Source organism: Eulemur rufifrons, chromosome 9, assembly GCF_041146395.1.
Source record: "Eulemur rufifrons isolate Redbay chromosome 9, OSU_ERuf_1, whole genome shotgun sequence".
NCBI classification, from domain to species: domain Eukaryota; kingdom Metazoa; phylum Chordata; class Mammalia; order Primates; family Lemuridae; genus Eulemur; species Eulemur rufifrons.
The window spans coordinates 35,876,212-36,124,225 of NC_090991.1; the positions used below are offsets into that span (position 1 = coordinate 35,876,212).

Sequence of the window (248,014 nt, forward strand, 5' to 3'; positions counted from 1 at the left end):
CCAGAGTTGACCCAGAGCACGTTACTAAAAGCGAGGAGCTTTTTAAAAACAGGGAGTCTGTCTGCCTTTCCTAATTTCTCCTTGCAAACATCACCCCTCTTCATGGCAATCCTCTCCCCACATCTCGAGTCTACCTTCTTCCCTCCCTCCTCCATTCTTGGGGTATAAGACAGACACCCCGAGCACAGGATGGAAGACTCTCTCCCACCCCTCCCTCCTCCCTTCAACACAGCTGGAGGGGGGAGGGGAGGTCAGCAGGGTTCACAAAGGCCAGATGTTAAGGAAAAAGAGAGCGGTGCCCACCCCACGCCCACCCACCCCACCCCCACCCTCACCCCCAGGGAAAGAAAAATGAAAGGAGACAGCTTTTAAACCAAACAAAACTTTTGTGGTCCAAAATGGTTTTTCTCAAGAATCTGCTCTATGCAAACAATAACAACTTTTTACAAGGCATTTTCACAGAAAAGGAGACAAGTCCTTCCCCAGTGTCGTATGTGGGAATTGTTCCTCCCTCGCCCCGTTTTAGGGGAAAAAGGGGGCGCTATTCACTAGTGCGGGCAGAAGGTCACTGAGTCCCTTGATTGTGGGGCAGATGCAGCCCCCCTCTAGCTTCCCTTCATATCTCAACTTGGAATGTCCCTAAAACCTGACCTCCCCTGACCTCACCTGGGTGGAGGAGAAAGCGATTCCACTCCTCTCTGACTCAAGGGGATCCTCCTAGCCTGAGGGCTGAGGGTGTGATCCCGGCCTATCTCTACTCTCCCCTAGAAAACAGAACCTCTGACCCCAGACCTAATCTCCAGGCCCTGCCCCCTTCCGATCCGTCAGATTCCTGACAACTCCTGCAATGCCTCAGGCTGGGGCCGAAGCTGAAGGTACCTCAACCCAGGTCTCATCCAAATCCCAACTTTGCCCCTTCAAACCCCAGGGGACCTTGCAGTTGGGTCAAGAGCCCTTTCGTTTACCCCCTCTGCAAAAAGCGGCTTGTTTTATCTCTACCCTTTAAAAGGGCTGAGTTTGGGTGTCCAAAGAATGGACTCACGCCTGCCCTCTACTTCCACCCCCTCCCATCCATAAATCGGTGGAGAGGACCTCGAAAGGCGACTTGTTTGGTCTGATTTTATTGATTTCTTCCACCTTCCATTACTTTCCCTGGGACAGTCTCTTGCCCCTTCCCCGGGCAAAGTCTGCACTTTCCCAGAAGAGAAGGTCCCTCAGCCCTTAAGAGAGAGGAGTAAACTGGAGGAGGGAGCTGACTAATCAAGGCGTGGGGGGGGGGGTCTCTTTTACCCACCAGACCTTATAAACTGAAAACAAACAGGGAACATTGAAGGAGGAACCTCCAAAACTGGACAAAAAGGAAAGGTTAGTGGCTGAGACTGAAGATCTCACCAATTAGAGGGTCACTTGAGCTGGGGGTGCCTAGAAAGAGAACAGGATGAGGGTGATCTTCCCCTGGCCCAAACTGCTCCCTCCTCCATTAAGGCTCAGGTGGTGCTAGGAGTGCTAGGGAAGGCCTGAGGGAATCTAAGGGTTAAAGGCCTGACGGTGGGGGTGGGGGATGCCCCCAGGGAGCTGCCAATCACCTCCCCACCCCCACCACAGCCCCCACACCCCCAGGCTCCCACAGACACAGAAACAACCAGTTTGTCCATCACGGAGGTCTCTACTCTCCCGCTCCCCCTCTTTTTTTGGTCTTTCAGCGGTGGCCTCCTTTACTGCCACTGGGGTGAAGGCCCTGCCCCTAGAGATCCAAGAAGGAAGGGGGCAGGGATAGGAATCTGTGTCATTCAGCTTTTTTCTGTTAAGCCTCCTGACTCCAGCTCTTGGTTTCTCTGCAAAGGATGAGGGGAGGGAATGTCACCCCAACCACTTAGGTGCTTGACGATCACTGTCATTTGAAGTCCCTCTGTCCACAGCCCATAAAACATAAAGGAAGGGGACAGGCAAACGTGAGGAACGGGGCTCTCTCCTCGAGCCGGTAGTTTGGCCACGGCCCCAATTTTTCCCCCTTGGCAGAACAGGTCCCACGCTCAGAGTTCCTCCACGTTGATCCCCCAGAATTTGAGGCCAGGGGGCTCAGGGACAGCAGGACCCCCCATCTGCCACCTCCACAGGGGATGGGCAGGCGGGGGCTTAGAGTTTCCCTGGAGGCGAAGCGAGGATGCCGGCCCTAAGTCTCCATCCTCCCCAACCACCAGGGCCGGGGGGCAAGGGAAGCAGTCGAGGAGGCTGAAGGTGCTCGTGGTGGGGAGCGTGGGCGCAGGACGGCGGGGCTGCACGCTGCGCGGAGGGGGCGCCGGCCGCCGACGCTTCTTGGCGGCTCCCCGGGCGGGCCCTTTAGCTGGCGGCCTCTCAGGCCCCCGACGCAAACTAGGAGTGTCCAGGGCGAAGCCCTTTGCATAACACCAAAGTTTAGACCGGCGGATCAGACGATCGAAATGTTCCTGGCGGAGATCTCCCGGCGCGGCCGGAGCTGTGCTGGCCGTCGAGGGACTAGTGGCTGGTGCCTCGGGGGCGGCTGGCGGGGGGTTTCCATCGACTGCGGGTGTCTGGCCCGGCAGGGACGGCTCCGGCGCCGCCCCGGGACCCGCGGGCTCGATAGAGAGGCCCACAGGTGGCGACGGAGGCCGGGAACTGGGCTCCTGAGGCGGGCTGGCGGCTGGGCCAGGCTGGGACTCGAGACCCGGGGCTGGCCTAGGCGGGGACGAGGCGAAGCTGGTCGTAGATACCCGAGGGCGCCAGGACGCCGGGCAGCGGCCCGGAGGTGCACAGGAGCGAGCGCCGAAGTGCGGGAAACTGCCTCCGCCCTCTTCCTCCTCTCCGGCGCGCGGGTACACTGCGACGTTGTCGGCATCCTCGGTGGCCGGGGAGTTCGAATCGCTGGACGGCCCGGCCTGTCCCCCGAGGTGCTTCAGGCCATCCGGGGCCCTGCCGCCAGTGCACAGGGGGGCGCGAGGGCCCAGCAGCACGGGGGCCCGCGCCGCCAGCTCCCCAGGCCCCAGGTCCAGAGAGGACGCCCGGGGTTTGGCAAGGGCATAGAAGGCAAGGGCACGCAGGCACAGCGGAGAGAACTCCTGGGTCCCCCGACGCGGCTTCCGGGGTGTGGGGGAGCAGGGCGACCCTCGTGGGGACGCCGGCACTGCCAGGCGGGGAGCGGGGCACAGAGTCTCCATAGAGCAGCCCGAGGGTATGCCCACTGAGGGGGCCCCGGTCCCAACGGCGGGATGCCCTGGCTGCCCGAAAAGCCCACGGGCGAGGGGAACATCGCCCCCCCTCGACGGGGAGGTCTCTGCTCACGGGCGCCCCCGGCCCACAACCCGGGGCCGCAGAGCTCTGGCTCCCTCTTCGATCTCGTCACGCGGCCCTCCCGGCGGCCGGACTCCTGGGTCCCTGCGTGTCCCGGCGCGGTCGGCCGCCCTTCCTGCCGCCGCGTTCCCTGCGCAGCCCCGGCGGGAGCCCCTCTCCAGTCGCCCGAAACGCAAAGCCGGGGGAAACAAAGCGGCCAGCAGCCGCGGGAGGCGGGAAGGACCCCGGGCCCGGCACCCGGTGCCCGGGCCCAGGCGGCGGGGAGGGCGCCTTCCGCCCGCTCGGCTTCTTTCTTCCCCGCTGGCTCCCGGAGACCGCGTTATAGAGAACTGCCCCCTAGCTGCCCCAATACCAGCGCCGGGGCCGCGAGCCCGCCGCTGATTGGGCAGCACTGCCCGTGACGTTAGCCCGGACCCCACCCCTCCGGCGGCACCGCCCCCGTCCCCATTCCGCACACAGACACACACACGTGGACCCGGCGCGGCGGCGGCTGGGAGGGAGCGAGGGGGGGGGAGTATGCGCGGGTGGGATCGCGAGGGGCCGAAAGCGCCGCTGCACGTGGCCCGGTGGCGTCCTGGGATTTAGTCTGCACAGAGCTCCTCATTTTTCCCTGAGCAGTCACAGTTTTTGCATCTGTAAAATGGGACTGTTCATATCTGCCCCCTTGGGGCTAAAAAAGCTACTTGAATCGATATAGATGAATCTCAAAAACAATGTTGAGGGCAAAGATAAAATGAAGCGATGGTTGTTTACAAGCTTTGTGAAGCAGGGACTCTTGTGGGCCGAGAATGTTCCTTGCTTGTCTGTTCCCTGCCCCTAGAAGAGTGGCTGGCACACAGCGGACACACAGAATGTTTGTAGAATAAGTAGTTAGGAATTCAGTAAGGGTGTGCAAGAAGAACAAAGGAAAATCAGTTTGGAGGGGGGAAGTATTATTACACCCAGGGAAGACGATAAATCGGTTTTCACAGTACCTATTTCCATTTCTCCGATGCAGTATCTAAATATCATACCCCCCTCTTAACTAAATTCCTAGGGGCTGGCTCTGCAGCCGCCACCACCCCCGCACCTCAATCCCAGGACGCTGCTTTCTGAGGCTTGAGCTACCAAAATGGGTTGAAGAGGCCAGAGGAGAGGACACACAGATCCTCACTCTCATCTTCTCCAAGGAAAGCAAAGAAAAAGTGAATTCCCAATAAAAATCCTAATAATGCAGCACACACACACCTCCAGCACGTTCTTTCACCTCTCCTTTCTTTAGTTTCTGGGTCTCTGACTGTTACATGAAAGTCCATGAATGTCTTTTTTCTTTACTGTCCGTCTCTCCCGTTATTCTGGAAATGAACCGACGAGGACTTTGTCTTGATCACTACTGCATCCCCTCTGCCTAGAACAGTGCCCAAGACGTAATAGGTGCTCAGTTAATATTTGTGAGTGAGTGAGTGAATGAATGAATCCTCGGGATATTTCTCTCATGATAAAAATCAGGCTTTGGGACATGGCTGCTTCCCATCTGCAGAAATACAGAGATTGGTACAATGTCTGGGAGTAGAGTTGTGGAAGGTTGCTAGGAGGGCCACAGAGAGAAATATCTCATTTTTTGGGCCAGGGCAAGAGAGGGTTTCTGTAAGGGGACAAATGATGCAGCTTGCATGCTGACTCTCTGCACAGTGACAACAGAGGCATTGTTTTCCTATATGTCATCAAATAATATCTAGGAGGAAAGGGATAATGAGGGTCTGCCTCCCCCACCTGCAGAGACCAGACGCAGAGTCCTGAGGTGGGGCTCGGGTCTGAGGAGGAGAAGGTGTGCTGTTCTATTGCTCCAAACACTCACTACCTGCAGAAGAGATCTTCAGAGCAGTTGTCACGAGGGGGGATCCTGGGTCCTGCCAGGATCTAGACTCCCAAGCTCATAATTGCCTCAAGAGCCCTGGCTCCACCCTATACACACACGCCTGTGAGGAAAGTTCTGGAAGGATGATGATCTTCACAACTGTCTCTTCTGGGGACAGTGCTGAGGACTCTGATCCTGAGCCAGCATTGCCATATTTCTTTTGCTTGTGGGCTGGAAGGTATCTGCTTCAATCCAGCCTCTTCGTAGCCATGATGCCTGGGGAAGGGGCTTGGGCCCCATCTGCACGGACCTGGACTGGGAAACTCCTTTTATCCCCTAGAGTCACATTCCTGTTTGCATTCCCGTGCCTAGCACAGTGTTGATACAGGAGAGAAAGGCCACGAAAATTTCGGTATGAATAAATGAGTGGATATTACAAAACAGTGAGCATCAAATGGCCTCTTCTTTCTCTGACTCCAAAAGCTGCCATCCCCCTTGTGAGTTTGGGAGATTTATTGAAGAGTCATTACTACTGAGAGTCCTTCCCTCTGCCTCAGCTTCCCCTTCTTCCCCTTGCTCTAATTAGGCCCCCTAGAATATAGCCAGAGGGGTGGCAGCGCTTTACAAACAGTAGGGGTTAGTGTGAGTCTCTGTCCAGCTGAAAGGACCTGGGGTCATCCCACCACCTTTTCAGAGGACTTGGACTAGGAATGCCAGATGTGCAACCCTGGGCAGGTCACCTAGACCCTCTGAGTCTCAATGTCCCTATCAGTGAAAAGGAGGTAACGGTGGCTTCCTCACAACATTGTCAGGAAGGCTGAAACTTGATGTGAGCGGTCACCCTTGCTCATGTGGGCGGCCCAGCTGATGCAATTCCCATTGCCTACAGCAGAGGACACTCGACCCCGTCCTCAGTTTAAGAGATGAGGGAGGCAACATCCTTCTCCGGAACCTCTCCTCCTCCCCACAGGAGGAAAAGAGAGACAAGGCTGGATGATGGGTCCATCTGACACCTCTGGAACACGGGATAGAAAGGGCCCCTCCGGACCTGGAAGCCAGCCCTTCCCCTTCCTTGGCCCATCCAGGTCTCACCCATGGCAGTAAGGACTACGTTCAAGGATTCTGGAGCAGGGAAACTGCCCAAGTGCCCTTTCCCATAGCAAGGACCACAGGGAACTACACCCCGTATGTGCAGCCCCATAATAATTTCTGTAGCACTTACTGCATGCCAATATCTGTTCTAACTCTATGTTAGATCCTATGACACAGATACTATATTTTTAAATGTACATACCACACATAACCCATTTAAGTATCCAATTCAGTGATGTTTAGTAAATTTACAAAGTTACACAACCATCATCATAATCCAAATTTAGAACACTTCTTACGAGATCCCCCATCCCCAACCCTGGGTGACTAACCTACTTTCTGTCTCTACAGATCTCCCTTTTCTGGACATTTCATATAAATGGAGTCAGACAGTAGGTAGTCCTTTGCATCTCACTTCTTTCTCAAAAGCATGTTTTTGAGGTTTATCCATGTTGTAGCATGTATTAGCAGTCTGTTCCCTCTTATTGCTGAGTAGTAGCTCATTGTATGGATATACCACATTTTGTTTATCCAATCACATTTAGGTTGTTTTCGCTTTTTGGTTATTATGAATAATACTGTTATGAACCTTGGTGTACAGGTTTTGTGCAGACATATTTTTTTGTTTTTGTTTTTAAGAGATGCGGTTGTGCAGGCTGGACTTGAACTCCTGAGCTCAAGCGATCCTCCTGCCTCAGCCTCCTGAGTAGCTGGGACTATAGCAACACACCACTGCGCCCGGCTGACATATGTTTTTATGTTATATTCTTAAGTAGACAGTTAAGAGTGGAATTGCTGGGTCATATGGTACATTTATGTTTAACTTTTTTAAAAACTGCCAAGCTGTTTTCCAAACTGGCTATACCATTTTACATTGCTATTAATAGCCATGTTATAAATTAGGACAACTGAGGGAGAGAAGTTATGTGACTTGCACAAGTCACACTGCTAGCAAGTGGCATAGCCAGGACTCAAACCCAGGCAGCCGGCTCCTAAGCTCACACTGGGCTCGTAACCACGAGTCTGCACCTCGGTGACAATGAATCTAAGAGGGAAACCATTTCTCCACCCTATCACACCCTGGCCTGGCCTCCACCATTTTAGCCCTTCTTGCTTCCAGAACTCCTTAAGTCAGCAGGGCTACATCACCCCCTAGCATAAACCCATACGTTGATCTACCTCCTCTGGAAATGTGCACCCAAGGTTAATAGCTTAAATTCTGGACTCAGATGGGTCAGTTTACATTCCAGACTCATCATTTTACCAGCTACGTGACTTTGGGGCAACTTACTTAACCTTTGGAAGCTTTAGTTTCCCCATCTATAAAATAGGAATAGCATCTTCCTTCTTGCAATTAAAAAAGTGTTTTATTATGGAAAATTTCAAACCGAGACAAAAGTAAACAGAGGAGTGCAATTAACCTCCATGTACCCAATACTCAGCTTCAACATCTATCAACTCATGGTCAGTCTTCTTTCATTCTTGTCCCATCCACTTCCTCCTCTACTCACATTTTTTAAAAATCAACTTTATTGGCTGGGCGCGGTGGTTCACGCCTGTAATCCTAGCATTCTGGGAGGCCAAGGTGGGCGGATCGTTTGAGCTCAGGAGTTCAAGACCAGCCTGAGCAAGAGCGAGACCCCGTCTCTACTAAAAATAGAAAGAAATTATATAGACAGCTAAAAATATATATAGAAAAATTAGCCGGGCATGGTGGCGCATGCCTGTAGTCCCAGCTACTCGGGAGGCTGAGGCAGAAGGATTGCTTGAGCCCGGGACTTTGAGGTTGCTGTGAGCTAGGCTGACGCCATGGCACTCCAGCCCAAACAACAGAGTGAAACTCTGTCTCAAAAAAAAAAAAAAATCAACTTTATTAAGGTATGATTTACATACAATAAAATGCACATTCTAAGTGTACAGTTCAAATATTTCTTTTTTTTTTTTTTTTTTTTTTTGAGACAGAGTCTCACTCTGTTGCCCGGGCTAGAGTGAGTGCCGTGGCTTCAGCCTAGCTCACAGCAACCTCAAACTCCTGGGCTCAAGCGATCCTCCTGCCTCAGCCTCCCGAGTAGCTGGGACTACAGGCATGCACCACCATGCCCGGCTAATTTTTTGTATATATATATTTTAGTTGTCCATATAATTTCTTTCTATTTTTAGTAGAGACAGGGTCTCACTCTTGCTCAGGCTGGTCTCGAACTCCTGACCTCGAGCGATCCACCCGCCTCGGCCTCCCAGAGTGTTAGGATTACAGGCGTGAGCCACCGCGCCCGGCCTCAAATATTTCTGACAAAGGAATATACTGATGTTACCACCACAGTTAAGATATAGAACATCCTATAATTTCATACCTAAATATGAAATTTCAATATGCATTTCTACAAGATAAGGACTCTTTAAGAAAAAACATAACCCCAACATTATTATCAAACCTAAAAAGAACCAACAGTCAACCTTTAACCCTGTCAAATAGCTAGTTAGTTTTCAAATTTCTGGCCAGATATGGTGCTCATGCCTGTAATCCTAGCACTCTGGGAGGCCGAGACAGGAGGATCCCTTGAGCTCAGGAGTTCAAGACCAACCTGAGCAAGAGTGAGACCCCATCTCTATTAAAAACAGAAAAATTAGCTGGGTGTTGTGGTGCATGCCTGTGGTCCCAGCTACTCCAGAGGCTGAAGCAGGAGCATCACTTGAGCCCAGGAGTTGGAGGTTGCAGTGAGCTACAGTGATGCCACTGCACTCTACCCAGGGCTCAAAAAAAAAGAAAAAAAATTCTAATTATCTTATATTTTTTTCTTTACAATTTGTTTATTTGAATTAAGATCCACAAAATATATAAAACATACTTAAAAATTATTTATTGTTTATCTGTCATTCAAATGTGACTAGACATCCTGCTTCATCTGGTGACCCTATCTATGTTCCAGGTGCTATTCTAGAATTGGAGGTCCAGCAGTGAGCAAGGCAGACAACCCCCACCTCTGGGAGTTTACCTCCTAGTAAACTTGGGGAGCCAGGTAATATACAAGCAGACGATATTCCTTCTGGGGATATGGTGAGGGTTAAACGAGAAAACCCATATGTTTAGTGCCTGGTCCATAGAGGCCCTTGATCCATGTATTAGTAAGTGCTCTTGGCAGTAGCTTAGGCCACCTCCCATTTTCCCTGCTTTTTTCCTTGTCCCCTGCTCCATATTCCCCCAGGAATTATTCTAGGCTTGCCCTCCTCCTGCTGTACGTCCTCCATATGTCCATGGTTGGTTGGTTCATTCATCTCTTTGCCCCACAGTGACTGAGCACCCACCACGTAGCAAGCCCCAGGCCCTGGGAATTCAGAGATGACGGAGACACAGTCTGGTGGGGGAGATGGACGTTACAGGCTAATTCGAGAAGTAGCAATTATGGGATGACCATGGTCCTTGGAATCTTAGAGGAGTGGTCACCCTAGAGGAAGAGGAAGGAAGTCTTTTCAAAGATGGTAATCTTCCCGCCGGGCTCTGTGGCTCACGCTTGTAATCCTAGCACTCTGGGAGGCCAAGGCAGGTGGATCGTTTGAGCTCAGGAGTTCGAGACCAGCCTGAGCAAGAGTGAGACCCCGTCTCTACTAAAAATAGAAAGAAATTAGCCAAACAACTAAAATATATACAAAAAAATTAGCTGGGCATGGTGGCGCATGCCTGTAGTCCCAGCTACTCCGGAGGCTGAGGCAAGAGGACTGTCTGAGCCCAGGAGTTTGAGGTTGCTGTGAGCTAGGCTGACGCCACTGCACTCTAGCCTGGGCAACAGAGTGAGACTCTGTTTCAAAAACAAACAAAACAAACAAACAACAACAACAAAAAAATGGTAATCTTCCACCTGGTCTAAAGGATGAACAGGTGTACACAGAGGAGGCCCAAGAGAAGAATTTCACCTGCAGAAACAGTATAGCGAGGAACTGAGCAAGCAAGTGCCTGTCCCGTGTGCTGCCAAGGACCAGCCATCAACACCTTGCGCTCCTGCTAAGTAGAGCGGTGCCCTGGCTTCGGTCCTCCCCACCCACCCTCCCAGAGTCATCTCATCTCTCTTGCATAGCCAAACACTCTCCCCCACTGTGTGTCTCTCCCACTGAAAAGCCAAATCTTCCCTGACCCCAGAGGCTGCAGGCCCCCCCCCCCCCGCCCCGCTCCCCTTCGCAGCCAGACTCCCGCAAGAGCTGTCTACGAACACATCGTCTTCCTTTTCTCACTTCCCACTTACTTCTCAACCCACTTCCATCTGCTTCCACCCCCACTGGCCACCAAAATAGCTCCTCCTGAGGTCCCAGTGGCCTCTATCTCATCGAAACTGGCAGGCTCTGTGACCCCTGGGAGCAGCCCGCGTGGTTGGCCACTTCCTCCTAGAAACCCTCCAGTCCTCTGTCTCCTGGGCACTGTGCTCTCCCGCCGTCCTCTTGCTACTGGCTGTTCCCTCCTGGTCTCGGGCACAGGCTCATTCTCCCTTCAGCCCACAACGCCGGGGTTCCTCAAGGCTCGGTCCAGAACTCTTCTCTGTCCAGACACTCTTTGGTGTCCGCATTGCAACAGCCATCGGTCCTCAGGGCTCGGCCTCAGCCCCACTTCCAGGGAAACCTATCCCCATGTATGGCTCCTCTCTCCATCGGCTTCCACGGCCAGACACCAGGCCTCGTCCTGACACCTCCAAGTCAACACCTCAGCACCCCTCCTCATCGTTACACCTGCGTCATCTTTCCCAAAAGCCACAAGTTTGATCGTGTCACACCCCTACTCCAAACCTTTTAATGGTTTCCTATTGCTTTCAGGAGAAAGCCTAAAATCCTTAACTTGGCTCACAGGTAGGGTTACCTGAATCCAACAACCCTACACACAGGTCCTCCTTGGGAGGGGGACAAGTTCCCTCACCTTCCACCTCTCTTGCAATGTCCTCTCTCCCTTCAGCCACCCAGGTCTTCTTTAGGCCTAAAGCAACAAGCTCCCTCCTCTCCCTCCCTGGCCACTTGCTCTTCCTTCCGACTGTAAACCTTTCCCTCACCTCCCTGCTCCTGGCCAGTGTCTACTCCTAGTCACAGCGCCACTGAGTCATCCCTTCCTCTGAGAAAACCTCTCCCAACCCTTCCAGATGGTGCCCAAGTCAGTTTCCACTGCTATCCTCCCTTCCAGAACTGTGTATATTTCCTTCAAAGCATTTCCGTCCGCTCATCACTATTCATTAGTGTATCTGTTTATTAGTATGTCTGATTATTCACCTCTCCCCCACCACACTGTGTTTCATGGGGACAGGGACCACATCGAATTTTGCCTTGGCTCAGTGACTCCCATACAGTTGGCACTCAAACACATTTTTTAAAACCTTTTTAATATGCACGTTCTTAAACCTAAAAAATAGAGTAAAATGAACCCCATATACTCATCACCTAGATTTATTTATTTATTTATTTATTTTTTTTGAGACAGAGTGTCGCTTTGTTGCCCAGGCTAGAGTGAGTGCCGTGGCGTCAGCCTAGCTCACAGCAACCTCAAACGCCTGGGCTTAAGCAATCCTACTGCCTCAGCCTCCCGAGTAGCTGGGACTACAGGCATGCGCCACCATGCCCGGCTAATTTTTTTTTCTATATATATTTTAGTTGGCCAGATAATTTCTTTCTATTTTTAGTAGAGACGAGGTCTCGCTCATTGCTCAGGCTGGTCTCGAACTCCTGACCTTGAGCGATCCACCCGCCTCGGCCTCCCAGAGTGCTAGGATTACAGGCGTGAGCCACCGCGCCCGGCCATCACCTAGATTTAATAATTAACATTTTAGTGTGTTTATCATTTTTGCTAAAATATTGTAAAGTGATTTGGAGTTTCCATGGCAGCTCACCCCTAAACACTTCAGGAAGTTTTCTTGCTACAACATTATGCTCACATCTCACAAAATTAACAATAATTCCTTAATATCAACTAATACGCAGCCCACATTCAAATTTATCTACTTGTTCCTCCAAAATGCTTTTTTTTTTTTTGCGTTTGATTTTTTTCCAACCAAGATCTAAAGAAGTTCTGCACACTGTGTTTGGCTATATCTCTAAAGTCTCATTTAAATCTAGAATAAACTGGGCTCGGTGGCTCACGCCTGTAACAGTGATTCAGGAGGCTGAGGTGGGAAGGGGATTGCTTAAGATTAAGAGTTCGACACCAGCCTGGGCAACACAGCGAGAGCTCATCTCTAAAAAAAATTTTTTAAATAAAAAGTAGCCAGGCACAATGGCATGTGCCAACAGTCCCAGCTACTCAGAGGATCATTTGAGCCTAGGAGTTGGAGGCTGCAGTGAGCTATGATCAAGCCGCTGCACTCCAGCCTGGGTGACAGAGCGAGACTCCATCACTAAAAAAATAAAATTTAATAAATAAATAAACCTAAAATAACTTATTTCCCCCATGCCATTGACTTGTTGAATTGCTAAAGTATTTTAAGTAAATTATAGACATCATGTCCCACCTTCTAGTTTTCTCTGATTGCTTCCTAGTGGTGTTGTTTATCCTGTATTTTCTGTAAACTGGAAATTAGATCACAGGCTTGATTAGATTCAGGTTGACGATACAGACAAGAACACTACATGGGTGATGCTTCCTACTACATACCGTGCTACATCAGGGTGTCCTCAATGCCTGAGTTCTGCTGTTTCGGTCCCCTTGGTGACAGATGATCCCTCTATCAAGAAATTGCATTTTCTCCTTTAGGGCCAGCAAGTAATCTGCGGGGTGATTGTGTTTTTAATAAATGAATGAAGTAGGTCAATATGGCTAAACAGTAAGGGAGGGCAGTGGGCAGGAGCCAGAACTCAAAGGGCCAAATGCTTTGATAAGAAATTTGGACTTTATCCTGTAGGATGGGGAATTGCAGACCACTTTCAAGCAAGGGAAGTCATGTGATCAGACTTGACTGGTGGGAGGGATGAGAAGCATAGGGGTCGGGGGAGTAGGGAAGCAGTATTTCCTGATGCTCAGTCTGAACCCAACTCTATGCTAGGTATTTGGCGTACTTGATCTAAACCCTTCACTGTGTTTAGAAGAAAAATCCTATTTCACAGATGAGGAAAATGGAGGCTCTGCCTTGTTCGGTTGCTCACCCAAGGTTGCAGCAAGAGATGGCAAAGAACTAAAGAAAGGCAGTGACCATAGGAGCGGACAGGTATTTGGGGGAGAATCAGCGGCATCTGTAACCACCCGGGCTATGGGGAAGAGGGAACCGGGAGGCCTGGCTGAAGCTCAGGCTTCCTCCACATCTCGGGTGGGGCAGAAGGAGACAGAGCAAGTTGGAGGGGAAGATAATGAGCTCAGTCTCCCAGCTGCCCAGATGTCTCCAAGCCGCTCTCTTGAGAAATGGTGTTTATAACATGACAATGTCATAATTTGGCTTCGGCATGACTCGATAATTAGCTTAAGTTATCCCTCATTGGCATTTCATTCAAAGCAAGGACATTCTTCCATTCATTCTGATGAGGCCTGGTTTCTGTGAGTGTTTCAGGGTAAGTGTGAACCGCGAGTTGGGCTGTCTTTCTATTTTGGCTGAAATGAGCCAGAGACTGAAGTCAGGGGGTAAGAGTCTGTCTCCGGGGCCTGGGTGGGTGTGCTCCCCCTCAGACAGGAAGCTGGCTGAGGGTGGGGTGCAGGGACCTACACATGCAATGTACAGCAGGAACGTGGGCCAGAGATTGGCTTCCAGGAGCCACAGTGATGAGGAAGATGAGAGAGAGATCAGTTGGGAGGCAGCTACGGAGGGCTGTGTTCAGGGGAAAGGGAACACTTTCGGACTTAAGAGGCGTTGACAAGGTAGGTTCTGTGGGACTTAGTGGCTGATTCAGAGGAGTGAGGAAGACAGAGCTGAGAAGGACCCCAGGGTTTTCGTCTCAGGAGGCAATATTAACTGACGTGGGACCTACAGGACGAAGGGCAGGTCTGGGGGTGGAGAGATGCAGGGCTCAGTGTGGGACTCAGGGAGGAGAGGAGACCTAGGAAGTTCTGAGACTAGAAAAGTGAGGGCCAGGTCACAGGCACACAGGTCAAGGTTGAACCAATGAGCCCTTCCAGGGAACGCCATGTGGATCCACAAGAGGACCCCTAAGGGATGCCCAGAGGAAAAAGACCCTCACAGGCTGGGCGTGGTGGCTCACGCCTATAATCCTAGCACTCTGGGAGGCTGAGGCGGGTGGATTGTTTGAGCTCAGGAATTCGAGACCAGCCTGAGCAAGAGCGAGACCCTGTCTCTACTAAAAATAGAAAGAAATTATATGGACAGCTAAAAATATATATATATAGAAAAATTAGCTGGGCATGGTGGCGCATGCCTGTAGTCCCAGCTACTCGGGAGGCTGAGGCAGAAGGATGGCTTGAGCCCAGGAGTTTGAGGTTGCTGTGAGCTAGGCTGATGCCACGGCACTCTAGCCTGGGTAACAGAGTGAGACTCTGTTGCAAAAAAAAAAAAAAAGACCCTCACAATTACAGCTGAGAAATTCGAGAGAGTGAGACTCGGAGGGCAAGGGGAAGGGGATGGTTGTGGGGACCAAATGCCATGGACAGGTTCTGTATGACAAGAATCGAGGAGCCATTAACCTTAGTGATTGTGGGACTTAGAAGATGGTGGGCTGGATGTGGTAGCTCATGCCTGTAATCCCAGGACTTTGGGAGGCTGAGGCAGGAGGATGGCTTGAGGCCAGGAGTTTGAGGTTGCAATGAGCTATGATGACGCCACGCACTCTAGCCTGGGTGACAGAGTGAGACCATGTCTCAAAAAAAAAAAAAAAAAAAAGAGATGACTCTGGCTTCTTAGCAAAAACCAAGAAATGAGAGAAATCACTTGGAGTCAGAGCCCCGTGGGCCAAGAAGCAGAAAGTACAACTGTCTCTCAGCAGGAATAGGGCACAGGAAATGGTATCTACTGGGCACCACCAGCAAAGCCACCGAGAGTGACCCCCACTAGTCTCTGTTCTGGTCACTTCTCGCCAGAGCAGAACTTGAAGGCATCAGATTGGCACAACTTACTTGACATGTCCACATCTTGGCTGCGCAGGGCATGAAGACAGACGCTCAGCATTCCACCCTTCAGTTTTTTTCTGTAAATATTTATTGAGAACCCAGTATGTGCCAGGCACAGTTCTAGGCCCTGGAACACAGCAACCAAAATCACAAAGATCCCCATCGTCATGGCACTCACATCAGAGGGGAAAGAACGACAACAAACAACAGACATAAATGTGTGAATGATGTAAAAGGCTAAGGACAAAGTATAAGGAAGATGAACAGTACAGGGGTGTGGCGGGGTGGGGGTGCGGGGAGGCAGGGGAGGTGGGAACAGTGTTTGGCTTTAAATAGGGTGATCCGGGAAAGCCCAACCGACAAGGCAAGAGCATGCCGGGAACAGCAAGGAAGCCAGAGGCTGTGGGGGCAGAGGGAGGGGTGGAATGGAGGAGACAGGGCCAGAGGGACATAGGGATTGGGGCAGCAGGTCATACAGGACCTTGTAGGCCCCTGTAAGGACTTGGGCTTCCCTCCAAATGCGATGTGAACCTTTGCAGGACTCTGTGCCCAGGGGTGACCTGATCATCTAGCAGTTTAATAGGATCACTGTGGCCACTGTGCAGGGGATAGATGGCAGGGGCCAGGGTAGGGGCAGGGAGGCTGGTCAGGAGGTGACCCCAATACTCCAGGGGAGGGAAGGCGGGTGGCGATGGTGGGGAGGCATCAGATTCTGCACATATTTTGAAGGTAGAGCTGACAGGATGTGCTGACAGAGTGGATGTGGGAGAGGAATCAGGAATGATTCCAAGATTTTTGGCCTGAACAACTGGAAAGATGGAGAGGGCTGCGGATGGAGCAGTGGCTGAGGGGTGAGAGGGGAGGCGAGGGGAGACACAGGAAGGGGAACACTGGACAACCACAGCTCCAGGAAGTGTCCACCGCAGTGTTACTGGTGACGTGTGGCAGAACAGGTTGAGCGGTGGGGGTTGAGGAGGAGCAGGAGAGTGACTGGAGCTGTGTGTGGAGGCAGCGCTCGGTCTCCCAACTTACAGAGTGGGATGAGAGACAGGGAGCTCTGGGAGGGGGCGCCCAGGGGCTGGTGGCCTGGGCCCATTGGGAGGCTGAGGGGGAGGCAGGAGAGGCTGAGAGTGCTGGTCAAGATAAAGAAGTCGCACCAGGGGGAGGAGAGATGGATCCTGGCCGAGACTGGAAGGCAGGGGGTCAAGCTCACAGCACTTAGAGCCTAGACCAGCATCAGGGAACACGGGGAGGGACTCCAGAGACATCAGAGACGTCAGAGGTGGCCAGGCAGCGACTGGAGGGTGGGGGAGTCAGGTGCAACTCCAGGATTTTGAATCTCAACTGCTGCCAGCATCCTGAAGGCGTCTGTGCACCTCTGGGTCCAGGCCTCCTCATCTCCACACCACTCCAGCCTCAGGCCCCACCCCGCCCCTGCTGTGACCAAGGCCTGCTGCACCCTGGAGTCCTCAGCTCTCTGAGCACAGCCTCACACCTGATCCCAGATGCACACAGCTACTTTCTCTGCTTCTGCGGCAGGGCACAATCAGGGGACACTGTTCGCTTGCTGTCCCCCACGCCTGTCTGGCCCCTCTAACCCACAGACCCCTGAGGTTCCCTCCACTGGAGCGCCATCTCAGCAGTGGCTTTGCTTCCTGTTTCAAAGAGAAAATACAATGCTGAGCACGAGAAGCCGAACACAAAAGAGTACATGTTAGGCACTTCTAGGAAGTTCTGGGACCAGCAAAACAAATCTCTCATGATCTACAGTGATGGAAATCAGACGTGTTGCCTGGGGCTAAGGGATTGACTGCAGTGGGATATGGAGGAACTTTCCAGAGAGATGAAAATGTTCTATATCTCTACTGGGGTGGTGGTTACATGGCTGTTACACTGGTCAAAAGTCATCCCCTGTACACTGAAAATGTGTGCATTTTATTATATGTAAATTATACCATAATAACATTGATTTTAAAAATAGAAAACTAAAAATTTTTTAAAGAGGGAAAATATATGCTATCAAGCAGAAAAGTCCTACACACATACCGGTCCCCATCCTTCACTTCCTCCCCTTCCGTCTGGGGAAGCAGAGTGTTCCTGTGGTCCATACAAGCCCTCATACCCGAGACTGTTCCCACTAAAAATGCACACCTCCCTTTAAAAAAATTTTTTTTTTTATTGTTTAGAGATGGGGTCTCACTCTTGCTCAGGCTGGTCTCGAACTCCTGTGCTCAAGCAATCCTCCCGCCTCTGCGTCCCAGAGGGCTAGGATTACAGGCATGAGCCACCTCACCCATCTGGCCACCTCCCTTCTGACCTTGCGTCCCTCTCACCTGCTGTCTTGTCTCCCTCTGGCTCACAGCCCTGCCCCTAGGATTGTCTATACCCCTCTCCACCATGCTGGGTCAGTAACCCCTCTCTGGGACACCTGCCCTCCGGGGCCACTCCCTCCCTGTTGCTTCTCTCCTCCCAGGTTCCCAGGACCCCACTTTCTCTGGGGTTCCTCCTCTATCTCTGGGTACTCCGCATGCTCCTTGCTCAGCTCCTCTCCCTCTGCCCCCTCTTAAGTGCCAGTGTTCCCTGGGCCTCTGGCCTTGGCCTTCTGCTCTCTCCGCTGCACCTGCACAGCCTCCTGGCATGAGCTCACCCGAGCCAGGGCTTCAGCTACCATCTATCGCTGACAATGCTCAAAGACACCTCCAAATATTTTTTTTCACAGTACCAAGGATGTGGCAGAAGTAGACACAGAATGATACATACACTTCAAGAGTGTTTTATAATTTTTTTTTTTTTTTTGAGACAGGGTCTCACTCTGTCGCCCTGGCTAGAATGCAGTGGCGTCATCATAGCTCACAGCAACCTCAAACTCCTGGGCTCAAGTGATCCCCCTGCCTCAGCCTCCAAAAGCACTAGGATTACAGGCGTGAGCCACCGCACTCGGCCTGCATTTTACAATTTTTAATAAGATCCACATATTCAGCCCTCTTCTGCCACAGTCCGTTAGACCTCAAACTCAGCAAGCCCCAACCTGAACTCATCAACTCTCTGCCACGCCTCCTTCTTCAGGATTCCAGTTGTTTAAGACAGAAACCTGGGAGTCACCCTCCCACTCCATGACCACCAACTGTCAATTATCCCTTCTCCTGATTTCACCCCCTATGAATCCCCTCTCTCCATCCCCACGGACACTCCCAAAGTCCAGATCCTCCTCCTCACTCGCAGAGACGTGCATTCTTTCATCCAACAGGTACTAACTGAGTGCCTGGTAGGTGCCAGACACAGATCCAGGCACTACAACACGACACGTAAAAATCACTGTCCCGTGGAACTTCCATTCTAGCACTTGCAATAATTTCAAAAGTCACTCTGCCTTCTTCACCCTAACCACTCTGATTGCCAACTCTGTTGCATCCACAGTGAACTTCAAAACACATGCATCTGCTCAGCATCTTCGGTGGGACCGTGTCCTCCTGGGGTCAAGTCTGGGCCATGTGTGAGGTACCCTGATCCCTTCCCTACCTTGTGCTCTCATCTTCCCTTCCTGCCCCACCAGATACTTGTACCCCTGAATACGGCAGGGCCCTCGTGCTGGCGTGTACACGTGCTGGCCTCAGGCTCCGATTCTCTCCCTCCTCTGGCTACTCAGTTGAGACCCTGCCTCCTTCAAGGAGTCTTGCCTGACTTCCCCAGACAGATGCTGGCGCTCCCTCTGCATGTGGTCCTTCCCCCAATATGACACATATCACACTGCCTGCCCGCCAGCCTCTCCTCTCTACCCCAAGCACCTGCAGGGCCGGAACCTGCTTTTATCCCTTCTACAGCACCAGCACCTGGCCCATTATCTGGCACATAGTAGGTGTCAACAAATGGGGACTGATTAAATAAATGACAGTGAATTAACAGTATTGACACAGATAGGGAGAGGCTTGGGAAGGAGGGGGTGATGAGTTCTGAATTAGCCCCAGAACAGACCCTTATTGATAATTTGGACCAACCCATGAACACATGGTTAAAAGCAGGGCACAGGCGAGGTGTGGTGGCCCATGTCTGTAATTATAGCACTTTGGGAAGCTGCGGTGGGAGGACTGTTTGAGGCCAGGTGTTTGAGACCAGCCTGAGCAACACAGAAAGACCTCGTCTATACAAAAATTAGAAAAATTAAGGGTTGGTCGTGGTGGCTCATGTCAGTAATCTTAGCACTCTGGGAGGCCGAGGCAGGAGGATTGCTTGAGGTCACGAGTTCGAGACTAGCCTAAGCAAGAGCGGGACCCCGGCTCTACTAAAAATAGAAAAAATTAGGTGGGTGTGGTGGCATATGCCTGTAGTCCCAGCTACTTGGGAGGCTGAGGCAGGATTGCTTGAGCCCAGGACTTTGAGGTTGCTGTGAGCTAGACTGACGCCACAGCACTCTAGCCCAGGCAACAGAGCAAGACTCTGCTCCAAACAAAAAAAAGAAAAAAGAAAAAGAAAAATTAGGCCAGGTGTGGTGGCTCATGCCTGTAATCCTAGCACTCTGGGAGACCAAGGCGGGAAGATGGCTTGAGGCCAGGAATTCAAGACCAGCCTGGGCAACAGGGAGACCTCATCTCTACAAATACATTTTTTTAAAAAAATTAGCTGGGCATGGTGGCATGCACGTATAGGCCTAGCTACTTGGAAGGCTGAGGCAGGAGGATCCCTTGAGCCCAAGAGTTTGAGGTTGCAGTGAGCTATGATGACATCACTATACTCTGGCCTAGGTGACAGAGCGAGATCCTTCTCAAAAAATAAATAGGCTGGGCACGGTGGCTCACGCCTGTAATCCTAGTACTCTGGGAGGGCGAGGCAGGTGGATCACTCAAGGTCAGGAGTTCGAGACCAGCCTGAGCAAGAGCAAGACCCCCCCCCCATCTCTACTAAACAATAGAAAGAAATTATATGGACAACTAAAAATATTTATAGAAAAAATTATCCGGGCATGGTGGCACATGCCTGTAGTCCCAGCTACTTGGGAGGCTGAGGCAGGAGGATCACTTAAGCTCAGGAGTTTGAGGTTGCTGTGAGCTAGGCTGATGCCACGGCACTCACTCTAGCCCGGGTAACAGAGCGAGACTCTGTCTCTAAATAAATAAATAAATAAATAAAAGCAGGGTGCAAATCTTGCCTCTGCACCCACTAGCTCTGTGCTTTTTGGGACTTTCTGAGATTGTTTCCTTCCCTGTAAAATGGGAACAAGAATAGAACCTATCTCAGTGTTGTTGCAGGGAACATGTTACTTAGCACAATACCTGGCACATAATAATCTCTCAACAGAAGGGAGCTGTTGCTGTTGTCATTACTATTGTCACCATTATCATCATCACCATATGTGCCCATCCTCGCCTTCTGATCCTCCCATCCCCCTAGTGCTGTTCTCCACTATTTCTTCCCTTCTCACCTCCCAATTCATGCTTGGCCCACTGTGGTCAGCGTTCGCCCTCACCAATGTCTGGAACTTTCCAGGCTGAGGTCACCAGGGACCTCCTCCTTGCAGAGCCCTTCCCTCCCTCACATGCTTCATGGCATGTGATCCTGGCACCGCTTCCTCCTTCTTAAATGTCCCTCTCTCTTGACTTCCACGACATGAACTCTCCTACTGCTCAGGACAACCTGCTCACACTGTCACCCTCTCTGCTGATCTACACCAAACAGCCGACTGCCTACTGAGCATCACCACCTCTCGTGCCATAGATGCCCAAAGTCAGCATGTCCAAAGCAGCTCGTTCCCAGCTCCATCACCTCACCCCACTCCTGGGTTCTACTGTCCAGTGCACAAATGATCCCCATCCATCACATCCCCTAGGCTGCACCCCTGGGAGTCCTCCCCTTAGTCCTGCTTTGCCAAGCAGTCCCAGTCCCTTTTTCAACACCTCACCTTATTAACATCCTTCTCTCCTCTCTTCTCCTCTGCTGCTGCCAGAGTCAAGCTCTCATCTCTCACCTGGACCCTTACAAGTCTCCTAACCCTGTGCTATCCAAGGGTGCCCTTTGGACCAGCCACACAGCATCACCTGGGAGCTTCTTAAAAATGCTGGATCTCAGACTCCATCCCAGACCTAGAATCTGCATTTGAACAAGAACCTCAGGAGATTCACATGCACTTTAAAGGCTGAGAATTGCTGTCCTAACCAATCTCCGAACCTCTAGCCTCCCTCTAACCCTAACCAATCCCTGACTTGGCAACCAATGTGCAAATATGCCCATGCACCTTTTAGTTAAAAGCCCTCGGGCTTCCTACTGCCCTCAGCATTAAGTCCAAACTCCTTAGGGAGCTATCCAAGTTTCCTTAATCTGTTTTTGCCTTACTGACATCCCTCTAACCCTTTTTCCTGCTCTCCCACCACACATACCACCATATGGTTGCCACAATGCACAACTTCAACACACACTTCACTGATTCCTGCCTCTGTGCCTTTGGACGTGCTGTTCTCCCTGCCTAAAATTGTCTTCTGTCCCATACCTGCCCACAAACCCTCTCTTGCCCACTGGGTCCCAGCTCAGGCCTCCCCTGACCCCATAAACAGTCACTGCCTCCCTGCAGTGGCGGCACACTGTTCGTAGCACCATCACAGCCCTTTTCACCTTGAATTGAAGTTACTTCTCTCTACATCTGTCACCCCCACCAGCCCCGGTGCTATCTCTGTATCTCCCATGGCTGGCCCGTGATGATTCAATGAGTGTCTGCTGAAAGACTGAATAATAAAACTTTTTCAGTTTCTGTCCTGATGGTAACTATAGCAGGAGGGAGAAAGATCAGACTTTAAGAGGAACTGGTAAAGAGGAACGTAGCAGGGCAAATGTGCGAGTCATCTGTCATCCCTCAGCCTGGAAACTTCCCAGGGGCAGAGTCATCAATCTACAGAATGTTAACCCCAGGGGGACTTTCATGATATCGTCACCCAACCAAACACCAGAGAGGGCAACTGCTTTGCCCAAGGTCACACTGCTGGTTATGGGCAGGACTGAGACTAGACTCCGAGGAGCTCCAGAAAAAGCTTGGGCAGATGGCTACCTCACCCTATGAACGTCTTCCCTTTCTGCCCATCCTAACTCCCTCAGGATGTCCCTAATGTCTGACATGGTCAAAGGAACTACTTGGGCTCACTCACAGCTCTTGTTGGGACCTTGGCTGGCTGGAGTTGCCAAAATCCTGTGGATTGGAGGAGGAGATCTAATTGTCACCATTTTAGAGATTGGCACACCAAGGCTGCCAAAGTCAGAGGCAGGATTTGACATTAAGTAGTGTTCTCATAGAAGGGTCTAAAAAGTCAAAAATCCCACATGTGGGGCCAGGCGTGGTGGCCCACGCCTGTACCTAACTACTCGGGAGGCCGAGGCAGGAAGGGGCTGAGGCAAGAGGATCGCGTGAGCCCAGGAGGTGAGGTTGCAGTGAGCAATGATAACGCCACTGCACTCTACCTGAGGTGACAGAGCGGGACTCATGTCGGGGGGGAAAAAAAAAATCCCACATGTTGCAGTCACTATTTACAATAATGATGACTGCTGACTTGCTAATGCCTGGGGAATCCCCTCACTCCCACCAGTTCCTCCTTAAATGGCGCCTCCATCCATCCATCGCACAGGGTATCTGAATACCCACCCTCGCAAGCCAGCTAGGCCTACCAGATAGACCATCGCCCCCCGAGTCATAACCTTTAACGGGGAAATCACCCTTCGCTATGCCCGGCACTTGACAGCGTCACTGCTCCCATCAACCCTGAGGTTGGTACTATAGTGGGAGATGGGGAAACTGAGGGTCCCAGATAAGACACGAGAGACCCATGGTCAAAGCCAGTAAGTGGCAGGGCTGGGACTCGAACCCAGGTCTGTCTGACTCTAGCGCCCCCGCCTCCACCCCGCTTTCTACTCCGCCACGCCAGGCCTTCCCACCCGGCACGTAGACCACCTGAAGCCTTTCACTGTCTGGGTTACTTGGGGAAAGTAACCACCTCTCCCAACGTGCCCGAGGTCAGAAGCTTTGCTTTGGGGGCCGACGGGGAGAAAACAGTATGCAAAGGAGAAGCAAAGGAAACGCAAACCCGCTGGCGCCGACACAGCCTTTTCTCTGAGCCCGAGGCTGTCTAATAGCCAAGAGGAGAGGTCGACTCCCGACCCCTGGCACCTGCGAAACCAAGCGCCGGGCTGGCTAGGAGAAGCGAAACCTCGGCACCTTCCAGCCTCCCCCGCTCGGTTCCGGGAACCGGCGAGCCAGGCTTCGCGGAAACTTGCCCGGCGGCAACCGCCTCAGGCCCCGGGACCGCCCCGACCGCAGCCCGCAGCCCGGGGCCGGGAGGTGCGGGGCACGGCGCGGTCGGGCCCGAGCAGCAGCGCGACGCGCGCTTCCGCCCCGCTCGGCTCCGGCGGCGGCCGCGGCGGCCCCACAATCCCCTTCTGGCTCCGGGGACGGGCAGGGCGGGGCGGGGCGGGGCGAGCGGGCGGAAATAATTTTCTGTTTGGTCGTCTCTGCCCCCGTCCGTTCGCCGCCGGACGCGCGAGACCGGCGAAGATGCCGGGGGCGGGAAGCGGGAGCGGGAACGCGCTGCCCTGGCACGCTTAGGGCGGCGGAGAGGGAGCGACCAGGGATTGAGCGCCTACTGTGTGCTTTAGCGCTTTACAAAAGGATTTTCGTTTGGTCTTCACTACAGCCCTTGTTAGAGGGTATTAACGCCCCATTTACGGAGGGACAAGCTGAGCCTCGGAGGAGCGAAGTCGTTCGCCGAGAGTCTCACAGCCAGGATCTGTGTGACACCCCAAATCAGTGTTCAGTTACGCCAAGGAGAGTACGATGAACTTGAAACCACTTGTTGGCCGAGTACCGCTCTTGCTCGTTTTTTGTGGATCGGCTCATAGTGGGAGCTCAGGAAAATAAATGTTGGAAGCTTGAGAATTAGCCTGACAGCTCAGCCTTGGGTACCCGCCGCCAATTCAGCCCAGCCCGCGGGGCACCAGGTTTCCCCGGACCTCGGAAGAGAACATTTTGCGGATGCGCCCTCAGAGGAGACACAATCATCCCAGCTCCACACGGGCACACGACGAACACGCAGTGGCGGAGCCGTAGCGGAAGACAGCCTGCGTTCAAATCCCGGCTCTGCTGCTTTCAGGCTATGTGACTTTGGGCAAGTCATTTCTTCCGTCGAAACCTCAATTGCTCCATCCACAAAATGGGGGATATTAGCCCCACTCCGGAGAGTTGTGGGGAGGATTAAACGAAACAATGTTCCTAAAACAGTAAACGCACAAATGTTGTCACCCGTCCATCCCACGAGTTTCGGGGGCGCACCGGGCGCGGGGTGACCCGAGACAAAGGCTTCCCGGCCCCTGCCTCCAGGTCGTCCACTCCTGGGAGTAGGGACCAACGGGCCTTCGAGTGACCCCTGTCCGGCGAAACCCGAAACTACGGCCACCTTGGCGGCAGTCGGTCCGCAAAGCAAATACTCAAATATTCTGAAACTCGCGCATGGATAGGGGTAACATTTTTGAGTTTAATCTTCTTGCAGTTTTATTCTTGCTAGTAAAGGTAATTCGTTAGAAACTCCTAAGTGAGGTTTCTCCTCTGTGTCTGGTTTAACTTTTCGTATGAGTGAAATTCAGAAATCTGACCTAGAAACCAAGGCGTGGCAGTCATTGCCGGAATCCTGGCCCTTGGCAATAATCTGGCTCTCGGTCCCTCGCCCTCGCCTGCGGCACGGAGGCTGCAGATACACAGGCTTCTCCTGCTCTGCCCGCTTAGACGGGGCCTCTTCGTCTCAGCAGTCCTCCGGGATTCCCCGTCTCCAGGCTGGAGCTAGGGGAAGAGGGGGGCTGCAGCCCAAAACTCAGCTTCCCCGATCTCCCCAAACTCCCGCCTCACCAGGATTAAGGGAGTAAATCCCTGACGCCACAGACCAGGTCAAGGACAAGTTCTCCCCCGCCTTATTCTCCCCTCCTGGGCGGGGATTCACCCCCCCTTCCGGATGAAAGGTACTAAAGAGACGAGGTGGAGGGGGGGTGGCGGCGGGCCCCGGCCCTTGATGTTCCGGTTGAACAGGTGCTGGTGAAAAGGAGGCGGACCCGGCGGAAGAGTCTGCCAGGGGGGCAGTGTGCTGAAGGGGGGGGCGGCGGCCTCCTCTACCCCCAGTCCCCCTGCCGGTCTTCCCCTCTCCTCTCTGTCTGCCCCTCCCCCGCAGGAAGCGTTCTCGGCGCCAGGTCTTTGAAGTGTAGCTGAAGCCCCCAGGGCTGCCTTCTCCCCTCCGCCACCCCACCTCCCGCTGGGGGGGAATGACCTTTGGTCCCCGCAGCGTCGACTCCCCCCTTTAGGAAATGGTATGGGTCCGATCTCGCCCCCCCTTGCCCACATCGGTCTTGGGGAAGAAGCCTTCGGGCTGACGTCCCTCATTTCTCCCCTAGACTTTAATCCTTTGGAGTGCTGCGTGTGAGTTATGTTGTGTGTTTGTGGTTTTGCGTAGAGGTCAAGTGTAACTGTGTTGTTCGTGAGCACCTTCGTAATTTCGGGTGTCTAACTTGCGTGGTCTCTGAGCGCGCCTGTGGGACTGGAACTGGGGTTTGTGTCTCTGCGAGGGTCAGGTGGTGTGGCTGTATGAAGCTAGGAGTAAGCCTGTGCGTCTGCCTCGGTGTGCCTCTAAGGGGTCCAAGTCCCCGTGCGTGCGTGTCTGTGAACTCGACGGGAAGCTCCCCGAGGGCAGGAATATCTGTTTTGTTTACTATATCCCATCGGCTGGCACATAGTAAACGTTCAGTAAATATCTGTCCAATGAATAGATGTCTGCGTGTGAGAGTGTCTGTTCTCCAAAGTGGCGTCCGAGGAAAGAGCCCATAAGCGGCCATCTAAAAAGACCCCCACACGCGGAGGGGCGAACGGGCCATGTCGCTCCTGTTCCTTCTAGCGCCCCTTTCCCTGATCTCCACTCCTAAGTTTCCTTGGGGTTGAAGAACACACCTAGAGACGAAGACTTGGGCGGAGGGGGCTGGAGAGCCGGACTGCGGGCCCGAGACGGAAGGGCAGGCAGAGAGAGGGCTTGGAAGCGACAACCGAGAGCCATAAAACGAAAAAGAAAGAAGGAAAAGGAGCACGGAGCAAACAAGCGAAAAGCTCCCTACCAAGCCAGGCTTTGTTCCCTGAACCTAAGACTTTACCCGGCGGCGGGCGGCGGGCGGGCCGGGAGCGAGCGAGCGGAGGCGCGCGGCCATGGCTGCCGCGGCCGGGCAGGGGGGCCGAGGGGGCGGCGCGTGAGCGGGCGGCGCGGGGCGGCGCGGGGCGGGCGGGCGCCCGCGATGTGCGACTCGGCGCCTCCCCCGCCGGGCCCGGGCTGCGCGGCGGCGGGGCGGCCCTAGTAGCTAGGCGAGCGGCGCGGAGGGGGCGAGCCCGGCGTGCGAGTCTCATTGTTGGGGGGGGGGCCCGCCGGGGCATGAGGGCGAGAGCACGGCGGGGGGGGCGGCCAGACAGAGCGAGCAAGGAGGAGGAGGAGGAGGACGCGGAGGAGGAGGAAGGAGGAGGCAAAGAAAAGAAGCGGCGGCGGCGGAGGAAGAGGAGGAGGGGGCGAGGAGGCGCGCGGCCCCCCCGCTCCCTCCCTCCCCCCTGACCCCCGACCCCCGCCGGCCGGCCCCCAGCCCCAGCCCCGGAGGGAGCTCATGGGAGTATGAAGGAGATGGTAGGAGGCTGCTGCGTATGTTCGGACGAGAGGGGCTGGGCCGAGAACCCGCTGGTCTACTGCGATGGGCACGCGTGCAGCGTGGCCGTCCACCAAGGTACGGGGGTGGCCCGCGGGGGGCGGCGGGACCCTGGGGGCGGTGCGCGCGGGACGCCCCGGCCGCGCCCTCCGGAGACCTCCCGGGGCTCGAGCGCCCCTCCCCCACCCCACCTGAAGGGAAGGGAGGCGTGGGGGGTTCCCCCCGCCAGGTCCTGGAGGACCAGGTCAGGCATTGTTTTCTTGCCTATTGTTCCAGTCCTGCGCCCCCCACCCCAAGTTGAGGGAGTTTGGGGAGAGTCTAGGGAGCAATGAGTGAACTCCCCACGCCCCACACCGCCGGTGTCGGGGCTGCTGGGGGAATGTTTACCTGCGAGGTGTCCCCTCCCGCCCGGTTATTTTGGTCCCAGCTCCCGGAGGAAGAGGTCAAGGGGGGGTCATCCCCCCCTCGCTTCCGGATACTGGGAGGAGCGGAATTGGGAAGGGAGGAGAAGGGTCCCAGGGGAGAAGGAACTCCTAAAATCCTCCCGGGAAGAGCTGAGGATAGGAGAGAGGTTGTGCAGGGGGCCCGAATCGAGAAGAGGGAGGTTTGGAGTTTCCCCCAGCAGCACATGGTTCGGGAGTTAACTCCTTGAGGAATCTTGCCGAGGGCGCAGGCTGGCATCTCCCGCCTGTCTGGCACAGGCAGCTGGGCCCCCCCCCCTTCCTGGGACAACCCTTAATGCGTGGCTGTGGGATCTTCCCGCCACTCTCCTCTTGGTTACTAGCACTGCACCTGCCCTCAGCCTTGACTTGCGACCTGTACCTGTGATAGAGGCAGAAGACAGGTCCCTGGACCCCCTACTTCCCCGCCTTGTCCCTTACTGGCCCTTTAAGAAATCCCCCCCCATAACAACAAAACGTGTTTGAGTGTCGTGACTGTTGTCCCCTCTGTTTTTCTCTGTTCCCGATGTTGAGGGCTGGTCCCAGGCAGGAGCTGGGAAACAAGTCCAGAAAGGGCGTGGGGGGAGGATCTTCTAGAAGTTTAAGGTCAAGGACTTGGACTTCCCGCTCCTGTTTGTAGTGCTGGGTGGTGTGGTTAAAGGCCGGTGTTGTGCTGTTGGTCATTCCTGAAGTCCTGCTAGTTAGCGAGTGACCCCCCCAGTCAGGGGAGCAGCCCCCCCTGCTGGAACTGGCTCTGGTCCTTTGGAGGCACTCCCTTCCCCTGTTACTCTGGGAAAGTGCCACTGGCTGACAGCTTTGCTCACTGGCTCTCCTCCCCCACCCCAGCTTGCTATGGCATCGTTCAGGTGCCAACGGGACCCTGGTTCTGCCGGAAGTGTGAATCTCAGGAGCGAGCAGCCAGGGTGGTGAGTTCGAGGCTGCCTCTCACTGCTCCCCTCATCCCCGCCCCCAGCATCTCCTGGTTGAGCTAGGGGACGCTGAGGCTAGGGTGGGACTTAGCTTTGTCACACGGACTTCCTGTTTTCTGCACATCGACTGCCAACCCCTCTCTCCCTTAGCCCTTCCCTCACTCTGCCCCACCTCAGGCATAGTGACTTTGGTTTTTACTTGTTTGAACTTTTTCTTATGGAAAGTTTCCAACATGTGTGAAAGTAGAAGGAATACTATATAATGAACCTCACATCCCCATCCACGTCTTCAATAATTACCAACTCTTGGCCAATCCTGTTTTTGCTGTACTCCCACCCATTTGCCCTAGATCTTAGCATTTCATCCTGGGGCCCTTTTAATGTGTTCAGGGAGGGCCCAGCTCAACAGATCCCCCAACCCCTGTGCCCCCTTGCGTTGGCAGAGGTGTGAGCTGTGCCCACACAAAGACGGGGCATTGAAGAGGACTGATAATGGAGGTGAGGCCCCCCGAGCAGGGTCTGGGAAGGCAGGAGTGGACTGGGGAGGAGGTGGAGGCTGGGTTTCCTTTCCCCAGCTGCTCTGGAATCACATGGGAAGGCTGTGGAGAAGGGGACAGTCCGCAGCATGGGGTTGTGAGGGGTGGGGTCTCCGGGCTTGCCATCCGCAGCTAAGGCCGGCCCCACACTGCCCCAGGCTGGGCCCACGTGGTGTGTGCCCTCTACATCCCCGAGGTGCAGTTTGCCAACGTGCTCACCATGGAGCCCATCGTGCTGCAGTACGTGCCTCATGATCGCTTCAACAAGGTCAGCGGCCCCTGCCGTCCCCTACCAGTCCCCTCCCTGGCCAACCATCCTTGGGTCCCTCTAGCACTTTCTTCATCCAGTGTAATTTGATTCTGTCCAACCAATACTTTCAGGGAACTAAGGAGGTGGGCAGGTACCTACCACTCACTGAGCCACCCTTCTATTGACAGACACACATTCACGCTCTGGAGCTCAGGTGGAATAGTCTCTCGCAGTTGTGCTGCCAGAGGGTAGACCTTCCAAAGTAATTCACTTGTCCATTCACTGGACACATTTTATTGAGTGCCTACTATGTGCCAGACCTGGTACAAGGTAACAGGCACACAGTGTCCCATTTTGATCAAGACAGATGTGCTACCTGCCCAGTGGAACTCACATTCTTGTGGGAAGACTACAAATATCATTAAACAGGCAAATGAATTAAATGCAATTTGTGATAAGTGCTGTGAAGAACATAAGGCACTGAAATAAAGAATACCTGGTGGGGGCTTACTTTAGATCTAGTGCTCAGCTGAGGCCTGGGGCAGGGAAACGTGCCAGCCTTGAGCAGGGTGAGGGCCTGGGTTCCAGAAGAAAGCGTGGGAAACACCCAGAGGTGGGAATAAGCTCCCCAGTGAGCAAGAAAGGCAGTCCCTGGCCTTGCAGAGCTCACCATCCAAGGCCTGTGCTGTCTAACATAGTAGCCACTGGCCATACGCAGCTGTGGAAATTCATTAACATTAAATACAGCCTGGAATCCAGTTCCTCAGTCACGGTAGCCACATTTCAAGTGCTCGTAGCCCGTATGACTAGTGACTGCTGTGTTAGTGCAGATTGTAGAACTTTTCCCTCACTGCAGAAAGTTCTGTTGGAAGCATTTATGTGGGATTGTGGGGAGAGGATTGAGCTGAGGGGGAGGCCAAAGGATCCATTAGGTAGAAGGACAGGGGCTCCCTGGAGGAGGGGACGATTGCACTGTGTCCTGCAGACATGTTACATCTGCGAGGAGCAGGGCCGGGAGAGCAAGGCGGCCTCGGGAGCCTGCATGACCTGTAACCGCCATGGATGTCGACAGGCTTTCCATGTCACCTGGTGAGAGCCCTGCCCCAGCCCCCTTGCCCTCTGCCCCCCCAAGGTTTGTCGTGGCTGGGTGCCAGGTGGGCTCATCTAGCTACTGTCTCTTTGGTGCTGGCGGGCAGTGCTTCCCTTGGATGGTCTTGGCTTTGCCTCAGCAGGGGTCCCGGAGGGTAGGAGGAAGGTGGCCGGTCTGGTCTGTGGCCATGGCCGTCTCAGGCTGACCTCTCCCGGTTAGTGCGCAAATGGCAGGCCTGCTGTGTGAGGAGGAGGTGCTGGAGGTGGACAACGTCAAGTACTGCGGCTACTGCAAGTACCACTTCAGCAAGATGGTGAGTCCCGGCTGGCGGTGCATGAGCGGCCGGTCAGTCACGGTTTGGAGGGCGTGGGCTCTGGGCCAGGCCTGTGCCTGCTGCTGGGAGGACAGAGAGGGAAAGAACCCAGTCCCTGCCCTTGAAGCTCTCCATTCAATGGGGACTAAATTAATTCCGGGGTATGAACAGGATCTGAACTAAGCAGCCCATCCCAGAAGACAGAGCTCAGGCCTTGCCTGTCAGAATCTGGGAAGCTGTAAGGAAGAGGCGGCATTAAGCTGAGTAGGGGTGGAAATAAGCCAAGTATTTGTGTGGGAGTCAACATTTACTCTGCCTCAGCCTCTGTACTCAGTTCTTCACTTGTGCTATTTTGCGTGATCCTCCTACCAACTCTAAAAACTAGGTAGACTGTATTTTCCCCATTTTACAGATGAGCAAATGAAGACTTACTGAGGCTGTGTAACTTAGAGCTGGTGGGTGGGATTCAGAACAGGTAGCCTGATTGGAAAGCTCCGTAGGAGCCTGCCAAGCAAACAGAGAGAAAGGAGTCCCTGGCAGAGGGGCTGGCGTGATGAAAAGGGCACACATGTGCGGCAGGAGGACAGGGTGTTTGGTGAGGAAGAGGCAGGAGGTGAGGTGAGGAAGCTTAGGCAGTGCATGAGCTGGGCTCGCTTCTGCCCCAGGCTTCAGGGGCCTAAGGAGAGGCTGGGATGGGTACTCGCTATGTTCGTGGAGAGACTTGCGTGTTCCAAAACTGCGTAGTGTCCTGGAGAGGTAGGCTGCGGCTTGGACCTCCCCTCGCCAGGCCACAGGCTCGTAGGGCTTGTAAGCAGGAGAGTAACATGATCAGATTTGTTTTTTAGGAAGATTACCCTGGCAGCCGCTGAAGCTGGATTGAAGGGCCGAGGCTGGCGGCCGGGAGACAGCTGCGAGAAGGGGGGTTGGAGGGATGAGGCTGGATGCTAGAACTGTTTCTAGGTAGACTTGCCTAAATGTGGGGGTGAGAAGCAGGAATTGAGGGTACCATAGAGGATCCAGGCTCTACACACTGGGTGGATGGAGCTTGAACACCAGGGGTGCCATGAATGGAGGGTGCAGCTGGCTTCTGTGGGGTGAACGCATGTCCTGGTTTATGCCTGTTGCCCTGGCATAATTACTAATCGCTCCCCGCTTTCGTTTGCAAAAGTGTCTTGGTTTGGATCATAAATTACACTATCACCTTGGTTTTAAAGTTTGATGACAACTTAGGACAATATAGGGAGCGTGGTCTGGTTTGCAGGAGGTGCCAAGTAGAGACATTCAGATTTGGTGGATGTCAGGCTTCCAGGCAGGGCAGTAGTGGCAGCCCCATGCTTATAAGGCTGGCGCTGGGGGCCCCGGGTGTCCATGAGGAGAGGGTGGGCCACCGTGGGACGGGAGCCAGGAAAGAGAGCACTCGGGAGGGCAGGAGCAGTGCCCAGCGCTGGGGAGCCATGGAGCCAGACAAGGCCTGAAATTAGCCCTTGGATTTGGCAGTTGGAAGGTAGTTGGTGACCTTAGAGGGAGCAGCTGCAAGCCTGGGGTGGGTGAAGCCTCGGACTGGGCATGGGGAGTGTGTTAGTCGTGAAGGGATTGGAGGGGGCAGTGTGGGAGTTGTTTGGGTTTTGTTTTTGTCCATGTTCACTTCAGGTAACTGCTTCAGGTTAAGGGCAGCGTATCCTTTGGGACAGGAGCAGCCAGTGGGGTGGAGGGGAAAGGCCAGGAACAAGGGAGAAGGGGGTCTTGGCTGGAGCAAAGTGTGTGGAGGGGGTGCTGAGGTGTGGAATGCAGGGGAGCACGGGCCCCCCACCAGCGTCCACTGCTCATCCGCCGGTCCAGGGAAAGAGGCGGGAGTGGCCGTAGCACGCTGTGGAAAGAGCAAGAGCCCCGTGCCTTGCTGGGGGCCAAGACATGCCCCTGCCCCTTCTGGGCCTCAGTTGTTGAACCTGTACATTGGATAAGCCATCTGGGGAAGCTCTAGGATCTTCAGGCTAGAGAATGTCCTTCTGCTGAGCAGAACATCGTGGAGGACATGAGTGACAGACAGGGCAGATGGGGCTGGCCCCCAGGATCATTTGACCTTCAGGAAACTTTCCCTAAGCTGATGAGAGGAGAGTCTGGCAACTCCTCTCAATTCTCTTCCCCAGAAGACATCCCGGCACACCAGTGGGGGAGGAGGAGGAGGCAGCAGCAGTGGCAGCGGCACAGGGGGAGGTGGCAGTGGCTTCATCTCTGGCAGGAGAAGCCGGTCAGCCTCACCATCCACCCAGCAGGAGAAGCACCCCACCCACCACGAGAGGGGCCAGAAGAAGGTAGAGCCCTTTCGTCCACCTCTCCTGCCCACACTCCCACACGTAGACGTCTCCTGAGAAGCCACCACGAGGTGCCCCCAAGGCCTTGGTGCCTGCCCTCTTCCTTCCTCTGGGGCCACTGAGGGCAGGAGGGGGCTGAGGAAGTGGAAGAGTGGGGGTCCTGAAGGGGAGCTGGGGCCCTGGCTTCCCTTTGGCTCTCTGTGTCTGTGGTTCCTCCAAGTTCTCCCCATGACATGACAGTGTCCCCACAGCCCCAGACATACGGCCCTGCACAGCACACACCTCTCCACAGTCCAGTGTGTACATGCACATGCCTGTGTACCCTCCTGCCACACTTGACATGTGCCCTGCCCCTGTCCCTCTGCTCAGCTCTGTGTCCCAGGTGGACACCCTCACAGGTGTGTGCTCACGTGTGTGGTGCTCAGTTTCACTGGCGTGATAATGGGACAGGCTATTTTTAGCAGGCAGTGAGGGTGGAGGAGGGGCTGTTGGCTCTCCAAGGAACTTGCTGGAGCCACTCCTTCCAGCTAGTCCCCTGTCCCTGCCCAGGGGACGTGACACCCACAGAGCCCTGTCTCTGAAAGGGGGCCCCACATCCACACTTCATGTTTGTCCTCCCAGTACAATATCTGGTCACCTCTCCCTCCCTAGAGTCGAAAGGACAAAGAACGCCTTAAACAGAAGCACAAGAAGCGGCCTGAGTCACCCCCCAGCATCCTCACCCCACCTGTGGTCCCCGCTGCTGACAAGGTACTGCTGCCACATTCAGGAGGGCTGTGTGCTGGTCTGCTGGCCTGGGGATGGCAGTGGGAGGAGGAGAGGTACGAGGGGTCAGGGGTGCCAGGGACCTGGGTGCCCTCCCCAAAGCTCCAGGCTAGTGGCACGCCCTCTTCAGCCTGGAGAGGACCCTCGCTCCTTAGCTCCACCGCTCACTGACCCACCGTGAGGGTGGGAGTGGGGTGGGGATACTGGTGGCCCAATGTTCACATCCGCCTCTGTCCAGACAGAGGGCCTCAGCACTGGGCTCTTGTCTGCAGAGAGTGGGGGTACAGCGCTCAGGCCTCTTCTCTAAGCTCCTGGGGCTGAGGAACACCCCCACCCCCACCCCCACCTCAAAGCCTGTCACTTAACCAAAATCCCACTCCATGCAGGTTGGAGAGGCTAAAGTGTTAACCAAGGGGGCATGGAGGGCAGGCCCCTGGATAACACCCCAAAAGCCCTACTCACCCCACCCTTCCTAGCAAGGGCAAGGTACATCAGGTCTGTCTCTTGAAAGGGGCAGCATCTGGATTAGCCATGGGCGGGCCCTGCCCTAGGCCAGGGAGTCTCTAATCCAAGCCAGAGCAGCCCTCCTTGCCCCTCCCTGCCCCTCCCTGTGGAAGGAGAATCCCAGGGGGCCTGAAGAAACTGCTTCCTCCTGTCACCATTCTTGCCCCTTCACCTCCACCCTGCCTCAGATGGTTGGCAGAGCTCTGGGCATCTCAGCAGGGAGGCTCAGGTATCGGGTTTCCAGGGCGATGTTACTGTGGCAACTGCCCCAGTAACCCTCTCCCTGCCCTGCTTCCCAGGGTTCACCTGGAAAGCTTGTCATTCATGCTCTGGGACCTACCTGGGGCCTGCAGGCAGATGGCAAGAAAGGGCCAGAGATCTTAGAGGTCCCCTAGTAACTGGGTGTCCCTTGCACATGGCAGAGAACTCTGCCCATCCCCCTCCCTGCCCCAGCATTTCAGCTACCCTTCCCCCCAGCCCCTCTCTTCCCCTGCTCTCAGAACCACATCTGGCTCCCTTCAGAACTCCAGCTGTTGAAAAGAACAAAGAGGAAGACAGAGACCAGGGCTCCGCCCGGGAGGGCAGTGCAAGGGTGGCTCTCATTTCCCCCATCCATCCTCCCTCCGGCGTTTGTTCCTTCAGCTCAGCACAATTTACTGAATACCTGGTCTCGACCAGGAGGAAAAGTGCTGTCCCTGGCAGTAACCTGAAGCACGAACTCACTCACCACGTGCCAGGCTCTCTTCTAGAACTGGGGGGTGGAAGGGGTATGTGGGGATTAGATCATTTAGTGCCCTAAATAATCCAGTGAAGTGGGTATTTGGTTAACCCATTTAGTAAATGAAGAAGCCGAGGCACAGACAGGTTAAGTAATTTGCCTGAAAGCACACAGCCAGTAAGCGGTAGAGTGGAGATATGAACACAGGGAGTCTGGCTTGAAGGCCTGTGCTCACCGCCACACGGTGGCTCTGCGGAACGTTAATAGCAGCTGCTGCCCTCAGACTTATTGTTATTACTGACCGCATACCACGTATCTGGCGTCCTGCTCCTTATAACTCTCCAGTTAGGCGTAATTCGCCCCGTAAGGACAGTGGAACTCTGAGGTCGAGAGCTACACTACACGACATGATACACTGTAAAGGGCAGAGCCCGGAGGCCCATGCTCCTTTGACCACCACCCTGCCACCCTCAAAGGTTACTGAGGCCTCAGACATAGGACAGTACATTCCAGTGCAGAGTGGCAACTGTTGACGGGCGGATGTGTCAATGCAGTGTCCTGGAAATAAGAGGACAGAGTGGCTTGTTCCACCCCATGTATCTAGGGAGGCTTTGTGGAAGAGGGACTTCCCAGCTGGATTTTAAAGGACGAGAAGTTTCCCAGGAAGAGTAAGGATGGGCTCTTCTGGCAGAGGCTCAGTGAGTGGGTGCTCAGGTGGTCTAGGAAGAGCACAGGGGTCAGAGGATGGGGCGAGAGCCAGGTGGCTGCAGCTTGGGTGCATGGGGAGGGTGTGCGGGCAACCGGAGTACCAAGGCTGGGACGGAGCAGCCCATTCCCCTGTGGCTGCCCTCCGCTGCCCACACCCCTTCCCAGCACGGGTCCAGCCCTCTGAGGCCCCTTGAGTGTTTGTGTGGATGAATGAATGGCCGGATGAGTAGGTCATACAAATTCTGGGACAGTTTCCATCTCCCCCTCACCCTCCATCTCCCCTGCCTGAGGCAAAGGACAGACACCTTCTTGGGCTGAGTGTGCCCCTCTGCCTGACACCCACAAGCCTCACAGCTGCCTCCCCATCTCCCAGTCTAGGAGTCCCCACTGTCTCCCTCCCTGGAAGTCCTTCGTGAAGCCAGCTCTAGGCTCTCCCAGCTCACCCAGGGCCTGTGCCCTCCTGCTCCACTCCCAAGTCAGGGTGAGCCCACGCCCAGGCGGCTGGCACTGAGCCTTCCTCTCTCCTCTCTTCCCTCAGGTCTCCTCCTCGGCTTCCTCTTCCTCCCACCACGAGGCCGGCACGCAGGAGACCTCGGAGAGCAGCAGGGACTCAAAGGGGAAAAAGTCTTCCAGCCATAGCCTGAGTCATAAGGGGAGGAAACTGAGCAGTGGGAAAGGTGTGAGCAGTTTTACCTCCGCCTCTTCCTCCTCTTCCTCCTCTTCCTCCTCCTCTGGGGGGCCCTTCCAGCCTACAGGTGAGTGTGGGCATCCCGGAGGAGGCTGGGAGCAGGGACAGCCTTTTGTCCTGAGCTTTTCTGGCAAGGGCCTTTGCTTGTTGGCTTGCATCTCATTTGCTTTTAAGTGAGTTCAGGATACAGACGGGATTCCCCACCAAGTGACTCCTCTCCAAACCCTCCCCTCCATCCTTCACTTCTTGAGCAGGAACTCTCCTCCCCTCCCTCTCAGGGACCAACCAATCCCATAACAATACTTATTGTCCCTTATGCTTGTGCTGCAAGTTGCCTTTTTTTTTTTCAGGTTATTATGGGGGTACAAAAGTTCAGGTTATATATATTGCCCATGCCCCCCCATCGCCCCCAAGTTGCCATTTTTAAAGCACCCACATTACTGTTGTTTCCTATAAGCTTTGCAGTCCTGCAGTGAGGTCAGTAGGGTGGGAGTCACCCTCTTCCCATTTTATGGCAAGTGGGAAAGCTGGAGGGGTGAGGAACACTCATCCCAGGACACAGACAGTGGCAGAGCTGGGATGGGAAACCAGAGCACTCTCCCCGCAGTGCATGCGGGAGTGGCAGGGAATGAGGAGATCTGGGGTCCAGCTGTAATTCCGTTCTCCCTCTGTACAGTCTCGTCCCTGCAGAACTCCCCTGACTTCTCTGCATTCCCCAAGCTGGAGCAGCCAGAGGAGGACAAGTACTCCAAGCCCACAGCCCCCGCCCCTTCAGCCCCTCCCTCTCCCTCAGCCCCTGAGCCCCCCAAGGCTGACCTCTTTGAGCAGAAGGTGGTCTTCCCTGGCTTTGGGCCCATCATGCGCTTCTCCACCACCACCTCCAGCTCGGGCCGGGCCCGGGCCCCCTCCCCTGGGGACTATAAGTCTCCCCACGTCACGGGATCTGGGGCCTCAGCAGGCACCCACAAGCGGATGCCCACACTGAGTGCCACCCCTGCACCTGCCGAGGAGACCCCTGAGACAGGCCTGAAGGAGAAGAAGCACAAAGCCAGCAAGAGGAGCCGACACGGGCCAGGCCGACCCAAGGGCAGCCGGAACAAGGAGGGCACTGGGGGCCTGGCTGCCCCCTCCCTGCCTGGAGCCCAACTGGCTGGCTTTACCGCCACTGCTGCCTCACCCTTCTCTGGTGGTTCCCTGGTCAGCTCTGGCCTGGGTGGTCTGGCCTCCCGCACCTTTGGGCCTTCTGGGAGCTTGCCCAGCCTGAGCCTGGAGTCACCTCTGCTGGGGGCAGGTTAGTGACCCCTGGGGTCAGAGGGCATTTGAGGGCCCAGCCAGTCTAGTGAGGGGACAGAGGTACATACATGCAGTTAGAAGGAAATGTGATGGAAACTCCTCCGAGGGACAGAGGTAAAGGATGGAGGTGACAGTCACCTCTAAGACACACCCCTATACCAGCCTTCTGCATGGTTGTAGTGGGAAAGACTGGAGTAGATTGGCAGCAGGACTTACCAAGTTGTGGGAGGGGGATTAGAAAAGCTAGGAATTCTCCAGCCCTGGGCAGGACAGTTAAATAAGCAGGCACATCAGGCAGATGTCACCCAGGCAAGAAGTGACATCTTTGCAGCAAGAGGGTTAGACTAGTGTGTTTAGTCAGGTCTCAGGGTGTATACTCCCTGGGAGGGGCTGTTCCAGCGCCTGACTGAGGAGGAGTGTGGGGTGGAAGGTGACTGTGTGCTTCTGTTTGTGTCCTTGTGCCTATAGGCATCTACACCAGTAATAAGGACCCCATCTCCCACGGTGGTGGGATGCTGCGGGCTGTCTGCAGCACCCCCCTCTCCTCCAGCCTGCTGGGGCCCCCAGGGACCTCGGCCCTACCCCGCCTCAGCCGCTCCCCATTCACCAGCACCCTCCCCTCCTCCTCTGCTTCTATCTCCACCACTCAGGTGAGACCTTGCTTCTGGGCTCCTCCTCCCCTGGGCAGGTTGGGGACAGACTGCAGAGGACCCCAGCCCTCCCTGGGAATTTGAGAGATTGGACTTGATTGCCACCATAACTCCCCCACGCGGTCCTCTCTCCTCCCCAGCATGCCTGGTCCCCCACACCCTCATCACACAGTTGTGCCCTAGATCCAAGAATAACCACCAGGCCGGATTCTACCTCCCTTCCCTCAGGTGTTTTCTCTGGCTGGCTCTACCTTTAGCCTCCCTTCTACCCACATCTTTGGAACCCCCATGGGTGCCGTTAACCCCCTCCTCACCCAAGCCGAGAGCAGCCACACAGGTATGTGAGTTTCTGACCCTGTTCCCGGGGGGAATTTACACACAACCAAGCAGTCAGGCAGGGCAGGGCAGAATTACTCCTGTATTTTACAGAAGAAAAAGGCAGAGGGATAGACAAATGTCTTGTTCCAGGCAGTTGAGGTAGGGAATGGCAGAGCCAGAGCTCAAATTCTGGTCTCCTGACTCCAGGCCCGGTGCTTTTACTGCTGCAGCCTAGCTCCCCGCTGGCCTCTTAGCGTGTCCTTGGGATCAGCGGTTACGGAGGACCCACCGGTTGGGCAACCTGCTGTCCGGGTATTTAGGAGTTAAGGGGGCGGGCCACAAGCTCCCCGCCCTCTCCCTGGAGACTCAACCCAGCCCTAGGGAGCTAATTGGCGCAAAGACACCACCAGTCAGCCTAGGGGGCGGGGCTTGCTGCTAGTCTGCCAGTTCCAGTAAGTCTTCTTAAAGGGACCAAAGTATGATTCTAGGTTTAAGACCCCACAGAGTAGGGTGACTATATTTTTCTCAACTCAGAGCGGGATTGCGTAGCCCAATGAAGAGTTTTGTCTTCTGAATTAGGCGTTTATGAATATAAAAAGTCATACAAAGCTAATTATCATAATAGCTACAATTATTAAGGGCTTGCTGCATACCAGCTAAACCCTTTAGCTAAACACATTTATTATCTTCTTTTAATCCTAATAATAGTCATCTCAGAGAAGCTAGTTACAAGCCCATGGTCACACAGCAAGTTAGTGTCAGGTTCAGGTTCAATCCAGATCTGTTTTGGCCTCAAATGTTTATAACTCAAGCTCCCAGGAAAGAAATTGGGAGGTGGATTGAAGGTAGCCAGGCAGCCAGAGCCTTTCTGCCTGGCGAAAGAAGGGAGCAGATGCCAAGGCTTTGCTTCTCATGGGGCAGTTTCCAAGCCAGCGCCCTTGGCGCCTTACCATCTTAAACTGCCATTCTGGGGTAGCCGGGTCCTGGGGAAGGGGGTCTGCAGTGAGGTCCCAGATCCCCTACCACCCCCGCCCCTCCCAGTGGGACCCTGAGTCGGAAGGAGCCTTTTCCCACTGATCTACTGATCCCTGCCTTCCCTTCTCCTTCCAAGAGCCAGACCTGGAGGACTGCAGCTTCCGGTGTCGGGGGACCTCCCCCCAGGAGAGTCTGTCTTCCATGTGAGGGAGGGGGCGGTGGCTTGGGGAAGGGCTGGGAGCGGGGCGGGAGGGACACTCAAGGGGAGGAGGTGGGGAGAGACTGGAACTCCTGAGGGGGAAGGAGGGGGGATCCTGGACTGGTCAGTCAGCCTGAGTCCCGTTTTCCCTCTGATTGCAGGTCCCCCATCAGCAGCCTCCCTGCACTCTTTGACCAGACAGCCTCTGCACCCTGCGGGGGCGTCCAGTTAGACCCTGCGGCCCCAGGGACTACTAACATGGAGCAGCTGCTGGAGAAGCAGGGCGACGGGGAGGCCGGTGTCAACAGTGAGGCGGGGTGGCACCGGGCAGGGAGACCTGCCCCAGGGCCCCAACTCTTGTCACCTTTCTCCCGAGGTCCCCACACCCTTTTAAGGTTCCGCCTCTAGGCACGGCTCCAGCTTTGACTCCAGGCAACCCGGGGCCTCCCCTTTAACCCTTGCTAGGCCTTGCTACCGCCCCACCCCCTGCGTCCTGCCTTTGTTCCTCATGGCCTCCTGGCGCAGACGTTACCAAACCCTAACTTGCCACCTCTTCTTTCCTGATCTTGTGGCCTGGACCCCCGCGCCTCAGTCCCCTCAGCCTGGTCCTCGGACCTGGCTCTCGAGGTCCCACGTCACCCCTTGGAGCTCACCTGTGTCCCTCTTTAGGCTGGCGCCTTCTTTTCGAGGTCTGAGTCTTCTTTCCCCAGGCCCCGCCCCCGCTCCTCTGGCCCCGCCCATCTCCCGTAGTCTCGGGCCTCAGGCACCTTCGCGCTCTCTTGCAGTCGTGGAGATGCTGAAGGCGCTGCACGCGCTGCAGAAGGAAAACCAGCGGCTGCAGGAGCAGATCCTGAGCCTGACGGCCAAGAAGGAGCGGCTGCAAATTCTCAACGTGCAGCTCTCTGTGCCCTTCCCCGCCCTGCCTGCCGCGCTGCCTGCTGCCAATGGCCCTGTCTCTGGGCCCTATGGCCTGCCTCCCCAAGGTGAGGGGGTCCCGCCCAGCCCGGGGGTGGGGGCCCATGCTGGCATTTCGAACTGGCCCTGACCTCCCTCCCTCCCTCAGCTGGCAGCAGCGACTCCTTGAGCACCAGCAAGAGCCCTCCGGGGAAGAGTAGTCTGGGCCTGGACAACTCGCTATCCACGTCTTCCGAGGTGGGTGCTGCGAGGAGTCGGGGCAGGGAGGAGGGAGGAGAGACTCATCTTCCAGGACCCATCTTTACCCTGCAGCTGTTGAAAGCTGGGCAGTGAAGGGATTGACTGAGCGATTGATTGAGTCATTCGTTCATCCCTCGATCAAGTAATGTTTATGAGGTGCCTACTTCGTGCCAGGCACGGGCTAAGCAATCAATGAGCAAAACTGACATAATCCTGCTCCCGAAAATATGCTAACCCCACAAAAACAATGAAGAATTGCAAACCGGGAGAAGGGCTAAAATGGAAATAAGTTGAGGGCTGTGAGAGAATGGAGGGAGGGGTGGTTCTGTGGATAGAAAGTGGTTTGGGAAAGTCTTGAGACGTATTTGTGAAGGGTTTATTATAGTGCCTCACACAAAATAATCCATGTGCGACTGGTGGTGGTTGGAATAGCAGTTGCTATTGTTGTGTTGTGGTTATTTTGGGAATCTAACAAACTGGGTTTTTGTTTTCTTCCTGCCATTTAGTAACTGTGACTTGGGCAGTAATAGTCATAATAATAACCAGCATTAATTGCACACTTGTCCATTGCCGTGCCCTGTGCTAAGATTTTTAAAGCATTGATTTAGTTTTCCCAATAACCCATAGAACGGGTACTGTGGTTACCCCAGATTAGGAGTGGAGGGACTAAGATGACCCCACCGAGTCCACCCAAGCCACTGGATTGTGGAGGCTGAATTTGAACCTGAGTCTTTCACTCCAGCTGCAGTGCTCTTTCTTGCAGTTACTTAACCTGTCTGGGAATCGGTGGCTTCACCCATAAAATGGGAATAATGGGATAGCACAGGTCGAGTACTAAACCCCGTACCTGCTGGCCAGATGGTCACTGCCATCATCATTGTCCATTAGTAAATGAGGACGATGAGGGATGCTGGGCCTGGAGGAAGGGGTCAGGAAACATTATCTGTGAAGCCCATTTGGATTCTTGGCCTTCATCCCCGGGCCTTGCTTCTTCCTCCAGGGTGCCTGGGAATGAGGTGGGGGTGGCTGTGTTCTGTGAGAATGCCGGTGGGTGCTGGGCCAGGGGCCAAGAAGGTCGTGCTGGCCCTCTGACCCCTCCCTTCCCCCTCCCTCCCCAGGACCCACACTCAGGCTGCCCGAGCCGCAGCAGCTCGTCGCTGTCCTTCCACAGCACGCCCCCACCGCTGCCCCTGCTCCAGCAGAGCCCTGCCACCCTGCCCCTGGCCCTGCCTGGGGCCCCTGCCCCACTCCCGCCCCAGCCGCAGAACGGGTTGGGCCGGGCACCGGGGGCAGCAGGGCTGGGGGCCATGCCCATGGCTGAGGGGCTGTTGGGGGGACTGGCAGGCAGCGGGGGCCTGCCCCTCAATGGGCTCCTGGGGGGGTTGAATGGGGCCGCTGCCTCCAACCCTGCGGGCTTGAGCCAGGCTGGCGGGGCCCCCACGCTGCAGCTGCCAGGTTGTCTCAACAGGTGAGGGAGAGCTCAGCCCTGGGGAAGGGAATGGGGAGGCTGGCTCCGGGAGGGATTCCCCCCAAAACACCCATACTCCCCGCAAAAGGAAAAATGTCCTCTGGTCTTGCAGGATATACAATCCTAGTCATCTGTTGACTGACTGTTAGATGTGAATGGCTGGATGGTAGCTCTCCAGAGACAAGAGAGTCTATTTCCTGTCCCCCACTCTAGATTTTCCCTCTGGGACAGTCCTTCCATCTCACTCGTATCCCTCCCACTGCACCCTCTGAGCTCAGTGCTCTGAGATTGCACATCCCTCCTCTCCTCTCCTGGGCTCAGGGAGTCTGGGGGCTTGTGGGGGTGGGAGCAAGAGTGTTTCCCTGTCCATTCCCCAAGGTCTGTGTGTTGTCCCCCTGCATTAGCCTAACGGAGCAGCAGAGACACCTCCTTCAGCAGCAAGAGCAGCAGCTCCAGCAACTGCAGCAGCTCCTCGCCTCCCCGCAGCTGACCCCGGTAATGCTCCGCTTCCCTGGCTGCCTCAGGCGTCCCTTGCACCCTGGTCCCCAAGCTCTGTCTGGAAAGGCCCGTCTCAGAGGGCCTGGGCTGGCCCAGCGAGGGCAGAAGCAGAAGGGAGGGAGGGAAGCTCCAGGCTGGGTTGAGATCGAGCCTGTGGGACTGGGGCTGGGGCCCTGTGGAGCATCGTGCAGGCCAGGGGCACAAGGACTGTCCTCAGGAAAGAGCTGCTGTAGTGGCCCCAGATTACATCCTGGTGAGAGGACCTGGAGGGTGGCAAGTCCTCTGTCACTGAGCGTTTCAATCCCTAAGGATCTTCTAGGGAAACTCCTGTGTGGAGGTTAGGTGGTTAAGCAGGTGGCACCCCCTCAACTAGAGCAGCTTCTTTTGAGTTTGTCTTGTACGGTGGGTTCTGCTGAGGTTGCCTTGGATGGAAAGGAGTTTTGCCTTTTAAAATTGAGGGGGTGTCTCTCTGAAGCTATTCTAGTTTGGGGGGGCTACTCAATTCACAAAAAAAAAAAAAAGAAAAATGAGGGAATAAAAAAATAGGAAAAATAAACATTTTCATATAAAGAAACATTAGAAAGACAGGAAACCAATTCAACCGGTTACCTATTGGGGCCAGATGGGAACAAGAATAGAAGCAAGATTTCTTAAGGTGTAAAGTTTGATATATTGTTTTGGTTTGGTTTTGGGGACACTGAGAATGCTTTGCCTATTCAAAGCAAAAATAAACGAATGTTAAATGTTAAAACAAAAAAAAAGAGAGGGAGTTGAAAACTATGGACCTAGTTTAGTGTTTTTCAGCTAGGGGTGAAACCACTCTCGGGGCATTTGTGGTTGTCTTAGCAACTGAGAAACTGATTCAGTGGGCGGAGCGGGGGTGTTCAATATCCCACACCTAGCCGGTGGTATTGCGCTGGTTGACAAACACTGATGGTGTGTGGCTGTTTTCTTGTCTAGAAGGGCAAACTGAGGCTCAGAGTAGGAGGTTGGAGACAGAACCTTGACTGTCTCACAGGTCTCCTGCCTCGTGGTTCCACGTGATGGCACGGGGCCCAGGCCAAACAGGGCAGGCAGGCAGCAGGGAAGAGACCCCAGGGATCATTAGCCAATGAGCAGTCTGGTCCCCTTGCAGGAACACCAGACTGTTGTCTACCAGATGATCCAGCAGATCCAGCAGAAGCGGGAGCTGCAGCGGCTGCAGATGGCCGGGGGCTCCCAGCTGCCCATGGCCAGCCTGCTGGCAGGAAGCTCCACCCCGCTGCTGTCCGCGGGCACCCCTGGCCTGCTGCCCACAGCATCTGCCCCACCCCTGCTGCCTGCCGGAGCCCTAGTGGCTCCCTCGCTTGGCAACAACACAAGTCTCATGGCCGCAGCAGCTGCGGCTGCAGCAGTAGCAGCAGCAGGCGGACCTCCAGTCCTCACTGCCCAGACCAACCCCTTCCTCAGCCTGTCGGGGGCGGACGGCAGTGGCAGTGGCCCCAAAGGAGGGGTGAGTAAGGGATCGGGGCCTTCTTGTCTCCCTTCTGAGGGATGGGCAGAGATGGACCGTCAGAAAGTATATCGTAGGATGCATGAGCAAAGGAAGGAAGCAAGCCGTAGACCCCAGACCCCAGACCCCACCCAGGGCCTCTGCTTGGACACGGGTGCCCTCCTGCAGGGCTAAGATAGATCCAGTCTGAGCATGGGCTAATAGGAAAAGGACCAATTAGAAAACAGCCTTCTGGGAAGACCAATTAAAAAAGGCCATTTCCTTTCTGAGCAGACCAATTAGGAAAAGATGACCCTCTAGGCTGATCAGTGTGAGAAAGGCCTTGGCTGGCTCAGGGCCACTCAGCTGGGTGCCCTTGTGCAAGGCAGTTTCCCCACCCCCACACATTGACCCTGGCTGCAGCGCTAAGCCAGCGCCCAGGCCAGAGGCTCAGCCAGTCCCTCGCACCCTACAGCAGCTTTCTTGGCCCGGGAAGCTGTTCTCAGGTATTAGGGCCAGACACCTCCAAACCCCCAGCCTCCCTTCCTCTCTTTCCAGACCGCTGACAAAGGAGCCTCAGCCAACCAGGAAAAAGGCTAAACCTACCCATACCCCTTCTGACCCCCCAAGTGGAGGGGGCAGATCCTGGCCTGAGAGGTTCTAGCCTGGAGCAGGCACCTGCACCCAGACACTGGAGATCCCCGGCCCAGAACCTGTGCGGAGGCCCAGGGAGTGTGGGGAGCTCCTGGTGCTGAGGACTGAGACTGAGAGGGGAGCCCCTTCCAGCTGGGCCCCTGCGCTCTGTGCACCCTCCCCTGTGTGAGAGGCTCGTAGGAAGGACAGGCTCCAAGCCCACCTAGAAGTCCCCACCCTCAGAAAATGTTTTGGGGTCCCCCAGAGAGCGTAAGTAGGGGGCTGGTTGGACCTGTCATATAAAATGGATCAGCACTTGAATGGGGAGAAGTAGAGGGACAGGCCCTGGGCCTGTCCCTGTGTGGAAATCTTTTATGGAAGAAGGGCTGGCCCGACTTTACCTGCAGTTCTTTCCCGACTTGGGCAGATGGCAGAAGGGATCCCTTGGAATGTTTCTCGCCATCCCTTCCCCACTGAGGTTCGCAAGCTGAGCTTGTAAAAGCCCACAGATGGAGGGGGCTGAGGAAGGGACGGATTGGCATCATACTCAGCCCACGCCTCCCCCACCTTGTGGGGCCCCGGTGATGGGGAGGGGAAGGTGGGTGGCGGAGGCCCCAGCCTTCCTTGGTGTCCCGCCCCGTGTTTGCACTATTGGATTTAGGAGTGCCGAGGGTGGGGAGATGGAGCTGCCCGACTCATAGAGTGTGAGTGAGTGCGTGCGTGTATGTGTGTGCGCGTGTGTGCGTGCGCGTGAGTGTGTGTTTGTCTGTCTCTCTCCCCCTGGACCTGGGGCAGCACGGGCAGGGACAGGAGCAATGGTCAGATGATGTGGCACCAGAGGGGGGAGCTCCCAGCTCTTGTTTGCACCCTCCCCACCTCACCAACTTTGGTCCCTTTTTGGGGCATAAATGGTTAACAAAAACCAGAACAGTACTCCAATATTGGAGAGTAACTGGGGGCTGGGGGCTTTGAATCAGGGTGATATCCTGCCTTCCCTCCCCCAGACCCCACATGGTCTCAGGGCCCCCTTAGGGCCCCCTTTCCCATTGATAGCTTGGTCCTTCTTCCCTGGCACAAGGGGAGCCCCCAGGGCTGGGGGAGAGGGCAAGAGGGCGTAAAGTGCCACTTCTTTTAGCAAAAGCCTCTCCCAGAATTAGCCAACCTGCGTCCAGCATCCCACCCACCCCACCAACCAGGGGAGCCGCTTAAGCTGACCTAACCACCTTCCCCTCACCCACCAGCTATTCCCCCCGGGGTGTAGTGGGCAATTCTCATCTTAAAAGAGCCCCCACTTGCCCAGGGCCTTCGTGGCAGAGGCCAGGGGGGCCGTCAGGAGAGAGGCGAGCGAGGCCTGCGTTCCTGTCGCAGTTGCACTGGGTTGGAGCCGAGGGGAGGCGTTTCCAGCTCTCCCTGATGCTCGTGTCTTGTCAGTCGGTCTCTTTGCATGTGTGGATTTATTTGTGTGTGTTTCTGTTTGGGTTTTTGTTGTTGGGGGTTTTTTTGTTTTGTTTTGTTTTTGTTTTTGTTTTGTTTTTAAATAAAGAAAGAAGTGTATATTTTTGGCAACAACAGAAACGTAGTGCAGATATATTTTTGCCTGTGCTGCTCAACTGTTTTTTTTCTGATACTGAAAATAATATTAATATTCCTGTTGATAAGACTTTGTAAGATGTTAGGGAGCTGACAATGGAGGGGCGGGTGGGGATCCTTCAGAGGCAATTTCTTAGGCACTTGCAAGGGCTTGGGGAAGGGGGGACACAGTTGTGATGACCTCAGAAATACTTTTTATTAATGCTAAATACCAGTTAGAAAGAAATGATAGAATTCAGCATTTTATTTATCTTAATCTAGTAAGGTCTGTAACTCCCTGCCTCCAAACCACTGAAAAGAAGAAAATAACCTTCAGAGATTCTTAGAAGAGTTGCTCATTCACACCCCACCCTTGCCCTAGCTGGCCCACTTAGAGCTGAGGTTAACTTCTGTTGGAAGGTAAGGGAAGTAGATCCACCCCAAGGCTGCTGCGTTGAAGAGAGGTCCCAATGATTTAGCGCACTGGAACCAAGAGCCCCAGCACACTCTGCCCTCCCCCAGCCCAAAGTCTGAGGTTCTCCAACTTTCCCAAGCCCTTTGCATTCAATGCTGAGGCAGATTGTCAGGTTAGATTTGAAGAAGGGACCCAGACTGGGTGTGGATTGGTGCTGTGCACCGCCTCCCACCCCTGCCCACAGCCCTTAGGAGTAGTGGCATTTCCTTCTGAGTGAGCAGAAGGAAAGGTCTGGGAGCTCTTTGGGAGGAGCAGGATGCCAATGCCAAGGATGGCTGTAATGACCTCAGCCTCTCCCAGCCTCAGTCCCTTCTTTGACAGTGAACTTAAATTGGGGGGGTGGGAAGGGACTCAGATTTTTAGATCTCTGTCTGGGGGAGGGGAAGGATGTGGTCTGCAGAGCGGAAGCAGGGTTGGAAGATGCATGAGAGTGGAGCTCTATGTGTCACAGCGAGGAGGGTGAGTGGGTGTGCATGCAGAGCCGCTGTCTGCTGTGGGGTCACAACTGGTGCAGTGGCAGAGCTGGAAGGGACCCGTCTTGAAGGGTCATTTGCTCCAGTCCTAGCAGGGGTTGGGGCAAAGGCTCAGTGGCAGAGCCAGGACCAGCCCTCAGGACCATGGCATCCTGGTCCTTGGCTCCCCTGCCCCACTGTGTGGGCTCCACATGGCTGTGTGTTCCTGTGTGTGTGACACATGGTATGAGTGCAGGGCTGTGCCTAAGGCGGGAGGGTGTCCACATGGCACTGACAGTCTTAGCTCAGAGCTGACGGATCCTCTCCATAGACGACAAACTTGAAGGGTCCTCCTGTTTTGTTTTTCCTATTGGTGGGTGTCTCTCCTTGGGCTCCTGGGTCTACTGCTGCCTCCAGGTGCCCTGCCCTGAGGCTGCTGAGAGGACCCCTGCCCATTCTCATACTGAGTTCTAGGCAAGTGCCAGCCTCGGACTCTTAGGAAGGGCCTATGGGAATGGGGGGAGCCCAAGCCCCCTGAGAAAGGTCCCAAACTGGAACACAGGTTTTCAAAGACATAGGCTCCTCTTCCCAGCTTCCAGCATCTTCCTTGGTGTGCAGTGGGCCAGGTCAGGTGGGCAGCTTGCTCCCCTTCTCCTTTATCCCAGTTTACTTCCTGGGGAGAGGTGCCTAGAGGGACTGTGGTGTCTTCACCTGGGGATCTGGAGGAAGGTGGGCAAGTAGGCTTGGTGCCTTCCTGCCACGTCAGTCTGGATTAAAAGTGTGTCTAGCTCCTGACCACTTTGTCTTGATCTACTGAAAACTCGGGGACTGAGGGGTGCTCTCTTTCCCCGTTCACTTTCTCAACGTGGGACTTGGGTGGTGGGATTGGAGACCCAAGCCCTGGCTCCCACCCGCCCCCCTTTCCATCCCAGCCTGTTTCCATGTAGCAGACCCTTCCTAGGGAGCAGGGAGGGGAAGCCACAGATTGCAAACCCAGGGGCTCCTTTTTCATTCTTTCTAAAACCTCCTTTTTATCCTCAGCCAAAAGGCAATGCCCCCGCCACCTCCAAACCTGGAATTGTGCATAACCCGGATCTTGTATCTTTGTATAACGGATGTTATTTGTACGAAGGGCAGTTCGTAAACAGCACTTGTTCTTTTAATAAAAGAATGTTTTGCAAAAAAAAAAAAACAAAACCAAAGAGACCCTGCTTGGTCTGGCTTTATTGAAGGGAAAGGGAGGTGGGTGCCAACGGTGGAGCCTGCGGGAAGGCTGAGAAGGGGTATGGTACGCGACACTCCTGTCGGCACTTAGAGCAGCAGTTCACACGCCAGAGCGCACCAGGCACCCGGGCGCAAGTCGAGGACGCAGGTCCCAGCGCCGCACCCTACGGAACGCGGGCTGCAGGCCCGGGCGGGCGGGCTCCGCTCTTCACCGGCTCCCGGGGTGATGAGATGCGCCCCCGCTGCGCTTCCGGGAGCCCGGCCTTAGACTCTCCGTGGGAAAACAGCTCCCAGGAGGGTCCCCGCTCCCACGGGGGTGGCCTCGGGCGGCGGCGCTCCGCGCCGGGCATTCCGCAGACAGGCGCATCCTAAAGGGGGCGCCAGGAGCGGCCCGCGCCACGCCGCGGGGACCCGAGGAGGCTGCGGGGCGGGCGCCGCGGCCCAGCTTCCAGACCCCGCAGGGCCCAGCCCTTTCGCGTGCGGAGCCCTGCGGCGTCTTCCGGGCCGAGGCGGGGCCGGGCGGGCGGGGAGGCGGAGGGAGCGGAAAGGTGACCGGGCGGGGCGGGGTCGGCAGGCGCGGCGCTCCGAGGACCGCGCTCGGCGTGGGGGCGATGCTGCGGCCGGCGGCACGCGGCGCCTGGGTGAGTACCCCATGCCCAGCCCAGCCCAGGTCCCCTCCTCTCCTGGTGCGGGAGCCCCCGTCCCCGGCCAGGCCCCGTCCCAAGCCCCGCCCCGTCCCAGGCCCAGCGTCCCCAGGACCCCGCGCAGCCGCCAGCTTCGCAGCTCGCCACTCAGCAGCCTTTCCCTGAGCTCCTGCTGGTGCCAGGATCTCCCCAGCAAGACTCCTTATCTTGTGACCCCTTTTTCAGACCCTCATTTCTCTCACTCCCGTTAAGCCTGTTAGCTCTTCCCTCCCAGATAGCTTCCCCGGCCTCCCCTTGTCAGGGATTTTATTTTTCTGTTTCCAAACCACCGACTTGTGATGCCTGTGTGCCTTGCAGAACCTGAACCAGAGGCGGGACATCTTCTCCTGGCTAGTAAGTACCGCCAGCCTCCCCTCCTGCACAAGTCCCCCAGCCCCGGAGACCAGGGAGTGGAACCAGGAAGAATACAGCCGTATTCTCCCGACTCCAGGCTCCCAGCGCCTTGCCTCTGTCACCCTGATGGCTCTAGGGGAGGTGGAGTGGACCAGAGGGCACTGGGCAGGGAGCCAAGCTTTGGCACTGAGAACAGCAGTGCCTGATTAACTGAGCCCCAGGTGTGGGTGGCCCTGCCATAGGATGGCAGGATCTGGGCCCTCCCTCCTAGCACCCAGGTAGGAGCCAGGGTTTGAGGGAGGGCAGCTGGACCCTGAAACCTGAGTGCCTCCATGGCCTTGAAATCTCTTCTCCATCCAGAGCTCAGGGTCCTTATGGTGTCATGCAGAGACTGTCCTTGCTGAGTGGCATCAGATCAGCCTCCTATGGAGGAAGCCTGCCAAACCCCTAGGCCAGTGGGAAACTGGCAGCAAAGTGCTTCTAGAGTTAGAGCTGACCCTGAGCCCCTCATCTTCCCTGACCCCAGGCCCGGTGGTTCCCCAAAACCCCAGCCAAGCCCGTGGTGGCCCTGAAAACACCCATCAAGGTGGAGCTGGTAGCTGGGAAAACCTACAGGTGGTGTGTGTGTGGCCACAGCAAGAAACAGGTGAGAGACCCTACCCCGCCTTCCCGTTGACCTATGACACTTCCCGTTGACCTATGATACTTCCCGTTGACCTATGACACTTCCCGTTGACCTATGACCTATGGGACAGGATAGTGTCTCCTGGGAGTTCCACCCAAGATGGACCTCTTCTTCCCACACATACCTGAGGGACACCAAGGGGGCTTGGAGGTGAAAGAATACTCGCAGGCCAGCGCCACCAGCAGCCTTGAGCTCACTTGTCTGCATCTACCCCTTGAAATGAAGCTGGAGAGACAGAAAATCAGTCACACAGCCTGGCTGCTGGAGCCCAGCTTCTGGACTCTTCTGGTCTCTTTCCTTTTCAGAGGCACCTTCCTGGGCTCCCAGCTCGAAGGCACCGAGAGACACACCTGTCTCTTTCCCTCACTCCTTCCTCCTTCCGGGAAGCTTATAGGCCATAGGTTCCCAGGCCCTCGACCCCAATATTGGGAAGAGATTCTGCCCAGGCTCTCTTGCTCCCAAAGCTTCCCAGCCTTCCCCTGTGCCCCTCTCCGGTCCTCTTCTTCCAGAAAACCCTTCCCTTTCTGTTAACAGTTGATGTGACTTTCCTGGTTGCCCACCACAGCCTGCTGTCTTCTCAGCCTCGTTGCCTGCCCCAGACCCCTTCTCCCTTCTGCCCCAGCAGGAACCCTGCCCATATTCTTAGCCTCCTGGGAGGGCCCCTTCCTTCCTGAGCTAAGCTCTGAACTGTGTTCCTCCAAGCTGTGTGGTATGGTGTCAGCGACCCAGCATCCCGAATCCCACTTAGGTGCACCTGCCTCTGCCTCATGCCCTCTGGGCCAGGTTGCTGATTTTTATTGGCATAATTCTCTCACCTCTCCTCCCATCCCACCCTGGTTCCAAGGTCAAGAGGCCTTGGCTCCAGCTCAGCCACTAACTAGCAACGCAAGTCACCTCTCTGGGCCTGTTTCCATCACCCAGTTTCTGCTTGAACAGCTTCTGGGAGGATGGGGAGTGCACTCACTCCTGCACCAGGCAGCCGGTTTGCTGTGGGACCTCCCCTCCTCCCTGTCATGCCAGTTGTTGCCTAGAGCCAGAAAAAACTGCTATCACAGTGTTAAGGCAGGCAGGCTCTCTGGAACCCAGAGAAGTTTTTATCCTGGGAACATGAGAAAGAAAAAAATTTCATGAACCAACAGAGACTCAGAGCCATAAGAAAAAAAAAAAAAAAAAGCCTATTAGCGTAAATGTTGCTGATACCGGAGGTCACCTTGAAAATTCTGTCCTTGTGCCCTGGCCCTCTAGGCCCCCCAGGGACTAGTACTGTAAAGACACGTACTTACTGAACACTTACTATGGGCAAGTGCACGATGAGCATTATTTATTTTCTTTCCTTGTGACAACCCTACCGGTTACCCCCACGTTACATGAAAGAGGTAAATAAGTGAAGCCAGGCAGCCTCCCTCGGGAGCCTGGGCCCCAGAGACTGTGCTCCACTCTCCCTGAGCTCCAGGACCTGCCCTGCCCTGGCCAGAGGTGGGGTCAGGTCTTTGACTCCTCTCTTTCCCCCGCCAGCCCTTCTGCGATGGCTCCCACTTCTTCCAACGCACTGGCCTATCCCCACTCAAGTTCAAGGCCCAGGAGACCCGCACTGTGGCACTCTGTACCTGCAAAGCCACCCAGAAGCCCCCGTACTGTGATGGCACCCACAGGAGTGAGCGGGTGCAGAAGGCAGAAGTGGGCTCCCCGCTGTGAGAGGGTGGCCTTGGCCCCAGGCCTGATGGGAACCCCTTTGTGGGAAGGAAGCCAAGTGCTGAGCCCAAGAAGGGATCATCCAAAGACCCCAGCGCCCACAGCTGGCTCGTGAAGGAATCGCTCCTCATAACCGGAGGTCCCTAGTCTGGGGCAGCCGGGAGTGGGTCCATGGTTCAGCACCTGCTGGTGGTGAAGATGGCATTAAATAAGCATGCCCACCCAGAGTGGTGTCCTTGTGGTCACTGGTGTGAGGCACATGCCTGTCTCCTGCTCCAGATTTCAGCCTGTGCGTGGGCTGAGGGCACCTGACCAGCTGCAGAGAGGGCTATTCAGGTTCATCCCATATAGGGCCCCCAAGGCAGGGAGAACCCAGAGATAAGAGGCATAATGAGGCTAGGGGACCCCCGTTCCGCCCTTCTCTGTACCCCAAAGAACTACAGGCTCCAGAGAGTATGCAGCATTTATTACAAAGCCAAGAGATACAAATGTCCCAGGGCAGGAGGGTACAGTCACAGGACCTCAGACACACGACAAGGTGCAAACACAGACAAACCCATGGGAGGGGGCGTGTCCCGACCCACACACCTAGGTTGTGATAGAACCTCCACTCCTGCCCCCTCGCCTCCAGAGCTATGTACATTTGAGGAAACGAGGTGGGCAGTGATCCGCTGGGGCCTGTCCCTATGGAGGTGGTCCACTGACCTCTCCGGAGTGGGGCCGGGGTCAGAGCTGCCATCTTGTGCTTTTAGATGCCGACATTGCTCTGTCCTGCCTGGGGCCTCAGCAGAGGGTGGAGAGGGACCTGGAGGGCTGTTTGCCTCTGGCAAAATCTGGGGTCTGTGCTTGTCTGAGGTTAACCCCACCCCACCCCCTCCACTCTCGGCCCTAAGTCCTGCTAGTGAGGGTTCCTGGGTGAGGGCAGGGGCCAGGAGAGGGTGAAGCGGTTCACAATACTAAAGCCACAGTGGAATTTCAGGGGCTGAGAGGCCTCCCGTGGCCTGAAATCTTCCACAAGATAAATGATGTGAAGGGCCACACACACAGGAGCGAGAAGAAAAGAGGCAAAACTATCTATTCTTTGCACAAAGTTGCCACTGCAAGAGGAGGCGGCGAGGGAGATGCCATCTCTGCAGCCCGCCGCCCCTCGGGACCAGGGGGTAAGCTGCACTGGTAAAAGGCACTGTCTGAGCAACTCTCTGGACATTCGACGACGGGGGGCACTGGTCAGGGCAGGGTAGCAGCCGACACGGGTAGAGAACAGGGTGCACCCCTGCACGCAGCCAGTCAGAATTGTGCCTAAAGCTTTGGGGGCTGGTGGGGCCCCCAACATCCCATCTGCCTTGGGAAACAGGGAGAGGGGGGCAGAACTTTACTGGGCCTCACATGACCCCTCCAGTCTACCTCCTGGTGCCCCCCCAAAAAAGAGCAGAGCAAATTACACAAGACCCCCTAAAAATGAACACCCCATCCCTCACACATACACACACACATAAAGTTTGTTTTCTGTGGCATTTAAATTAATCTGGTTGGTCCATAGAAAATAAGTATGTATATTTGGTTTTTCCTATGTACATATATATAGAGATTTATTTATAAAACCCGCCCCCCACCCCCAAGGTGGGAGGAGCTGGGGCAAGTAGAAGAGGTGGAAAAAAAGGGCCCAGAAAAAGTGGAGGGAGTGGAGAGGCATGGCTGGAAACGAGGGCCAGGGTCCCTTTCCTCAAGTTAAGGGGGGCACGGGCGCGCCGTTGATAGTCATCTTGCGCCCCCTGCTGGTGGAGGATGGTGTCTGCAGGCAGTTCGAGGTGCCCCCGTTGGCAGCTGTGGTGGCCCCGCTGGCTGTCGAAGGGGGAGTGGGGGAGGTAGGGTGGGTGGTGGGTGGCCCATGGGAGCTGGGAGAGCCATGGGAGGGGGTGGCTGGGCTGGGCAGGGAGGAGGAGGTGGCCGGCAGGGTGGCAGGGCTGGGAGCCTTGTCGCTGACAGACTCACACTCGGACGCCCCGCTGGTGTTGGTGCCCTCGGAAGGAGTGGGCACTGTGGGCAAGGTGAGCCGCTTGCAGGCTGGCTGGACACGGTACTTGAGGGGGAGAGGCCCGTTCTGCGGGGACAGGGAAGAGGAGAGAGCCAGGGAAGGGGAGGGTGTCAGGACAAACAGGCCACCAGGGAGCCACCCAGCTCCACCCTACAGTGCCCAGGTAAGAAGAAAGGGAAGGCACGGGGTCTTGGAGAAGACAGAGACACAGGCGCACCCAAAGACCCAGAGACTTGGAGAGAAACAGAGGAGAGAGGGCAGCTAAAACGCAGAGGGCATCTACGTCTGATCCCTCACTGGGGCAATCTGCCAAAGGAGCCTTTCCTCCAGCGTGTGGGAAGTCGTCAGCAAGAGATGGACATGCCAGCTCACGGGGCAAAGGATGGGCTGTCTGATTAGAGGAGGTTGGCCCATGTGGCCACAGACCAACGTCAGCCCCTGCAGGCGTCTGCTCCCTGCCCGGCCCGCCCCGCCAGGCTCACCCGCCGCCAGGGGTAGATGTAGGCGATGTCCATGAGGGTGTAGTACTCCTTTAGTGGCTCGTCCTCGTACAGAACCTCCACCTGGGGGGGAAGCAGAGGACCCCATGACCCTGGCCAGACTCAGGGCTCCAGGCTGAGTCTTGGGGACTGGGAGGCGGGGCAGTGGGAAGGACGGATTTGCAGGTGACCCCTCCTTCCTCTTGGGTTTCACCGTGTATGTGACTTTCCTATCAGGGTTGTCCCAACATAAGCACCAGGTGGGAAGGGATCCAGAGAAGACACCCCCATTGTTAGCAACCCCACCATCCACACCGTCTCGGTCTCCTATCTCCGGCAGCTCTCCCAGAGGAGCTAAAAAGGCTCAGGGGCATCTCCTGCAACCCTGGCTGTCACCCCTGGCTGCACAATGGAGTCACCCAGGGAGCTCTAAAAAATACCAACGCTTGTGTCTCAACCCAGAGATTCTGACTTAGCTGGTAAGACGTGAGTCCACTCACGTGACTTAACGTGCAACAAAGTTTAGAATCCACTCTCCTAGATCCTCACTACTCAAAGTGTGGTCCGGGGCCCTTCAGCATCTAGGAGCTTGTTAGAAATGCAGAATCTACTGAATCAGAATTTGCACTTTAACAGTATCTCCAGGGGACTGTACACACACTCAAGTTTGAGAAGCAACGTCCTAGAGCTCCTCTGGAATTTCAGACTTGCCTTCCCGCAGCCAGCTGGCCCCAGAGAAGGCCCTGCTCGCTCGCACACACTCTACCACAGTTCTGAGTGCTACAAGTATGTGCACGTGCACACACACACACACACACACCGTCTTGGTCCCATGCACCTCTGCATGCTGACTTCAACGGACCTAGACCACCCCACCCTCACTTGGTTTCAACCACCCTTCTGCAGGGGCTCAGTTACACAACCATGCAAGCCCTGGGTGACACCCAGCCAGTCCTGAACAACGGCTGGGATGCACAGATTGTCAGACAAACCCACGTACAGACACTCATGTTTTGAAAGGCGTGGGGACCCACCTTGTACTTGCTGGGCACATCCATCTTGTTGCGAAGAAACTTGGCAAGATGCATGACAGTCATGGCTGCTGGGCACCGCAGGAAGCGCACCCCTGTCTGCTGGGGCAGAGGCACCCATGGGAGGCGTGCAGCCCAGGCCACTCCCTCCCAGCTCACATCCCATTCCTGGGCCGGCCCCAGTACTCACCTTCTCCTTGTCCCCATCCCCATTCTCCAGGGGGCCCTTCTTCTCCTCCCGGTCCCTGGGGGAGGAGAAAGGGGGAAGCTAGGGAGATGCAGGAGCAGGCAGGCACCCCCAGTGCACACATCCAGAGGGCTCCCCCAAGGGAATGGGGCCAGGGTGGGAGAAGTGGGTGACCTAGCCTGGAGCCCCAAAGGCCCAGCATGGGCTGGACTTGCCTGGCACCTTCGTAGAACTCGATGGAGAGGCTGACAATCTCGTCGTCGCTCAGAGCCCCCTTCTCTTGCTCTAGGACCTCACCGCGGTCCTCATTGGAGCCGTTGGGGACTGCAGAAGGAGAGAGCTCTGAGGGGTTGGCCAAAGAGGGGGAAGGGAGCCCGCCAAGGACCCAGGGGTCACAGAGCTCCTCAGGGTGAGCCCAGCCACCCTCTGGGCTGGCCGTCTGCAGCACAGATGAGGCACCATGCAGGAGGCCCGAGGGCGAGCGGAGGCAGCGCTAAGGACCCGCGTGGTCCCGTGAACACACTCACCCTCCGTCAGGGGGTAGGCTGCGTAGAAATCCCGTCGCCGTTTCATCTCATCTGGAGAAAAGAAGGAGGGTAAGGAGAGGACCACAGGCTGGGAAACGGGGCGGTGGGAAGGGGGAGGAAAGGTGTACAAATACCTTTAAAAAGCCCAGGGACCAATTTGTAGACAATGTCTTGGAGGGTTTTGTCAGATCTGGGAAAAAATGTAGAGGGGCCTGTTAGCAGCCACCCCCGCCCCCATCTCCCCAGCCAGGGGACCCCTCCTCTCCACCCGCTTCCTTAGACCCAGCGCCCAGGCATTGGGGTCCCTGTCTGGGCTTTACCCCTCTAGTACCTCTTAGCCCACGGCAAGCTGGGTGCAACCGGAGGGAGGGGAGGGGCCTGGGTCCACACCCGTGCTCTGCCACTCCTGCCGCCTTGGCTGCGGGAAGCCAGCAGGGGTGAGGGGGACAGAGGGACGCTGACCCAGAGGATGGGCACGGGCAGGAGGGGCAGTGCCAAGCCCACCTGATGCTCAGCAGTGGGCGGGTTTTATGGACCTGCACGTCACACATGGGGCAGTACTTGTTGGTCTCCAGGTAGCGCACGATGCAGGTTTTGCAGACTTGGGGGTGTGGAGAGAGAAAGGAGAGTCAGAGCCCCTTCCTGCCCCAAGACCAGCCTCCATGTCCCCTGCTCAGATCCAGACATCCCTTCTTCTCCACCTCGTCCCTGCAGTTCAGGCCTGTCAGAGGCCCAACGTGTGATTGGCACGTGTGGCAACTGCCCCTTATCCATCCTTGGGGAGGACGGATCTTCTGTGTCTGTGTGTGAGACAGGCTGGTGTCATGTACAGTGTATAAGGCAGCCCCAAGTCCCAAGCCCCCCACGGAGTATTAAACAAGAGCCAGCCTTCGGACACCTCCCTGGGTCCTCAACCCCTGGCCACCAAGCCTCTAGTGCAAACAAGGGGTGAAATTTCAGCCACAGAGATGCAAGAGAGAGCTGCGATCTCAGATGCAAGTCCCTGCAATGAACAACTGAGCTGAGACACCCCCCAGGTCACCGCTTCCAGGGAGCCTCTCTGTGACCTGGGGCTTCCCGTAGACATGTGGAAGTGTTTGCTCTTCAGGGCACGGGCTTGTGTTCCACCTTCCCTGGGCAGTGCCCCCCAACCTGAGCAGAGGCTGCCCACCCTGAGAAGCAGCCCCTCCACCCAACTCACAGGAATGCAAGCACTCCACGATGGTGGTGGCATCAATGAAGTACCCCCCACAGAGGGCACACATGAGGTGAGGGTTCAGCTCCGTGATTTTGATCCGTGTGGTCCGATGCATGATGCCGGGGTCGGGGGGTGGGGGGACTGGGGAGCGTCGCCCTGGGAAATGGAAGTGGAGTCAGAAACCCGGAGGTGCAACAGCCCCTCCCACGCTTCACTCCACATCCCCCAGCAACAGCTCTCCCAGAGCCCAAGGCCCTTCTCTGCCTTCAAGGCAGGACTAGGGACACGCATGTGGCTGGTCCTTCTGGCCCCCTCTGAGTGTTCATTGAGTGCGGGGGCTCTGGAGAGTCACACAGCCTTGAGCAGCAAGGTCACACTCCATCTCAGGAGCAGCAGGAAAGACTTAAGTTAGACCACAGGAAGTACTACCCAACATCCCCCCAATCCCAATCCATATTCACTCAAGTGATCACCCATTTAAAGACTATTAAGAGCTATGAGGAAACTTAAATAAATAAGCCAGTGCCTTGAACTTCAAGGAATAAAAGAAGGGAAGAATAAATTATCCTTGCTCTCTCAACCCCTCCACCCAGGTGCAAGGCCTCAGACTTGGTCTTTCCACTTCATCCTCCCCTGCCTTCCATTCCAGCCACTCACTCCTCCCCCAGGAAGCCTTCCCTGGAGACACCATGGCCCTAGGTTTGAAGGCGGCACCATCCAGCTTCCAGGCCCGGGACTCAGGCAGGGAACATTGAAAGTCCTTACCCGCGAGAAGCTGGGAATACGCAGCTCTGGCCCGACCCCAGGCCCAGCCCTGGACTCTGCAGGTAATGGCGGTCAAAGAGCTTAGGCAAAGACTACCGTCCCTGCCACGGGAATTCCTGCCACCATGCCCCTGACAGACAGCCCCCTCGCCAAGTGCCCACTAGCACACTGTGCTCCACGACCTCCCTTTCCCGCACAGGCACGAATTTCCCCATATGGGCAGTGCTACCCTCCCACCGCCTCCCACTCGGGTGACATGTCTGCCACCTGTTCACAGGCTGTCCAGTAACAAACCACAGGTTCTCACGGATGTCTGCCAGAGCTGGGCAGAAAGTTTTTTGTCCCCAGCCCACCCAAGCCTGGCAGGGTCTGGTGAGGTCAGTCAAAGTCCAGCTCTTTCTGTCCCCAGCCCACCCAAGCACCCCACCAGCCTGGCAGGGTCCAGCGAGCTCAAAGTCCGGCTCTGGATTGGCCACTGTGCTTACTTCTTGGTATAGAAATCAAACCGGCACTTAGAAGGGTCGGCCCCTCCCTCCCTCCTCTTTCCCAGAGTAAAAGTCCAGGGGTGGGGCTTGGGAGGGTGGCCAAGGCCCAACAGCTCCTTTACAACATACTCATACCCTTCTCTCCTTTCCAGAAAGATTTCTAAAGCCACCACACTGGGTTTTCTAGGACAAGAAATTCACAGCCGGGATCAGCAGTTTCTATAGAGACCCCAGGATGAGTCTGGCCAGGACCCAAACAGCCAACAGAGGCGCAGGGAACCTGGCCAGAGACCGAAAGAGACCAAGAGACACAAAAGCCACACGTGGGGGAGACACTACGTTGCAGGGCAGACAGAGGGGAACAAGCCGGCCCCACAGCAAGCCCAGAGACCCAGTGGAGAGGCAGCGGCCCCTGAAACCTAAGGATGAAAGCGGTTCCCACCCCATATAGGGTGGCCTCAGCCAGCACTCCCTGCACAGGTCCCCTCTTCACAATGACGCAGAAGGCTGCCGGCTACTCCACTGTTTGGTCGTTTCCATAGTAACCCTGTCCCTGGCAAGATGCCCAAATATTATTACAACCATCCAGAGGAGAGAACAATCCAAGTGGCTGTCTCTGATTGTGTGTAATATCCATCGTGTGTGTACGTGCCGTCTGGGCCTCCAAAGGTACTTCCTGTGACTGCTTGTCCCGTGTCTGTGTCCAGATGCATCTATGTGTGCGTGAACGGCCAGAGACAAAACATGCTGGAGGTTGATCTCACCTCCCTCTCCTCTCTCATACACACGTGTGCATGCACGCACACACACACACACAGACACACACGCGCGCAGGCTCTTCACACTGCCTTAGCCACCTCATTCACACACTCACTGTGTTTGCAAAACAGACACTTGCCTTTAACACACACACACACACACACACACACACACACACACAAGCCCCACAGCGCAAATGGCCACGCCCTCACCATCTCTCTCCCCCAATTTGGGAGAATTCAGACCAAGCCTATCCCTCAGGCCCCTTTCCGGACAGGAGGGCAAGGGACTTGCTTATTCCATCAAATGCTTCTCCTTCTTCTGTTTAAGAAATGAGCCCCTTGCCACACTCCCTGCCCTCCCCATCCCCATGGGCCTCAAAATGTTACCTCTGGGGCTGGGGGTGGGGAGAAGCACTGATTGGTTCCTCATCGATTGCCATGGTTACCTGCAGGGCCCTGCCAGCAGGTGCCAAGAGCAATGTAAACAGGAGCTCTGTTTCCCCAGAGCACCCTCTCCCCAACTCCTCATCCCCAGGAGGACTGGGGGGCCCCCATTCCTGACACCCAGTTTGTCCCCAGCTGCAACTGGGTGGTGTGTTGCAGGAAGGTGAGGGGAAAGGGGTGAGGGGTGGCTGGAAGTCCAGCTGTCATCGCTTTAGGGAACAGGCTGAGAGATGGGAAGAACCTGGGAAAGAGTGGGAGAGACAGATCATAAGGAGCAGAAAAGGGAGACTGAGGGCCATTGCCAGTGGCCTCTGTGGAGCTCGGGGCTTTAAGGGGTCAGTCCCAACTGTACCCCACCCCCCAGCAGACCTCAGTATGGTCTCACCCCCAACACAACCTTTCCCTCAACCAGAAGCCAAGCCTTTCAAGATCTTCTGTCCCCAATCCATTGTCCAGGCCATCCCCGGGTCTGGCCACAGTAGCAGGACAGGACCTTCATCAGCATCCAGCATCCGGCCAGTGCCGATCCCTCCCTGCCAGTCAAGCCTGACAGCTGTCTTTCCCCATCCTCAAAGCCCCCTACTAATAGAGAACACCCCCACCTCTCCATTTTGACCAGTCTCTTTCTGGAAGCTGCCCTGCAATTTTGGCCTCTCACTGTCAGTTTCTTCGTGGCCTCCCGTGGACGCAGCTGGGGTCCCTGCTGCTGCCTCATATGGCAGCTGTAGCACTCTTTCCTCTGCCCTTCCTCCAGCGAAATGAGCCAAACTCCCTCACTAGAAAGTCTCCAGGTCTTAGGAAAAGTCACTCAAGGTCACATATCCAGACGTCAAGAATTGCAGAAGTGAAAGGGATCTTAGAAAGCATCTTGCCCAATCCTTTCATTTTACAGACAAAGAAACTCAGGGAGAAATGACTTGTCTGAGTTCACACGGTAAGGCAGTGGCAGTCTGTGACAAGGTACTGCCTGACTCCCATCCCAGTGCTCTTCACATGCTGGCACCCAGGCCAGGCTCCTTACCCATCTAAGGAGGTAACACCTGGCTGCCTCCATCACAGCAGTTACCTGGAGTGGCAGGAAGACCACTCAGCAAGCGTTCTGGGAGGGAGTCAGTCTGGCCAAAACATGCCCATCAGCACACATTCTCACCTTGAAGTAGGAAAAGGAGAGAGGGAAGACCCTCATTGCCCACCCCACTTCCATGGTACAGATGGAGAAACTGAGGCTCCCTGGAAACACAGTGGGCCAGAGCACAGCTCCGTGTATTTGTGTTTGGGACCACGGGATCTGCCTGGGGACGCTGTGAACCTCTCAACTTTCCCTGATCCTGAACACCGGAGGGAGTATCTGCTCCCCTGTTCTCCCAAGCATCAAAAAGGCCTGTAGCTTCCTGAAGCTGGGCTAACTCTATCCTCCCTCCACCACCACCTCTCAGCTCTCTAAGATCAAACAAAGACCAAAACCCAAAATATACACTCAGAGCAACACATTACCAGTTACACACCCATACACGCACAGCCAGACGTACTTCCTCTCTCACACTCACAACAGCCAAGGCCAGACAGACATGACACCACACACCCACAAATACACACACAGACGCTTAGCTAGACACACCCCACCACACATGCAGCCAGACCAAAAGCCAGGCCCACACTTGCCAGATGCACAAGCCATCCCCACCCACCCATCCAGAAGCACACAGCCTGCCATCCCTGCTGGGAACCAGACCTGCAAACACGCACCAACCTTTTGTGCATCCCCGGTCCACCCAGGGTAAATGATAACATAAGTCTTCCAGCAACAAAGGCAGTTCAGCTCCCAACCTCGGCTCTGGGGCCAGAGGCTGGAGGGCTGCGGTGGGCATCTGACGCGCACAAAGATGTAACCTCTTCCTGTGCAGGCTCTCTCCATTCCCATGGCAACAGCTCCATCAACCAAGATCTCTCAGGCTAGGCCAGGGGCAGCAGAGAGTTCCCCTTCCTGCCCACCCCCAAAGACTTCAACTTGAACCCTATCCAGCTACACATGGTCTGGATCCTGGGGTCAGTTTCCTGTCTCATTCCAAAGACACTTCTAAGGCCTTAACCCCCCAACCCCCAACCAGGAGAATCCCTGGGAAAACCTCCCCACCGAAAAGCTGCAACAGAGCTGGCTTTATACTCCTTGTCCAAATAATAACACCTTGGAGGGGGGGTGGGGAAGGAAAGAAATCAGAGTTTCAGGAACAGAAACAAACTACAAGAGGCCCAGAGAGGGAGGTATGAGAACAGAGTGGGAAACCACCAGGAGGCACCCAGCTCCCCCCAGCGACGGAGAGCCCTGGAGAGACTGAGGCAGCCTGGGGAGTGGAGTGGGGGACTCCGAGACAAAGGCCAGGGGAAACGCAGAGTAACACTTCCACAATATTTATAGGCAAATTCCCACTTCTGCCCACCCCTAGGCCGCCTCCTCCCTCCTCAAGCCAACCAGAGCAATTCTGGGCAGACACGGGCAGGGGGGGAGGAGGGCATACCTGGGCCCACCGTGGAGACAGGGGGTGCAGGGGGTGTCTGCTTGCCCAGGGGTCTCACCCCCTCAGAGATAGCAGCAGGAGGGCCTGGGGAGGGAGGGGCGGCCGGGCTCCCCAGTGGAAAACGGGCCAGTTCTTCGGACCCCTCCAGCTTCCGCCGGCGTGGGAAATATCGCGACAAATCCCCTCCTTCCCATTCAACCCCCACCGACCGGGCTCCCCGAGGAGCCCGGGTCAAAGCATCAGGGACCCCAGTTACCTGGTGGCCGCTCCCACCTTCCCCACAGCCAAACTTTCGGCGGGGCCCGGGAGGGGGGCTCCAGAGAAAGAGGCTCCGCAGAGGTGGTTAGGGAGGGGGCGGGGCGCCCAGTGCTGGGACCCGGGCAAGGGGACCGGCTGGGGGGAGGTGCCCGAGAGGACCCGGACCCTGCAAGGAAGGGCGCCCTCCCTCGGCCTCTCAGCAATCAAAAAGCACGTCCCCTCCCTCCTAGCCTCGAGTCCTCGCGCGTCCACGCCGCCCCAGTGCCCACGGGAGAGGCGACCCCTGCCCAGAAATAAAGGGGGTAAATCCGGTAGAGCCAGGGGCGGGGAGGGCTAGGGGGCCGTGATCCAACCCGGCGCGCACCCCCAAAACCCTCATGGCTGCCCCGGACCTTCCCCCTCGCTACCTCGGGAGCAGGGTCTACAAGGGGGCTGCTGCACAAAGAGGTGGTGGTCGAGGGAGACGCCAAATCGTTAAAAGGGGGACTCCACTTCGGCCATCTTGGAAGGGAGGAAAGGGAAAAAGGGGCAGAAAAAAAGGGAGAAAGGAGGGCGGACGGGGCGAGCTAGGATAGGGGCTGGCGGGGCGCGGGGGGGATGCGAGCGCAGGCTCGGCTCCTGGCTTCCCCCCTCCCACAGGGGTTTGTAAAGGAGGGAACGGCCCCCATCCCAATCCCCAGATGGTTACAGGGTAGGAGAAGGAAAGGAAGGGGGAGTCCGCGTCCGCTTACCTGGGTTCGGGGTCCGGTGGGTCTCGGGGAGGGGGGGATGGGAGGGAGGGAAGGAGGGAAGGGAGGGGAGGGGGGCCGCAGCCGTGTGGCTCGCTCGGGCGGCGGGAGGGGAGAAACCTACGGTAAGAAAGGAGTTTGTGAAAGCGGCTTGGGGTGGGAGGGAGAGAGGGGAGGGGAGGGGACCTGGGGGGAGGGGAGGGACCAGAGTTGGGGGGGGAGACAAAATGGCTTTTTCCTCCAGACAAGAGTAGTCCCGCCCACTACTCACCCACGTGACCTCATTCCTTCAGGGTGCTTGCGGAGAGGGAAAAAGGAGGGGGAGAGGCTCGCGCGGCTTTTCCCCGCCACCAGTGCCGGGCCCCCCAAACTGGGACAAGACCCCTCCCTTCCCAACAGCCTCCCTGACCCTGGAGGATGAATCCACCTCCTGTTAACCTCCACAATTAGTTGCTTCCCCTCAAAATGTGTCCCCCCACCCCACTGACCCAGAGATCCCCACCCCCGCCTGGAAAATGGTGCCATGAGGACTGGGCTGAAATGTGGCTCGCAGTCCTCCACGCCCCGGCCTAGACCAACGGGCGCAGGGCTCGGGCGGAGGACGCGACGCCTCCAGCCACGCGTTGGGTGATTTTCATTCACTCCAAGTGACACTCCCTTAAAATTAATAACTGCATCTGTAAGAGAAGGCATGCCCTCCCCACTCCCCCTTTCCCCCCTCGGCGGCCCGATCGCTGGCTCTAAAACGCGGCGCACCGGGACCCAGCCAGGGCGCCTCAGGGGGAGCAAACCGCAAGAGGGGAGTGGGGGGTGGAGGGTGAGGCCAGGGTTGGGGGGACTCCTGGCGGGGGTCTCCGTTTGTGTGGTGGAGGCTGGCGCTCCCGGCGTGCTCGGGCAAAGAATGAAACCCAACCCGGGACGGGGAGACCAGCTGGAGACGCGAACTCAGAGTCCAGGCCTGGGACACAATAACCCGGCCGAAGGCGAGAGGCCAGAAGGGACTAGAAAGCGAAGCGCCGGGGCTCGAAAATGGGACCGCGCTTTTTTTCCTGCCTTGAACGCTTCCCGCATTTTTCGCTCGCGCTGGGCGCTCGGCGCTGCTTGTGCGCCTCCCTCGCCGCAGCGGCGGAAGGAGCCGGGCGAGCGCAAAAGCGGCCGGTGCCAGCCGACCCCGGCCGTCGCTCCCGGCTCCACCCAGCGCTCGGGCTCAGGTCCCCAGTGGCTCTGGCCGGAGGGAGACCAGGAGGCGGGTTTGGAAGAGCCGGGAGGAGTGGTGAGGCCGGCGCCAGGGAAGCGAATCGATACTGCGCTACGGTGACAACCGTGGGCCTCATTAGAACGATCGATTCGTTCGTTCGTTCTTCACGATTTATTAGGGATAGCCACGGTGTCTGTCGCTCCAGAGAGCTCGATTATCCGGCCAGAGCGCCATTAAGCGCACTGACGGTGGGTGGCTCGAGTTGGGGAATTTAGGAGACGAATCTGCCAAGCTTCGGAGCGCCTGCCTCCTTCCCTCCTTGCTGGCAGCCAAGTCAGCCCCAAAACTGGGGGCCCCGGACTGAATGTTTTCACTCTCTGGCCGGCGACCAGTAGAACTGCGGACATTGGCCGCCGATTGACCCCAGCTTCAGCCCTCTGCCCACACCGGCGGAATGGGCGCAGGGAGGAAAGGAAGGGCGGGAGAGATTTCCGCCCAGAGGGAGTGGTCCGAGAACCAGTGGCAGAAGGGCCAAGGGAGGATCCGGTCACCTGCTCCCCTGTTCCTGCAGCAGTTCACTGGCCCCTGTGGAAAGGGGGCTCTTGGCATAGACACGCCCACTGTCCCCAGCGCAAGTGTGTCGCCGGGATCCTGGCCTTTGCCAAGGAAGACTCGCGCATCCACTTGCTCTCCGGGAGGGGAGCGTGGCAGGGACTCCCGGTTCGTCTCTCCTTTCGGGCTTCAAGACCCAGAGCAAGAGAAACTTGTAGGGGCTTCGCGGAGATGTCGGTCCCATCGTAATCCACACGGCTGCCCCCTGGGGTTGACGCTCCTCTGCGTCCCCACTACGGCCCATTAATCCTGGAGGGCTGCCCGAGGGGGCCACTGTGCTAAGCCGGGATCCATTCATTTATCCCTCAATTATTAAGCCCCATTCAGGAGAGAGAAGGAGCATGCTGGAGACCTTACTACCTACCAAAACTCCAATTTAATCTCTTCCATCCTGGACGACCAGTCCCCATATCCTTGGCCTTTCTGATTTACCAGGAAAATCTTCTGACCCAACTCTTCCCACAGCTGAATTTCTCTGGTTTCCCAGTCTTTATTCTATTAACCAACACAGAAGCATCTGTCATGTGCCAATGTCAAATACTGCACTAGGCACTGGGGACCTAAAGTAGATGAGCCGGGCTTTTGCGAGGAGCGCTCACAGGCCAATGGGAGCAAACCCAGAGGGACACACAGCCTGTCCCGCCTGTCCCGTTAGAATCCACAGCATCTGGTGTGAGCTCCCGCTAAGGGTGGACGAGCACTGAGAAGGGCCATCCAGAAGAGGCCTCTGTTGAGCCGAATATTGAAAGACCAAGTGCGGAAGGAACTGCTTAGGAGTACTTTGCGATCCTCCACAAAGATCGAGGCTCCCATCCTGCTTCCTGGAATGCGCCTGTGCGGACATTAGGAGCCCCTTGATTTTGTGCTTGTATCTCACACGGTCCTCTAGCTGACAAATACTTATCAGAAGAGTCACTGTGTCTATCACAGACTAGAGGCTCTCAGAGGGCAGGAACGTGAGAAATCCAGGTAATTATTTCTGGCACACACTTGGGGCTATTGCGAGGACAACAGCCCTTATAAAATGATTACTATGGTAGGAGAGGGCGGCTCTTCTAGTGCTTTCATGAATGTCTTTATCTCTGTGCCCTTTACACCTTTTCTCTCCAGAAAACAATGTCCTTTGTCAGTTTCTGCTTATTTCCCCATCCTCCTCCCCATTCCTCTATATTTCTAGAAAAAAAAAATTTGTTCTTTCCCTTTTTCTGATGCTCCTCATATTAAATGCTTCTCTTCCCCCCTGTCCATTTTCTTGGGGTCTTCCCTCACTGAGCCGCCTATTTCTCTGTAATGTCCCATCTTTCTCTGTATGTCGCAGCTATATTCTTCCTTTCCCACCTTTGTTTCTCTTCATCCTTCAAATGGTCTTTGCCTTTCTCTCTCTCATCACTCTCTTCCCCTCCAAATGTAATATTTGTAACATCGATTGAGGCATATAACGGAAAACTGTCCAACCTCCACTGAAAATTCATTCTTAATCCTACGAAAAATGCATCCTGAAACGTGTTACACAGGGAGACAAAAACCTGTCTTTGGTTTCCTGCAATCTAGCTTGGAGGCGGGGCGAGGAGGGCATGGAGGGAAGTGCTGGAGAAATGATTCCATCATTGACTGAACAACGACGAATTTTCACCCACAATGACTCTTTTATTTGCTATAGAAAAAGTGCTACCGCTGCCATGTCAATAGAAATATTTGGCTTCTGAGCGGTTATGAGCAAAAGCTTAATTTCCAATTCTCGGGGAAAAAAAAAAAAAGAAAAGCACCTATAGCGTCCCTGGGTGGGCTCGAACCACCAACCTTTCGGTTAACAGCCGAACGCGCTAACCGATTGCGCCACAGAGACCGCGACGACTGCTGAGGTGGCAGTGAGCCGAGTCATTGGGAGCGAGCCTGGACGGCGCAGAAACCACAGTAGAGGTCCCGCCATCAGACGAAAGAAATCGAAAGGAAAGGTCCCGATCCCGGGAAAGGCGCGGCGGGGATTGGGAGGGGAGGACGAGGGACGTGTACGCTTCTCTTGCATTGGCACTGCGAAGGGTCGGCACTGGCTATCCTCAGGTGCTACCTTAAATGTGGAGAGGCCCAGAACATCCCTTTTTAGGGGGTCGTGAGACGGGGATACGTGAAGTCGACCTACAAGACGTCCCAAGAAACAACCTCCAGCCTTAAAACTCCCAATTACAGCTGAACCCTGCAAAAACCAGAATACCCTTCCTTTCCCCCCTCGCATCGTTAAATTTGCACTTAATGGGCGCCTCCTGTATACCAGGCACTGTTCTGGGCCAGTGATTATCTAGAGTCTAGCAAAGCGGCTGGGACAGAGTAGATGCAAAGATTTCTCGAGGGAATAAATAAGCTAGCATGAGTACTAGCCGAACTCATACAGCATGTTGGTAAGCGCCATGGCATCCCTTCAGCTGGGGCCGCAGACCCCCAAACCCGGTTTCACAATCCCACGTGCGTACAGGTCCCGCCCCGCCGTCGCGGCGGTCCCAAGTCCAGGTCCGCCGAGATCCCAGCATGCACCGTGGCTCAAGGCCCTTCCTCACTCGCAGTGACTTTTCACTTTCCGCTTTCCCCGCCTCCGTTTTGGTTTCTCAACCAAACTATGCTGTACCAGTGACTGACAGGGATGTGCAGCCAATAGAAAGCCCAAGTGGCCAGGAAGAATCGGCCTATCGGCCCAGGGAGAGGAAGCAGCGAGAGTGGTTGCGCAGTGAGGGCGAGAACCGGTTTACGGGAATTGCACCGGAGGTCGGGGGTTCTAATACACCGCAAACATGGTGAGATGGGGAGCAAGGAAAAAGGGCACGGGGTAGGGACTGAGAAACGGGGAGAGCGTCGGGGAAGTTTGGGGGCAGAGCGGGTCTAGGGGTCGATGTAAGGAAGCGGCTTTGGTTCGAACGCGAGTGGACCGCGATGAAGACCAAGCGGCGACTGCGGCACCTCGCTGACACACAGTGCTCATCTCAGAGCTGGAGTTTCGGGCGACCAGGCACTTCCAGAATGGAGAACGAACGGGGCGTACAGGAGTCTCCGGGTCTGGGTCTGGGTCGGGAGCTATGGCAGCGTTTGACCCCTCGAGCTGAGCCCCTCTGCTTTGTCTGTCCCAGTCTATTATGTCCTATAACGGAGGGGCCGTCATGGCCATGAAGGGGAAAAACTGTGTGGCCATCGCTGCAGACAGGCGCTTCGGGATCCAGGCCCAGATGGTGACCACGGACTTTCAGAAGATCTTTCCCATGGGTGACCGTTTGTACATCGGTCTGGCCGGACTCGCCACTGATGTCCAGACAGTGTAAGTGTCAGGGGTCCCTGCCCACACCCAGGCCGCTTGTCGGACCATCCTTGCCCGGCTTCTTGAGCGGCTTGGGTGTCAGTCATCTACCAACCACCACCTGTGAGTTCGAAACTTTGCGGGACACCATAGCGATACAGAGATGTATCCTAACCAACTTTTACCAGCATTTACTCTGTGGAAAGCATTTTATATTCGTGGACTCATTTAATTCTCGTCTAGATACCACCATGTTGCTGTCCCCTTTTGCAGATGAGGAAACTGAGGGTCTCAATGTCTTGCCCAAGATGCAAGTTAATGAGTGTCAGCCAGGATCCCAACGCAGACCTCTCTAAGGCCAGAGTGGGTGCCCAGTCCCTAAAAAACTTCAGGTCTAGTTGAGAGACAAGACAGACATACAGAAAGATAACCAACCTATGATGAGTTAGTGCATGTTAACTGCCAGATTAGTTATGTAATTGCCAGTGGATTTGAGAGAAGGGAGAGTCGGGGGGGATGAGGTAGGTAGCTGTTGTGATGGTCCTGGTGTGAGGGTTTTGGTCCTAATGGAGTAGAAGTGGTGGAAAGGAAGAGATTTCTGAGAGTTGTTGCTGACCAGTGGCTACTTGGGTGTGGTGGGGCCAAAGAGCCATTCAATCAAAGTCAAGACCTGTATCTTTTTTACCTAATACTAGTATCTAGACTGGTACCTGACATGTAGGCAATCCAGAAAAGTTGCAAATGTGATTCCTGTTTTGAGAATGTTGACTGAAATATAGGAATTAGGACTAGTTTGGGAGGAAAGTTGATGACTTTGATTTTGACACCAATTTTGAGGAGACAAGGCAAGCCAAATAGAAACATCTTGCAAGTAGTTGGGGTTTTGAAATTACCTCTCAGGGTTCTAGAGGCATTAGTGATGTGTTAAATCTGTGGGAGCAGATTCTGGAGAGACAAAGTATGTAGAGAGGGAGAAAATCAGCTGCAGTTTGAGAGCGGAGCCTTATATTTCGCAGTTGGAGAAAAAGAGAAGCCAGAGGAGAGAGGAAAATAATCTGGATAGAATTTGTTTTTTTGTTTTTTTGTCTTTTTTTCTTTTTTAGAGGGGCCTTGCTCTGTTGCCCAAGCTGGAGTACAGTGGTGTGATTATAGCTCACTGTAGCTCCTGGGCTCAAAGGATCCTCCTGCCTCAGCCTCCCGAGTAGCTAGGACTACAGGTGTGAGCCCAGCTCAGGATAAGATTTCAAGAGGGAATGTGTGGTCACAGGTTGTAGGTGCTGCAGGAAGTCCGTGGCTTAAGGAGTAGCAGTTCTTGGACTTATTTCCTAGAAGTTCAAAAGACTATTTTGGTAATATGGGTGGAAGCTTGTCATGAAATGTTCTTTCTCATTTTTCTGAAAGCCTCTCTCAGTCTCAAGAACATAATGCTTTCCTGAGATCTAGGCTAGCCTGCCCTTTTTTCCTGTCCTGGTAGAGTGAGAATGACAGCTTAGGGTTCCTGTCAGTGTGAAGGCTCCCGTCAGCCTTCTCCAGTCACTGCCATTCTCCTTACACCATTTCCTTTTTTTCATGGGAGGCTCTTCTCACTGAGTTTGCTTGCTTGTAGGCAGTAACTGTTAATTTCACTAGGCCTTAGTTTCCTTATCTATAAGATGTAGTTAAAGTTGTTTCTAAGGCTCTTTGCTCTGGTGCCATTGCTCTGCCGTCGGCAGGTATGGCATTGGTCTGCTCTATGCAGGGGCTATCCTGGCGCTCTGAGATGGCCCTGGGGGAGGTATGGCTTTTCTTCTTAGTCACCTTCCAGACTGTTAGAATAGCAGCTGCTGCTTGTTAACACGTATAAGACTTTGCAATTTTCCCTTGGCAGGGACTGAGACTGTGTGTCGTCTTATGTTCCTCCTGACCTCCACAGGGTGAACACTAGGGAACATTCAGCATTGACTTACTAACTTGCTTTTCTCCAACCACAGCGCCCAGCGCCTCAAGTTCCGGCTCAACCTGTATGAGTTGAAGGAAGGTCGGCAGATCAAACCTTATACCCTGATGAGCATGGTGGCCAACCTCTTGTATGAGAAACGGTGAGTGGAAGTATAGCCTAGGACTGAGGAAATACAGAAATCTTCAAATGTATATGGAGGGAGTACCAAGGAAGGGGATTCTTTTTACTTAACTGTTTTTATTGAGGATATTGGCCATTAGTTATTGAGTATTTTATGCAGATGTTCCCTCACTTTATAACCCATTGTAAGTTGATGATGGGCATTTTACAGACATGATGGGATGCAAAAACACAAACCACAATATCTAAAAAACGCTTACAACACAGAACACTGTAGAGCATCAGTTGTTTATCCTCGTGATCGGGTAGCTAACTAGAAGCTGTGGATCTTTGCCACTGCCCAGTATCATGAGAAAGTATTATATTATACTGCATAGTGCTAGCCCAGGAAAAGATGAAAATTCAAAGTACGGTTTCTACTCAATGTTTATCACTTTCACACCATTGTAAAGCTGAAAAATTGTGACTTGAATCATCATAAGTCAGGGTCCGTCTGTATATAAAGATCCCTAAGATTGATTTTTCTCAAAGACCACTGTCTAGAACAAGTTTCTGATGAGCTGCCACTTCCTTTTGGCAGATAATGAGAGTAACCCTCTTTGCCTTGCCTGCTGGGAGGTGCAGAACAAAACTTTGTGTTCAAAGTGTCTTGTATTCCATTTTAATGGTTTAGTTTTATTTTGCTGTGTTTTTCCTATAAACGGCCTCAAATTTTTTTCTAAAGGAGTAGAGGTAGATCTGTACAAATAGAGGATCAAATGGTGGTAGGACTTTGGATTAGAAGAAAACAGAACTCCCAAAGAAAGGAAGAGGTAATGAGGGTCAGGGGTGAGAGGGCCATGAAGGTATCAGAGGAAAGAAGATGAAAAAGTCTTAGAGCATTGCCAGATGCCAGGAGAGGGGAAAAGGGTTAAACAGAGCTGGCCACAGGGAAAGGTGATCTTTCCAAACAGGTTGGTCATTTCCCACCCTGGGTCTGGGCCAAGGCCTTGTCTGAATAGGCCTGAACATGAAAGAGCATTCTTGAGTTCTGGTTTCTCTCTCTGGTGCTGGCCCCCACAGGTTTGGCCCCTACTACACTGAGCCAGTCATTGCTGGGTTGGACCCGAAGACCTTTAAGCCCTTCATTTGCTCTCTAGACCTCATCGGCTGCCCCATGGTGACTGATGACTTTGTGGTCAGTGGCACCTGCGCCGAACAAATGTACGGGATGTGCGAGTCCCTCTGGGAGCCCAACATGGTGAGTTGGTGGCATGGAGCAGGGCGGGGCTCTGAGGTACCCCCCCTCAGCCATCAGGGAAAAAAATGTGTTTATGTGACAGGTAATGCGGAGAAGGGTGTAGGTGGGAGAGAAAGTCACAGCTGCCGCTTCTTCCGGGCAGGCTGGTGTCAGGGGTCTGTTAGGAGACCCCAGTCAGATATTTGCTACAACAATAAATAAATTATTCCTTACATTGGGTTTATAGGGTTCTCATACTCACTCATTGAACAAGCCTTTAACAGGGTGCAGGGTTAGAGGCAGCTGAACAGAATGGGGCTGGGAGCCAGATTGTCTGGGTTGGAAACCTGGATCCACCCACCACTTAGTTAATGTTCTTGGGTAAGTCACTTTACCTCTCTCTGCCTCCATTATGTCTACTGTAAAATGGGGATAATAGAACCTACCTTAGAAGTGGTATTGAGGAAAACATGCAAAGAGATCTGCAAGTGAGGGTGGGCTGTTATTATTGAGTGCCAGCTCCGCCAGGCTTTGGGGAAACCAGAAACACTCTGCCTTCAGGGGCTTGCCGCAGTCTAATGAAACAAGATAGATGCCCAAATACCTGTAAAATGCAGTTTGTTGGGAAGAGGAGAGAAAAAGGCCTGGTGGGAGAAAGAACAGCCTGTGCAAAGGAACAGGAGGGGCCAGATGTGTTCATTGACTGGAGACAGCTGGGAGTGGCTGGAGTGTGGGTAAGACGTGGGGTGAGGCTCTGGAGGGCCTGGAATACCATGCCGCGGAGTTTGAACTCTCCCTGCCAGTGAGGAACCTGAGGAATCGCAGGCCTGCAGGGGGTGTAATAGGCTATTAATGCCTGTAGGAGGCGCTGAGGTTCTGAGCAAAGACAGTGGCAGTGGGGAGGGGGAGGGGCAGTTGGAGTCAAGAGAACTTGGTCACTTAAAACAGAAGGGAAGGGCAGGGCACGGTGGCTCACATCTGTAATCCGTGGCTCACATCTGTAATCGTAGCACTCTGGGAGGCTGAGGTGGGTGGATCGTTTTGACCTCAGGAGTTCGAGACCAGCCTGAGCAAGAGTGAGACCCTGTCTCTACTAAGAAAATAGAAAGAAAATTAGCTGGGCAACTTAGAATATATAGAAAAAATTAACCGGCCATGGTCTCAAAAAAAAAAAAAAAAAATGAAGGAGGAGGAGATACAGGAGATGGCTGAGTTTTCTAGGCTAACCCAGATAGACAATGTAGGAGAAGGAGCAGGTTTGGGGAAAGAGGGTTTGTGGTTGCACAGGTTGAGTTTTGAGGTACCTGTTAGACACCTGGGAGGAAAGCCCAGTAGGCAGCTGATAAAGCACACTGGAGTCAAATAGGGATTCTTTGCCCTATTTTACAGAAGACAAATTGAGGCTCAGTGAAGGAACATATTATTTGCCCACGGTCACACCACTGGTTAGTGGAAGAAATTCAGGGCTTGAAGCCCCTTTCACTTTCCTTTGCACATCCTGCTCCCTCCGAGGAAGGAGCTGAGAGGGCTTCCCACATCCAGGGAACCATCCCTTAATTCAGTTACGGCAGGGGCCAGAGCTGGGAACCTTGAGCCTAGAAAAGAGAGTTAAGGGATATAACTGTTATGTACCCAGAGTAATTAAAAAAAGAGTTAAGGGGGCCGGGCGCGGTGGCTCACGCCTGTAATCCTAGCACTCTGGGAGGCCGAGGCGGGTGGATAGCTCGAGGTCAGGAGTTCGAGACCAGCCTGACCAAGAGCGAGACCCCGTCTCTCCTAAAAATAGAAAGAAATTATATGGCCAACTAAAATATATATATAGAAAAAATTAGCCGGGCATGGTGGCGCATGCCTGTAGTCCCAGCTACTCGGGAGGCTGAGGCAGTAGGATCCCTTGAGCCCAGGAGTTTGAGGTTGCTGTGAGCTAGGCTGACGCCACGGCACTCACTCTAGCCCGGGCAACAGAGTGAGACTCTGTCTCAAAAAAAAAAAAAAAAAAAAAAAAAAGAGTTAAGGGACCAGACCAAGTTAGGGCCCGAGGCTGTGGGTTTGAAAGCATTCTTTGTTGACAGGATCCAGAACACCTGTTTGAAACCATCTCCCAAGCCATGCTGAACGCCGTGGACCGGGATGCAGTGTCAGGCATGGGAGTCATTGTCCACATTATGTGAGTATGAGTTGAGAAAAGTCTAGAAGCTTTGCAGACACCTGCCCCTCTCTCTCCCTGACAAACACACACCCCGTCTTCCTAGCCCTGGTCAGGTACGAGATAAGAAAGGTGCTTTTGGCAGACGCAGTTTAGCAGAAGGTCATGCCTCTGTCAGGTGAGGCTCCACGACCCTGAGTCTCCTCCCCTTGCTCACAATAGACATTTCTTTTCTTCTTTAAGGGCATCCCCAAAGTCTCAGGGATCTGTGTGGAGGCAGCTCCCCATCCTCTCCCCCAGCTCCCACCAGTCTGGAGCCTAGAACTGTGTGATACACTGAGCTTTGGGGACCATTTTCCATCCCCAGCCAGCTCCCTAAATGACAGCCCCCTTATATGTCTGGGGCTGTCACTAGGAACCTAATTGGATAGGGTAGAAAGTGGCCCCCCAGCTGCTTTCCTACATTCCAGAGTAAGCATTTGGACCCTTTTATGGGCTAGCCTGCTTAATTACCGGGAAAAACACAGAATTTACCACCCAAGGTTCTTTTGTGTTCATTCACCGCACCTTCACCTTGTTACGTGTTCTTGTTACCTGTTCTCTAGGCCTGTGGGAGCTCGATCCCTTTCTTGCGCTTCATAGTCCAGCCCCAAGTCACTTCTGGGAAAGCCTCTGCTGGGTGGCTTCACCTGTGCAAAGTCTCTGTTCTCATCCCTCCCCTTCCTCACAGCAGCGGAGGAGACAAGCTAACATTCCTGTAACTGGAGAACGGTCACGCCTCGAGTTAGCAGGGCAGCTGTCTGTTCTCCCCTGCCCGGGCTGGAGAGGGAGGTGCAGTCATGGTCTAGATGGGTATAGATGTTTTCTTGTGATTTTTCTCCCTCTGCAGTGAGAAGGACAAAATCACCACCAGGACACTGAAGGCCCGAATGGACTAACCCTGTTCCCAGAGCCCACCTTTACCTTTTTATTCTTTTCTTATTTTTTGGGGGGGTGGAAATAAAATAGCCTTTCTTTCATTCCTGCTTGTCTTTGATGCTTTCCCACAGATCTCTGTCCCAGCTGGGCAGTTACAAATAGCTACTCAGGGTATAGCTCAGCCCTGGGGTTTTCTTTTTGACTTGCACTGTACCCCATTGGGACACCAGTGGGATAATCTGCAAGTCACTTGTTGAGTGCCTGCTATGTGCTAGGCCCTGCCCAAAGTGCTTTACACATTCTAGAATTTAATCATCATAATGACTTAAAGTAATTAAGATTGTCCTTATTTAGAGACGAAAGGGAGTTAAATAACTTATCCAAGTCTACTTTAGGAAGGGGTAAAGCAAGGATATAAACCCATTTCCATTGACTCCAAAGACTAGAACCCTTTTCACTAAACTTAGCTGCACATCAGTCACTTGTGGAGCTTCTAGAACACTGATACCTTGAAACCGTCCCTCAAGATTCTGACCTTCTGGAGGCCTAGGCACCTGCAACCGGCAGTAGACAGATGCAATAGATAAAAAACAAGCGGAGTATCTGTATAGCAGAGTGGTTCCCCAATGTTAGCCTCCATCGGGATCGCTTGGAGGGCTCGTTAAAACGGTTTCTGATTCAGTAGATCTGGAGTGGGCTCTAAGAATTTACCTGACTCCCAGATGCTACTGATATGCTGGTCCAGGACCACAGTTTCAGAACCTGTAGATTTTAAGCTGAAAGTGTTCAGATGGAGATGATGTACACAGAGGTGACAAGTTCAAAGTCAGCTGCATAGCTAATCAGGGGAGAGCTGGGACTTGAAGTCAGGTGTGTGGCTCCTAGCCAGTCTTGGTTCTACACAGCTGGAGGAGTGAGGGAGAGGATGGTCTGTCCATCTCTCCCCGTGCATGGTAGTTAACGGCTGACAGGCAGACCCCTGTGCTGTGCTCTTAACCATTGCTTATTTGCATCTGAAAGTGGGACTTCAACCACATTCTTTCTCTAAACTCAAGCCATATGTTGATTTAGCCCAAGCTGCCTCTAAAATTGGGACCAAAACCTTTTAATTCTTGTGGTGGGAAGGGGGTGGGGCAGAAGCTCATTTCCAAAGGACTCACATAACAGATATACACAAAGCTTTTTGAGTTTTATTTTTTTCCTCAGTTGGAGATTCATCTTAACATGCATGCATTTTAAAACAGTAACAGGGTCTCAAACTGTTTAGAGCAGACATTAGACAAGCACAGGGGGTTGAAAATTCCTATTTAAAAAATGGAAATTGCAATGGGAAATCGAGAAGTCACACACATACGGTGGGGTGGTAGTTTATCCTGCTTTTCCAAAAGTTGAATCTAAACTTCGTTCACCTTTTTTTACTACAGTGATCTGACCTGATGCTGGGGTGTGCTGAGCAGCACTGGGCCTCCCCCTAAAGGTTGTTGGCTCCCACTTCCCTACACAATGGCTCTGAGCAAAGACAGGAGACTCCTGTGGATGTCTCCTCCCTATCCTCTGTCCTGGGATCTCAGCACAACCTGTTGAGGGACAGCTGAGTCTCCTTGTCTCCTTGGGGGCACTCTTTATAAATGGCACATCTCAGGAGAGGGCTAGGGCCATGTCACTGCCCCCTGCAGATGGCTGGTAGACATGGGGGCAGTTGTCCGTATGTGTTTTCCCTTTGAGGGAACCCTCTGCCCACATTGCCGCCAGAAAGAGGTGAGGTCTCTAGACTTGGGGGGAGCCACAGGTTTAAGGCCAGAGCTCTGAAGGTTGTTTAAACACACTGTCCCTTCTGGCTCGCAACACTTGAGTAGCTCAAATGCTGGACACTGCTGAAGCTTTTTCTCCCACCTTTAACTGGTAAAAAGACAGCTGTGGGGTGGGACTGGCTACCGAGAAGTCCTGGGTCTTTGGTCCACCTCCCAGGGTGGCCCCTGGCAGACCGTGAAGAGGGGAAAGTCACCAGGGCCGGAGTCTAGTCTCACACCCTGAGCGCTACCAGACCTGTGGTGAGGCCTAAAGCACAAGCGAGAGAAAAAAGTGAAGTCGGAAGAGAGGAGGACGATCTGCCTGTGGTGGGAACTTAGCAACAGGCACAGGGGCAACTCATGGCGCCTGCCACAGCCCGGCGACCCCTGAGCTAGATAAGGAAAGATGGAGCACTGTTTCAGCCTGCGCTCCTGGACCTGCCGGGTTCCCGGCATGCCCTGTAACCCGCAAGCCGCAGGGTGCAGGGAAGGAGCTTGTGCTGGGGGACACGGACCCAGTGGTTAATGAACAGGAACAGGGCCAGAGGCCACCTAGTGGTCTTTCAGTGGAGTTCTCAGGACACTCCTTACGTTTTGCTGGGAGACTAGTTTCTTGGCTGTGGGCCTTTGGATGGAGAGGGGACGGGACTGGAGGTGAGACTGGATGCTACCCCGTACGTGGTGGAATGAGAGAGCAGAAACGAATCCTGTCCTCATCCCCATCCTGGCCTCTCCCAATCAGCCATGTCCTCCTCCTCATGCTACGTTCTTAGGAGACCCAAAATTGTTCTGGGATGCCCTAAGAATGGTTGGCTTTTCTTCGTGGCCCCAAGGAGTGAGGCTGAGGGTGGTCACGTCCCCTCAGATGCCTCCTACTGCCTGGAAGGGAATGGAGGGGCTCCGGGAGAACAGCGTGGGGCAGATTCTCGGGGGTCAGTTCACGTTCTCTACATTCAGACTGCAGACCAAATAGAGTATCTTTATCATTACAAAACGAAGAGGAAGAAAACTTGTATAAACCAAGATAAACAGCTTTTCAACATTTGAATGCCAAAGGAATTAGAGGGCCAAACCCAAGGTTTTCAAGATAGCACAGAGAATGACCTTTAAAAAAAAATCTAAAATCCACCAAACCACAGCTCAAAATGTTTCAACCCAATCAACAATACTGTCAGAAAAACAAAAAGAGCATTTGAAACAGAATGCTATCTCTCAAAAATGTAAACAATATACAAAAAAAAAAAAAAAAAACCCACACACATACACGCGCACACGCACACACTCAATGTTAAACAAGTTAGATACCTGGTAGTCTTTAACTGGTAAGATTGTGTTACACGTTTCATACGCTTTATGGCAACGTGATCAGCAGACCAAATGCAGAGAAGCCGGTGGGAGTCCAAGGCTGTGGAGGCTGCTGGAATAGCCCTCCGAGCTTTGGAGATGCTGGGCCTGACAAGGAGCGGATCCGAATTTTCATTCTTGATTATGAGGTGGGGAAATCAAGTCCAGACATTATTCTTACGTAATCCCTTTCCTAAGTCGAATTTGTTTTCTCCATGAGCCACTCAGTTCCAAGTTTCCCAAGTCACTTAGTGGTCTTGCCGCAGTTATTCAGAGCTACCTATGGCCCCTTCGTGGGGCCAGGGCAGTGGTTTGACCCCCATCTGCTGCTACCAGAAGGGTTCCCACCCAATCCAGCAGCCCCAGTGAAGTCCGAGAATGCCATCTCCAATCCTTCCTGACCTACATGCTGTGGGTAGGGCACAGAAACAGTGCTGGTTCCTGCTCCAGAAGCTGAGCTTGGCCAGGTTTGGAGAGAGCCACAGAAAACCAATCTATTCATTCAAAATGGTTCCACAAACCATCTTCACATCTTTGTGGTTATCTATAAATCTTACCATATCTCATCCCAAATCCCCAGTTCCTGGTGAGGGGGTGAGAAGCAGGAATGTACCTCCCCCAATGCAGAGCAACGGCCATTTTCTCTCCTAGCCGGACCAGACTCTTGGTGGCATCAGAATGACACGTGGCTCATTTCTGAGAGCCCGGGTAGCAGGCTCTGAAGGTGGGTAGAAAACATGAAGGAAGCTGCCAGATGCCACTCCTTCCAGGGATACCTGTGGGCTGCAGATCTGCTAAAAGTCTAGATGGGGGCAACAAGGAAAAACGGCCCCCAGCCTGGGGCCAGGTCAAACCCCGCATCAAGCCTCCAAATTGGATTTCCTAGGTCACATCCTCAAGTGACTCAGAAGTAACCTCAGGCTTAAATGCCACACTCCAAGGTAGGGGGCACCAGGTGACAAACCACAGGCACAGGGAGCCAGATTACCTACACGGTAGTCCTGGGGCTTGAAGAGGTATCTCTGCAAAGAGCACCCCACGTGCTTGGAGATCTGCCCCCAGCTAAAAGCTCAGCCAGAAGTGAGGGTGCCTGGGAGGAGGTTGGAAGAGAGTAAATGGATGGAGGGCATAAGACCTCATTTGACACTCGTCCGTTTGTGGGGTTTTCCCAAAGGGAAATAACCATTTAAGCACGAGGGTCCTGATAAATCCAAAGGTACTTTCTAGTTCCTCTTGACCCACGGGGAGGCAGCTTTACAGAGAGGCCTTCTGAACTCCAGGGGCCGAGAGCCTGGGGCTTGGATGATGATCACGGGGTTCTCTGAGAACCAGCTGTCCGAGAACCCAGCAGCTCCCCCACCCCTTGGATGACTCACTCCCCTCTGAGATCTCTGATTCTGATCTGAGATGCCCGGTGTTGATCTGGAGTGTTCCTTGGGGAGGGCAGCACTGGAGGAACAATGTAACATTTCACGTGGATCCAAGGTGGAAAGGCGGAGGAAGTGGTGCACAATACTCCATAAAATTAAAAAGTTAATCCAGACAAGATCAAATGCAGCAGGGCTGAGGCGTCTGACCTCTCCAATCTGCCGTCAGAGCGCTTTGCTCTGAGAGGACCCTTGTGCGGGGTCTACCGGGTGCCTCTTACTGAAGGGAACCGAGAGCTGGGCATGGATGGGAAGGGTGGATAGGGTGATGATATACAGTATTATAAATAGCAAACCTGGAGCAATGAAATTTCAGAAACAAAGCCCAAATAAACCCACAAAATCATCTCTAGCCCCAAGGTATCTTAAAAGGTTATATGGTACCAAAAAGGGAACCCCTTTTTAACGTGGGTCAAATGGGGAAAAAAATCAAGGGTAAGCAGAAGGTGAGATTACATCCTGTGAGCACACACAGCTGTCTCCCTCCTCCCCAGCCAGCGTCTCTTTCAGTGTCACAGGCTGCAGTCTGATTGCTAAAGCCCTCCCAACCCCCCACTCTGCTCCCCACCCTCCCATCTAGCCCAAATACACCCTCTCCCTCTCCCGATCCCTGGCCCCACATCCAGCTCTGTGGCTCTGGCTGAAGGTAGAAGATAACTACGTCAGGATGTTGGACATAAACTCGTTGAAGCGTTTGGAGTACTGCTCAGGGTTCACAGTCGAGATCTCGGCCCCTGCCTGGAATATACAAGAGCCGATTCAGGGCAAGTTCCTTGGCCCTAATCAGGAAGCTGCACCTGGGAGGAGCCTGGACATTCAGGAGCCTCTTATTCAGAATCAGAGCTGAATTAGGTGGCCACACTGAGCAGGACCTCAGGAAATGGTTCACATGTCTCACACTGTCCTGGCCCCACGCCTCTGCTTTATAACCCCAGGCCTGCACTGAAGTAGAGGAAAGGCGGTGGGGAGGTAGTAGAGAGGCCCTGTGTGGAGAACAGTAGCTTCAACTCCACGGGGAAGCAGGCCTGTGGGGAGCAGTGTGGGCATGTAAACAAAGCTATTACTGGCCGTTCAACAAGATGCACAACATGCCCAGTAGTCCCCAGGGACAGGAGCTGGCGGGCTCAGGGACCCAAGGGCGGGAGAACTGAGGGAAAAACAAGTTGGGCATATTACTCGGCCTGGCAGGGAGGGGGTGGGGCGTAGATGGCAGGGAACAAAGGCAAGGCAGGCAGACTGCTCTTCCTGTTTTCTGCCCTGGGAAGGAAAGGGTGGCAGAGCAGCAGGCCTGAGACCACCCTCCCTGAGGGTCGCAGGGTGAGCACAGACACACTCCACCCAGCTGGGCCCTTGACAAAACCAGAGAGAACTCACCCCATGTTTCACTGTTTTGGCAGCGTGTGCAGCTTTCTTCTTAGCATCATATGGCGTGAGGATATCGATGATGGCCATGAAATAGACCTCCTTCTTGGGGGCACCTGGGTGGAGGCGAAGCAGGGAAGGAGGAAACAGTGGCAGGGAGAAGAGCAGGATGCAGCTGGGGCGCACCCATAACCCTTCAGACGTGAGGTTCAGATCCATCCCTATCAGTGTGGAGCTGAGAAAAGGAATGACCAATGGGCTCCTTCTCAGAAGGTCTCATAGTTCTTATTTGATTTTCATAGCTACCCTGTGGGCTTGACATGACAGTGTATATAAGGTTTTGTCCACCCCTTGAACTAGAGCAGAACCATGCCTCAGTCACCCACGATAAGCAGAGAGGTGAAGGAAGGCCTGACAGAGAAGGAACCCCAGGGCCCCAGTTACTGGTGGCGACCCTGTACGGGAGCGTGGAGGCAGGAGGTCAAAGTCAGCAGTGAATGAGCTGGAGGTCCAGACACCCACAGGAGTATCCGAACAGTGAGCCCGAATGGGGTAGCATGGGGGCCAGGGCAGGGCAGGACAGGCACGGGCTCCTACTTACTTTCATGGCTTTTCATGGCATAGACATCAACGGAAGGGTCGAATTCCCCAGGACCAAAGAACCGAGGGAAGCTGAGGAGGTTGCCAGGGCTATCCGGGGGTGTGCCGTAGGAGCAGAGCAGGTTGCCACCCACCCCGTCATTCTCACACTCCTCGTCCTCCGCCCGCTCCTCCACCTCCATCTCCTCCTGCTCCGCCCGGTCCACGTCGTGGATGCCCACCAGCAGGCTGTAGTCCATGATCTTCAGCTGGGCCAAGAACTAGGAAGGTGACATACGGAAGGATGGAAGGAAGAAGGCGTTACATGGGACAGCCCAGTAGTATCCGGAAAGAGGGGAAAGGGCATTTCTTTAAACTGAATTCTACAAACAGTTCTGAAATACCCAATATCCGGGGCTAGGACTAAGGATTTTATTTTATTATTAAATACAGTAGTTCTCCCATTATCCATGGTATTGCTTTCCTCAGTTTTAGTTACCCATGGTCAACTGTGGCCCAAAAATATTAAACGGAAAATTCCAGAACTAAACAATTCTTAAGTTTCTAAATTGTGTGCCATTCTGAGTAGCATGATGAAAACTTGCTGTGTCCTCCTCTGTCTTCCCAGGACATGATCATCCTTTTGTCCAGCGTATCCACACTGTGTACGTTACCTGCCTGCTAGCCACTCAGAAGCCATCTTGGTTATCAGATCCCCTGTAATGGTATCACAGTGCTTGTGTTCAAGTCACCCTTGTTTGACTTCATAATGGCCCCAAAGAGCAAGAGTAGTGATCCTAGCAATTCAGATATGCCAAAGGAAAGCTGTAAACTGCTTTCTTTAAGTGAAAAGGTGAAACTTTTTGATTTAAACAAAATCATAAGCTAAGGTTGCTAAGATCTATGATAAGAATGAATCTTTTGGCCGGGCGCGGTGGCTCACGCCTTTATCCTAGCACTCTGGGAGGCCGAGGTGGGAGGATGGCTTGAGGTCAGGAGTTCGAGACCAGCCTGAGCAAGAGCAAGACCCTGTCTCTACTAAAAATAGAAAGAAAGAAATTATATGGACAACTAAAAATGTATAGAGAAAAAATTAGCCAGGCATGGTGGTGCATGCCTGTAGTCCCAGCTACTCAGGAGGCTGAGGCAGTAGGATCGCTTGAGCCCAGGAGTTTGAGGTTGCTGTGAGCTAGGCTGATGCCACAGCACTCTAGCCAGGGCAACAGAGTGAGACTCTGTCTCACAAAAAAAAAAAAAAAAAAAAAAAAGACGAGATACTGAGTTATCAAGTAGTCCAAACAACACATACGCTATTTACCACCTGTCCTCACCTGACGACAGCCGGAAGGTTGCTGGTGAGCCAGAAGAGCTTGTTTGGTGGATCAGAGTGGTTTCCTGCCACTCTAATGGCCAGATGCCCCCTCCCCTGAGGGACACCAGCAGAAGGGGAGTTTGGAGGAGGTGTTGGAATGAATTAGTGAAGAGGGAAAAACATTCCAAATGAAGTTACAGAGGTTCTGCCGGCACACGCTGTGCCCCTCAAATGGAACGTTCATGTGCACGAGCTTTAGGTGCAAATAAGTGCCCACACTGCTCAAATCACCACCCTTCCTTTTGTCTGTACTCCTGGCAAGCAGTGAATTCAGTTTTTCTTAAAGAGGCTCCCACTCTAGGTATAGGAGGGGCCCTACCCCACCAAGGTGAAAATGAGGGTTAGTGAGTACCTCAACGTCCCGCTTCAGTTTCTCCAGGAAGTTCTTTTTACTCTCCTCTCCCACATGCAGCTTCTGCCCTTCATTGAGGAAGTCATTGTCTTTGAATGTTGGCAAGTCCTTGGCCTGGGAGAGCAATAGCAGTGTTAGGCTGGATAGGTCTGATGCATTCGCACCAGGGACAATGAACTGTCCTGCTGGGAGCAATGGTACAGGAAGGGGAAGGACCTGCAGCGCACACTCAACCTGCTAAATCAACAGCGCAGGAGCCTGTAGTCCCAGGCTCAGAGCAGGCAGGGATGGCAACTACATGGCATTTATCAGACGATAAGTACTACCCAAAGGATTCCTTCCTGCTGAGCCTGGACTACCCCAGAGCTCAGGCGGCCACAAACTGATTGAGGCTGGGCCATGAGACGGAAGTTGTCTGCCATCCCAGCAGCCTACGAAGAACCTAGTGAGGCCAGAGGTAAAAGGCTAGAGACCAAGGCCTAGGCCAAGGACAGGCAAGTGTGCAGTGACACGGAGCATTTCATGTTGATTGACTGCACGTCTGGGAGCTGGACTAGGGGCTGCAGAGGGGGAGTGACAGGATGGCCGACAGCAGTTGTTTCTGATTCCAGTGACCCTTCCACACTTGCTCTGCACCAGCATACCTTCTCCTTGTCACTTGCTTCTCTGGCAACAGTAGAACCCTGAAAGGATAAGAGCCATCAGGAGAAGTCCAGCTGGGGCAAAGCCCGTTGAGCAAGCAAACAGGCACCAGTCTTTGGGGAGAGCCAGCAGGGAACTCAAGCAGGCTGGTTAGGATCCTAGAGGAGCCAGGAGGCAGCAACCTGTTCACTTACTCTGTGTCACAGCCTACTTACAGACTCTGACTATGTACACGGAACACATTAGGTGCTCAGCGACCAGGACTGCACTGGAGGACTCAGTCCCTGCCCTTAGGGCCCTTTCCTTCTAACAGGGAGACATATATTAAGCAGTGGTTACACAAATCATTCATTCATTCTGGTTCACAGCCACAAGTGTGTCCTTCTTGCTGTCTAGAAATGCACTTGTTCTGTCGCCCCCGGGGGCCTGGACAGATGCCAGGGTGTGTGTGTCAGCACCACCTGCCCCCATCTTGCTGCCCATCCTGCAGAGAGGAGCTGAAGAGCATTAATTGTTGCATAAATATGGTACCATAAGGGCTTAAATAACCTCTTGTCACTGTCACCTGGACTTCAAATGGCCTTTGGTCCACAAGAATTAGGCCTACCCACTCTAGAGTCACCTGTCCATGCCAACACATATGCTCTGGCTTTCCCAATTAATGGAAGGCGGAGCAGGGGCCCTGCTAAGCCTCAGAGCGAGGGCGGGCACAGCGCTGGCAAACGCAGGGCACTTTACCTTGAGGTCATACTTGCGATGCACATTGAGCCGATGGCTGAACACATTCCTCGTAACTACCATGTAGGTTTCCACACCGTCCACGGTCAGGCGGTACATGCCCAGGAACTGCGGCAAGAGGGTGTTGCCGTGACACTCCACTATAAACTAGAATGGAAAGGAGGAGAAGAGGGAAGGATAAACGGCACGAAGGTGCCCTGGATGGGTGAGGCTATGCCCAGGCTAAAATGCTCCCTGGGTTCTAACTTCTAGACTCATGATTTTCCAACTGGGTTCTGTGAGCAACAGGGGTTTCTCAGACTTACAAGCAACAGCCACCCCCTCCCCCTGTTCCCACGGCAGAGTGAGCAGTGAGCTGAGCGGGCAGTGCAGAGTCCCTCTGGGTTCACATCATTTCACCTAAGAAATAGGATTCTACTGCAGGAAAATCACGGATCCATGCCTTGCACCCCCTCTGTCTGCCTGGTACGGGAAAGCCAAGGGCAGGGTGCAGAGGCGGGGCCGGATCCAGCTGTCTGGGAGAACACGAAGGCTCCGCACCCACTGCCTTCACCCATGACACGCCCCAGGGTTTCTCCTCTCACTCTCAAAAGACCAGAAGTTCCTTTCACCACTTCTTAGGTGCCCCAGAAATGAAGACCCAAGCAGGCTGAGGACAAGCACTCAGACAGTGCCACAGCACGCCCTACTTTCCTCGTGGACAGGCTCCAGATGAGTGGAGAGACGGAACGGGAAAGCAAACAACCCCACCAAGCCGCCAGGACCTCTTTCAGAAGCAATGCAGCAGATGCCAGAGTGGGAAAACTTTCCAAGTGGGACTGAGTCAGCAGTGTGCCTTCGTGTCTCCTTTTTTCTTTTTTAAAGCAGGCATTTCACCACATGGAAACACCGTTGCAGGAGAGGGCCTGCTGCTTGGTTACCAGGAAGCACCTGCCATTACCAGAAAGGACCAGCCCCTCCCGGAGAAGCTCCACTGGCCACCGGGGCTCTCTTCTCCCTCTTCCCACCCATCCTCCACAGCCCAGGCTTGGGACTCACCATACCTGGTGGTATTTCTTTAAGATGTTGTGCATCTCAGCCACATCCTCACTGGACACAGTCTTGATGACAAAGCGCCGGTCGTAGGTGGTGAGGAAACGCGTGCCACACCGGCCCTGGCTGTCACTGTTGATGGGGGCGCTGCGCGTCACCGAATTCTGATGGACCGAGACAAAAGCAGGCTGGGCTTGGCAGGGGGGCAAGGATTCTGACTTTCCCTCTGAGTCTTCTCTTACGGGCTGGATTGCTCAAAAGCCAACATCACTGAGACTGAGGGACTCCCTGAGGGGACCTTACCCACCCCTTTCTCACAGGGTGTTCACATCCCTCCCTAAAATCTTCCTGTGGAGTGACAAGAGTTGTTCTCTTACCCCTGCTCCTAATCCCAGAGTTTCCTTTCACTCTAATCCCAGAGAGCTACCCTACACACAAACTCTGCCCCAGATATTAGGGGGTTTGGTTTTAACCCCAACCCTCACACGCAATGACCTTGGGTGAGCCATTCAAATTCTCTACCCCAAGTCTCCTTATCTGGAACACAAGGAGGCAGACCAGGCTGATTTTCGAGTCTTGGTGAGACAAAGACGAAGCTTAGGAAATACTGTATTTAAGAGGTCTAGCATAAAGAAGCAATGGAACAGTTGTCTCTTTTCACTGTATTTACCCTGAGGCTGGAAAACCCTTCCCAAAGCAGGAAGTTGGTCCTCATCTCTCTGATGCCTGTCCCCTTACCGCAGCCTCCTGCATGGCTGTGTAGGGCTGGGAGGCAGTTCGGGGGAGCTTTTCTGGCTCTATCCCTGTGCCTCTTCAAGGCCCCACTTCCAACAGAATCAGACAGCAGGAGAAGCCTCAAGAGGTAGGGTAGGGGAAGGTCTGAGTCAACCAAAGGGATGTGTTCACCAAGCAGGCCCCAGAAGACCTTTGGGAGGCAAGACTGAGGGAAGATCCCAGATGTCCCTGTTCCCGAGAAAACACAGCAGCGGGATCTGTTTGCAGAAAAGCCTCCTCTCCCAGCCCTTTCCTCATCTCCTAATGAGGATCCCGTTCTCACCCCTCGCCTAATGCCTCCTCACGAAAGCCAGGCGGAGGGAGCACCACCTTCATGGCAGAAACTGAAGTCTGAGCGGTGAGGAGCTCTGGGAGTTTCTCGGCAAAGGTGCTAACTTTAAGCAGCACCCCCCAAAACAGGGTGTCCCTCAATCCAGAAATATTGAATAGGCTACGTGACAGACAGGCCCTTCTACCAGGAAGACTCACGGGCTGCAAGCCCAGTTGGGAGGTCTAGCTCTGTCCCTGTCTCATGTCCAGGCAGCGCCCTCTGACTCTCTAGATCACCGGTGGTCTGAAAGCACAGAGCCCCTCCCTGAGCCCCATCCTCCCTGCCCTCATTTCAGTCTTGAGCACAGGCGTGTGCCCGCAAGGCTATCAGGGGCAAAATGCAGACACTGAGAGGATGTGGTCAGACAGCCGAGGGGAGGGGAAGGAACCACAGTAGACGGAAAACGAGCAACTTGGGGATGCAACAGTGGCAAGAAGTTTTCAGAAAACTTCAAGCTCCAATCAGGTCATGAATTAGTTCAGGGTTCGGTCCTAACAGAGGGGGCTGGAGGAACCTCCCAGTACCTCTTAGACGTGGACACTCTTAGGCATTCAAGCCCCCTGCATCTCCTCACACCCCCTTGCCCTCGGGATACCTGTCTCTGCATGCAGGCCCTCCGGAGTGGAGGAGAGAGGGGAGGGAGACTCTACCCAGGGCCCGTTCTGCTTCCATGAAGTCCTCTGTGAAAGACTTACTGGGGTGGGGTGGAGGGACTATAGTGCTTGAAAAGATTTGGGCACCATTTTAGATGTCACTGTGCTGTCCACTCCTTTTTTCCCCACAGACGACTGAAAGCTACATTTCTTACTGTTACAAAATTCTCCCACCTCTGCTACCAGGCTGTCTGCCAGGGCAAGAAGGTCCAGGGAAAGGCGCAAGGTGGTGAAGTGACAGAAACCACGGACTACAGTCAGATATAATGTCTCTGATATTGGGATTGATTCCTCCTAACAGGCCTGTGGCCTCTGTGACATTATCACCCCCCGAAGGGGGCAGCTGCCCTGAAGTGCCTACCCTCCCTCCCACCACCAGGAGAGGGGACAAGTTTAGGAGGTGACACTCATACCTGGCAAGAGGTTACACTACCCTTGAAGTCTTCCTTTTCTAATCTGTCTTATCTGCTTTAAGAGGCCTCATCTCTCGCTGGCAACAATTCTCTTTTAATTCAAACTACGAAGGAGAAGGGTTCTTCAGCCTAGACTGGGAATGCCAAACTAAAGTGAAGCAGCTTCCTCAGAGCCCTCTCCCTCCCGCTGCGCTCCCTCCCAGGGCGAGGGGCCTGAGCCGAGAGGCGTCCTCGTCCTCGGAAGCGCTTCCAGAGCGCTCACCCTCCACGGGGCCCTGCCAGGCCGAGACTGCTGGGCTGGGGCATGACAGGGAGACGTAGCACAAGAACTACAGACACTTTTTTCCTCTGCTTGTCCTGTGGCTTCCTGACCCCACTCCACTCCCTAACCCTCTGGTTTTGCCACGATACCCCGTACCTGGTAATCCTGATCATCAATCCCAAACCTCTCCCGAAGATTTCGGAACACCATGGGGCAGTACTCCTTAAACTTAAAGCGGCTGGGGAGGTTCTCCCTAGGGAAAAGCAGAGACATGTCTTTGTGAACTGCCCCCTGCTCATTTCAATTCTGACTTCGGAACACGGCAGAGCGTGGTCCGCAGATCACCTGGATCTCACAGTCCACCATGCTTAAAATGTAGCTTTGTAGGCTCCAGGAATTCTGGAGATGAGTCTGGAAATCTGCATTTTTAACAAACATTCCAGGTGATTCTGAGCATGAAAAAGTTTAAAAACTTTACATCTCTTGTGCTCACTGTGTAAACATCAATGCAGCTGTATACTTATGATTTGTGGTTTTTTGTATGTGTGTTTTCCTTCAATAAAACTTAATGGAAAAAACTCTTACCCACTGGGCGGTGAGAATGAGTGCGGGCCCCACCTCACAAGCAGTGTACTTGCTACGGGTGGGTGGCGGCACTCGAACATTGCTGTGAGGTCAGTATCAGTCTGATCGCTACAGGGAAAGACCTTTCTCATCAAATGGCCCCTTTCCTCTGGGGACCTTGCTGTCAAAGCACCATGAAGATGGTTACATACAGGAAGCTCTGCTCAGGACTTCCAGTGGGATGGAGCAAGAAGGTGCTTTAGATTGAGGAGGGCCTCAGTCAACTGACTGGGATCCCAGAGCCTTGTTTGCTGGCTGCTGGCACCAATCTCCACTGTCCCCACTCCTTAGCCAACCCACAGACTCCCAGGAAGAGAGAGAATCACCTGCAAATGATGGCTCCTACCAATCCTCCATCTCTACAACGGCCACCCTGCTTAGAGACTCCCTTTCAGAAATACGTCCCTCTGACTACTCCAGGATGACAAACTTCAGGGAGATAAAAAGGAATGGCTTCTCATGAAGGAAGGGGCCTAGTCTGCCTCATTTACCCCATCTTCTAGTAAAATAGCACTACAGTCTAATAAACAGCACACAAACAGTTGCTGAAAGGACAAAAGGAATAAAGATAAAAGGAAACAAGACATTGGGTGCTCTGCTTTGCCAAGATGTCAAGGTGGCAGAACTTCACCAGAGGCCACGGACCCTGAACTGGGTAATGGTGCAATGCCCACTGCGGGAGCCCTGCCCTCTGTGACAGAACCACCTCCTTTCCCACCTCTGAGTTGAGGGCCGCCTCTCCTTCCGTAGGTGGCCACGTAGCAGGTAGCAGTTATAGAGACAGATGGCTTCTAGAACAAGATGTTACTTATCATGGCAGAGGGAGGCCCCTAAAGAACATTCTCAAATTGATCTTCTCCTCTGGGCTAACAGTCTGGGAGTGGTGGGGTGACAGAAACAGTGGAGCATGGAAACAGGATTCACATGCAGAAAAGGAAGAGAGTGTGAGCAGCAAATAGTTCCTGGGGTGACCCACAGTGGGATGAAAGCGCAAGGCCTCCAAAGGGCTTATGGCAGGCCCACGCTGTGCCAGGTGAGATGGCTGCTGGCGTGTCTCCAACAATGTCTGAGGCGACCTTCTGACACTGGTGCTAATCCAAGAAGCCACAACAAACAAAAATGGGAGAGTTACTTGGGTAGTGCCCTTGAGCACCATGCTCAGCCACTTGTTCATAGACCAGAAGGAGAGAAATGAGCTTGGCTGCACCCCAGGCCAGAAGCATGCCTAGCAGCTTCCCACCTCAGCCTAAGATCAAGATAGGGCCACTGCTGCAGCCTCATGCTAGACAGCTCAGATTCCGAGCAGCTCACGTCTACCTGAGCTGGCCCTAGGTGAACCACCCCGGGCCCAGCCACTCGCCACAGGTGACACTAGAGGTAGGCTGATAAAGGAGTGGGATGACAAGACAATGTGAGGGGAGAGGCACATAACGAATGCATTTTCCCAGCCAGTTCGTCAGCTCTGTGATCCAAGTGTTGCTGTCACGCTCTACCAGGTGCTGGCTTGGCCCCCACTCCCACCATCGCAGACAACTTACTTATTGAAGAGATGATTGTCCACCTTGATCTTGCTGTAGGCTTTGAAGTCATCTGGCATTAGCATGACAGGGACTGGGACATTGCTCAGCTCATTGATCTGCAAAGCAAGGAGAAAGTGAGGTTCTCAGCCAGGAGGCCACTGGCCTCAGAGAGACAATATGCTACAATGTGGATGCCACCATCTTTCTAAAACCACATCCATAGATTCCCTCTTTATCTCTGCTCTTCTCTTCAAGTAAGTTCCCAGCTTCATCTCTACCTAAATTCTCCCCATCCAATAAGGTCCAGCTCAAAAGGCACCTTGAGCTTTCCAAGATTCTCTAGACCATAAATACTCTTTCCCGTCCTGGGATCCCCGAAGCATTGTTTGTGTCTATCTTCTACTCATCTCACAGCCTTATTCATTTTGGAGTTAATGCTTACAAACTTCATGAGCCTGCTAGACTAGGCTAGGCGATACCATACTACTTATCTTTCTAAATAAAGATCATCTAACTAATCTTTGAGGGTTCCACAGTGCTTGGCACCATGACTTGCATATGGCAGGTATTCAATAAATATTTGTCAAATGCAATAATAAATGTCCCCCAACCTAAGTGGGTATTATTAATAATTAAGGCCTTTGAACATCTTCATACAAATTGTGGGTCACTCAAGAAATTAGCTCAAGGCAGAAAAAAGCTGGATGAATTTGTGTGGGTGTATAACTCATATCCCTAAAGTAAACGATTATATTTAAAGTGAGCCAAAAGAGGTAGAAATCTGGCCATTGGCCCACTCTGACCTTCTCGATGAAAGCCGGGCCAGTTCCTGACGCCATGGCCTGCCTTATGCTGGACTGGGGGAGATGTGGCAGGAGGCTTTGCCCCTACTACAAACAAACCTTCTCATTGTCTTTCACCTCCTTCAGGGAGCTGGATCCTGGACAGGGAGCTGGTTTCCCACTGGCGCAGAGCTGAGAGGGCAGATTTTGCCCTTCCCCACCCTCAGTTGAGCCAATTAGTGGTCTAATTAGCCACAGATGTCCTCTCCTAGCACAGCAGAGTATTTGACATTTGACCCTCAACCCAGTTGCCACTAATGCATTCAGGATTTACAGAAGAAACCTTAGTCCTGACTTAATGGATTGGGGGGGAGGGTGCACAGCCTTGTGTCTCCCAGACACTTTCCTTGCAAATCCTATTATCTCAATGAGGCCCCAGGTGCCAGTGAGGGGATAACCTAGAGTCATTAAGACTCCACTAGGAGCATAAGTGGGGGAAATGGCATTTAATTTGCTGCCCCTTTTATGTTCCAAACCTTTTTTATTTAGAAATGTCAGAGGATGGAAGTTCAAGTTAGTGCAGTAAATGGGCTGGGGAACTATACCTTCCCACCCGTGGTAAAAAATCCAGTTTACTCATGGGGAAATCAAGGAAAGTGTAGGAGTGCACGTATGTGAACAGGGGAGGGGAGTAGTATTACAAGTTGGCAGAGGAGTAGGTACTCAATAAACTGCTGGCAAAAACCGACTGACTGAGACATAAGAGTATATCCTGTGTAATTCCATTTATATGAAATTCTAGAACAGGAATCTATAGTGAGAGAAATCAGACAATTTGCATGGGTAGGTTGGTGGGGGGTGGGGGGACTGAGTGTAAAGGAATATGGGAAGTAGGATTCTAGGGTGACAAAAATGTTCTATTTGTTGTTTGCGGTGATGGTTACATGGGTATATATATTTGCTGAAACTCATCAAACTGTACACTTAACATGTGTGCATTTTATTGTATGTAAATTATTCCTCAATAAAGTTGATTTTTAAATTCCCAGCATCCAAGCCTGTGATGCCCTTCATAGGCTAAACCCTCCCAAAAGCCCAACCAAAAAAACACCAAAAAAGAGCCAGGTCGGTTCCCATTCCAGGGGGTTGCTCACAAGAGAACTTGATTTTCAAATCTGTGCCTACAGAGGAAACCATTCCACTTCCTTGTTTTTCTGCCAACAGAAACAATTCATGGTGGCTGTCCCATTTCCTTTTTCCTGGCACATCAAGCCTGGCTCAGACAGTTAAAGCAGAAACAAAGAGTTCAGGGCTCTTATGCAATTCTGCCTTTTCTAGCTCATCCCTCCATGCTAGAAAGAACACATCACTGGCTCAAAGAGTATTGTTTTATACCAAAACATTATAGTATTACTACAAATCAATTCCGGGTTAGTCCAAGATCCAAATTCACTGCCAACCCAGGCTTGATACTAGAAGAACTAGAAAAGACTGTAGCCTGAGCAAGAGCGAGACCCCATCTCTACTAAAAAATAGAAAGAAATTAACTGGACAACTAATAATATATAGAAAAAGTTAGCCGGGCATGGTGGCACATGCCTGTAGTCCCAGCTACTCAGGAGGCTGAGGCAGGAGGATCGCTTGAGCCCAGGAGTTTGAGGTTGCTGTGAGGTAGGCTGATGCCAAGGCACTCTAGCCTGGGCAACAGAGTGAGACTCTGTCTCAAAAAAATAATAATAATAATAATAAAAATAAGTAAATTTTAAAAAAAAAGAAAAGACTAAAACACTTGCTTGAGAGGGGTCAGCTGCCCCTTAGCCAGGATGAATTATTCTAATAAGAACTATCTGAGGCCGGACGCGGTGGCTCACGCCTGTAATCCTAGCACTCTGGGAGGCCGAGGCGGGTGGATCGCTCGAGGTCAGGAGTTCGAGACCAGCCTGAGCAAGAGTGAGACCCCCGTCTCTACTAAAAATAGAAAGAAATTATATGGACAACTAAAATATATATATACAAAAAATTAGCCGGGCATGGTGGCGCATGCCTGTAATCCCAGCTACTTGGGAGGCTGAGGCAGGAGGATTGCTGGAGCCCAGGAGTTTGAGGTTGCTGTGAGCTAAGCTGACGCCACGGCACTCATTCTAGCCCGGGCAACAGAGTGAGACTCTGTCTCAAAAAAAAAAAAAAAAAAAAAAAGAACTATCTGAGAATGTTCTATTCATTAATTCTTTGTGTAACTCTTAGTGCAGCACAGTTTAAATGGTTTAAACTGGTAAATTTTTAGTTCTCACTTCACCTGTATTCTTTTTTTTTTTTTTTTGTAGACAGAGTCTCACTCTGTTGCCCGGGCTAGAGTGCCGTGGTGTCAGCCTAGCTCACAGCAACCTCAAACTCCTGGGCTCAAGCAATCCTTCTGCCTCAGCCTCCCGAGTAGCTGGGACTACAGGTGCACACCACCACACCCAGCTAATTTTTTTATTTTTAGTAGAGATGGGTCTCGCACTTGTTCAGGCTGGTCTCAAACTTCTGAGCTAAGTGATCCCCCCCACCTCGGCCTCCCAGAGTGCTAGGATTATAGGCCACCACACCTACACCTGGCCTCACCTCTATTCTTGATTATACAACCCAATAGCAGGACATTTTTAACTCAGATAATATATTGGTGAACAATTCATATATCTTAACTAGATAGACTCACTTCCACTAGACCATATGTAGATGATTCACTCCAGGGATTAGCTATACTATTTTTTTTAGTTGTGCTAAATTTTATATCCCAGAGAGTTCTATTCCATTGCAATTGAACAGTACTGCCTGAAATATCTGCTTCATTCTGTGTGAGGGGTGTGTGTGGGACGAGAGGGATGCAAGGGGGGAAAGTGTTGTACACAAGAAAGAAATAGGAGGCTTATAATCTTTTCGTGGAGATGAGACAAACCCATGACACAGTGAAACCTGAAGTCAAAGCAGTACACAATTAAGAGAGGACACAGCGACAGAGACAACAAGAATGGCAGAGGGTCAGACTCCCAGTCCTCACACATCAGACTAGAAACAGGCACCTAATGCCTTTCCTGGTATTGCCAAGAGCACTTGACACTGGAAGAATCTAAAATAAGATCATGTTACACTCCTGCTTACAAATCTTCCATGGTTCCTCATCAACCTTGAAGTGTTAACTGCTTAGTCTGACATTCAAGGCCTTTTCTGATCTGGCTCAGACTCTGCCAAACGTCTATTCAGTTTACTTCTACTCAATACATCAAGGGCCTTACTATATGCTAATATTGTGCCAAAAGCTGGGGATACAAGAAAAGAAAAAAAAAAAGACATCTCTGTATAGTTAGGAAGACAATGAATAACTAATACAATGCGATGAGTGCTATAACTGAGTTATGTATAAAGGGAGATGGAAAAATAGATTAAGATATGATTGATTCTGCCTGGGAATACGAGTGAGAGGGTTGGTTCCTAGAGGAAGCTACAGAGAAATACAGGCCTAGGACAGCAGTTCTCCAAAAAATGAGAGGAAAGGAATCCCAGGCCATGGGAACAGTCAGAACTAAGCCTCAGAGCTGTGAATGTATACTGCCCCACTGTAGGAACAGTGAGTGTGTGTGCAGGGGTGGGGGTGGGATAGAGGGCAACAGCGCAGGACAAAGATAATGAGTAGAGAGAGAGAATTCAGGAAAGATAGGTGAACAGTCTACTACAATATCAATAAATAACAGCTGCTTCCATTTAGTGAATATCTGTAAGTGGTCGTTGCTTTCTGTCATTATATATTATACTATACATCACACGTATACAACATATATTCTCAATTTTTTTTTTTTTTTTTTTTTTGAGACAGAGTCTTGCTCAGTTGCCCTGGATAGAGTGCAGTGGCATTATCATAGCTCACTGCAACCTCAAACTCCTGGGCTCAAGCAATCCTCCTGCCTCAGCCTCCTGAGTAGCTGGGACTACAGGTGCATGCCATGACACCTGGCTAATTTTTCTATTTTTAGTAGAAATGGCATCATGCTCTTGCTCAGGCTGGTCTTCAACTCCTGAGCTCACGAGATCCTCCTGCCTTGGCCTCCAAGAGTGCTAGGATTACAGGAGTGACCCACCACGCCTGGCCATAACATATGTTCTGTACTATGCTATTATTTCTAATACTTAATGGTCACTTAAAGTATTACTAATCTGACTTTGCAAAAGAGGTTCAGAGAAGCTTACTGAAAATCACACAGACAGTACATGCAGAGATAGCATTTGATCCCAGGTCTCTCTGATGCGAAAACCTTGGCTGTGCAGTCCTTCCTACTCATAGCTATCTTGCCTAAGGTAGTGTTTTCCATTCCTTGCTTCTATCCTAATAGCCCTGCAAGGAAAGCATTATGCTCATTTTATAGGAAATAAAAATGAAGTTCAGCAAGAAAATTACTGCTTCAAAAATTACTGCTCCAAAGCATGCTATTAATAAGAGGCAGAGCCTGGGTTTGAACTTAGGTTTGCCCACTGTGTAATAAATTGGACTTAACTATGCAGACAATGGGAAGCCCTCTTGGGTTTAAGTCTGGGAACTCACATAATGAGATGGGTGATACAGAAAAGTAATTCTGGGATAAAAATCAAGTAAGGATTGGAAGCAAGCCCATTCATAAGGCCGTTACGACATTTCAGGTGATAAGACAGTAAGAAGAAAAGGGACAAAGCTAAGAGAATCATCCAAGAGCTGCCTAAATGACACTTCTGTGAGTCTACCTCAGGTTGAATTAACTACTCATTTCTTTGTGCATCTTTATGTCCTAAATATCACATTCACTTGGGTAATTACTTGTTTACATGTCTGATTACCCACTAGGCTGTGAGTCCCCAGAAGGCAGAGGCACTCTATCTCACCCATTTTTATGTTCCTAGCACAATGACTGGCACACAGCAGTTGTTCAATATCAGGAGGGAGGATGGATGGAGGGAGCTGGGGGCTAAAGGATGACTAACACTAGGATAAAAAGAGAAAAGAAACAGCAAGGCTGATGTGACCGTGCCAAAGGCTCATGCCTGGAGGATGGGACAGGTTAAGGTTAGCTATTGAGGCTATGACCAGACTATAGAGAGTCTTAAATGCCAGGGAGAGAAGAATAAACTCTATCTGGTAAACAAAAGGGGGCGACTAAAATTTTGAAGCACAAAAAGTTGCACTAAACCAATGTTTTAGGAAGATATGTCCTTCCTTTACTATCTCTAGTACATTTCTGGGCCAATCTCGTTCACCTTCTGCAGGAGTACACTTGGGGAATGCAAACTCATTCAAATACCAGGCTAAACACAACACATTAGGAAGGTAAATCTGGATGTGAGGGCAATATAGCTGTGACATCTGTCACCCCACTGATCACCAGGGTTGATTCGGCTGATCTGGCTGACCAGGCATGTGTCCCCTTCCTCCCTCGCCACTCCATGTATGTCCCTCCCGGAGCTGCATGCCCCGTGGAAGAGGATGACCTTCTCCCATAGAGAAGGACCATTCTTTGGTCAAGGGTACACGAGTAGCTACACTTCCCTGCTAGAACCTCCAAACATACTCTCAAAGAAGGTAAGTCTGTTGTATCTCACGTCATGTAAGTGGTTTTGGATTATCCACATGATCAACTCCATGAGCCATCAGCATCAATAATGAGGAGGTTAAACAAGCTGAGTGGGAAACGACTTGGGAGCAGAGAGCTCACTCTATGCCGATCTGACTGGAGATGAAAATTCAGTAGGCAGTTCTAGTCTGGTGAACTTCTGTGTCTAGAAGCCTCCGCTTCCCTGTGTGACCTTCTTAGGAATTTTCACCCAGGAGGCCTGGGCTAGGCATGCAGGTTTCCAGATGTGTCTGGGGCTCTGCTGTGGCTCAGCCATGGGTTGGCCACCACCAGCAATCATTTGTTACTTGCCACCATCAGGAAATATGATATACTGGAAACATACTCCCAGGACCAAGGAGGTCTAAGCAAGAGATGAAACTCCTAAAAGGAAAAGAGAAAGAAGAGAGAGCCACAAGAGCCAACAAATCTACCCCCCTGTGTTTATTCCTCCTTTTTACATCTTGGTGTTTCTTCTCCTGCTGTCTGAGCCCCACTGTTCTCTGTGAGGTGGGAAGGCCTGCTAACGAACAAATTCATCCAAAGGCCTCCTACAGCAGGAATTTACTAAAGATTTTCAAAGCAGCAGGGCAAGGAAAAAAGGGTAGGCAAAGGAGGTCTGGGGTCTGCATTAAACAAAGAAAAAGTGTGGACAGAATGGGGGTGGAACGTAGGAGAGGAACTGCGCAGACTTAAGAATGAATCTGTCCCTCTCACCATACACAGAAATGAACTCAAAATGGATTACAGACCTAAATGTAAGAGCTAAAACTATATATACTGCAGCACTATGCACAGAGCCAAGACATGAAAAAACTTAAATCCATCAACAGATGGATAAAGAAAATGTGGCATACACATACAATGGAATACTATTCCATCTTTAAAAAAAAAGGAAATTCTGCAGTTTGCAACAACATGGATGAACCTCAAGGTCATTATGCTCAGTGAGATACGCCAGTCACAGAATGACAAATATTGCATGATTCCTCTTATATGAGGTATCTAAAATTGTCAAATTCATAGAAACAAAGAACGGAATGGTGGTCTCAAGGAGTTTGGGGAAGGGGAAATAGGGAGTTAATAATCAACAGGCATAAAGTTTCAGTTAAGCAAGATGAATAAGCTCTAGAGATCTGCTGTGTATCATTGTACCTATGGTCAAAAATAGTGCATTGTACGCTTAAAAATTTGTTAGGAGGGTAGATCTCAAGTTAAGTGTTCTGACCACAAAAAAATTTTTTAAGTTGGACATGGTGGCTCACATCTGTAATCCTAGCACTCTGGGAGGCCAAGGCAGGAGGATTGCTTGAGGCTAAGAGTGTGAGACCAGCCTGAGCAAGAGCAAGACCCAATCTCTACAAAAAATAGAAAAATTAGCCGGGCATGGTAGCACATGCCTGTAGTCCCAGCTACTCAGGAGGCTGAGGCAAGAAGATCACTTGAGCCTAGGAATTTGAGGCTGCAGTGAGCTATGATGACACCACTGCACTCTAGCCTGGGCAACAGAGCAAGACTCTGTCTCCAAAAAGAAAAGAAAAGAATATTTTAAAAGAGCTAAAACTATAAAACTCTTAAAAGAAAATATAGGAGTAAATATTTATGACCCTGGGTTAGGCAAAGTCTTCTTAGATATGATACCAAAAGTGCAAGCAACAAAAGAAAAATAGATAAACTGGACTTTTAATATTAAAATTAGTAACTTGAACTTCAAAAGATACCAAAAAGAAAATGAAAAAGACAATCCAATGAATGGGATAAAATATTTGTAAATTATATATCTGATAAGGGACTTGTACCTAGAATATAAAAAGAACACTTACAACTCAATAATAAAAAGACAACTCAATTTAAAAATAGGCAAAAAAATTTTTTTTAAGTGGGCAAAGGATTTAGTAGTCATTCTCCAAAGAAAATATACAAATGGCCAATAAGCACATAAAAAGATGTTTAACATCATTAGCCATCAGGGAAATGCAAATCAAAATCAAAATGAGATGCCATTTCACACCCACTAGAATGGCTATAGTAAAAAAAAAAAACCAGACAATAACAAGTGTTGACAAGGATGTGGAGGAACTGGAACCCTTACACACTGCTGGTAGAAATGTAAAATGGTACAGCCACTTTGGAGAACAGTTTGGCAGTATCTCAAATAGTTAAATATAGTGACCATCAACTGCTCCTATTCTTCTGATCCGTATAAGTGTTCACACATACCTGGTTCCTATATTGGCCAAGAAGTATCAAGCCAGATCTGCCTTCCCTGGTCTCCATGCTCTTTTCTGAAGCCATCTCTTCCCTAATTCCATACCTGTGAACTGCATTTCATCCACCAAAACACTAGTTTTCTCTTTTTATTAATTCTCTCCTTAACAGTATAAAGTCTTCTGATTTTTCTCCTTGTTTCCTACACACTCTTCCTCTGCAAAATCCATGGACCGCATCTCTTGTCCATGACAGCAGCTCCTGTAACACCACTGTGTTCAAAGTCCTCTCTTTCTCTTTTTCCACCCAAAAGTAAACCAACCACCTCATGAAGGAGGAACTGACTTTTGCTGTAGATAAAGACATATCCATTCTTCATGTATGATACACCATTAGCTATAGACTAACATGCCTGAATGGGTGAGAAACTAAAGAATCACAGAAAGGGTGATATCTGAATCCTCAGATGGCAAAAAGCTGTAGCAGCAGGCTTCTGTAGGAAAGGAACCTCCAAGAAAGGCCAGCAATCCACGAAGAACAATATGGTCCTAATCCCCTAGACGTGCGGTCCTTAACCCCCGGGCTGAGCCCAGTACCAGTCCATGGCCCACTAGGAAATGGGCCACATATCACCGCCTGAGCTCTGTACCACCCTTCCCCTAACCATGACATCTCGGCCCCGACCCCTGTCCATGGAAAAATTCTCTTCCATGAAACTAGTCCCTGGTGCCAAAAAGGTTAGGAACTGGCCGGGCGTGGTGGCTCACGCCTGTAATCCTAGCACTCTGGGAGGCCGAGGTGGGCGGATCGTTTGACCTCAGGAGTTCGAGACCAGCCTGAGCAAGAGCGAGACCCCATCTCTACTAAAAATAGAAAGAAATTATATGGACAGCTAAAAATATATATAGAAAAAATTAGCCGGGCATGGTGGTGCATGCCTGTAGTCCCAGCTACTCGGGAGGCTGAGACAGGAGGATCGCTTAAGCTCAGGAGTTTGAGGTTGCTGTGAGCTAGGCTGACGCCACGGCACTCACTCTAGCCTGGGCAACAGAGTGAGACTCTGTCTCAAAAAAAAAAGGTTAGGAACTACTGCCAATTACAAGATGTTACACTCTTCTTCTGGGCAGATGTCTCCATTTCCCAGATGGACACTGAAGTTCCAGACCTTATTGCAAGGCAGGATGAAGCAAAAAAACTTGGGACTAACTGACATCGAAGTTCAGCCTGTCCAGGGCAGTGGCACTTAGTGCTTTTCCCTTGAGGTGCCTGCTCATTATGCCCAGAGGCATGGATCTTGCTTAAAGTCAATGCCTTTCCAGCTAGCCCCCTAAACAAACTTTTATCTTTAGTGAGTGAAAAAAGAAAGTGACCACTTTGTCCAAGACAGTAGGAATCACAGGTAGCTCCTCTGCCATTGAGAGGCTTCCATCAGATGCCTACATCTGGACAGACTCACTGCCTGTCTATCTGGACACCGAGCACTACACACACTCCCAGGAGCTGGCACGCGAGGGCACATAACCCAGAGTAATCATCTAGGTTTTCTAACAAGACTATAGTTCCCACCTATCCTGAGACTTGGCTGAGAGAGAGGAAGAGGAACGGGGCAAAGAAAACAAGACCTGCCACTCAGGCACCACCATTAGCTAACACAGCCCCACAGTGCTGGACAATGAGCTACACCTCTTGCTGTGACCACAGGCAAGCTAACCCTCCACCTGGGGCCTCCATTTCTTCATACGTAAAATAAGGGATGCAAGGTTCCTTCTGGCTAACTACAATACTCCTGCCTTTCCGGCCTCTACCACTTCTCTACACAGATAAGATGCTTTCTGGTGATAAGCAGGATACAGAACAAAATCAAGAAATGACTTCCAGAAAGGGACACGGGGTTCACATTTTGATGACCCAGTTTCCCTAGAAAGGTTGCCCCTGAGGCAACCAGGAAGCAGGAATAACAACCTTGTGCTGGACTGCTGGCCCGAAGCAGCTCCTAGAGGTCTGGGCATTACACCAGTGGTACTCTCCATCTACCCTGGCTGGACCCTCATTAACCCCAGTGAGCATACTGAAAATAGTAACCTGCCCAAGACAAGGAAACCAACAAAGACCTCACCATGCACATACATGTGCTTTTCTATATCGGATGTAAAGATCTGAAACCTTAGCTCAGAGTATGGTTCATCAATCTCCACCCAAAAGCACCTCCAGCTCCTCTACCAAAGCAAAGCAAAGTCTTACTGGCCCTCTTTGTCATACTTTGGACTTGTGGGCAATTTCAAGTGCTCAAAAAAGTCAGGGAGCCTAACCAATTGAAATCCACAGGAAACCCAAGCTTGATCTTCCTAAATCCAAACTTCTAGTTGGTGAAACTGGTGTTTCAGGTTCTTTTATTTCCTCTGCTCCTGCCTAGCACAGGGACTCACAAAGAAATAGTCAGAAGGCAAGAAGCAAGTAGTTGGAAGGGGAAGAAGAAAGACCCTAAACAAACAGCATGTAAACATTGTGTCAAGTCAAACACTGTGTCAAGTCCAACTTCCTGGCAGAAACAGTTAACAATCTCAGAGCACCCCAAGAATCCAAGGGACCACTCTCTCATCTAAGACAATAATCACCATGTATCATCACACATTTGGGGACCATACAATACACACTTGGGGACCATACACTACACAAGAAGTCAACTTCTTTGATATGAACACCACAGGAAAATACCAGAAGACACATTATTTCTACTATGAATAGTCCCTCCTTATAATCAGGCCTCCCCTTCTCTCAAATGGCTACATTCTCTCTTCTCCCTAATCCAGGGAGATCCTGGTAAAGTGTCTGTGGTTCAAAGAAGCCTTTGCTTCTCCAGTTGATACATCTTGTTCAAGAAGAAAAAAGGAAACCCAGGGAGGATTTCCAGAACCAGGAGTAAGGAGGCCTGGAGGATGGGAAACTTTGAACAGCCACACACACTAAATGACAAGAAATAGAGGACTATTCAAGCAGGCCAATGCCACTTGCCATGTCACCTGGACAGCGCTAGCAGCCCGCTGTAAGGAACAAGGGGGAATACACATGCAACTAACAGGGTGAGGAGAGAAGAGAGGGAGAGGGGATGAAAGCGATTCCACTGCACCCAGGCCTTCCCCTCTGCGCTCCAGGGGCTGCCCGAAGCGAATACATCAGACGCAGGAAGCCAGAGGGGCTGGAGGGAAGGGAAGCAGGCGACAGCATACCATGGAGACACCAGGCCTCGCGTGGCGCGCGGGGAGCGCACACCGGGCCGGACGGCGTGCAAGGGTGGGGTGGGCGTGCAAGTGGCTTGGCAAGGGGTAGCAGGCGTCACCGGCAGGGCTCGCGGGGCGAGGGCACGGGGCCGCGGGGGGCGTGGGAGCGCTCCGGGCCACATTCGGAGGGGTGCGCGCGGGGAGCTGGTTACCGTGTGGTTCACCCCCCACATCAGGACGCTGAGGATCGGCTCGCTGGCCCGGAATAGCTTCACTTTCTGGCACACGAAATGCTTCTTCTTGGTCTTGGTCTTGCTGGCGCTGAGCGGCGCCACCGCCACCGCCGTGGTGCTGGTGCAGTTGGACGACATGCCCGGGGCGGCGGCGGCGGCGGCGGCGAAAGGGGGGGCGGCGGAGACAGCGCACAAGCCAGCGGCCCCAGGCCTCCCCCAGACCGATCCCCACCCCCGCTCCCTCACCGCGCCATGGTCGCGCCCGTCCCGTTACCTCCCCACCCCGCCCCGGTGGTTCAGTCCGCCCCACGCCCCGCCCTCCCCGGCCCGCCCCGCCCCAGGGAGCCGGCCGGCCCGCTCCGCACCCCGCCCCCGGGCGGTGCCCCCGCCCCGCCGTCACCAGGCCGTCTCCTCCCCGCCCGGGTGGTACCGCCCGTCCCGGGGAGGCAGCGGCCGCCCCGCCCGCCCCTCCTCCCCGGGCCTGACAGGAACGGGGCCGGCCTCGGCAGGCCTCAGAGCCCCGCGCCGGAGCGGGGAGGGGAGGAGGGATGGGCCACTCTCGCTGTGTACCGCGGGAGGGGCTCCCTGCCCGGACCCCCCCAAAGCCAGGCTTTGGCGCTTCCCTCAACCTGAAGTGCCAAGATGGCGGCGGCGCCACAGCTCCGGGAGGGAGGGGCGGGAGTGCGAGGAGGGTGGGCCGTACCATCCCCACCCCGGGGGAGAGAGGAGGGACACAGCAAGGGGAAAGGAAGTCCACCCTGGAAAACCGAGGAACGCCCCCTAGCTCCACCCAGGCGTGGATCTTCCCACTCCCCTGGGCCGAGGGCGTGCTCCACCCGCGGGGCACGCCCCTTCCCCCAGGGCCAATGAGAGGAGCAGGTCGGGAGCCCTGGCTTTTATGAATGGGTCCCGTGCCCACCCACCTGTCACCTAGCCTCCACAGGGCAAAGGGTCAAGTTAAGAAACCGCCAGTACCTTCAGACGCCTATCTTAATAATCCTCTGATTCTATGGCTCATCTCATGAAATCTTTGAGTAAACTGCCCCACGCTTTGTTACATAATTATTTCTAGGATGAAGGATCTCCATATATTCGACACAAATCATGGGTCAACATTGTTCCTTCTGTATGAGAATTCTCAAACGCACATGGTCACTCTTTAAACAGTTACAAAAATTAATGTACCTTTCATCACGAAGTGACACAATAAACATAACGCTAGCATAGGGAAGCATGATGAGGTGATTAAATGAATAATGAGCATATGTTAACATTCTTTATGGAAAAGACTGGGTTTTAAGCATGGCAGAGTCTGGCATCCTAAGTGCTCAAAAATATAAATCCAAATACATTTTAAGCAGAATTAGTAATTAGCAAAACAAGGAAATTGCCCAGCTAGTGTGTGGGTCAAAAGGGCCTAGGAGCCAAGTCTGGTGATTCACACCTACACTCTTAGGACTCTGGAAGGCCAAGGCCAGGGGATTGCTTGAGGCCAGGAGTTGGAGACCAGCCTGGACAACATAGTGTCCCCCTGTCTCTAAAAAAACAAAAAGAATAGAGAAGGGAAAAGGCGTAAAGACAGGAGAATGGCTCCTTGAGTTTTGTTTTGGTTCTTTAAATACCTGACTAAAAAAATAGTAGTAAACAACTCTTGAAAATCTAGAATTGTAGTAAAGTTACTACATGATTAAAAAAAAAAGGCCATGAAATAAACAGCTTCCGTTTTATTTTACTTTAGGAGCCAAGGAGCATACTGGCAATTTGTTCCTGTCTCCTAAAACCATCTGACTACATTGCTGCACTGCCTACATTAGAGAATCTAAGCAGCAGAAAAGGACAAATACCCTAGACCCTATCAATAAACCCAGGCTCCTCCTAAACCAGCCGGATTCAGAGAGAAAAATGAGCTGGACTCCCTCACTGTATTACTTGCTAACAAGGTCGGATGTGGTTCTATTACATAGTAAAGTCATTAATCAAACAAAATATTCTCACAAAGCTAACTTTTTTAAAAGCATGTAAAAATTATACATTTGTACATATATACATTATTCTTTTACAGTGCCGAATACTGAACAGTTCATTTAGGGTTTTTTGTATTGTTTTCTCTTTCATATTCTTTGTCATCACTTTGGCTCTGCCCTAACCGCACATCATTCTGTTGTCACATGATCTACTAAAGCAGGTAAACGTTCATCTATCCCAGTAAGCACAATCTATCTGAGTAACTCTGGAGAGCATTTTCTGAACGGTCCGGTTTCTACAGATGCGGTGTGTTCACACAGGTGAGAGGAAAGCGGCGTGATACGTAGTACAACGGCAGCGAGCAGCCTTCGTCCTCACACCAAGACGGTCCAGTGCCCATCCTTAAAAAACAGTCAAAACCCACTCTGCGCCCAGCATACATTACTGAGAGTCCCACAGAGCAGGTCACACTGGTTCTCAAAGGAAGTGAGCCGTTTCAGGAATCAATGGAGGGGGGTCACTTTGAACAGTGGTCATTTGATATCTGTGGAAGAAGTCATTTGAACTCTTATAAAGAGAAGTTTTAAGGGGTCAGCAGCCTCCCTGGAAAATTCAGGAAAACCAGTAAGAGAGGGGACAGTTTTCATCTTTTCATAAAGTTCTTCTCCAGAGCTACTGAGGTTCTCTGTAGAGAGTAGATATTCCGCTTCACTCGATCCTCCAGGGAGGAAGTAGACGCACTCTCCAGCTTCATGCGGCTGGGAAGAGAAGACAGGCGAAGGAAAGTCAAAAACATTTCGCACTCGGCCATCTATCTGGCAGAATTAGAAGAAATGGGTTGCTAGCCATAAAGCAGCTATAGAAACACAAGCTCTTTGAAGCCCACATAGATACCTTCCCAGTGACTCCATCTGGAAACACATTTTTAAACCAATGTCCATAAAGGAAAATTTAGCTGTTTTGAAAAATAAATCAAAGCCTCATTGGGAAAAGGCTTCCTGAGCCATGAAATTCTTATTTAAAAGGAAAGCCAAGGAGTTTCAATGATTTCGAAAATAGCAATTCACTTCTCCTCCCCTCAAACCAAAAACATCCCACTGCCTAGCCAGAAGCTGGGAGTGGTAGCAAAGGTGGTCTGGAGGCTGAGTTCTGCGTTCTCTCTGCACAGACACAGAAACACTCAGAACACAAGGAACCAGCTGCCAGCTGCCTCCTTGAGCCCATGCCCATGAAAGCCCCCAGACAGGAAGAAGATGCACTCACTGGATAAATTTCCCATCCCGGGAGTCCAGCTTCTCCAGCCTCTGCTCACGCTCCTCATCCCTAGCGTGCCTCTTGAGGGTGTTCAGTCGCTCTTCCTCTCGCCACTTGGCGTTTTCCATCATCTCTTGCCGTTTTCGCTCTAGTTCCTCTGCTGAGAGTTTTCTGTTGAGCACAAACACCATCCTATCAGGTATCACCCAGCAAAAAAATAGAAGGCGCACACGGAGCACAGAGGCCAGGGAGGACCCCAGGCTCTGCAGCTCACTGCTCTCTCCAAGGAAACACCCAGCCCAGTGCCAAGCCAGCGTGAGGGCCCTTCCTTCCTAACATCTTGGTCAGGAGGTTTCATCCAAATTTCAAAGACCTTTAGTGAAGTATTCCATAATCTCAGTAATCTCTAGAGTGATTATTCTGAAACATTAAATATGAAATAAATTAAGAACTAATCAAGAGTCTAAACCTATAGCAAGTATATCCCAATTGTTTGCTCAACAACTTACAGAAGAACAGAGGACTAAGTTATCCATGTAACTGTTGGCATCTACCATCTATCCATGAGAGATGCTTAGAAGTTCATGACGCAGCCCCTGAGGACACAACTGTGTGACTAAGCTTGCAGCTAGAAGCCTGGAGGATTCAACTCAACCTCAGAAAGTGATAGGCAGTATATTGTCCTCAAGGTATAAGACTAAAAATTTTTTAAAAATTAAAAAATGTATTTATAAAAAAGAAAGTAATAGGTAGTACATGGAAGTAAAGAGGCTAAGCAAAAAAAAAAAGAAAAGAAAGAAAGAAAGAAATAGGTAGATCTTCCCTGGCACTCACTGCAAATGAAGTTAGAGGAGATGAATAGCTTAGTCACTACTTAACAATGGCAGACGTCCAAATCTATTGATTCTCAAACAGATGTGATATACATACAGATCCCTGTAAGAGGAAAAATAATTATTGGAGCCTCATAAGAGAGTGGAAGCCCTGCTTTCAGAAACAAACTTAAGATACTGAAACCTGATATTTAGTTATCTATAGTGAAATGACTACACATCCTTTTAAAAACTCCACAGAATAGGCTGGGCACAGTGGCTCACACCTGTAATCTCAGCACTTTGGGAGGCTGAGGTGGGAGGATTGCTTGACCCAGGAGTTTGATGTTGCAGTAAGCTATGATCACGCCACTGCACTTTAGCATGAGAGACAGAGTGAGACCCTGTCTCTATTAAAAGAAAAAAAAAATGCTCTCACAAGCAATCCCAGGGGCAGTGTGAATTACAGTTCAGCTGAAGAACTGGCCCCACATCTCACCCATAAAAGATTAAGTTATGCATCGTATACTCTGGGAAGGCAGAGAATTACGTCACATATTTTGAAAAATTGCCAGACAAAATAATTAAACCTTTTTTTTTTTTGAGATGGGGTCTCACTATGTCACCCAGGTTGGTCTCAAACTCTTGGGCTCAAGAGATCCTCCCACCTCAGCCTCCCAAGTAGCTGGAATTACAGGCCCACACCACTGCACCTGGCTAAAACATAATAATTAAACCTTTTCAAAAAGTTTCTGTTCCATGGAAATTTAGGGTATCAGGCAATTAAGAGTAAAAGAGGCCAGGTTTGGTGGCTCACACCTGTAATCCTAGCACTTTGGGAGGCCAGGAGGATCTCTTGAGCCCAGGAGTTCAAGGATGCAGTGAGCCATGATGACGCCACTGCACTCTAGCCCAGGCATCAGAGTGAGACCCTGTCTCAAAACAAACAAACAAACAAACAAAGAGTTAAAAAGACCTTGGAGTCCATCTCTCTTCTAACAACACAATGAATAATAGAGCTTACTTCTCAGTATTGGCTGCACGCTGGAATCAATGGGGAGCTTTAAAAATACTGATGTCCGGTCCACCTCCAGAGATTTTAATGTCATAGGGCTGGCGTATAGCTAAGTAATGGGATTTTTTTGTTTTTAAGCTTCCCAGATGATATTTTAAAAAAGTTTTTTTTAGAGTTGGGAGTCTTGCTATATTGCACAGGCTGGTCTGGAACTCCTGGCCTCAAGCAGTCCTCCCACTGAATAGCTACTTCCCAGATAATTCTAATGTATAGCCAATTTGTTTGGAAATGCTGGTTTATACATCCCATGGGGCAGTAAAAGGATGGTCACAAAAGCTGCCCACCTCATCTAAACTTCTACTGAGCGCAACCTGGACCCCCAGGGACAGCCTTTCATGGCCACAGCCACCTTTCCTCAGGTCCCCAGGGCTACACGCCCCTGTGCTCTAACCCACTCCGCATCCCACTCAAACTCAGAGGACGTCTGCCCTCAAGGAGGGTATGCTGTTTCCCTTTTAGCTGATGCCTCGAGAAGGAACAATCTCTTCAGAAAGCTTCTGTGTGGAAATCTCTATGAGAATGAATATGTTTACAGATGGTGAGAGACAGATACTTAAACAATTGTTCGTTGTGTATGCCAAAACTATTTTCTTCATCCTTTCAATATGCCTCACATGGTGTGTGTGCGTGTGGGGTGGGGGACAGATCATTAAAAGTTGACAAAATGCGTAAAAGTTAGTTTGACAAAAAGGTAATATCAAGTATCCACTTGCCCTGGTTTGAGCCACTTCTAGGTTCAGGCTTGCAGACGAGAATGTAATCTACTGGGCTCCCGACTCACCTGGTGTATCCAGGAGCATGCCGCCTTTGGTAGACCTCTTTTTTGGGTGATGGGCTCTTAGTTTGGCCTCTCTCTCTCCTGTTCACCTTAGAATTGTGTCTGTAATGGACATAGAGGGGAAAAGCCTTTTCAATCCAGGGTCTTATAATATGTACCTCAAACGATGGAAGACATGCTAATAGTCTTAGAACTATAATCCGAATGGAAGACAGCAGAGGGCAGAAATGCAAGAAAAACAAAGGCGCAGGGTACATAAAGTTTCACATCAGACTCCCCCCAGAGTGTGCTAGCACGGTACACACCTACAGATACGGGCTTCTAGGGGCCTGAGCTTGACACAGAGGTGAAAAAAAAAAATGATGTAAAGGAAATAAGAAAGCAAAGACATTTGGGAAAGTCTCCGATTGGACATCACCAAAAGCAAGTGCCTGTTGTGACCAGGCCCCCACTGTCACAGGTTATTTCCCAGTGAATCCCACACTCACGGTTTGCTGGGCCTTGGGGACCGTGACCTTCTCCCTGGGGATCGAGACCTCCTGTCCCGGGACCCCACTTCCCTGGTGCTCTTCTTGCTGGCATGTCTGGGGGGTGAGTGGGAGGAGCTTCTGGATCTGGAATGGTTCTTTACCCCGTGTGTTCTCTTTTGCTCGGCCATCAGAGGACCCTGCAGTCCCTGGTTACGGTCAGAGTTCCTGACCTATGTCGTTAAGGAAGAGAAGAGAAGAGATGCTATTTATAGGAAAATCTAGCAGTTCAGGAGAAAACACAGTGAAACAGGAGATGAATAAGCAAGGAAGTTCTATAAGGAGCCAACTGGGCACACCAATCCCATCACCCAGAATTATCGGAGAATTGTATAAACTTAGGACCATTATCTTCAGAATCCCCTAGAAGAATATATTAGATACTTGGCGTGGTGCTTCCCTACAGCCTAAGGAAGAGCAAGAGGCAGAAGCATGAAGGATAAGGACCTAGGTCAAAAATACAGAGGGGACCATTTGTCAAAAGTCATCAACCTGTACACTTAAAATGTATGCATTTCATGTAAATTACATGCAGAGGGATGGGCAGGATGCCTGAATGCTCCACTGCTGGTTTAGCCTCCCTGCTCATAGGGCCCTCAGCCACAGGACAAGGTTCAGGGATAGGGATGGGCCTGACTCTGGTGGTCCCAGCCTTCACTGCCCAACTCCCTGCTCTCTGCAGTTGTCAGGGTCCACAATCCCACAGTCACTTCCTCCAAGGAGCCCACATTCCTACCTGTAAGCCATATCCAGGGACTTTGGACAAAAGAGGGGAGGAATTTGCCATTTTCTTCTGAGATCTAAGAGATTAAAATACACATACTCATCAAAAAAGAAAATACACGAAGGTCCAGTTCAAATCTCTTATGCTGAAACATGCTTCCTGCTTCCAATGTGACCTTTCCCACTTCCCAGCTATTACTTGGCAGTATGTTTCTCTATTTGGACTATCTTTGCTGGAAGATGCATCAGCACAGTCAAGTTTTTCCTACAAAAAACCGTGGGCCTCACTTCTCAGCCCCAACGCCTGAACACATTCTCCTCTCACCTCATGCTGCTATTCCAGGGACTAATAGTGAGTCAGCAGCAGCGGAGCTGACTGCTCCCACATGGAAGACAGAATGGGCCCACGTGGGCTCATTAATCCATTAAAAAGAGAAAGCCTACATAAAGTCCACTTCAGTCCTAGAGGAATCATAAGCTTAGATGAAACAGAGTCACACCCAGGATGTCTGACCTAAAACCTACAAGGCTAAAGTCAGCTCTGTTAGGGGTCTAGCATCTTCCCTGGAGATGCTAAATGTGGGTCAAGAGATCCACCCACATTTAGCATCTCCAGGGAAGATGCCAGATGGCAAGCTGCCTAGGGACAGAGCCTGTGTCTAAGCGTTCACCACCGCAAGCCAGTACCTGGCAGTTCCTGGCATAGGGCAGGGGTTCAGTCCACCTCTGTGGAATGAATGAGTGAATGAGCAAGTGACTCAGCCATGACGGAGGCCAGCCTCCACGTGCTCACCTCCCCCGGCTGTGCTCATCCTCACTGTTGGAACGATCGCTACTCGAGCTTCTGTGCTTGTGTTTCTTGTGCTTCTTTTTCTTCTCCTTCTTTTTCTTCTTCTCCTTTTTATCCAGACTCATTTGCAACTAGAAAATGCCAGAACATAACCACACAAGATTCCTGAGACCCATCATCCTCCTGTGAGGGGACTGGGTCATGCACAGACTGCCTGACTCCATGCCTCTGGGGCTACAGAGGTCCAGGACATTATCAGGGGTTCCCTGTCCACAAAGGAGGGGTAGGGTATTAACCCTGGTTGTGCACAAACGCAGTCTCAACTACTGAACAGAATCCCTGGTAGGTGAGGCTAGGAATTCATGTTTTTTAATGGTTACCTGAACCACTGTCTAGGAGTTTCCATTCTACGTCAAAAGTACTCCAACTCCACTGAAAGTAATCAGGACTGCAAGGTCAACGTTTAATTTTCCTTACCAACTAATCCAAGAAATAATCACATAATATGTCATGTGAAAGACAAGTGGGTCCTAGAAGCTTTATACTATGACAAGGGCATACCCTTGATGTCCTGAACACACTACATGATAACGCTTTGCACAAGCATAGTCTACATCCCTCTTTTTTCTAGAAAAATGACACCACATGGTGTTTTTTCCAACCAAAAGACAAAAGAAGAAATCAAGTGCAATTAAGATTAATAAATTAAGATTATATAAAATCACCAGGAGATGGTCTCTAAAAGACAAAAACTTTTTTAAAGCTTTTGTCTACAACTTGGGGTCACACATATTTTAATCTTACCCCTTTTATGAATTTTAATTTACAATATATTGTCACTCTTTTTGATGTACAGCTCTGTGAGGTTTTTTGTTTGTTTTAGAGACAGAGTCTTGCTATGTCACCCAGGCTGGAGTGCAGTAGCTCTTCATAGGTGCCGTAATAGTGCACTACAGCCTCAAATTCCTGAGCTCAAGCAATCCTCCCTTCTCTCACCTCAGCCTCCCACGTAGCTGAGACTACAGGCACATGCCAACATGCCTGGCCTAAAAGACAAAAATTTTAAAGGCCACTCTGTTTTCCTTCTCATAAGGTAAGAGTGAATAAAGAGAAGTTCTCATGTAGCTAAAAGATACTCTTGGTGCTTCTCTGATACACTACTTACCAATTCTTTGATTTTCTTCATTTTCACAGGATTATTTAATACCTCTCTTTTTTTCTCCTCCTCCTTCTTCCTAAACAGAGAAAATTATGGAAATCATGACTTTTTCTTTTGGAAAGGGGATTAAGTCATTCTCCTCTCCAAATTCTATGTAGTAAACTTTTTTCCAAACACGTGCAGACTGGCCCTATGTTGAAATCTACATGATGGTGTGGAAGCCAGAAATCTCCTCCAAATCTGCATAAGAGATTTCATATTGTGGGGAAAGTCTACACTGGTGAACGGCTATGCAAGATAATGAGTGTGGTCTGTTTCGTGTTAGGCTTCATTCTCAAGGCTTCCCAAATGGTAAGTAAACAGGTGTCATCCTGTGTATCAACTGGTTGCAGCATTTCAAAGACTACCACCACTGTTTAGCATGATAACCACCTGGGAAATACAGACAATGGACTCCTCTTTCAAGTCTTACTCTCTTATACTGTTCCAAGGAGGGCAAATTGGTCAACCTTCCTGGAGGACAATTTGGCAACACTTATCACAGCCTTCACATACTATTTGATCTCACAAATTCTCCCTTAAGAATTTGATACTGTAAGGAAATAATCAAGGAAGGTCACAACAAAGTTGTTCACATTATAAGAATAAAAATTTGGAAACAAGTTAGAGACCCAACAAAAGAATATTAATAAAAGAAATTATGGCATATGGATATAATATAGACATTAAAAATGATGTCAGAGGCACAGTGAGATAGAAGGACGCTCAATATATATGACTGAGTTTAAAAAAGGAGTTTATAAAACAATACGCACAGTATTTGTACACCAATATTCACAGCAGCATTATTCACAGTAGTCAAAAAAGGTAGAAATGACCTAAATGTCCACTGACAGATGAATGGATAAATGAAATATGATATGTTCATACAATGGAATATTATTCAGCCTTCAAAAGGGAGGAAATTCTGACACATTTCAACGTGGATGCATCAAGGTCATTATGCTAAGTAAAATAAACCAGTCACAAAAAGATAAATATTATATGATTTCATTTACATGAGGTAAACAGAGTGGTCACACTCTAGAAATAGAAAGCAGAATGGGGCCAGGCGCAGTGGCTGACACCTGTAATCCTAGCCCTCTGGGAGGTCAAGGCAGGAGGATCACTCCAGGTCAGGAGTTTGAGACCAGCCTGAGCAAGAGTGAGACCCCGTCTCTACTAAAAATTGGCCAGGTGACTAAAAATAGAAAATACTAGCCGGGCGTGGTGGCACATGCCTGTAGTCCCAGCTACTTGGGTGGCTAAGACAGGAGGTTCACTTGAGTCCAGGAGTTGGAGGTTGCTGTGAGCTAGGCTGACACCACAGCACTCTAGCCCAGGTGACAGAGTGAGACTCTGTCTCAAAAAAAATAAAAAAAGCAGAATGGTGGTTACCAGGGGCCGGGAGGAGGAGGGAATGAGTAGCCATTGTTTATTGGGTATAGTTTCAGTTCAGAATGATTAGAGTTCTAGCCAGGGAGCGTGGTGATGGCTGCACAACATTATGAAGGTATTTAATACCATTGAACTGTACATGTAAAAATAGTTAAGGTGGTAAATTTTATGTTATGTGTATTGTACCACAATAAATTAAGATGGCAAAATGGGACAAAATATTTGCAACATAGACAACATCTTTAATAGATAAGTAACTTCAAAGAGAACTTGTAAAAGAAAAATGTAAATGAAAAATAAACATTTTTCAATGTTCAATCTTATACACTAGAAATAAAAAAATGCAAAATAATACAAATTAAACCAAACTAAATAATAATATGCACAGTATGATCTCATTTAGCACCCAAAATGAAGCTCTATTTTTATCTGTTACATATTAGGGTTTCAAGTAAAAGTCTACAAGTTTCTTTTTAAAGGGTTCTGCTACCTGACCCCCCAAGAAGAGGTGGGGGGTAAGAAGGCCTGTTCACTTACATAGCCAACTCTACACATATCCCTAAATTTCTAAGAAGCTGCCAACCGTTTTCACCCTGTTTCTCTTATTTTTGTTTAAGGGCCAAAGACAAATGAATAAATCTGGTCTGGTACATTTGCCAGTATCTTTCCATATGGCCTAAACCAGGCATCTTTGATGAAGCCTCCTTCCCAATGTCAGGAAGCCCCAGTGGAGACAAATCCTTTTACTTAGCAGATAAAAGCCAAGGGGAAATGAACAATAAAGCAAGAGAATCAATGGCCTTAGCAGAGTCTAAAAGCAACAAACCCCCCCCTCCCAGCCCCGTATCAGTACCTGATGATGAAGAGTGGGTCCTCTCGGATTTTGCTGGCCATGTCAAGCAGGGAATTGGCACCTGATGGGGCAAAGATAGAGCCTGGGAGGAGCCCTGTCTCAGAAGAACAGCCTGCCTCCTTCTCCTCCATCTTCTCAAAAACATATTTGTCAATGGGGCGCCCCAGCAGGTACTCATCACGGTTCACCATCCCACCAGGACCCTGGTACATCCAGTCCAATTTTTCTTCTTTTTTCCTAGTTCAAGGAAAAAAAAAAAATACAATCAAAGAAAATGTAGGCTAGGCACAGTAGCTCACACCTGTAATCCTAGCACTTTAGGAGGCCAGGCGGGAGAATGGCTTCCAGCCAACAGTTCAAGACCAGCCTGGGCAACACAGCAAGAACCCACCTCTACAAAAAAGAGAAAAATTAGTGGGGTGTGGTGGCACACACCTGTAGCACATGCTACTCAGGAGACTGAGGCAGGAGGATCGCTCAAACCTGGACTTTAAGGTTGCAATGAGCTATGCTCACACCACTGCACTCTAGTCCAGGAACAGAGCGAGATCCTGTCTCAAAGAAAAAGAAAAGAAAAGAAAATAGGAGACTCCTGCAAACCTATACACAAAACCTGAAAACAAGGTATAGATAACCACAGGGGATCAGAGGACTCATTCTACAGGTACCTACCATGGGCTAAACACCATACCCCATGTGGCAGGCATGAAGCAATGGTTCATGCCCTGGTGAGGCTTACAACTGAATGCAGGCATAATTTTCACACAAATAAATTATGAGGAAAACCACTGTCCCTTAACCTGGGGCATGGATCTTTGCTCCAGGCTTCTCAGGTCTCCTTTACACAGTCTTTATACTATGCTTTCATTTCAAAGACAGTCTAAAACAATTAATAAGCATATTCTAATATCATCACCTTATCACTAAGAACAATTTTAGTGACCACATATCATGTTTATCATGTATTTTGGTGATCACTGGCACAGGTGGTAGATAACACCATACATTTGAGGAGGTAATGAGAAAAGATCAGAAATAGCCTAAGAAGTAAATGATGCTTTCAAGCCTAAAGAGGGGAGCCAAATTATGCCATGGCATCATGCCAAACAAATACTTCCCTGTGGTTCTGGGAGAAAAAAGTGGTGAGAAAATGGAACTCTCACACTCGGAACAGCACGCTGAAGCAGCCAATGCACATTCACACTGCAAGCAGCAAAGTGGTTTCATCAAAAAGTATGATCTACAACATTAAATGTTTTGTGGATATGACTTTTAATTTGTCTGTTCATTTTTGTTTTGAGGTTATATAACTATGAGCACAAAGAATGTCTTCCTAGCTGCATGTTTGGACATTTTTAAAAAGAATAACTTGAACCAACACCGGTAGGCCATGACCCTTTACAATTTTTTTTTTCCTGTTAAAAGGATCGGTCTGAGAAACGCGTTAGTCTGTAGTTAAGAATTGATTGTGGCTGCTGCGTCAGGCTCCATCCAGCTTGCCTGGCATCACTCACACCACCGCTGGAGTCGAGATGGAGGGGTATGCGGAGAGCTGTGCCCTGGAGAATTGTGGAAGACTGGTGGGGCCTTTGCGATGAGTACCAAAGGTGGTGGTATCTTTCAAGCAATCAAAGGTTCTCTCAATTCTCCAGTGTAAGTAAGCCACAGAATTGGAGAGAGTATGACCGCTATTAAAACCAAGGCTCCAAGAACAAGATCCCGTCTCTACAAAAAATAGAAAAATTAGCCAGGTGGGGGGGCATGCACCTGGAGTCCCAGCTACCCAGAAGGCTGAGAGAGGAGGATTGCTTGAGCCCAGGAGTTTGAGGTTGCAGTGAGCTATGATGATGCCACTATACTCTAGCCCAGGCTACAGAGCAAGACCCTGTGTGTGTCCAAAAAAAAAAAAGAATATAAATCACCTTCCTCCCAATCGTAACAGACAAACAGGCAGGAGAGTCAGTAACAGGATAAATATTTGATTCTCTGTTCTGAAGTTATTCATCAATACTCTGACCTCGGCTGGGCGAGGTGGCTCACGCCTGTAATCCTAGCACTCTGGGAGGCCGAGGCGGGAGGATCACTCGAGGTCAGGAGTTTGAGACCAGCCTGAGCAAGGGCGAGACCCCGTCTCTACTAAAAATAGAAAGAAATTATCTGGACAGCTAAAAATATATAGAGAAAAAAATTAGCCAGGCATGGTGGTGCATGCCTGTAGTCCCAGCTACTCAGGAGCCTGAGGCAGAAGGATTGCTTAAGCCTAGGAGTTTGAAGTTGCTGTGAGCGAGGCTGATACCACGGCACTCTAGCCTGGGCAATAGGGCGAGACTGTCTCAAAAAATAAAAAATAAAAAATAAATTAAAAAAAAGTACTCTGACCTCATTTGACTCCAAAAAAGCCCAAATTTCTAACAAATCAGGCATATGATGTGTAATGCTTTGGTGAATAAAAATTTCAAGGTAATTTTTACCTTTGGATAGTAGAAAACTAAACCCTTATAATTAATGAGTAGTCAGTCTAAAAATCAATGTTTTCAAATCAAGGGTTCACAAACTGTAAAACTTCACACATTACAATGTGTGTTCATCTTATAAGCTACCCAGGAATTGATTCTAGTCTGTGAAATTTATTCACATTAAATTGCAATGTTAAGTATAGAACTTATATAAATTAAAGTATAGAAAGTGAAATAATTTAACATGTATCTGTGGGTAAAAAAGAAAAACTTGCCAAATTCTATTCTCTTATTCAATTTGGTGGACTAATGTCCTAAATATATAGTGTTGTATTTGAAAACTCTAGAATTCCACTTACTTTAAAACATTTCAAACTTCATACTTAAGCCAGAATGGCCTCCTCACCAAACCATTTTCCTGAACGAATGTGATTTTTCTCTTAAGTTCCATACTGCCATTTCCACGAATTGAAACTAAGTCTCACACACACATAACCCTGAATGTCACAAATCCTTCTGTCATGAAATTATTAAGGAAAAGTCCCAAATATCCAATGGGGGAAGTGTGCCACACACCACCCTGAAGCCTTGCCCACGAGGACACAAACATGGTGAATGGCAGTACAGATTACTCAATTTTAGTCTAGCTGTAGTTTTTATTTTATTCTGATTTAAGAATGTTCTGCATACTTTATGCTTTTTATTTTCTCCAACAAATTTATTTCCATCTCCTTTTATGCAATGGGTAAGGTAATTATTACCTGCCACTCTTATCTTATATCATACAAGAGGAAACTGAAGCAAGATAAGTTAGAGCAGGATTGGACACAGTCGTCACACAGCTTTTATTGACAGACACACTGTCCACAGGACCTTATTCCCATGGGACCTCACTGTCCCCCTAAAATGAGCCTGCAATACATTAACAAACAAAAGCAGGACTGAGGCGTTGACACATACTAAGAAGCAAGGTAGAGGAACCATCCTCAGTCAGCCTACACTAAGTCCTTACATGTATCTCATTGGATCCTCAATAAATTTTAAGAAAGAGTTGGAGCCAGGCATGGTGGCACATGCCTGTAGTCCCAGCTACTCAGGAGGCTGGGGAGAGGATCACTTGAACCCAGGAGTTGGAGGCTGCAGTGAGCTACGATCGAGCCTGTGAATAGCCACTGCACTCCAGCCTGGACAACACAGCAAGATCCCATCTCAATCAAAAAAAAAAAAAAGAGGGATTGGGTACATTATCATTCCCTGGTTTTATTGAGGTAAACTAGTCTCCCAAACTTGTTCCCAGTTACACAGCTAGTACATGCAAAGCCAACCTTAGGATCCAGGTCAGTCTGACTCCAAAACCCACATGCTTAAGCATTCAGCTACTGTGCAACACTCGTATGATGCACCTGTAGGCCAGTCCTGCGATTCCCTGCATGCTGGGACACTCCCGGCTCTCTGCTTACTTGACAGCCCCAACATCCTCTGCGTAGCGCTGCATCTCTTCCCGGGCCCTCTCCTCCCGCAGCTCGCGCTGAAGCTCCTCGATCTTCTTCCGCTCGGCCTCATGCTTCTGCTCGGCCTTCCACACTTTCTCCACATTGCGGAGGGTCTGGGGGTGCCAGCTCTTCTTCAGATTCTGTGGTGAATGAAAGGAGGGAGGAAAGAATTCGAGGAGTGGGTGGGTCTTGAGTATAACTGGCCCTGCCTCGCCCCCCCTCCATGCCCAGTTCATGCCAAGACAGGCACATAAGCAAGATGTCTTTAACAATGGCAAGGCTGGCACCCAATAATGTCTCACACATCTTAGCGGGGGGTTGTTCAAGTACATAAAGCTTCACAATAGAGCAGGCCCTTCCTGGGTTCCGGCAAACAGTTTTAATCTTAAATGCATACAAGTCATCCTTCCACTGGCCATCCCTAAATGGGAAGTGGTTATGGCAAGACAGGAGGAATGGGGCAGGGGGGGGAAGGGACATATTTTGAAAGGCAACAGACCCAAGTACCTTTGGCACTGGACATTCATTCTTAGGAACACAACCTACCTAACCTTGGTCCACTTCACCTGCCCTAAACTTGCATGGTTTACAACCCACCTAGAACCTCTTTCACCTTTCCCTCCCAGGAATTTCCCCAAGTTGCTGATCTCCCCCTTCACCCTCAAAAAATGCTTCTCTTCTCCTCCCCATCGGCCACTGCTTTGATTCAGTTTCCCAATCAGGGAACGTTTCCCAGTGGAAGTAACATCTAAGGACAATTATAAATGATCTCAGGGATGTGGGAAGGGGGGAGTAGGAGGGTAGCTTTTCAGAGAGAATAGCACACTAACTGCAGTCCCAGGGGTGTGAAAGAACATAGCACGAATCATTTGGTGTGGCTGCAGATGGAGTCCCAGCTGATGGGATGGGGGTGTAAGATGAAGCCAACTAAGAAGGGAACAGAATAAGGCCCTTATAAGCCATGTTAAGGAATCGGATTTTAATCTGTCGATGGTACGAAACACTCAACAGTTGCATGCAGGAGACAGGCATGGCTAGCTGTCATGGGAAGAAGGGACTCAAGAGGGCCCAGATTGGAGACCAGGAGACCAGTCAAATGAGATCATGTACACAGGTCCCTGGCACGTGGGAAATGTTCATCACTGAGAGCTCCTTTTGTTTCCTTTCTTCTCTCCCTCCTTGTCCTTCCTCCCCTTGTCAGGTCCTTTGATCCTTCCTCTCTTCCTTCCTTCCTCTCCTACCCCTCCCACCTTGTTCTACTGGTCCTCCCTTCTCTCCCTCCTTCAACCCAGGGGACAGGCGGTAATGTCTGGAAACATTTTGGTTGTCATAACTAGGGGACAAGGATGCTACTGGCATCTAATGGCAAGAAGCCAGGGATGCTGCCAAACATCCTAAAATGCACAGGACAGGGACAGTCCAACCACCACCACCATATACACCCGCAAACAAATATCTAACCCAAACTGTCAAGACTGCTGAGGTTAAGAAACCCTTGATTAGAGATTTCCTGTCCCTAAATAGTTACCTGAAGAATATACTAAATTAGATGAACCCTGGACGGAGCCCTGGAACTCACTCTAACTGAGAATGCCTGACAAACTCTAACAGGGCTACAGGACAGGTGGCTAAGCTGACCCATTTGCTGATTCAGTTAGCTACACTTTCAGGAGGTTAGCATTTTCCTGATCCTGCACCACACTCCAGTGGATAAATTTACCCTATTTGGGGCCTTTGTCCCTACAAAGGAACTATAAAGTTTAAAAAATTGTCACATCATTTATATTAAGTGCTATGAATTCAGAAGAAAGCTTTGTCAATACAGATGAGAATGCAGCTTTGAAGGAGGAGTGGGAGTCAGAAAGATGGACATGAAGATTCCTGCCGGCTTAAAACGGACCCCACGTCAAGAACCACGGGCGAGGAGAATGGGGCACAAACCACCCCCACTACAGCCCAGGACAGGACTCTGAACTCCTACCTAAGGAAGAGAGATGTGTCCCAAGACAAACTATGCAAATCAAAGCCTGAGTGACAGGTCCTCGGTATCTGCTTTCTTTCCCAGCCGTGGCTCTAACCGCCGCCGCTCCTCGGTCTCCCCAGAATTTCCGGCCGGTAGGGTCCCGATCCACAAACACACAAAGACCACCTGCCGCCGTTCGCGACGCATCTCGCACACTTTCCCAAGTCTCAGCCCGGTCACTCTGTGGCCCTAACGATCCATCCCCTCTCCAGGGTTACGGTCCCCAACCCCTGGGGCCGCCGAAAGCAAGGCTGCGTTGCTATGGCTACCCATGTTTTCCCCCCGACCTCCACCCCTGGCCAATTTCCATCCCCAACCCCAGTCAAGTCTCCGGCCTCAGTCCTCCCCCGCCCAGGCCTCCCTCCACTTACCAGGTCTCCGCCCCCCATGATGGTGGGGACGTTTCCTCACTATGCGGATCTGGAAGACTCAGGGAGGATCCAGAGGAAACGGAGAGAAACAGTTCAGGGGCGACTTCCTCCCAGGATCTGCTCCCGAGAGCTACCGGCTGCCAATTTCACCACCCGATCTAGAGGCCACTTCCGGCAGGGGGTCATATCATCGCGTCGGGGTCGCCGAACGATGACGTTATACTCTCTGTCGCGCTATGTGACGGCGGCGTCAAGTGCAGTTTCCACACCTTAGAGTGCTGCTGTCGTGGCCTCTGGGGTCTCATTTTGGCTACCTCACGTCGCCACCTCGCCTGATGTCCTGAACTGTCGCCACAGCTCCGTTCAGTCAGGTCGCAAAGGGCCTCCCAGCGCCGTTCTGTTGCCATGGCAGCGCACCAGAGCGTCTGGCCCGAAGCTCAACTTGCCTCTCCCTGGGAGACCCGGGTGTGGACCAGCCTAGACCGCCCCCGCAACCCCACTGCCAGGCACATAACCCCACACCCCTGTTTTTCAAAACAGCTTTTCAAACCAGCGCTCTCCTCAAACCTTGGCTCGCAGCCAACCCCCTTATTCCAGGCCTATTTTACGGAGATAAAGAGAAACCATCAAACCAAAATTCCATCAGCTTTCTATGTGGAGCACCCAGTGTGTGCCTAGCATGTAGTAGGCATTCTGAATTATGGTAACTATGAACAAATGAGTGAACGAGTAAATGCAAGAAAACTCTTTCCTGGCCACCGTAAAGAGAGAGCAAGCACACCAAAGCATTTGCTTGTAAGGAATCCTACCCAAGAGATAGGCCACATGTATGTACATTTTATTTTTTTTTTTTTTGTATGTACATTTTAAAAATTTATATATAGGCCTGGTGTGGTAGCTCATGCCTGTAATCCCAGTACTTTGGGAGGCTACGAGTTCAAGACCAGCCTGGGCAAGATAATGAGACCCCCCGTCTCTACCAAAAAATTTAAAAATTAGCCAGGAGTGGTTTGAGTCCCTGTTACAGCTGGGACACCTGTAGTCCCAACTACTTGGGAGGCTGAAGCAGGAGGTTTGCTTGAGGCCAGAAAGTGGAGGTTACAGTGAGCTATGATCAGGCCACAGCACTCCAGCCTGGGCAACAGAGCGAGACCCTGTCTGTAATAATAATAATAATTCATATATAAATAATCCTTTTAGAGAAACAAGGTCTATGGAGCATGTATATTTATCTCCACTCCCTCCCCAAATTCCACTCCCACCCAAAACCACAGTCGCCTATAACTCTATAAGGATAAAGAGAACTGGGGAGGGAACAGTAGTAGAAGAGCTTTATCAGTTTGAAAATAGCGGGAAGGGCAGTGACTTAGCAGAGATGAGGAAGCTGAAACCTAAGTGTTTGCTCTAGCAGAGGCTCTCAATCTTGGGTGCACATTAAAATTACCTGAGAAGATAAAGAGGCAAATCCTGAGGCCTCAGTCCTACTAGGCATAGATAGTTGAAAAATATTTCCAGGTGTAAGCATTTTTGCACCTAAACACCCCTCCAATTCTGGGGGGAATAACCGGTGTTGTCAAACTTGGCAAGGCAGTACTCCCTTCCTGTCTTCCTGGCAGAAAACAGCAAGTGTCAGACTGCAGCTCAGCCCATCAAATGCTCCCACCTGGCATTTTGAAACTCAAACTTCAGGAATTGTCCTGAAGATGCAGGTGCAGCTGGGACAATATCCGCAGCAGTGATGAGTGCCCAGAATTGGTGGCACCAGCCGTGGACACTTCCAGGGACAAGACCTGAGCTGGAGCTCCCTGCTTCACGACCCCTCATAGTTCCTGCTTTCTATTATTTTTATTTATTTATTTAATTATTTATTTATTTTGAGACAGAGTCTCACTCTGTTTCCCAGGCCAGAGTGCCATGGCATCAGCCTAGCTCACAGCAACCTCAAACTCCTGGCCTCAAGCGATCCTACTGCCTCAGCCTCCCGAATAGCTGGGACTACAGGCATGCGCCACCATGCCCGGCTAATTTTTTTTTTATATATTTTTAGTTGTCCAGATAATTTCTTTCTATTTTTAGTAGAGATGGGGTCTCGCTCTTGCTCAGGCTGGTCTCGAACTCCTGAGCTCAAACGATCTGTCCACCTTAGCCTCCCAGAGTGCTAGGATTACAGGCGTGAGCCTCCGCGCCCGGCCATCGTTACTGCTTTCTGAGTTAGGTTCTCCAATGTCCTGCCAACTCTGTGAGTCCCCACCATGTTTCCAGTAGATTCGTTTTCTGCTTAAAGTGGCCAGAATGGGTATCTATTCCATTCCAAGAATTCTGACCATCACAATAAACTAAAAAAGTGCCCTCCTAACCCTGTAGAGAGATTACTTTTTTTTTTTTTTTAGGCAGAGTCTTGCTCTGTCACCCAGGCTAGAGTACAGTGGCCTCATCACAGCTCACTGCAACCTTGAACTCCTGGGCTCAAGCGATCCTCCTGCCTCAGCCTCCTGAGTAGCTAGGACTACAAGCGAGTGCCACCATGCCTGGCTAATTTTACTACTTTTTGTAAAGATGGGTCTTGCTCTTGCCCAGGCTGGTCTTGAACTCCTGGCCTCAAGCGATCCTCCCTCCTCACCATCCGGGAGTACTAGGATTACAAGGCATGAGCCCCCCCACCTGGCCGAGAGATTACATATTGACCCTAGCAACAGGTTAACAATATTCTTCAGATCAGGCAGAAATAGCCCTTTAAGTTTTAGGTGAGCTTCAGTTAGAAATTGTATCTTAAAAAAGTATGTGGCTATTTTTAAAAGCTCTCTTTTTCTTGAGCTACAAATGCTCTTCCTCTAACAGCTGTGTGTGAACGTGTCAGCTCTCACCAGACCCAAAGTTCCCTGAGAACAGGGACCCTTTTTCATCTTTCAATTCGTGGCAGCTTTGCATGTACTAAGCTTTCAAAAATACATGTTGAACTTCGAACATCTTATCTTTTACTCGGTCATACATCAGATTGCCCAATTGTGTTCACAGCTCTCAGACCTAATCCTAGACTTAGAATTTCCTCAGGGACACTGTCTTAATTGAAGCCCGAGGGGGTCTTCAGGGGCTTTGTATGAGTGGTCACTTGGAATGTGGGAGGAACTAGTGTTTCAGGACAAGAATGAGTTGGAAGTTACTTGTCTTTTCTAGTGAAAAAAGCTAAAGGAGGAAGAGGGCACCCTGCCATGAACCAGGCATCTCTGGATCTGCAGTCAAATGCTCAACCCCTGAGCTATACCCCACAACATATTGTGGGTGTCTTGTTTTGCATGTATGGTGACTCAATACAGTCAGGTTCCACCCACACTAGAGTCCTGGCAAGCTCTGTGTTCTCATAAAGCCCCACCTTCTTTGGTATCCATCATCTGCTTTGGCTTTTCTCGTAGCCACCAAGCAAATGAATGGGGACACTTGAAAAAATGACATCCTGGAAATTAGTTGAAAAGGAAACTGACATAGCATAAGCAGAGAAAATGTTCACAAATGCAATATTACTATGTCAGAATACTTGGGCTAAAAAGCACCCCAGATATCATCTTGTTCACTGTCTGCCTCTTGAGGAATTTAGGGTGGAAAGGAGAAGGAAGATGTCAGTTCTTTGGATGGGGTGACTCCATTGGGAAAATCGGGAAACCCTTCTCAGGACAACCAATGCCAGTCTCTGCGGCCGCACTGCCTACTCTGCTCTTTTTAGTTTTTTCTCTTTTATTGATATATAATAATTTATATATTTATGGGTACAGCTGTTTGTTCCATGCATAAAATATGTAATGATCATGGAAACAGTAGACAGCTTTTTTTTTTTCTTTTTCTTGCTAAATATCCTATAATATGCCAGTAGACAGTTTCTGACCTGGGGCCCTGTTGACACTTTGGGAAGTGCTGTGTTCAGGGGTGAGCAGCATGCACGGTTCCCTCTTACCACACTGGCAGGGGAGAAGAGAGCCCTCTCCTTTCAAGCCTGGCACTCATTGGCATGGAGTGCAAGGGCACAGGCCTGAAAGCCCTTTCTCCTCTCACCTCCTCTCCAGAGGGTAGAGAAGCTGAGCTTGCTCCCTCCTCCAACCCCAGAGAAGAAACAGCACACTTGGAGACACAAATACATGTTTTTTATACATAAAATAACATTGAGAGTTCATCTAAACATGGTAGAAATTCAGGTTGAGGGCTGTGATGGGAAGAGATGCTGTTAGAAGAGAGGGAATTCGGTGACCTCTCCAAAGACGGATGGGCGCTGGCGGAGGGCCGGGGTGTTCCGGCGGTAGCCAAAGCGACCATTGAACCCGTTGATGGGTCTCAGATCAGCATTGTAGTGGTCGTGCCCGGTCACCTGCTGGAAGGAATGCCCTTGGAGGCAAGGACAAAGGGCTGAGCCTGCATTCAGCCCCCTTTTGCCTTACCCACTCCCATATGGCTATTACAGGATGCCACGCCAGCTGTAGTCACTGTGCTCCCCACGCGCACAGCTGAACACTGAAGCCTCAAACGTCCTGAGCCTCTGGACTGAAAAGCCAAGGGCTGGTGAGGTCGAGGAGACAAAAGTCTTCCTAGAGATCAACCCCCATACCAGGAATTATTGCAGGAAGACTGCGAATGGTATGTGTTGGAACAAGAGGGGCCAGAAACTTCTGGGCTTGGCGGAGCTTGCCTTGCTCCCAGAAATGAGAAAAATCTCCTCCTTGCCTCTGACCATCTGGAGAAAAAGAATGAGACCAATTTGGCCAAATGGTGCAAAGGATCATATGACTAGTATGTGGCCGAGGATGGTGGTGTTGGGGTGGGAGGACGGTTCACCTTACCAAGTCTCTCTCAACTCTCTCCTGCTGCTAAAGCAGGCCAGGAAAATGAGAGGGCTACAGACTGCTCAGGGAGCAGTGAGACGAACACAGGCTTTAGGGTGGGAAAGAGTGGAATTCTAATCCCAGATCAGCCCTTTTTGGCAAATCACTTTAACTCAATAAACCTCAGTCTCCCCAACTGTAACACGGGGATAGTGTGAGGGTAAAAAGTGCCTCACATACAGTAAGTGCTCAATAACTAAATATTAGGGAGCACTGTGGCACCATCTGTTCAGATGTGAGAAGAAAAGCTGGAAGGAGGCAGTCTCTTGGCCTCTGCACCCCCAACAGACCTCCCCACTGCCCAATTTCTTTCTCTAAATTGTGGGACGTGCATTACTCTCCCTCGTTGAGACCATGGTGAGACTGGAAACAGAGGTAGCACTTGCCTGCCCCTGCCCAGTTTCTCCTGTTGAGGTATCTCTGTCCTTGTCCGAAGATGTGGTAATAATCGACTATCCAGCCATCCCTTCCTGTACCACAGCGATCCTGAAAGCAAGGAAGAAAGCACAAGATTGTCAGCCACCACGCAGACAGGGGCACAGTGCAGACCACCCCAGTGCTTGTTGCAGGGAGTGGGGAGAGGTCAGAGCCTGACAGCCTGGCGTAACTGGGCAGACACATTAAATACACTTAATGACCTACTGCCTCTCAGGAGCAGCAGCGTAGCTTGGCAGTTAAGGGCTCAGACTGCTGCCGGACAGACTGGGTTCTAATTCCAGCTCAGCCACCAACAAGCTCTGTGATCCTGGCCAATTACACAGATTTCCTGGGCCTCAATTTCCTCATCAGTGAAAGCAGCATTGCTGTGAGATTTAAGTGACTTAGCACCGATAAAGGGCCTGGCATATATAGTAAGTTTAATAAACATTATCTTTATATGTAAATGAAAATATCTACCACAAACAGTGGTTTTGACGATTAAAGAATACTTAAAAAAATTAAACATAAAATTTCAAAAATGTGTACACGTTATTGCAAGCTTTTAAATACTCAAGTTATTCCCTTCCCTCCTGGCCCCCAGACTCTGGCTCCTTCTGACATAAAAGTTACATGAGTAACTTACACAGATGTGTGTCCATGTACATGCACTGTACACACATGTGCAAACACAAATATCTGGGTCCACCAAAAACCTCAGATTTGTTCACAGAGTAATCCCATAAATTTTCCTTTCTCTTCCCCACATCACTGATATATATAAACGCAAATACTGGAAGCAAAATGTTGGAAAATAAAACAGAACGATCAAATAGCTTCAGAATCTCTGACTCCGAGCCTGGGAAAAGGCCAGGGGAGAAATCGAGGCCCGCAGAGGTTGGGGAGGCTTCCTTCCCTTCAGCTCCAAGGTCCGGGAGAGCCCCAAGCCCTGCGACTATGACATCACAAGGCGGAAGGCGCCTCGCGCTGCAGGGTGAATCAGTTCCCTTTGTCTTGCTCAGTGAGGTCACACGGATTCTAGACCATTTAGAGAATCTGCGGCGTGAACTCACTCTAAAAGGCGGGCCCGTGACGTCACGGTGGACTATGAAACCGACTGGTTTGGGAAAGGCGGGCTTTGAGCCCTACTCCCCAGGCTGGCAGACACCCGAAATGAATCTATTCCCAAGTTCAGGGCTGGAAGGTCATTCTGTGAGCCCAGAGAGCTTGCGCTCAACACCTGTCAACCCCCTTTTCCAATTCTCGGGTTTCATTAAGAAAACTGAGGGGATGGGAGTGGTGGCGAGGGCGCTGCAGTGAGACGCGGGGATTCGGGGCGGAGCGTGGGGTCCCTTGGCACGACGCTCCTATACCTGACGAGTTTTCCGCAATATGGGCGGAACCACGTGGCTCTGGAAATAGCGGCGGGCGTGGTAGTCCTGCTGCGCGTTGTAGGGCGGAATGGCAGACCACAGCTTGGGTCTCGTGAGCTCATAGGCGCGGGCCACGGTGCTCACCGCCACCCCATCCAAGATAAAGCCCTTCTCCAGTCGCAGCGGACACTCGCACGAGTAGGCCATCCCAACCGCCGCAGCCGAAGGAAGGCCTTTCCGGTGGGAGACGAGGGCGCTATATAGGGCCTCCCCTGCGCATTGTTACGTCAAGGACCCCTGCGACACAAACCCTGTTTTCCCCACTCACCCTGGGTTGACCCGGTGGGTCTTTATGACGGCGGGGGAAGTTGCTTGCACGGCCCGGAGGTGACGGTGACCTGGAGACTGACTGCAAGAGGATTTGGAGATTGAAGGCGGGGGAGAGGATTACGGAACGTGGGCGGCCATCAGGTCCAGCTCCCTGTTTTCCTTTTAAGAACAAGTTGGGTGCTCACTTTTCCCACGGTATTCCATTTCATTCCTGAACTCAGTCCCACTGAAAAGCTTGTACCCAGAATTGATCAGAACGAGTTCAGCATCTATTAATACTTCCAACTCTCACTTTAACAGAGCCAGAAGTTGAAGCTTAGAAAGGTTCCCCAAATCCAGTTAGCTGCAGAATCAGAGCCAGAATTCAGGTCTCATGCCCTTGGTCAGGCCATTCACAGAGCCTTCTCCCCTGCCCACCCCACTTCCTTTCATTAGCTAGCATTCATCCTCCTTTTAAAATAAAAAGTACACTTGGTCGATACATATGACCATACTTTTCCTCTATTTTTATTTTCTTAGAGACGGGGGCGGGGGTGTCTCACTTTGTTGCGGAGGCTGGCCTTGGACTCCTGGGCTCAAGGTATCCTCCCGCCTCAGCCTTCCAGGTCGCTGGGACTACAGGTACTGACCACAGTGTTTGGCCTAATCTTAGACATGATAGATTAGTGAACAATGATCATCTCAGTTATTATGATACAGATGATTATTTCCTAATTTATACTTTCTATTTTCCCAATTGTCCCTACAAATATTAATAAACCCTTAAATAGATGCTTTATATATCAAAGCACGTTATGCAAATTCCTGTGCTCACACCAACCCTGAGTTGCTATTAACCTCATTTGACAGATGAGGCAACAAGCTCAGGAAAGGATTTACTTTTATATTTGCTACTATTTTTATATGAAAGCACATGTATTGCTTTTCAAATTAGAAAAAGGTTGCATTTTATGATACCTGTACAGAAAAATCACTAATCCTGGCAATTCACTACTCAAGAGTTATCTTTTTACTATGACAGACAAGCTCCTGTAAATCAAATCTAAGATAACTTGAATCCTATTTTTTTTTTTTTCCCAGTCTCACTGCCACTCTGCGTACAGTGGCATCTTCGTAGCTCAGTGCAACCTCAAACTCCTCAGCTCAAGTGATCCTCTTGCCTCAGCCTCCCAAGTAGCTGGGACCATGCCTGGCTCATTTTTCTTTTTTCTATTTTTGGTAGAGGCAGGGTCTCGCTCTTGCTCAGGCTGGTCTTGAACTCCTGACCACGAGCGATCCTCCTGCCTCCCGCCTTGGCCTCCCAGATTGCTAGGATTACAGGCATGAGCCACCACATCCAGCCCGCCTGGGAGCTTTAAAAACTACTGATGCCTGGACTCTATTCTCCATAGTCTGACTTACTTAATTGGTCTTAGGTTAAGGCTTAGAAACATTTTAAAACTCTCCAGGTTAGAACCAGCACTCTAGTTCTGGTACTTTCCATACCTAGTTTTGGAAGACAAAAGGGTAGTCATCTCACCAAGTGACTACACGCCAGGTCCTTCATACATATTCTAACATTTACCCTTGGATTATACCCAATTTATGGTTAAAGGCTGATTATTTTCAGATAGATGTATGAACATAAACCTCCACCTAAAAAGCTTGGTCTAACTTTCCTCCACATAATTGATCCAAACTAGTACTTTGCCAAATACTGAGTACGTCACCTCTCATGCAATTTGGAAAAAATGTCAACCACTGCCTACCTTGAGGTGTAAATCCCTATTAACAGTGTGACCATCCATCTGGGTTTGCCAGGGTTTACAACTGTTGTGCTGGCACAACTCCCCTTATGTTCTCAAACTAGAGTCTGGAATCCAAAGTACAAAAGTTTTGGAATTTTAATACATAGTCAACCATGGCCAGGCGCGGTGGCTCACACCTGTAATCCCAGCACTCTGGGAGGCCAAGGCGGGTGGATTATTCCAGCTCAGGAGTTCAAGACCAGCCCGAGCGAGAGCGAGACGCCGTCTCTACTAAAAAAACAGAAATAAATTAGCTGGACAACTAAAAATACATAGAAAAAATTAGCCGGGCATGGTGGCATATGCCTGTAGTCCCAGCTACTTGGGAGGCTGAGGCAGAAGGATCACTTGAGGCCAGGAGTTTGAGGTTGCTGTGAGCTAGTCTGATGCCACGGTACTCTAGCCCAGGCAACAGAGTGAGACTCTTGTCTCAAAAAAATAAATAAATAAATAAATACAATCAACCTGTTTGTTAAAACATTTTGACAGCAGCAAAGACCTATGGGTACTATCAACTTAATCATCTTCCACCATGAGTAAATTTACATGGTAATTACCATGTGTTAAGTTTTACAAATATTAACTCATTTACACAATTTATCCAAAGAACCTGTAACTGCTAAAAAGTGTGTATACAAACAGGCTACCATTCACACCACTCCTTGAAATTCTTGCGTGTGCCCAGGATCTAACCATGCACTTGACCTCACCTTTCCCACTGCAGGACAAGTTACACAGGCTAACCTGTCATTAAGCAGTGTCTACTATCTGCAGTTTATTTTTAAGGACCTGACACCCAAGTAACTTTTTTTTAACAGCTAAAATGGAAAATACAGAAACTGGAAAGTGCCAAAAGTCTGTGAGCTCACCAAAGGGCAAGAACTCTTATCTTTTTTTACACATGCCTGGAGAAAATTTTAATGCTTCTTCCCCCGCTCCACCTCTAAGAGATGGGGTCTGACTATGTTTGTCCAGGTTGGACGTGAACTCCTAAGCTCAAGTGATTCTCCCACCTCAGCAGCTGGGAGTATAGGCACACCACCAATAGTTTCGTTTTACAAAGACAACAATGGTCAGGGGGTGTCAAGGGTGTAGAAATGAACTGGGAGGCAAGCACTGCAAGCAAATACTTTTTAATGTTTTTTACAAATATACTGGAGAATCATGCAATGCTGCCAGCATTAGACGCAATCCTGGGCCACAAGTCTGCACACTCCTTTGCAACAGGTCCTGTAATGGCAGAACCTACATTAAAAAAAAAGGTTGAGACAGGTTAAGACATCAGAGGGTCCTTTGCTTATAGTTCAAGACTAGAGTTAAACCATCCAAACTCAAAGAGCTAGGCAACAACGTGGACTGCTTTCTTACCTTTCATTTCGCCTTTATTATTTACTATGACCCCTGCATTATCTTCAAAATAAAGAAACACACCATCTTTTCTCCGGTATGACTTTCGTTGTCGAATTACCACTGCCGGATGTACTAAGAGGGGAAAAAAGAACACTAGTTATTAACCTATCAAGTCCTAGCCCCACCACAAAAGCAGTTTATGCCTGGACAGCATTTCTTCCTTAAAGCAAGCGTGAGAGACAGTGCAAACATGAATCGTCCTTTAAGGAAAAGACTTGACTCACTTTTAAGTCAAAACTGACAATATTTTCTAGCAATTGTAAAAGTGTAAATTTGTATTCTCTCTGAAGCTTGCTAAGCACTGTCTATGCCTTTTCCCACTTCACCTAACAGATGGGTACTAGTAAGACTCCAATGTCACAAAATTGGGAATGGGATACCCCCCCCTCCACTGAATGACTGGAGAGGCCAAGCTATGAACCCCTCACTAGGCAATATTCCACCCAGTATATAATTTTCCCAAAGAAAACCTGTAACTGCTAGTGTGCGTATATGCAGTCCTTGAATTCCACAAGTATGCCCAGGATCTTGACTATAAGATCTTATCATACAGACACCTTATATTATGCCTTTCTAACTTCCTAACTGTGGGGCATGTATGTTGTTTTAATAGAGCAAAAACTTGGAACTAGCCTAAAAATAGACACACAATGGAATTCTGTGCAACCATTTAAAATGATTTGTGTATCTGTCCTTTTAAAAAAATCTATAGGACAGTCATTTGTGAAGCAAGAAGAACAAGCATGGGACGGTAATGGTCCTTTTATACAGGAAAAAGTTGACAAGCACATTTTTTTGCATACAAGTCAGAAAAGGACCTACAACAAAATACTAACAAGGAGCATCTCTTGAAGGTCTAAGAGTTGGATAACTGAAATTCAACTTGTATTTCTTGTGTAATTAATTCTATGTTTAACATTTTTTTTTCTTTCAAAAAAGAGACGCATGTCTCATTATGTTGCCCAGACTGGAAGGCAGTGGCTATTCACAAGTGTGATCGATCATATCACCCCCACAGCATCAAACTCCTGAGCTCAAGTGATCTTCCTTCCCTAGTCTTCCATGTACCCGAGACTACAAGAACAGGCCACAGAGCCCAGCTCTATGTTTAACTTTTTGATGAACTGTTTCCAAGTGTCGTAAGTGACTTTTAAACCTATCTGTACTAAAGTGAAAAAGACACTTTTCTATACATTCAAAATGAAGCATCATCATGCAGTAGAATAGTTCTAAAGAACTATTTTAGAGTCAGACACACCTGAGTTCAAATCTTGACTGATACTAGCTTGAAGACCTTGAGCAAGTTAGTTTATCTTTTGGAGTTCAAATTTTCCTCTTGTAAAATGGGGACAATAATTATACTTCCATATTCAACATCAAACAGCAGAAATATAAGATTTTTATGAGGACACGGATGACTTTCCCCGAGACAAGTACTAGGTAAAAAATATCTAGGTAAGTAGACCCACTGATCAAGTTAATGGGATACACAGAGAGATAACTAATACTTAGTGAGAGAGCATCTGCTGTTGGACCCTCATACAAACCTTTAATTCTCAGAAATGCATCACGTAGACAAATAAAGCCACAAATCCAGGACTTTCAGTCCTGCCCCCTTTCCACAGGAGCCTGTTACTTACTTACAGATTTAAGTCCAAGGTGAGGGGATGTATTAATTTAGCAGAAACAAGGACTAAAGAAGACATCAACAGAACTGGTAATTCACAACTGGTTTTAAACCCATGAAGCATACCCTGGTTTTGTCCCACCACTGATTTAGACCAACAGTCAGTCTATTCTCCTGCCACCTAACCCACAAAGTGATGGCCATTTGCTCTGCTCTTCTCTGACAGCTTCCCAGGCCACTAATCAGACCCAAGAAGTGTTCTGAGAAGAGGAAAAACCCTGAGCATTTTCATCCTCATCCCAACCAACACACTGATTCATCAGTGTTTAATCACAACCACAGTACTATCAAACCCTCAAGTGAATATTAAAGGTAAAGAAAGTAAGATTTCTGACCCAAAGGCTAAAAATGCACAAGGAGGCATCGTGGGGTGGTGCAGGTACACCAGGAGTAACTACAATACATGGTCGTGACAGCACATCACATTTATACATTAAGGGATGGCCAAGAACAGGAATTCTGTGGAACAGCAAGACATCTCAGGGTAGAGACAGACTAAGCAGGCACAGGAAAAAATTTCCGGAACTTAAATGCACTGAATATTGGAAGTTCTAAAGCCAGGATATGACAAGCAGGTAGTGCTTTGAGGCCTCCCGTTTTAATTCATACACCTGGTGGGAAAAATTCTCGGGCTAAAGATTAAGCAATGAGCAACTCCCTGTTTTAGTTTCTACCATAAGAGATTTAAAACCAACCACAACAAACTTCCAACAGGCCACACCTTGAGTTAATCAAGCTCATCTATCAAGAACCTGCCTTACAGCATGAAGAATATCCTCTGTTTTGTGTGTAGCAAGTGCTAACAGGCCAGGTGTTCTTTGTGATCACCTCTTCACCTGGGTCCCACAACCATTATTCCCTTCCAAATCAGTAACTCCAGGAAAGAAAAGTAGCCTGTGGTCATAAGCCTTAAAGCTGTGACCTCCCATGGTCTAGCACTGAGCTGCCTATCAAGAACATATTATCTATCTCACACTGCCTCTCAAAGGAGATCAAACTTTTAAGAGGCCTTGAAAACTGTAAATCAATGTTCCATTTTCCAACAAAGGGAGAAGTCCCTCTAAACAACACGAGATAAGGAGGACTCTGGGTACTTACCCTTTTTTCTGAGCTCTGGTTTGCCCTTCTTAACTGTGGCCATCACCATGTCACCCACACCAGCAGCGGGAAGTCTGTTCAGTCGTCCTTTGATCCCCTTCACAGAGATGATATACAGATTTTTGGCTCCTATACAAGGACATGAACAAAAATCAATTTGAGGGCCTATTAAGCAGTTTCACCAGTGCAACATTTTCCAAACACTGTCACAGCCTCTCCCTCGACTCAATGCCTAATCATTTAGTCCCCAAGAAAACCTTGTCACACCACCGATTGAAGCAAAACAACACAAAATGCTGCCACTTCACCCAAAAGCGGTGTTTTTAATCTGCCCTTTCTTGACGGCTCAATGGGTCATTAGCAAAAGGCCCACTGAGTGCTTTTAAAAGGGGAAGTGTAGCAGGGTGCAAAGGCCTCACCTGTGTTGTCAGCACAGTTGATCACGGCTCCTACCGGAAGACCCAGGGAAATCCGGAATTTTGCACCGGAGGACCCACCACGTCCTGTGGGTAGAAAGGGAAGGGAAACAGGATAAAGAGATCAGTGTCTAGACATGGTTCAGAGTTCCCCTCACTCTCAAGCTATAAATTCAGCGCGTATGCTTTGGAAGACTGTGCACAATAGATTAGCCCTCTCTAGGATTCCTTTTACGCCATCCCCGTGTACCCCAGTTCTCACGGAAAACAGCCGATTTCTCACTATTCCCACTCTGACGTGGAGATTAAAAGGCCTGACGACTCAACCCTCGCTCCAAATGTGGCAACACGCAGTACCTCCTGCAAGCCAGGAGACCGTACAGGTTGCCCAAACTAGGACCTGAGGCAGGATAACAAAGCCATTACTGCAGCGCGATTCGCGGATCGATCTCGCCGCGCTCAGTCTAGAAACACGCCAGGATCCTGCTAGCTCCACTCTCTAACCACCCCCCGCCTTCTTTGCGGGGGGCCCTTCCAGTGCTCTCACGGTGCCCATCCTCTCTTTCTCCGGCCCAGAGGAGAGCAAAGCGCCCCAGCTGCCCAGGGCTGGCGGTCCTGGCCAGTCCAGCAGCAACCGCGCGACAGATGGCGGAGGATTCCCTGAGAGCCAAAACCTCACCTCGCTTCGACATCTTGAACGCCGGAAAAGGACAGGAAAGGAAGTAGGTACAAAGGACGCTGGGATATGAACTTAGACGCCCCGCCCACTTTCGTCACGTGACCCGGAGCTTGTTATACCCACCGCACCAGGGCGCTGTTTTATGACGTAAGAGTCCACGACGTCAGCCTGAGCTCTCGCTGCGTAGTGGGCTGTGGAGCGAGAGAAGCGAATGAGACCTGGAGTCTCTGTACGTGCTCCAAAGTAGTTGGGTCTTGTCTGAACGCGGAGGAAAAGAAAAAAAAAAAGAAAGTAGTTGGGGACACATTGATTTGTTAATTTGCTCAACTGCCTCTTTGAGCACTTAATACGTGCCAGGTACTTCTCTGAACACTAAAGAATAACAAAACAGAGTTTGTGCTATGTAGGGGTCCCCGAGGAACAAAGGGAGCGGGGGTGGGAGGTGAGCGAGCTCTAACCTCACGTTCATTAGGATGTGATACAATCGAGAATTGCTATCGTAGCGCTACAGATCAATCCGTCTATGTGTGCGTGGGACCATACCATTGTTTGTTTTATAATACATATACAGTATCGCTTTATTAATTGCCCCTTTCACAGCTTCAACCGCCACTCATTCTCCTGGCTTTCCTTTCGTGGATAAATTCATTCAAATTCTTATTGAGTGCCTACTTTATGCCAGATTCTGTCCAGGGCATACTCAGGTTACTTCAGGTAACAAAATGCATAAACATTCTTGCCCTTATGGAGCTTAACATTCTTCTGGGGTGGAGGTGGAGGAGGATATTAAACACTAGACAATATAAATAATAAATAATTGCAGTATATAGTATGTTCCGTGGGCACAGATATAAAAAATTGAAAGAACAAGCTAAGAGAGATGGGAGGCGCAGATTGCAATTAAAAATAGAATGGTGGCCGGGCGTGGTGGCTCACGCCTGTAATCCTAGCACTCTGGGAGGCCGAGGTGGGTGGATCGTTCAAGGTCAGGAGTTCAAGACCAGCCTGAGCAAGAGTGAGACCCCGTCTCTACTAAAAATAGAAAGAAATTATATGGACAACTAAAATATATATATATACAAAAAATTAGCCGGGCATGGTGGCGCATGCCTGTAGTCCCAGCTACTCGGGAGGCTGAGGCAGTAGGATCGCTTAAGTCCAGGAGTTTGAGGTTGCTGTGAGCTAGGCTGACGCCACGGCACTCACTCTAGCCTGGGCAACAAAGCGAGACTCTGTCTCCAAAAAAAAAAAAATAGAATGGTGAGGCTAGGAGCAGTGGCTCACACTTGTAATCCCAGCACTTTGGAAGGCCTAGGTGGGAAGATCGCTTGAAGCCAGGAGTTGGAGGTTGCAGTGAGCTATGATGAGGCCACTGTACGCTAGCCTGGGCAACAGAGGGAGACCTCGTCTCAAAAAAAAAAATTAAATAAAAAAATAAAAATAGAGAGGTGGTTTCTCTAACAAGATGGCAGCAGGTGGCCTCCACAGGGCTGCTGCTGCGGCCAGCACCTCATGAAGTCCATTTTCAGTATAAACATGAACAAGGCCAAGCGGAGGGTGTGCAAGCTCTACTGCTCCTGGTGTGGGGAGGTGCCGTACACTGTCACTTATTCCAGCTAGTCATCAGTGTGAAACAGGGACGGGATAAAGTCTGAGACATGTTTATGGAGAATGCCCATATCACAGCCCCCAGGGTGGTTGATCTTCTGATCATTAAGGGAAAGATGGAACTGGAAGAAACAAAGTATGGAAGCAGGGGTCACATAATATGCGGTTCTTCCATGAAACAGAAGCACCAAGGCCAAAGGATTTCCTTTCCAACTTGTATGTTGGCTATGACCCATGAAGTGGAGAGGTGTATGTTTATATTTCATTATTTTAGAGCACAGATAAACTCATTATAGGATGGTAAAAAAAAAAATAGAATGGTGAGTTTAGCCCTAATTGAAGAAGTTGACATTAGAGCAAAAACTTTTTTTCCTCTTCTCAGAACACTTCTTGGGTCTAATTAGTGGCCTGGGGAGCTGTCAGAGAAGAGCAGAGCAAATGGCCGTCACTTTGTGGGTTAGGGGGCAGGAGGATAGACTGACTGTTGGTCAGTGGTGGGACAAAACCAGGGTATGCTTCATGGGTTTAAAACTAGTTGTGAATTACCAGTTCTGCTGATGTCTTCTTTGGTCCTTGTGTTTCTGCTAAATTAATACATGCCCTCACCTTGGACTTAAATCTGTAAGTAAGTAACAGGCTCCTGTGGAAAGGGGGCAGGACTGAAAGTCCTGGATTTGTGGCTTTATTTGTGTACATGATGCATTTCTGAGAATTAAAGGTTTGTATGAGGGTCCAACAACAGATGTTCTCATTAAGTATTAGTTTCCTCTCAGTGTGTATCCCATTAACTTGATCAGTGGGTCTACTTACCTTTTTTTCCCCTTGCTCTGTCACCCAGGCAGGAGTGCAGTGGGACGATCATGGCTCACTACAGCCTGGAACTCCTGGGCTGAAGCAATCCTCCTGTCTCAGCCTCCCAAGTAGCTGGGACTACAGGTGCAAGCAAGCCAATAAGCCCAGCTAGAGCAAATACTTGTAGCATTTACCAAGTTGGGCAGTGTAAATACACCCACCTGCTGGTTTCAGGCTACAAAAGTGAAGACAGCTGGTGAGGGAATAGTACTATGGCTACCTGGTGAAGAGCAGTCCAGATAGAGTTAGCCAATGAAAAGTCCTAAAGCAGGGGTGTACCTGAATCATGAGAACCAGCGAGAAAGCCAGGCATGACTGGACAGGGTAAGTGAAGGGAAGAGTAGTAGGAGATGAGGTCAGAAGTAATGGAACCAAGTCACTATGGACATTGGCATTTGCTGAGTGAAATGGGGAACGATTGTTTGATTTTTAAGCAGAGGAGGGACATGATCTGACTAATATGTCGGAAGGGTCACTGTGGTTGAATTGTTGAGACTAGAGTGTGGGAGGGTACACAAGGATATGAGCAAGGAGATCTGTTAGGAAGCTAGTGTACTAAGCCAGGAGAGAAATGATAGTGATTTGGACTAGAGTGGAAGCAGTAGAGGTAATGTGATGTGGTCAGATTCTGGATGTGTTTTGGAGGTAGAGCCAACAAAATGTGGGGTACAAAAGAAAGAGAGGAGTGAAAATGTCTCTAAGACTAAAGTCCTCAGCAATGGGAAGATGGCATTGCCATCAACCAAGATGGGAAAGGCTATGGGAGGAACAGTTTTCTTCGTTGGTACAACAATCAGTGTCTCAGCCAGAAAAGAGAGACAATTAATTTTTCTCTGAGTCTCCCAGATCTAGTCACCAAGGTCTATTGACTTGACTCTATTTCCTAAACTTTTCTGTTTATGCCTCCCAAGGTCTGCCCTTTGTTGAAATCTATTGCAACAGCCTCTAAGTGGTTTCACTATAATCTTCCTGTGCTGGTCCACTAGTACTTATACAATAAAGTCTAAGCTTCTTACCACAACGCTGAAGTCCCTTCCTGAAATGGCCTACTTCCTCCCTGGCCTCATCTGCCACCTCGCCTCTTATACTTTGTGCTCCAGCAACACCATTAGATTTCTGGCATCCTTCTGTTTCATACCTCATTGTATTTGTGCACTCTCTCTTGCTTTATGTACTACACGTTCTTTAAAATCTGCTCAGATGTCATCTCTTCCCTGAGCCATCTCACAACCCCAGCATTCTCTCCCAGATCCACCTCTTTACTTGAAGCAGTGGTTCTCAAATATTTTCATCTCAGACTCCCTTACACTCTTAAATTATCGAGGACCTTAAAAGAGTTTTTGTTTATATAGGCTATATCTGATGACATTTACCAGGCTAGAAATTAAAATTGAGAAATGTTAAAATATTTATTAAGATAATAATAAGCCCATTATCTGCTAAAATGAATAACATTTTAAAATGAAAAGTACATTTTTTTCTGAACAAAAATATTTAGTAGAAGAGTAGCTATGCTTTGCTTTTTTTTTTTTTTTAATTCCTTTAATAGCTGGCCTAATGAAAGACAAGTGTTTTTTGGGGTGTTTCTGTATCTAATCTGTTGTGATGTCACACATCATCTAAGCCTTACTGTATACTCATGAGAGAGCAAGAGTGAGACAGGAAAATAGTGTCTTAGTATTAACATTACTGTTGAAAATGGTTCTTTCCTCCGCGCATAAAGGGTCTCAGGGGCACAAGTTTCCCCACCTACCCAAGGCTTCAGAGGATGCCCCAAACCATATCACATTGCGCAATGGCTTCCATGTTTGTATATTGTATTGGATACTAGAGGTATGATGTCAGCAAAGGTAAGGAGGAATACACATTTCATTAATGTTTGCAGAACAACAATGCACCCCACAGAAGAGTGTTCAGTTGCCTTTGTCTTTCTTGCCTACCTTCTTAAAAGTGACGCTTTTAGGGGGCACCCGGATTTGAACCGGGGACCTCTTGATCTGCAGTCAAATGCTCTACCCTTGAGCTATACCCCCCTCTGCTTGGACAAATGAGAATGCAGGTTAAATATACTCTTTACTGACCAGTCGTTACCTCCAGTGATTGACGATAGTTTGGTATCTATGATAAACTGTTTCAGGTTTCTGAGGTGACACGGAAAAACCAAGAGAAGATTACAGAGCCAATCGGGACCCAAGTGGTGGAAGAGAAGGGAGAAGTCCAAGTCCTCTTTGATCCAGGCTTGAAGGTCCTGGGGGGCGGGGTGGGTGTGTGCAATAGGATTCTTCCCTTGCTTCATTGCAGCCTTTCTACCTCTGGCATCTGGGAATTCTTGAATTCTAATTTCCATCGTCCCCGCCTTCAACCTGAGCTGCACTGATTCCCCAGCCCAGTGCTTTGCACGCAAGAGGAAGTGCTTCCCTTGTCGTTCCCAAGACCCTCTCTGCTTCTGGGCCAGACATGGCTCCATTGTCTCCATTCTCTCCCGCATCTTCAGTCACTTCCTCTCCCTTGGCTCCTTCAAACATCAACAGGTTTACCCTCACAGGAAAATCCTTCTTTTAGCTGCAATCACCTGCCCATTTCTTCTTTTTCACTACCAATTTTTAAGAAAGTCTTGTGACTCTATTTTTCTCATTATCAATTAAAAAAAATTACCTGTCTCCAAAGTCCTGCTACTTTCTGCATTTGCTTTCTCAACTGTGGACTGCTACTTATTTTTTCTCCTTGGCGTAGATCTCTTATTTCTCCAATAAGACCGTAAGTTCCTTGAGGGCAGGGGTCATGTTGGATTCTTTTTTTGTATTCCCCAAAGTACTTGGCACAGTGCCTGCTTCACTGTAAGCCCTAGGTTGTACTTGCCAGCCAAACCACACCTAATTCAACTCAACTACGGGATTACGCCAAGCCTGCACCCAAGCAGCTGAATGTTGTTCAAGAAAAGCACGCAAGTTTGTGTCACTCCATGAATGTCAAACAGGTTTCTGCCTAGCATTCCTACACCACTGCCTATGCTCACTTTCTCACTCTCCAAAATGACTCACACATTTTCTCCTGACTCAAACCTTCCACATAGGCCGAGGTGGGAGGATCCCTTGAGCTCAGGAGTTCGAGACCAGCCTGAACAAGAGCGAGACCGGCCCCGCCCACCCCCTACAAAATATAGAAAAATTAGCCGGGCATGGTGGTGTGCGCCTGTAGTCCCAGCTATTCGGGAGGCTGAGGCAGAAGGGTGGCTTGAGCCCAGGAATTTGAGGTTGCTGTGATCTGTGATTGACACCACTGCACTGTAGATGGGACAACAGAGTGAAACTCCGTCTCCAAAAAAAAAAAAAAAAAAAACCCCAAAACCTTCCACACCTTATTTCTCTTCTCTCTGTCAGCTGAAGAGCTTGCCTCTTTCTTTTTGGAGAAAACAGATGCAGTGATGTGCTGATAAATGGTTAAAAACAGACTCGAGGTACCTGATTTGTAGCATTTACCAAGGTGGGCAGTGTAAATACACCCACCTGTTGGTTTCAGGCTACAAAAGTGAAGACAGTTGGCTCAAAAAATTCCTGAAAATTTAACCATCAGTTCTCCCAAGCTAGTTTGAGCTGAATCCATACACTTCTGATATCAACTATCTCTTTCATCAACTATTGTCTATACACTGACAGCTCCCAGAATCATATTTCCAGCTCTGACCTCTCCCCTGAACTCTAGAATTAGCAGGATCCAACCACATACTTAAAATCTCTTAAAGGTCAATTAGGCATCTCAAACTTAACATGCTGACCCTAATACTAATATGTGAAGTCTATGAGGATAGAGGGCTATACTTTATTACATTCTCCATAAGAGTTTTGAAAAGAAACTCTTGGGTTTTTTTTTCCCAAATTTACCCCTTTCTCAAAAAAAAAAAAAAAATTTTTTTTTTTTTTTTTTTTAGTTTCAGGAAGTTACACCACCATCCAGCCAGATAGTAAACAAAACAAAACCAAACCAAACCCAAATCATTCTTGATTCTTCTCCTCTCATCTTCCCCAAGCCATCCAAACTACAGCCAATGCCGTGGCTCCACTGCCGTGGTCAATCCTGACGCCTGCATTCCTCTCCGGCTCTGCTCTTCCTGCTTGTGGTAGGCTAAATAATGGTCCTCCAAATATCTATCTCCACATCCCAATCCCCCTGTGAATCCACTAGCGAATATGTTACCTTACATGATAAAAGGGACTTTGCAGATGTGATTAAAGATCTTGAGACAGAGAGATTATCTTGGATTATCCAGGTGAGCTCAGTGTAATCCCATAGGTTTTACATCGGGCAGGGGGATCAGAGTCAGAGAGAGAGGTGCAAGGATGGAAGCAGAGGTCAGAGGGAGAGAGGCTGCTGTGCTGCCGGCCTTGCAGATTGGGGGAAAGGGCTACGAGCCAAGGAATGCAGCGGCCTCTAGAGGCTGGAAAAATCAAGGAACCGGATTCTCCCCTAAAGCCTTCACAATGGATTTTGGAATTCTGACTTTCAGAACTGAAAGTTAATAAATTTGTGTTGTTTTAAGCAAATAAATTGTGGTAATTTGTTACAGCAGGAATAGGAAACATATTCATATAACACTGTAGTCTAACACATTGCCATCAGTCCTGACCTGTGTTACTGTAATAGATTCCTAACTGGTGTCTCTGTCTTGTCTTTTTTTTAATGTGGTAGGAACACTTAACATGAGGCCGGGCGTGGTGGCTCACGCCTGTAATCCTAGCACTCTGGGAGGCCGAGGCAGGAGGATTGCTTGAGCTCAGGAGTTCGAGACCAGCCTGAGTAAGAGTGAACTGCCCCCCCCCGCGCCCCCCCCCCCCCCGTCTCTACTAAAAATAGAAGGAAATTAGCCAAACAATTAAAAATAGAAAAAATTAGCCGGACATGGTGGCACATGCCTGTAGTCCCAGCTATTGGGGAGGCTGAGGCAGCAGGATTGCTTGAGTCCAGGAGTTTGAGGTTGCTGTGAGCTAGGCTGACGCCACGGCACTCTAGCCCCGGCAAAAGAGTGAGACTCTGTCTCAAAAAACCCCCGGCATTTTGACATGCTGAACTGAAAAAGCCTCAAGGTCCTCTGACCACCCTCCTTCGAACAATTCTCTGACATTCCCTTATCTGCCTAAAGTACACATCTACCAAAGAAGAAAACTGGTCCCTTCCCTGAGTTTTCACTAACTGAATCCATATTGCAGGAAGGAAGGTCTGTTATCAAACCTAGACAGACCTTTGTCACAAACCATTGTCCATTCTGTAGGACCAACAGACTTTGCCTCAGACCATTGTATGTTCTTCAAGCCCATTGAATTCTCCCTAGTAATCATTTATTGCCCCTCAACAGAATTCCTCCTCTCCCCCTTTCCCATAACCTGTTATGCCAGGATCCAAGACCCTGTGCTTTCTGTAACCTCAAGATAGCACCAAAGCTTCTGCAGCCCACTGGGAGGTTGGGTGTTCATTCTGAAGGCTCCTTTATATATACGTTAAATAAATTTGTATGTCTTTTCTCCAATTAAGCTGCCTTTTGCAAGGTGAATTTTCAGCGAAACTTCAGAGGGCCAAGAGGTCCTCTTGGCTCCTACATCCTCATGTTTCATCCATGTTGTTACATATTGCAGGATTTCTTCCTTTCTTAGGGCTGAATAATATTCTATTGTGTGCATTCTCTGGGTTGACGCCTGACTCCCTGTAAATCTCCCTCAAAACAGTCAGGTGATGATTTCAAATTCTCCTGTTCAAAACTGTCCAGTGGCTTTTCATCCACTTGGTATAAAATCCAAACTCCTTACTACAGCCTACAAGGCCCTCCACAGCCCTGGCTATTTCTCCAGCTCTCTTGAATGGCTCTCCCCGCACCCGCTTCCTCCAGTTACTCTGGCCTTAGGGTTTTGTAGTAGCCATTTCCTCTATCTGGAATGCCCTCTCCCCACGGTTGGCCAAATGGCTGACTCTTTCAGGCCATTTCGTCTTAACTGCAAAATTACCTATTCAAAATTACCTACCTACCCTTCCCTGGGTGTGGTGGCTCACGCCTGTAATCCCAGCAGATCTGGGAGGCTGAGGCGGGAGGATCCCTTGAGGTCAGGAGTTCTAGGAGACCAGCCTGAGCAAGAGTGAGACCAGGTCTCTACTAAACATAGAAAAATCAGCCGGGCATGGTAGCACCCCTGTAGTCCCAGCTACTGGGGAGGCTGAGGCAGGAGGATCTCTTGAGCCCAGGAGTTTGAGGTTGCTGTGAGCTAGGCTGACGCCACAACGCCACAGCACTCCACCCAGGGCGACAGATCGAGACTCTCTGTCTCAAAATAAATAAATAAATAAAAAGGTCTTCCATGGCCATCTGGCTTGAAATAGACTCCGAGTACCTCCTTAACACCTCTTGTTGTGTTTTGTTTTTGAGACAGAGTCTTGCTCTGTTGCCCGGGCTAGAGCGAGTGCCATGGTGTCAGCCTAGCTCACAGCAACCTCAAACTCCTGGGCTTAAGCGATCCTACTGCCTCAGCCTCCCCAATAGCTGGGACTACAACAAGCATGTGCCACCATGCCAGGCTAATTTTTTTTTTTCTATATATATTTTTAGTTGTCCAGATCATTTCTTTCTATTTTTGGTAGGCTCAGGCTGGTCTCAAACTCCTGACCTCGAGCGATCCACCCACCTTGGCCTCCCAGAGTGCTAGGATTACAGGTGTGAGCCACCGTGCCCGGCCTTGTTTTTTGTTTTAATGATTTCCGTTATCAGTACTGGGCATATCCTTGTTTATTCATTTGTGCATTTGTTTCTAGTCTGTTGCCAATTGATTGTAAACTCAGTAAGAATGAGAACCTCTGTGTCTTTCCGTTGAAAGTACCATATGTCCTGCATCTAGAGAGGGATATACAGTACGTGCTCCACAAAAAGAGAGGAGGACCACTTGAGTGTGTAGCCAGGAAGTCCTCTCAGTGGAGGTGTCTTTTAGCTGGTATTTTTTTTAATGAAATTTTAATCTCAAGCACATGTGTATATTTTCTTGGTAACCTGACAATATCTATCAACGCACAAATGTACGTAACTTTTGACCTAGCAATTTAAAACTTGGGAACGTATCCAGATATATAATTACATAATTACATACATGCAGAAATGATACTTTTTTTCTTTTCCTTTGGAGAGACCAGGGAAAAAGGTTCCCTATCTAGTTTTGCAAGAACTTTGTTCTCTAACTTGTTAGGGAAGAAAGATGAGGGGATTGTGGATAAATAATTGAGCCTTATTGGTAAAAAAGCCAGATTGGTACCTAAGTTAACATGCTTTCAAACTACCGCTACGTTTCGGATTGATTTTTTCATCTGTCACTCTTTGTTGGTAAATTCAGTATCATCCAGCAAAAAGACCCTATTTGAACAAATGATAAGCAGTATTAAAAAAAAAAAAAAAAAAAAAAAATCTTGGAATCGATGTAAAAGGAATTTACCAAATTTTTGCCAGCAGAGGGGGTATAGCTCAGTGGTAGAGCATTTGACTGCAGATCAAGAGGTCCCCGGTTCAAATCCGGGTGCCCCCTCGCTCGCCTTTACGTTTTTCACAGCCACCCAGGATATCCCGAGTTAGCGAGTGGCGAATCTAAAACTCACTGTATGCGTCCTTTGTCCCTTCCATGTACCTACCTATCTACCTAAGGGGTAGAGAGCATCAGCCAGCTTGCTTTAAAACGGGTCTGAGCTGCAAACCTGAAGTGCCCAGGAGGCCACCCATACTTTCAACTGGTAAAACTAAGGGGCCGAGGTAGTCCTATCTCCGAGACTGCTCGATACCCACTGCTTTAATGTTAATTATAATTTGTTTGGAGGTAAAAAATGGCGTGTCGGGGGTAGGGGGTAGGAGTTCGTATCCTGTCTGGGAAGGCTAGGAGAACAAATCCAAACTCAAAAGGTTTAGATACGAAGTTTAACAGGACCTGGCATAGACGTAAGGTAGAAGGTAAAAGGTGAACACTTCTTTTCCTTCTTTATATTGGCTCAAAGGCAGGGCTTTGTCCTGATAACTTGCAGATAGTAAGTCCTAGGCCTGGTATCCAGGAAAGGGGAGAAAAACTGGTTATTTCCCCCTCCCCTGTCTGGCCTGCAGACGCAGCAGCTCACAGTAATGGGAGCTGGGAGAAAAAATGCTCTCGAGTATTCCCCCCGGGCCGAGAGATGACACAACCAGATTCCGAGTTTAAAATATCGCAGCTGCCCCTTGACCCAGGCAGCATGGCTCTTCCTTTCTCCTTCATTTTTCCTTTTTTTGGGCAAAACCTAGTCGAGGGGGAAGCCCTTGCTTCTCTTTTCACAGTTAACGTTTTCCGTTGGCCCAACAGTGACATCGTCAGTCCCGCAACCAGCAGATATCTGTTCCCATCTTTAGGTTATGAAACTCGATGGCCTTGTGTTATTACTTCAGTGATTCTTACAGTGTAGTCCTCAGACCCCCAGCACCAGCAGCACCTGGGAACTTGTTAGAAATGCAAATTCTTGGGGTCCCGCTCCAGGCCTACAGAAGCTGGAGGTGTTTTAACAAACCTTCCGGGTAATTCTAATGCACGCTCAAGTTTGAGATCCACTGCATTCCTTTATATCACTTTGTATTGGGTTATAACTTTATTTTTGCACATTAAAATGAGCTGATGGTTGTGCATCAGCCATTTTCACGTTCTCGAAGTGCGTTCACTGCTTGTGTCAGGAGCAATAGGCATGGGTGAGCACAGGACATCCTTGTCACTGGTAATACAGAAAGTTGAAGTTGGAGACGGGCTGTGTGTGTGGGTTTCTTTCTTTTGACCCACATCCTACCCCTAGCGGAAATGGAACGTCAATTTGGGGGAGTCATCCTGTTCCCCTACCCCCACTGCAAATAGAGTGCCAACTTGGGGGAGGCATCCTGTCCTCCCAACCCGGCGCTTCGGACCGTTGGACACATCTGAGGCTGGTTGCGGTGGCCGCAGAAATCCCGACACCTCTGGCGCCACTGATGGGGACGCGCACGCAGCTTTTGTACCTGACTGTGCTCGTATCCACCCCTCCTCCTCCCGCTGGACATAGAGTAAAACCAAAAGCTTTCTGCTAAGGTTGAAAAATGAGGAAGGGACTTTTCTCATATTTGTTTTCTTTTAGCTTACGACCCAATGTTTAAAAATCAGTCAAGAATGAAAAACGGGTTTTAGAAAGAAGAGGAAAAAAACCACCAAGGGGGCACCCGGATTTGAACCAGGGACCTCTTGATCTGCAGTCAAATGCTCTACCACTGAGCTATACCCCCGCGCCGCTCCTGCGCTTGGAGGTGGTTCTTTTGGGTGCTAAGATATTGTTGCAGCTGCTACACTGGCAACAGCGAGTAAAGATAAAGACAGAGGAATGAAAGAGGAAAAGGAGCCAAGCTGAAAACAGAGATGCCCGGATCCAGGGAACCCCGGGGAAAGCAGCACGGCAGAGGCGCGGGGAGGGAAGAACTAGCCGGGTCGCGTGGCGCTGAGTCCAGGAGGGAGGGACGGGTTCTGCCAGACAAATGTGGGGAAGGGTGTGGGTGGGAAGAGGGCTGAGGGGAAGGGCAGGGGGTTCCCGTTTGCTGCGCAGGTTCACGCCAGGTACCAACAAGTAGAAAGGAAAGTCCCCGAATCCAGTGAATCTGTTCGGGCGTTCAGGAGGGTTCCAACCCCACCCTCGACGGGTGCGAGTGGTTAGCCCGCCTCGCGCACCCCGGGCGCCCCAGGTGTGCAGCCAGCCCGGCTCCGCGCCGCCTCCAACACGGGAAGGGCCCCGGGCAAAGGACACAGTCAGCCCAAGAGCACAGGGGCGCGAGCACCCCCGGCCCTGGAGCCCTCCCCGGAACCCGCCCCCGCGCAGCCCCACGTCTCCCAGGGAGCGCGCCTCGCCGCGCGCGCCCCTGCCCGCGCCCGCGGCGCGTGCCCGCCCGGTGCAGCCCCTCCTCCCCGCTGTGTTTATTAGGGGAAGGAGGGCGGAGGCGGAGGCCAGTTCCCCAGCTCCAGCCGCCGCCGCCGCCGCCGCCGCCCGTGCTGTTGCAGCAGCGGCCGCCTCCCGCCAGCTCGCCCCGGGAAAGAGAACGCGCGCGAGCTCGGGCGTCCCCGCCCCAGCCTTTCCCGGAGCCATGAACCCCAACTGCGCCCGGTGCGGCAAGATCGTGTACCCCACGGAGAAGGTGAACTGTCTGGACAAGGTGAGCCCGGGACCAGGAGACGCGTTTTTGCAATCCCCGAGCAGTGCTCCGAATGGATGGGGGAGAGAAGAGCCAGGTCTTTACCGCCTTATCCCAGCGATCCCTGGAGAATGCAGGGAGGGAGGGCGGGCGGTGTCATAGGGTATGGGGACAAATCCGTCTGGAAACCAGGAGATCTCGAGTGAGGCGAGCAGTCCACGCGTGGCGGGCAGCCACGACTGGAGAAGGATGGGCTCTGTGTCCCGGGGTTGGGAGTCCGGGAGAAGAGCAGGGAAGCCAGGCCCCGGGGTGTGTGGGGGAAGGTTAGGGGTGCAGTCCCGCCCCCTAGGGCCGGCAGAGCAAGAAGAGACGGCCGCTCCCTCTCCCCTCAGCGCCGAGCGCCAAGTAGGCGGAAGCGCGGGGCAGTGGGGGAGGGGGCGGCGGGGGGCGGGGCAGAGGCTGGGGGGCCCCGGGAAGCCGTCCGTTCTGGCCGCTGCGGCCCGGCTTCCTCGTCTCGAGACTGGGGGGCGGAGGCTCTCAGAGGGCGAATGTTGCATCTGGTGAAGGGGGCTTCGTGAAGGACCGGAGCTTTGGACGCCCTGCAGCCCCCTTGGTGGTTCAGTGGTTAAAGGCCCAGCAGATCTCCTCCATAGCTTCCCCACCCCCACCTCAAATTAAAAGCCAACTCCCGGTGCTGGGCCGCTCAGCCGGAGCCGGGCGGGGTCGGGTGCTGGAGTAGGGTGGGTGGGGGCTGCTTCGCAGAGATCTCCTGAAATTGTGCTCAGAGCCAGTAGACCGGCTTGTAGAACAAAGAGCTAACTTTTCAAAGCAGGTTTGTCCAACGGAGGGTGGGGTTGGCTGAGTTCTGGGGAAGCCGAGGAAAGGGGGAGGTGTAGGGGGGAAGCGGAGGGTGGCCTTGTGGAAATTCACTGACCCCTGGGGGCCCTTACGCGCCCCCCTCAGCCCAGGCTGGACTCGTTCATCTGGTTGCCATTATACGTTTGGGGGTGGGGTGGAGAGAGAACTGGGTGTTTCCCCCGCACAGTTTGGGGTAGGATCCTGTCGTCTTGTAAGCTCCCTAAGATCCTAAGGCAAAACGTGCCCCTCTGCTTCCCCTCCCTGTGTGGAGGGGAGGCCTATGGGATTTTGTCCCCTTCCTCATTGTGCCTTTCACCCACCACCCAAAGCTGGCTCCAAGTCCACATACTCCCTCCTTTCTGTCTGAACTGGTGGGGGTGGGGGTACTGAATGAAAGAGGGGTGCAAGGCTGGGGGCAAGGGATGGAAGAGGGGTGCAGAGCCCCAGGGCCAAGTTCATTGCTGACCTGGAGCCAGGTTTTGTTTGGGAAAGGATAGTTCATTGGTTATTTTGTCTCTCCCTTCCCCCTTGGGGTTCCAGCTTCCTCAGTGACCCTTGGCCTGTGAGTCAGGGTGAGGACGTGGGGTTTGAGGTTCTGAAACACAGTTGAACTTGCTCTTGGGGGAAGGGGGCATATAGGGCTGCTGCTGTTTCACTGTCCGTCCTGGGCTTGACTGGGCAGGAGGAGAGAAGGGGACATGTTGTGGGCACCAGGGAAAGTACTGATCTGCACCTGGTCACCTGGTGACCACGCCAGCCTCTGGAGGGTAGGACTTGAACTTGGAGCCACTAGATGAAGAAATCTCCCCTTGAGAACTTATCTGTCCTTGCTCGCTGGGGTTTTTGCCTTTCCCCGAAGGTAGGGATTTTGGCCTCTGCATCTTGCATTCCCTGTGTTCTCCTTCTCCACAGACATGAATTGGGAAGGGACAGTGGGCACTTCACTGCATAAGGCAGAAGCAATACCCGATGGAAGGATTGCTAGCCCAGGAGCTGGGAGGCTTGGTCCTAGTTCCCAGTCTGCTCCCACCAGCTCTGGGCCTTAGTAGTCACTGTTTGTCAGATGGGTATGATGATGTCATTTCCTGGGAGGTGAGGCAGTGCACTAAAGTGCCTGCCACAGTGCCAGAGGGGGTGTGGTATAGGCTGTGCCCTCCCTCCCTTTCTGGGATACTCTGTCCAGCCCCACACCCATTCCCCTTGTAAAGACCTTCAGTGGTGTGTGTCAGAGGGGAGAGGGGCAGGGCCCCTGCAGGTGCGCTCCCCAGTTCTCTGGCCCTAGCTGGAAGGGGACGTTCAAATGGGGGTTCCCCTAGGAAGTGGGAATTGTGATTCCTCCCTCTCTTTTAGACCTCTCCCTACAGGAAGTGGCCTTAGAGAGCCCACCCCCTGCACTGAGCAGGAGGCCTGAAGTACCCAGGTATCAGACCATTTCCTCCCCACCCGTTCTAGGCATTGAGGACAGGTACCTGGAATTCGGGGGAGGGTCAGTGGCTGGAGGGCGCTGGGCTGAGACCTGGGAGCGGGCAACATTCAGTCCCATAGGCGCTGTTGCTAACCAACTTCCCAAGGCCTCCCACGTACAGTAGGAGAGAGTCAGATTAGGCTCACCCCTTTCACTGCAATCCCCTATTGGCACTTGGCCCACAGTGTGGCCCCACAAGCTGTGTCCTTGGTGTTAGCCTTTTCTTCTCCCTGAGCCTTATCTCCCAAAGGCATAGGCCTGGTCACCTCTGAAGGCCACTCTGCCCCCAACCTGCAGTACCCAGTGTGCTCTGCATGTTGGAGAAATATGTATTGCTGATGACGGTGTTTGAGGAAGGAGGTGTTTGAGGAAGGAGGTCGAGATTTGCTTCCCCAGAGGACTTCTGGGATTAGAGCTGGGGGAGAAACAGGGTGACCTCATTCGCTCATTCATTCGACAGATATTTATTGAGCACCTACTTTGTGCACGTACTTTATGCCTGGGAACCTGCGTTGTCAAGAATCTCACCACATCCCTCTCCCATGGCTTGCTTCCTCAGGCTTCCGACAGCAGGTGGGAGGGTAGAGGATTGGTCTGCTGTCAGTTCCCCTGGAGTCCCCCATTAGGGCGGGCTCTGCCTCTGGTTGTCTTTAGCGCTTCCTCCTCCCTCAAAGGGGACAGAGTCCTTGCAGCTGTGGTGCCCCATCTTTTCCTAGCTGAAGCTTAGACTACCCCACAAGCATGTTGTGACCATCCATTCATAATTGCTACTACGTATTGCAACGTGCGTCTTCCCAGCAGCCTCACAAAGTGGGCGTGATTGCTCCTGTAAATTATGAACCCCATACACGGAGTCTCGAATCAATGATGAGACTCGTCACTCTCTGTTAACCAGGGCGGGAATTCACATCCACAGTTCTTTCTGCTCAGCTCTTCTGCCAGTGTGTTTGCAAAAAGTACTTTTATATTTACACTGTCTCATTAGTGCCAAAAGCGGGTCCCACCCCTTTCTCACCCTGTCCGGAGGAGTGCTCTGGGCCTGGGGTCTTTAGCGGGAGCTGGGGCACAGAGTAATAATGTCCCCTTGGGAATTTGTGGAGGTGCAGTAAAGATCTATGCCCTTAAGCCAGTGGCCCAGGTGGCCAACAGAGCTAGGCTGGTGTTGCCCTGGAGGAGGGAGAAACTGTAACCCTGGGCGACAGGAAGGGAGGGGAAAGTCTCATACTCCAACCCTGAGTCATGGCCACCCCAGGCAGCCCGGGTGCAGGGGGCAAGGTGCCAGGCTGCAGGCGCAGTGACCTGAAGCTTGCCACATCCCTCCCACCCATAGCCATGGAGGGACAGGCCCAAGCCTAGGCCCTCTCCTTGCAGGGCTTCTCTTCCCACCAGCCTCTGTTTGCCTTTCTGTGGAGTGGGTTGCCGGCAGCCAAGGGAAAATCAAGGTGACCCTCCCCCGGAGCCTTGGATCTGGGCTGAGAGGCTTCTCATGGGCACCAGGGGTTGGTCCGGGGACAGTGTGGCTTCTGCGAATAGGGAAACCATGGACTTTGCAGGAAGTGGGAAGGATTAGGGTTGTGTGCCTCCAGCTGCACTTTGCTCCCGAGTCCTGAGTCCCAGGAATGCTCCAAAATCTCACCTGGGGCCTCTGAAAGAGGGGGCTCTGGCTCTGGGACAGGGCTCATGGGGCAGGGCAAGGAGGCAGACAGAGGGTCACTGTGGGATTGTATGGACTTGTTTCCCCGAGAGTGTCCTTCAGCAGACTGTTGCAACAGGATAGGGTTTTTTTCATCCTGGGCTCCTGGTGCCCAGCCCAGGCGTGGCTCACAGGGGTTATGGAGGGACTGGCCATTTTCTGCCTCCCCTCCCCACAGCTTTCCTGCTCCAAAGAGGACACAGTGGCAGGAACTGCTGGATTTTTTTGAACCTTGGAGCCCTCTTCCTGAGAGTGGAGAGGAGTGGCATGAAGCAGCTAAAGGTGCCAGGCTCGGAGCCTGCCCCATCCCGAGACCCCTTCCAGCACCTCCGCCTTACCGAATGCTTACCTGAGGGCACTCAGTCCACTCCTGTTTTCATTCTGCTCCGGAGCCCCCTTTAGGGAACAGGTGACTGCTGTCCCCTGCCCCAGCCTCTAATGGTGTGTAGCCCAGAGCAAGGGGTCTCTGGGGTGAGGGGGAAAGAACTACTGGTGGAGATGGGGACCATCCCTTGTGGAGGGGCTCCCCTCCAAGTGGCAGCCTGGAGGGGTCTTGTGGAGCCCTTGGATCGAGTGTTGGCCCTGTAGCCACAACCTGGTCGGTGCACTCTGTCCCCCTTCTCCAGGGGGCCTGGCCATCTGCTAGAGTAGGGGTGTCTATCTCCCTCGCTCCCTCTCCCCCGCCTCAATCGGGAAGCAGCCTTGGAGGTCCCGGGTCCTGGGACAGTGTGTGTTCCTGCGAACGTGTGTGAAAGTGGGTCACGGTCTGGATTCCGGAGAATGTTTTTCCTGGCAGGCCCCCGTGGGGGTGGGGGGAGGCGGGGGCCCAGGCAGGGACATGTGCAGCTGAGCAGGCAGAGGCCAGCAGACTGGGTGGTGACAAGGCTGGGGCACTGTGCCAACGCCTCCCAGCCACTGGGGGAGGGAGTGGGGCTGTCACTTCGGGAGCCTGTGGGGGCAGGGACCACCCTGTTTTAGTTTTCCCGTGGGTTGAATGTGTTGGGGTTACGCACTAGAAGAGTCTGAAATTTGCTGCATGGTGGGGAGGGTGGCTCTGGGATAGGCCCAGGTTGGGGAGGGGGCTTAGCTTAGATCTCTTTGCTTCCAGACCTCCAGCTGGTCTTCTTCCCAAGAGTGGATCTCCTATCACGCTGTTTAATATTCCACCATTAGGTTTTTCCTTTGGGTCTCCTTGATAGGGAGAATACCTTATTAGAACGTGATTTCCTCCTGAGATTAGCTTGGGGGTCTCTGATTGAAGTGGGCCATGGTGGGAGAGGTGGATTCCCAGATTCTCAGCTTTCTTTCTGGTGTCCCCTCCCCCTAGTGTCTCTGAAGCATCTCTTGGTTTGGGAACCACATTTGGAAAAGTGCCACCTTGGGGGAATTCCTTGACAGATGGCCAAGAACCAGCCCTGGGGCTGGGCTCCTTTGAAGATCTCCCCAGCCCTTCCCTGGCTGCCTCCTTTGGGGGTCTGGAGGATCTCTCTCCACTGCTGGGAAAGTCACTCAGGCAGCCTGGATTCTGGGGTCTGGCAGCAGGATGTCTGGTTGGTGCTGATGGGGTGGGGGTGGGGCCTTGTGGATGTCGCGTTTGCATGAGTTTGCCAGAGCATGGACACTTCTGAGGGATGGGGTCACGTCTGCCGCATCCTTTCCCATCCTTTCCCGTCACCTTCTGCTCAGCCCCCCCCATCGGCTACCCTGGATTGGTCCTGGTGGCTGGGTTCCAGGTCCCTGGGCTTTGCTGGAGTCATACCTGTCCCTCATTCTCACATGCACGAATGACAAATGAATTGGAGCTGTGGTTGGTCACAGTGAGGCCTCACTTGGTCCCCAATACTCACAACCTCCAGTGTCGGCTGTTGAGCCCCCTCGGCCAAGGCTCATGCCTGCCATGCCCAGCACCTAACAGCCTGGTACTGCTCCAGGTGCCCAGCACTGGGCTGAGGGCTTTGCAGGGGATTCTCAAGAATCCTCAACAATCCCAGGGGGGTAGGTGTTTTTATGTCCATTCTACAGATAAGGAATTGGGCTCCTCCCAAGTGCAGGGCCCTGCCCAAGGTTGTACAGTTAGTGGGGTGGAGCTTTGATGTCCCCTATGGGGGTTCCACCTCCAAGGCTTTGAAGCAGAGCTCCTCAGTACCCGGGGGAGACTGGCTGCCGGGCACTCTCTCACACTCTGGCTTGGAGCATCACCCAGGGATCACGTGGGGCTTATGTGTGTGCCAGGAGGCCCTGGTGCGGGATACCTGGGTCCTGGGGCTGTGGGCGTGGGGGTTGGACCTTCCTTTTCTGAGACCTTGGAGGTTAGCGGAGCTGCCCCTTCATATTCAATGGCTGCTTCTTAGCAACCCAGCTCAGCTTGGCATCAGCAATGAGACATTTCCAGCTCTGGGCAGGAGGGGTGGTCAGTAGGGCTGACCTGGGACTGCTGCACCCCTATAACTGGGCTCTTCCCCACTCATCCTTCATGCCTGCCCTTCTCCTCCTCAGTCAGCTCACGTGCCTGATTGGTGGGGGGCAGGGGAGGGGAGTGTCATCTGCTGCCAGAGCCTGTGACCTGAGATGTCCCTGTGACCTGAGATACCCCCAGCTCTCCTGGGGTGATTTCACGTTCTCCCCACAGCTGTGGGCCCAGGACAGTCCCTGGGAGGGAACGCTCCTCCTGAGTGCCCCTTCCCGAAGTCCTGGTGTCTGACGGATGTCCTCCTTCTGTCTCCATCCCAGTTTTGGCATAAAGCATGCTTCCATTGCGAGACCTGCAAGATGACACTGAACATGAAGAACTACAAGGGCTATGAGAAGAAGCCCTACTGCAACGCGTGAGTCCTGCTTCGGGCAGGGGCTGGGTGGGCACCTGGGCTCCCGCCCCGCCCGAGTGAGTTCTTTCCTTTCTGATAACCACAGAACCAGGTGGTTGAGTTGACATTGCCCAAGGCGACATTGCCAGGCACTTCCACCCCCTACTTGATAATCACAGTTTGTCTCTACATCAGTGGGATAAAGCAAGGGCTGTTATCCCCATTTGACAGATGAGGAAACTGAGGCTTGAGGGAAGGGAAGGGAGTTTCTCAATATCGCATGGCTAGTGAGAGGCTAGCTCTAACCCAGTCTCTGGGCGACAAAGTGAGCATGTTCTTTCCCCTGCACCCTGTTGCAAGAGAGGGATCAAGCTTGGTCCTTGGAGAGTATGTGACCTGCCTGTTTGTGCCCAGTTGTGTTTGGGATTGAGGCTTTGTCTCCCCTTTCCCTTCCCTCGTTTCTCTCCCCAAAACAGCAACTGACAGTTTCTTTTCTCACCTGGGCTTTGGGGGCCCCTTCCTCCGGTTGTCCTTTCAAGAAAACTCTTTGGAACCCTGGCTCCAGCCCTTCTGGTGTTCATTTCTTGAAAAGTGAGGGGCAGCATAGAGTGCGTGGCCTGGCCCAGGCGGAGCTCTTCCCGGCCTGGTGAGGGAGGCTGCACAGACTGTTTCTTTGGGTGGAGTAGGTTGGGTTCTGTTCCTTTTGCTCTGGGACCTGCAGCCTGGCCCACTGGAGGTAGGGTGGGGAGGGGGCATAGAGGTGGGGTCCCCCTCCCATCCCATGCAGTTCCAGAGGGGACATCAACATGTTCAGGTTGACCTCGTGAGCAGCAAGTGCGAACTCAGAACTCAATTTTGGGGACCGCAGGGCCCTGCTGTGAGGTGGGGCTTCAGAAGATCAAGTCACTTGCAAGTGTCAACGTTGGTATTCAAATAAATTTAGGATCTGACTTGAGTCCAAGTCTTGCTCCGGCTCGAGTGCAGTGGTGTCACTGTAGCTGACGGCAACCTCAAACTCCTGGGCTCAAGCGATCCTCCTGCCTCAGCCTCCCGAGTAGCTGGAACTACAGGGGTGTACAACCATGCTAATTTTTCTATTTTTAGTAGAGATCGGTCTCACTCGTGCTCAGGCTGGTCTCAAACTCCTGAGTTCAAGAGATCCTCTGCCCTGGCCTCCCAGAGTGCTAGGATGACAGGCATGAGCCACTGCAACATGTTTTGTTTTTAGTTCTCATTCAGGAGGCTCTTTGCAGCCAAAGTTCACCCAGGAAGGGAAATTTGGGACTTGTCTATAAAGGATTAGGGGCTTAACCCTTTGAAGGACTGTCTCTCCCTTCCCCTCTCCCGCTCCCCTGTTAATTCCACTGCCCTCTCTTTGGGAGTTTGATCACTCAGCAGACACTGCCTGCTCCCAGCAGGCCATAGCTGACCTGTGCCACGTGCTGGGAAAACAGATTCCTGATACAATCTCAAACCCAAGAAGCAACATGAAGGCTGTGCCTTCTGGAAGGATGGGGCACTGGGCACGTGGCGGGTGGTTGAGGAAGGGTCCCAGCTCTGTCCTGACCCCTGGCCCTGCTTCAGCTGCCCCTTCTCTTCTATTAACTTCTACTGTTTCTGCCCCCTTCCCAGCCCCTCCTACCCCCCCAAGGGAAATGGGACATTCTTCAAATTCTTAAGGGCTCACACAAGCTCTGGTTCTCTGCCACTTCCTCCCTCCATTGGGGAGTGGGGTGGGGTTCAGAGAAGCCAGGGTATTTAACCTCTTGGTTGCTGGACCACTTCAGGCTAGATTCTGAGCCCCCATCCCACCAGACAGAAGTGTGGCTGAGCCCGGATCCCACTGGGCGGCAAGGGCTCCGTGTTTCTTCACGTCTCTTCCTAAAGACTCTAGTAGCCTAGAATTCAGTGCGCGTTGGGAGTTGGAGAAAAATCAGAGGCTTGTCCTTGTTTTCTCTGCGCTTTCTCAGCCTAGTGCCAAAGTTCCAGCTGACTTTTCTTCTGGGGAGTCTGTAGCAAGGGGGAGTGGAGGCCTTCAAGGGCTGGGGCCGTCCAGGAAAGGCAGGAGATGAAGCATCCCTCTCTGGGTGCTGCTTCCCCCCTGCCAAGGTAAAGGTTCCTCTGTCTCTCTCCTGGCCTCCAGCCAGAAGAAACAGGTTCCAGTCTGTCCGTTTCCTTTCCTGCCTTTGTAGCCCTGGCCTCTGCCAGACCCAGTTGACCTTTGGCCCAGCTGGGATGCTTCCCCGGGGCAGACCCTGGTGAGGGAGAAGGTGTGGGGACTTTGTGACCCAGCTGTGGAGCACCTTGCCCAGGGCAGGCACGTTTCTGCTGCCTGTGGCAGCGACAGTCTGGGCAGCAAGCCAGACCTGGCGATTTTGGGATGAACCAGATGTGGACCTCGCCCACAAGGAGTACCCTCTGGACCTGTCTAAGCCTTGGTTTCCCCATGGTTAAAAATGCCTACCCTGGCATGCTGGACCCTAGCCCCAAGAGTATTGATTGGGCACCTGCTACGTGCCAGGCACTGTGCCAAATGTTCACTGTCATTCCCTCCAGTTTTCTTCCTGCCTCTGGCCCCATCTTTGCGTGACACCCAGGTTTCTGAATCCTGGGGCTTCCAGGGAATAGCTTTCCTGCTCTGGCCTTGCTTTGTGGACCACAGGCCTGGCTTCCTTCTCTGCAGCCCCACCCGCTCCACGCGCAGGACCTAAAGGGGCAGGTGGTCTCTCTTAGCACTTTGCCAGGGAGTTGGGGCCGCCACACAAGTGACTGAGTATGTGAGTTTGCTGTGCAGGGAGGCTTCTGTGTTCTGCCTGTCTCTGAGCCCTGAGGGGAGCTAGGATCTTGCAGGGGTGTGGTCAAGATAGAAGGAAGCTGTCTTGCCACGTGGCTTCTCAAGATTGAGATTTAAATTCTGGAAAGTGACTATAAACAGTGATAAGACCTCTTCTGTTTCTCTCCTTGTGGGTGTGGCAGGGGAGAGAACACAGGCCAGAGGTCACAGCCAGCCTGCCTGGCGTGGATGTCCCTGCAGTTACACAGGTGCCTGGTTCGTACCCAGACACTCGTGCAGGTGCTGGGGCTGGGGAGCTGGACTGAATGGGCAGCGTTGTGTTCCCACATCCAGGGCTGCAGGCGTTGCTGTGGCAAGGTGGAGGCCACACTCTGGCTTTTGCACAATAGCTAGCGGTGGAGGAAGAGCCGCTGATTCTCTCTTGAACTTCTAGGTGGGTGGGGTGAGCCTGCTCTGCTGGCTAGAGAAATATTTATGCCCTCCCGTTATTTGTTTTGTAAACTGGATTTTCCAAACGTGGGGAAGATCAGTCCACGCGCCCTGGCTTAGCACAAACCTGCTTCTTTGTCTCTGTGCAAATAGTCTGGGAGCCTGGAGGTCAGGGCTGGGGGTGGGAATGGGGTAAATGAGCCTGTTCCCTCCTACTTGGGGGCCTCTTCTCTGGGGATTGGAGGACAGGAGGACAGCAGGTGGGGTTGCAGACCAAGGACACCAGCTTTTGAGGTGTCCAGTGGGGGTGGGCGCGGGCTGGGGAAGGAAAAGGGGACACAGTTGCACCATTCCTGTCTTCACGGACTGCAGGTATCTGGGCTCCATTCTCCAGTTCCCTTGAGCTGTGGGGTGAGGGCTGAGGAGGGTGGAGTGGTCCCTGACTCTGGGGAACCAGGTACTCTGTTTCTGCTCCTTCCCCCAGGCCTCAGATGGGAGTGGGGTGGCATCTGTGCTGGGTGGGGCAATGGTGGGCTGGGACAATTGGGATCAGATGTCCGAGGGAGCTGGAGGGGAGCACCAGGAGTGAGAGTGGGAGGGGCGTGTATGGCCTCTGCCTGGGGTGGGGAGGGTGAGAGCACACAGGCAGCCAAAGTGGCCAAATGCAGCCTCCCCCTCACCCCCAAATCCCCACACTCAGAGATGTCAGGGCCTCAAGGAACCTCAGGGATCACATTGCTTCCTAACACCCCCATTTTACAGATGAGGAAACTAAGGCCAGCATTTCCACGTATCACTCAGTTTGGCAGGATCCTTTCTATGTATTGCCAACAGGGGCAGGTGCAGGCTTTGGGTTTTTTTGTTTTTTTTTTTTCTTCTTTTTTTTTTAAATTTTGTCTGCAATCCCTAAGGGCTGGTAAGTTCTTCCTTCAATCTAGCCTTGATCTTTTTCACTGCTCTTTTTCCCCTCTGGTCAAACAATGCCTCCTTGTTGCCGCTTATCCCCACCACGCCAGCAGCCCCTTAGGCCTGAGGGATGGGTGAGAAACTGGGTTAGCGGACCCCCCCCCCCCCCCCCCCCCCCGCCTGTGGGCAGTGTTCCCGGCAGGGGCTTTTGGAATCAGCAGCTCTTTCCAGAGGCAGGATGTGGGGGCTGCTTTTTTTTTTTTTTTCCTTTCCCTTTTGGTAAAACCAAAAGCTCCTTGTTGCTTTAGTTGATGTATTTTTGCTCCTCCTTGAACACAAAGCTGTGGTTTTTGAAGGGGTCCAAGCTTGGAAGGAGTGAGGTCACGTGTGGAAAGGGGGAGCTGGGCTTTCGGGATCTCTGGTCTGTTCTTGTTCTGCCTCTGGAATGTAGCTAACACCAGGACAGGGGAGTGAGGCTGGTGTCTGGCAAGCTGTCCCTCTTACCCTTGAACTCGTAAACTTTGCAGCTTCTCAGTACTCTGCTTGTCATTGTAGTCCCTCCATACAGGATGGTGACTCAGAGGTCCTCAGGGGTAACCCCTCTCCTGGGACAGAGGCCACCCACCCTGTATCCCCACAGGTCATTGGCCTCTTGAAAAGCTCTGAGGAATAGGCAGGTCCTAACTGGGGGTGGCTGCGAGACCGCATAGGGTCTGCCGTCACGGCCAAGTTTGGAAGCAGGTGGGGTTTTTTCTGCCCCCACCCCGTCAAGCACGTCTTCCCCCAGTGCTCTGAGCGCTGGGGGTGGGCTGGGGTCCACCTGACAGAGAGATGCCAGCCTACCCTTAGCTGCCTGGCGGCTGTGGTATAGGGGAGAGTGCATTGGACAAGGCTCTCCCTTGACACTCAGCCTCAGTTGCTTCATCTGTAAAACGGGCACAGTGGTAATGCCTGCCTTTTCCAGCCCAAAACCTTATAGCAGGTTTCACAAGAAATGTGCACGGGACACATCACGACGTTGCTTTGTGTACCTGTAAATCCTCCTGAAGGTCCAGGCTGCCCCAATAGCTGCCTGATCACCCCGCTCCACCACCCCACCCCTGTTCTTGCCCTGCTACTTTTTGTCCAGGAGAAGCGTCTTCCTGGTTTTTGCTCTCTTGGATGCTAGGTCCCTTCCGCTGCCCCCCAGGCATCCTGCCCGAGGGGGCTGGCTCCACTCCCCCTACCCCAGTGGCTGACAGCAGGGAGGAAAGGTGTGGAGGGGCATCTGCCGAGAGCCCGGCGACTTACAATGATTAACCAGGGGCTGGGCACAATCCAGCCCACGGAGGGACAAAGAGCAGCTGTGCTCTGGCCTCCATTCCAGGCCTTGGACTCCCTTCCCTTGCCCTGGCCCGGTCTGTGGTAGGGTCTGGGTTCTAGTGGTGTCACCAGCTGGGATGGGTGGCCCCTTGTCTGACAGCCCTACATTGGCACACACACACCTATCCATCCCTACTGGGATGTGAGGGGAATGGGTCGGGGGATCTTCAACCTGAGGGCAGAGAGGAAGGGAGAAGGTAGAATTCCCCAAAATTGTTTCTGGAAGGAGGTCAAACCAGTTGGAGCCCTCTTCGAAGCCAGTCATATTGGCGGGGGTGGGGTGGGCACAGCACTGATGTTCTCATGCCCTCCCTTCTAGAAACGAACCCGCAACACCTGTCTTCTTACCTAAATTGTCTATTGTCTACAAGGGTCCTGTAGACACAATCTCCTGGCTTTGTCCTTGTGGACTCCTTAGTTGAGGACTCCATTGCTGTCCGTGTCTCTTCCCCCACCCCCATAGACCTCTCTCTCTCTCTCTCTCTTTCTCTCTGCTCTCACTGCTCTCCTGCCTGGAGCTGAAGATGAGGTTGCCATGGGAACCTGAAGCCTAGTGAGCAGGGGGAGGGAAAGCAGGGTTGTCTCGCCAGGGCTAGGGGCTGTGGGGAGGGGACAGGGTCGACCCGGCAGGAGGAATATAGGCCATGCTGCACGTCTGCCTGCCTTCCTCTGCTGGGGTTGGCTGAGGGGGCAGGGGAAGGAGATGGAAGGTTCTGGAGCTCCTCTTTAATCTAGTTAATCTGATGCAGGATTAAAATCCTCCCCCACCCCTGCCAAATTAAGCTGAGTCAACGTCTAGGCTGGTTCACCCCCCTCTTCCCTTCTGATGGGATTAGTGGTCTGGCGGTGGGGGGCTGAGATCCACGGGTAACGGTGGTTCCACAGAGAGGATGTGGTATCTGCCAACCCCAACTGAGGCACTTGCCGCATGTTGGGGGCACTCTTAGACCTTCCGGTGGGTGCAGGGTGACGGAGCAGAGGGACGCAGTGAGGGGTCCAGGAGGTGTGTCAACACAGCATGAGCACAGCTGCTGCAGATGGACCTGCTGGCCTTGGTGTCTAGGAGATGCCGGTCGCTGCAGAGGACACACCTGTATGTTCATTGTGTGTGAGGCACGACGCAGTGTGTAGGGGCCTCGGGACTTGGAGTGGTCAGGTGCACCTGTCTGGCCGTCCTTGAGCCACTGGAGCTGGCTCTCCATTTTAACCCTGTACATTCCGGCAAATGGAAATCCCAGTGTTTGCGGATTGGCTCCTGAGGACGTGTGTTTGCAGAGCCTGCCAGCCACCCTGCCCCCAGCCCCCCAGCCTGCCTCCACTTCCCCACCAAATGCTAGCCGTCTTCTCAGAATTGATCCTTCACGTTCTGGGCCAGAGCTGCCTGGGGGTCTCCCACCGCCTGCCTGGTCCTGTCTGTACTTACAGATGCCCTCCTGGCCACAGCCCCTGCCCCACGAGACGCCTTCAGCCTGGCTCTGATTTTGGGGGCGGGTCGTCTCTGAAGCCCTCTCTTCTAAGGCCTCAGGGCCAGCCAGTTCTGCTGAGATCTTCCTTCAGTCCCTCTGCTCTTTCTAGTCTCCAGGAACAGACGGCCAGTTGATCCTCCCTTGCCCTGGAGCTGCTCAGGAGTTCTGAGGGGAGCTCCTCACCTGTGGGTGGCTGTGACTGGGGGGGGACCGGACCCCGGCCGTAGCCCCGTGTTCATCACAGGCCCTGTCTGTTGCCAGCTGCAGGCATCTGTGTTTGCTTTTCCTCATCTGCTCTGTCCCCCTGCTGGGGAGCTGTGAGCATGGGCAGGCCTGGGAGGCCGGACGCAGCACCCCTGCGTGCTGTGGGGGCTGGGGAAGGGGCGCTGCTAGGATCGCTGGGCCTGGGACAGTGATACTCGCCCAAAGGGGAAAGGATTTGCCAAGGTCACCCAGTAAGTCAGTGGCAGGGCCAGAGCCCAGCACTGTGCCCTTTCTGGGCGCACCCCCCTTGGGTGAGTTCTCCAAACCCTGCGTCCTGCCCTTTACAAGGGTGGCCCAGAAGGAAGGTGTGTGTTTACAGGTGGCCGTGGCTCAGGGTGGTGTGGGCAGCTGGAGAACATGGTCAGGTAGGTGGGCAGCTCATGTCCAGCTCTCAGGCTTGTGAACCAACCAGGTAGGACATGTCTAGAAAGAAGTCCCAGGAGGCGATCCACCTCCTAGCTAGGGCCAGCCTGTGAGGCAGGGATCTGCCGTGGTCACAGCTGTGGTAGGTTGTGATTGGTCACCCAGAGCTAAAAATGGCCAGACCTCAGGCTTCTGCTTGGAGAAGCCACCCACCAGTCCTCAAAATAACTGGGGCCCATGTGGACCCCCAGCTCTTTCTCACACCAGCACAGACACCAGCTGCCATGACTCAGGGCTGCCTCTCCTGTAGCTGGTTTGCTGGGGGATCGTGATGACCCTGGGGATAGAGGGGACCAGAGTTTGAGCCCCAGCCCAGTTTTAACGTCTGCTGTGACATTCCTTTATTCAACATGTATTTATTCTGCACCAGTTACTATTCTAGGAGCTTGAGATAAATCGATGAACAGGAGACCAAAAAAATCCCTCTTCATGGAGGAGTAGTGGGGAGAGAAGATGCACAGTGTGATACAGAAGTTAATTACGAAGATTGCTAAGGGTGAAGTGTCTGGCATCACGCGCTACTTCCTCCTGTGAAATGAGGGGCTTGGACTGGCCTGTGCTGGAGGTCCCTGCAGGCTTGGCTCTGTGGGCTGCCCTGGCTTCTGCTACCTCCAAGCCAGCCCTCCTGGTGGGGGCCAGGACTCGGGTCCATCCTGTAGCCGGAGATTGGAAGGTTTAGTTCAGAGTGCTGGGGGAGCAAGAGATTGTCTGAGTGCAAGTATGGATCCTACCACTTAACTAGCTACGACGTTGCCCACATTGTTCTGGCCTCAGTTCTCTCGTCTGTCAAAGGGGGACCCTGACAGTACCAGCCACATAGGGCTGCTGTGAGAGCTTGGTGACCTGAGGCACATAAGCCCTCAGCACGCGGCAAACAGTAACTGTGGTTATTACGGGTTGAGCATCCCTAATCCAAAAATTCGAAATCTGAAGTGCTCCAAGATCCAAAATTTTTTGAGTGCCGACGTGCTGCACAAGTGGAAAATTCTACACCTGACCTCATGTGACTGGTTGCAGTCAAAACTTTGTTTCATGCACAAAATTATTAAAAATATTGTATAAAATTGCCTTCAGGCTAATGTGTATAACAAATTTATATTTATTTTATGAAATATAAATGAATTTTATGTTTAGACTTGGGTCTAATCCCTAAGATGTCTCATTATGTATGCAGATCTTCCAAAATCCTAAAAAAATCAGAAATCCAGAACACTTCTAGTCCTGAGCATTTTGGATAAGGGATACTCAACCTGTGTTGCTACCCATCACGCTCAGGTGACCTTTCTGGCCTCAAGCTGGTCTTCCTGCCTACCCGCCAGTTAAGTTGGACCTTGTTAGCCCTTTGAAACGCCACTTTGAATGGCAATGTGCATCTCTCACCACTTTTTCCAGGAAGCCCTCCTGGATAGGCATGTCCCTTTCCCCTCCTGTCCCCCTCTTGCCTTTCCTTTCCATGGTTGGTCTCCATTTCTGGTCTTAGCTGAAAGCTGAGTCCTAACCCCATGTCCATCTTCTCCCAGTCTGGCCCAGAGCCCTCGACCACCCTGTGTGGTTGACTCCAAGTCTTGAATTATCCCCAAATCAGGGTGATCTGAAACCCTCAGGGTGTGTCCCAGTGGCCTTCCTTTGGTTCAGGACAGTTCTCCCTGGCTGGCTGGCAGCGCAGGTCCGCTGTGTCTTCGCAGGTCAGCCAGCCCAGGCCAGGTCTGAGAACCTCTTCCCTCTGCCCGGCCATAGCGGGGGGGGCACTGTGGCCCTGCTGCTGGGCCTGGGGCAGGGGCAGTGCTGCCCAGGCATGCGGGGAGGTTCCCGGGAGAGAGCCAGAGCTCTGCGGGAAGCCCAGAGACTCCTGTCCTCTCCCCAGAGTGACCCCACTGTATTTTTCTGTCCTGCAGACACTACCCCAAGCAGTCCTTCACCATGGTGGCCGACACCCCGGAAAACCTTCGCCTCAAGCAACAGAGCGAGCTCCAGAGTCAGGTGAGGGGCGGAGCCGGCGCTGTGGCCTGGTGGGGAGGGCTGTTGTAACCCTCCGGTTTGGCAAGGGCTCCTTCTTCCTGTGGTTACTGTGCAAGGCCAAGGTACTGAAATCCTAGAGCTTGCCTTGACTGTCTGCCCCACCCCCAGTTACTTCCTATTTGCTGACTTTATCAAAGGAGTAGGGGAGAGCACGCCCCCCTTCCTACCCAAAGTAGGTTGGAGAGGGTGGGTGTCCGTCCCATGCTCCCCTCCTTCCTCTCCATTCATGCCCACCTGCAAAGGAGGGATTTGGGGGAGACCAGGGAACTTGCCTGTCCGAGGTTATACTGCCCACCCTCTGCAGCCTTGCCCCAAACCTTTGCCACCTCTTAGAAGGCGAGGTGTGACGGGGCCTTGCCAAGGGGACCTGTCCTGCCTTTGGCTCCTCAAGCCTGATTTTGCTGAGCACTGCAGTGGAGCAGAAGACGGGTTCTCGGCCCAGGGAGAGCTAGGTCTTTTTTTTTTTTTTTTTTTTTTAAAGACAAGGTCCCACTCTGTTGCCTGGGCTAGAGCGCAGTGGCATCATCATATCTCACTGCAACCTCAAACTCCTGGGCTCAAGCGATGCTCCTGCCTCAGGCTCCCAAGTAGCTGGGACTGCAGGCGTGCACCACCACGCCCAGATAATTTTTTCATTTTTGGTAGAGATGGGGTCTCACTATGTTACCCAGGTTGGTCTTAAACTACTGGCCTCAAGTGATCCTCCCACCTTGGCCTCCCAAACTACTGGGATTACAGGCGTGAGCCACCACGCCCAGCGGAGAACTGGGTCTCCAGGGGATGCTGAGGAATAAGCACAGAGTCTGGAACCCTGAGGCCAGGACAATAACCCTGCCTGCCTGGGGGTTGGGGGGGCTTCTGGGCCAAACTTGGCCTGTGGTAAGGTGGGGTGGGGTGGAGTGGGGCGGGGCAGGGTGGGGCTTCAGCAAGGATTAGAGGATTAACTGAGAGAACACATGGAGGAGAATTTACCAAGTGTGCAGGGTGCCCGGGGCCAGGAAGATGCTGCAGAGGTTCCGTGTGGGCCACAGTGGGGAGATCTTTCCCGATCCCTCTGGAATGGGGCTCCTGCTGCCTGATCTTGGCACGACCCTTGGGTCCCATCAGGGAGAACCAGCCCTGCCCTGTGTGGGGCTCTCCATGCATCTCTCAGGTAACCCTCCCAGCAAGCCTGTGAGGATGCCTCTGTTCTTCCCCTTGCACAGATGAGGCAGCCGAGGCTCGGAGACGTTAAGAGACTTGCTAAGATCATGCAGGAGCAGGAGAAGTCACGACAATATTAACAGCTAACGGGCCTGGCTCGATGGCTCACGCCTGTTATCCTAGCACTATGCGAGGCCGAGGCGGGTGGATGACTCGAGGTCAGGAGTTCAAGACCAGCCTGAGCAAGAGCGAGACCCCCGTCTCTACTAAAAATAGAAAGAGATTATCTGGCCAACTAAAAATATATATAGAAAAAATCAGCTGAGCATGGTGGCGCATGCCTGTAGTCCCAGCTACTCGGGAGGCTGAGGCAGAAGGATCCCTTGAGCCCAGGAGTTTGAGGTTGCTGTGAGCTAGGCTGACGCCATGGCACTCTAGCCTGGGCAACAGAGTTGTCTCAAAAAAAAAAAAACAAAAAAAAAACAGCTAACGTATTGAGCGCTCACAGCTCTGGGCATGCTGCTCACTTAATCCTCACAGCAGCCCCGTGCGGTGGGTAGGATCACCCACTTTACAGAAGAGGAGGAAGTACACACTGACTGCTTTGAGTGCAGGATTGCCGAACCCAGAGACTTAAGTTCTTTCCAGTTTTCCATCCGACTCCCTGGGAAAAACAGTCTCTAATAAACATGATAGTCGCTTATGCTGCTGAGACCTTTTGCAGCTAAGCCAGTGCTTTTAGTTACTTGGCCTCATTTATCCTTGACTCGAGTCTGGGGGTAGGGAGAAGAGCTGCTGTCTCTGTGTCACAGATGTCGGGGCTGAGGCTGAGAGGGGCCCAGGGCTCTGCCTGTTGACACAGGGCGAGTGAGTGAGATTCCAGGATTTGGGCTCTGGTCTTTCCATTCCCATGTGCGGTGTCCTTGACCACGTGCAGCCCTGGTGTGGCCTGAGGCTCGGCCTTCCCATGGGTTCCACAGAGGAGGGGAGCACCAGCTCATACCTGCCACCCCACCTTCCCGCCACCCCACCTTCCCGTGGCACGGAAGCTGCAGTTCCTGGGGGAGCCGGCGGGCACAGCAGCCCTCTGTCAGCTGAGGGGCCGGGTGGTCCAGCCTGCAGGGAGAGGGCTTGGAGACAGACTCCCCATCCTGTGGAAGGCCCCTGGGGACCAGAGGCGGAGGGGTTGAGAGGGACCTGGAGGAGGAGGTGCTGGGAGCAGACGGCAGGTCTTGGGAGGCACACATACACACACCCCTACTCCCAGGAGGAGAAATTGAAACCCCAGCCTTTCTCAGTCCCACAAAAGCCTGGCTGCAGCTCTTTTTGCCCTTGGAACCTGATCTCTGGAGGGCGGGGTCTGTAGGAGGAAGCATCCCCTGTTGGGTCCTCCTGGGGTGAGGTGGCCGGCTGCCAGGCCATGCTGTGACAGGGGCCCCCTGCTCCTCAAGGGGAAGCGGGCAGGATTTGGAGGCTCCTGTGCCCACCTGTGCCCTCTGCTCCCCAGGGGCCCAGCCTGCCGCTCTCCCGTGTTCCTGGCAGGTCTCTGGGGAGTTTATGGGAATGGCAGTCACTCTTCGTGAGGTTCTGTGCGCCCCTGTGCGTGTATCTGTGTATGTGTGACCGTCCACCTGACCTTGTTTAATCCTCATAACCACCTGATGCAGGAGGGGCTCTTATCCCCGTCGTGCAGACGGGGACACTGAGGTTTAGCGAGGCTGCACTACTTGCCCAGAGCCCAGCAACGGGCAGATTGCAAGTCCAGCGGATCTGGTCCCAGGGCTCTTTGCTCTCAACAGTGCTGCCATGCTAACTGCCATGGCACCAGCTCCGTGTTCCCACCCTGTAGCAGGTCACCAGCAGGTATTAGGGGCCTGTTGAAATGCAGATTCCTAGGCCCCACCCAAGGGGCTTTGGGTTGGGGGTTCTGTGTGAGGCCCGGGAATCAGCATTCTGACTCCCCCAGTGATTCTGGTAGGGGCTTTTGGTCCCACTCGGGCTGGTGGGCAGGAGCAGATGGGCTGAGCTCACCCTGTGTGGGCTGTGAGGGCCGTGAGGGCTGTGAGGGGAGGGAACAGGGCCACCCCCTGAGGGCACAGCTCTGTTCCCCTGAGGTTGGGGTCCTCGGGGCTGAGGGCCAGGTGGGCAGAGGGTGGAGAGGAAAGGGTGCTGTCCTCTTTGCAGGCTTTGTTCCATCTCCTTTCCGCCGCCCACCAGCTGTGTGGTCTGAGGTTGGCCTTTCACAGCCGTTTTTACCTCTTACAGCTTTTTCCCTCACCAGTAAAATGGGGACAGCAAACCCAGTTGCCTCGGCTGGGGGCTGGGCCTGAGGCTTGGAAGGGCTGAGCCGGCCAGGCTGGGGCCGTGGTGGGGGCAGGGCCGGCAGGCTGGCGGGAAGGGAAGTGGGAGCCTCCTCTGCCTACCTAGCGCCACCCTACAGGGTGTCGGCTGGTGTCTTGCCAGTGCCCCTTCTTGGGCCTGGCCTGGCGTGTCTCAGCCCTTCTCTGTCTCCGGGAAGCTGCCCGTTCTATTTCAACTTTGTTTTCCCATCTCTATATTAGTCTCCAAAGTGGCACTTTGTGTGTCTGGGACACCTGGAGCCTCCCCTGTGGGGGAGGTAACCACAGAGCTGTCCAGAAATGACCCTCTGGGTGGCCCTGCCCAGGCCTGGTTGAGCCAGGGAGCTGGCAGCTGGGCCCTAGCACCCGCCACCTGCTGCTCCCCCACCCCAGGCTGAGCAGGGGCAGCAGCTTTGCGGGGGGACTGAGCTGGAGGCATCGGTGTGGCCCTGAGCCCAGGCAGGAGTGCCAGGGGCGTCTCTTTCCTCCATCGTCTCACTTTCATGGCATTGTGGGAAATGCCACAGAGGGGAAGGGAGCGTGCAGTGAGGGCCTCACACTGCCCTGGGACAGGGTCTCTGCTCTTTCCTTGGATCTTGTGACCAGCACAGCAAGCAGCAAGCCCTCTTCCATGGACTAGCTGGCCAAAGATCAAATCCCAGATCTGCTACCGCTAGCTGTGTGGCCTGGGCAAGTTATTAACCTCTCTGTGCCACCGTGCCTTCTGATGCTCTCCAAAGGTGGTTGTGGCCGGGCACGGTGGCTCATGCCTGTAATCCTAGCACTATGGGAGGCCGAGGTGGGTGGATCCTTTGAGCTCAAGAGTTCGAGACCAGCCTGAGCAAGAGTGAGACCCCGTCTCTACTAAAAAAAATAGAAAAAAATTAGCTGGACAACTAAAAATATATAGAAAAAATTAGCCGGGCATGGTGGCGCATGCCTGTAGTCCCAGCTACTCGGGAGGCTGAGGCAGGAGGATCGCTTGAGCCCAGGAGTTTGAGGTTGCTGTGAGCTAGGCTGACGTCACAGCACTCTAGCCCGGGTGACAGAGTGAGACTCTGTATCAAAAAAAAAAAAAAAAAAGGTGGTTGTGAGGATGTTGAGTGTGTGTTACTTGGTAGTTTCTGGCGTGGAGACAGCACTCGGTGAATGTTTGCTGCCATTGATTTTCTGGAAAGGAGGGAACGGAACTTGTGTGTGAAGCAGCCCAGGAATGGGCACAACCGCCTTTGACCATTGCTTTCGGCCCTGGCCTTGTCAGTAGCTCTCCTCCATCTGTGCACGTTCAATTTAAAAACTGATTTCTTTTTTGTCAGAAAGGGATGTGTTACCTATATTGTGGGCCCAGCTCATGGTCAGCACAGGATCTATGGAAATTGTTGGTACTGTATTTGCTCAATAAATTTTTTTTTTTTTTTTTTTTTGAGACAGAGTCTCGCTTTGTTGCCCGGGCTAGAGTGCCGTGGCATCAGCCTAGCTCACAGCAACCTCAAACTCCTGGGCTCAAGGGATCCTACTGCCTCGGCCTCCCAGATAGCTGGGACTACAGGCATGCGCCACCATGCCCAGCTAATTTTTTCTATGTATTTTTAGTTGTCCAGATAATTTCTTTCTATTTTTTTAGTAGAGAGGGGGCGGGGGGGGGGTCTCGCTCTTGCTCAGGCTGGTCTCGAGCTCCTGACCTCAAGCGATCCACCCGCCTCGGCCTCCCAGAGTGCTAGGATTATAGGCGTGAGCCACCGCGCCTGGCCTAATAAATGTTTTTTAAGTCATGATCTTTTCTTCTCATGTTGGGTCAAGGCAGTTCTTTTCCAAATTCTGCTGCCTTGTTTGTTGGGAGATTATGTACGTGCGTTCAGTTCATTGGGCGTTCACCCAACTAACATTGCTTCGTACCTGCTGTTTGCTGGAATAAATGAACCAGACAGAGCCAGGGACAATAACTAAAAGCTAACATGTAAGAAGCAGAGTTTCACAGATGGTGGCTGTTTGAGTGTCAAGAGCCTCTGGTGTCAGTCCTGGCCCTGAGGTGGGACTTTCCGAGGGGGGAGGCCCAGGCATCTTCCGGGGACGGAGTCATCTGGCCGACCTGCTGAGTTACACCCTTACTTGACCCACAACTGGGTCAGGTGACCTCGGCAGGTCCCTCCCTGCACGGGGACCCCCCTCGTGCCCTGGGGAGCCATCCCAGGCACCGAGGGCAAGCACTCCTGCTTGGGGGAGGAGGGGCTCCAGGCTACACCCTCCGGACACTCCTGACCCCTCACCCCCCCACCTCTGTCACCCTTCCCAGCACCCAAAGATCTCTTTGATTCTCCATAGTTAGAGACTGGAGATGCCTAAAAATGGCCACAGACTCTAGAGTGGGAGGCCAGGCCCACTCAGAGGACCCAGAGAGGGGAACTGACTTGCTTAGAGACACACAGCAAAGTGGTGCCGAGCCCAGGCCCCCTCCTTCTTTAGCCCCTCCTCTGCACCTCTCCAAAGCCCCACCCTCTCTGGGCCTCCTATGTTAGGAGCGAAATGAATTATCCTTCCCCAACAGGGAGGGGAAGGCAGTTCCTGAGCCTGGGAACCAGCGGATGTCATTGCAGTGTCGCCATGGCGATTATTCCTCCGGATTAGGGGCCTGACCCTTGCAAAGTCAGGAAGCAGAGGACGGAGTGGAGGCCTGGCATGAGTTCAGCACTTTCACATTGACAAGGCACTTTCATCAGTGCGTACTGAGCGCTCCACAGTGCCCTTGTGCCTTCAGAGCCACTGTCTGCATCATTGGGTGGCATGACCCGTGTTATGATCCTCATTTTACAGATGTGGAAACTGAGGCTCGAGGTTAAGTCATTGGCCCAAGATCACTCAGCAAGTGGGAGACTGAGGGTGTATTAGCACCTGCTCCATCTTGGTTACAGGAAGGTCCCTCCCCATATTTTAACTGATCTCTATGACAACCCTTTTTACAGATGAGGAAACTGAGGCCAGGGGCCTTTGATTCAGGGATTCTGGATTGGGAGCTACATTTTTCTGTCTGAGTGCCTTACCGTTCCTGATGCCCCTTCCCAAAGAGTCCTGACTAAGAGTCCCTGTGTTGGCCCTGGGCTTCTTGGAAGAGCTGATGCTTGGAAGAGCAGGTTCTGAACCCGAGGGGCGGGCTGGTGCTCGGATCCAGTGCATTAACTTCTTTTTAGTCTGGATAATAACAAAGGAAGAAGAAGACTTGAACCCCACAGATGGGTGACAGGGGCTCCAGGGGATAAACAGGGACCGTGACCCCTGCAGGGTGTGCAGGGGGTCTGATAGGCGTGGCCACGGCTGCATCTGTGTGTGGCTGGTGGGTGCGGGTGTAGCCCAGTGCTGCAGCCAGATGACTCTGTGCCTGGACGCTGCCTGGGTTTGTCATCCTGGAAACTCCCAGGGTCCTGGGCCCCATGTCCTGGGCTGACCTGTTTGCAGGACCGTGCAGCCCCTGTGGAGGAAATCCAAGCAGCTGGTGGGGTCTGGAACAGATGGCTGCTGAGGTGGACAGTGAGGTCTCTGGAAGCCAAGGAACAGTTCCCTGTCCCATGAGTATTTCCCAGCCTCATTCTGTTCTTTAAAACCCCCACGGAGGACAAGCTGTTTCTCATATTTCAATTCCTTCAGTCAGTGTCAGGGAAGTCCTTTCTGATGTCTGACTTGAGTCCCTCTAGTACTGTCGTGGGGTGGTAGGGTTCTTCCCGGATCTTGGAACCCTGTTCTGAAGAGCTGTCTGACCCCCCCCAGTTTCCTCCCCTGCTGGTGGCGGTGGCCTCAGAAGCCAGCCTCGCAGGTGGCCTCAGAAGCCAGCCTCGCAGGCTCCATTAAGCCACAGGGCCCGTCAAAGACTCATTGATCGGCCTGCCCTGCGTTGGTCTCGCCGCCCTCCTTTCTGGGCACCAACTTTGTCCTTTGGCACAGCCCGCACTCAGCTGCTCTCAGCGGATAGGCCCGGGGCCTGGCGAGGGTGAGCTGGGGCTGTCTCAGGAGCTCTGGAAAGAACCTTCTTCCCACAAGCTTTCAGGCGGGATGGGCTGGTGGGGACGCGTCAGGAGTCAGGCAGATGAGGGTTTGCATCCTGGTGGCTCCGGACATTTGCTGCTGAAGCTCTGTAACCTCGGGCAGGGGACCCGCCTCTGTGTGGTTCAGTTTCCTGATCTGTAAAATGGACCTAACAATAGTGTGTGTGTATGTGTATGTGTGTGTGTACGATGGACCTAAGGGAGATAGTTCATGTACGCGTGAGGCCCTTGGCACTGTGCCCACTACTCAGAACACGCTGCAGAAGTGTTAATGGCCGTTATTAGCCAAACGCTTTTTGGCTAAGGCTTCTGCTTTGAGTTGGGGGTTTCTGGCCAGGCTCTCTGTCCTCACTGGACGCTGCCTCAGACGGGGTCACCGGCTGGGGCCCTTTCTGCTCCCAGCCTGACTCCTGTCCCTCTTCCCTCCCTCTCGGGTCCTCCAGGTACGCTACAAGGAGGAGTTTGAGAAGAACAAGGGCAAAGGCTTCAGCGTGGTGGCAGACACACCCGAACTCCAGAGAATCAAGAAGACCCAGGACCAGATCAGTAACGTAAGCGCCCCCTCCAGTAGCACCCCACCTCCCTCGGCGCCCCTGCCACCCCCCCGTCTGGACCCCTCCCTGTCCGCCTGGCAGGCGCAAATGAGGCCAGTGCCCCTCCACTGCCCCACCCCCCCCGCTCCCCTGCGTGGGCCTGGCTGGCGGCTGCTTGAGAAGAGAGAAGCATTTGGGGTTCCCAGATCCTCTTCTGTGCACCCCCAGACTCTCTTTGCCAGACTTTAGCCCACACAGCATTTCCTTCTAGAAGGGACTGTAGTTTTGCGGGGGTGTGCGTAGGGGCCTGTGTGCTAGATCACCCCCCACTCTCTCTGAAGCCGTTTTTCTTTTTCCTGGGTATGGTGGGTGTCCGGGTGCAGACTGGATGTTTCGTCTTAGCACAAAGGTCAGGGCTGGGGGTGGGGAGGCGGCCTCTGGGTGCTGACATTACAGTCATTTCCACCCTTCCTCGGTCGTTTCCGCCCTTCCTTGGCTTCCTCCCCCACCTCGGCTTGCTCTTCCTTCCTGTGTAAAAACCCCAGCTGCAGCGTCCTCCAGCCCTGCACCTCCTGCTCTGGGCCTCCTGGGCCTGGGATGGCCAGCGGTGTCTGGCTGCGGCTCGGGTGGGCGTGGAGGGCGGGCGGTGGGTTGGCAGCCTCCGGCATTGTGTTCCCTCCATGGCACCTGTGGCCAGAGGACAGGCCTCGGTTTCCTGCTCAGCAGAGCCACAGACTAGCAGCTCGTGTGGCTTTGGACATAATGGGGGCAGGGTGCTGCTGTGAGCCACAACCACGGACCGCGGGCAGGCGACCTGTGCACAGGGTCCTGGGCTGCACAGAGTCGCAGGGTATGCCCGGCAGCTTGGGTTGGGGGGGGGGTCCTACAAATGAAGTATTGGGCAAGAACAGTCGTCCTCATGTCTGTGACAAGAAGGGATAGATGAGTCGCCCAGTATCACTCTGGGCTGGGGGACCGCGGATAGTCTGGGGGAGGGCTGGGTCTCTCGGTGGCCCACCCAGCACGCCCCCCACACCCGGCTCCACATCCCTTCCCAACCCTCCACCTGGCCTCCTTGGCAGGACGTACCTTCTAGAGGTTGGCAGGTCGTGGCTAGAGCGGGCTGCAGGTGGATTTCAGAGGCACAGGGGGGCAGCCAGCAGACGCAGCTGCGCCCAAGACTGTGGCTCTCAAACGTCACATGGTGACCCACCAAGCAGGCAGGCATTTATTTCGAGAAACAACAGAATCAGAACTTTTATCACTGAGTACTTACTCCTAAGAGGACATTCGGATCTTTTCTATTTTATTTTCTAAAGATGCTGGTGGCAGACTTACTAAAATGGGTTTTGCAACTAGGTTGTTGGCTGCAGTTTGCAGCTGGTGGCCTGAGGAAATGGCGTGCTAACCTTCAGCCAGGACAGCGTGCCTCTGAGGGCCCTGATCCCTCTCCCACCGAAAAAGCCTGTCACAGTTGCCTCTTTATACGCCAGGGCCTGGCCTCACAGGCCAGGAGCTTCCCTTCCACCCTGAGCCCACATGCAGAGTGGGGGAGGGGAAGGTGGCCTTGGCAATGGGGAAAACCTGGAGCCTCTCCCAAAGCTGGACTCTGGACTCTTCTGTGGCTTTTCACTGTGAAAGGCCCTTGTCTTTTATCGGTGACACTTGCTCTCGGGCTGCAACTCCCGCTCCCAGTGCCTTCGCTCATGGCTTCACCCCGTGGGCTATGGAGGAGAGAGAAAAGCAATCCCAGTCACCCCTGCCTCCCTTTCTGGAAGGCTTCCAGAATACTCTATACCCAGCCCTCCACCTCCTCTTCTTCCTCCCCCAAGTTACTGGACGTGTTAATGTCCTGGTAACAAAACTCCCGGCCAAGACAGCCACACCCACACCCGGAGATAACAAGCGTCTTATCATTAGCAAAGGTGCTTGGTGCTGGCACTGCAATTAGCTGATGTTCCCTGCTCTGAGGTGGGGGAGGTGACTTGGACCTGACCTGGTTGCTGCTTTCGCAGCTTTCTCTGGCACCTGTGAGGTGTGACTACAAGGCTGGAAGACTCTTGGTTTGTCAGATGTGGGGCTCCAAGCACCGTCTCGCAATCACTTGTGGAGTCAATGGAAAGGCAGACCCACAGGCCTCCTCCCAGCCACCACGATCAGCATCTCTAGACTAGACGGGGCCCGGGAATCAGCATATGAAACACATTCCCGGGGTTTCTGTGGTGCTCTCTGAAGTTTGAAAGCACCACCCAAAAGTCTGAAAAAACTTCACCCCCCCCTGCACCATGCTCAGAACCGGTGCAAAATTGTCCCAGCCTCCAGAAGAGTTTTGGGAAAGATGATGTTTAGAGCCACACCTTGTATTTTGCATCCAAAATAGTGTTCCTGTGTGTAGCTTGTCACTTGCTTCCCAGATTAGCACCAAATGACTCCTGGCTATTTCTAAAGGTCAGACCGTCTTGCAGAGAGCTGAAGGTTTGCTTCCCTGGAGGGCCATGCAGCAGAGACGTTTTACCAGCCAGAGCAATTTAGAAACAAGTGTCCGGTCTCCTCCAGGGGCGCCTGCTGTGGACAGATGCAGTCTGTCCTTTGTCCTGCCAAGAGGCAAGATGGTAAGGTGGGAGGAGACGGCCAGGGCCCGAATCTAGCTTCTGTCCTTCTGTTGCTAGGCGGGATGCTTTGAGCCTCAGTTTTCTTGTCTGTAAAAATGGGGACAGTAGCCTCTACCTTGAAAAGTGATTTCGAGGAAAATGTCAAGCACTTGGCATATGATAAATGTTGTCAATATTATTGCTAATACTTTAAAGGCCAACCTGACTGCTTTCCATACTGTGGCCAAAGAAGGGGCATGAAGTGAAGTTTGGTTGATAAGTTTGGCTGTTGTCATTGTGTTGCCCAGGCTAGAGTGCCGTGGCATCGGCCTAGCTCACAGCAACCTCAAACTCCTGGGCTCCAGCAGTCCTCCTGCCTCAGCCTCCCAAGTGGCTGAGACCACAGGGATGTGCCACCATGCCCCGCTAATTTTTTCTATTTTTAGTAGAGACGGGGGTCTCGATTTTGGTCAGGCTGGTCTTGAACTCCTGACCTTAAGCAATCCTCCCCCCTTGGCTTCCCAGAGTGCTAGGATTACAGGCATGAGCCACGGCGCCCGGCCTGTGTGGAAAGCTTTGAGGAAAGCTGCTAGTAAGTTAGACATCTGTGGTGAGTAACAGTGTCATCGTTAAAGGCATCTGGAGGATGGAGAAGCCTGGGCCTGCGCTATGGGATGAAGGTTGTGCGTTCAGAATGCAGCCTTTGGTCTTGAGCTCTCGTGGTGTTAATGGATGGGAAACTTTAGTCGCTGGAGTCCCCTTTTGGGAGCTTCTGCTTTTATTTACTTACATATTTACTTATATATTCATTTTCTCTATACAATTTTATGTCTTTTAACTTTTTTTTGTGAAATATGACACATAGGAACACCTATAGTAAACCCCTGTTTGTTTACCATGCAGGTCAGGAAATAGAGCATTATGTTACTGTACCCCTGTCAAAAATAGTTTTCACAGTGTTAAAAACATAACTGTCACGTGGTGGGCATCTATCACATATTTATTGAATTCATTATGAGGGAAGAGGTGGAGATTAAAACTGGGGAGTATGAGAGGCAGAGGTAAATGCTAGTTAGTGAAAGAAAGTGCTGGATACAGTTAGCTGTGGCACTGGGTAAGGTCTGCCATTAGCTACACGCTGGTTACATGTCCTACAGCACAATAAAACCGTAAGCTTTGACGATATCTTTGCTACAGGCAGAAATCCTTTGCATCTCTGTCAGCCAGAAATAACTGGCATTTTATATTCTATAATTAGCTTCAGTCTTTATAGAGTCTGGGCCTAATCAATAGCAAATAGTTAAAGTTTCATCCCCAGAGTCAAGTGGTCTGGAGGTAGGGTTGGTGGACAATCCTCTAGTTTAATTTTGAAAGCGTGTACTTTTTTTTAAATAGTTTTATTATATAACTATGCATTTCTAAACACTATAATTTTGTTTTTCTAATTTTGAACACCTAGTATACAATTTTTTTGTGTCTTACTGCTTTTGTACACCATTGTGTTTAAAGTTTCATCTATACTTGCATGTCATGGTAGTTCATCCTTTTCATTGCTGTATAGTATTCCATCATGTGATTATGCCACATTTTATTGATTCTGCTGTTGGTGGCCATTTAAATTGTTTCCAAGTGCTGTGGACACCCTTGTACTTATCTCCTGGTGCTTATTTAGAGTGGAATTGCTAGATTTTAGAATCCATGTTCCTTCGACTTTACCAGGTAATGCTGAACCATTTTCCAAGTGGCTGCACTGACTTACCCCTCCACCAACAGTAATGCGTTTCCATTGTTCACATCCTCGGACGTGTTCATTTTCTCCACTTTGACCATGTGTAGTGGTATATTATTGTGGTTTTAACTTGCATTTCTCTGATTACTAATGAAGTTGAGCACAAATTTATATGTTTTAAAAACAAAATGCTGTGAGCCTCTAATAGGGAGCATTACTGCATATGGTAGTTGAGAACTAAGCTCTGATGTTAGAACTGGATTCTGACTTAACCCACCCCTTGCCTACTACCTCTTGAGCCTTGGTTTCCCCACCTGTAAAGTGGGCACGATAATGATAAGTTGTTCTTGGGCTGGCTGTGGAAAGGAAATGAATAATGCATATAAGGACACAAAATAGGACCTCAACAAATGGGAGCTGTTGTTATTAAAAAAAAAAAAAAAAAAAAAAGGTGAATAGCCACTGGACTCCAGCCTGGGTGACAGAGCAAGACCCTGTCTCAAAAAAAAAAACAAAAAAGCCCTTGGCCAGTGAGTTGATTATTCCATTCAAAGCCTGATACTCCTTCGCTAGCCATGATGTATGATCATGGGAGCAACATGTGGAGAGACTGACTTTTGTTTTCCACCACAGTCAGGAGAGCAGGGGATTCAGAAAACGGAACCTCAGCTAGCAGAGCTTTGCACATCCGCACTCATCCTGGAGTCTTGGTTAGCAGGGCCTGGTGAGTGGGAAGGGCCCTTAGGCCCAGGCCCCTAGAACCACGTGTACTCGGGCCTCGAGGGTGCAGTTAGAGTGTGGCCTTCTTCCATGGAGGCCCAGGACGGTTTCCAAGCTGGGGCTCTGCTGACATGTCTGGGCATGTGACAACCCTCATTTGGGTTCTTACAAGATCAGAACTTTGCTGAACTTGGAGCAGGGATCAGCCAGACCCTTGGAGTCTGGGAGATGTTTCTGTGCCTTTTGGATGTGCGAGCACCCCTTCGTGTGCCTGTTGGCTTAACAAACCATTTGGTGGCTGGCAGGGCAGCAACAGTTTCCTCATTTGCTGGGGAGAGGAGGGAGAGGAAGTTGAGGGTATGGAAATTTTTTCCAGGGGGGCCCAGGCAGCGTCTCCTGAGTTTGCATGAATGGCGTCCTCCTCTCCCCAGCTAGGGTGACCTTCTGGTTCTCATCCTTTTTGAGAGTGAAAGGGGGTGCTTTGAATTCCTGAGCAGCAGACGTGAACTGGGACTAGGGGCAGACTTGGGCGTGTGGTCACCCTGCCTCGTGCCTGTGCTCAGGAAAGGGCCTGTCGAGCTGTGACTTTGTCCTTGTGTCACCATCCTCGGCTGTTATTGAGCAATGAAAACTCTGCCTCAGGAAGCCATTTAACTTCTGAGCTTCATTTTCCTCTTCTGTAAAATCAGAATTAAAGTGTCCGTGTCGACTTATTTTTTAGAGTGATTATTGTCAGGGTCAAGGGAGGTAATGCACGAAGAGCTTTGGTGAACTCAGTGTGAAGAGCTCTGTGATGTGAGGTTATTGATACGGATAGCAGCGCGTGGAGCAGGCGTTGGTTGGCGGAGGGTGTCTCGTGTTCAGGCTGCCACTGCTCCAGCCATCTGGGTCAGCTGGGCTTCCTTTTATTTTATTTATTTACTTCTTTATTTTTAGAGACAGGGTCTTGCCCTCTCACCCAGGCTGGAGCTCCCAGCCTCAAGTCATCCTCTTACCTTAGCCTCCCAAGTACAAGTAGCTGGGACTGCAGGGAGACGCCACCATGCCCAGCTAATCTTTATTTAATTTTTTTTAGAGATAGGGTCTTGCTATGTTGCCCAGGCTGATCTTGAACTCCTGGCCTCAAGCGATCCTCCCGCTTCCAAAGTGCTGGGATTTCAGGCATGAGCCACCGCACTCAGCTTGGCCTTAATTTTATATGCATTTATCCACGTGTAGTGACTTTTTAAGGAGCAACATGATTTCACCAGCCTATTGTGGAAATACCTACATGTCCACAGTGGCTTTCAGCTTAGAGTTTGCTTAGGTTCCTAGAGCTGGTCAGGGTCCTCAGGACCACCTGGGAGCAGATGGGGAAACTGAGGCCCAGTAGGGAAAGGGACTCTCCCAGGGATGAGGCATGGGGGATGGGAGGCAGGGTAGCCCCTGATGAAGGACTGAATCTCTAGGACACTGACAGGGGACAGAACAGGCCTGGGCTCCTCAGCTGCCCAGTGCCCTGGTGGGAGGACAAGCCGGGGCCCAGACATGCCCCCTTCCCTGGGGGGAAGGCTCCCAGTCACCCGTCACTATCCACTCCTAGGGAAGGAGCCATCACCCAGGGTAGCTGGGCCCCCAGCATCAGGGACACCTGTTGCTCAGGCCACCTGCTGGCCCCCTCAGGGCCCCCGGCAGACCTCTGTCCACCTCCACATCTGCACGCCCCTCTCCGGTCACCCGTCCCGGGCATCAGGCCTCTTTCATTAACAGAAAGTAAACAAGGAAAGCTGACCTTTCCCACCCCCAGGACAAAAGTCGGAAGGGCAGAAGCCTTGTGAGCCTGGAGGCCTCAGGAGTGGTGTCCCCTTCCCTTGTCTGCTTCCCCCGCCACCAGTGGACAGGGGTCACTAAGGGAGTGGGTCTGGGGCGATTTATCTTTTGCCCTGTGTCTGTGAGGACTTCAGCCCTGGTGCCCTTTCGAGTGGGAGAGGGGGGTCTGATGGCTTTTCAGTCTGGCCGGGGCTGGCTGCTTCCTCCTGGGGAACAGGCTCAGCCTATTTCGCCCTTGGGTGTGGGTCCCTGCTTGGGCGTGAAGGCAGGAGGCAGGGAAAGGGGCTGGTCCTGACCTAAACCGCCAAGTGAGCCCCTCTCTGTGTCCAGACTGTACCTGTCCTAGACTCTGTCCTGGGCTCTGCAGCTTCCTGGCCTATTCCCCCAGCCCAGGCTGCAGGAACAAACTGCTCCTCCAGCCCAGCTATTAACTCTTGCCCTCCATACGTGGCCGGTGGCAAGTGCCAAGGGGGAGAGAAGGCAGCAGAGACAGTGTGGGGGGTGGATGAGCAAAGGGGACTGCCCTGGGCGGGAGAGCACAGATCAGGCCCTGGCCAGGGGCTTCCGGGGCAGGGGATCGCCAGGAAACAGAGCAGGCTTAGCCCCTCCTCTTTCCCTGCCCCCCAACCCCGACCCCATTTCCCAGGATCAGGGAAAGGCAGGGCAGGATCCTGGTGGACAGGAAGTGAGAACCGCTCCAGGTCACGTGCCCAAGGCTTGGAGAGAATTCAGGGCCTGGGCCTACCTGGGAAGGGCCAGCTTCTGTCCTGTCCTGGTGTCCTGCTTTCCAAGTTTCCCTTGGGGCGTGGTGCAGGGCTGTCACTCTCTGTCCCACTTCCTTCCCCACCGGCAGGCCGGCAACGCAGGGCACGCAAACCCCGGGCCTAGCACCTTGCCTTGGGCGTCCCCACCCTGCACTAGTTTCCTCCTTGAAAGGTGAAGAGAGCAGACTCCACTGAGGGTCTTCGAGGCGGGGTGTGGGCCGCGCATCCCAGCGGGGGCACAGGAAGAAAACCTGAGAACGCCTGGTTCTGCTTCTTTTTCATCTCATACTTTTCTTATTCATAGTTTTTATATAAGTTTTAAAATATGCATATCATATTTATAAAGTGTTATTTCTGTACAACTTATAAAATACACATAATTCAGGAGGATTGTTCTTTAAAATATTTAACCAACAAGAGTACGCAGTTGAAGTATTTTGGCAAGCAAGGGTCAGCAAACTTCTGTAACACGCCAGGCAGTGAATATTCCCGGCTCTGCGGGCCGTGTGGGCTCCACGGCAGGTCCCTGGTGCTGTAGTTACGCTCTGGAAGCAGCCATAGGTAAGAGGTGAGTGAGTGGCCGTGGTTGTGTTCCAATAAAACTTTATTTCTGGAGACTGAAATGTGAGTTTCAGAGAAATTTCATGTGTCAGGAAATAACGAAATCTTCTTCTTCTCCACTCCCCCGCCAACCGCATTAAAAAATGTAGAACCCATTCTGAGCTCCCGGGCCGTAAGCAAACAGGCAAACAGGCGTGGGCTGGATTTGGTCCACGGAGCATAGTTTGCCAACCTCTGCCCTGGACCGCTGGTTCTCAGACTGGAGCCTGCTTCAGGCTCACCTGGCATGCTTTTTTAAAATGCATATTCCAAAACCCCAGCCCTGATTTTCCTTCCTCTCCAGGAGGAAGGAACCTCAGTCCCCTGTTAACACTGGCCACACCTTACCATCCTGGGGGCCAGTTACCTGTTGGAGAATCTCCTTCCCAACAGACCAACCTTGAAGGTGGGACCCACTATTCATCCTCTCGGCCCCAGCGGATGGCTCAGGTCTGGGCACAGAGTGGATCCATGAAACGTGGAGGAAGGGCCAGCAGAGAACACGGCAAGGCTGCCTGTGCTCGGGGTCTATGCCGCGTTTGCAGGAGCAGGGTTCCCTCCTCCGTTCCCAGGCTGTCACGGGAGGGAGTGGACTGTGCCTGGTGCCCACAGAGAGCAGCATCCCACGTCCACGTGCTGGGGGCCACGTCCGCCACACTCAGTGGGGTGGCCCACATCGTTGCCACCTGCACGTCTTGTGTGGCTCTTGCCGCAGGTGCACCTCCTACAAGCCTCACAGCCCACCTGAGATGGGGGTGCCTGGGAGTAAGGACCTTGTCTCTTCCTCTGTCCCGTATTGGCCCAGCATTGGGCTGGAGCCGGCTCGCATGGGGTGAGAGCTGGGCGGGAGGCTGAGGCCATCACGCCACGCTGAGCCGCAGAGGAAGGGGAGCGGCAGGCCAGCGGCTGCAGGGCCAGGGCGCCACCAGGCACAGGGAGCCGCCGGTGACTCTCCAGAGACTGGCCCTTGGCTGGGATCCAAGAGACCTTTGCAGGCTTCTCTTCGGGAGTCTGGCACAGTCCCAGAAGGCCATCCAGACAGTTCTTCAGCAGCAGGAGGAGGAAAGGGCTGGAGGAGGTGCCCCAGAGGATGGGAAGTGGAGGAGAACTGGGGCTGGTTGGGATCTGAATCCAGCTGGGAAACCCTGAGCCTGTGCTCTGGCCCCACCCTGGGACTCAGAAGACAAGGTGGATGAGGGACTGTTCCTCCCCGACTCAGTTGGCCAGGATTGAGCTGGGGCTGGGGCCTGGGACACGAAGGGACTAATTGGCCCTGAGGTCCCTTTCTGGTGGTTTGGGTGGGTGCTTCTTCTGGCTGACCCTGCTTAGGTCTTTGTGATGGAGGTGGCAGGGGCTCCCCCCACACTGGCCAAGTCCTCCGTCATAGCACCCACAGGTCTGGCCAGAGAGTGCAGCTTCCCTCCCCTCCCCCGACTTTGTAGGGTGGATGCCTGCCTCACCCTGACCCTCCTGACCTTGGTGGCTCATGCTCCCGGCCCTGAGCAGGCACAGGTCTCAGTCCTCAAACAACACAAGACCCAGTTTAAGACTCCTGTGTGGTGGTGGTAGGGGTGGGGGTCCCCGCAGCCAACAGCGCCCTGTGGGGGCAAGAGGCTGGATTGAGGGGTTGGAGCCTCACATGCCTGCCCAGTGGGGTGGTCTTGAGTGGCGTGACTTCTCTGGGCCTCTCTTTGTCCACCTTGGAACTAACGAGAGGAGGAACCCATCTCCAAGACAGCATCCCACCCTCAGGGAGGGTCCGGCATTTCTTGTCCCCGCAGTCTGAGGTTCTCAGCTGAGCATCCCTAGACTCTGGCCTCGGTGACTTCATGTACCTAGTAATGGAGAGCAGGGCCCTGGAAACTGCGTGATCTTGGGCAACTCACTTAACTTGTCAGCGCCTTTGTTTCCTTTTTTCCTTTTTTGAGACAGTGTCTTGCTCTGTCATCTGGTCTAGACCGCGGTGGTGTCATCATAGCTCACTGTAGCCTCAAACTCCTGACCTCAAGTGATCCTTCTGCCTCGGCCTCCTAGAGCGCTGGGATTACAGGCGTGGCCACCGCCCCTGGCCCCTTTGTTTCCTTCTCATCTGTTACACGGGGACTGTGCTGCCCCCTTGTAGGTGCTGACGAGGTCAAATGAGCCTGTGACGTGAAGCACCTGCTGTAGCCACTGGCACGCAGTGAGCGCCCAGGAAGCAGGAGCTGCTGCTGTGGTCACTGTTGGCCAGGCGGAAGCCCCTGTCATATAAAAATGACAACTCACATTTGTGTGAGGCTTCAGCTTTCGTGGCCCTTCACACCTGTCATCTCATTGCATCCTCCCACAACACCTGAGCAAGACACCGATGTCCCATTTTGCAGAGGTGGAAACTGAGGCTTGGCAAGATTAGGTGCTTTGTGCAAGGGCACAGGCCTGGCTCTCTGTGCCTGGAGCCCTGGGGGCGTCTCTCCCACCCCGTATCTAGAGTGTGATGAGAGAGGACTGGTTTGCTCTGGGGTCCTTCACCCAGCGCCTTCTGCCCCTGCAGATAAAGTACCACGAGGAGTTTGAGAAGAGCCGCATGGGCCCCAGCGGGGGCGAGGGCATGGAGCCGGAGCGCCGGGATGCCCAGGACAGCGGCAGCTACCGGCGGCCCCCAGAGCAGCAGCCCCACCACATCCCGACCAGTGCCCCGGGTGAGTGGGGCAGGGGACCTGGGGCCGGGCCGGGCTGGGGGTGTGGAGGAGGTGGGAGAAGCCTCATCCACATGCACACACACACACACACACACACACACACATACACACACCCTCCCCAGGAAGGCGGCTGCTTCCCAGGCCCCGGGGTCCCATCCCCAGCCAACATGAGGGGCAGGCCGGTGCTGGGCCTTGGGGATCCGAAGGGCAGGCGCCCGTGCGGTGGGGCATACGGCCCCTGCTGTAGGATACACGCACCAGCGCGTGTCCAGCGCGTGTGCACACATGGACTTAAGCCTTTGAGCAGTGGGGCCTGAGCCAGGTGGGGGTGGTGCAAATGCATGATGCGGGCTCCGGGGGCTCCAGGAGGGCTGGGTCAGCAGGACCGTCTCCAAGCCCACCTCCTCCTGCAGTTTATCAGCAGCCCCAGCAGCAGCCGGCGGCCCAGTCCTATGGTGGCTACAAGGAGCCTGCGGCCCCCGTCTCCATACAGCGCAGCGCCCCGGGTGGTGGCGGGGTGAGTAGCCCTGGCTGGAGGGGAGAGGCCAGAGGTGGGTGGGCTTCAGGGAAGGCGGCCCCCCTGGACACAGTGCACAGACTCCCCTGACCTTTGACCCTGGCCCTTGTTGTCTGTGTGGGTCGCAGGGATCTCAGCCCCGCGAAAGGAGAGGAAGTGTGGTGCAGCGGGCAGAGCCTGGCTGGGATTGGGGCCCTGTGTCCCAGCCCTGGGCATACCTCGGGCAAGTCACTCCCCACCGCCCCAGGCCAGGTTTCCTTACTCTGGCTCCCTGGGAACACACAAAGCCCCTTTCTGCACGGGGCCTTCCAGACTGGGCCCTGCTCCCCACTCTCCATGAGGAGGACCCCCCCCCATGTCCATGCTTGCCCCTGCCTCTGAGGGGCCCTCCCAAACCTTGCCATGTGAAGTGGGTCTCCCCTGATGCTGTCTACCACTGCACCCCTCTGGCTTCTTCCGGAGCATTCTGTCCAGTGTAAAAGACTCCTCTGCGTTTGCTCACTTCTCTGCCCGCCTCCCCCTGCCCCCCCGCCCCCGTGGGACTGAGCTCTGTGGGGGGCCGGGCAGCGTTCCTTTGCTTCCCCTACTCTGAATAAATGAATGGGCACAGGTAGGAAGGGGGCGGGATCAAGCTCACCGAGTCCTTAGAGTTGAAGTCCTCGGTCTGTAAGTCCTGCTGTTTACCCCACTGATGGGTGCAGCTGAGCCACGGGAGAGACAGATACTTAGAGAAATAAAATAGCCTGAGATACATGGCCCGCTGGAGTCTCCTGCCCTGGGCATGTAAACAAGGGGTGTCAGTGCTGTCTGGGGCGCCAGGCGAGCCCAAGAGGTCGTCTGAAGGAGGAGGCTCCAGAGGGTGGGGAACCTGCAGCCTAAAGGCCACGTGTGGCCCTCCAGATCCCCAAGTGTGGCCCCTTGACCAAATCCAAACTTCACAGAACAAATCCCTTTATTAGAAGGATTTATTCTGTAAAATTTGGATTCCGTCAAAAGGCCACACTCAAGGGTCCAGAAGGCCACATGTGGCCCCAAAGCCACTACCCCTCTTCCTTATGGGAGCTTATTTTCCAGTCAGAGAGACAAACAAGAATGCAATAAATAAGTACATAAGGTAAGGTCAGGTAGTGGCACATGCTGCGAAGAAAGACAGCAGGGTTAGGGACAGAGAGCAGCAGAGTCAAGACATGATGTTTGAGCAAAGTCCTCAATCGAGTGAAGGAGTAAGTGGTGCAAGGAGAACAGCAAGTGCAAAGGGCCTGAGGCTGCAGGAATATTCTAGGAAAGTTCATGGACTAGCAGGAAGGCAAGGGTGACTAGTGAGGGGAGGCAGGTAGGAGGTCAGATTGTGCGGGGACTTGCAGGTCACGGGAAGGCTTTTGGGACTGGCAATCTGTGCAGAGCAACGGGGTTAGACTTGGGTTTTTGGAAGATCACTCTGGCAGCCGTGTTGAGAAGAGGCAGTAGAAGTTGAGGGGGAGGCCGTGGGCGGATGCAGATAGAGGCGGAGACGAGACAGGGCTGTGGGGTTCAGTGTCCTGTGTCCTGTGGAGCCTCAGAGACAAGCGGATGTCGAGGGTGGTGCAGGTCAGAGGAAGTTAGCACGTCGCCCACCTTGGGGAACATGTGGGTGTCATGTGCCTTTGCCGGACATTTCCTAGAGCTGGGCTTCAGCAGAAGGTTCTGGCTGAGGTTTGGAAGGTGGCACCTCATAGACGCTCTTGCGTCCCCTGAAAATTTTTTTCCCAAGGAAAGATCTTTGTCCTGAACTTGGGCGTCTTTTCCCAGACTCATCACAGCTTCAGAAAGAAAACACTGGTGCTTATAATATACAAATAATAGCAAACGGGGTAGGCCGTATTTTAGACACTGCCTGGCTTCGAGTCCGTTGGACCTTACTGCATCCCGTTTGGGAAGGTGGGGCAGAGCCCATGTGACCTCAGTCCCCGCCCGCACCTGGCCCTCAGTAGACTCCAAGTACATTGTAAAAGGTTGGTTACCCAGAGGCGAGAGCCTGGTGCCCGTCTCTGGTCCCCTGCTGCCCTGGGCTCTGCTCCGGGGACCTGGAGAGTCAGGAAGCCGCGCCCAGACCGGGCGAGCCGGCCTGCCCGTGTCCAGGGCCCCGGCTGACTGCGCTCCCCCCACAGAAGCGGTACCGCGCCGTGTACGACTACAGCGCCGCCGACGAGGACGAGGTCTCCTTCCAGGACGGGGACACCATCGTCAACGTGCAGCAGATCGACGACGGCTGGATGTACGGGACGGTGGAGCGCACGGGCGACACGGGGATGCTGCCCGCCAACTACGTGGAGGCCATCTGAGCCCCGGGCGCCCCCACCTCGCCTCCTGGGCGTGACCCGTCCACCCCTCAGTGTCTGTTTTCTAAAATCCGCGACAGCTTGTGATTCCCACCCCTTCTCCAGCTTCTTTTGCCAACTGAAGCCGCCTTCTGCCACTTCCGCGGGCTCCTTCGTCCGGCCGGTTTTCCCCTTGACCGACTTCCTGGTTTCTCTCTGGATGGAACAGGCGCGGGCCTCTCTGGGGCGGGCCGAGGCCGGGCTGGGAAGGGAGGCCCGTTGGCTCCCCGGCCTCCCCTGCCTGTCTTCTCCCCGCCTCAGCCTCCTGCCCAGCCCCCCACATACCCACACATTCCAGGGCTGGGCGAACGCCACACTCCCAGGACCCCAGGGCAGGGCCTCCCTACGCCCCCCCAGAGTGGAACCTACCCCCTTGTCCCTGTTGTGCAGGGCCCAGTGCGATGGGCTTTACTGCTCTTCTCAAAGAGGGGGCTCCTGGCCCACGAGAGGCCTTGCTCCCCGGCCTGTCCCTCCTCGAGGGCAGCGTTGGCATGAATTCATCCCCCACATGTTCCTTCTCACTGTGATTTCGCCCTCCTGCCCACGCAGCCCTAGGGGGAGCGAAGAGCTCCCCAGGAAGCACAGCTTGGGTCAAGTTCTTGCCTTTCTTAATTTTAGGAACAGCTGCAGGCAGGAGGGGAACAGGGTGTTCTCTCCCATAACCCTTTTTCCCCACTCTCACCCCGGGCTCGGGGACCCTTGCTGCCTCCTTGGCTGGGGGCCTCGGGGCCTCTTGGTCTGCAGCGGCCTCGGCGCGGGCTGTGGGTTAGCTGGGCCGCTGCTCCCTGCTCCTTGCGGGAAGGCATCTGGGGCCTTCCCGGCCTGACGCCAAGCGCAAGCAGCGCAAGGCCCGCGGGGAGCTCTCCTCTCCGAGACCTGGGTGCGGGGCAGGGGTGTGTGCGTGCAAGTGTCTGTGGCAGGCGTGCGTGAGTGCGAGCGTGAGGGCGCGAGATGTGTGTGTGCAGGTGGGGGGGGTGAGGGCACAAAGAGCCGTTTTCCCCGATATTTTCCTCAAAACCCACGGCGAGAGGGGAGGGCCCTGGGGGAGAAACGTTCCTTCTTCCCCATCTCCCAGTGGGGGAAGCCCACCCATCACCCTGCGCAGCACCGTGCTGGGCAGAGGAAGGGGTTGTTGGGGGCCGCCCTGGACCTGCAGCTTCCTTGGGAGGTGGGGGAAGGCTCCGGGGCTCCAGGCATATTCTCCACCCCGTCTCTGGGGCTGTGGGGGGAAGGTGCCAGGAGGACCCTGTGTCACCCACACTGTGGGTGCCTCACTCTGGGGGCTCTCCCCGCAGACACTCCCCACTCCCTCGCCCCCCTGGCTTACATCAAGCCCCCTGAAGCAAGGGAGCGGATCCCAGGGCTGCAAACCCGGAAGCTCAGGCTCTGGGACAGGGACGGGAACGTGGTGCTATGTCCAGTTCCTTCCCTCTGCTCGTCGGCGGCCGTGCCGACCCTTGCCGGACTTTATTCATCTCTGGGCCCTCCTCCCATCTTCGCCCGAGTCCATCCAGGCCCCGCAGTTGACATCTTGTCCCTTTGCACACCTGTGCCCTGCAGGTGAGGGAAGGGGCCTGAAGGTGTCAGTCCGTTCACCAGTCATCGTGGGTGTTTCTGTCAACTGCTTGTGAGCTGGTTTGGGAGGATTTGCCCCATAGCAGAGACTGAGCAAAGGCCTGTGCGTGAGGAGCCCTTTTCCTTGCCGGCCCCAGCCGCGGTGGGGGCGGTGGGGGCGAGGGGGTGTCTTACGTGGGGCAGTTTGGGGATGAGAAGCAATCTTGGGAGCCTCAGGGGAGGCGCTGGTGCATTCCACTTCCTCTTGATCTCAAAGCACAATGTGGATTTGGGGACCAAGGGTCAGGGACACATCCTGTTCGAGGACCTGTAGTTGGGGAAGTGGTCAGTGCGTGGGTGGAGGTCCCACCTCCCAGCAGCAAGCAGCAGCCCGTTGTCACTCAGCTTAATTTCCCTTCCCAAAGGAGGCAAGCCGGCCACTGGAACCTTGCTGCCGGCCCCTTCCTCGACCCTTCCCGACCTAGAAATAGGGGCCATTTTCTTACACACCCCCAGAGAGAGGAGGGACTGTCACACTGGTGCTGAGGGACCCAGGGGCTACTTACTGGGCATCCTTGTTCCTTGCTAGAACCATCCATCCCTGGAAGAGCACAGAACCCCGAGGGCTGGGCTGAACCCCTGGTCTTTTCTGTAGCTCACGGAGGTCTTTTCGCCTAATCCCGGGAAAGGTGCGGCAAAGCTAGAATGTGAATTTAACTTTTGTGGACCAATAATGAAGTGCAAGCCCAATGGTGAGAAGAGCGAATTCTCCCCACTCTGCTTCCTGTTTGCGCCCCTCATGTCCCTCCAGGGAAAACTACTTTACTGCTTAACTTCTGCCTTTTCCCCCCTCACATACGCACTTTTGGCCCCCTTTTTATAGCTGGAAAAAACAAAACACCACCCCACAAACCTGTATTTAAAAAGAAATGGCCGTGTGAAACTTGCCTGTGTCCAAACATGTCATCGTGTGTGTACAGCCGTCCATCCATCTTTTTATATGGGGGTGTTGTCCTATTTTGGTCTGTCTGGTCTTCTCCCTCGTGGGCTTGTGCTCGGGATCAAATCTTTCTGGCCTGTTATGATTCTGAACATTTGACTTGAACCACAAGTGAATCTTTCTCCTGGTGACTCAAATAAAAGTATAATTTTTACCTGCGGACTTGGTTTCCTCTCTGAGGTGGTGCGCGCGTGTGTGCCCTGTCTTGAGGGCACTGGCCCATCGGGGGCCCGGGAGCCCTGCTTCCCTGCAGGGACAGAATGACTGCTCTGCCTCTGGCACCTACTTCCTCCTACTTGAGAATCCCCCACCAGCCTGCTTCTGGCTTCTACCCACTCATTCCTCTCCGCCCAACTTGGTGACACTTCCAGAAGCCTCCCCGAGCTCCCCGTCTCCGCCTGCTGTCAGTCCCCCCACTAGCTGGTGGGCTCAGGGCAGGGGATGAGTCTTTTTTGAGACAGAGTCTAGCTGTCCAGATCATTTCTTTCTATTTTTAGTAGAGACGGGGGAGGGGGGGTCTACACTCTTGCTCAGGCTGGTCTCGAACTCCTGACCTCGAGCGATCCACCCGCCTCGGCCTCCCAGAGTGCTAAGATTATAGGTGGCCAGGGGATGAGTCTTAATTCATCTTTAAACCCCTAGTACCTGCCCAGGGGCCTGCAGGGAGCTGCTCCTCCCATATTTGTTGAATGAATGAATGAGCCCAGCTTGGGAGCAGTTCTAGCACTTGGCCACTGCCTGGCAGGTAGCGGGAGCTCAACTTGTTTGAAAGATGAAATGACAGGACATTCGCAGTGGGGCAGGATCTGGATAAAGCCATCGATAAGGCAGCCTGACATGCCAAAGCGCTCTTCACAATACCTTACGAATGTGATCTTTAACACATCTTTTTTCTTCGCTCTTTCTATTAATAACAGCCACGTGAGAGAAGTAACTCCCTTGATGTCCTTACAGACAGGGCTCACTGAGACACAGACAGGGCTCACTGAGACCCAAAAGGGCACAGGGGTTTGGTGGAAGTTGTGCAGCCGGTGGCAGGGCCGGGGCCTTGGGCACCTCAATGTGATGCACGATGCGCGTAGTCCCGCGCGGGTCCACCTCGCCATGCTGGGCCGATTGACCCTGGCAGCTCTCATATTCGTGTCCCCCATGCTCCATACCTTGTTTCAGGTGCCCAGGGTCTGTGACCTGTGGCCAGAAGGCTGGTGGCCTCCCCTCTTGCTCAGTGGGGTTGGGAAGAGGACAATGGGATCCAGTCCCCTCCGCTCCCACTCTGGGCTGCTCTGGCCTCATGTCCCACCCGCTGTGGACAGGGGCATTTCCCACTTGGGGCTTAGAATTGAAGAACTCTCTGGCCTCAGGATTACAGAAGGGTGGAGAGGAAAAGGGCTTGCCCCAGACTGAGCATTTGTAATCTAGAGAAAGCCGTGGTCCGAGCCAGCAGAGCTGGAGCAGTGTGGGGAGCACTAGGCAGCGCCGACACCCACTGCCCACGCAGAGGAGCTGGAGGCCCAATGTTTTCCCAGTGGGGAGGAATTAGTTGGCAGATCTTGCATCCTGTTAGCGCGTCCCCGTCTGCAGAGCTGCAGTGCACCCTGGCCCCTGGCCCCAAGAGGCTTCATTCACTTTCAGAGCAATCCAGGGGGCAGTCTGCCTTGGGGGGCATCAGTGCCAAGTCTCTGTTCCTGCTCACAGAAAGCTCTATGCTCTGCCTCCTGGGGACCAGCCAGTGGGAGGCGTTTCTAGACCCTTCTAGAACCGGCCTAAGTTCCTGAGGTCTAGCATGAGGGGGGTTACTAATGTCTTAACCCTAGGCTGTTCAAAAGAACTATCTGGGGTGCACACCAAGGAAACTAGGCCTGAGAGATGTCCCAGGGAAATTTTTCTAATTTAACAGGAAATAATTGAGACTTACAAAAAGGCACAAAACAACACAAGACATAACTGAGTCTTAAGAAAGAACCAATAACGTCAATCCTCCTTTCCTCTTCGGAGGAAACCACTTGAATTTGCATTTCTAGACACTTCCTGCACAGGATGGGCCTGAGCGTCTTCAGTGTCTCCTCTGTGTGTAACACTGTGCTGAGCTCTCTGAAGAGGATACAAAACCTCCCGCAGTGACTGCAGAGAAGTGGAGGGACAGATGGGGGAGAGACCTCGGTGCTCAACCCGCACATGGAGCCATGTGAACAAAAGGCACCTCTCGCTGAGCAGTGCAGGTCGAATGGGGGGGGCCGTCTAGACTCGCAGGTGAGCCAGTCTGGGGCAGGAGAATGGACTTTGGAGGGCTGGCGCAGTGGCTCCCGCCTGTAATCCTAGCACTCTGGGAGGCCGAGGCAGGAGGATTGCTTGAGCTCAGGAGTTTGAGACCAGCCTGACCAAGAGCGAGACCCCGTCTCTACAAATAAATAGAAAAATTAGCTGGGTGTCATGGCGCATGCCTGCAGTCCCAGCTACTGGGGAGGCTGAGACAGGAGGATCGCTTGAGCCCGGGAGTTTAAGGTTGCAGTGAGCTATGATGACACCACTGCACTCTAGCACCCACTACAGAGTGAGACCCTGTCAAAAAAAAAAAAAAGGATATGGACTTCAGAGTCTGCAAGCCTAGTTTTGAATTTCTGTCCCCGCCATTTCTAAGCTCTGAAACATTAGGCAAGTCCCTGACCATCTCTGAGCCCCGTCTATGGACGACTTGGAGGCAGGCGGAAATTACACCGCGGTGCAGTACCTGGCGCAGTGCGGGAATCGCAGGTACTGTGAGCTGCATCCCCCCATCACCCCCCCCACCCCCGGATGCCAGCTGAGACCCACAGGAAACCTGTGTCCATGCACCCCCAGGATGTGACCTTTAGAACTTGCCAATGGCCCACCCAACTCGCAATCATTATTTTTCTGAGATGATTTGCTAGATATGTGAGATGGGAGCAAAAACGAGGGCGGCGGCAGTCAGGAGGATTGATTGATTCCTGGGGGATCTGGAGAGAGGTCTTACCTCCTCCCACATGCACAGCATGCAGACTGCATTTAGACACAAAGGGGTGGGCCTGGCTTCCGGGGAGAAATTGAGCCTCCTCGGTGCTGTCTGGTCTAAATCCAGCAGTTCCCCGGTTACCCACCCTGGGCGCTGTGATTGGCTGGCTGCGACTGAGGGTGTCGGTGGGGGGTGAGCTGCCGGTGGGGCCGCAGCATCCCTTCGTCTCGGGCCCCGGGGAGGGGGAGGGGAAGGAACGAGGCCGAGCCGTGGAGGGAAGAGGAGCCATCTCTCTCCCCTGACTGCAACCTCCGTGCGCACAGCCCACAGTTTCCCAGGATCCAGGGCCTAGGACTGCACGATGCTGGATATTTTCATCCTGATGTTCTTCGCCATCATAGGCCTGGTCATTCTGTCCTACATTATCTACCTGCTCTAGTGGCCTGGAGCGGCGGCCGGGAGCCGCAGACAGCTCGGAGGGGAAGGATGAAGCCGAAGGGCCGAGCATCCTGCTTGCTGACGCACCGGTGGAGTTTTGCTTCTGGTCATTATTTCGGGTATTGATTCAAAAACAAAATGAAAAGAGAGCTCGTTTTCCTATTTTTTTCTTAGATGCCCATTGATGTAGCATCTCTCAGACCACTCTGAAAAGAATAAGAAAATGCCAGCTTCTTTCTTGAGGACCTAATTTAAAATAAAATTTTTTAAAATGAAAAATAAAGCCCACAATGCAAAGGGGTTTTAGGTGGGGAATGATGGGTGTGGCAGGGAGGGACTATTATTTCCTAATTTCTTCTTCAAGTTAGGTGCTCAAATTCCAGGCTTTCTCCCTGTAATTAAAGGTACAACACATCTCTATACGTCAGCAGGGTTGTTTACAACTATGCTTGCCTAATTGCACTCATTAATTAATTATTAATTCATTCTTGAGGATGAGATAGCAAATAAAATTTACCTGGGGTGGGGTTTTGGGGGAGATGTTCATTTTTTCTCCGACTGTGGGATTTGGCGGAGAAGAGGGAGGCACTCATAATTGTTTTCCTAGTTCATGACCAGTACTCGGGAGCTGATATCTTCGCTGCTGTTCCTATCTGAGCCTTTTTGTTTCTGGGTTTCCCACAGCTCCTGGTCACCAGTCCAACAAGAGGCCTCTTATCAACAGCAGCTGCCCAGCAGACCTCTTCCAGAGCCTTCCGGACATGGTTAACCCCTGGCACGCAAGGGGCTTTTTGAGCTCAGAGGCAGAGGCACTTGGCTGGGACGATGGGGATTCATGGACATGAGATGGGCAGATGCTGCATGCGTTTGAGCTGTAGATAGTGTTGAGAACACAGAAAGCTGAAATGTAGACTCATTAAAGTTACCGTGGAGAACCGCTCAAAAATTCATTTTGATAGCCTCTCCTGAGGTCTAAATGCAACTCCATATTACGCTCAGATATGTTCCCTCCTTTCCCTCTCACATGCAGGGGTTCCCCTGTTAAGTTTAAGAGCAAGTTCAAGTTGTCTATCTTCATCTCTGAAGTAGTCACTTTATTACCATCTTTATAGATTACACAGTCTGAGGTTGTGTGGTTTTCCTTGTCTCACTCTCCAGCCAGAAGGAACTTGTCATTTGAGTTTTTAAGATTTATCATTTCTTCCCCACCTCAAACCACTTGTGCCCCAGCTTCTCATTTAAAGAGAGAAATGTATATAGTCCTTATTCTTTGCACCTGACTGAATTATAAATTATTGAAACAAGATGGTTATGCTTATGTTACTTAGGAAAAACATCTTACCCCAAAATTTTATTGTCAAATGTTCCTTTTCTGGAAAAAAAAATTTCAACATATGTCCCATTAGGGCAGAAGAAACTATATATTTTGGGGTTAAGTGTAGAACTGGCTCCCAAATCTAGGGTATTTATTCCTTTGACAAATCCATCAGAATTTGTTCTACATTTGGTTTCCCCTTTCTAGCTTAAAAATAAACAAGAGAAAGATTAATACTTTTTAGCAATAACATTGTATTCAATTTCTGTTTTAAAAAGAAATAAAATTGAGGCATTATAATATATGTGACGGTTAAAATGGAACACTTGCATTTTAAAATTCTGAACAGGAAAAAACATTATTCTCAAGACACTTTGTCTTGGCAACAAATTATGTGACCTTCGAGAAGTCATTTAAACTTTAGGGCTTCAGTTTATTCTGTCAAATGAAAGTGTCAGACTAGAAAATTTTTAATATCCCTTTCCATTTTAAAATTCTAGAATTCTAGAATGCATTACCTTTGGAAACTGCATCACTGAGAGCAGAATTCCCATAGTTCTCACTATGGTGCCCAGGCTGGCCTTGAACTCCTGGCCTCAAGCCGTCCTCCACCTCATCCTCCCAAGTACCTGAGACTACAGGCATAAGCTACTGCACCCAGCTTGGAACAAACGCTTAGTAGTTTACTGGTAGTCCCTGTTTCCACTCACTTTCCCCAAGATGACATTTTATAACAGAAACTCAACTGCAAAACTCTTTTTCTGGCCACATTTGGAGCAGAAAATGGCAATATTTATTTACTCCAAATATATATTATTATATCAGTGATAATTTGTCTAAAATGTTTAGGAAGTATTAACAAGGACAATCCTACATGTGGTATGTAGCAAAAAGGCAGGTAATCTGACAGATACACTAATGCAAGAAGCATGGCTCTGAATACTGATATATTTAGGAATAATCTCCAGTGGAGTCCTTGGTAGGGCATTTCCCACTAAAATATTCCTCTGACTCTTTGGCATAACCTTGTGCTTTGAATAACTTTCCACTTCAGGCCAAGATAGCAGCTCTACATCCTCACTGAGGTAACTGAGGCAGGTGCCAGCATTTTGGAGGGTCCAAATCACACAATTATGGTGGTGTAGATCCTTATGGTGTGTATGTATACTCTTTAACCAAGCTCACTCTGCAGTCTTCTTTCTATGATGTCAAGGCTTTTCAGTCTGTTTCCATACACAGTTGAAATCACTAATCAATTCAATAAAAAAAAAAAATCAGCCAATTTCAGTCACATGTCAGTGATATATACCACTGGTATTGGGTACAATGTAGGGATAGAAGATTACCCATCTTTTCAGTTACTTGTGAAATATAGTAAAAATATTTAATATAAAAAATAAACAATTACATTTTGGAAGAAATTTTATGACTTTGTGCCTATATCCATGCTATAACATGCCAGTTTATGACAGGGTTTTTTTTTTTTTTTTTTTTTTGAGACAGAGTCTCTCTTTGTTCCCTGGGCTAGAGTGCCATGGCGTCAGCCTAGCTCACAGCAACCTCAAACTCCTGGGCTCAAGCGATCCTTCTGCCTCAGCCTCCCGAGTAGCTGGGACTACAGGCATGTGCCACCATGCCCGGCTAATTTTTTTGTATATATTTTAGTTGTTTGGCTAATTTCTTTCTATTTTTAGTAGAGACGGGGTCTTGCTCTTGCTCAGGCTGGTCTCGAACTCCTGAGCTCAAACGATCCACCCGCCTCAGCCTCCCAGAGTGCTAGGATTACAGGTGTGAGCCACAGCGCCCGGCCTATGACAGGGTTTTACTGTGTTATTTTGATAAATTTTTAAATTTCACACTTAAACTATTTGTATATTGGCATCCTAAAACATAATAAAACACTGAAAAAAGTTACTTCTGTAACATAAAGTTTTGTATAAATTTTATAAATCTGTGGCATAGGGCAATCATGTTCAATAAAATGGGGATTGTACTTGACTCATGTCAATGTAGTAAAAACAATTCTGATTAATTGTAAATTACTTAGAAAAAAATTGGTGTGACATAGTGCTAAGAATCATTAAACTAATACCTGATTTCTTGATGAAAATAGGGGATTTGTTTGGAAAAGTGATATATTGTATTTTATGAGAAAGGATTGGCCAGGCCTGGTGGCTCACGCCTGTAATCCGAGCACTTTGGGAGGCTGAGCTGGGTGGATCACTCGAGGTCAGGAGTTCGAGACCAGCCTGAGCAAGAGTGAGACCTCTTCTCTACTAAAAATAGAAAGAAATTATCTGGCCAACTAAAAATATATGTAGAAAAAATTAGCTGGGCATGGTGGCACGTGCCTGTAGTTCCAGCTAGTCAGGAGCCTGAGGCAGGAGGATAGCGTAAGCCCAGGAGTTTGAGGTTGCTGTGAGCTAGGCTGACGCCATGGCACTCACTCTAGCCCGGGCAACAAAGTGAGACTCTGTCTCAAAAAAAAAGAAAGAAAGAAAGGATTACTAAGAGGATAGATTTTGAAAAAGTTAAATAATGAAAAGTTAAATGTTACAGAGTTAGAACCACCTATGACTCATTGTTCTGGGCATATGGAATCAAACCCAAACTTTCTGAATCTGAAACTTGGTTTGACATGATTTATTTACATTTTAGAAAATTTGTTTGCTTTTAAAAGGCTTAAATTTAGCACTATTCAGACTTCAAAAGCCCTTAAACTATCATTTTAATTTTAAATTACTCAAAAATAATAAGATCTTTTTCTTAATAAGGTACTTAAGCATAGTTGAAGTGGAAAATTGTCTTTGTGAATTATATTCTTTGGCTTTATCAAACTCTAAATATTTACTAAGCCTAGAATGGCCTCTTCTAAGTCAGTTTTGCTGCAATCTAAAGGGGGAACAGAAAAAGCCATTGACACAACTTCCATTGTAAAATCAAACACACTAAGGCAGATACATTTAAAAATATTTAAGAAATTCTTTGCTCTTAAAAAATATTTAAGAAATTCTTTGCTCTTAAAAAATATTTAAGAAATTCTTTGCTCTTAAAAAATATTTAAGAAATTCTTCTCTGATTCGGGGGGAAGGAGGGGCAAGGGCAATATATGTAACCTAAACTTTTGTGCCCCCATAATATGCTGAAATAAAAAATATATATATATAAATTAAAAAAATAAACTGGATTATAGGAATGCAAAAAAAAAAAAGAAATTCTTTGTTCTTAAAAAACATTGTAAGATCTTATAGTCATAGGAAATTGCAGGAAATCTCAATACTTACACATTTTGTCTTTTGAAGCTAATATTAAACTATGATAATTGTTACATTTCTAGTTTAGTAGCAATTGAAATATCAATTGCTTGGGGATTTGGTCTCTGAATTAAGTAGTAGAACAGTGTACAATACTGTTGTACTTATAGATTACTGTTCAGTTTATGAGTCACATTAGCAAATGAAATTATTTAATTTTTTATATGCTATAATATTAAGCATAAGAATACATGCACATACATATATAGCTAATTGCAACATAATTTTTTATTAAGACATTTCTTTTTTTTTTTTTTTTTTTTGAGACAGAGTCTCATTCTGTTGCCCGGGTAAGTGCCATGGTGTCAACCTCTCTCACAGCAACCTCAAACTCCTGGGCTCAAGTGATCCCCTTGCCTCAGTCTCCCAAATAGCTGGCACTAAGGCCAGCTATGCCCGGCTAATTTTTCTGTTTTTAGTAGAAACAGGGGTCTCGATCTTGCTTAAGCTGGTCTCGAACTCCTGACCTCAAGTGATCCTCCCACCTCAGCCTCCCAGAGTGCTAGGATTACAGGTGTGTACTATAATTAACAGCTTAAATGAAGATAAATTCCCCACAAGAAACTCAAAGACTTGCATAATGACAAACTCTGAACAAGATGGAAATGTTCAATTTTAATGTGATTTTATTAATATGAATAAATAACAAATTAAATAAAATTTAGCAAATATCAAATATTTAGATATCAAAGACATTTTACTATAAATACTACACTCTTGAAATAACAGTGCATATTTTTCAGTTTTATGCACCTTTAAGAAAGCAGTGATCTTAGAATGTCTACAAGTATTAATTTAAAAAAAATTTAAGAGCCTTTCAAAGGCTAAACAGTTTGGTTTTGGGGTTTTTTTTTAATGTCTCCAGTTACTTGAGAAATTTTCTGGAATTATATTTGTTTTCTTGATGAAAAAATGTGTTCTTAGTCCTTTGGAACTTTTTTCTTTTCATCTGGAGAAGAATGTCCAATCTGGCTGCCTGTCAGGTCATTTTTCCTGTCTTAAAGACCCCTCAATAAACCAAGGAGCGTGTGCCCATATCCTGATTTCCTACAGGTTTCACAGCTACATGCTAGTGGAACTGCTACAGAAGCCACATTGCTAGTAAGGTATCTAATTACCAAAGAGACCTTTGTAGCAGCTTTGTTTTTACCCTTTACTATATTTACTGACATAAAAATCTGTAATCATATAATTGAGTGCTAGTCACATAAAGAGGTTAACTCTTGAGTAATAATCACACAAAGAGTTTGTTTGTTATTTATTGATATAAGATGGTTCTTCCAGTTGCACCTTCTGCTGGGTACCTCATAGTTGCCCTAATTACCCTGGCAATAAAATCTTTACTATTAACTAAAGAACTGGAAGCATGAACTAAGTCATCATAGGATGGGAAAAGTGTGAAACCAGGTGCCTTTTGTTCATGCTATGGGGAATTCTCTGATAAATAATGCTTGAACTTCTTGAACACCTGACCCACTTCCCAAGTGCAGTCATTTACTGCCTGCATTGTGAGTATGATAAAGGTGAGCGGACAAAAGGGCATGAGAAGGAATCATCCCCCAAAATGTTAAAGTTCTATCATTTCATAAGGTAGAGAGTACTTATCAAGAGACATAAACTTCAGTTTCTAAGAAAAGTAGCATCATCAGTTTGTTATTAGTAGTACTATTACAGTGTGTAGTGGGCACGTAGAAACAATAATAAAGATAAAAGTATCAATGTGTTGTTAAGTTTGCTTTGTAATGGAAGTAAAAATCATCCTAGAAATCAAAGTCAAAAGAGGCTGAGGAAATCACTATAAAAAGGAAAAAAGGGCTGGGAACCTAGGTCTTCTCATTTAGGCCAATCTTCTAATTTTAAAAAGGTACAGGCTAAATTATTTGACTTGTTAATAATTTACATGGTTATGTATTATGACTATTCTAGAGTTAGTTAGCAATTGACAGTCTCCTAGCGTTTTTAGGCTACTCATTTTGCAAATGCTCATTTTTTTGTGATAATACAATTTTTTGTGACAATTCACTTAAATCAATAATAATGATAATAGTAAATGCTTACAACTTAATCTCCCACTTTAAAACTTCACATTTCACTTTATTCCTGATGACAAATGTATTCGGGGGAAAAAAGGACCACTAAATTGAAGAAATTACAAAGTTGGTCACATATGTTACTTTTGTCTATTAATAATTGAATGAAGAATTTATCAGTTTACATTTTATTGGTGGCGAAATGATACTATTTATCTACTGCACCCAAAAAATCAAATTTTTTATGTTCCAAATTTCTGGGGAGGGTGAGATATTAACCTCACAATTATTGAAAATAATGAAATAATGTGAATTTAAAAAATTTACAGCAACAGTCATGCCAGTTCAAGTATGTAAAGAGATTCAAAATCCAAATCAAAGATGTTTTAAGCTATGCTTCTTTTCCAAACTTACTGAAAATAACTGCTGTGGAGACTTGGTTAATTCAAGGAATTCAAGGAAACTTTACAATGCCAAATTTCTTTCTCTAAGAAAATGATTTCTAGCATCTATTTAGTGAAATATTAAAAATAGTCACTATTTATATTAAACTCTTTATTTTTTCTTTTTATTTTTCTCTTCCCTTCCAAATAATTGAATGGGATATATTCTTCATTTGGAGTCACCAGTGTTTTGATACCTAAATCTGTGCTTTGCAAGTAGACGTGAGAAAAAGTAAAAGCTAATGAAGGTGTACTTTTATACTCTGGTATCTACCAACTTTTAATATTTATAATTCAATTGTGGGTGAATTCTTAAATTGAGAAGAAGAAAATGAAACTAGGATAAAAGTAATAACTTTGTTTTTGCATAAATATGCAAATAAACTCTGGAGAAAAAATTCCTGCCATCAGTGGAATTGTAGTTGGAAAATCCATCTGAGAAAGGCAGTTAATTTCTGACTCTCCAAAAATGAAGTTAAGTGCTTTTGCTATTGAAATATAGTGAAATCTTGTTATCACAATTTATATTTTCTCCACAATTTTCACTCTTCCTCAGTCCTATTAGTCTCTCACTGAACCCCTCTTGCTAAATATTTGAGCATTTCCCACAGTTTACATCCTACTTCTGCAAGCAATTTCCATATCTTCTGGTGTTTCTTTCCTCCATCAGTTCCAGAGGCAAGTTAAATCTAGAGCTTGGGAAAAGAAAGCCAGCCTCTGAGAAGTCCAGGGGAAGGAGTGGGTCTTCAGAAGTAAAGTGATCAAACCCAAGGAGAAGAGAGTCAGAGATCCAGGAGGACTCCAGCACTATTTCAGCCCGTTAGGCACTATAATTATCTACTTGAATAATAAAAGTGGCGGTGGCAGAAGCTAGTCAGACTGAAATAGTCTTAGAGCTTCTTGTAATCCATTTAATAGAAATGAAAAGAACCCCTACTCTCTCATGGGCTGCTCTACCCATGTATGCTTCTAGTTTCCTTCATCAAATCTCACTTTTTCAGATAAGGAGAAAAACTTTAGGAATAAGTGCCAATTATTTGTGAAGATTGTTCTGGCAGATGAGTGCTACTTTCTTTCAGTTTATTTTTTCTCTTATTTGCTACATTTTAGTCTAACCCCCAGGAAAGCATAAAAGATGATTTGATTGTATTGAGACAATATATACCTTCCTCTATAGACCTTTTATATGATTCATTTTAAAGAAAAAATATGTTTGTGCATGTGTGTGTCTATATGTATATTTACATATTTATATATGTATGTGTATATATATAGATATACACAACTTCCTTTAGTTTTTATCTGTTAGTTCATGCAAAACATGAACAAAATATAATGTTCTTTGTAAGCATATGCCAAGAAGGTGGTAAAAAATGTGATTTATATTCTGCACATTCCAAACACCATATTGCAAATCTTTACAAAACATTCTGGGCTATGTCTATACAACTTAAGCAAAGTGAACAGATATATACTATTTAGTGAATTTAGGTCTGCTCTAACTATAAAACAGAATTTTCTCTGCTTCAAAGATTCACACATACAGATTGGGCTGCCCCAGATTCTTGGCCCACTAACATTCATTGGCATTAAGATGACCAAAACCTGGAGAGGCAGAGCTTGCTTACCAGAGAAACATCAATACATTCTTGGGTTTGCTTGTTATTTTTATATTAATAATGGTGTAAGCAGTTGCTTCCAACATTCTATGCAGCTTTTGAATTCTTAGGTTACTTAGATGACAAAAAGTCCCACAGATGCTATTCTTCTGGATGTGAAAAAGTAGCGTTCTTCTCATGTGTAGTTCAATGAAGTTTTCTAAAGGCAAGGCTTTCTGAGTATTTAGGTAGAGAGAATATTCATGGTCAAATACAGGACCTCCTTATGGAAGTTAGCCTGAGCATGTACAAGATGGAACAAATTCAAAAAGCTTCTGTCATCTTCATCATGGTCTCCTATATGCCAAACACAGGAATAGACAGCAGGGAAAAGAAAATGACAATTAAAATTTTAAATATATGATTTATTTGAAACATAAGATGTTTTAATTGTCCCTTATAGTATTTAAACAGAAGACTTGTTGTTAGTGACCTTTATTAAGTCAGATGTTAACCCCTGAAATCATGGAATTATATAAGAACACTAGATTAGAAGTCTGAAGAAAAGGATGCTGGGCCATGCTTTATTACTTCTAACTTTATGACCTTGGGCAAGTCAGGTCATTTCTTAATGCCTTAGTTTTCTCATCTGTAAGATAGAGTTAATTATCATGTTGGCTGCCTAATAAAACTATAAAATAATATTTATTGAAACTACACAACTATAAGATATTATTATAATGATTATGATAGTTGGCAAGTGAGCAAGTTAAAATTTTTGCTGTGCAAAATTGAAAGTGGTTCCTTTCAGAGCAGACTCTTCAGGTTTACTTTCTCCGTTAAAATCAATGCCAGATTTTAAAAGTGACAAAAACCAGGAACTACATATATCTCAAGGAAAAACAAACAAAAAAGTGTCTGTTCCTTCCTGGTTAGTTTAGAAATAAAAGTCTACACAGAACTAGCTCTGTCTTAAGTGGAGACTAGACTGCATTTTTACTCCCACCTGTGCACCATCTACATTCCTACTCACCCGACATAACTGATTGCAGCATTTCCATTATTATGCATGCAAATGCATTTGCCACACTCTGAAGGAAGTTAATTTTTTCCAATGGCGTGCTAAAGACGTTACAGACTTTTTGCATCATTTTAACTGCCCAATTCATGCAGTACAGTTCTTTCTCACACACCTGATGTAGACATACAAAGCATTATTGTAAACCTTCATGTGAAGAAAGCTATAGAATTTGAAAGTGGTATTGACAATGATGGCTTATTATTTTACATAATTTATTATATACGACACCATACTGAGTCTACAAAATGGGAAATGGTCTTGTATCTAATACTCCTTTTCTTTCAAATGGTACAACCGCAGTGGAACAAAGTGTGAAGTATATAAAAGCCTGGTTCAAGATTATCATAGAATATTATTTATCAATGCAAGAACTAATATCGAAAACAGTTATTTTTTTTTTTTTTTTTTTTGTTGAGACAGAATCTCACTTTGTTGCCCAGGCTAGAGTGAGTGCCGTGGCGTCAGCTTAGCTCACAGCAACCTCAGACTCCTCGGCTTAAGCGATCCTACTGCCTCAGCCTCCCGAGTAGCTGGGACTACAGGCATGCGCCACTATGCCCGGCTAATTTTTTCTATATAGATTTTTAGTTGTCCATATAATGTCTTTCCATTTTTAGTAGAGACGGGGTCTCGCTCAGGCTGGTCTCGAACTCCTGACCTTGAGCAATCCACCCGCCTCGGCCTCCCAGAGTGCTAGGATTACAGGCGTGAGCCACCGCGCCCGGCCAACAGTTATTGAATATATGAAAAATAAGACTTCTGCTCATTCACTCATTCAGTAACCATTTACTGAGCACCTATTGAGATCTGGAGATACAATGACAAGCCATAAAGACATGGCTCTATTTTCAAGGAGTCCAATGAGGGTGATAAATAAGTGATTTCAACAGGAAAGAGAACTCTACGGTATTATCAACTTCTCATCTTGAGAGTTTTAGGGAATATTTGTTTCTCCATTATTTAAAAGATAAACATTTAATGTAAAGATTATATGTTCCTAGTTAAAATTGACTGAAAAGTAAAAGATTTATTTAATAACATTCTAAATGGCCCACTGAACTCACATAGCCAAATAGATAACGTACAGCAATATAAACTATATATAAATATATAAACTATTAATATATAGTAGTGTAAGTAAATAATGTTAATCTGACAGGAAAGATTTATTAACTACTTATTATGTGTAAAGCACTATACCAGGCACTATGAAAAAAATAAGTGACACAGTCCTGGATTTCAAAGAGCTTGCAACCTACTTGGGGAGATGACCTACCCCACACATACAATGGTTTACAAACACTAATACTGAAGATAAAGAGAAGACAAATTGGAGGCAATTTAGCAAACAGATCAGAGTTGAGATGTTAATCAGAGAAGGCTTTTTAGAGGCTTCTCCACCCCTAGTGACTTTCTCTCCATTCCATTTGCTACAGTTCTGCCAAAATGACCTGCCAAAACCACAAAATGGATCATGTCTCTCCCCTTAAAACTTTTCAGCAGCTCCCTATTAGATCGGTTCAAGCTCTGCAAGATGGCCTAAAAAGCCCTTCCTGACCTAGCCTCTCCCTTCCTGTCTAGCCTCACCTCCTGCTATTTCTCCTGTGTACATTTTACCCTTCAGAAATCATACTGAACTACCTATAGTACCCTGAACATAGTCATGTGGTTACACTTATCTGTTGCCTTGAATAATCTGCAGCCACCTGCTACCTGCCTGGTGACCTCCTATTTATTTTTTAAAAGCTTTATCTACTGGGATTGGGGAAGCCCTTTCTGTCCTCCATTCTCCAATACTGGCTCATTTGGCTACCTTTTTTTGTATATATATTTGCACGTATTTCACTGTATTTATTTATGTGTATCTTGATCTTTCTTTCTTTCTTTTTTTTTTTTAGACAGAGTGTTGCTTTGTTAGAGTGAGTGCCGTGGCGTCAGCCTAGCTCACAGCAACCTCAAACTCCTGGGCTTAAGCGATCCTACTGCCTCAGCCTCCCTAGTAGCTGGGACTACAGGCATGCACCACCATGCCCGGCTAATATTTTTCTATATATATTTTTAGTTGTCCAGATAATTTCTTTCTATTTTTAGTAGAGACGGGGCCTCGCTCTTGATCAGGCTGGTCTCGAACTCCTGACCTCGAGTGATCCACCCGCCTCGGCCTCCCAGAGTGCTAGGATTAGAGGTGTGAGCCACCGCGCCCGACCGATATTTCTTTCTTTTCTTTTTTCTTTTTTTTTTTTTTTTGAGACAGAGTCTCACTCTGTTGCCTGGGCTACAGTGCTGTGGTGTCAGCCTAGCTCACAGCAACCTCAAACTCCTGAGCTCAAGTAATCTTCTGCCTCAGCCTCCCGAGTAGCTGGGACTACAGGCATGTGCCACCATGCCCGGCTAATTTTTTTCTATATATTTTTAGTTGTCCAGCTAATTTAACTAATTTCTTTCTATTTTTAGTAGAGACGGGGGTCTTGCTCTTGGTCAGGCTGGTCTCGAACTCCTGAGCTCAAACAATCCACCCGCCTCGGCCTCCCAGAGTGCTAGGATTACAGGTGTGAGCCACCGCGCCCGGCCATATCTTGATATTTCTTAAAAGACTGTAAGCAGCGTGGGGTCAGAGATTTGTTCTTTTATAATAATTTCCATAGTCCTAGAATCTAGCACAGTTTATGGCAAATAGTAAGCACTCAATAAGTTTATGTTAAATGAATTAATATTAAATATATTCTTAAGACTTTTTATTTTGAAACATTTTAACTATACAAAAGTAGAGAGAATAACAGAATGAATGCCCAGTACCCATTTCCCAGCTTCAACAATTGCCAACCTTGTTTCATTCAACTCTCCCCCTATTACTTTCACATCCTCTTCCCATCCCATTGATTATTTTGAAGTAAATCAAATGGGATGCTTTTGTAAAAATGGAATTTTTAAAAAAGAATGTAACTTAGCAGAGCTGTATAATGACAATCTAGATGTAAAGTGCAGAGAGTTAATATAAAGAATGATTCCAAATATTATAGTTAATTATATATTTTAATACTTTGAGAAAGAAACATTAAAAATATATACTTAAATACTTATTCTTTCAAAACACTTTGTGTACACTTCAATTCCTCAGGTTAGTTCCTGAAGGAATTGTGATGTTAAACAACTTGTTAGAGAAAAATCTTATTTTTTACTTACCAAAGCCAAAAAGACTATGAGCCTTGCCAGTTCAATGGCTCGTCCATTCACAGCTTTACTAGCCATGAAAGTGAAACAGATGTTGTTCCCGCTTAGGATTAGGAGACGTGCATTATTCTCTAGAAGCCACTCCCGGGGAACCACTTATATTAGAGGAAGAACAGTTATTTAATGAGAAATTACACAATAGCTATAGTAAGCACCATTAAATGCATGCAATATTATATCACTTTATTGGAAATACAATTACTGCCAAGAGAAACACTTGGGAAAAATGCTTTAGTTTTCCAATTACAGCTTTGAGCCAGAGACAGATATTATGGCCATGTCATGGTGGCTCTTACAAATGTACTAGTAATATTGTCAAAGCAACCCTCCTCCACATAGATCAGCAGGCAAAGTGGCCTAATCCTGTGTAAGGAAAGAAACCTTGTAAACTTTAGAATCTAAAGGATTATGCAGGAATGAGAAAAATTGTTTCACCTCTCCTGTACCAGCAGAAGAGGGCTTTCTTCCTTACATAACCTAGCAGGGTACTTCTGAGAACTTGCAAAATGGGAGTAATTAAGCTAATTAAACTATAAAACTTTCAAATAATAAATATATACTTATAAAATTGGAAATCAAAGGAAAGTAAGTTGATGCTACACATTCGCTTCAAACATAATGCTAAATTCTTCAAATATTTTAGAGTATTTATTTATTTATTTTGAGACACAGTCTCACTCTGTCACCTGGGCTAGAGTGCCATGGTGTCAGCCTAGCTCACAGCAACCTCAAACTCCTGGGCTCAAGCTATCCTCCTGCCTCAGCCTCCCGAGTAGCTGGGACTACAGGCATGTGCCACTATGCCCGGCTAATTTTTTTCTATATATTTTTAGTTGTCCAGCTAATTTCTTTTTATTTTTAGTAGAGATGGGGTCTTGCTCTTGCTCAGGCTGGTCTTGAACTCCTAACCTCAAGGGATCCTCCTGCCTCAGCCTCCCAGAGTGCTAGGATTACAGGTGTGAGCCACTGCTACCGGCCATAAACATTTTAGAGCATTTATTGATTTCTAATAGGTACTTCATTTGTTGTTTTTTTTTTTTTTTTTTTTTTTGAGACAGAGTCTCGCTCTGTTGCCCGGGCTAGAGTGAGTGCCGTGGCGTCAGCCTAGCTCACAGCAACCTCAAACTCCTGGGCTTACACGATCCTACTGCCTCAGCCTCCCGAGTAGCTGGGACTACAGGCATGCGCCACCATGCCCGGCTAATTTTTTCTATATATATATTTTAGTTGGCCAGATAATTTCTTTCTATTTTTAGTAGAGACGGGGTCTCGCTCTTGCTCAGGCTGGTCTTGAACTCCTGACCTTGAGCGATCCACCCGCCTCGGCCTCCCAGAGTGCTAGGATTACAGGCGTGAGCCACCGCGCCCGGCCAGGTACTTCATTTGTTAACGGCAGAATTATCCTTACAATTTTATATCCATATTCTACTAATAAATTTCTATTATTCCATGTTAGTAAATATATTTTTTTACCTGATAGTTCATCTACAAGACTGATAATATCATCTGCTGTCCACTCTTTAGTGCCTGTGTCATATAGTAATTTAATGGCATCAGCCAAACCTTTCAGACTGGATTCATCTGTAGGTCCTTCTACCATTTTCTGCCAAACCACCTGTCCTGAATTGAAACAAAAACTAGGCTATAACAGAATAGTTGGCTTTGTGATAAAGACTTCATGGATTGTTTAAAAAGGAAAGTGGATTGTGCGATGAAATCCCATTACTTATATTAATATAAGCTATTAATACTTTCATTTTAACTTTCATAATGAAAGGTCAATTCTGATAACAGCATAAATTTGAATGTTTCTTACTGATGTGATGAAGCACAGCGACGACAGCTAAATGAAGTAAAGTGGTTTCACTAAACAGAATAGTACTTCTTGTTCAAAGATAATGCTACCCATGAAAGAAAGTGGAATAAGCAATTAATGTAATATTACTAAAATCAAATAAAACCTATGGATGTCCTTCTAAAAAGAGAGCATGCTATATTTGAGACTCAAACATTTCTATCAGGACAGAATAATTCAGTTAACTTTTGATTATTTATCATGATCAATTAGCAATTGATCAATTATCTTTGTGGATTACAGAAAACAAAATTTTAACCCCAGACTGGCTTCCTCTGCTACTCAACATACTCTAAGCTTATTACCTCTAAGTCAATGTAAACTGAAGAAATGCATGATAATTTTAACATTAAGCAAAATTAGGCAAAAACTTGCAAAAATTCCTATTTGTATTCAAAAATAAAACATCAGTTCTGACTACCACTTTGCTTCACTAGCACTATTAGTTGCCTCTACTAGCAAACATAACCCTGAGTTAAGACAATGTTTAAACATGAAAAGCAGCTATTTTAGGTAAACCAGGGATGATAGGAATATATTTGGTAATGGCCTACAACAGAACAATTTCTTTCTTAGGCTAGTTTAGGTGATGCACAAGTTAGTGTAATATATATCTATGAAATCATGAAACACTTTCGTCATTAGAAATGATGAAAACTGAGCAGGTGCAAAAAGATTTGCTTCCTAAAGTAAAATTAACCAGTTACATAACATATATCTCTGAAAAATCAGTGCTCACCATCCTGAGGAGAGACTGGACCAAAGATGATATACAGTAATCTTGCCTGATTCACGATTGGCCATGGTCTTAATAGTCGCGTCAACCAAAAAGCTGAATCACTTCGATGTGTCCAGTGATCAAGCAGGACACTCCTACAGAATAATCTGATCCTTAACTCCAGTTTTCGGGCACTTCCTATGAAGACAAAAGAATTGTAAATCATTCTTCCTAGAAAGGTTGATGTGCATATTGGATAGTGATCAGAACAACTTATTAACCATTGTAGTTAAACAGTGATCATAAACTGGGTTTCTAAACAAGATGTAACCAAGAGATTATCTGTTCTTCTGATGACCTAATTTCAATATTGGCTATCTACTTACCCTTATCTTCGTGATTTGTAAATACTTTGAATAATGGGTCAATCAAAAGACATGCTTAAGGTTTACCAGAATCTTATACAATTTTGGATTTAAAAATAAATAAATGCAAAGAAAGGTCAAAGACATACCTCATTAATATACTTTGTACTGAAAGCATTATTTCATATTCTTGTATAAAAACTTCAGATTATCAAGGGACTACTTTTAAAAACAGCTTTATTGAGTTATAATTCACATACTTTACCCATTTAAAGTGTACAATTCAATGGTTTTTAGTATATTCACAGATATGTGTAGCCATTACCACAGTCAATTTTAGAACATTTTCATCTCTTCAAAAGGAAATCCTATTCTTTTAGCTATCACCCCCCATCTCTCTGTCCTTTACTACCCCCAGCCCCAAGCAACCAATACTCTACTTTCTGTCTCCATAGATTTCCTATTCTGGATTTTCATATGAATTAAATCGTATAGTATGTGGCCTTTTGTGACTGGCTCATTTCATTTAACGTAGTATTTTCAAGGTTCATCCATCTTGTAGCATATATCAGTACTTCATTTCTTTTTATGGCCAACTAATATTCCATTGTATAGATGTACCACATTTCATTTATCCATTCACCCATTGATGGACATTTGGGTTGTTTCCACCTTTTGACTATTATGAATAATGCTGCTATTAACATTCATGTACAATTTTCTGTGTGGACATATGTTTTCATTTCTCCTGGGTATACACCTAGGAGTGGAATTGCTGGATCATATGATAACTCTATGCTTAATCATTTGAGGAACTTCCACACTGTTTTCTAAAGTGACTGCACGAATTTATATTCCCAACAACATTATGAGGGTTCCCATAGCTTCACATTCTTGCCAACACTTGTTTTCTAACTTTTTGATTCTAGCCATCCTAGTAGATGTAAAATGGTATTTCACTGTTTTTGGTTTTTTGAACAGCTTTATTGAAATATAACTTATACACCATAAAATTCACCCATTTAAAGTATATAATTCAATGGGTTTTGATATTTTACATTACTAATTTTTTATATTGTGGTAAAATATAGATAACATAAAATGTATCTATTTTAAATTTATCTATCTATTTTAAATTTATCCATTTTAACCACTTTTAAATGTACAATTCAGTAGCGTCAATTATATTCACAACACCACTGCCTATTTCCAAAACTTTTTTTTGTTTGTTTGGTTTTTTTTTTTTTGTTTTTGTCCAAAACTTTTTCATCACTCCAACACAGACTCTGCAACCATTAAGCAATAACTCCCCATTCTCCCCTGCCCCTAGCTCCTAGCTCTTGGTAACCTCTGATCTACTTTCTGTCTCTATGAGTTTGTCTGTTCTAGGTATCTCATAAACATAGAATCATGCAATATTTGTCCTTTTGTTCCTGGCTTCTCTCACTTAGCATAATGTTTTCAAGTTTCATCCATGTTACAGTATACGCCGCATTTTCTTTATTCATTCATCTGTTGATGGATACTTGTGTTGTTTCAACCTTTTGGCTATTATGAATAATGCTGCAGTGAACATTAGCATACAAGCATCTAAATCCCTGCTCTCATTCCATTAGGTATACACCTAGGAGTGGAATTGCTGGGTCATATGGTAATTTTGTTTAGCTTTTTGAGGAACAACCAAACTGTTTTCCACAGCGGCTGCACCATTTTACACTTTACATTTTCACACCATTTACATTTTATTTACTTGTAGCTAAAACAAGTGTAAATGAAAAGTCTACTAATGATCTAAGGCCATATATGTAAGTACTCCCTGGTGTGTCAAGCCAAGCAATATGGAAGTTTAGAGGAGAGAGATTACCGCAGGTGTGGGGAGATCAGGAAAGGCTTAACTGAGGAGGTCAGGCAAATTGGGTCTTAAAGGATGAGAAGGAGAGAGGGTATTTCAGGAAAATTAGAACAAATAAAAGGTACTGAGATAGAAATGGATGTCTAAGACACAATGAGCAGAGCAATATGCCTACGTCAAACTGACACAGAAAGTAGTGGGCAGTAAATTTGAAAAAGTAAATTGGGGCCAGAATGTGGAGGCCAGCGTAAGTAATTTTGACTTTATTTTGAAGACATCAGAGAGGTAACAAAAGTTTTTGATTAAGGGAAGGGCATGAAAAATTAATTTTCTTATTGTTTCATCAGGATTCTAAATCTGCCTTTTTGATCTATAATTGTTTTATTATGAAATATTTCAAGTTGACAGAAAAAAAGAGATACTATAACAAATATGGCGTGCCTATCATCTAGCTTTGCCAAAGCTTTATTTTTGCTATTTTTGCTAAAGCTTTATTTTTGCTATTTTTGCTTCAGATTTTTAAAAATAAATAAAACATTACACAGATGCAGTTAAAGCTTCTTGTATATCACTTCCAATCCCTTTCCTCTTCTTCCCCAGAGATAATCAACACCCCGAATTGGGTTTTATCCATCCTGTACTAGTCAGGTTCTCTAGAGAAACAGAACCAACAGGATGGATGAGTGTGTGTGTGTGTGTGTGTGTGTGTGTGTGTAGAGAGAGAGAGAGAGAGACAGAGAGAAAGAGAGAAAGAGAGAGAGATTGATTTTAAAGAATTGGCTCACACGGTTGTGCAGGCTTGGTTAAGTCCAAAATCTGCAGGGCAGGCTGGCAGGCTGGAGACCCAGGGAAGAGTTGCACTCCAAGTCCAAAGACAGTCTGCTGGCAGAATTCTTTCTTGCTTGAGGAGGTCAGTCTTTTTCTATTAAGGCTTTCAACTGATTGGATGAGGCCCACCCATATTATGGAGGATAATCTGCTTCTCTCAGAGTCTACTGATTTAAATGTTAAGTTCATCTAAAAAAAATACCTTCACAGAAACACCTAGAATAATGTTTGACCAAATATCTGGGTACCATGGCATAGCCAAGTTGACTACACAAAATTAACCATCATACTATCCACTATGTTCTTATAATTTTTTACACATGTAATGTAACCATAATGAATAAATATAATTGTTTTACATGTTTTTAATATGTATACAAATGGTATCATACTGAAAGTATCCTTTGGTAACATTTTTCTCAAATTATGTTTTAAGATTTATCCATATTAATATATATAGCTCTAGTTCATTCATTTTAACTGCTGATGGTTTTAATTATATGAATATACCAAAATTCATCTATCCATTCTCCTGACAATAGGCATTTAGATTGTTTGCAGTTTTTCATGATTACAAATAATGCTGCAATGTTCATTCTTTTTTTTTTTTTTTTTTTTTTTTTTTTTTTTTTTTTTTGAGACAGAGTCTCACTCTGTTGCCCAGGCTAGAGTGAGTGCCGTGGCTTCAGCCTAGCTCACAGCAACCTCAAACTCCTGAGCTCAAGCGATCCTCCTGTCTCAGCCTCCCGAGTAGCTGGGACTACAGGCATGTGCCACCATGCCCGGCTAATTTTTTCTATATATATTTTTAGCTGTCCATATAATTTCTTTCTATTTTTAGTAGAGGTGGGGTCTCGCTCTTGCTCAGGCTGGTCTCGAACTCCTGAGCTCAAACGATCCGCCCACCTCGGCCTCCCAGAGTGCTAGGATTACAGGCGTGAGCCACCGCGCCCGGCCAATGTTCATTCTTACACGTCTCTCTGTGCACATTGTGGGAGTTTCTCAGAGTGAAATTGCTAGATGTAAGAGTCTGTAATTTTGAAAATATGAAATATTTCAGGTACATAGAAAGGTTTAAAGAATATTATAATGAACTCTTATATTCACCACCCAGCTTAAGGAATAAAACATTATCAAAACAGTTGAAGCCCTCTGAGTAATTCTCTTTCTCCAATTGCACACTGCTTTTTGCCTCACTATCCCATTCAGTGTTTATCATTCCCTTACATTTCTTTGTTCTTTTACTATATATGTTACAATGTATTTTTAAATACATTTTTGAACTCTGCTTTTTTTTTCTATTTTAATCTCTGTATAATATCATTTGCAAATTGTAGATCTTTACCTGGTTTGCTGCAGACAACAGTTTGCATCTTACGGGAGAGGTTAGTCAGCTCACATAAAAAGTTAAAAACACGGTGACACTCAAGTTCATCCCAACCTGCTGTTAAGGTCTGAGGAAAATAAAATAAAGGAAACATTGCAGATGTTCAGACCATCAAATTAAAATGTAAGTCACTACTGCCTTATGAGTATAACTTTTTAGCACATGATAAGGTGACATGCAATTTTTATCCACTATGGAACTATCAAATTAATAAGAAATTTAAATAAAACCTAGAAAGGCTGCAAAATCCAAGTTTCTTTTTGGTTGGAAAGGAAGTATATTTTTAGAGAGCTTTTAAGTGGTACTGAATCCTGAACTTTGACAATATGAGGAAAATAACAAATTAAGGCCAAAGCCCACAGTTTTGGCCATCTGACTCACAGCCACACACTGTAGCTTCTTTTAAAACTACACAGTAGGACCCCTATGATCTCGCCAGTTGTCATTTATGATACTGCTTACAAATGATGGTCTCATTTTAATGTGATAATTCTGAGCATTTTTGACTTCTGGATGTGAACATCCAAAAAACTTTTATTAGCAAAAATGTATATCTTTGAAACTACTAGAATGTACAAACATATATGAAAAGGACATTCAAATGGTTTATAACTATAATTATATTTTGAAAGGTTTATTAATCACATAAATTCTTCTTAAAATAGTTAACTGGATTTAAGGAGTTTAAAAATGAATTTTAAGTGGGAGGAGGGAGGAGGGGATGGGTAAATTCACACCTAACAGGTACAATGCACGCTATCTGGGTGATGGACACACTTATAACTTTGACTTAAATTGTACAAAAGCAATTCATATAACCAAAACTTTTGTACCCCAATAATATTCTGAAATTTAAAAAATTTAAAAAAGTAAAAGAAACTGGTAACAGTGATTACTTCTGGTAAAGGGAACTCAGTGGACAAGGAGGAAGACTTACTTTTCACTTTATACATTTCGTACCCTTGGATTTGAACATGAATACATGTATATGTATTACCTGTCCCCCCAAAAGAAAGAAACAAAAAACTAAAACAAAATTAAAGAAGTAAAAATCTGTCTTAGAAGAGGGCTGGGCTGGTATGAGGACCTAGGCCTCCAGAATCTGGGTGTGTAGGAGTTGGTGGCTGGTAGGCTGAGACATAGAGCCAGTTTCTTCCAATTGCAATAACTACCTCACAAGGTTGTTGTAAGTTTTAAATTAATTAATACCTGTCAACTCCTTAGAACAGTGCCTGGCGTAGTAAGGGCTCAATAAATGCTAGTTATTATCATTGTCTTTATTTGCAATAAAAGATTAGTAAAAATGTTCTTGAAATCATACAATTGATTTCTAAAATCATATCTTGACTAGGCCATGATTTTAAACTCACTCTCTCTTTCTCTACACACACACACACACACACACACACACCACCCCATAATATTTCTAGTCTTTACAATTGGCTGGAAACTTTGAGGACATTGGTATAGAGTAAATAACTGTAAAACATTTTCACCACTGAGAAACTCAAGAAGATAATCTGAGATGGCAAACACACTGTTAGATTAATATGTTTTCAAATCTTCATAATTTTATTTTGTTGTCTTTAAAGTTATTATAACTTCTATGAATCTATGGAAAGACAGATTACATGCTCTACTTGTTAACCATTCAAAAAACATTCCTTTTCTTCTTTCATTAAAAAAAAGTACCTGTAAAAACATGCCATAACATGGTAATCCTAAACATTGCATAGGAGCTGCACAGCCATTGAATTTAAAACAGGAAACCTGTAAAGAGAACAACTGTTAATACCTCCTTTTCATTGGAACTATACAATGATTTGACATTTAAATTTAATGGAAATCAACAAGAATTTTTTCAGTATATATTCTGACTATCATTGTGTTATATGGTGAGGATTACAAAAGAAGTATAAAACAAAGTCTCTGCCCTCAAGGAGCTCACAATTTATTCAGGAGAATAAGATATACCCATGTAGGTCGGGCACGGTGGCTCACGCCTGTAATCCTAGCACTCTGGGAGGCCGAGGTGGGCGGATCGTTTGAGCTCAGGAGTTCGAGACCAGCCTGAGCAAGAGCGAGACCCCATCTCTACTAAAAATAGAAAGAAATTATATAGACAGCTAAATACATATATAGAAAAAATTAGCTGGGCATGGTGGCGCATGCCTGTAGTCCCAGCTACTCGGGAGGCTGAGGCAGTAGGATCGCTTGAGCCCAGGAGTTTGAGGTTGCTGTGAGCTAAGGCTAACGCCGCCATGGCACTCACTCTAGCCTGGGCAACAGAGTGAGACTCTGTCTCAAAAAAAAAAAAAAAAAAAAGATATACCCATGTGAAATTATTACAATAATTCAGGTCAGAATATGTATAAATGTAAAAATGAGGCCGGGCGCGGTGGCTCACGCCTGTAATCCTAGCTCTCTGGGAGGCCGAGGCGGGTGGATCGCTCGAGATCAGGAGTTCGAGACCAGCCTGAGCAAGAGTGAGACCCCGTCTCTACTAAAAATAGAAAGAAATTACATGGACAACCAAAAAATATATATATATACAAAAAATTAGCTGGGCATGGTGGCGCATGCCTGTAGTCCCAGCTACTCGGGAGGCTGAGGCAGTAGGATCGCTTAAGTCCAGGAGTTTGAGGTTGCTGTGAGCTAGGCTGACGCCACGGCACTCTAGCCCGGGCAACAGAGTGAGACTCTGTCTCAAAAAAAAAAAAAAAAAAAAAAAAAAAAAAAAAGAATGAATACTATAATCAGATAATATGAAAACTGGGAAAAGATAAATTTGGGAATGATCCAAAGAGTTTAATGAAGGAAACATGAAATAAGCAATGTCTTAAAGTAGGATTTTGATATAAAGAATGGAAAGGATTGGTGAGGGAAACAATAAGAACAAAATTGTATGGAGGTAGAATAAACAACGTGCATTTGGTAAGAAAGATATGACAAGTTTAATTAGGCTCAAAGTAGTAGGAAATAAGGTTGCATTGTTGAAAAAACCCTAAATATCAGCAATAGACTTTGGACTTTATCTTGCTGAAATTAAGTAGCCACTAAAAGATTTCTAAATAAGAAAGTTATCTGGATGAATAGGAAGAATAACCTTTAGGAAGAATAACCTTAATTCAGCATACAGAATGGTTTGGAGAGTAATGAAATGGATGGCAGAAAGATCATCTGGGAAGCTGCTGCAATAATAGAGACCAAAATTCAATGCAAATACTGACATGAAAAAAAGTCAGTGCATCAGAAAGTTTGCATAGTACTGAGTGTAGAACTGAACCATCAGAGTTGGATGTATGTTTGGATTTGTACAGTAAAACTCAGTCTTATTTAGAGATTATGCCCAAATGCATTGATACAGATATCTAAATCTATCATAAAAGGTCTGTCATTTTATATATTAAAAATACCTTCCTATGTTTTTGTACATTTAAACAATAAGATTTTAACATTTAGAAATTATTTCATTTTAATAAATACCTAAATCATCACTTTAAAACTTCCCCAGTATTCTTATGTGGGGTAAAAATACTTTATACTCTGAGAAACATAATAAATTTGACTTATGTGCTTAGTTACATACAAAAATTGTTTTATAATAAGTAAAAGATACTGTACTACATTTTGGTGTTATATAATCCCTAAGTACTTTGTAAAGTATTAGATTATGATAAATCAAATTTTTAGTGCTAATTTATGAAATTCCACTAATTAAAGATAGATTTAAAATGAGTATAAGGCATTAATAATAAAATATCTTTACTGACAATCAAAATTGTGAACTAATTCAGAAGCATGATCTTACTTCTGTTAGTATCTTGTGAATATACTTTAGCCTTTCCTTGGTGGGTAGCAGCAATGTGCATCTTTTAAACAGTAGACCTAAGAAAGTAAAAAGATACACAAAAAAATGATAACAATGCAATCAATTTAAGAATATCAACAGAGCACAGTATAATGTTCCTTGAAAGTCAAGTATGGTATATCACAGTGGAAAATGAGTTGATATGATTTTTAAGAAAAAGTTTGGGAGGAAGAGTGTAAAACACTTACATGGTATTTACTAAGTGACTCTGATGTCTATCTAAAAGGCTTTAGCATGGGATCTTGCAGAAAATTTTTTAAAATTGATACTATAGGACATATGTGGAAAAGTATTTAGAGTTAAAAAAATACAATAATAAGACATAAAGATACACTAGGGAAACTTTATTTTGTCTATTACATAGAAAACAGATTCCTATATCTCTTGAAATTAACCTCATGTCCACAAATGAAAATGTTTGGTGAGTTGTTAATGTAAAACATGGAAAGAATGAGAAAAGAGATTTTGTATTCCCCTCTCCAAATATAAAAATTTTAAGTCATAAGTACTTAAAATTTCAGAGGTTAGATTTTTTTTTTTCCTTTCACAGAAAGTATTCAGTAAGGATGAAATATCTATCTCTTTCTTCAAAAATATCCTTTTATGGGGATTGCATGTTAAGAATGTACAGGATTTTGTGTTCAGATATTTATGAAAGGAAAAAACCCTTCAATTTCTCAGTGAGATACGTAACTTGAGCTACAGTGACAGGAAGTGTTTGATTTGTTTCCTCTAAGTATTCTGTTTTCCTAAAATGGCAATACATTGTTAACATTCCTATAAGGGCAAATGTACTCAATCTAAAAATAAGATATATGGTAAGAAAATATATACCTGAATCTCATGAATCTTCAGTTTTCATCTTCTCTGCATTTACTTTTTTAATAACGGAAGAATCTATGGGAATCTAATTTATTTTTAGAAGTTGCTATGTTTGGGTAACACACGAACAGAATTAAGTTTTAAACATAATCCCTCCTTATTTTTGTATAAAAAAGATATTTTTCAATGTTTAGTTTTTAGGCTGAGTTCTTTTCCTTTCATATTTTGGCTTTCAGTCCCATGACATATCATAGCTGAGGAACTGTAAGAATGTATTGTAAGTTGGTTGCCTGTTCTTATATAAAACTCCTATTTTTAAGGATTGAAATTTATGATAAAACCCAATACTGGCTGACTTTTTTTTTTTTAAACACAGGTGCTCTGCTACATCCTTTAGAGACCAACTTCTTTAAGTTGTTCCCACTAAAATAGAGTCAGATATAATGTTCTTTCCACACTGGCCATCTGCTCTGTTTTATATGAAGAAGCAAATTAAAATTTATAATCTTCAAAGCACAGGATTCTGAAAATGTTATTTTAATGTGTGAAAATAAGAACAGATCAGATAGGAATGGCAACATGAGAAAATGGTAAGTATATCAAACATTTACCTAAAGAATCAGTCATAAGCCAGGTGTCTGCATTAAAATTAAATGGAAGGTTGAAATCATTACATGAATAAAAGCACTTTAAAAAGCTAGCTATTAAGATCACTATATATTTGTATTTTTAAACTGAATTATCCTTATAATTGTCTTAATGCTTTGTTTGTTTGTTTAAGCAATTGAGATTTGGTCAGGGAGGAAAAAATTCAACTACCACTTCCCCTGCAACTAAAGATGTTTGAAAAAAGACATTTACAATGAGAAGTAGCAAAAAGCAATTGCCATATTTTTGTTACAGGATTTACTAAGCCTAATTATAAATACCGAAACCAACAATATTGTAATCAGATTACATACTTTTCATTTGGTCTTATTAAATACACAGGTAATTATCAAAATGCTTTGATATATTCACATATCTAAGTAGTCTTATTTTATTATTATTATTATTATTTTTTTTTTTGAGACAGAGTCTTGCTTTGTTGCCCCGGCTAGAGTGAGTGCCATGGCATCAGCCTAGCTCACAGCAACCTCAAACTCCTGGGCTTAAGCGATGCTACTGCCTCAGCCTCCCGAGTAGCTGGGATGACAGGCATGTGCCACCATGCCCAGCTAATTTTTTCTATATATATTTTTAGTTGGCCAGATCATTTCTTTCTATTTTTAGTAGAGACGGGGTCTTGCTCTTGCTCAGGCTGGTCTCGAACTCCTGACCTCGAGCGATCCACCCGCCTCGGCCTCCCAGAGTGCTAGGATTACAGGCGTGAGCCACCTCGCCCGGCCTATTTTATTATCTTAAAGCTAGGCATCCCCAGGTTACTAAATGGCAATTTGCACTTAACTTGCTATTATGCATTTATTTAAATCACAACATAATCTTGATATTTGGTTTTATTGCCATGCTTTGGTTAATTATAAAGTGGTTTCATAATTAAATTGGTGTCATTAGTCAAATCAAAATTAGAATTTTATTTCAGCACTTTTAGGGAGAATGAAATTGATGAATGGGGTAAAAGACATAAATGATTATAAGTCAAGGGAAGAAAGATCATACAGAATTTCCTTTGATAAGGTCAATTTAATTATAGCATAATAGTTTATTAGTAAATGTGTGGCATGCTTAAAATAAACCCATAGTTTCTGATAAGAGAATAAATAATCTTCCACAATAATATGTTTAAATTTCTTTTCTATTTTTAAGAACTAGATTATGGTTGCAAGGGAAAAAAGATATAGAAGTGGACTCTAATGATCCATAGGATCCACAGGAAGTAAAGCACAGAAAATACATCAATTTCCTAAACTGGTAAGCCACCTAGACAATAAGCATAGGTGACATTTTATTCACATGAAATCACAAGGACTAACACTTTACATTAAAGTTCATTTTCTTGTCTTCAAAGATAAGTATAAGAAATTGTTGTTTGGGGAAAGTCCTCACACTGAAGAGTAGAAACACCACAGAAACAGGCACACTTTAGAAAATATTCCATTTCCCATTGGCCTTACAGAATTTTATAATAAATTCCTCTTAATTAAGCATAGTTTTTTACTTGTTGCTATTCTCATTACATAAATTACCTAGAGATTTGTAGTGTTCCAGTATAGCAGAGTCTTGTCTCCTGCCAGGCAGCTCAAGGTTATGAAAGTCCTGTAGTAAAAGTCTTTTGCTTCCTGATGATGTTGAGATATAATTAATAATTTGCTGGCTGACTGTTTTGGACACCATGCTTAGCATGCTGATATCCTTCACTATCAAAAGAAATATATATATATATACACATATACATTTATATATGAATAAATGGCTTAAATGCAAGAATGTCACTATTAGTATACTACATAACTCAATAATATTAATTATAATAATAAACCAGTGGGAAAAAAGATAAAAATCTTAATAGTGTTTTAAATTCAGTTCTCAATGAATTAGAAACATGTTGGGATGTAACAATCAAGTTACCATGCCATTATCATTAGAGGTATGCTTTAAAGAGTCTGAATATTGTGCTTTCTCATTGTACCCCTTACCTGACAATGATGAAACTTTAGAAAAAAACTTTCATGTTAATGCCACTAACATTTTAGCAGGGACTATGATGACAAACTAGCTCTTGGGAAAAATTAAAATATTCTAGCATTTTGTGTAGTCTATCACAATCCCCAAACCTCACCTGACAAATATCTTAAAATTATTTGGAATATTTCCAATGGCAAGGCTTTAAAACTTCCAAGTGTTGATAAGGGCTGAGAGTCTGAGTCAAGGGTGTTGGAAAAATAGCTGGATCGACGATTACTACGTCTACATTTCTGTTTGGGAATCAAAGTGAAATTGGTATTTATTCTGGATGCCATCCTTGTTCTTATCTCACCAATTTATCCTGGTTAGAAAAACAAAGTACAAGAGACAAAGAAGGGAAATTAAAGCAATGCAGAGCTGGTTTTCATTTGTTTGTTTATTTATTTATTTTTATTTTTTTGCGATAGGGTCTCACTCTGTTGCCCAGGCTGGAGTGCAGTGGCATGATCATAGCTCACTGCAGCCTTGAACTCCTGGGCTCAAGTGATTCTCCTGCCTCAGCCTTCCAAAATGCTGGGATTATAGGCATGAACCACCATGCCAGCCTGTTTGTTTTTAATGAAGAGGTTGATGCTATGATGGGCAATGCACAATAGCTGTCTCCATATTTACAAAAGTTTTAATATGATGTCTAATTTATGGAGTTCCCACCAATAGAGTCTATTTATTCATCTCAGCATCATTTCAAAAAACTTTAAAACTTCTACCTCCTGGCAAAATAGTCTAGATAAAGTTTTAGTAGGAAATGAGACATGTATTTGGATGAGATATATTCTAAGACAAGAAAAATGCAAAATAGAAAAAAAAATAAAAGATTTGGGCCGGGCGTGGTGGCTCACGCCTGTAATCCCAGCACTCTGGGAGGCCGAGGTGGGCGGATCCTTTGAGCTCAGGAGTTCGAGACCAGCCTGAGCAAGAGCGAGACCCTATCTCTACTAAAAATAGGAAGAAATTATATGGACAGCTAAAAATATATATATAGAAAAAATTAGTCGGGCATGGTGGTGCATGCCTGTAGTCCCAACTACTCGGGAGGCTGAGGCAGGAGGATCCCTTGAGCTCAGGAGTTTGAGGTTGCTGTGAGCTAGGCAGACGCCACGGCACTCACTCTAGCATGGGCAACAAAGTGAGACTCTGTCTCAAAAAAAAAAAAAAAGATTTGACACAAAATCAATATGACACAAAATACATTCAATATCTGTCAATTAGTATGTTGTTTTTACAATCTTTATATTCTAAAAATCAAAGCATTAATGTAGATTTAAAAATTTGTAGTAATGTTTTTCTATTTCTTAAAAACTCAGTAATGACATGTTCTTTTGTTTGAAACAATAAAAACAGAGATAAAAAATAGAAACTTAATGTTTAGAACAATTTAAATTTACTAGCTCTAATAGATTAAGTAGGTGATATTACTGTTACCAATCATGTGCTGTATAATATACAACTAAGCAGTGAAATTAGTCTTATAAAATTAATAAGATAGAATAAATAGATAAATGGTAATACTTTGTCCCTCAGTTCCACTTTGTGTTAATAGTAGGGAGTGATGTCTTAGGAAGGACCTATGCAACTTGATTTCAAAAATGAACATTTCCTAAAGGAAACTTATTAAATATAACTTATTAAAACCATTGATTATTTACTTACACTAAATATTATTAAAAATATGTATTTCACACTGTGACTCTGTGTCACTTTATTGCTTCAGTTCAGAAAATGTCTATGTACATATATATACCTACACACATATATGTGCTAACTGTAACACCTATGTAAGGCTCCTTGTTTCTGAAGTAACAAGTAAGACATTTCATCAAAGAGTTACAAATATATCTGACCAAAATACAATTTCTCCTTTCCATAGAAAATGGCTAAAGTCACGTTGTTACCTATTCATCTCAAAAGGTTACTTATCAACTTATACCAATTGAAAATTAGTTATATATTTGAAAACATGACAAAGAAATTCAGTGCTTAGTGAAAAGCATAATCTGAACCTCCTTTCAAACCAAATCTTATTGTTTTGCTTCAGCATTCAGTAAACATTTAAATTAGTAGATATTTTAAAAATAATCATTAAAATGACACAAATAACATGTCAAAAAGCTTACAAAATACATCTAAACAAAAAGAGAATTAAATTCACTTGTAAACACTTTGGTTTACATCACTCCAGAATTTTACATATATATTTATTCCTTTTTAACACAAAAGGGAGATCACTCTTCATGCTATTTTGTAATCTGCCTTTTGTCAATGAATTCTCTTTCCATGCTAATAAATATACTTCTACAAGTACATATATTTTAATGGCTGCATGTAATACTACCAAGTGGAAGAATCTTAGTTTAATCCCTGAAGTTGTTTTAACTTTTCACAGGTGTTTAAAGCATTTTAATGTCAATAAAATATAAATCTGGACTGGGATTTGCCCTGTTTCTCTAAGGAATCTTGTAAAGTGGGACTTGGGTGGGGCCTGCGGGTTTTTCAAAGTCTCACTGACACCCTGCGGTTGGGGACTTTGGTGTGTGGACTAAGTACATATACAGCCCAACCTTTGAGGGGATTAAAACACAGTGGACCCAAATTCTTTTAAAATTCAAGTCTCCTCTTACAATTCCTTATTTTCCTCACTCAGACCTGGATGTTTTGCGGGGGAAACCGAGGCTTTCCTGAAAATCCTAAAAGGGTGTAATCTCAAATTATTTCTAGTTTCCTTTCACCGCCCTAGGGAACAGGACTCACAGACCAAAATAATAACAAAGTGACGTTTCAATGCCCCCGTTCCATCCCACTAATTTTGAGCATGTGTGAAAGGTTTTGAGGGCCTGATTGGATGAACTCTTTCCCCCCCTTTCAGAGAAAAACATCAAAAAGCAATTCACCGGGATTTCTGTTTTAACATAAAATCCTTTGAAGAGACCCATCTGCTCGTGTATCAGCCCAAAATATCTCCAAAGAGGCAAACTAGGGAGACCTAAAAGAGAAATTGGTCAATATGAGAATCAAACCACCTGGTGAAGCCTTTTTTAACCCCTTCAGTCTATGAAAAGCTGAAATTATCTTAAGAAAGTATTGAGGGGAAAAAAACCCTCTTTTTACCACAGATTTTGACAGTTTTCCGGCTAAACAGTCACAGGAAAATGGGATTTAGTCGTTTTGCCCCACCATCCTCAAATTTCTTAGTGTTTTAGAAAGAAAGTAGCTCCTCAAAGTTTTCCCACCGGGAAGTGGGAGGGTCCGGCTCCGGTCGGCTCCGGGGCTGCGTTCCCGCCTCCCAGGCGCCCCCGTGGCCTCAGGAATATTTTAGAATCCTCCCAGGAGCCCAAGCGTGGAGGAGGCCCCGCCCCCTCATGAATAGCAAGAGAACCGGCTCCCATAGTGCCCTCCTTTCATGAATAATCAATGAGGGTGAAGTTCTCTTAGGGGCAAGTTGAAGACAGGAAGGGGCTGGAGCCGTTACAAGCTGAGGGAGGGGAGGGTTCCGCAACCTGGCGGGCCACACAGTTGCTTCACTTCCTTTCCCTGCACCTAGTCTTGAGCCAGTCCCTCCACCCCCACCCTAATTAGGGTAAGTTACAGGAGCTTTCATCAAACCTTCTGTTGGAAAAAAACCTCCAAACATTCCTTTTTAAACCTGTCTGTCTAGAATCAAAGAAAGATGTATGCCTCCAGCTCTCTCAAGATGGAGTCCAAGACAAATCTTTCTAGCTGGGCTCTCCGGCCTTGGAGACTAAGTTCTCATTCATTCGTTCATTAACTATTTATTGAAACCTGCTCTGGGCCAGACATTGGAGTAGTTCCTAAGGCTACAACAAGTTTCCTGCCTTAATGGAGTTTATTAGTTTAATGGGGAAGATAGAATAAACAGACAAAGCGTCTACAGATGGCGAGAGCAGTGTTAGAGAGGAAATAATGCAACAGAGAATAACGCGGGGTGTGTTGGAGGGGAAGCTACTTTAGAAGGACTGGTTATCAAGGTCCCTTTGATGAGGTGACATCTAATTTGAGAACTAATGGAGGAGAAGGAGCCAGTCAGGAGAAGGGCTGAGGGAAAAGGGAATTGGGGAAAGATTCCCCTACTTTGGGGGACCAACTCCACGTTTTATCCAACAAATTAAAATAGCTACATAAAGGTTGAGTTGAAATTTAGGATCAGTTGGCATGCTGTTATATTAGGTAGGCACAAACATCAGTTTTGACTTTGTATCTTTTTGGAGCCATTTCTTATCCCTCCTCCCCCAACAATTTTTACAGGTCCTTGACAAAGTCTCAGCCCCTGGGTGATAGGCCAGGAGGACATAAGGCATGCAAAGATCCTGAGTGGTGAGAATTTAGATTTTGGTCAAAGTGTCATGGGAAGCCATGGAAAAATTTTAAGAATCTTAGGCCAGGCGCAGTGGTTCATGCCTGTAATCCTAACACTCTGGGAGGCCAAGGTGGGAGGATTGCTTGAGCTCAGGAGTTCAAGAGCAGCCTGAGCAAGAGTGAGACCCCATCTCTACTAAAAAGAGAAAGAAATTAGCCAAACAACTAAAAATAGAAGAAATTAGCTGGGCATGGTGGCACGTGCCTGTAGTCCCAGCTACCTGGGAGGCTGAGGCAGGAGGATTGCTTGAGCCCAGGAGTTTGAGGTTGCTGTGAGCTAGGTTGATGCCATGGTACTCTAGCCTGGGCAACAGAGTGAGACTCTGTCTCAAAAAAAAAAAAAAAAAGAGAGAGAATTTTAAGCAGATATTGATATGATCTAATTTACATTATTAAAAGATTGCTCTGGCTTTTATGTGTAACGAATGAGGCTAGGAGTGGAAGGTGAGATCTGTAGGATGTTGTTGCAAGACAAGGGTGGGAGCCCTGGAGAGATGGGTTTGACATATATTTTGCAAATAGAGTAACTGAATTTGCTGATGGATTGTATATAGGGGGCGGGGAAGGAAGGAGATGGGGATGATTCTCAGTTTTCTGACTTTAATAAGTGGGTGGAAGTTAATCCCATTTATTGAGATATGTAAGTGGGAAGGAATTTTTCTAGTGGAGAATTAAAAGTTTAATTTTGCAGGTTGTAAGTTTGAGATGTCTTTGAAACATCCAAGTGGAGATGTCAAGGTGGCAGTTGAATTTACAAATCTGGAGGTTGGAGGAAAAACTCTGGGCTGGAGATATACCCATTTAAGGGTTTGCAGCATTAGAGGAATATCAACATTCAGAGATTGGGAAAAAGAGCACAAGAAGAGATTGAAAAGGAGTATTTAGTTAAGTAAACTGGAGAAAATGAGCAGAGTTGGAGTCACAGAATCCTGAAACAGGGTGCTTCAAGAATGGGGAGTTGTCAAGTATGCCAAGTGTTGCTGAGTTCAGCACGGTGTCTGTTAGATGAGTACTGCAGGTGTCTGTTGGATTTGGCAATCCGGTATCAGAAGTACTTTGGGTCTACCTTGATATTTCCTATTTCAAGAACCAGTGGTAACTTTGCCTTGCCAACCTCATCAAATCCCTCAAATCCCCCTGCTGTTTCTTAACGTCCCCTACAATCTGTTTCTCACCTAGTCATTCATTCATTTGTTGCATTTGATCCATGCCTATTTTCTGCCAGGTCCAGTGTTAGCTTCAAGGTAAATACAGTTTCTGCCTTCTATTGGCTCATGGTCACAGCACCCAACTTGAACTAAATGTATTCTTTTCCTTCCCAAGGGTACAAACCTGCTACTCAAGCAGGGGTGGGAGGAGGTGTAAATCTCCTTAGCAAATTTATCCCTATCTCTTTGTGTTGAAACTTCCATCAAAAATGACTTCCTTCCTTACTAAATTTTCCTCCAGGACCTACTTTAAGATTCACACCCTGCATAAAGCTTGTTTCTTCAGTAAGTATGCTTTCTTTCCTAAGTGATGCTGTAAACATCTTGAGATGCCTTATACCTCTTTTGTATCCTTCATATAGAAAAGAACAGGTGCAAGAGACATATCTACCATAAGTTGGCCGGGCGAGGTGGCTCACGCCTGTAATCCTAGCACTCTGGGAGGCCGAGGCGGGTGGATCGCTCAAGGTCAGGAGTTCGAGACCAGCCTGAGCAAGAGTGAGACCCCCGTCTCTACTAAAAATAGAAAGAAATTATATGGACAACTAAAATATATATAGAAAAAATTAGCCGGGCATGGTGGCGCATGCCTGTAGTCCCAGCTACTCGGGAGGCTGAGGCAGTAGGATCGCTTAAGCTTAGGAGTTTGAGGTTGCTGTGAGCTAGGCTGACGCCACGGCACTCACTCTAGCCAGGGCAACAAAGTGACACTCTGTCTCAAAAAAAAAAAAAAAAAAAGATCTACCATAAGTTTATGGAAACTTGAGCTTCGGGGCTTTCTGCTTGCACTGGCCACCTCGAAGGCCCTGGACCTAGTTTTGTATTCATAAACAGCAGGTGAAAATTGAAGAAATATTTGCTGATGGGCTCAGAATTAACTAACCTCAAATATTTGCTGATTTATTGCACTTGCTTTATTAATAGGATCTATGTGAGGATTTTAGCTACTGATTATATCATTCCCTTGCTCCAAGCCTTCAGTGACTCCCTATTGCCTCTAATTACATATAAGCTTATTCTTTAAGGCCTGCCTCTACATGGCTACATTTTAGGTCTTCCAGCCTTTTTTCCCAAACTTTCTTCATTTCCCAAAAACAGAACCCCCCCCCCCACTGTCACCCTGGTAGTGTTGTTCATCTCTCTGCTTGGAAACCTATCTCTTCCAGCTCCACCTTTGGACATCCTAAAATATCCTTCAGGCCATTCCTTCTGTAATAGAGGTTCCTGGACCAAGAACTTCACCCGAGAGCTTGTTAGAAATGCAGAATCTCAAATACCACCTCAGACCTAGTGAATCCGAATCTGCATTTGGACAAGATCCCCAATAAAGTTTGGGACATGCGGACTGAAAGGGGTGGCCCTGCCAAAATTACAGAAAAATACCTAATCCCACACAGGAAAATACCTAATTCTACAATTTCTCCAGTAACAGCTAAAGATCATCCTATGAGTTCTCTCACTAACAGGCACCCTGCAGGACCTCTGTTTTGCACAACGTCTGAAAAAGCTGAATGAACAGAAAAGAGATGTAAATCTCTCTCTTTCAAAATTGTTTCTTTGAGAACATGCTTTTACAGGGTTCCTCAGTAAACAGCAGGAGCACGAACTACAGCCTCAACCATATCTCGAGGACAGAGTCACATCTCCTGTGATAATCCCTTCCCCAAGGAAGGCAGGAAACCAACTCTTGGACTTTGACATCCTTGCAGTTTTTGTTATCTACCTGCTGCCATTTTTGTTATCAACTGACAACCATTGCTATTTTTTTCTTCTCTTCATCGCCTTAAAATCAGCGAGCCACTTGGCCTCACTGCTGGCACCCCCTTCTCTTTCTTTGGGATGCCATGCTATCTCCCTGCTCTTCCCACCCCCTTCCCTTCTCTCTTTCTCTCTTTCACTCTCGCATTCTCTCTATCCTTCTGAGAAGATAAACTAAACTTTTTTTTTTTTTTTTTTGAGACAGAGTCTCACTCTGTTGCCCAGGCTAGAGTGAGTGCCGTGGCGTCAGCCTAGCTCACAGCAACCTCAAACTCCTGAGCTCAAGGGATCCTCCTGTCTCAGCCTCCCGAGTAGCTGGGACTACAGGCATGCACCACCATGCCAGGCTAATTTTTTTTTATATATATATTTTTTAGCTGTCCATATAATTTCTTTCTATTTTTAGTAGAGATGGGGTCTCGCTCTTGCTCAGGCTGGTCTCGAACTCCTGAGCTCAAACGATCCGCCCACCTCGGCCTCCCAGAGTGCTAGGATTACAGGCGTGAGCCACCGCGCCCGGCCTAAACTTTTTTAATCTTAATTTCTGCTCGAGAAATGTTTCTCCACCCTTGCCGTGATCACCTACTAGCCTTTCTACCCTAACACTGACTTAGGCCATTTCACAGACCACCTCCTCAAAGAGTCTTAAACCTTTTAAAATCCCTATAATGAGAGATGGTTTTCCTCTTTTGAACTCTTCTTTCTTTGGTGGTACTTCTCTCTGGGCACTTAATTCTGCCTCGAATTGTGGTTAATTATATGCAGGACTTAGTTATGCTGTTGGATTGTGAGGTCTTTGAAGGCCGAAACCGTGGAGTTTCAACTTAGAGATGAGTTAGTTGACTTGGTAACATCCCCATACACACACATATCCCCGTGCAGATCTAGGTGATGCTGGTGTTTTAGTTGATCCTTAGAATTTAATTTAATTTAATTTAGACATTAAAAAGCTACTTTTCAGCTGGGCACAGGGCCTTTCCAAGTAGTCACATGATTGCTTTTAATTGGGAAATATTTTGAAAGGCCCTGTGCCCAGTGAAAAAGTAGGGGATTCTATTATTGTATAAGAATGGAAGAGCAGATATGATATCTGCTGCAGTCCCTGTACAAAAGGTAAGTACATTTTTCATTTTTGATACATTTTGCCTTCTGGTTTCTCATCCCTTAATCAACAGCTTTTTAATGTCTAAATTAATCTAACAGCCTAAGCAAATTTCCTGTTGGTTCTTGATAAAGAAACACAGTTGACTTATGTCTTTTATATAATTGAAAACAATTAAATCCACTTCTAAATTCCCTTCTCAAGAAGAAGTAATTTCCTTTCTAGTTTAACTTCCTTCAAGTTTCAAAATTCTATTCCATCCTTCTGAGATATTTCTCATCTTCTATTGATGCTACTTTATTGTGGTTCTGTTTGTTACCTTTTCTTCTCACTAAATTATAATTGTTTGAATTGAATGAATTGAAATATAGTGATTTAATCCTATACTTTTGTGTATTTATTTCTTTAACTGAGAGTAAAGCCCAGCAATTGATGTTTATTTAGCTTCTTTTTTGTCCTCCTTGTTTTTAATGAAAAAGACAGGTATTTTCTTTTTACTCTTTATGTTTAAAGACTAGTTAGCTGAATCACAAAAACTGCTAGCAAAAATAATAGGGCAGATTTAAGCAATATGCATACAGCAGTTAGAAAAAAATACTAACAAAAAGTAGAAATAGGTACAAACTAAGGATATGTGGAACCTGGGGCTGTTGCACAGAGTCCTTAGGATGTAACACGATGACAAGATTTCCTCCAGAACAGGCTTTGGGAGGAGAATGGCTTTTAAGGTTGGGAAAAAATTCTTCATTTTTCAGACAAGGGCACCAAGGCTCAAGGAGGTGAATGTTTTTCCCAAGGTTTTCCGCCCCAGCATCATGGCATGCAGCCAGTTTGCATAATTATATCTGGATCATGTCAAATCTTGTCTGGAAAAGTGCTATATTAAAGTCAACTATAAAATAATGTCTACAGTATTATGCTATTTTAAGAGGAAAAAATGCATATATAAGTATATAAAAGACTGGAAGGGATGACACTATTAATATGTCAGCAGTAGTTATTTTTGCAGAGCCAGATTAAGGGAGATTTAAGTTCTTTTTTATTTTGTGCATTTCTGGGTTTTCTAGGCTCTCTCTATTGAGTCTATATTATGTGTATTATTAGAAAAAATATTTAAAATATGCACTGTCCTATATTACTATACCACAAATGGAAGAGAGAGAGAAGGGTTGGAAAGTAGTTTTGGATATTTTTAAATGAGTGTCATCATAAACTGAAAGATAGCAATCAGTGTATTCAAATATCTCAGCCAGTTCATAGCTGTGTCTGGGAAATTACAAGGCAGAGGGACAAATAGCACAGCAGTGAGTAAGCATTAGCTCCTTTTCCCAAAATCTTTTCCTGACCTGCTTTTAAAATAGGCCCCCCTTCTCCCCATTAGTTTTTAGAAATATATAGGTTCAGGTTTTATTACCTCTTAGATTGCCTCAAGCTCCAGGCAGCCAGCTACAACAAAACCCTGAGACAAGTGTGAATCCAGATATGAAGGGACTGGCTATTGGCTCTCAACCTCTGAAGCAGGCTCAACCCCAACTGGCAAGAATTTTAACCCCATATTTTATATTGTATGATGGAATTATTTGGACTGCACTTTTTTTTTTTTCTTATTTTCTTTTGGACTGCACTTTTAACATTATGGAAGGAATTCTGGCAAGTGGTTTTAATTGTTTTTAAAAATGAAGGCCCACAAGCCACAGTCTGGGGAGAAGATATTTGCAAAAAACATATCTGATAAAGGACTGTTACCCAAAACGTAGAAAGAACTCTTAAAACTCCACAGTCAGAAAACAAACAACCTAATTTAAAAATGGGCCAAAGACCCGGACACCTCACCCAAAGAAGATATACAGATGACAAATAAGCATATGAAGAAGATCAACATTGTATGTCATTAGGGAATTGCAAATTTTAGAGTACAATTATATGCCACTGCATACCCATTAGAATGGCGAAAATCCGAAACACTGAAACACCAAATGCTGACAAGGATGTGAAGCGACAGGAATCCTCATTCACTGCTGTTGGGAATGAATGCTAAGTGGTACAGCCACTTTGGAAGACAGTTTGGCAGTTTTTACAAAACTAAACACACTCTTACCATATGATCCAATAGTTACATTCCTTGTATTTACCCAAATCACTTGAAAACATGTCCACACAAAAACCTGCACATGGATGTTTATAGAAGCTTTATTCGTAATTGCCAAAACTTGACAGCAACCAAGATTCCTTTCGGTAGGTAGATGGATAAACTGGCGGTGGATTAGGCCTGTAATCCTAGCACTTTGGGAGGTAGGAAGATTGCTTGAGGCCAGGAGTTCAAGACCAGCCCATTGAGATCTCTTTGAGATCCCATCTCTGCAAAAGATAAAAAAAAAAGAAAAAAGACATGGAGGAAACTTAAATGCATGTTACTAATTGAAAGAAGCCAATCTGAAGGGCTACATACTGTATGATTCCAACTATATGATATTTTGGAGAAGGCAAAACTATGGAGACAGTCAAAAGATCAATGATTGCCAGGGGTCAGGGGAGGGAGAGAATTTTGGGGGCAGTTTAAATACTCTGTATGCTCTGTATGATAATATAATGGTGAATACATGTCATTATACATTTGTCAAAACCCATAGAATGTACAACACCAAGAGTGAACCCTGATGTGGCTGGGTGCTGGGGCTCACACCTGTAATCCCAGCACTTTGGGAGGCTGAGGTGGGAGGATCCCTTGAGCCCAGAAGTTCGAGGCTGCAGTGAGTTATGATAGTGCTACTGCACTCCAGCCTGGGTGACAGAGCAAGACCCTGTCTCTATAAAAAAAAATAGTAACACAAAAATTTTTAAGAGTGAAAACTAATGTAAACTATGGACTTTGGGTAATAATAATGTGTCTCACTTGAGGTGGCTGAAAAGAAAGAAGCTAAGACAAAAAAAAAAAAAAAGAAGAAGAATGTGTCAATGTAGGTTCATCAGTTATAACAAATGCACCAATCTAGTGGGGGATGTTGATAAGGTTCATGCATGTGTGGGGATAGCCAGAGAATGAGAAATCTTTGTAGCTTTCCTCAATTTTGCTGTGAACAAAACTGCTCTAAAAGATAAAGTCTATAAAAAAACCTGCCAGGTGTAGTGGCTCATGCCTGTAATCCTAGCACTCTGGGAGGCTGAGGTGGGAGGATCCCTTGAGGTCAGGAGTTTGAGACCAGCCAGAGCAAGAGTGAGACCTCTTCTCTACTAAAAATAGAAAAATTAGCCAGGCCACAGTGCATTAAAAAAAAAAAAAAAAAAAAAATTAAGGCCAGCATTTAGCCTTTGATTTAGGAAACATTTTGCAGGTTTTTTTTTTTTGGAGACAGAGTCTGCCTCTGCTGCCTGGGCTAGAGTGAGTGCCGTGGCGTCAGCCTAGCTCACAGCAACCTCAAACTCCTGGGCTCAAGCAATCCTTCTGCCTCAGCCTCCAAAGTAGCTGGGACTACAGGCATGCGCCACCATGCCCGGCTAATTTTTTTCTATATATTTTTAGTTGTCCAGATAATTTCTTTCTATTTTTTTTAGTAGAGACGGGGGTCTCGCTCTTGCTCAGGGTAGTCTCAAACTCCTGACCTCGAGTGATCCTCCTGCCTCGGCCTCCCAGAGTGCTAGGATTATAGGCGTGGGCCACCACGCCCGGCCTTGCAGTTTAAAAATTTAGATTTTCCAGATACAAAGCAGTCAGATTTTCAAAAAATATGTACAGTTATTCCAGGTCATGCAAAAGTAGTTGAGCATTGTGTCCATGTCTTCTCAAAGCACAAGAATTAAATGTTTCAGAAATCATTAAGGGATAATTTAAACAAAATATTTTTTTTCTGTTCTATTAAATACTTCTTACCAGGCCTCATGAATGCAACACTAAAGACAATTACTAAAGCAAATTCCATGTAAATAGATTTGGCAAGACAGTCACTGCAAAAACACTAGACAAGTTTGAAAAATATTCCCCTGTGGGAAAAACTGCTAAAAAATTAATTTCCAGATGGTCAAAGTTCAGGGTTGACTCATTCGGAATGTTTTACAGATTGAAAACACTGACCCTTAGAAACCCAGAAAACTATAGTTCTCATTAATTGAAATTACTAAGCAAACAAGCCCCGGTATCAAAGGGACTTTTTACTGCATAGAGCTCATTCTCAAGCAGAAATGTGTGCTGTAATTTTTCCAGCAGGTGGCAGTAGAGAGCTGTATAAAATTTAACATGGTTTCTCAAAAGAGGCGGGGGAAACCCTAAAGGTAGAAAATTGCAAAGTATGTTAGCTGACACAGAATACCCTCAGTTTACAGATGAGGAGGCTGAGCTCCAAAGAGGTTACCTCACCTTCCCAAGGCTTTCCATTAAAGTAAATTCCTTGAGAGCTGGGTGCGGTGGCACACACCTGTAGTCCCAGCTACTTGGGGAGGCTGAGGCAGGAGGATCACTTGAGCCCAGGAGTTTGAGGTTGCAGTGAGCTATGATGGTGCCTATGAATAGCCACTGTACTCCAGCCTGGGCGAAACAGTGAGACCCCTCTCTCTTAAATAAATAAATTCCCTGAAGCATATCAGACTATGCAAATATCATTTATAATTACATTATAAATGCAAGCAAATTTAATGAGACATGAACAAATATAATATTAAGTTATGATGGAAAAGCCTTTGGAGTATTTTCAGAACCTTGCCCCCTTTTTGATTAAAATCTTAAAAAAAAAAAAGCCCATCTGAAAGCTTTCAGAGGAGAAGTACTCCGGAATGAGTACTCATTTGGGAAGCAAAACTGAATTTGATTCCTCATCTATCTGATGCCTGCTATCTCACCTTGAATAAATTATTCAAGCTTTGTGTTCAGTTGTAGAATGGAGTAATAATCTGTACCGCTCAGGGTTGTTGCAAGGTTTAAATGAGATCACACTTGTCACTCGCTTGGCTTATCCATAGCAGACAATAATGATCACTTCCCTTTCCACACACCTCCACGGAGGTGGAGCAGCTGGGTACGTCCATTTTTAATAGGACTGCCAGATAAAATACAGGACGTCCAATTACATTTTAATTTCAGATAAACAATGCTTTTTTAGTATAAGCATTTTTACTAAATTTACAAATTTTGCATGGGATGCCCTCATACTAAAAATGTCCTTGTTGTTCACCTGAAATTAAAATTTAACTGGGAGTCCTGTACAAAAAATTTTTAAACAAATTAGTTGGGTGTGGCAGCACAGGCTTGTAGTCCCAGCTACTTGGGAGGCTGAGACAGGAGGATCGCCTGAGCCCAGGAGTGCCAGGCTTCAGAGAGCTATGATCACACCATTGCACTCAAGCCTGGGCGACAGAGCAAGCCCTGTCTCAAAAAGAAAAAAAAAGAAAGAAAAAGAAAAAAAGAAAAGAAATCCTCTCTTACTCTGAGGTCATGAAATTATCTTCTAAAAGCTTTGTTTTTTTTTGTTTTTTTTTTCCTTTCACATGTGGGTGTCTGATTCACCTGGAACTGAATTTTATGTATGGTGAAAAGTAGAGCTCCGATTTTATTTTTTCTGTATAGATACTCAGTGTCCTGGTGCTACTTACTGCATTCATCTACCCACAGCACTTCCTGTTATGTATCAGGTGGCCATGTGGGCAGGTGTGTGTTGCTGGGCTCTCCATTCTTTTCAACACTCTATTTTCTGTCCTTAATCCAATATCACACTGTCTTAATCATTGTTATCCCTTAAAGAGGCTGGATCTGGAAGGGAAGTCCTTTTTTTATTTTATTTTTTGTCTTGGCTATTCCTGGCCTTTTGTACTTTCATTTACATTTTAGAATAAGCTTGTCAAATTCTTTACAAAATCTGTTGGGCTTTTGAAATTGCTTTGAATCTGTAGATCAACTTGGGGAGAACTGACATTTTTATCCATGTGAGTCTTACAGTCTATAAACATAGCGTCATCCTTTATTGTTTTGGTATTCTTTAATATCTTTAATAACATTTTGTAATATTTTCCTCATAGAGGTCTGGCACATCTTTAGTTCGTTTTATTCCTAGGTACTTCATATATATTTTTTTTTTTTTGAGACAGAGTGTCGCTTTGTTGCCTGGGCTAGAGTGAGTGCGGTGGCGTCAGCCTAGCTCACAGCAACCTCAAACTCCTCGGCTTAAACGATCCTACTGCCTCAGCCTCCCGAGTAGCTGGGACTACAGGCATGCGCCACCATGCCCGGCTAATTTTTTCTATATATATTTTTAGTTGTCCGTATAATTTCTTTCTATTTTTTGTAGAGACAGGATCTCGCTCTTGCTCAGGCTGGTCTCGAACTCCTGAGCTCAAAGAATCCGCCCGCCTCGGCCTCCCAGGGTGCTAGGATTACAGGCATGAGCCACCGTGCCCGGCCTATTCCTTACTTTTATTAACTTATTTAGAAGAAGATGTTTTTAGTATTTTATCTAGAATTTTTAGTTGTTTTCAGCAGGTGGGTCAATTAGAATTGTGAATAAAAATAAAATCCTAAGCCCCCCTGCTGACTGAACAGACCCCCTCTTAGACAAGAGGACCCCAGAGAAACCCTAAATCTGAGTTCCCAGCCATGACACGATGGGAGGTCAGACACGATTCATTATACCCCCTCCCCTGCTAATGGCCATCAGGCTTTTTTCCTAAGGGCTAAACAGAAACCAATCTCCGATCGACAGGACACCAGCATTCTTTTCTGACAAGAGACCACCAATCATGGAGTGGTTTTAACCAGCTTAAGGAGCATGTGCAGAGAGCATTTTCATGTCCTCTGCTTCACCTTTTGACACCAGAAAGCTGCCATTTTCTGAACATGGACCCCATAAATAGGGGCATAAAGCTTGATTGCTCATGCACACGTTTCTCCTTTCATAAGTATTCGTGACTCCTCCTACAGCTTGTTAAATATGTATATTTGGCCATCCAGCTTGATATAAATGCCTGTTCCCATTGTACCTGCCCCGAAGCACGTATTCCAGGCTTCTGGGTGAGGCTTTGCTTTCCAGACTGTTGGAATGGCCACCCACAGGCTGCCACCCCTTATGAAAAATAAAGCTCTCCTTTCCAAATTTATGAACCTCGTCATTTTCTTCAGTTAGCAGGGTGCCTGGGTCAATTATATCATCTGGAATGGAAGTCTGCTTTACTTATTTTTCAGTAATGTCTTTAAAGATGCTCCAGACATTTCTCAGGCCTACCTGTGCATTGGTTCCCAAACCTTTTTATATCTCTTTATATTATTATTTCCTTTCAATATCCTGTCCTTTAAGTATGACACATACATAGTGAATTTTAGCGTGTGAAACTGATCTCTTTGGCTGATGGAGAATTATGTAATGTTAGGCAGAGGAAAAGATTTCAAAGACAGCTGAGGTCTGCTCTGCAACGCTCATGCCATTTTGGATTGTTTTGGTGCTTGTTTTCTCTTATGGTTTAAACTTCAATTTTGAAATACTCCTCAATAGCCCTGTTGTTTATTTTCCTTGTTAACACTTCTGGTAAACAGAACAGTTTAATGTTTATCAAAGGAACATTTTTAAGGACAGCATGATCACATTGGATGGTCTCCATTTTCAGTGTGTCTGGTTTTGAAGCACATTATAGAAACATTTTGAACATCTGATTCTTCACATTTTGCCAAATATCATGCTTTGTTTTCTGTGAATGCACTGATTATTGCAGCACGAGTCAAGAAAACACAGCAAAGAGGAGAAGAGAGGGACTCAACCCTCTCTCCTCCCGTTTCTCAGCTCGAAAGGGCCTTTGTTCTTCTCACTTTTCTTCTGTTTCCAAAGCCTTCTCTGAGCAGCTGGGGGAAGCCATCTCCCCTCTCCCTGAAAGCAATCAAAGATGGTATCCTTCTTTGCAGTAGTGTTGACGTGACCCCCTCAATTTCTTTGTCTTCTAGATCATCACTTTCTCCTTTTTTTTTTTTTTTTTTTTTTTTTTTTTTTGGCGTCAGCCTAGCTCACAGCAACCTCAAACTCCTGGGCTTAAGCGATCCTACTGCCTCAGCCTCCCGGGTAGCTGGGACTACAAGCATGTGCCACCATGCCCGGCTAATTTTTTTCTATATATATTTTTAGTTGGCCAGATAATTTATTTCTATTTTTTAGTAGAGACAGGGGTCTCGCTCTTGCTCAGGCTGGTCTCGAACTCCTGAGCTCCAGCGATCCGCCTGCCTCGGCCTCCTAGAGTGCTAGGATTATAGGCGTGAGCCACTGTACCCAGCCGGTCACTTTCTCCTTTTTTTCCTCTCTTACCTCTCTGGCCTCTCCTTCCCAGGTCTCTTCTGTTTCACCTGCTCCTTTAATGCCGATGCCCCTTAAGGCTGTGTGAGAGACCCTTTTCTCTTTCCAAACATTCACCCGCTCCAGTGGCTCTAATCACTACCTACCTTGGTGACTCATGAAGTTCTATCTCCAGGAGCTCCGGACCCCCATATCCAACTGCCTCCCAGATACCTGCACCTGGATGCCCCAGAGGCTCTCAATCCAATGTGTCCTGAACTTATTTTCTACCCAACTCCCACCCCCTTCAATATTTATTTCTCTTCTTGCTTCTGTTCAAATCAGAACCTGAGAATTGTTCCTTTCCTTGTTTTCTTATCTTCTTCCTCTAAGGCTGGCCGGTTCTTTCTCCATAGACAGATAGATAGACATCGTGCACTATTCCATTATAAATGCCACTGCCCCCAGTCCAGCCCTTGCCCTCTCTCCCCCAGGCCACTATATTTGCATCTTAACTGGTCTCCTTGCATCCTACAACATCCTCCTCTAACCCATCCTCCACACTGCCTCCAGGGCATCTCCGGAATGATTGTTGTAGAAGGCAAATCTGATGATATCATTCCCTTGATTAAAACCCTCCGCTGGTTTAAAGAAGGGAAAAAATTAGAATTCTTCAGGGTAGCCTGCCACGTTCCACCACCCACGTCTTGGCGCGATCCTCTCGGGCCCCAGCCACACCCACCCCGTGTTCCAGCAGAGCGAACAGCTCACAGCTCCCATAGGCCCCAGGCTCTTGCACACCAACTTCCTTTGCTGGGAAGTCTTTCCTCCTGTGCCCACTTCTCAGCCGGGTCATTCCTGTTTGCCCTTCCAGACTCAGCTCAAACTTCACCCCTCTTGAAGGCCTCCCTTGCATCCCACCTCCCTCCCTTCCTTGGTCTGAGTTGGCACCCTACGCTGCACACATTCATGTTTCAGAGCACATCTGTCAGCAGAGTGGAGCTCAGTCTCCTGGCTTGTGAGCTCCTTGAGGGCAGGAGCCATTTCTTGTTCCCTTTGGGATCTTTGGCACCCAACATGGTGCTCACACGGCAGCCACTGGATCAATGAGTGTCTCTTGATTGACTCTTTGATCCCAAGTTTTTCTGTAGATTAGCTGGGTGCTCTTGGGTAAATCATTTAACCTCCTTGCATTTTAGTAGAGTAATATGCCCCTTACAAGGATTAAATGAGATATAGCACATAAAAATGCTTTGTAGATTGCATTTCACTGCTTTTCAAATATAAGGACTTACTATCCCCACTTACGTGCTGCTTTGATTTGTATGCTTTTTTAAAAAACATGCTCTCTTGAATTCCCCCTCCTTCTCTGGGACCTTCTCTGCTCCACCAAATGCCCTCTGTCTCCTTCCTTTCCATCTCACTGTTTCCTTCCCTTCCGCCCACAAATCTGTTCTGGACTCACCCGTTTTAAAAACACGTCTTCCTCCCACTCGCCTCCCCCTTGAGCCATGGTCCTCGGTTCTTCCCCCCATTGCTGCCAAAGCCCTTCAAAGAGTGTTTCAGCTGGCTGCCTCGGGCTCTCACCACCCACTGCTTCCCTAGCTGGCACAGTCTGCGTCCCGCCTGCGGCACCACAGTCCTGGCGCCCTCTGAGGACTCTCCCCACCTCCCCTTGCTGCTGGGTTGCAGGATCTTTCTCCGGCTTGGAGCTCATCTCACTTGACCTCTGAAGCATCTGGCTCTGCCCATCACTCCCCCTGCTTGAAATGTCCTCCTGGCTATGGGATCCTGCACTTCCCCGATTTTCCTTTTCTCTTTCCAACAGTGGCTTGTTCTCTTCCCATAAGTGCTGGCGTTCCTCAAGGCTCTGCCCTTGTGCCTCCTGTTTCCTCTCTTCCCTGCTGGGTGATCTCACCCACTCCCAGCACTGCCCCTGGGCCTTCTTTGCAAACCCTTCCCCAGGCTGTGCCTTTACCGCTGAGCTCCCTCCTGAGCTGCTGCTCCACTTGGGGTGGCCCTGCTGGTACCTGAAATTCAAAATGTCCAAACTGAAAAGCATCCTCTTACTGCCTTTTCCCATCGACTGGCTTCTGCTCCCGTTTGCCTCATTTCTATTTATGTCCCCATCATTCCCCCAGTCATCGGAATTCCTCGCTCTTGCTTTCCTCCCACAAATAGTCACTCGCCAAGTCCTGTAGATCCTCTTATGGAAATATCCGTGGCTCCCCGACCTTGACGTTTACCGCCCTGTAGAAAGGCCTTCATTCTCTCTCCCCTGCGCCATCTCCATGGCCTGCCACAGGTCTGGCTTTCTTTTTTTTTTTTCTCCTTCCTTCCCTTCCTCCTCCCTACCTCTCTTCATCGCTCTCTCCCTTTCAACAAATATTTATTAAGCACCTACTATGTGCCAGGCACTGGAAAAATAAAAAATTAATGCAATGCAGGCCCATTCCCAAGATGTTGAGAGCCAGGAGGGGGCTTATGTTAGAAGGACCACGTTCCAGTGGGGGCCTTGAGAAGTACGCCACAGGGCAATGGAGTGTGCACTCAGGGCCTTCTAGATGGTCTCCCGCCCTCCGTTTCCTTAGGTTTGTTCAGGGGGGAGAGTCCGGAGGTTGTAAATCTAACTCTGACCACAGACAGTTGCGGCAACCCTGACGTTCCTATCCACCCCCTGAAAAGGATGAAGCTACTCGCCTCCCTACTCGCCTATCTCTGCAGGATGAGACCAACTCAGGGTTCTCAGAAATTGGTAGTTTAAAAAAACTTATTACCATGGCTATTCTGGCCCAGTTACTCACTCCCCCTGGAAAAACCCTCTATAAAACCCAAGGCTTTCCTCTCCCTTGTGGTGTATACTCTTTTGGCCTCCACCCATCTGTACCCAGATGTTCAAAATAAACAGCATTTTGTACACATGAGGCTTCATGCATCTCCCTCTCGGCTCTGGACCTAACACTTTTTATTTTTTTTTGAGACAGTCTTGCTCTGTCACCCTGGGTAGAGTGCAGTGGTGCCACCATAGCTCATTGCAACCTCAAACTCCTGAGCTCAAGTAATCCTCCCGCCTCAGCCTCCTGTGTAGCAGGAACTACAGGCACGGGCCACATGTGCTGGAATAATTTTTCTATTTTTAGTAGAAATGGGGTCTCGCTCTTGCTCAGGCTGGTCTTGAACTCCTGAGCTCAAGGGATCCTCCCGCCTCAGCCTCTGAGTAGCTGGGACTACTGGCACGTGCCATGACACACCAACTAATTTTTCTATTTTTAGCAAAGACAGGGTCTCGCTCTTGCTCAGGCTGGTCTCGAACTCCTGAGCTCAGGTGATCCTCCCACCTGGGCCTCCCAGAGTGCTAGGATTACAGGTGTGAGCCACCATGCCCAGCCATCTTTTATTATTGTTTGATGTGGAAAGTGGAGATGAGAGGAGGGAAGGGGCAATGGCAGGGTTTGTCCGGGTTTGTTCCTGGGTTCACAGCTCTGTTGTCACTGTAAGGGGGTGGGGAGGGGCAGACCAGAAAGGCAGACCCCTGGGATACAATGCCGAGGGGTGTCCCATCTGCAGGTCCCTCCTCTTATTTTCCATCCTGGACGTTCAGCCATCAGTGGGCAGCCAGCGTGTCACAGGCTGTCCTAGGACTCACGGTTCTATCTACCTGGGCACGTTTTCAGGTTCCAGCTGGCAAGGCAGCCTCGCCAATTTCTGCAGAGGAGCATGGACTGGAATCAGAGAGCGTGAGATCACAAGAATTCATTAGCATCCCATATTCATCTTCTTCTCCTTTCCAGGCCTTCTCTCCACCCCCCTGCACCTCAGCAATTTTTTTTCCTTGTAGTAGCTGAGGGAATCTGTCACAGCCAGGCCGAGAGCTTGCCTTTTCTGGTGTCTTTTCTACAGACGCAGCATTCAGCCCTCACCAGATGGGAACCTATCAGCTCAGCAGGCGGATAATTATCCTTTCAGGGGTGGGAGGCCTTACTCTGAATGGAAATGCAAGTGTTTGCCGCAGCTGTGGCCCTAAAGCCATATCACGGAAGCCGTGCAGGCCAAGCAGGCAAGGTTTACCTGGGCCAGGCCGCAGGAAGTGCTGGCCGTCTGAGGTGGGAGGAGTGGGGCGTAGGGTGTTCCCTTCCCCACGCAACAGTGTGGAACCTGCTGCACCTGCACCTGGAGTCTCGCCTTAGAGACCAGGGCAAGTCCGCACGTCCTTTCGACCTTGCTCAAGTGGGCTACTTTCTCTGCAAGGATCCAGAACTCACGAGCAGATCTTAGGATGTAACAGATTTATCCTCATTTGATGCAGGAGAACTCTAGTAACCAGCTGCCAGCAATGGTGCATGCTGCTTAGGAAGGTAATGAACTCCTCGTTGCTGGAAGTAGTCAAGCAGTTACTGGCTGGCCACCTTCCAGGGATACTGCAAAGAAAAGACCTGACGTGGGTGAGAGTTTGCTTCCTATGCCCTCCAGAGCCTCTTTACCTCCATTGCTTCTCTTGGTTAAGAGGATGAACTTGGAGTTGACATAGGCCCAGGGTTCAAGTCCTGGCTCTACAGGTAGCTAGAGCCAGGTCACTTAATGTCTTATTTAAAATAAGTTATATAGGTATATTTGATCTTACTGATAATGGGAAATGATTGCTAAAAAACTCCAATTTATTATGGACACTTTCTATTCCAATACATGTAGTTTGACTTGTCCTTTTTAATAGCTGTGTACTTAACTCTTTTAAGCATAGCTTCCTCATCTGTGAAATGGAATAATGATGAAATTATGGGTGATACAAAGGTTAAATAAAGCAACGCACATAAAGTGCTTAGCATTTAATTAGGCATTCGTGACATATTGATGACTGCTCACTATTCTAAACCAGCCCTGTCCCCATAGAAATATAATGTAAGCCTCACATGTAATTTAAAATTTTCTAGTAACCACATTAACAAGGTAACAATTCACAAGTGAAATTAATTTAAATAATTTATTTAACCCAACATGCTCAAAGCATTATCATTTCAACGTGTACTCAGAACGAGCACATCTCAGTTTGACCAGCCACATCTGAGACGCTCAACAGTCATAGGTAGCCAGCAGCTACCATGTCAAACAGCGTCATAGGTAACCAGCAGCTACCATGTCAAACAGCGCACCACAAAATCTCCCATCTTGGCTCTCCTTTGGTTTACCACAACTCTCTGAGCGTTTAGTCTGCTTCTTCATTTAGGTTATAAATATGGATTAGATTTGATCTCCATTTCATGTGATTTTTTTTTTTTTTTTTTGAGACAGAGTCTCGCTCTGTTGCCTGGGCCAGATTGCCGTGGCGTCAGCCTAGCTCACAGCAACCTCAAACTCCTGGGCTCAAGCTATCCTCTTGCCTCAGCCTCCCAAGTACCTGGGACTACAGGCACATGACACCATGCCTGGCTAATTTTTTCTATTTTTAGTTGTTTGGCTAATTTCTTTCTATTTTTAGTAGAGACAGGGGTCTTGCTCTTGCTCAGGCTGGTCTTGAACTCCTGAGCTCAAGCGCTCCACCCACCTTGGCCTCCCAGAATGCTAGGATTACAGGCGTGAGCCCCCACGACTGGCCTGAGAAGCATATTTTGATTGACATCCTTGGGAATCCAACAGTGAGTAAAGGTAATCGCGTCCTTTCTACCTTCTGGTGTGGAACGCACAAGGTGCTTAGCCCTGCCTGGCTCACAAAAGACGTTCCATAAATGTTAGTCCTCATTGTGCTATCATTACTAGTGGCCAGAGTTTAAGTTCTGATGAGAGCTTCTTAGAAGGACTACATGTCAGAGGCAGTGGGGCTGCGAAAATCATTCAGTGCTTCAGTTTCCTTTAATCTTTTTTTGTTTTTTTGAGACAGAGTCTCACTCTGTCATCCCCGCTAGAGTGCAGTGGCGTCATAATAGCTCACTGCAACCTCAAACTCCTCAAGTGATCCTCCTGCCTCAGCCTCCCAAGTAGCTGGGACTACAGGCATGCGCCGTCCTTTAACCTTAAACTGGGATGTGAATTCCCATCCTGCCAACCCCAAAAGGAGAACTATGATGACCACAGGAGATGCTATTCTGAGAAGGTGTTTGGAAAACTAAGAGATTCATCAATGTAAATCATGATTATACTTGTACTGAACTCAGAGTCGTGCTCGGGCTCGGGCCAGGGAAGGACAGTGGCAGGTGCTTGGACGGCCCCACCTGGGCATGCGCTCTCCTTGCTCTGCCTTCAAGACTTGACGTGTGAAAGTGTTTTGAAAGCTGTAAAGCTCTATCCCAAGGAATCTTTTTATTTTGAGTGGGGATAGAGGTTGAGGTGGGAGTGCCAGCTATGCCAGACTGACGAGGAGCTTTGTTTTACTAGAGCGTAGGAAATATAACTGGTGCGAGAGACCTGCATTCATCCGGGTTCTTGTAATTGCCGGTTGTCAAATCCACACAGTTGCCTGAAAAGAAGAAACTCAGATGAAAGGAACAGAAACCACCATGGTGCATATGTCTTTAACCGTCAGACCCAAGGAGCAGAACTGGGAGAAAGCTTGGAGGGAGCTTTTCTGCTTCTCTGAGGTCTCCAAGGCAGAATTACTCCCTAAAAGGGCCTTTTGGTAAATCATGATATACAAAGGAGAGGAGGAATTACTTTGTAGCCTTTTGGTGCCTGATTCTAATCTGCCTTGAGGCTGGGTGCGGTGGCTCACACCTATAATCCCAGCACTTTGGGAGGCGGAGGCAAGGAGGGTTATGTAAGGCCAGGAGTTTGTGACCAGCCTGGGCAACATGGCAAGACCCCATCTCTAAAAAAAATTAAAAAATTAGCCAGGCATGGTGGTGCACACCTGTGGTTCCAGCTACTCAGAAGGCTGAAGCAGGAGGATTGCTTGAGCCCAGGAATTGGAGGCTGCAGTGAGCTGTGATGGTGCCGCTGCACTCCAGCCTAGACAGCAGGGAGAGCCTGTTCCCCCCAACACCCCGCCCCTGCAAAAAAAAAAAAAAAAAACCTGCCCTGAGCCATGGTCCCAACGTCTCCTCCTCAATCCTAGCTCCTTTGATATTTATATCATAGAAAGTGATTTTCTCCAGAAACTGAGAATCTGGATTACAAAGACCAGACCAGGAAGAAATTTGTTCCAGAAACATTTGCAGTGCCTCCGGCACTTGGCTGTGCATTCCCTTATTTTGTGTCCTTTCTTTTTTGCAGCAGAGTTGCCTATGAGTCATATATTTTGGGTGCTGAGGATGGAGAGTTGATACTTGCTTTTTATTTTATTTTAATTTCTTTTTCTTTGTAGAGATGGAGTCTAGCTTTGTTGCCCAGGCTGGTCTCCAACTCCTGGCGTCAAGCGTTCCTCCTGCCTCGGCCTCCCAAATTGCTGGGATTACAGGCGGGAGCCACTGTGCCCAGCCAATTTGTGCTTTTTTTGGCCAAATAACCAGAAAGCCCGCAGACCCAGCCCCGGGGCCTCTGTGGGACATCTGTGCTTTGGTGTCCAATGCTCCATATTGTCTTGGTTCTGGGGGCTTTGAGGGACATCAACCTTTGCTTCTCATGAAGGAAAGGAAGCAGCAAGGGGAGAAGGGAGGATTTTATTATAAATCCGGGTTTCTGGCTATTCTGCAGGCCTAGGGATTAGAGCTTCCCTCTTCAGCCAGGCGTAGAGGCCTTATCCCACCCTCCCACGGGCCTGTTAGCTCACAGCCCATCCAAACGCACAAGCCAGCAAGAAAGCCACATCTGGGCTTGTCTTGGCCTTACATGCCTTTGAAAGAACGTGAAGGCTGTTCACCTTGTATTTTTCCATTAAAATGTCCATGAGAGGGATTTCTCCAGCAAGGAAGAGAAGAGCTTCGGCTGGGTTCAGCTGTGCCCCTCTTGTTCTTCATTCATCCTTTCCACAACTATGCCCTGAATACCTACTGTGTGCCAGACCGTAGAGCAGATGCTGCGCTAGTTTAACCTGTTTTTAAAAAGGAATTGCATGGATGGTTTGGTATGTGATTTTATATATATATAAAGGAATTGCAACAATTAATGTAACTGAGGTTTACAAGGAAATAGACAAGTAAGCCCAGTGCCTTGTCTGGTCTACTTTGCAGAACAGTCAGCCTGGGTACCAAGACCCTCGTTCAAAATGAATCACTTAGGGAAGTTTCCAGAGTTTGATTTCTGCAGGTAGAGTTCTGTAATATCCCTTACCATATCCCTTTTCTTTAAATTAAAGAACATGAGAAGGAGTTAGTGTTTCTAAGATAAATACAGGCAGACTTCATTTTATGGCCCTTCGCTTACTTCAGATAATGCATTTTTTACAGAGAGAAGGTTTGTGGCAACCCTGCATCAAGCAAGTCTGTCTGTGACGTGCAACAGCAAGTGCTGTTGTTTTTTGAGGATTTTCCAACTTTTCTCAGCTTAGCTGGACACAGTGACCCTTACACCTTTTGGACACTCCATCAGATCACATGGTGGTGACAGTTACAATGTCTGAATAAAAAACGTTGAAGAGGAAAGACTGAAGCTGGAAGGGAAGTGGAGGGTAGAGATAATGAGATAACGGTAGAACCTGCCCCCTAGGTGAGGCTACTGATAAATCTCATTAAACAGTGCCCAGAACATAGTGAGCACTCAGTCCACGTGAGCCGCCACCACCGTCACCGTCATCGCAGAGGACAAAAGTAAATGGACCGAGGCTTCGGGCTCTAAGTAAGCTTTACCGTCTGCCAATTTTGTGAATTTTGGTTTCTCTTTCATGGTGAAAGAGGGCTGAGCGCTTGTCTCTGGAGGCAGAAGGAAGATCCAGGGCAGCTGGGAGGATTTTGCTCAGTCCCTAGTGGGCTTGGAGGAGAAGAGCCCCAGGGAACAGAGAGGGCTGTTGTCAGCTCTGGAGAGGGAAGAAGATAGGCCCCTGCCCTTTTGGCCTTGAGGAGGGGCTCTTGGTGTGACTTAATGTTCCTTGGGAGAGGGGACTCAAGCACAGGTTTATTGAGAGCAGCATCTCCGTCTCTGAATTCAAAATGGGATCTAGGCCGGGCACGGTGTGGCTCACGCCTGTAAATCCTAGCACTCTGGGAGGCCAAGGCAGGCAGATTGTTTGAGCTCAGGAGTTTGAGACCAGCCTGAGCAAGAGCGAGATCCCGTCTCTACTAAAAATAGAAATTATATGAACAGCTAAAAAAATATGTATAGAAAAAATTAACTGGGCATGGTGGCGCATGCCTATAGTCCCAGCTACTTGGGAGGCTGAGGCAGGAGAATCGCTTGAGCCCAGGAGTTTGAGGTTGCTGTGAGCAGGGCTGACGCCACGGCACTCTAGCCCAGGTAACAGAGCGAGACCTTGTCTCAAAAAAAAAAAAAAATGGGATCTAAATTGAGGGGACTGGGGGCCGGGCGCAGTGGCTCACGCCTGTAATCCTAGCACTCTGGGAGGCCGAGGCAGGTGGATCGCTCAAGGTCAGTAGTTTGAGACCAGCCTGAGTAAGAGCGAGACCCCCGTCTCTACTAAAAATAGAAAGAAATTATATGGACAACTAAAATATATATAGAAAAAATTAGCCGGGCATGGTGACGCGTGCCTGTAGTCCCAGCTACTCAGGAAGCTGAGGCAGTAGGATCGTTTGAGCCCAGGAGTTTGAGGTTGCTGTGAGCTAGGCTGACGACACGGCACTCTAGCCCGGGCAACAAAGTGAGACTCTGTCTCAAAAAAAAAAAACAACAAAAAAACCCAGCTCTACCTCTTTTTTAAAAAAAATAAAATAAAATAAAATAAAATAAATAAATTGAGGGGACTGTATCAATGGAGGGGAAAACATATCTGTTATTTTTTCTTTTTGGGGATTTTCCAACTTTTTTCAGCTTAGCTGGACATAGTGACCCTTACACCTTCTGGACACTCCATCAGATCACATGGTGGTGCCAGTTACAATGTCTGAATAAAAAACGTTGAAGAGAAAAGACTGAAGCTGGAAGGGAAGGTCCTAGCCCAAGGCTCTGGGAAGGTATGATGAAATATTGTTGGCCTACAGTCAGATGTTTCTTTTTCAGTGCTTTCAGCTTTGCAGAAAACTGTGGGCATCATTTAGCTATCTCTAGAGACCAAATATAAATATGTTTTATGAACATCAGAAAAATCATCCCCCAAAGAATTTATCTTTGGTTTTTGCAGTTCGAGTAAAGATTCTCCTTTCCCTTCCCACTTCCCTGCATCCCGGGCCCCATCATGGAGGAGGAAGTAATCCACGGTCCTCCATCCATGGAGATAAATAACGCAGCGCATCAGCCCGGTGCTCTGGAAAGCTTCTAATTCTTCCTGCGGGAGGGTTGCTGGCGCGAGGAGCAGGGATGAGAAGGAAGCAGCAACAATTAGGATATTTTCAAGCTCTTGGGGCTGTGTAAATAAATAGACGATAAGCTCACAGTTTCGTGAGCCAAGACTATGGATCTGAAGTCATCACTATGCGTCTTTGTAGGTTCTCTACAGGCCCGGAGGATTCTGTTGTAATCCACAATCTGTTTCTATATTAAACTGTGGCCAGGGGTTCTGGCAGCACCCTGAGGCGCACAGAGAACAGCCTCAGAAGGGAATTCCAAGACCTGAGTTTGGGGGTTGTCTCTGTTTTCTAGCGGTGTGACCTCAGGCAAGTCACTTAATGGTGCCTGGCACACAGTAGGTGTTTAAGGAATGTGGATCAAATGAATGAATAAACAAAAGTAAACTACCTTTCCGAGTGGAGCCTCAGTTTCGTCCTCTGGGAAGTGGGGGAATATGCCTTCCCAACAGGCTGCCATCCTGTAGGTAGACTTGTCTCCTAGACAGTGCTCCTCAAACTCTCACGCACGTCACCTGGATCACCTGGGAGTTGCTCAAAGGCAGATTCTGACCTGGGGTGGGTGGGCCTGAGTTCTGCATTTCCAACTGACCCCAGTGGATGTTAATGCTTGTCTGACCACACTTTGAATAGCAAGGTTCTAATCTCCAAATTACTCTCCAGGTGCTTGACAGTGTTAACATTATTTCTTTAGCCAATGGAGTGGGAGGACCGCTCCAAGGATGGGGTGACAAAACGTCCCAGAGTGCCCGGGCTTGAGCAGATTCTTGGGATGCAGGACCTTCAGTGGTAGGACCAGAAAAGTCAGGATAACGAAAGAGAAAGGGATGCTTTTGTCTAAGTTGCTGGGTGAGCTGAACAAAAACAGGAAAAGCTATTTGCTAAGGTCCCACCTTAGACCAATTAATCTAGCATTTCCTATTTCCCAGAAGCAGAAAGAGGCCCAGAGAAGTCCAGTGACTTGGCCCACATCACACAGCAATTCAGAGGCAGGGCTGAGGCCCAAGCTCCCGCCTTCCGACTCCCTGCGCAGCTCAGTCCCCTCTCAATCCGTCCACACTGTCTTTTCCAACACATTCCTCTCGATTTGGCAATCACAGCGTGTTTATTTATAAATTGGCTTGTTTGGAGCCTGAGATTTGGCATTGCTGATTTTGGCTAGAAGGCGTTCAAATTTTCCCTTTCTTTGTTTTGGTTTGCTAAACCATGTTTTGTGAGCAAAAACACAAAGTAATAAAAACACAATGAGGCTGCTAAAGTTGTCCGAATGCAAAGCATCCAGAAATGTGCCAGTATCAGCTTACTCAGATTTATTTGGTATCTCCAGATAGTAGATTACAAATGCGTGAGGTTAACTGCCAGGGATTTACAAACCCAATACAAGTAAACAGCCGAGGTTTCTTTCCAGGCTGTTGCTCTTGGAGGTGGAGCGGGAGGTTGGGAAAAGCACCTGTGATGGGCAGGTAACTGGAGGCTCTTCCTACGCTCCCAAGGCCAGTCCTAGTGTAGGTGTCGGAGACCCGGGGTCAGGATTAAGGTGTGTGTGTGTATTTGCAGAATGCTACCCCAGATCCTTTGTACTTTATTTTGCACATAGCAGAAGTTGTAAAAGAAGGTTTCCTTTTATTACTAATACTGAGGATCCATGCAGAGAATTCACACTAAATGTGTGAATATGTTGTGTTTAGGACAGCCAGGGTGCCCTCAGCCCCCAGATCCTTCTAACTGTGCTGTGAGTTCAGGTGGGTTTTAGTTGAGAGAGAGAGAGAGATATTGGCTGCATTTTATCTCTGATGTTGACTCTGCTGGCGTCGGTTCTCACAGCCGGGGAGTCTGGGTGCAGCCCTGATCAGTGCCAATCTGTGAGTCTGTTCCAGGACCAGGAGAAAAAAGAGTCTCGGCCTTGCTCACAACCAGACGAACAGTCGGCTCAGGTGGTAGATGCTCTGCTTTTTGAATAGCATGGTTGGCTGGCAGCTTTTGCCATTGTCCTAATTTAATAAACCAAGCTAAAGGCTGAGCACCGCTCCAGCCTTGTCCAATGTTTTTAGCAATAAAATACCTGTGTGTGTATCTGGGTGTATACACACACACACACACACACACACACACACACGGACGCACTGTACAGGGAAGCCCTGATAAAACATGCAAATTTTAGAAATTTGGTTTTTTTTTTAGGTCCACCAAGAACCTCTAATAGCGACCGAAAGACATTTTCAACCTCAGGCTCCAGGCTGAGATCTGAAGTGACCTCCAGAGTGGCGGGGCCTGCTGGCCTGAATAGGTGACACCTGATTGTGGCCGAGGGAGGTAGCCAGCCGGTCAAGCTCCGTAAGCCCATCTGCTCTACCTGGGGCTTTCCTGGACGTTGGGGTTCATGGCTGGGCTCACATGCACTTGGGTTCTAGAGTCAGAAACCCCAGGAACCTTACTGGGAAAGTCCACAGATCTAGGAGTGACCAATGAGAGGAGCAGGAGGTTGAGCTTACGGGCGCCCCCCTCTCATTCTCAGCCTCTGCATTCACATTCCCATGTTTTTGTTGGCTCTCTTAAGAGTTCTGGTGAGTAACGGAGCCTTCCCGAGACTTTCTGATCTCTCCGTTCAACACAGAAAACTCCCCAGAGTCCTCTTTCACAGGGTTGAAGCTTCCTGTTGCGTGATGAACTTGCGTGGAGCCCCTTCCTCCCCCCCAAGGATACCCAACAACGTCACATGGGGACGCACCTGCCGACCACCCACTTTCTCTGGAGCTGTATATGCCTATGGGGAGGAGAGGCCTGGAAGTCTGCAACCGCCCTGTGACTGGCAGTACCCGGTATGTGAAGTGCCACCTTGCCTTGCTAGACTG

General features: G+C 49.3%; 11 protein-coding genes, 5 non-coding genes and 1 pseudogene across 22 annotated transcripts; 6 read left to right on the forward strand and 11 right to left on the reverse strand.

Moving 5' to 3' along the window:
* Positions 1–1,564: 1,564 nt before the first annotated feature.
* Positions 1,565–3,602, reverse strand: EPOP (elongin BC and polycomb repressive complex 2 associated protein). The gene has a single exon (XM_069481317.1). The coding sequence runs from the start codon at positions 3,174–3,176 to the stop codon at positions 2,034–2,036; it is 1,143 nt and encodes a 380-aa protein (XP_069337418.1). The 5' UTR covers positions 3,177–3,602; the 3' UTR covers positions 1,565–2,033.
* A 23,080-nt stretch (positions 3,603–26,682) lies between these two features.
* On the forward strand, positions 26,683–46,807 carry MLLT6 (MLLT6, PHD finger containing). Its single transcript, XM_069482430.1, has 20 exons — positions 26,683–27,011; positions 28,220–28,299; positions 28,746–28,800; positions 28,997–29,106; positions 30,074–30,177; positions 30,398–30,491; positions 32,639–32,803; positions 33,455–33,553; positions 36,037–36,253; positions 36,863–37,477; positions 37,948–38,129; positions 38,358–38,466; positions 39,559–39,625; positions 39,783–39,928; positions 40,407–40,604; positions 40,685–40,773; positions 41,895–42,244; positions 42,649–42,739; positions 43,878–44,234; positions 44,772–46,807. Exons 1-20 carry the CDS (start codon positions 26,903–26,905, stop codon positions 44,811–44,813), a joined length of 3,279 nt encoding a protein of 1,092 aa, XP_069338531.1. The 5' UTR covers positions 26,683–26,902; the 3' UTR covers positions 44,814–46,807.
* A 2,306-nt stretch (positions 46,808–49,113) lies between these two features.
* Positions 49,114–52,205, forward strand: CISD3 (CDGSH iron sulfur domain 3). Its single transcript, XM_069481318.1, has 4 exons — positions 49,114–49,207; positions 49,568–49,603; positions 50,130–50,249; positions 51,804–52,205. The coding sequence occupies exons 1-4, from the start codon at positions 49,178–49,180 to the stop codon at positions 51,981–51,983; spliced, it is 366 nt and encodes a 121-aa protein (XP_069337419.1). The 5' UTR covers positions 49,114–49,177; the 3' UTR covers positions 51,984–52,205.
* A 188-nt stretch (positions 52,206–52,393) lies between these two features.
* On the reverse strand, positions 52,394–63,542 carry PCGF2 (polycomb group ring finger 2). 5 transcript variants are annotated; one of them, XM_069482433.1, is made up of 11 exons: positions 63,398–63,418; positions 57,441–57,593; positions 56,744–56,840; positions 56,571–56,657; positions 56,374–56,429; positions 56,240–56,290; positions 55,928–56,036; positions 55,716–55,770; positions 55,529–55,624; positions 54,498–54,578; positions 52,394–54,081 (listed from the first exon to the last, which is right to left on the reverse strand). In XM_069482433.1, exons 2-11 carry the CDS (start codon positions 57,550–57,552, stop codon positions 53,704–53,706), a joined length of 1,122 nt encoding a protein of 373 aa, XP_069338534.1. In that variant the 5' UTR covers positions 57,553–57,593; positions 63,398–63,418; the 3' UTR covers positions 52,394–53,703. The 5 variants fall into 5 exon arrangements, with proteins under 5 accessions (XP_069338534.1, XP_069338535.1, XP_069338536.1 ...); XM_069482434.1 differs by lacking the exon at positions 63,398–63,418 and adding an exon at positions 62,409–63,152; XM_069482435.1 differs by lacking the exon at positions 56,571–56,657 and having other exon boundaries at positions 63,398–63,542.
* A 3,434-nt stretch (positions 63,543–66,976) lies between these two features.
* On the reverse strand, positions 66,977–67,050 carry TRNAN-GUU (transfer RNA asparagine (anticodon GUU)). The gene has a single exon. It is a non-coding gene; the product is annotated as a tRNA-Asn (tRNA).
* Positions 67,051–67,902: 852 nt separating this feature from the next.
* On the forward strand, positions 67,903–74,927 carry PSMB3 (proteasome 20S subunit beta 3). The gene is made up of 6 exons (XM_069481319.1): positions 67,903–67,990; positions 68,321–68,505; positions 70,455–70,562; positions 71,606–71,783; positions 73,835–73,929; positions 74,798–74,927. The coding sequence occupies exons 1-6, from the start codon at positions 67,988–67,990 to the stop codon at positions 74,844–74,846; spliced, it is 618 nt and encodes a 205-aa protein (XP_069337420.1). The 5' UTR covers positions 67,903–67,987; the 3' UTR covers positions 74,847–74,927.
* Positions 74,928–76,033: 1,106 nt separating this feature from the next.
* PIP4K2B (phosphatidylinositol-5-phosphate 4-kinase type 2 beta) lies at positions 76,034–102,342 on the reverse strand. Of its 3 annotated transcripts, none has more exons than XM_069482438.1 (10): positions 102,077–102,342; positions 90,083–90,157; positions 88,054–88,119; positions 85,476–85,628; positions 84,433–84,579; positions 83,697–83,735; positions 83,053–83,166; positions 81,351–81,609; positions 80,762–80,865; positions 76,034–80,125 (listed from the first exon to the last, which is right to left on the reverse strand). In XM_069482438.1, exons 1-10 carry the CDS (start codon positions 102,233–102,235, stop codon positions 80,045–80,047), a joined length of 1,197 nt encoding a protein of 398 aa, XP_069338539.1. In that variant the 5' UTR covers positions 102,236–102,342; the 3' UTR covers positions 76,034–80,044. The 3 variants fall into 3 exon arrangements, with proteins under 3 accessions (XP_069338539.1, XP_069338537.1, XP_069338540.1); XM_069482436.1 differs by having other exon boundaries at positions 88,054–88,150; positions 90,060–90,157; XM_069482439.1 differs by lacking the exon at positions 85,476–85,628 and having other exon boundaries at positions 88,054–88,150; positions 90,060–90,157.
* A 1,487-nt stretch (positions 102,343–103,829) lies between these two features.
* CWC25 (CWC25 spliceosome associated protein homolog) lies at positions 103,830–119,976 on the reverse strand. Its single transcript, XM_069481320.1, has 10 exons — positions 119,814–119,976; positions 117,387–117,559; positions 113,471–113,707; positions 111,187–111,256; positions 110,025–110,152; positions 109,245–109,308; positions 108,470–108,681; positions 107,985–108,083; positions 105,326–105,487; positions 103,830–104,820 (listed from the first exon to the last, which is right to left on the reverse strand). The coding sequence occupies exons 1-10, from the start codon at positions 119,829–119,831 to the stop codon at positions 104,706–104,708; spliced, it is 1,278 nt and encodes a 425-aa protein (XP_069337421.1). The 5' UTR covers positions 119,832–119,976; the 3' UTR covers positions 103,830–104,705.
* A 3,949-nt stretch (positions 119,977–123,925) lies between these two features.
* On the reverse strand, positions 123,926–126,721 carry SPMAP1 (sperm microtubule associated protein 1). The gene is made up of 3 exons (XM_069481321.1): positions 126,469–126,721; positions 125,065–125,164; positions 123,926–124,184 (listed from the first exon to the last, which is right to left on the reverse strand). The coding sequence occupies exons 1-3, from the start codon at positions 126,673–126,675 to the stop codon at positions 124,027–124,029; spliced, it is 465 nt and encodes a 154-aa protein (XP_069337422.1). The 5' UTR covers positions 126,676–126,721; the 3' UTR covers positions 123,926–124,026.
* A 2,981-nt stretch (positions 126,722–129,702) lies between these two features.
* On the reverse strand, positions 129,703–133,921 carry RPL23 (ribosomal protein L23). The gene is made up of 5 exons (XM_069481323.1): positions 133,876–133,921; positions 133,200–133,283; positions 132,781–132,909; positions 129,954–130,067; positions 129,703–129,830 (listed from the first exon to the last, which is right to left on the reverse strand). The coding sequence occupies exons 1-5, from the start codon at positions 133,886–133,888 to the stop codon at positions 129,748–129,750; spliced, it is 423 nt and encodes a 140-aa protein (XP_069337424.1). The 5' UTR covers positions 133,889–133,921; the 3' UTR covers positions 129,703–129,747.
* LOC138392772 (small nucleolar RNA SNORA21) lies at positions 133,037–133,172 on the reverse strand. The gene has a single exon (XR_011235048.1). It is a non-coding gene; the product is annotated as a small nucleolar RNA SNORA21 (small nucleolar RNA).
* Positions 133,922–135,340: 1,419 nt separating the features above from the next.
* LOC138391523 (NADH dehydrogenase [ubiquinone] 1 alpha subcomplex subunit 6 pseudogene) lies at positions 135,341–135,721 on the forward strand (annotated as a pseudogene).
* Positions 135,722–138,296: 2,575 nt separating this feature from the next.
* On the reverse strand, positions 138,297–138,368 carry TRNAC-GCA (transfer RNA cysteine (anticodon GCA)). Its single transcript has one exon. It is a non-coding gene; the product is annotated as a tRNA-Cys (tRNA).
* Positions 138,369–143,813: 5,445 nt separating this feature from the next.
* On the forward strand, positions 143,814–143,885 carry TRNAC-GCA (transfer RNA cysteine (anticodon GCA)). The gene has a single exon. It is a non-coding gene; the product is annotated as a tRNA-Cys (tRNA).
* Positions 143,886–145,546: 1,661 nt separating this feature from the next.
* TRNAC-GCA (transfer RNA cysteine (anticodon GCA)) lies at positions 145,547–145,618 on the reverse strand. Its single transcript has one exon. It is a non-coding gene; the product is annotated as a tRNA-Cys (tRNA).
* Positions 145,619–146,334: 716 nt separating this feature from the next.
* On the forward strand, positions 146,335–184,837 carry LASP1 (LIM and SH3 protein 1). The gene is made up of 7 exons (XM_069482441.1): positions 146,335–146,533; positions 153,259–153,353; positions 162,872–162,956; positions 170,955–171,062; positions 181,788–181,935; positions 182,349–182,452; positions 184,600–184,837. The coding sequence occupies exons 1-7, from the start codon at positions 146,465–146,467 to the stop codon at positions 184,771–184,773; spliced, it is 783 nt and encodes a 260-aa protein (XP_069338542.1). The 5' UTR covers positions 146,335–146,464; the 3' UTR covers positions 184,774–184,837.
* A 14,879-nt stretch (positions 184,838–199,716) lies between these two features.
* FBXO47 (F-box protein 47) lies at positions 199,717–218,442 on the reverse strand. The gene is made up of 10 exons (XM_069481324.1): positions 218,262–218,442; positions 217,669–217,839; positions 214,601–214,677; positions 212,482–212,559; positions 210,748–210,856; positions 206,379–206,555; positions 205,258–205,404; positions 203,737–203,879; positions 200,506–200,665; positions 199,717–199,829 (listed from the first exon to the last, which is right to left on the reverse strand). The coding sequence occupies exons 1-10, from the start codon at positions 218,440–218,442 to the stop codon at positions 199,717–199,719; spliced, it is 1,356 nt and encodes a 451-aa protein (XP_069337425.1).
* Positions 218,443–248,014: the final 29,572 nt, after the last annotated feature.

What these genes read in the sequence shown, in the direction of transcription:
- EPOP (XM_069481317.1), bottom strand. Translation starts at nt 3,176, where the DNA reads ATGGAGACTCTGTGCCCCGCTCCCCGCCTGGCAGTGCCGGCGTCCCCA.
- MLLT6 (XM_069482430.1), top strand. Translation starts at nt 26,903, where the DNA reads ATGAAGGAGATGGTAGGAGGCTGCTGCGTATGTTCGGACGAGAGGGGC. An exon ending in GAAGAGGACTGATAATGGAG is followed by an intron (nt 28,801 to 28,996) that starts GTGAGGCCCCCC and finishes ACACTGCCCCAG; the next exon opens with GCTGGGCCCACGTGGTGTGT. An exon ending in GTCACCTCTGCTGGGGGCAG is followed by an intron (nt 37,478 to 37,947) that starts GTTAGTGACCCC and finishes TTGTGCCTATAG; the next exon opens with GCATCTACACCAGTAATAAG.
- CISD3 (XM_069481318.1), top strand. Translation starts at nt 49,178, where the DNA reads ATGCTGCGGCCGGCGGCACGCGGCGCCTGG. An exon ending in GGGACATCTTCTCCTGGCTA is followed by an intron (nt 49,604 to 50,129) that starts GTAAGTACCGCC and finishes CCCTGACCCCAG; the next exon opens with GCCCGGTGGTTCCCCAAAAC. An exon ending in GTGGCCACAGCAAGAAACAG is followed by an intron (nt 50,250 to 51,803) that starts GTGAGAGACCCT and finishes TTCCCCCGCCAG; the next exon opens with CCCTTCTGCGATGGCTCCCA.
- PCGF2 (XM_069482431.1), bottom strand. Translation starts at nt 61,760, where the DNA reads ATGCCCACCGCAGCCCTCCAGCCTCTGGCCCCAGAGCCGAGGTTGGGA. An exon ending in GAGTTCTACGAAGGTGCCAG is followed by an intron (nt 55,771 to 55,927) that starts GCAAGTCCAGCC and finishes CTCCTCCCCCAG; the next exon opens with GGACCGGGAGGAGAAGAAGG. An exon ending in ACATCTACCCCTGGCGGCGG is followed by an intron (nt 54,082 to 54,497) that starts GTGAGCCTGGCG and finishes CTGTCCCCGCAG; the next exon opens with AACGGGCCTCTCCCCCTCAA.
- PSMB3 (XM_069481319.1), top strand. An exon ending in AACCTCTTGTATGAGAAACG is followed by an intron (nt 70,563 to 71,605) that starts GTGAGTGGAAGT and finishes TGGCCCCCACAG; the next exon opens with GTTTGGCCCCTACTACACTG. An exon ending in CCCTCTGGGAGCCCAACATG is followed by an intron (nt 71,784 to 73,834) that starts GTGAGTTGGTGG and finishes CTTTGTTGACAG; the next exon opens with GATCCAGAACACCTGTTTGA.
- PIP4K2B (XM_069482436.1), bottom strand. Translation starts at nt 102,235, where the DNA reads ATGTCGTCCAACTGCACCAGCACCACGGCGGTGGCGGTGGCGCCGCTC. An exon ending in TGCCATGAAAAGCCATGAAA is followed by an intron (nt 80,866 to 81,350) that starts GTAAGTAGGAGC and finishes GCCTCCACCCAG; the next exon opens with GTGCCCCCAAGAAGGAGGTC. An exon ending in CCAAAACAGTGAAACATGGG is followed by an intron (nt 80,126 to 80,761) that starts GTGAGTTCTCTC and finishes TGTATATTCCAG; the next exon opens with GCAGGGGCCGAGATCTCGAC.
- CWC25 (XM_069481320.1), bottom strand. An exon ending in GACCCACTCTTCATCATCAG is followed by an intron (nt 111,257 to 113,470) that starts GTACTGATACGG and finishes TTCTCTGTTTAG; the next exon opens with GAAGAAGGAGGAGGAGAAAA. An exon ending in TGAAGAAAATCAAAGAATTG is followed by an intron (nt 110,153 to 111,186) that starts GTAAGTAGTGTA and finishes GGCATTTTCTAG; the next exon opens with TTGCAAATGAGTCTGGATAA.
- SPMAP1 (XM_069481321.1), bottom strand. Translation starts at nt 126,675, where the DNA reads ATGGCCTACTCGTGCGAGTGTCCGCTGCGACTGGAGAAGGGCTTTATC. An exon ending in TATTGCGGAAAACTCGTCAG is followed by an intron (nt 125,165 to 126,468) that starts GTATAGGAGCGT and finishes CCTTGCTTTCAG; the next exon opens with GATCGCTGTGGTACAGGAAG. An exon ending in GAGAAACTGGGCAGGGGCAG is followed by an intron (nt 124,185 to 125,064) that starts GCAAGTGCTACC and finishes CTTGCCTCCAAG; the next exon opens with GGCATTCCTTCCAGCAGGTG.
- RPL23 (XM_069481323.1), bottom strand. An exon ending in CAACTGTGCTGACAACACAG is followed by an intron (nt 132,910 to 133,199) that starts GTGAGGCCTTTG and finishes GTCCTTGTATAG; the next exon opens with GAGCCAAAAATCTGTATATC. An exon ending in ACCAGAGCTCAGAAAAAAGG is followed by an intron (nt 130,068 to 132,780) that starts GTAAGTACCCAG and finishes TTCCCCTCTTAG; the next exon opens with TACATCCGGCAGTGGTAATT.
- LASP1 (XM_069482441.1), top strand. Translation starts at nt 146,465, where the DNA reads ATGAACCCCAACTGCGCCCGGTGCGGCAAGATCGTGTACCCCACGGAG. An exon ending in AGGTGAACTGTCTGGACAAG is followed by an intron (nt 146,534 to 153,258) that starts GTGAGCCCGGGA and finishes TCTCCATCCCAG; the next exon opens with TTTTGGCATAAAGCATGCTT. An exon ending in CATCCCGACCAGTGCCCCGG is followed by an intron (nt 181,936 to 182,348) that starts GTGAGTGGGGCA and finishes CTCCTCCTGCAG; the next exon opens with TTTATCAGCAGCCCCAGCAG.
- FBXO47 (XM_069481324.1), bottom strand. Translation starts at nt 218,442, where the DNA reads ATGGCATCCAGAATAAATACCAATTTCACTTTGATTCCCAAACAGAAA. An exon ending in TGTTGTCTGCAGCAAACCAG is followed by an intron (nt 206,556 to 210,747) that starts GTAAAGATCTAC and finishes TTGTCTTCATAG; the next exon opens with GAAGTGCCCGAAAACTGGAG. An exon ending in TCATAGTCTTTTTGGCTTTG is followed by an intron (nt 200,666 to 203,736) that starts GTAAGTAAAAAA and finishes TGTCTACATCAG; the next exon opens with GTGTGTGAGAAAGAACTGTA.